The 274,024-nt window shown below is 36.6% G+C and overlaps 2 protein-coding genes across 7 annotated transcripts; both read right to left on the reverse strand.

Moving 5' to 3' along the window:
- Positions 1 to 18,598: 18,598 nt before the first annotated feature.
- Positions 18,599 to 212,491, reverse strand: ZRANB3 (zinc finger RANBP2-type containing 3). 6 transcript variants are annotated; one of them, XM_081052625.1, is made up of 22 exons: positions 212,197 to 212,311; positions 208,502 to 208,562; positions 194,821 to 194,988; positions 134,949 to 134,967; positions 111,069 to 111,247; positions 109,974 to 110,205; positions 108,356 to 108,441; positions 93,095 to 93,266; positions 85,547 to 85,663; positions 67,173 to 67,292; positions 64,883 to 65,002; positions 61,718 to 61,897; positions 60,736 to 60,888; positions 41,607 to 41,994; positions 38,777 to 38,971; positions 35,104 to 35,195; positions 32,401 to 32,502; positions 31,105 to 31,247; positions 25,907 to 26,017; positions 24,502 to 24,904; positions 21,588 to 21,719; positions 18,599 to 19,535 (listed from the first exon to the last, which is right to left on the reverse strand). In XM_081052625.1, coding segments are annotated over exons 2-22 (3,213 nt in total). In that variant the 5' UTR covers positions 208,504 to 208,562; positions 212,197 to 212,311; the 3' UTR covers positions 18,599 to 19,436. The 6 variants fall into 6 exon arrangements, with proteins under 6 accessions (XP_080908751.1, XP_080908749.1, XP_080908750.1 ...); XM_081052623.1 differs by having other exon boundaries at positions 18,608 to 19,535; positions 212,068 to 212,311; XM_081052624.1 differs by lacking the exon at positions 208,502 to 208,562 and having other exon boundaries at positions 18,608 to 19,535; positions 212,068 to 212,491.
- Positions 198,880 to 203,130, reverse strand: LOC308498961 (small ribosomal subunit protein uS14-like; the record flags this gene model as incomplete). The annotated part of the gene is made up of 2 exons (XM_081051749.1): positions 198,880 to 199,058; positions 203,034 to 203,130. 2 exons carry the CDS (start codon positions 203,128 to 203,130, stop codon positions 198,880 to 198,882), a joined length of 276 nt encoding a protein of 91 aa, XP_080907875.1.
- Positions 212,492 to 274,024: the final 61,533 nt, after the last annotated feature.

The raw sequence follows: 274,024 nt of genomic DNA on the forward strand, positions 1-274,024 counted from the left end.
CCTGAGCAGACGAAGACAGGATGATTTTAAATTAGAGAGTGCTTTTCAAATGTTTGGTTGCTTAGTGATGTAGTTTTATACAATGGGTATAATATAGCATTTAGGGGCAGAACTTTATAAATGACTTTGGACTTATATTTACAAAACAAAAAAAAAGGCACATATTTTTCAACCTGACAGGGTAAATTATTGGTGAGAGGATTTAGTTGGGTTCTTTTGACTGTAAGGAATAAAGACTCACAGGTAAGGATGCTGGGGAGCTATGAGGCGATGCCGAGCCGTCACGGGGCCTCAGAGCCTGGAGGGTTTGGACTGGAGTCAGCTCTGGAGGACCTCCGCTGCATGAGCCCTGACTTCTCACTCTCGCGTGGGACCATGAATGGGACTTGGCTGCAAGCGACTGTCTGTCTGTCCCAGTAGCACCTAGCTTCCTCTCCTTGTTCGCAGTTTGATTCCTCTGGACGTGCGGCTTGCTCTGGGGCCAGGGCAGCTTCTCGTCCCTTCTCCACCACCCCCTTTCAGTACCAGCCTCTGCTGCTAACTAGTTCAGTGCTTCACTTTTCCACTTCCATAGAGAAGCACATGATCAGCTCAAATTATTTTTTCCTTCCACCTGTTGCGTATAATTTGCAGGCCACAGGCCAGCCAACCGATTAGCTTCCCTGGGTTGTCCCTGCGCAGCTGTGGCTGAGCCATGATGGATGTGATATGCTGTGCTCATTGCCCTCTCGGGAGGGTCATGAACAGGAAAGAATCCTTTAGAAGAACGTATGGCAGTAACTCTAGTATGGTCATTTATGATTTTGGTATTCCTGACGACTTCTATTTCACTTTCTATTTGGAAGTTATTTCACAGTTAGAAAGTTGCAAAAATCATACAAAAAGTCCTGGGAATCCTTTATCCAGATTCCCCACTGTCAATATTTTACAATTTTAGTTTTCTAGGCCTAGTTTTTAATAAATCTGTGTTAAATAGAAATTATGAATGCCTCTATCTCCCCTCTACCCACTTCACGTTTCCTTCCCCTCTGTTCTGATGGAGAGATGACAAAAGCTGTGCTAGGGTGGTTCTCAGGCAAATTGTCAGGAGCAGTCATGGAGCTGGTTTAGGAGACGTTTTCAAATTTGAACCCTCTCTATCAGACATAGTACTGATCTATTGGTATTCTTATTGCACATGACAAAATCAATGCAATTAAAGTTTCAGAGTAGATAAAGAAAGTGGCTTCCTGGATACTCTGCAAAACCATATGCATCACAAATGAAATACTGGATAAATAGTAAATGTCTTAAAATGTATGCTATGCACATTTTAATTTAAAAAAGATATAATTTACATTAGCAAACATTTTTAGCAGTACATTTGGCAAAAGATACACAAACTTTTTAAAGGAGAAAATTCATAAAACTTTATTGAAAGAAATTAAAAGGCATAAATTGGGCTACTGTATAAAAAGAGCTGGTATCACAAAGATGCCCATTCTCCCGTGATGACCTATACAATTCCAAATAAAATCCCAATTTTTAAAATTCATTTGTTTGTTTTTTTGGTGTAACTAGAATAGTTAAGTCTGAAGTGTGTTTCCCCTTCTCCCACACAGGCTGAGGGCTATGGCTGAAAGCCATATGACGATAAGTCTTACATACACCTTTTTATATATATTGTGCAATAAAGGATGTTATGGTTGTGAACAGTAATTTTTTAGGTTCACTTTTGTTCATTTACATGAGATGTTTAGAAAGGTCATCTACCTTTATCGGAAAACACTTAACAAATCTTTTCCTAAAATAATGAGATGGTCAGTGGGTCATTCAGCCATGTGACAGAGGAGAATTAACCTCTTAGCGGTAAGACCCACGTATAGGAATGTCTTCCAGAAGGACCCTGAAAATGTAATCCTGCCACCTCTTTTGTGACTGTGGAGTCTCCCTCAGTAAATATCTTGGAACAGATCGTGAAGCCGAGACAAGTTGCTGCCTGTACCTACATGTGTTTGGGTTCTCAGAGCAGGAGGACTCCAGGCAGCAAAGGGAACGACCTGGGTCAGGAGCCAGCTCTGTCCTGTCACCCCCGAACTGAACTGACAACCAACAGAAGAGTCTTCCTTTGAGCCCACGGGCTGGGCGGTGCAGCCAGGTCGTCAGAAAGGGCTTTCACATTGAGACAGGCATGGACGTAACAAGGAGCGAGGTGCACCTCTGCATGCATTTTTAACAACTTAAAGTGTTCACTGTTGGGAGACCCTTGCGGGCTATTCCCTCAGATTCTCTGGGACGACTCTGTCATCAGAGGCACTGTGCTTGGGTAGGAAAGTTTGTAAAACTCTCCGTAAGCAAGTCCGGGAGTCAGAGCCCAGCGAAACGTCCCCTGGCTATTAAGGCGGGTGGGCCAAAGGCTTGTGAGTAAATGTGAGGAGGTGGTGAGGGCCCCAGACCCCCTCTGTCCCTTTTTCTACATGGCAACCAGAGAGGGTCACATTTCAGTCGGTGTAAGTACAAGTGGAGGAAGGTTGCCTGACCCACTTGCTTTCTGCAAATGAGGGGTAAACCTTATATTGTTCAATTAGTCAAAATTTTTTGTTTTCTGATGATATTCTATTCTGGTGGCAGATAGCATTGAGACTCCTCAGACGATTAACAATGGAGAACAAGGGGAGTGATCACATGGTGATTTATAACATCCACTCAGCTAGCCACGTGGAGCTGGGTTACAGGAGGGCAGGTGGAGGGGCTGTCACCGTCCAGGTCCGCGGATGCTACCTGTCTCTGAAATGAAAGGTAAGCAAGTGCTGCAAAAATGTTATCGTTTTCTTGACCTGTCTGTCCCGGAGAATATCAGATTGCTTGTGGTGTAGGTGAAAGCTGTTCCAGGGCTGTCCAAACTTTTTTCAACGTTTTTCACCAAGGGCCGTATGCGGTAAACTACACAAACAGCCGGGCCACTCACTCGAGGTGAAGTACGGATTGCCTCAGCTGGTGTATTTAAGGAAACTAAATATACGTTTGGAATTTGCTGCGGGCCAATTAACAACGGATTGCGGACCGCAGTTGGCCCGCGGGCCGCAGTTGGGACACCCCTGTTTACACGCTGGGCGTTGCGGAGCTCTGGGAGGGTGCCCCACTTTCAGGGTATGTCCCTCCTCCAGGGACACCATCCTAGGGAAGCACTTACATGAGACCTTCCTTGGCTGCCGTTTGCAATGTCATCGGGCTCTTAGGTCTTAGTGTCTGAGAAACAGGTTGGGCCTGTCGCCAGCAGGGGGCTTCTCCTGGGGAAGGAGTGGGCTTGTCAGGTTAACACAGGAGGGCACGTGCGACAGCAGGAAGGTGGTATGTACGTTTCGTGAGCACAGACCTGGGGGCAGGACGAGAAGGGCACCCAGCAGAGAGAAAGGGACCACACGCTGCAGCCTGTGTTCTCCTCGGCAGCAGCTCCCACCTCCTACCAGGTGGGAGCATTCTGGGCAAGGGATGATGACTTGTTTGTTCAACTCATCCTAAAATTGAGCTGTGAGGATTTTTACTGAATTTGGAGAGAGGATGGGATGACCCCGGACGTTGCTGGCCTCCAGGTGGAGGGCACCCTGTGCCTCATGATTTCTCCGCCTGGGCTGGCTGCTGACAAAATGCCCAGTTCCAACCAGAAACTAGTGGCTGGCTCAGTCTCAGAGGTACAGACAGGTCAGGGTGCTCAGAACATTCCAGAAAGAAGATTACTCTTTGTTACCACCCCCCTAAAAGAATGGAAAATGTCATTGGGTTCCCATGGAGAAAGACCATTCTCTGTTGGAAGCGTATCCAAGAAATGACACCCAAACAAATCTCCTTTTAGCAGGACACCATTCAATCAGCTGAAAGATATTTGTACCTCTGCTCCTAGTTCTTGTGGCTTATCCGGGAGAGGGAGCAAGGGGGCTAGGAATCAAATGCTTCCTCATTTCTCAGAGGAACAATAGGAAGACTCTTTGGGAAAACATCCCGAGTCGTTCAGTTGATATTTACCACTCATCTTAAGTTTACTAGAAATAACAGGCTCCTTTCTAACTAAAACATTTGTAAGAATGACAAGGGAAGACAGAGATCATGTCAGTTAACTGTGATGATTCATTTGGTTGCTGTTAGTTCAGATGGATGGAAGGGTTCGTGTAGCAGATGTCTGAGTTGGAATTTTATAAATTGCATTTGCTGGGCACTGGAATTGGTATTTTGTTCTTCTGTTACCCTAATAGAGAGCTTCCTTGTGAGCTCCATGCGCTCCTGAGCCTCTGTAGCAATATACCTGATGCAATGTGTCTGTTAGGTGCCAGGGCCTGACCCAAGGCTGCTCAGAATCAGTGACGGTTTGCAGAAGTAGGAAGACGCCTGCTGGGTGAAAAAGTTACCAATAAAACAATGGGCTCGGCTCCAGAATGATGTCCCCTGCAAGCTGGGAAGCTGGCATTTCCCCGGGAATAGCCTGCCCTGCTCTTTAAACACTGGGCCACATGACGAGAACACAGTGAAATTCAGAGTCACGATGCTCCTTTGGTGTCATTGTGTGCCAAGTACTTCTGAACAGGAGAAGCAGGAAATGGCTCAGTTCTTCCAGGGGCAAAACAAGAGATGGTGTCTGCCTCTTATGTGCCACCGAATTCCTAAGATTCAGGGCTGATTTCAGCAATGGGTGAAGCATACATTTGCTACTTAGGAACCCCACCCGCCTCTCTAAAGGAGTCATCCAGTTTCCCAACTGGTCAGGCCCACTCCTGATAGAGCCCCTCTTGCCAGCCTAGGACATCTACCCAATCCTTCACAGCCTTTGTGCTAGCTACCCTAAGGAGTTAGAACTTCAGGCCAGGTGTGACAGTCACGATACATTATGCAGCACATATGTAAGCTCCGTGAACCTGGTGGATCACTCAGCCTTGAAGGGCAGGAACCATTACATCCTTCTTTTTTGTTGTTTGTTTTTTTTTTTGACTGATATATTTTTTTTAATTAAATTTATTGGGGTGACAATTGTTAGTAAATTTACATAGATTTCAGGTGTACAATTCTGTATTACATCGTCTATAAATCCCATTGTGTGTTCACCACCCAGAGTCAGTTCTCCTTCCATCACCATATATTTGATCCCCTTTACCCTCATCACCCACCCCATTATATCCTTCTTTACTCATTAAATCCTTGAACTATATGTGACTGTTAAGTGGACAAGTGGAAGAGTTGTTTACAAAAGTACATTGATTTCTTTTACCTAAGCTATATTCCACTTTTATTATAAAATATTTCAGATTTCAAAATGTGTGTATGTTAGAAGGTTCAAAGAATGCAAATGATTACCTGTGACCTGAAACCTGGTTTAGAGAGAGGACATTTCTAAACTTTGCAAGTCCCCTATGGCCCCTCCTTGACCATATGGCCCTGCCTCCACCACCCAAAAATGTAACCACTCTGAGTTTTCTGTTAACTATTGCCTGCTTTTCTTTATACTTTTACCACATAGGAATACGTTCCTAAATAATACAAGTTTTGGATGTCTTTGACCTTCATATAAATGAAATCATAGTATATGCAGTCTTCCTGACTTGCTTGGATTGTACTTTGTGATATCATTCATGTTGCTGTTCAAAATCTAAGTTTATTATTTTCATGGCTGTGTAGTTTTCCGTATCGTGGACTCTATCTAGATCATCCATCCATTCTTCGGCTAAGGACGTTTGGGCTGTCCAGATGTTACACTATTGCAATCAGCGCTCTGAATATCTCAGGGGTGACTCCTCGTCCACACAGTTTCTCCAGCGTATGCACTTGGTGAGGGATCTGTGCCTTCAACTTTATGGGATAACGGCAAATTGTTTTCCAAAGTGGTTGACCACATTTACTCCCACTTGTCCTGGTCGGGAGTTCCTTCTACTCCACATCCATGCCAGCTCTTGGTATTGACAAAGATAAGGCCGGAGAACCACGAGACCTCACTGGGACCTGCAGGAGCTTTCCAGGATGAGAGGTGCCAGTGAGTCCCCCTCCACTGGACAGGACAGGCAGGTGCTGTACCCAGGGCACTGGCCAACCCGCAGGCACCACAATGGGCACCGGACCTCCCCTTTTGGAGCCTGCCCTGGCCCAGGACCCTGGGGTCGGCAGGTGCTTCTGTGTTTGCGTGTGCCCTGGGCTGTCCTTCCTGGAGCCCACTTCATCCTCAGACAGAGCGATCAACAGCGTACCACTGTCTGCCTCTATCCACCCGGCTGCCCTGCCCAAAGCCTGCTCCAGCCTGCACAGCTGACGCCCAAATGCCACACACACCTGCCCTGGCTCAAACTAGACTACTACTGTGTTTCCCCGAAAATAAGACCTAGCTGGCCCATCAGGTCTAATGAGTCCTTTGGAGCAAAAATTAATATAAGACTTGGTATTATATTATATTTATATATATTACATTATATATATGATATATTATGTTATATTATATTTTATTATAGTAAAATAGAACCGGGTCTTATATTAATTTTTGCTCCAAAAGACACATTAGAGCTGATGGTCCGGCGAGGTCTTATTTTCGGAGAAACAAGGTAACTTCACCTGGCACACACAGTCTATGCAGAGATCGCTTGTATACATGGCCACTTTTTCAAGATTGGGAGACAGGGCTGTTTAACGGATATTCAGGTCCAGGAAACATAGTTTCAGACAACATGAATCCAAAGAGAACCAAAGCAAACATGTTGTAATTAAAATGGCAAAAGTCTAATTCACATAAAGAAACACAGAAAGTCAAACAAAATGAGAAGATAGAGGAATATGTTCTAAATGAAGGAACAAGAACAAAACCACCCCCTCCAAACCCTAATCAAACAGAGATAAGTAATTTACTTGATAAAGAATTCAAAGAAACAGTCACAATGATCCTCACCAAACTTGAGAGTTGAATAGAGGAACTCAGGGAAAAGTTTGACAAGGAGTTCAGAAAGTATACTAAAGAACAAATCAGAGCTGAAGAATATAATAACTGAAATGAAAAATACACTAGAAGGAAACAACAGCAGATTAGATAATACAGAAGAATGGATTAGTGACCTGGAATACAGAAGAGTGGAAACTACCCCATCAGAACAGCAAAAAGAAAAATGAATTTTAAAAATGGGATAGTCTAAGGGGCCTCTGGGACAACATAAAGTGTACCAACGTGTATATTTGCATTACAGGAATCCCGGAAGGAGAAGAGAGAAAGGGGCAGAAAGTTTATTTGAAGAAATATGGCTGAAAACTTTCCTAACCTGGGGAAGGAAACAGACATCCAGGTCCAGGAAGCGCAGAGTTTCAAACAACAGGAACCCAAAGGGACCCAAAGCAACACATACTTTCATTAAAATGGCAGAAGTTAAAGACAATCTTGAAGGTAGCAAGAGGAAAACGAGTCTCATACAAAGGAAACCCATAAGACTATCAGTTAATTTCTCAGCAGAAATGTTGACAGACCAGAGGGAAGTGGCAGGGTATATTTAAACTGCTTTTTTTTTTTTTGTAATGTCTTTGTCTTGCTTTGATATCAGTGTAATGCTGGCTTCATAGAATGAGTTTGGAAGCATTCCTTCTTAAATTTTTGGAATAGTTTGAGAAGGATAGGTACTGATTGTTCTTTAAATGTTTGGTAAAATTTACTTGTGAAGCCATCTGGTCCTTGATTTTTGTTTGTTGGGAGTTTTTTGATTACTGCTTTAATTTCATTGCTAGTAATCAGCCTCTTCAGATTTTTCTGTTTCTTTTTGGTTCAGTCTTGGAAGGTTGTATGTTTCTAGAAAATTATCCTTTTTTTCCAGGTTGTCCAATTTGTTGGCATATAATTTGTTGTAGTATTCTTAAATCATTTTTATTTCTGTGCTGTCAGTTGTAACTTATCTTTCATTTCTGATTTTATTTATTTGGGCTCGTTTTTTCATGATGAGTTTGGCTAATGGCTTGTTAATTTTGTTTATCTTTTCAAAGAATTATCTCTTAGTTTCATTGGTCTTTTCTATTTTTGTTAAGTCTCCAGTTCGTTTATTTCCACTTTGGTGTTTATTATTTCCTTCCTTCTGCTTACTTTTGATTTTGTTTTTCTTTTTCTAGTTCCTTTATGTGTAAATATTGTTTACTTGGGATTTTTCTTGTTTCTTGAGATAGGCCTGTATAACTATGAACTTCCCTCTTAGAACTCCTTTTGCTCAATCCCATAGATTTTGGAAATTTGTGTTTCTATTTTCACTTGTCTCGAAGTAGTTTTTAAATTTCTTCTTTGATTTATTGATCGTGTAGTAGCATGCCGTTTAGTCTACATATGTTTATGTTTTTTCTAGTTTTATTCTTGTAGTTAGTTTCTACTTTCATACTCTTGTGATCAGGAAAGTTGCTTGATGTGACTTCAGTCTTTTTCAATTCATTGAGGCTTATTTTGTGGCCTAATATGTGATCAATCCTTCAGAATGTTCTATGTGCACTTGAAAAAGTATGTATTCTGCAGTTTTGGGGAAAAATGTTTTGTAAATATCTTAAGTATATCTGATCTAATTATGACATTTCAGGGTATTGTTTCCTTATTAATTTTGTTTGGATAATCTATTCATTAATGTAAATAGGATATTAAGGTCCCCCACTGTCATTGTAATACTGTTAATTTCTCCCTTTATTTTTGTTAATATTTGCTTTATATATTTAGGTTCGCCTACGTTGGTTACATAATTATATTTGTTGTATCCTTTTCTTGGATTGACGCTTTTAGAATTATGTAATTCCCTTCATTGTCTCCTTTTACCGTCTTTGTTTTAAAGTCTACTTTGTCTGATGTGAGTATTGCTGCCCCATGTTTGTCTAATAACTATGTATAGTGCCAGGTGGGTACTAGACCTATCGTGGTGATCACTTCATAAAGCATATAAACATCTAGTCACTATGTTGAACATCTGAAATTAATATAATATTGTATGTCAAGTATAATTGAAAAAAAATTTTTTGAAATAGTTTTTAAAAGGAAGAAATTTATCAAATCATCAACCTGACTTCACACCTTAAGGAACTAGGAAAGAAAGAACAAACTAAACCCAAAGCTAGCAGAAGAAAGGAATCATAATAATTAGTAATTATCCTCCCCAAACCTCCTAATAGCAGCTTTCAAAACAAAAATAGAGCAGCAGCATAGCCATGTTTCATGTATGCCTTGTTTTAAATCAGGGGTGTCCAAACTTTTTTCAACGTTTTTTACCAAGGGCCATATGCGGTAAAATACACAGCCAGGCCATTCACTTGAGGTGAAGTACGTCTGGCCTCACCTTGTTTATCTAAGTAAACTAAACATATTTTTGGAATTTGCTGTGGGCCAATTAAAAATGGATTGCGGGCCGCAGTTGGCCCGCGGGTCGCAGTTTGGACACCCCTGTTTTAAATACTCTTTTAATGAAAGCTGGGGCATGAGCTAAGGCTCAGTGCTGAAAAGGAATATTGTGTGGAAAGTAGGTAAAACATTGTGCAGGATTGTACGGAAGGGTCTAAAGGTGAAGTGTAGCAGTTGGTATTACAACCAAGACTGGGCTGTGTGTGTGTGGCCACGTAAACTAGGTCTGTAACCTCTATGTGCTGAGATTCACTAGGGTCAGGTTCTATGATTGTGTTATTTAAGCTCATTGTATAGGTTAAGTGACGCTGATATGGATATTTGGAGTTTCTATAAGGTAATAATGAACTCTGTAGGAAAGGCAGATGTATAAGAGCAGAGACACCGAAATACGAATACTTCCGGAAGTGTAGAATAATTAACAATATTTTTAAGGTGTTCCGTATGCCAGTTTCTAAAAACAAAAAGCTAGTATTTACTAATGAGAGCTAGTCAATAATTTCAGAAAGCTTGGAGAGAAGCTGTTGTCACAACCCAGAATGCATTTCAATACTGGTGACATTTCTCAGTAGTAAATATAAACACAACGAGGGTAGCAAAACACCTTTACCAATATAAAGCAACTGACAAACTTGAGAGGAGATGGGACCTTTTTCTGGGGGTTAGATATTCAAATAGATCTGTGCACTGAACAGGAGCTCACAATTTTCCAGTTTAAAAGAACAAAAGGTGGAATGAGAGACAAGTTAATAATATGCAATAGAAAATGAGATATTACTTCCATGACCTATTTTTGACTTTTAATATCCATGGTCTGTCTCCCTTAAGTAAACACAATTTTTCCATTTTACTCTGAAGAGCTCAAGAATGTTGACTTCTTAAGACATATAATTTAAAATGGTTCATGCTTTTATTTTCAAAGAAACTATATTTTAAATGTTTCAGTCAAGGATCTGTAGATTTATTAGTGAGACTGGTGGGCAGAAACTGCTTTCCCCATCAACAGTTCAGAAAATGTAAAAGTATTGATTTGTCACAGGAAAATCACGCCAAGAAATGTACTCTAGCCTATAGTTAATGCTGAGAGTGGGTTTCTTTAGAAATTCCAAATGAGATCTTCTCCAGAGCTCTGGGGCTACCGAAAGCAACTTTATCGGCCGTCAGGGTCTGGAGATGAGTGTCACTCAGTGGTGGGAAACAGGAAGGACAGCTGACACTGGTACATGTGCTCAGGAATCTCTGCTCGGGAATCCCTCAGGCCAGCTGCAAGCAGCAGCCTCAGACCCGCTGAACTCCCTGTGTGGGTGAGGGCACAGCCTCACGGACCCGCCCAACCACACTGCTCAGGCATGTTCTCACACTCCCACTGGTTCATTTCCCAGCCACGTTTCCAGTTCTGTTCCCCGGATCCAGAGCTGTTTCCTTCCTAAGCCCACACGAAGTCTTCTAACTTCTCTAAGTTTCTTCAGAGCCAGGCCGTCCTCCTTTATACTCATCCCATGGTTTTTCATTTTATCTCCATCTCCAGTGTGGCAGCAGCTGTTTTCTTCCCTGGAGGGCACGCTTCGCGCACTTTCTGCACCAGGCCCGCTGCTTGCCCTGACACTTTCCGAGCTTTCCGCTGGAACTTGCCATTTGCAATCCACAGAGGGCAGCTTCTCTTTCAGACTGTGAGGACGAAAGAACAGCCTATCTCAAATGTCCCTGCAGTATTTTCCTTGTGAGGTCTTTGCTGTTAGATGCTCTCTCCCTTTATTGTCAGTCTCAGGATGCTTCGTCTCACAAGTAAAGTAGATCAAGTCAGGGAAGTCAGGACACAAAGCTCTGCAATAAGGCGTGAAGGGGTGGGGACGGGTCACTCAGGGTCCTGAGTGCCCAACCCTCATTGTTCTTACAGTGTCTTTTACCCCCAGTTCTACTGAGCGTAACTGATGAAATGTAAGATATTTAAAGAGCGCAATGTGATGATCTGACACACTGTGAAAGTATGACCACCATCTGGTCAACGAACATATCCATCACCTCACAGATTTACGTGCTTGGGGAGGGGGCGGTGAGAACATGTGCATTCTACAATCTTAGCAGGTTTCAATCATACAACGCAGTGTTGTCAACCATAGTCTCCATGTCATACATTAGCTCCTCAGAGCTTATTCATCGTACAGCTGAACGTCTGTACCCTTCTTATTAGACTCTCCCTATTTCCCCACCTCCCAGTCCCAGGTAACCACATTTCTACTCTGTTTCTACGAGTTCGACATTTAAAACATTCCATATGTAAGTGATACCATGCAGCATTTATCTTTGTTTTGTCTGGTTTATCTCACTTGGCCTAATGCCCTCAGGTTCATGTTGTCCCAAATGGCAGGATTGCCTTCTTTTATAAAGCTAAATAATATGCCATTGTATACGTCTGCTACGTTTTCTTTATCCATTCATCCCTTGGACGCTTAGGTTGTTTCCATACTTTGGCTATTGTGAATAATGCTGCAGTGAACACAGGAGGACAGAAACCACTTCGAAATAATGGTTTTGTTTTCCATTGGGTACATACTCAGAGGTGTGATTGCTGGATCATCATATGGTAGTTCTTTTTTTTTTTTCTTTTTAGGAAATGTACAAAATTTTTACTCATTATTTGATAGCAACTTATAATTATACATTACTTGTTAGTATGATTGTGTCTGATAAGTTTGGTTGATTAGAAGTCTATATATGTCTAGCCATTCCACAGGGGACCTGAATGTCACAGTCTATTTCACACAGAATGTCCCACCATGTGTTATCTGTGAAGAATAAATTAGAGACATCATGACATTACTCCCTAAATACCACAAAGTGCATTTCTAAAAGAATAACACCAGTTTCCTTACATAACAGAAAGTAACACTATCACAGCTAAAATAATCATCCTTTAATATCATCTAATGGCCTGTATATGTTTAAATTCCCCAAATATTCCTGAAAATGTCCTTTATAGCTTATTTGTCCAAACGAGGACCAAGCACAGACCACACATTGCATCTGGTTGGTAATGTCCCGTCAGTGTCTTTTAATCTAGCCTCTAGTCTTTTCTCCGCGGAATCTCCTTATTGTAGCCACTGGGCCTGTAGGGGGCCGTCTTACTTGCCTGTGGTGTCATCTCACCTGACGCTCTCGCCCCTGTATTTCCTGGCAGTTACATCTACAGGGTGATTAGACCTCAGGTAAATACCTTTGGCTACTGCACCCCAGGTGATGCTGTGGCACCAGGAGACCTAAGTATCTGATTGTCTCACCGTGAGTGATTAGATTAGGGTGCGGGCAGTCTGATCCACCTGACGGACAACTATGTTTCTCTCCTGATGACCAGAGCCACTTTGTTGTGGCGTTACTTTGGTTCCAATGTGAATATCCAGATCCCAGCAACCATTCACCTAATGTCTGTTTTTCTTAGAGCACGTTTTTTCCCGTTTTTGTTTTTTAAGATTTTTATTAAAAACATAGCTGATATACAATACTATATTAGTTTCAGGTGTAAAACTAGTTATTCAGCATTTATATACCTAAAGAAGTGATCACCATGATAAGCCCAGACACCATGTGACACTGTACCGTGCTATTACAATATTATTGACTATATTCCCTATGCTGTACATTACACCCCCGAGACTTGTTTTATACCTGGAAAATTAAACCCTTTATTCCCCTTTCCTCTTTCTCCACTTTTTAAATTTATCAATTACAGTTGACATTCAATATGATTTTATATTAACTTCAGGTGTACAGCATAATGGCTAGATATTTATATAATTTAGGAAGTGATCCTCCTGACTAGTCTAGTCCCCACCTAGCACTATACATAGTTATTATCATATTATTGACTGTATTCCCTATGCTTTAGTTTACATCCCATGACTACTTTGTAACTACCAATTTGTACTTTTTAACCCCTTCACCTTTTCCACCCTGACCCCAACCCCCAACCATCTATCACCCCAACAAATCTAGTACCCACATGACACCGTAAAGAGTTATTACAGTATTATTGACTATATTCCTTATGCTATACTCCACATCCCCATGATTACTGTGTAACAACCAATTTGTACTTCTTAATCCCTTTCCCTTTTTCACTCAACCCCCAAACCCCTCCCATCTGGCAACCATCAAAATGTTCTCTGTATCTACGAGTTTGTTTCTGTTTTGTTTGTTTATTTTGTTCTTTAGATTCCACATATAAGTGAAATCCCATTGCATCTGTCTTTCTCTGTCTGATATACTCCACTCAGCACAACACCCTCCAGGTCCATCCATGCTGCCGCAGATGGCAAGAACCATTCCCTTACCTGGCTGAGCAATATTCCATTGTATATATATATACCATCTCCTCTTTATCCACTTAGCCATCAACAGACACCCAGGCTGCCTCCTCATCTTGGCCAATGTCAACAATGTTGCAATGAACATACGGATACACATTCACCTCAAAGTAGCATTTTGGGTTTCTTTGGATAAATACCCAGAAGTGCGATAACTGGGTCCTTCTTTTTCTCTTGTTATAGCCTTTGTTTTAAAGTCTTTTTTGTCTGGTAGAAGTATTACTACTCCAACATTTTTTTTTAATTTCTATTTTCATGAAATATCTTTTTCATCCCTTTACTTTCTCTGTCTGTGTGTATCTTTCAATGTGAAGTGAGTCTCTTGTAGGCAGCACAGGTAAGGCGTTTGTTTTCTTATCCATTCAGCCCTCCTATGTCTTTTGAGTGGAGCATTTAATCCATTTACATTGAAAGTAATTGTTGATAGATACGTAGCTATTGGCATTTATTATTCATAAGTTTGATTCCCCTGTCCCTCCCCACCGTTTTAAAGAAGTCCCTCTAACATTCCTTGCAATACTGGTTTTGTGGTGATGAACTCCTTTAGCTTTTTCTTGCCTGGGAAAGCTCTTTATCTGTCCTTCAATTTTAAATGAAAGCCTTGCTGAGTAGTCTTTGTTGTAGGTCCTTGCTTTTCATCATGTTGAATATTTCCTGTCAATACCTTCTGACCTGCAAAGTTTCTGTTGAGAAATCATCTGACAGTCTTTCAGAAATTCCCTTATAAGTTACTAGTTGTCTTTCTCTTGCTGTTTTTAGGATTCTCTCTCTGTCTTTAACCTTTGCCATTTTAATTATGTGTCTAGGTGTGGGCCTATTTGGGTTCATCTTGTTTGTGACTCTACTTCCTAGACCTGTGTGTCTCTTTGCTGTGCCAGGTTAGGGAATTTTTCCATCATTTTTTCAAATATGTTCTCAATCTCTTGCTTTCTCCCTTCTCCTTCTGGTACCTATGATGCGAATGTTGTTATACTTGATGTTGTCCCAGAGGTCTCTTAAACTATCCTCACTTTTGGGGGGTTCTTTTTTTCTTTTTGCTCTCCTGAGTGGATGTTTTATGCTACCTTGTCTTTCAAATTGCTGATTCAATCCTCTGCTTCATCTAGTCTGCTGATGATTCCTTACAGTGCTTTCTTCATTTCAGTTATTGTATTCTTCACTTCAGTCTGGTTCTTTTTTATGGTTTCTATGTCCTTTTTTATGCTTGCTATCTCTTTGCTGAAGTTCTCACTAGTTCCTGAAGCATCCTTATAACCAGTGTTTTGAACTCTGTCTCTGTTAGGTTGCTTGCCTCCATTTCATTTAGTGATTTTTCTGGAGGTTTCTCCTTTTCTTTCATTTGGGACACATTCTTTGTTTCCTCATTTTGGCTGCCTCTCTGTGTTTGTTTCTATATATTAGGTAGGGCTGCTATGTCTCCCAGTCTTGGCCAGGTGGCCTTATGTAGTAGGTGCCCTGGCACAGTCTCTCTGGTCACCTTCTCTGGGTGCTCCAGGAGTGTCCCTTGTGGGGGTTGTGTGTGCCCTTCTGTTATAGTTGAGCCTTGATTGCTACTGGCACATCAGTGGATGGGATTGACCCTCAGGCTGACTGTGGAGTTTGGCCACATCCACAGCTTACAGTCTGCTGCCAAGGGGGCTTACTCCACTGAGTGGAATTCGCCCTAGTGGGCTCTGGTGCCTGTTGAGACCACCCTTTGTGTTTGTGACTTGTAGGACTAATTGGGTGGTGCTCTGCTGTGGTCTGAAGTCAACCTCCAAGTATGTTCGTTCTGAGGCCTCTTGGGAGGGGTTCTAGTGCAGCCCTAGGTCATCTACTACCTGTGAGTGGCCAGTGACAACCTGGTAGGAGCTACAAAGTGATCTGCAGTTGTTTGCTGCTCGTGCTAAACCTGGAGGTGCATGGGAGAGGCCACACTGTGAACCGAGGACGGCTGCCACCAGTTCCAGGCTAGGGTAGCTCTGCAAAAAGCCAGGACACCCCAGGCCTGCTGCTACCTGCCAGCTCCTTTAAGGTTCAGCCACTGATAGAGCCTCATGCAGTATGCAAGTTGGGTGAGGCAGGGTTTCAGGGAGTCACTAGACTGGGAAGAGTTGTGGTCACCAGGTTAATGCAGACTCTGTTTTGGTGCCAGTGCTGAGCCTGGAGCTACTTAGCAAAAGTCTCAGAGCTCACTGTGGCCAGTTGCCACCTGCCTGGGGCTCATGGACTCTGACAGTTTTCCAAGAAAGAGTGCAATGTGAGCGGGGCTGGCTGCTCACAGAGAAAGTGCCTCTGGTAGTGTGCAAGTTGGGTGGGGTGGGGTCCTAGGTGAGTCAGCAGGGCAGAGCAGCAGAGCTCACCAGGCCAATTGGATTCAGATTTGGCCAGTGGAGGTAGGCTCAACATAGGAAAGATGGCACCTGCCTGCTGGCTGCATAGGAGGTGGATCCTTCTCCAGGAAAATGCTGACTGTCCTCCAGTCCTTCCCCGGAAGCCACACACCTCCGTCTGCCCCTGTATGTCTCCGAGGCCCTGAGTCATCCCACCGCTGGAGCCCAAGGTGAGTGCCTATGAGCGAGTGAGTCTGTGCATGGGCCATTTAAGAGGATGTCTGGGTTTCTCGCAGCCTTTCATACCATCTGGATAGTCAGAATCCCCACTGTTTTTCACAGCCAGATGTGTGGGGGCTCTTTGTCCCAGCACCAGTGCTCTGGGCTGCAGAGTCTGGTATGGGGGCCTGGAGTCCCTGGCTCCTCTGGGGAACCTCCATGGCCGAGATATGCCTCTTTATTCTCAACCACCACAAGGAAATTTGGGGTTCCTTCCATGTCTCTGCCCCTCCTACCAGTCTCGAAGTGACTTCTTTGTATCCTTAGTTGTAAAACTTCTGTTTGGCTAGACTTCAGATGGCTCTCCAGGTTGATTGTTCTGTAATTTAGTTGTAATTTTAATGTGTTCATGGAAGGATGCTGGCACAGTGTTTATCTACTCCACCATCTTGGGTCGCTCCTATTTTTAATTTCCTGAGGAACCACCATACTATTTTCCATAATAGCTGCACCAATTTACATTTCCACCAACAGTGCACAAGGATTCCCTTTTCTCCACATCCTCACCAACATTTGTTATCTCATCTTTTTGATAATAGTCACTGTAACAGGTGTGAGGTGATAATTTCATTGTGGTTTTGATTTGCATTTCCCTGATGATTAGTGGCCATTTGTATGTCTTCTTTGGAAAAAACGTCTATTCAGGTCCTTTGTCCATTTTTTCATGCAGCTGCTTTTTTGCTGTTGAGTTGTATGAGTTCCTTATCTACGTTGGATATTAACCTCTTACTGGATATGTGGTTTGCAAATACTTTCTCCTATTGCGTAGATTGCCTTTTCATTTTGTTGACAATTTCCTTTGTTGTGCAGAAGCTTTTCAGTTTTTCAGTAGTCCCTTTTATTTTTGCTTTTGTTGCCTTGGCTTTTGGTGTCAGATTAAAAAAAATCATAGCAAGACATGTCAAGGAGCTTACCCCCTATGTTTTCTTTTAGTAGTTTTGTGCTTTCAGGTCTTATGTTCAAGTCTTTAATCCATTTTGATTTGATTGGTGTGTATGGTGTAAAATAGGGGTCCAGTTTCATTCTTTTGCATGTGATTATCTAGTTTTCCCAACACCATTAATTAAAGAGAATATCCTTTCTCCACTGTATATTCTTGGCTCCTTCATTGAAAATTAGTTGAATATATATGCATGGGTTTATTTCTGGGTTCTCTATTCTGTTTCATGATCTATGTGTCAGTTTTTATGCCAATAACATACTGTTTTGATTACTATAGCTCTGTAATATAGTTTGAAATCGGGGAGCATGATGCCTCCAGGCTTCTGCTTACTGAAGATTGCTTTGGCTCTTTGGGGGTCCTTTGTGGTTCCATACAAATTTTAGGGTTTTTTTTTTCTATGAGAAATGCCATTAGAATTTTGATAAGGATTGCGTTAAATCTGTAATTTTCTGTGGGTAGTATGGATACTTTGACAATGTTAATTCTTCGGATCCATGAACATGAAATATCTTTCTATTCATTTGTATCTTCAGTTTCTTTTATTAAAATCTTGTAGTTTCAGTGTACAGATCTTTCACCTCCTTGGTTAAATTTATTAAGTATTTTATTCTTTTTCATGCTCTGATAGTGTTTGTAATTGACAGGAATTTTGAAATGTGGCAGAGGTGACCTTCACGGGTCATTTCACCTCAAACCATCACACATTTCCTACATCTGAAAACATTCTCACCAGAATTACCACATTAGTTTGATCTAAAGAGCAAGCTCCACTCAAACCTGACCTACTTAGACCAAAGTCTTACTTGCAAACACCCCATGCTGGAGGAAAAGCAGTGTGCAAGCTTTTTAGGTCTCAACTGTGAGGAATCCTAGGTTACCCTGGCAATGAGGCAGAAAACTGCAAAGAGCCTGACCAGAAAGGAGATAAAAGGCCAAAAAAAGCCCAACCTAATTTGTAAAATAAACACTATTTGATCTCATACAATGAAATAATTATAAACTTAATAAAAACTCTGGAAGGAAAATGCATGAGTGTATCATCTTTCCAAAAACAAGTCTTCTAGGTTGTAAAACATCAGCTACTAATTAAAATTGGAAAGTGCTCAAACTAAAGAGGTTTACATCCATACAGTATTTACAAACAGGTCTTTTGTGTATGTAATTCTCTGTTTCCTGTATTTTATGTAGTTCTGATTCTTCACTTCCCTGACTCTGACATATTACAGGATTATGCTCTGGTTTTGTTTCTTCATTACCCTTTTATATTTTTATATCAATTACATTTTAATTTTAAACATGTATCTCAATCTGATCATGCTTTAATATAAAGTGTTTTATCGTCACCACCCTTTTAAAAAGAGGTACCAAGAATACACTTTTAATAAGATAGGATTTTAAAAACAAAAAACGATAACCAGGAGACAAAGGGTGCTTTGACAGTAAGCCTAGTTTTATGCATGAAAACAAACTAAAAATTGAAGTTTAAATGGCATTTTTACATTTTATGTTTTCAGTTTTAAAATATTTTTAACAATTACTTTACCCAGAACCCCTGAATTGTCTACAAACACCACAGGTCCAATTAGTTTATTTCAAAAGCATCATTTCAATAGAGAAAACTGGCTAAGAAAGAAAACAAAGCAGAAAACACTCAAAATATGTACCCCAAGCCCATTTTGGAGGCATTTAGTGAACAAGAGTCTCTCTTGCATACTAAGCAGGTTGGTCACACTTGGCCCAGTATTTCTGAATAATGATGATTTGCTTCTGAAATTTCCCTTGGTTTTGCAAGTTTCCATTTATTCACACAGCAGTCCAGAACCAATCCTAATCCAGCAGCATTTTTGAAGTAATTGAGAATATTTTTTCAAATACAATCTATGCATAATACCATGATTAAGGTAGAATAGGGGGAAATGAAAGCTTAAGAAAACCTTACTGAAACATAATTGAGAGTCTGCATGAAATCAACAAGATCATAGAAATATTTAGTATTGTATTTCAGTTTCTGTTAAGTACTTTAAAAAGGTATTGAACACTAAAAGCATTTATTATGAAAAGGGAATTTGAGTTCTTGATTTTTTGTTCTGAAAATTTTCAGTCTTAAAATATTAGACAAACATGAAAAAGAAAAACGTGTTCAATTCTTCCACATGTAAACCATTTGTCATCCACTCAAAATTTCTTATGCTTTACTTCTTTACCAAGAATTGTCTGATGTCAGATCCGTGCTTTGATGCTAGAGACTGCCTTCTTACCTGGCTTCTTTCCTTGGCTTGTCTGGCAGTTCTCTAAAAGTTAAAAAAATATGCATGTGTAAACGTTAGGAAAAAAGTACTGGCTACAGAAAGTCAAAAACTCTTGCTAAAATTCTGTTAGTTTGGAAAATCTACATGATTGCCACACCCATTACCAGTGCTTTGCCATTAGGGGGTGGTTTCCAAACCACAGGTCGAGGACCCAAGTAGCTCTGCTAAGTGCCCTGAGGTCCTAGGTTCACTTAGGACCAGATGCTGAGGACAAAACACACAGCTTTGGGGACGTCTTGCTACCCAGTGAGATCCCTCGTGGGGGAGCGTCGGGGAAGGGAGATCACGATTCTCCTCATCCAAGTGGGAGCTTGTAAGACATTTTGGGATTTCCCAGAGTGCAGTGCATGCTAGGCCCACCTGCTTCCTATTTCTGGGCTCACAAGCCATGCCCAACCCAACAGCCAAACCAATGCAGAAAAGCAAAATAAGACAGAACAGAACTGGATTCTTCTGCCATTCTCACTAATAAAATTTGTCATGAGAATCTGAAAAAGTGATTACAGAAGGGGCAGCATTTTCTTTTGCTGTATCTTAATCCTCTTGTACTTCTTGAATGTACTCATATTTTGCACAGCTGAGAAATCAGATGCCATTTTTCCTAATTGGAGTCCATGAATATTTGAAGTGATCCAGGTGGAGGGGTGGGGAAAGCAAAGAGGCTTAAAACTGAAAACATACAAACAAAAAACCCTCCCTGTATGACATAATCCCATTCATGTAAATATTATATTTGTGAAGAAATTGAGGAACATAAAATATTAAAAGGCTAAGAAAATACTCATACAATATGAACACTGGCAAAGGACCTGAACAGATCTCAAAAGTGTAAGTACAACTGATTAGCATTTTAGAAGACATCAGGGTCATTAGTAAACAAAATAATGGCAGGCCATTCTCCCACTACATCTGCAGTAATTAGTATAGTAATGCACACTCTCTCGTTCATTGAGTTGGTGGGAGGAGCATAGCTTTGGAAAGCAGCTTGGAGATAAATATCTACAGCTACATAAGGGTCAGAGGGTAGTAGCTTGGGGGAGAGGGGGTTTGTGAGGGGTGTAAATGTCTAACTATTATGTTGCTTTGTATACCTGAAACTAATAAAAATAAAATTGCAAAAAACCCCAAAAAATACAGCCTCAAAAATATCCAAACACTTGACTCAGTGATATTTTACATCTGAGAATCTATCTTAAGGAACGACTTCAAAACATAAAAAATATTTTTTATATAAAAAGAAAAAAAAAGTGCTTGGCAACATTATGTATAAGAACAAGAAAAAATGTAAACAACTTCAATATTCATCAATATGGGAATGGCTAAATAACTACAGCAGAGATCTACTCAACAGAATAAGGTGCAGCCATTTTAGATGATAAACATTATTAATGCTTATCATGGGAATGTGGGAAAAATGCTTCAAGTTTGCCATAAGTGAAAAAAAAAGTCGAATACGAAGTTGCATACTGAATATACACTTTTGAAGATTTTCTCAATAGGTAGATCCTATTACCTTTGTCTGTAAAAAATTCATCCTAGTTGATTTTAAGCAACAGGTAATTGCTCAAAGATGTGCCTAGGTTAATAGGTTTCATACTTTGGCCAGGAGGGCAACGTTTGCATGTTGAACTGAGTGGTCCTAGAGATAATTTATTAAAGTCCTTATGTTTCAGGACATCCTTAGCTGCAAATGCAAACATACGTCACTGCCCCAATTCACCAAACTTCTAGTTTGATGGTCTGGGTCTCTTCAAGACTGCAAGTTGTATGTTGTATTCATTTTCTTCTTGGTGATGGTGAAAATTTCCTGGTCCTACAATGAATTAGAAGGGAAGCAGCCTTCACCTCCATCTGTGACTGAGAACTCACATAAGTCTCAAGAGGAAACGCAAGTGTTAGGTGATGAAAGGAATAAAACGCGTTTTGGATCCCAGACCAGGAATATAAATTCACCCGCAGAATCTTCCACACCTCTATGTATAATTTGTGATTTGATGGCCCAGGACAGTCACACGTGTCTGAGAGCTCACTGACCTCTTTGTGACAGACTGTGCAGAGAGTCTGCAGGTTGTCCAGGGAGCACTGCCCTCCTCCACTGAACACTGGCTTGATGTGGTCCACCTGCCAGAAATGGCCTTCGCCTGGGTTTCTTATCATTTCATTGAGCTGCAGTGAAAACACAAGATCAGCACTTTTTAACATACGCTGTGGGAACAGTTGGTTTTGCATTGTGCAATGATGTTTATACAGCAAAATCACAGGGAAAAAATACATTAGGATGGCTTTTTATAGCTTTTTTTTTGGGTGAATAGGAAAAAAGCCTCTAGGTTAGCAATTTGAAAGCAATAAAATGTGTTTCTGAAAAAGTTATTTTCCCCTTACCTAACCCATTTTGAAAAAAATTACAAGCAATATAAAAATACCAGGACTCCCGACAGATTGGGAAAAATCAGTTGCTTCTGCACTTTTGAGTTAGTTGATCCAGCCACTAAAACAAAACTGACAAAAGAATGAGAACAGATTAAAAATTTAAAACTTCTGAATATTACTGACTTTAACAATCTTTAACTGTTGACCTAAAGGCATTCGTTACTATATCGATGTAACGAGTATTAATAGTTTAATATTAATAGCTATTAATAGCTATTACCTGGAACTTTTTAATATTATAGCTATTAATATATTTACTATTAATAGCTAGTACCTGGAACTTTTATGCTATTCACCTGGGAACCTCCCAAGTTACACAGACTGGTATGAAATTTCTAGAACAAACCTCTGTAACTTACATATTTTGAATAAACAAAGATGTCCATTTAAAGCAGGCACGATGTAGGACAGCACACACATACACACACACACACACACATTCAACCATTGATGACCTACATTGAAATGGGATTATTTGAACTTTTTACCTAAGGTAATAAAACCAGCTCACAGCATAGCAGTGCCGTTGTTTAAATATCACCAAGATGAATGTGAAGGTTGTTTGCATTTCCTTGGTCTCGGACAAGGAAGAAATGCTAACCAGGCTCCAGGCTGCCAGCCATAGGAGTCTGTGTTGTAGTTTGAAAGCACATTTACGGAAGCTTGTCAGACCTGTGAAGGCACAGTGACCTGATCAGCAGTACCCAGCTTGAGAGGAGCCCTAGGTGGCAGCAAGCTGGAGCAGGAAGCTTTCTGGCTGTGGCTGGCATTGCTCGAAGCAACTCCAAAGGACAGTTTTGTGCATCAAGCAAATGGCACCTTCTTAGAGAAAATAATCCATTTTGGTTCCGCCTTTTGCAACCAATTCTTTTGCTTGGAACAGTCTCTACTCTGACAGACTCTATGGTCCAGAAGGTATTGCTTGATTCTTCTTAGTAATTCTCTGGCGAATCACTTGGGGCAAGGCTTCAACATCCTAAATCCACCTCTTGAAACAGTAGCTCTCTCTCTGACTGATCCTCCCAAACATGAGCTCTGTGGTGCTCTTTACCCTCTGACACTTTCGGTTACTACGTTACTAGGTGTTACTACGTTACTTCTGCATTCCTGCTTTTAAGATGGCCTTGAGTCCTTTCACTGTGTTTCTTCTGGAAGCCTCCACACTGAGGCAGGGGATGATAACCGGAGTCTGGCTGACACCACTGGGATGGGTGCAATATGTCCCTCACCAATTAGAACAAAGGATTATTTCAGGAACTCTGGATATCACTAAGGAAATAGTGTATTTCCCTGGTCCTTAAAGTCATGCTAATTCATCTTTATAGAAATGCTTATTAATTCTATCATCATTCTGCAAAACCAGGTAAATTAAAATATGTGATTTGACTAACTGGGAGGAATTTATCTAATCTTTTAGTGGGCAGAGAGTAGCTCAGGAGTGATTTTTAAAAATGCAGCACAGTATAAAATTACACGTTTTGCTCTAGTTTGAAATTTAGAACTGATTAGATCACAACATTAGAAATCCAATTGCATTTTAGAAATCAAAGTGAATATTGATGATAGTGTCCTAAGAATAATATTTTGTCATAAATTACTCTGCTAAAATTAAATTTTACAACAGGATGAATATATGTTTCCTTCTTATTGTAATGAACTATATTTTGAGGGTTGTTTGCCTCTTGTCATTCAATGTTAACATCATGAAAAGTGGAAGCAGACCATACTGCTTCCTGATGCAATGTATCATCTGTTAAGATCTCTTCCCCAAATAATTTAATCAGAATCTGATTAAGCTTCTATATCTTATAACCATTATTCTGGAAATCGGGGGGATAGACAAACAGTATCAGATAATAGCATGAGGATACAGGGAAACAAATCCAGAACGTGGGAAATCCTACAGGCAATTTATCGAGTTTCTTCAACAATTAACGGTGTAAAAAGAAAAAAAAAGACATATTAAAGGCAGAATAAGAGTCACAATGACTAAATGCAATGTGTGGGTCATATTTTGATCCTAATTTGAACAAAACAACTGCAAAAAGACATTTTTGAGGCAATCTGGGAAATCAAACATGGACTTATTACAATTAAGGAATTATAATTGTGTTAGGTGTGATAACGGGTAGTGGGGTAAGGGATTATATTTCAAAGGCAGGCAGAAAGAAAGAGGAAGAGAGGGAGGGAGAAAGGAAAGAAGGGAGGGAAGGAGTCTTTATCAGTGAGAGACACATAATGAAAGTATTTAAGGTTGAAATGAAATGTCTGAAATTTGCTTTAAAAATAAGTCCAAGGAAAACAAAAGAATTGAGGTAAGGGACAGACGAAAATGAAGGCAAAATGTTGATAACTGTTAAAGTTGGGGGATGGGCATAGAGATTCATTATTCTCTTTGCTTTTGTACATATATATTCAAATATTCCTATATTAGAAAACTGAAAGAAAAAGGAAAGTGAGTCAGTATTCATCACTCAGTACAATGCTGCCTTTTATCTGTCACACGATTACAATTTACCTGTTCTAAAGGGAGCTTTGAGGTCCAGGTAATATCCAGAAGATTCTTCCGCTGACTTTTAGGAGCATCTCTCAGCCGTAAAAAGAGTTCTTGTGCATTCAGATTACATAGCTGACACACACCATGTTCAGTTTCAAATACTTTGGCTCGCAGGTAACTGTTACTAGAACGAATCCAAAACTCCTCCTGACATTTCAGAGAACAAAACCGTGAATCCCAAGCATTCGCTTTACACTCTTGCTTAGTTTGGCAAGCGGGCTCCTGACAGTGAAGGCAAAGAGGATTTCCTTCATTATCCACAGCTTGCAAATAGCCTTTGGGGGGAAAAGGCTTCACAGTGACGTCCACTTGGGCTACACAGGGATCTAGAAATGGAACACAGGCTCCATCTTCAAGAAACTGTCTAGAATTGAACAAAACATTGAATAGATTACTAATGAACACTTATACTAGTCTAAATAGTCATTACTTCATATAAAGGTCTTCAAAGTTCCTATACTAATAAACAGTAAACATGGGACCCACAGATTCTGTGTGGAAATGAAATAGCTATAGTCAGCACTCTATACTCCGTGCCAAAAACAGGGAAGGATGGTGTGTTAAAAAAATTAAACTGCATTTAGGTATCTTTAAGTTAAACAATCAGACTCTGAAACATCTGGAGAAGTTAGAAAAGTGCTTATTCACAGTGGGAAAGGATAGGCTACTGTGAAACCCCAATTAAATTAGTGGCTACTGTGCTCTCTAAATGTGTTGGGTGACACACCTCGTTAAAACAGAGAGGCCTTTACCAGTGCTTTCATGAACACTCTCTTTCGGGCTCTGCTGGCCTCCAGGAAACAGAGTCACACAGTGACAGAGCCAAGCAGCGACCAGTGTTGATAGGAATTAGAACAGAAAACTTGCTAAATAAGTGCCTCCCACAGGTAAACCCAGAATTTGGTTGCATTCAAATTAGAAACGAAACATGACAGGCCCTGGGCTAAACTTGTTAGAATGAAAGGAAAAGGTACATTACACAAGTGTGCTGAAAAGTCCTGCACATGAATTATAACTGCTTCATCTATTTTTTGTGGCTGCTTGTTAGAAGTGTTAAAAGAAAACCTCACGCTAGAAGGAGCTCAAGAGTGGGAGGCAGAGCTTCTATTTGACTTCAGGTCTCCTAGCAGCTTAGTGCGGGGCCAGCCACTTGGTCTACCTGGTCTCAGGGGCCTCCTTCGTCTCTAGTTTCTAAGGTGGAGACATCATGTGCCTCCCAGGGTTGCTAGGGGACTGAAGAGCTCCTCTATCATGAAAGCTCCTAATACCCTGTAAAGTGGCCACACGAAGGCGAGGTATTATTACAAAAGCAAATATGTAACTTTAAAGGAATAGTCTTTAGTGTTACTAGTAACTGAAACCTTACTTTGCAGAACCATCCCGTGGCCGGGCCTCCTTTGTGAGCAGGCGGACATGGCCCCCATCATTCTTCACCTTCTCCATTGAGGCCAGAGCCACGTCTTCTTTGGTTATGTATCTAAAACAATGACATGTTTAAGTAGATTTCCTCTCTCTCCTGTACGAGTTTCTCTAGTTCACGTTCACATTGCTCCTTGCAAAAGCAATAGGAGAAAAAGCAAGATACAGATCTACTCATTGTGCCCATACTAAAGTTAGGGAATGAAATTGTCTCTCTTTACATTGGTCTCCGCGTGCGGGAAACACATCTCTTTCTTCCATATCAGTTTTCTCAAGATTTATTTTTCTAACAAATTGAAGAGTCATTCAGTATCCTTTGGACCAATTTTCATGTAGGGGCAAAAAGGACTGGGTGTAGGAATAGAAATAATGAAATACGTGCACAACTGACAGCCTGAAGTAAACATCCTGCCAAGCTGTGCAGAAAATCTCTAACTGCATTTTCACCTCCCGCTAGGCCTTCTCCTCAAGGTTCCTCAAATCACCTTCATCAGTTATAACAGTGTATCAGCATTTTGGGTGAAGTGATTCTCTTTTTAGTTAAATAGGATCAACTACCTCTTCTATAATCTCAAGGTTGTTTCCATTATTATCAGCCCATACGGGGTTTTCGGAATCTTCCACTGAGGTGAAGCCAGTCTTGATGTGGGATTCAGAATCTTATTACACAACACTATGAATACGACACAATGGTTTAGGGATGGGAAAGAAAGAGGAAAGTTATTCCAGTTAAAGGTGACAGGGGAATTTAAGGAGGTGAAATGCAATTACCCAATTAATTCCTTCTAATTAGCGTGGCCCAGTTTCTCTGATAGTTTATACCTATTGTAGTCCTTTTTTTCTTAATTTAAATATGAATCTCTTCATATTTTTGAGTACTTCTTCATTTGGTAGCTTGACAATAAAATTAAAGTTACATCACAATGGAATTGTGCAATTATAGGTAAAATTTTAGAAATGTTCTTTTTTGTTGTTAACGTAGATTTAATAATTAACAGGTTTTCTTATTATGAACTATTTTATTAATTTTTTGATTAGGTGATACATGCACATATTTCAAAATTCAAAAGGCATGTACTAATGTATATGGTGAAAAATAAGGCTCCTTCCGTTCCCATCCTTCTTCTTACCTCCCCCAAAGCTATCTTTGTTGATAGTTTTTAACACATCCTTTTAGAAATAATTTTTTCTATATGTGTTGTTTTATTTATCTCTCTATTTTTACTGACATACAACTCATACCATTTTACTGACATACAACTCATACCATTTAAAATTTATAATCAGTGCATTTTAGTATATTCACAAAGTTGTACAATCATCACCACCACCTAATTCCAGCACACTCTCATCACTACAACAGGAAATCCATACTCATTAGCAGCCACTCCCCATCATACTTTTTACTTGTTAAAACAAGTGGTAGCACTAATCTTCACCTTGCTCTTTTTTATCTAAACATACACCTCACAGATCTTTCCATATTAGTACACATAGAGTTGCCCTATTTTTAATGGTTGCAAGTTACTCCATTATTCTAGATATATTAGGCATAATACATCTAACCAACCTCTGATGAATGGGCATTTTGGTTGTTCCAGTCTCTGCTATCACAATGCTATCATAAATATCATAATGATATCATAAATGTTAACATAAAGATATGTAAAATGAATTCCCAGAAGTAGAACTGCCAGGTCAAAAGTCCTGGCTGCTTTACATTTGGATAGATTTTGACACATTGCTTTGGGTTTGTACCAATATATAGGTCCGCCAGCAATGAATGAGTGCCTGTTTATCGTCATACTTTCACTAGCACAAGGTATGTCAGTTAAAAATTTCTCTGCTAATGGTGATAGGTATCTCATTATAGCTTTAAATTTGCATTTCTCCTCTTAAGAATAAGGGTGATTATTTTTTCATATATTTGCATTTCTACTGTGTATCTTTCTTAAAGTAATAAAGAATCACAGTGAATTTTTAAAAAATTCTCTAATTTGTCCTTTTAGTTCTTAAACTTCCCCATCCCCCATTTCTTCAACCATTTTATTCCCCTGACAAAAGCACTTCACTGAAATATTTCAGTGGAACTCAAAAGCTTCCTCATTTTGAGAGGAAAGGGGATGTTAAGCCTTGCCTTAGGTATTATTCAATGTTTAAAGGCTTAGGAACCTAATTCAGTAAAAGATGTTGAGAAATCCATTCAGAGATTTAAGAACTAAAAATAACCTTTCCTACAAGAGGTTTAAGCACAGATTTTTGGAAACCATTAGAAACAGATCAACCGGCTCCAAATCGAGGGGTTGACAACTTTTCTAACACAGTTGTGAGTTACCAATATTTAATTTTCCATTGAGATTTGCTAGGAAGTTCATGTAAGTATACCAACTCTCAAAAGGCTTGTGGCAAATCCCAATTTTGACAAATTAGGAAGGGAGAAGGGTGTCTACTAAGTAATTGCTGGATGGGGAAGGGAGTAGAAGATGGCAAGTTTTGCAAGGAGAGGAGCATGTATTGGAAAGTGGACCACACCAATGAAAACACTGCTGGACTCTAGGTTGCCGACCTGCTTGGAGATCAGCTGTGGCTAGAGAATAAGTACTGGGCATCCTAAACCCAACAGGGCTCCAGTGGAATCAGACTTTCCTCTGACAAATGGGAGCTCACTTAGGAACTGAAACAATGGCTGCTGATCTTGCCTTCCATTCGTATTGAATTGAGCTCCTCAAAAGCCGACTGCAAGCTCTGAGCTTGGACAGGGCATGAAACTGGTGGATGCCACTGGGGGGATAATCTGGTTGGAGATTCAGCCGTTGCTTTTTGCGGAATTCCTAAAAAATCATTATCTACGTGTCTTTATTCTGAGGCCATTCCAGTCCTTCAGAGACGAATCCGCTAATCTCTTGCATAGGAAGTCAAACGTGGGCTACTGGTATTCTGGAAGCTAAACAAAGAAAGGGGCCTGGGAGTGTGAGTTTCCAGTAGAATGTGTCTCTCCTTTTATCTCCACTGAGCCTGGTGTTTCTAAGACTGGTGCTTCTCTGGTTCAGTTTCTCTAGAAAGTGATAGGACAGTGAGAGAGAATGGCATCGTTGTCTAACCGCTCCTCGTAGACTCCAATCATTGCTCCTGTGCGGCCTCATCCTTCATACCTGCTTTCAGAGAGACAGTTACTCCAATGTACTGAGACTTAGTGGGCAAACGGGGAGAATCAGCACGCTTCCTCAGCGTACCCCGCCCCTCTGCAGGTCCCCAAGCTTCATTTCCATGGCTTTGCTAAGTCAGTTTCCCTGGAGCCTCCTTCTCTCTACCTTTCTCTTATCAGTGACCAAGGTCCATAGATCTACCTTTCATTCTCTTTCCTCCACTCCCATTGCTAATGCCTTGACAAGAGTCCTCATCTTTTTTCTCCCCCCCAGATCTATTACAATAGTCTTTTAACTTGTGTGGTAGGCAGAATTTTAAAGATACCTCCTTAGGATTCCTGTGCTGGTATTCAAGCAGTCACTCATCTAGGTAATGCCAGAAAGGCACTTTGCAGATGTAATTAAGGTTACTAATCAGCTGACCTTAAGATAGGGAGCGATTCCCGGACAATATCAAACTAAAAAGCTTCTGGACAACAAAAGAAACCATCAACAAAACAAAGAGGCAACCAACTGAACGGGAGAAGATATATGCAAATAATCCTTCCGATAAGGAGCTAACATACAAAAAATATAAAGAACTTGTACAACTCAACAACAAAAAAACAAACAATCCAATTAAAAAATGGGCAGAGGACCTGAACAGACACTTCTCCCAAGAAGACATACAAACGGCCAACAGATACATTAAAAAATGCTCAACTTCACCAGCTATTAGGGAAGTACAAATCAAAACCACAATGAGATACCCACCTCACACCTGTTAGAATGGCCATCATCAACAAGACAAGTAATAACAAGTGTTGGAGAGGCTGTGGACAAAAGGAACCCTCATGCATTGCTGGTGGGAATGTAAATTAGCACAGCCCCTATGGCAAACAGTGTGGAGGTTCCTCAAGAAATAAATAGAATTACCATACGACCCAGCAATGCCTCTCCTGGGTATCTCAAAAAATCTGAAAACATTTAGCCGTAAAGATGTATGTATCCCTATGTTCTCTGCAGCATTATTCACGGTGGCCAAGACATGGAAACAACAGAAGTGTCCTTTGATAGGTGATTGGATAAAGAAGATGAGGTATATATACACAATGGAATACTATTCGGCTGTAAGATGAAATAGTACCATTTGTGACAACATGGATGGATCTTCAGATTATCATGCTAAGCAAAATAAGTCAGACAGAAAAATTTGAGAACCATATGACTTTACTCATATGTGGGATATAAAACTGAAAGCAACAAACAAGACAAAAAAGAAGCAAACACTCATAGACACAAACAGTTTAGTGGTTACCAGAGAGTAAGGGGGGAGGCGGATGGTAGAAGAGGGAAAAGGGGGTCAAATATATGGTGATGGGAAGAGAACTGACTCGGGGGGTGAGCACACAATACACAGACGATGTATTACAGAATTATATACTTGGAACCTGTATAATTTTACTAGCCATTGTCACGCCAGTAATACATGTAATAAAGATTAAAAAAAAGAAAGCGACCTATAATGATAAAGGCAAAAGAGCTGCAAACATGAGACACTTACCCTTTCCTTTTATTTTGTTTCCAACCATGGACATGATAACACTGAGCCCCCACCACTTGTGGCGAATAGAAGCAGTTGCCCTGCATGGCACACACCAGGCACACAGGGCCGACAGGGCCACAGATATGTTCTGCTGTCCTAACAGGGAAATGTCACGCTGGTGTTGATAAGTGTCCCATGCTTGACAGGGCACAGGTCACACCAGCTTGTGACACTGGCCTCTCTCCAGGTGAGTGAGACTCATGGCGAGCAAGGTGCAGACCAGCTAATCTCTTCCGGCAGAGCTGATCACCTTCACAAAGTATCTAATTCTGCTGCTATCAAAGCAACAGTCATTTTATGTCTAATTTTCTCTTAACTCATCAGGATTTCATTATTAGTTACGTAAAATGCCTCAGACCCCAGAAACCACCATGACAAGTAATAAAATACAAAAGGAGAAAAGACAACTCGTACCTTTTGGTACTGTTCGGTTTGGTTTGTAGCTTGGTGACCTCTTCCAAAACAAGAATCGGGCTGCAGAACAGCTGCCCACTTTTCCTGATTATCCTCTGTTTCATGGCACTTAGACTGTTCCATTCTCGAACAAACCTCAAAATCTGACAGAAAATAAGACAATGAAAAGGGTGTTCACAGCTCACCAGTCATCTTCCTTTGAAAGTGAGGCTACTTGTAACATCAGAAAACTGGTATTTTATTATACCCCCGAAATAGGCTTTTGAGTTTCACAGTTTAAGGTTCTCTTCAATTTGATGCAACTTTCCTATCTTTACTGTGAACTGTCTGTGGCTCGTTCTTCCGAGGCCTCGTTCAATCCTGACTCTCTAAAGGCACATTTCAGGACCCCCAGCGACATGACCTTAAGGCACATACAGACCAACAGCCATGATGTGTTTGTTCACTGAGATGAAATGGGGCCTGGTGTTGGAAGCCGTGGCCGAGGCAAAACTGGTCTCGGAAACAGCAAGCCCTGCCGTGGTGACAGTGCAACATCCGAGAGTTGCTTTGTACCCCGCTACTTCAGTTATCAGAGCAAAATAGCCATCCATAAACTTGGGACATTTTTATTAGAGTACCATTCATCTTACTTATTAGTCAATTATACATAACTGGCTATTTTCTGGGCATCTGAGAATCAGGATTGTCTGACGCCAAAGAAAATAACCCACAGCTACCTTTTCCTTTCCGACAGGTGCTGCCAACCCATGGGCAATGTTTGAGGTCCACTCAAACATAGAAAGAACACAGTCCTCATTTGCTTGTAGAAAGTGGTACACTGCACGCTGGGTCAGCCCCTGCACATGCTGACCCTCCTTAACCGTGAAGGTAAATCGGCGACAGGTCAGAACTGAGGCCTCCCTGCGTGCTGGTACATCTGATAGCGATGCAGAGTCAGCCCTGCTCGCAGACTTTGTCATTGTTAGAGTGTAACCTTCACAGATAAAATGGGATTCTGTCAGATACAAGTGTCACAGTTGCTAATCCTGTGACTGAGAGATTAAATGGTGTGAGGATGATTCTATCCACAGAAACAGCAGTCAAGGTGTGACATTCGCCAAAAAACCAGATTTCACATATATTCTTAGCACCAGGGTAATTCATACATAGGCACCCCCTGGACCAATTAAAATGCAACCAGTGATTTGATTCTGCAACAGGCCACAAAGTACTCTGCTTTTATTAAACTCAAAATGGTCATTAAAAATACTCAACAAATTTTAATTTAAAACAAACTCACAGGACTCTTCTTACCAGGGAGCGATTTTGTTTCAGCTGAAAGCTTGCTGGTAAATCTTCCCAAAGGTCTAATTTTATATCCAAAGGAATGAAATTACAGTTCAGCTGGTTTCCATCCTGATTATAGATTAGGAAGGCATTATTAATCCATTTTGTCTGTAGGCACAGTAATTATTTAAAGTAAAGACTTAGATTATGGCATAATATCCCCAGTCTCCTAAAAGATAAACTGAGGTGGCACATTTTAGACAAGATTCCACCCACACCAGCTCCCTTGAAAGGACGCCGAGTGGACAAGGGGGGCCCAGCGGCTCCCCACATCCTCTGAATGCCTCCAATGCATTCACTGCTAAGGGTAAAAGTAGCATGCAGAGGGGTGTAGTCAGTTAAACACGAGGTTTAAACATGAAGTATTTCTCTTATAAAAGGGAAGAAGAATCTCTGCATATGAAAATCTATTGTAGCAATAGCTGAACCCATATTCTAATTCTGTCAGCCAAAAAGAAATACTTCAGCTCCCACGGTCACTTTGGAAAAAACGCACAAAAATTATACGTAGATTAAAAGTTTAGAGAAAAGCGTATAATTGTTATTGTAAACTCTTGGATTAGACTTGGATACTAGCTGACATGACAGTTCTTTAGAGTTATATAGTTAATACAACATAGAATGCTCAATATCTGCTACTGCTCTTCCTTTTAAAGGGTGGTCTTTTTGGCAGTGAACTGGGCTTTGACCCAAATTTCTACTTCGAAATTTTACTTCACTTCTTCTAAGGCAAAAAGGAAAGATTTCATCTCAACTATTACAGTAGCTGTGAAAAGACCGCTAACACTTCATCTGCTTGGTGTCTCGTGTTTAGAAAATTAACTGAATAATATTTTGTGGGAAAGGGACATGTAAGCATTTAGACTAGTGATGAGAATGTACTCGAAACTATTAGGAGAGATGTGACACTGTGAGGTGGCCCATGCGACACCGGCTGGGTGGCACAGCCAGGACAGGGGTCAGCGAGCCTGTCACCATATACGTCCTGGCAGTCGGCACATTCTACCCTCTACTAGGAGTTTGCGGTTTTTCTCCTGTCTCTACCCAATGGGAAAAACAAGAATGAGATGACTCAGGATACAGAGCTTTCACTGCACAGAATAGAGTTTAAGGGCTTCCGAACTTCCGTGCTGTACCCCGCCTGGTGTCCGACTTTGGGCTTCCCGACCGTCATGACCACATGGAGACCAGTTCAGTTCCTCTCATGTGATGGTCTGAGCAGCACAGCCTGGCGCTCTCAGCTCCCGGTGGCACTGAGGGGTTGCGGCACTTTGATCTGCCTCTAGATAAGCAGAGCATTCGTCCCAAGTGTAGAAAGTCCACACAGGTGGGGGTGGGGGTGGTAGTGGGGGTGATGGGTGGGGGTCCAAGACGTAACAGCAGCACTGGTGACTGCCTGGCTCCTTGGTTTCCCCCTCTTGGCTGTGGTCCCGTGACAGAGGCTGGTTGGGGATTCTGTATTCATGATCCTAGCCATCTCTTAATTTTCTAGCAATCTCTTCTAATCTTCGGTTAGAACTGAAAATTATTACACGGCACACCATCTATTTATATCTATATTTGGTGGAGTAGAAAACATGTAACCAATTTTGGGCAGCTTCAACACATTATTTTAAAAAAGGTATTCTTTCAATAGGATGGCCCAAGTGTCTAAAAAGTTACAAATATCGTTTTATTATAAAGATTAGAAATCTGAAACTAGAGACCAAACAAAAGTATTCATAATCTCAGCAAATTTTTCCTCTAATAGTCACACTAGTTTACCTAGGCCAAAGATTTTCACATGGTCCCTGAGATTCTTTCAGGGGATGCACAAAGTGTGTCTGTAATGACAGCAAGACATTATTTGCCTTTTTCAGTCATTCTGTCACGACTGCACCGTAAAGTTTTCCATGCACAGGTAGATCTGAGAATCCCACTGTCTTTTATTAAGACTTTAGAGAAAACTGCTAAAAATGTAAATATTTACTAAATACTATTTGTATGTTTTGGAAAATGTAATTATTTTTCATAAAAATATGCAATTGCAATAAATATGTAGATTTACGTTAGTGCTACTCTTAAATTAATAAATGAATAGTTTTAAGTGTTTCCATTCTAATTTCAAATACAGTAAATGTCAGTAGACCCACATATACAAAAGCTTGTTGGGGTCCTCCCCAAGTTCTAGGAGTGCAAAGAGTTCTGACACTAAAACGTTGGAGCACCGCTAACCTGGGCTCTGGCAGGGATCTGAGCAATTTCGTCATTAAATCTTCACAAGTTTAACAAACATGATGGACAGGAGGCTACTACAAGTTTCAGTGCAGAAGCTCAGATTTAGTCAGAAGTCGTCAAGTACTGTGCTAACTGCTTTCCAGGAATTAGCTCATTTTATCTGGGCGACAACTCCTCTCCCCATTTTACAGCTGAGGAAACTGAGGCACCGAGCAGTTAGGTACGGTGTCCAAGATTCCACAGTTCGTGACAGATCTGAGCCGAGCCACTCTGGCCCTGGAGTCTGTGCCGGTTTGCCTTTCTTTGGTTTAATGTAGGAATATGAGAATTAGCTTTAGGGGGAAAAGGAACTGGATGCTGAAGTCCTGGTAACAAAATTGCACATCTCTGCTGAGACATGGATAAAGGCAGCCTTGTGCATGTGTCAAGCTACAGAACCCGCATGATGCTCACCTGAGTGTAGAGGTGAATCCGGTCAGTATTCTTACTCGCGCGAAACATTAAGGTATCATACACTGGCAGTGTGTCCGAACTCGCCAACTGTTCTAATAAAGAGGATAAAAGAGAACCTGAAGGCTGCTCTGTCCAGAATAGCTTATTTTAATTTTCTGTGGGCCGGAATGATGAAATAGCTCTATCAAATACCAAAAATGTATACACATTTTATAAAAGGAAAACACTGTATTAAAATGGTAATACTCAATACATACCAATAACAAAAGATGAATACAAGTCATGTGTATACATTTTTTTTGGCACCCCTGGTATATCAACATACTTGACAAAGAACATGTGTCTGGGCTTAAAATAAAACTATCATGGGAGGCCATCTAAAAGCACATTGGTTTAAATGGGTGCCAGCTGCTTTGCACTTTTGCTAACCGCCATCCCCCCAAAAAAGAAATAAATTTAGAATTAGCTGAAAAGATACAAGTTAGGTATAAAAGACAATATCCTGCCACCAAGAGTTAAGGAGCCTAGACTCTCGACTTTGGTGAGAGCGGATTTAAGGTGTGACTGACTGAGCACCCTTCTGATCAGCAGCAGAAATACCTATGTTGGGGCCATTACCTGCCCGATTCTCTACTGCTTGTTGCCTCCCATTCACAAAAGGAAACGAGTGGACGAGCTTTTTTCTGATAATCTATTTACTCCTTTCTCAGTTCCACTGACCAATATGTTCTGCAGGAAAGATAGGGTTATCATCACAGCTCAAAGAAATAGTTATAGTTACCAAGTACTTACCAAGTACTTCCACTGTACCAGACACTGGTCTAAGTACATATATTAACACCTCTCAAAATTAAGTAGTGCATTATACAGAGGAGGAAACTGAGGCATATTAACTCGCCCAAGGCCACACCGTTAATAAGAGGACTGATGCCCAGTAATCTGGTTCCAGAGTCTGGGTTCTTCACCCCTGCCCCAGTGGCTCAGTCAGTGTCCTTTTAAAGTATTCCCCCAAATCTAGACATCTCTGATTTGTTTGCCATTCTACTTGGCAACGTCATCGTATTTTTATTTTTCTAAACAAGACACTGGTCACTTTACAAACTTGGTTTGTGGGTTATTCCATATTTTACAAATTCAAAAAAAAAAGTACACTATCCCCACACTTTAACATCTCTGAAATTGGCATGTCTTATAGTTAATAACTGTGGCATGTTAAAATCGTTTTTGGCCAGGTAGCAGTTGTGAAGTAGTTGTCGTTGCCAGACCGTGCATGAGCTTAGTCATACTCGAGTTCTGTTGTTTCTGCAACAGTACACTTGAGGTTTGTGTATTGTTGTTACTGCATGTGTTGAGTTCAATTATCTTTAACATGTCTTCAAAATGTTTCACTATGATTTGGTATTGAAATGAAAAGTTATCATGTATACCAAAAAAATAAATAAAAATAAACTTGGATACAGAGCTGGAGAGCATAAATTTGATATTAAAGAAACAAAGATGTATCATTGGGGGAATAACAACATTTTTTAGATTCTTGCAAAGGAATAACCAAGTGCTTCGTGGGAGACCCCTGCACATAAAGGGAGCTGTCTTACATTTGGATACTGAGATATGCAAAAGGGTTGCCTGTTACATGCCAAGCAAAGCCACTGAAGGCAGGAGAAAATGCCAAACCCCTCAAAACACATGAAAGAATGGCAGAGCACCAGAGGGTGGTATGACCTGCTCTGGGCTATCATTATATATTGTGTCCTATTTTAATTGGAAGAGTTTTCCTCTTTCTTAATGTACATAAAATAAGTGCATCTCATAATCACTGTGTCTTCAGATTTGAAGAACTATGGTTAAAGCATTAATGTATAAAGATCAGCAGTTATTCTTTCATAAAAAGCATCACAGGAACAATTCCAAACCAGTTGATATTCTTGCTAGGTAGTAGCTATACTGGGGAACACATTTCTCTCTTCATTGTTTCCATGAAGTATAATTTAATGGTTCGCGAGTACAAATTATATCTTTTAAAGATACAGCCATCCTTCCAGAATTCCAAAACTATAGTTCCAGCATAGTACACAGCACTTTAATTCTAAAAGCGCACAGGCTGGTAGAATAAATATTTTAACGTAGTATGCCTCCTCTGTCTCCAGTCTGTTGTTTTTTATGGAAATCTATGTTCGTGGGAGATGTGAAGTTTGTATGGAGTTCTCAGCCCAGCGATCTGAGCAGTCACAAAAAGGAAGAACGAATACACAGGGATACAGGTCATGCCGGCATTGTCTGGAGTGGAGGAGACCTATGCAGATTTCACTTGCGGAATAGCATTTCCAAAAGCGCAATGATTTTTGAAAAGTATATGTAAGTAAAGCTAATGTATGTCTTGATCGAGGGACTAATTTACAACTAACCAGACAGTATTTTTGCCACGGACAAAGAGACTCGTCCCCCAGTTGATGACAATTGCCAGCTGTTGGTTCCAAGTCTGACTTAGTGTACTGAGCTGTCAGCTCTCCTACAAGAGTTTTATCAGCACTTGAGGGATTGTCACAGCAGGGACAAGGAAACTACAGACGTACGTACTCCCCACCTGAGTCTGAACTGTTACTTAAAGGCCGTTAAAATGAACAGATGTAAACAGGATCTGTTCCAAGACATTCGTTGGGAAGACCTTGAGGAATTAGAGGGAAGGAAGGCTGCGGGAAGAAAAAGGAGGCCCTCAGCTTCTTCAAGGAACACTGTATTTTAAAGCTATGACTCCGACTCCAAATTCTATCTGTGTTTAAAAGCAACCAATTTAGAAGAAAAACTTCAGCAGTCCATCCCTATGATGTTTGGGATGTTATCATGAGAGCATCACTCTGTAGGTTACTATGGTCACCAACTGAGTAAGGAAGAAAACAACCCCAAAGTCCTTGCAACCTCTTACCAGCTGGCCCATGAAGATAGTGATGTATGACATACAGGCTGGTATTTGCCAACCATCACAGCTATAATTAATGAATGAATCAACCAAAAAGTAAATAAATCCAAAACACTGCATGGTTGGCTCCAAGTGCAGTCATGATTCATACAGCCTTTTTAAAAATTAAAGTATAAAAAATTAAAGTATAATTAATATACAATATTATATTAATCTCAGGCGTGCAACATGTTTTTTTCAACATTTATAGACTTAACAAAAAATTTGATTCATATAGTCTTATGTTCCTTCAAACATTTTCTTAAAAAAACAACAACTCAAAACCTTAAATTTAAACCATACCAATTAATTGTAGACATTGAAAAGAAATTCATGTGTAAAGGATTACTGGTCTGCTAATTGGCTGTTAATAATCTGTCGGTTTTACTATTTCGTCCAAAAGCACGTTCCAAATATCCAAACCACCCACCCCCGCACTGTGTGAATGGGCCAGGCCTGGATGGGGGTGGGCCACAGGCGTGGGCAGCAGTACTGCTATGTACTGGTTCTGTTCTGTCAGACGTCTGAACGCCAACAGCACAGCTCCGCTCTTCCAGACACCTGGTGTTTAAGTAGGTGGTTAGGAATGGCCATTATTTTCATCTAAATGGGCCTACAAGGAACCCAGACCAGGTACTCGTCACAGATCTACTTACAGTATTATGTGTCTAAGTGCAAGCTAATTATCTGGACACTGGGAATGGGAGCAAGACTTACCATCATCTGGCTGGGCTGTGAGTGCGTCTTCCCCCTCAATTTTGGCTATTTCATCCTTGCTCTTAGCCAATGGTTCAGGTTCTGATGGTGCAAGGACTTGTTTTTCAGAAGTAGTAGTCCACACTTTTTGGGAAGTGTCTTTCTGAGAATCACCTTTCTCACTTTTGTTTTTATCCTGGGTATGGTTGAGGCTATCTAGTTGTAGAATTATAAAAAATCAAACAAATAATTTACACATAAATTTAGATAAAATCATTATTTACTTTAAGCCCAGTTTAAAAAGTAAAGTTAAAAAAAAGGTACAGCTAGGTTTTCTAAAAATAAAAAGTCAACAGTGTTTGCTCATTCTTGGGAAACATTTATTGGGAGTCACCAAATGCCAGGTATTACTCTAAGTGCTGGAGGGGAAGCAAAGAAAAAGACAGGTAAGTCTCTGCTTTCTGGAGATTCTATTCTAAGTGGCAGAGATAGATAAGAAACAGGTAAACAAACAAACAAACAAATAAATAAGGTCTTTTCAGATCAAGAGAATAAACTAGGGTTTTGTGAGTGAGGGGATGGGGCAGGGGGAGCAAAAGTCAGCAGGGCAAAGCTCTTGGAGGAATCCTAGTTGAGCCGAGATGTTCATGAATCTAGGAATCCTGGACCCAGGGTCTAGATTCTTGATTAGATTCTAAATGTAACCGGAAGCCACGAGAGGGTTTTAGGCAAAAGAATATGTTGATCTAAGTTTTTAATGACTCACTCTGGCTGCTGTACAGAGATGAGCCACAAGGGGGAATAGCAGGGAGGCTATTGAGGTCTAAGAAAGAGAAAATGGCGGCTTCCAGTGGGATGGTAGAAATAAAGTGTCTAGAATCAACATATATTTTGGAGGTTACACCAGCAGAACTTGATGGATCAAATGTGAGAGGAGAGAAAGGAATCAAGGATGCTGCCTAGGTTTTTAGTATGATGTATGGAAGATAGGAGAAGAGAAGATTTGGGTGTTGGTGGTGAATCAAGAATTCCATTTTGGACAGGTTAGGCATCCAGGTGGAGATGTTACATAGACCACTGACTATAGCCTGTTTGAATACAAATGAGAGATACAAGCCTGGGAATATGAGCTGTAAGATGTCAAGTATAAACTATAGATGTTAAGAACAAAGCACAAGAGAAGTGTTACACATCGACAAATATCAATGTTCACGGTATACTATACTAAATTTTACCTAATGTATTATAGCCTGCATTAGCAACTTTTATAGGATTGTAATAGCCTAATATTGCTCCTTTCATTTTTTGATTCTACCATTTCCTCAAAGTGCTACATGGAAGGCATTGACTTAAAAATTAAGATGGATTAGAATTAATTCTGCTTTCTAATACATTTGGAGTGCATCCAAATAAAGGTTGGAAATCACTATTTCAAATAGCAGTAATATTAATCTAATAATCATAACTTATATACAGTAATAGCACTCTTACTTAGAATGTATATTCCTCTTTAATCAGAGTTTCATACTCACGAAAGGTGTTTTGTTTTTCTTTAGGTTGCTTGAAAGTTTGCTTATAAAATCATGGTTCTAGAAACTTTCATTGTTGCTCTTGGTATAACAGGAAATACCAAACTATAAAACCCTATTAAACTATAATTTTTGTTGCTAAATCGCTCAACTTATATAGTTAATGTGAACTGACATCATTTTGTAGTCACGAGATACTTGATTTTTATTGCCTGGAGCAGTTGGAAATTGAATGAGATAATGCAAATTGTGAGACAGTATATGGAATAAACTTGTGGTTCCAATTTAGTTCATAGACAACAGGTGTCCACGTTACAAATATAACCACCCAGATGGCAGACTTGTCAGTTTTGGTAGGAACACTCAGAATTGAAAGAGGAAAGACTCTGCTACTGATTACATTTTCTTTCAAAACAAAACTGGGAGAGAAGCAAGGCAGGCAGGCACTGCAGTATCAGAGCTTGTATCTTAGCTGAGTCTTGTTAATGTCAATACTGTGAAGAATTCACATGTGATGGAAAAGTAAATGTGTACAATTACTACTATTGATAAAATCAGATGACTTCTTCCAGTTTCCCAAACTGTCACCTTGGCATTTTCAGTGACTGTGAAAAACGGTCTCTAAAGTTGGAAAATTGGAAACAAAAGGAATACGAATGATCTCTTTTCTTAAGACAATAATCATTTCAAAAAGAAAACATCAGAAAATGGCATCTTCTGCTATAAAAACATACTCTGAAGTATAATGTGTTTATGAATTTTACTTTTTAGAATGAAATGTTTTGGAAAAGAATAAAACTTACAAAACATATATCAAATTGAGTCTTAAAAGAAGGTCTGTAAAGGAATTTTTATGATTCGTCATGCAAGAAACATGGCGCAGTGTATATTTTAGTAGGCAAAGAAGCTATACTGTTTTATATTGTTACTTGAACAAAAATAATCTATAATTTCTTTAAAAACAAGCATTATCTACAAAGTAAAGAAAACAGCAGGTCTATGACTATAAGGCATATTTGCTGCCATAGCAACAGAGCTTCTATTCCTGCCTACTGAATTCACATCCTGCTGGCATTAATCAGAAATGTCCATTTGTGCCAAATTAATGCCATGTCACAGACGCTGAAGGATATACATTCTTGACAGAGCTGGGAGCATTTCACATTCCATAAGGGGATAAATTCACTTCACTATGTGAAGTTCTGACTCTCGCTTAAAAGCTAAAGTCAGTGACGAATCACACTACACCCCGATCACAGCAGTCGTCTCTAAAAGCACAGGTTATGTGACGGCACAACCGCCAACCCTCTCTGTGTACTCACCAGCACTGCCTTGAGGATTCTCACACATTTCACAGTAAGGCAACGCCGGGTTATTGACATAGGTGCAGAAACCACACTGCCAGCCCTTCCCAGGAAGGGGTGGGCTGGATGCCTGGGCGAGAGCTGTGGTCTGCCTGGGCCAGGCTGGTTTCTCCTGCGGGGGACTGCAGCGGTCATCGGTGGTGACGGACTTCAATCTTTTAGCTTCAGGTTCAGAATTGTTTTCGTAACCAATGGTATCTCTTGTAGATCTTTTTCCAGGGTTCACAGGCACTACAGTATTTTTCTCCTGGAACATCTTTGATTCATCACAGGAGGTCACCAACGGACTTTTCTTAGGTTTTTGTAAAAAGAATGATCGAATATCATGCTGTTTTTCTTTTTCAAGCTAGGGAAAACAAACAGTTATCAAGTTAAGAAGCAATCTAACATGTTCTTCCTAAATGAAACTACTTAATGAACGGTTTCCATTAACCATATCTTTTATCTTTTGAATACCTTGTTGGGCAATGAATCCAATTCCGCTATGATTCTCCAAATATACACCGATGCAGAACTCCACCAACACATGCATATACCTCCTCTGTCTGACACTGTGCACTTACAAGGTGCCAAGCATTTTACATACGTATATTAACTCATTTAATCCTCATGGCAGCTCTGTGAGGCAGGTACTATTCTTCTTCCCATATTTCAGATGAGGACAGGAAAGCTTTAGCAAGGTTAGGTCACTTGGCTATAGAAGTTATGTAATTATCCTTCAACAGATGATTGGCTAAAGAACTTGTGGTATATATACACAATGGAATACTATTTTGCCATAAGAAAAGATGAAATAGTGCCATTTGAGACAACATGGATGGATCTTGAGATTATTATGCTGAGTGAAGTAAGTCAGAAAAAGTCAAGAACCATATGATCTTACTGATATGTGGGATATAAAACTGAAAGCAACAAAGGAACAAGACAAACAAATAAAGAAACAAAAACTCATAGACATAAACAATAGTTTAGTGATTACCAGAGGGTAAAGGGGGCACAGAGGGTAGTAATGAGGGTAAATGTGATCAAATATATGGTGATGGAAGGAGAACTGACTCTGGGTGGTGAACACACAATGGGATTTATAGATGATGTATTACAGAATTGTACACCCGAAATCTATGTAACTTTACTAACTACTGTCTGCCCAATAAACTTTAATCAAAAATAGAAAAAGAAGTTATGTAATTAAAATATTCATAAACTATCTGCTCTAGAGATGTGTCAGGGAGGTGACTGTGTATCTTCGTATTTCCGGGCAATCAAGAATCTAGAGAAATGTTTTCATGCCAAACTATAAACACGATGTTCATAAACAATGTTTTTCATATTTAAATGCTTTTCTTGACCAGGGAGCATTTTCAACATTAATTAGAACAGCTTCTTTAACAGATACATTTTAATAATTAGCTTGTTTTCAAGAAATATGTTTCTCTTTTCTAAGAACAGCTACATCATTATCTCATGGTTTTAAAAAAAAATCTCCTTTTCAATGTAAATCTCAATCTCCTAATTAGAGAAAGTAGGCTACCTATCTCCACAACTGATTAGCTAGCAGTTAAGGTTAGACAAGGAGTTAATTTTAGACAAGTCCTACTAGGGCCTGAATACCATGGTGAACACACATTGTAACAGACTACATTTCCAAAGATGGCCACTCCGATGTTGATCCCATTTCACATGCTCTTCTCCCAATGTGACATTGACAGACTTACATGTAGAGGTGGAGTCCATGTTCTTCTCACTTGAACCTGGGTGGACCTTTGTAACTGTCTCAATCAATAGAATGCTCTGACTTCTGAGTCTAGGTTGCTGAAGGTAACAGGGCTTCCATTTGACTGTTGGCATTCTGTCTGTCTCTCTCTCTATGCCTTGGGATGCTTGCCGTAGAGCCTAGCCACCATGTTGTGGGGAAGCCCAGGCCACATGAAGAAACCAAGTGTGGATGTTCAAGTTGACAACCCCAGTAGGACCCCAGGTGCCAGCCAGTAAAAAGTGCCCGACGTGAGAGTGAATGAACCTTCAGATGTTTTCTGATCCCAACCTTGGGGTCTTCTAGCAAAGGCCCCAGTCATGGTGGAGCAAAGACACGTAATCTCCATTATACCCTGGTTGAATTCCTCACCCACAGAAACCATAAGAAAGAACACATGACTAATGTTGTTTGAAGACATTACGTTTTGGGGTAATTTGTTATGCAGCAATTGATAACAAGGACAGATACTACAGAAAAAATAGCAAAATACCATATATTGTAAAGAGATATTTTACTTAATAAATCTAATCTCCCCCTCTTAGTACTGCATAATAAAGAAAGATTTAAGGAGGGAGGGGAGCTCTAGAAGAGGATAAACGGGGTCTAATATATGGTGATGGAAAGAGAACTGACTCTGGGTGGTGAACACACAGTGTGAGATATATATGATGTATTACAGAATTGTACACTTGAAATCCATGTCACTTTACTAACAACTGTCACCTCAATAAATTTAAAAAAAGAAAAAAGAAAATAAATTTGTAACTATGTTGGTGATGTATGTTAAAAAAAAGGAAAAGATTTAGCAAATTCATAGAGACAGAAAGGATTAGGGGTTTCCAAGAGCTGTGAGAAAGGGAAATGGGAAGTTACTACTACATGGTATAGAGTCTGTTTGAGGTAATGAAAATTTTTGAAAATAGTAGTGATGGTTGCACAACATTGTTAATGTAATATTAAGTGACTTTACTACTGAATTCAATACTTAAAAATGGCTAAAATGGCAAGTTTTATGATTACACACACACACACACACACACACACATATATTCATAAATTTTTAATCCTCCCACCCCCCCAAAAAAAGTAGGATGGAAGGAAGCGAGGGAGGAAGGGAAGGAGGGAGGGAGGGAGGAATATTTAGTCTGTTCCCATAGTGGTAAAGTTAAAACATATTTATAGAAAGAAAGGCCCCCCTCAATAATGTATGATTTTTATTTTATATGGCTGTTAGTTATACATTTTCATATACTATAAAAAAGTTATCTGATTAGTTATGAAAGTTACAGAATTTAGATAAAAATATAAAGAATGAAATCATTAACCACAAGACAAGATTTTTTTAAAACAATGCACAAGGGAAATTCTAAGCAAAAGGTGGAGAAAAACAGAGAGATTAGCACATAATAGAGTTTAGTGTTAAAAAAAAGTAACAAAGAAAGAGTTAAACATTTAAAGAAAATGTTCTATTACATATACTAGGACTGCAAAGAGGGCTTGTGAGATTTTGAAAATATTAGCAAATAGGAACAAATTCTAATAGCTATTTCTAGTTAAAGGATGATGATTTCATAATTTCCAAGTCGTTGCATGTCTGGAATGAGCAGATTTTACCCTAACCCTTAGTAGGTTCACTGGGCATATAGTTCTCAAGTCTTTAAAGATATTGCCCTATTTTTTCAACATCTGATGATGTTGACAATGTTCCTTCACAGGCTGCAAACTTTTTCTTTGTGTTAGAGGCTTTCAGGACCTGAGAAAAGTTTTTATACCGGGTGTGCTAAAATTTCACAATGGTTTATATTTACATATCTATATTACCTATATCTACATGCCTTCTGCTCAGCACCCAGGCTACCTCGATTTTGAGTAGGATTGCCTTTTCTTTAGCTCGTGGACATTTCTATTATTCTTTGATAGTTTCCTCTTCTTTCTCTTCCTTTTCTCTTTTCTCTCTTCTTTTTCCTTCTTTTGGTCTTTTTACCCTCTAAACTCTTGGAGTTGTCCTCTATTTTATCTTTTAACCCTTCTATAGAATTATTTTATTTTGGCAATCATATTTTTTAATGTCTAAAAGTTCCTTCTTGTGCCCTGTTCCTTTTCATGATATTTTGATTTCATTTATATTTGCAATATCATCTCAAATCCAAGGCTACTAATTCGAGTTTTTAGAAAGTTATCCTTAGGATCAATTTTCATATTAGTTTGTTTTTGGTCACCTTTTTTTATGCTACAGATTTCCTCCTCAAATGTCCAATGACCTTGGTTGTCCCTTCATATATAAGAATGAAGGAAGAAGAGGGCAGCCTGGGAACTCAGGACTTTTGGGGCTTATCACCAAGCAGATTTGTTAGGAAACCTGGTTAAACATGAGGGATGAGGAAGAAGGAAGGGGCCAAAGTGATCCTCAGATTCCTAAATTTATAACTTGTAATATTTGAGGGATGATATTTTCAGTTACTGTAACAGGGAATACAGGAAGTTATTAAATAAATGGGCTTATTAGAAGGCAAAAAGAGAAGAGATAAGGAAGTAAGTTCACATTTAGTCATGTGTGAAAGCTGGTGGGTAACAGGAAAGGGGATTAGTTACAGAAAGCAGGTTAGGAATTCAAGAGAAAGAGACAACTGGATTTGCTCATCTGGGAACCACTGACATATAGAGGCAGTTTAAATTATAGGACTGGATTTCATGACACACGGAGAGAGGAGGAAGGTGAAAGTCAAGGACAGAAAGCAGAGGAACAACATTAAAGGTGGAATGAGGAAGAAATACCCAGGAAGGAAACACAAAAGGCACAGTAAGAATGGTAGAAAATTCAGGAGAGCAGTTGCTTTAGTGTGTGTGTATTTTGGTTTTCTATTTATTATACTCTGTACTCAGTAGGCACTTTCCATCAGAATAACTTACATCCTTCAGTTCTGGGAAATTTTCTTATATTATTTTTTCTTCCTCTGTTTTCTCTGTTTTCCTAAGTTTTAGAACTCCTATTACGCAAAAATCTTCTGAACCAATTAGTGGATTTCCTTTACTTTTCTCACATTTTTCCATCTCTATTTGTTCTACTTTCTGTGTGATTTCTTCCTTTCCATCGTGTTGAATTATTATTTTCTGACATACAGGTTCAATTTCTAGAGGGCTTTTCCTTGTGCTCTGATTTTTCCTTCCTTGTTCTTGGTTCATGGGTGCAATATTTTCTTTACTTCTCTGTACACATTAATGATAGTTTTGTTTTTTCTTAATTTTTATTTTTTAAAGTTTTCTTTAGCTCATTACATTGTCTCTGCTTCTTTTGTATCCCTTTCTTGGCTTACATGTTCATTTTGGTCTCTGCTTTTCATGTGATAGACTTTCCTCCTTGCCCAGTGGCCTTTGCTGTCCATTCATATTTAAGAATTAAAATGCTATTGGACATTCTATGTGGGGATGAATCTTCACTGAAGGTCATCAGTTTGTCAGGGGATCCCTTTCAGTCTCCATCATCTTTTCTTGGTCCAGTCAGTTTCTCCACAAAGCGGTCCTCCAGTCTCCTGCCTGGAGGATACAATGCTGGCTACCCGTGACCTGGGAGGTGATCAGAAGAAGTGTGCTAATGATTTCACTATTAATTAAGGAGTCTTCACTTAATATGCTTGTTTACAATTTACTGCCTTACCCCCCCCCCCACCTTCAATGGGTTCTCTTCCTAGATACTTTCTAAAAATTAAATTTATTGGGGTAACATTGATGAACATTATTTAAGTTTCAAGTGCACAATTCTATAATATATCATCTGTATACTGCATTATGTGCCTACCACACAAAGTCTAGTCTCCTTCAGTCACCATATATTTGACCCCCTTTACCCTCTTCATCCTCCCCCGATCACACTTTCCCTCTGGTAACTACCTAAGTGTCCTTCAAAGGATGACTGGATAAAGAAGATGTACATATATAATGGAATACTACTCAACCATAAAAAAGATGAAATGTTGCCATTTGCAACAACATGGATGGATCTTGGGATTATCATGCTAAGTGAAATAAGTCAGATGGAAAAGGACAAGAACCTTATGATTTCACTCATAAGTGGTATAAAACAGAAAACAACAAAATAACAAAGGAAACAAACTCATGGACATAGACAACAATACGGTGGTTACCTAGATATATTTTTAAGACATTTTTAAAGAGGAGCAAATAAAACAGCTAAATAAATAAATATAAAAAATATAAAATACGAAAAATAAAATGATTAAAACATACAGTAACAGGCCATTGTTACTTACACTGAATAATGTTTCGATAATATCAGAATCTTTTGTCCCACCCTACATTTTAAAGAATTTGTTTCTTTAAAAATATTTTACTCTCTCCATCTCTCCCTTAGAAAATAAAACTAAATTGTTTCAGATTTACTTATAAAACAGCAACCCTCCCAATAATACAAAACAAAAACTTAAGCAATCTTCCCCCAAAATTCAGAGGGCCTTACAATATCAGCTTTTACAGTTGACCTCTTTAAGTAAGCTATGTTTTAAAGGAACTATTTTTACTTTTTAAACAATGACTAATTTTAAAAACTAGCATGGAAGCAATTCTCATTAAGTCCAGAGGCAGGCTGAGTGTAAAGGTCACAGTGACTGACAGTAATCAGAAATTGATGTATACCTCTGCCACTTCACAGGTTTACATACAGTGCCTGGAAGTAATCAGTATAGGTACTATTTTGAAATCACAGCTGCTTGGGTAACAATAAATTGAGACTTGATCATGTAAAATTGAGAGAAGGAGTGGGTAGATGGAAAGGGAATCATTTTATACCATTTCAGGAACCAAAGGATACACTTAGAGTATAATTTTAGCAAAAGCAGAGGGCAAGATTAATCAGTAGCAATGACTTTAGCTAATGTTACGAGGGCTAAATTGGACAATGATGAATGTCATTAGTGCCCAGGCCATGGGGCTGCCAGAAACTGTGAGACATAATGGGAACAAAGACTTCCTCAGAGATAATCAATTAGAAACCTGATCCATATTATCAGTTATGTTTTCTGATTGCAGTCTCTGAGCAATCAGGCAGGAAGTTGGTTGATGAGGTTTCTTTGACATTTAGCAATTATGACTGATAGAAAAAGAGGTGAGCAAATCTCTTTGACACATCCTCACGATGATACGATGATACGTGTTGGATGGGGTCAGAGAAGAGTAACAGGTTATGGGAATACTAGTTCTTAACTTGGGATTCATGGGCCTCTCACAAGACTTTGGACAGCCTTCTGTGAGCCTGAAAAACCCCTAAAAATGTCTACAAAATGTTGTCTGTATTGTATGTGCATTTTTTGGAGAGCAGGTCTTTACTCTCTCCATAGACTCAAAGGGATTCAGGCCCCAATAGACATTAAGAGCCACTGGATTGGAATAAATTATCTGAAGATGCACATGGGGTTTGAGTAGCTCTATTTCTTTCCTTAATTTTTTAGAGGTAAAGAGAAATTGAGGGCTTATATGTGAATGTACACATGGGTGGGTGAACTAACTCTTTTTAAGGGGAAATAAATACATAAATTCTCTTAAATATTTAATGAGGATCCCTCTAGCTTCTCTCCAATAATTTTAAAAAACCGGAAAATAACAAAAAAGAGTAACTTCTGTGTGAGCATGAAACATGTTCACTGAGCTCCTTTGTCTATCACTAACTGGGCTCTGAACAGCTTCTCATAAGATAGCACATGACAGGGGAGTACTCACACAGCCCAAGAGGGAAGAGCATGGATTGTAATAGCTAGGGAACTCTAGGAATATTACCGTGCCGGCAGGCCTCAAAGGTGTCATGTCACGCAGCTCAGCCTAACACAAAACACGCTATCCTTGATGTTTTGAGACACAGACATGTCGCTACTAGCTCCTCATGGAGATTTCAGCAGGTGTTTGGGACATGGCTGCTTAACAAAAGAAGGAAGTGACCTTTAACAAGATTTATAGACACTGGTACTAAACCTGAATGCAAAGTTCCTATATCTGTAAGATGCTTCTAATTGCTTTTCTTTTGGTCTTTTTAAAATTAATTGTTTAAGGTGAGTGTGGATCTACTATTTATAGCATCTGATAAACAAAACGTATAAGAAATAATTGTAAATAAAATGCTCTCCAATAAACATATTTTTGAAAAATATTAGATTTATCACTGACATGACTTCCTGCAGGAACAAGCTTTATCAGTCTCCCCCAAAGAGACCTGAATCCCCAGCTTATAACAGCCATACTGATAGTTAAATATTTAGCACCCACACTGTTCTGGCAGGTCTCCATTTGAAAAATTACCGACTTATTTAATGTTACTGCATTTCTCAGTGTTGAAGATAAGCAGGACAAAATGTTTTTATGGCCCAGTTTCCTTTGTTACTTAATAGCAAGATTAAGCTAAAAGTCTTTTGTTTTTTGTAACTATATTCTTGCCTTTAGAAGAGACATAATAACAAATTATTGACAAATGTCCTAATTCATCATGACTGTCCTTATAAAGGAGTAACTGTATTAGGTGACACATTTAAGGTGTGATAACTAAGAGATCTAAATGTAAATAGGAGAAGTGATCTAAGCTTACAGTAATTTTAATCAGAAGGCTTTAGAGAAAATACAGTTAAATCAACACCCCCATGTCATAAGTTATGTGGAAAATGGAAGAACATATTCCTTTCTTTAGTTATAATGCTGACATTGTTATTGTGTTCCTGTCTTCTGTTCAATATTGTTTTTGAAAAACAAAAGAAAAAAATAGTGCTCTTGGTGAGAAGTCCTCACCAAGGAATAAAAACTGCAAAATGCTTAACGTGGCAAAATGTGTGTTTTTATCCGAAAGGCTCAGGGACCCAATATACAAGTATTTGCTCTGCTTTGCAGCATGGTAAAACTACTGCTCTTTGGAGACAAATCCCTTGGCCATGATGATAGGCTTAAAAGTCAGTTATCAGAACTGAAGGAGAGGAAAAGGAAAACTAGTAAAACTCAAAAAACACACACACACCAATAAAAAAATTAAAAGCCTGGTGCTACTCCAGCGCAGAACATACCACAAACACACTGATATTGGGTTTAATAGACTTTTATCAAAGGGCATCTCTGCTGAAAATCATTGTTGCCTCCTGTCATTCATCTACTGTTCCTAAAAGAATTAACAAAATTGCTATGTTACGAATAGGTGATTGGGACATTTTGCTGGTCTCCTGAATGGCTGATGGATGACTGATGATTGGGACAGGAACTAAAACGCCTTTACTACCATATGTAAACAAGTCAAAGGATATAGAGTGACAAAAGTGGGGTTTTAATCATTTCACTAAATTAAAAAAAAAAGAATTTAAATTCTCTTAAAAAAGAAATGACTGAATTTTTCAGATTTTTCAAAATGTTCATTACTATATAGTTAAATAAAATATTTGACACTTGTACCCTTACTAGGTACAAGTTTTTCTCTGTGGGCACTGAGAAAACGAAACAAGCAAAACACTCTGATTAAAAAAAAAACACCAAACTGTAAAAATGTTATTACTTATTTTTAAAGATTAACATCATAAGCATTGTAGGCAAATGTTTTTGAGAATGGCTATCTCTTCTTACAAAGACAAATAGACTTTACAGCAAAATATATAATGCCCAGATTGCTAGAATGTGACACAGAGGGGTAAGGTAATCGGTGCCTAAGTGTCATAATCTGTCTCTTTAGCTCTAAGCCTGACCTCCCCATGCCTCTTGGACACCAGCTGAGTGGGTCAGAGGTTCCTCAAACTCAAGAGGTCCCAAATGGGCTCTTCCCTCTACTCGTAAGCCAGCTCCTCTCCCACCATCACAACCTCTCAACGCCTTACTGCTTACCAAACTAACTGTGAAGTCGTCTGCATTGTGCCCTCCAGCTGTAGACTACACTGGGTCACTTCCTGTCACTTCAGTTTGCCCTCCCCTTACCCACTTGCGTGCCTCTGATTACGGCTTCTCCCTTCCATGCCTGCTTGCATCCTCTCTACTCTTCCTGAACATGCTGCTACTAGACAGCGTCCCCCCAGACCTCGCTATGTTGATTCTACCTCTGAAATACCTGGCATATCCCCCCCACCACCACCATTACCACTACCATGGGTAGGAGTTCAGGGTATTTTGTGCCCCAAATCCTGTCTGGGAATTCCTGACAAAGGAGACTCCTATATAGGGATAACTTTACTAATAAGAAGAAACTGGCTTTATTAATAGACCTGCAAGTACCTGATAGCACCAAAGTACACAGTTCTGGTGTATTAAAGAAACCAGTTGAAGGTCACAGTGAGAATTCCCAATGTTCATGCCAAATCTCGCGGGAGAGAAGATTACTGGGCCCGACAGGGCAGGCGCTTTTCCTGTGCTTATGGTGGAGACACGAGTGCCTCTTTGGAGCACAGAAACTCGATAGCCTTGAACTGGGACCCAAGCAAGTTCTCCGACTCTGAAAAATCATATGAAGAATTCCTCCTCCAGGGGCAGGTGGAGAAATCCCTGAGAGGGAGTGGAAAGACAGGAAATCCCTTCATCATCAGCTGAAACTGGGTGGGAAGGAAGGCAGAAAAAGAATCTGTTCCCCCAAGACCACTGCCTGCAAGAACCTGTCCCTTCTTCTCCTTCCCATTCATTTCCCACACAGCTACTAGGATTATCCTTTGAAAACAGAAGTCTGATCATGACACTAAGTGCTTAAAAGCCTCTGATGACACTACACGCCTTGCAGGATAAAGTCCAATTTATTGGCATGGCATGTGTGGGCTCCTCTCCATCTGACCGGTGCAAAGTTTCAGGCTCTTCTCCTCTGACTCACTTGTCCTGGACCCTATGCTCACATTCACATGCAATTCCAATTCCCAGAACAACTGATACCTGTTCTCATCACTGTGCTTTGGGGCATGCTTTGGGGCATGCTTTCGGTGTTCCCTCTGCCTGAACTAGAACCCACTCTCTTTGAACTCACCCTTCAGAATCCCTTTCCTAAGGAAAATTTCCCACACGCCCCAGGTAGTTACTTATTCTGTCCTGTGTTCCCAGAGCCTGGTTTACATATCTCTATTTTCACATTTATCATACTGCATTAAAATGACTTGCTTACAATCTTCTCTCCCAATTAGAGGAAGCTCCAAAGGAAAATGAGCTGTTTTCCTGATCTTTGCACCTAGCATAGTCTTTTACAAATAACAGCTTTACTGAGATACAGTCTATTTATAAAATTCACTCTTTTAAACTGTCCAACTCAGTGATTTTTCTTATATTCAGAATTATGCAACTAGAACCACTGTTTAATAGGGAAACATTTTCATTGCCCTCAAAACGAAACTCCTTACTAATTAAGCAGTCACTCCTCTTCTCTCCTTCCCCCAAGCCCCTGGGCAGCACTAATCTACTTTATGTCTCTATGAATTTGCCTACCTGACCAATTCATATAAATAGAACCAGACAATCTGTAGCCTTTTGTGACTGGCTTCTTTCACTTAGCATAATGTTTTCAGGATTCATCTATGTTGTAGTGTGTATCAGTACTTCATTCCTTTTTGTGGCTGAATAGTAGTCTACCATGTGGATATACCACATTTTATTTACCCATTCGTCAATCGATGGACATCTGAACTGTTCTAACATTTTGGCTATTATGAATTACACTGCTATGGCATTCAAGTACGAGTTTTTGTGTGGACATATGTTTTTAATTCCCTTGGAAGTGCGATGGCTGGGTTTAATATTTTAAGGAACTGACAGACTGTTTTTCAAAATGGCTGCACCATTTTACATTCCGACCAGCAACGTATGAGTGTTCCAATTTCTCTACATCTTTGTCAATACTTGCTGTCTGTCTTTCTAATTTTATTCATCCTACTGGGTGTGAAGTGGTATCTCCTTGAGGCTTTGATTTGCATTTCATATCATTTTAATAAATAAATAAATATATATATGTATATATATATATTTATAACAGATCATTTTTGAATGCCTCGTACGTAGTACACATCCCATAACCACTGGCTAAGCCAAACTGAAGTGTTTCAATGTTCTATTCATTCCACAAAAAATCGAGGGCCCAAAATGAGCTAACTTGAATGCATCTACTATAGTTTGGCAAGGCTATGAAGCTAGACTTTAGAGAAGAAACGCCTGGGTTCAAATGCCAACTCTGCCACTTCCTGGCTGTGGGCAGATTATTTAACCTTCATGAGCTTTAGTGGGACATGGAAACAATGTCACAGTGTAGCTGTGAAGGGTAAACATGACTGTTAGGGGCTCACCACAGTGGCTGCATGGAACCACTCAGTACCTGTTAATTATTACTACTGAGTGAATGAAGTCATAAAGGTAAATAAGACAAATGCCTAACAATAGCACGAAGTGATGTTAGCAGTGACAGACATTTGTATGTCTCCATCCATGACAATGAGGCTACCCTCTCATCCTTCTCATTAGCTATTAGGCAGACTAGTTACATAACGTTTACAGAGCGGTTTAAATTCTAAAAGATATATTAAATAAATATAAAATTTAAGGTGTGTCAGCTTCACGAAACCAGTGCTTTAGCATATTCAGGGACAAGAGGTTTTGGATAAGAAAAACATTGGACTTCATAAATGCCACAGCTCCTATGGTCAACTTTGTTTTTGTTGTTACTATTTTTTCAACTAGACAATATGTGGGAAAGAAGGTTATTCTCTTTCTCTCTCTCTCTCTCTCTCTCTCTCTCTCTCTCTCTCTCTCTATATATATATATATATATATATATATATATATATATGCATATATATAAAATGTCATATATATATATGTGTGTATATATGTGTGTATATATATATACACACAAAATGTCATATATATATATGGTAATTTCTTATTTGCACTTTTTACCCCATAACAAAACAAATGTTTCATACAATGTTGGCATTTAATAAAAATGCAAAGTTTGTTTTAGAATTTTGAGGGCCTATTTTAAAATTTCATAGTTGTGCTGAAGAGCTCTCCTTCCCAACTACACACTTTTTTTTTGCACCATGCCAGCAACCAACCTATACAGAGGGTGCCAAAAAATTTGTGTACACATTTTAAGAAAGGAAAACTGTATTAAAATTGTGATGTTCAATATATATCGATCACAAAAGATGAATACAAGTCATGTTTGACCTCTGCAAACAAGAGGTGCTCAAAGTGGTTACCGTCAGCGTCCAGATACTCCAGATTATGGCGAGCTACTGCTTGAACAATGTTGACCAAAGTGTCCACTTGTACACATTTTTTTGGCACCCCCGGTATATTTTTAATGCCGATGTGGGTATTTGAAATGAAAGTTTGCTTTGGGTGAAGGATGTTCTAGAAGGCTCTGAGGATGGCAGGCCAGGGACTTGGCTATGGTTACAATAGAGCAAAGGCAGCAGTGTGAGCCAGGTCAAAGCCATGAGTACTGAGGGATGGTAAGGCAGGTTGGACAACCAGGAAGAGGCTAACGAGGAGAAAGGAAAACAGAGATACTGAACTCAGAGCCCACAGCATGAAAACAATTAGTAAGGAAAAGCGGAGACTGCAGTGCAGTTGAATTTGGGAACCACCTGGAGATCTGTTCCAAAATGGAAAGAGAACTACTGTCTGAAGTAAAAAAAATGGAAGCAGCTCTGGCTTACTGAGACCTGAAGAAGAGAAATCAAGCAGGAAGACTTGTCCTCAGCAGGAGCTGGACTTGTTACTCATGCTGAATTAGAGTCTTTTCTTTTGCTCACCTATGAATCACTTATGCACCAAGTTTCTCTTTGGATACTCTATCTAATCTATCTATCAATCATCTATCTGTCCATCTATCCATCTATCCATCTATCATCTACTATCTATGAAAGAGACCTCAGAAGCCATCTAGTGATCTAGAGACTCAATGGCTGGATAAATGATTCTGCTGATTATCAACTCAGAGCAAAAGAGGACGGGTAAAGGCCCAAAGAGGTTAAGGAAAGGGCCCAAGTCTCCCATAGCTATAGCGAAAGCAAGGGATACCCCTCACATGATAGCAGCAAAAGTGAAAATCAGAGAGAGAGGGAGGCTTTCTATTTGAATACTCTACTCAGTCTATCTTATTCAGAAACAGCCTTTAGTTACTCTGAAATGCCAATGTAGACTAACACAGTTCAGACCTTTCTCTCCTTCCATCTGGAGACAACCTACTTTATCATTCAATGGAACCCAACAGAGGAAAATCAAAACACCTCAAGCTTGAAAGAGTACTTAGAAGTCATGCATATTCAGACACAGAAGAAATGAAGAAGCTTGAGAAACTGGATTGCCTCTGAGGCAGTGGCCCTGGCGACGGACTCCCCAGCAGGACGTACTGAAAAGACAGCCATCTGGGCGGTGCAAAGGTTCCTTTCCTCGTGATGGTGGGATATTTGCTCTTCATTTGAATTGGACTTCAATTTGAGTTTCATTTGTGTTAATAAATAATTTCTTTAAAAACATGTAAACATATCTAGTGTGGGTAAACAACTGTGACTCATACGTGTGTGGATTAATCCATGCAAGTGATTATTTAAATCTTTAACAACAACTGTAGCAGTATTGGGTTGAAGCAGAATCCAGGAGGCCCGGGGCTGTGCTGGATCATGGGGAAGTCCCCCAAGACTCCCCACTAGTGGTGGGGTGACAGAGTACAATGAGGGGATTGAAGAAGTGGCTGTTTATAAACCATTACCAAAATAGTCAATATGTTAACAACCAGTATGCTTATTACATTGGTGTATCCTGGTACAATGAATACCAGCCTTGGTTCCACGTATTACTTTTATCCTAACAGTCAGCTGAATTATGTGACAGAGGAGAATTCTGATTAAGAGAGCAGGAGGATAAAAGTAATACCATTCCGAAGGGCAGTGAACACCCGAAGAGAAGGAAGACAGGAAGTACCAAAACGGAGAAAACTATCAACAACGGAAATTGTCTCTCGTATTCCTCTTCCTCTTCTTAACCACCACAGGTCTCCCTACCCGTAAGACCATGGTCATTCTAATATTAGGCTCTAGTCAATCCACCGAAGACCAATTTGCCAAAAGCCCGTATATAAAATTCACCTCAAATCCAACTCACTGAAGATCAATTTATCAAATTGACCGCATTTATTGGTTTTCTGAAAGCATTTATAGAGTTTACAGTATTTTGAAAGGGATTGGGTTGGCAGGGTTAAGAAGACTATGGGGAGCTAGAAACCCAGGGAACCTGGGCTTCCGACTCTCTTCCTGTCCTCAGTTTATCCTCTTTGCCCGTCAGGCTCACTTGGTCTCCGCTTTCAGCTTTTCTCAGTCTCCCTTTTGCTAGGGCTGACAGCCTGAGCTGAGTCATTCTCTGACTAACATACAAAATCTGTTCTTCTGGCAGTGGAAGGTCCCTCTTCTTTGCCCCAGCTCTAACCTCCAGCTGCAGCAGCGGGGCACTGGGACAGAGATAAAATGAACATGCCTTAAAATGCTGATACTACAGAAATATTCACAAGCTGTTCAAAGCCACCCAATTAGAACTGTTATAAACTTTTTCGTTAAACAAGTTTTGATGACAGTGGGCACATTTGGTTAATTTGGCAAAGTTTAATTGACGAAATAAGAAATAGCTTCAAAATGCTAAATGTAGGGGAAAAAATTAAAAGGATTTTTTAAAGGATCAGAAAGTAATCAGTATAAATAGAAAAATTCCTATAGGAAATGCTGATTTTGGCACCATTAAGAAGAAAAGTATGTTCATTTGTTGGTAGACTAAATTTCCTTAGGACCTTTCAACAAACTGAACATTTCTTCTTCTTCTTTTTTTTTTTTTTCACTAGGCAAAGAACATTATTAGCCTTTGTTTCAAACTTTCTTCCAGGCCTTCTGCACTTTAACTAGCAGCAAAGAATGATTTGTGTCTAAGCAAAAACTAAAAATAGCTGCAGTGTCCAAGATTGATCAAGATTTTATCTGATCCATGAACAAAAATGTAAAAAGCAGTCATAATATAAAATAGCAGAAAATGAGCTCCGAGTGATGTCTCCAAGTTTTCCCTTCCTCAGAAATTGACTGTTCAGTTTGCTTCACTCTCGGAAGCCTCATCACAATTCTCCACAAGATCTGTAACTTCATCATCATACTCCTCTCTGGTACAAGCGCTGCTTTTCCATCCACAGATGGTTTGGGCAGAGCTGAAGCCCATCTCCTGGAGCTAGTCACACTGTGTGCACCGAGCTGGTTTAAGACGCTGCAGAGCGTTTCTGTCAGCTCCTCCTTCCTCTCAGTGGCCCGTGATGGTGCCAGTGTTCGTGGCCAGAGGGACCCGTACGTTAGGGTTCCTTACAGCCGATCACTGTTCCTTGTTTGTGAACATAGTCAGCACTTCAGCACCAGAGGTATTGTTTGCCCCTAACTTCTTTAAGGAGAACTGGTTTTTCATCATCTACCGTAGCTGTTCTGTGAACCACCTTCTTTCTGTGAGCAGATCCTTTTCCACCAATGTGCAGTGGTGCCTACAGTTTGGTGAGTTTCTGCTGGTTTATGGTAGTTTCTTTCATCTCATTGGAAAGGAAATGGGGCCACGCAGGGGACTAGGATTGGGGCCCCGGGGCTTGTGGGCAGAGAACAAGTATATACACGTGGGGACACAAAATGGCAAAGAGAGGGCAACAGATGGAGCTTTTTTTTTTTTTTGATGGCTTAGGTGCATTTTATTTATTGTCTTTCAGAAGAGCATTTCTTAAAATGCATGAAGCTGGAGGATGTAAAGAGGGAGTGGTGTGTGACATTCCCACCAAAAGTCATTCAAGGCACATTTCACAGGCTGGCCAAACAACAAACAAGCAAACAAATAAATACAAAGAAACAAAGGTCTCTACATTATAAGATTCCAATTTACAGTAGTCCCTCCTTCCCCACAGGGTATACGTTCTAAAACCCCCAGTGGATATCTGAAACTGTGGATAGTACCAAACCCTATATACACTATGTTTTTTTCCTGTACATACATAGATTTTCACTTAAAGGAAGCACTTTATGGCTTCTCTTTGGCGTATCAGAATGGCCAGCATCACTACTCTTGTACTTTGGGGCCATTATTAAGTAAAGTAAAGGTGACTTGAACACAAGCACTGCACTATTGGGACAATTGATCTGATAACCCAGACAGCTACTAAGTGACGAATGGGAGGGGAGCACATACAGAGTGGAGACGATAGGCAAAGAGATGTTTCATGTCGTGTCAGGTCAGAGAGGGATAGCAGGAGATTTCATCATGCTACTCAGAATGGCGTGCAATTTAAAACTTACGAATTGTTTATTTTTGTAATTTTCCATTTAATAATTTCAGACGGCTGTTGTCCATGGGTAACCGAAACAGCAGAAAGAGAAACAGTGGATAAGCAGGGACTACCGCATATAAAACCCTATGTGTAAATATCCATGCACTAGAAAACTAGTAAAATGTAACAGTAAACTATTAAAGATAAGCGGGAAAGTAAGAAAAGTAACTCAGGAAAGTATGATTTTGTCAGGGTGACTGAGTGTTTTCTTTTTGTTTTGTTTTTTTAACTTTATACACAGATATATATTTTTCTTCAGCTACACTTGAAAACAATAATCGTGTTATATATATGGGAAGATGTGTTTTAAATTCTTAATACTTATCTTAGAAATGAACTTTTAAACATAATTCAATAGGGAATTTTAGAGAAAGAAAAGACACAAATAATAGTTATATAATTTTAGTTATATGTTTCTTAAATACCTACGATATCTATTTTTAATAGATAAAAATATAAGTACTACTAAAAGGAGTTTTTTTAATTAAAAAAATTCTTAGAACTGATCCTTCTATTTCTTTAGCAATATTTGACAGAATGGCATTCTAGTATACTAGGAAAAAAAGTAGAAGCCCTGCAAATAAGATATATAAAAAAATTAGTAAGATTCCACATAAATAACATTATGTTATTATGGAAATAAACTTTATATTAAATTTAAAATTTTGCATTTTGAAAGAACATGTACAGACTTTAATTTTACTCCTAGAATTTCTGACCAATTCTTTCAAAAATTAAAATTAAACTTTCCGTAACTCACACCATATTTCCCTAAAAGGGCTAGGAAAAAGAGGGCAGTTTGTATATTTGTATAGCCATATGGAGGAGGTGAAGAACTTGGTGGTGCTAGATTTGAACTGAAGATATTTATATAAACTATACGTATACACAGACATACGTATCAGATATATATGTACATACATGTTAACACATTGATGCAAAACTGCATGTATGTGTGTGTAAATAGCTCTGTACATTGAAAATAGTGCAGAAGCAATGACATCTCAGAGCAGTAAAAAAAATCCTGATTTTTAAATATCATTTGCCAGTAAAGGGAATCAGGGCTCCTTGATTTCTAGTTCCAGATCTGGGCCAAAGAAAATACAAGGTGAATCTGGAACATATTGTTTGTCAGAAAGCAAACAGCACTCAGAAAATTATAGAAATTTATTTTAAAAAATAAAAAGAAAAGAAACTTCCTCTAGTCAGTTTTTCTTTTAATGTGAAGGATTATAACACATTAACTAACAGTAATAGCATTCCCAAGTTCAGAGATTTTTAAAAAATGAGAAATAAGGTTCCTCTTTACAGAAAAATGCCAGCCACTAAGTATAGAAGGAAGCAATGATAGAACTAGAAAAACCACTATTTTAAAACTGATTCAGGCAAAGGTCATCAATGAATGCTCAAATTACTGGGTGAAAGGTTTTGGGAACAGGACAATCACATGCTCTCAGTGTCACACCACAGATTACTTACTAATGTAATGTAAAGAGAAAATGGTAGTTTTACAATTTGCTCTATTTTGGTGAGGCAGAGCTTCTTTTCATGTTTATTGGCTGTCTGGGTCTTTACTAATGCTCACAGTCTGTGTCTATTTTTCTGTTGGCTTCTTTGTGTTTTGACTAAATGAACTGTGTAAACTTTTTACATACTTTAAACATTGTAATACAAGTATATTTACTGGGTCTGTGACTTGTTTATGTTATATTTTGTGGCAAATTTAATACCACTTTTCCTACCCTCAGGGTCATAAAGATAGCTTCTTATATCTTCTTCTGAAGTTTGGCTTCTATTTAGCTTATTTTTCTAAGGAGCTGAACAGTGAGCACTTACGTGTAACTGTTGGAATATAAAAGCCATCATTGCAGCCTCCTTTCATCAAGGTGGAGGCTCCTTTCAATAGTACAAATAATTGAAGGCTGTTATTTAAAACAATATACAACAAAGTTATAGTTTCAGGATATTAAAAAAACAGAAAATGATAAGTCATATAATCTTACATGAGTGAACAAAACTTCATTCCTGAGCTCTTCGGAGCTTTCATTTGGAGTCCAAGCTTCAGCAAACTGCAGGAAATCCCATTTTTCCTTATCACCTTCCTCAGCCTGAAGTTGTTCCTTCCTGCCATTCAATGTATGCCCGGTAACCTGAGTCTGTAAGATGGAAAAGCATATGAATTTTATAACAGTTCACCTCACAGCTGACATTTGCTAAGCAGTAACTTGATTTTACACTTAAATCACTAGCAATCTGTTAAAGAAAATCAGATTGTTTCGACATATCATGGGCTTTAGTAATATCATTACTCAAAATTACAACCAAATTACCAAGTCAATGATTCTTATTCTTTTGAGGAAAAGGTCTAACTAGAGAAATTATACTATTTGCTCTTCTCATCAAAACTTATATTCTAATATTTATACAATTTGAAATTGAACCTATATATGATTGACCATTTTGAATATCTATACTCAGTGCTTGAAAACCGTCCTCTAATCCTTAGTCAAATCCTTTCTATAAACATCCCTCAAGGTTGGGAGAAGAGATTGCTCAGTGGACAGAGCAAGCACTCGCTCTCCTAATTTTTCTAGAGTCAAGGTACAGGCTGTCCTCTGGCCAAAATTATCTTGGAATGCAAGAATCCTTCTGAGAAAGAGTTTACTCTTTGCTTAGGAAAAAGACTTGGTGCTTGAAAGCACTATGGTTCCTTGCTAGCTAACCCTCTCCTCTAGCTTCTAAAATGGTAGCAGGGCATGGAAGACAACAGGAATACATGCAAATTCATGCTGCTCTCTTATTACAGAAGATAGCAGGTGTGGTCCTTCCATCTGAAGCTTTTTCTGAACTTGGTCTCTATTAACCTCAAGATCTTAGAGTACTTAAGTATCCTTTGCCTGAAAACACTAAAACTCGGCCTCCTAACTCACGTAGGCTATGATAATAATGAGTAAGTTGGTAACCTGATTTAAATTCAAACTGTACCTTGCGATTCAACATTCCCCACATAATGGTGTCTAGAGTCCCATTTGCAATTAGGTAGTGAATATTCACAGAACTGCACTGTCCAATTCGGTGAACACGGTCTTCTGCTTGTTTTAGGTGTCCAGGGTCCCAGTACAACTCAGCAAACACAACATGAGTTGCAGCAGTAAATGTTAAACCCTTAGGAAAATAAAGTGAAGAAACTGAGATGCAAATAAGCTTAGAACATAGCATAGAGCCATATGTAATAAAGTCTTTCTGAACATGTTAAATGGACAAGAGAATGCTGAAGGACTTAAAAATAAATCAGTCATTCATTTTAAGCCAAATTAAGAAAATTTAATTCATGAAAGGCAAATGAAGACTGCTTATTGCAAGATAGCCAGGGGAACTACAAAACATACATTTAAAACATATTTTAATATTTCAAAAGTCAGTTTGGAGATATATATATGTATATATGTAATATACATATATATATAATATAAATATATATTTACACATTTATTACACACACACACAGAGTATATTTACTTCATTCTCTGATGAGGACTGGATTCACATCACCACTGTGAATCCACTGGTGATGATACATTAATACATTATAAAATACATTATAAATGAGAATATAATTTCTAACACATGGTATCCATAGCAACTAGGCAGAGAGCAATGACATCCTCTATTCATTTAATTCATACTGCTGTTCTATAAAGCGAGAATATCATATCTTCTATCACACTGTTCTCTTCCTGTGAAATTTTTTGTGTTACATTCCAAAGGCCCTGAAGATTACTGGCTTGTATCTCAATATATAACATAATGGCATTTTTTGTGCAATTGTGTATGACATTAAAAGTATTAACTAAGTCTTGTTTTATAATCAATATAGAAAATAATGCAAAAATCCTCAAACTAAAAATGAGTCCAAAAATGCATGATTTTAAAGTTGGTAGGCTGAGTATAATGTGAACCGTGCTTATGCTATTGCCACACATAGTACATGACCTTAGGTGGCCAACAGAAACACCTGCCACCCTTTGGGAGTATCACCTATCCAGGCTGTGCACATGCACTGGAACTTCTGTGAGTGAGTGACTTTTGTGACTGCTGTGTTGTTACTTTGATGTCATTTTAACTTAAAATATTTTTATATCACATAAAAAGGTCATTCCGTGTTTCCCCCAAAATAAGACCTAGCCGGATAATCAGCTCTAATGCGTCTTTTGGAGCAAAAATTAATATAAGACCCGGTCTTATTTTAATATAAGACCAGGTATAATATAATATAATATAATATAATATAATATAATATAATATAATACAATACAATAATATAATATAATATAATATAATATAATATAATATAATATAATATAATATAATATAACCGGGTCTTGATATTATCAATTTTTGCTCCAAAATACACATTCAAGCTGATTGTCTGGTTAGGTCTTATTTTCCGGGAAACACGGTACTATCATTCACTAAATGGTGTTACTAGTTCTCAAGCTGAAAATTCACTGATGATCAATCACTTTGGAACAGAATTTAGAAGTAATAAAAACATGGAGAGAGTCAAACAGGCATCACACTAAACTGTGCTGCTACTTAGGACAGGAAAAGCCATGTTAGACATAATGCTGAGAAATAAGAAGTGTTTAAAGAGGGATGTAAAAAGCATGTGAGCTTACAAGAATAAAGGGGGAAAAATGCTGGCAAGATCAACATCACTCTAAGAGACTACTAAACTACCATGGAAAACTCAATGCCCCAAGAATAAAGCCTTTTCTACTTTCCTTTATTCCTAGAACATAGTAGTGTGAGTTTTGAATTTACAAGGTCTTCAGGAATACAGCCTTGAATAAAATGTGAGTCCCTGTGCAATCTTAATTTCAAAGTCTTTTATCAGGCCACTCCTAAACTCTCCTACCTGGCTTCCTCCTTCCTTACTTGTCCCATGCTATAAGTACTCCATTTCGAATTTTAAGTTTTTTGATGCTATTTTCTATGTCTGGAATATTCTAACAGATATAAAACTCAGATTAGTGGAAGTTGAATCCGACATGAGGGAAGTGTTGAGACAGCCTTCCCTTTAGGATTAGAATTCCTAGTGAGTTCCAGAACTTCTTCATCCTCATGGAGTTGCTCTCTACATACAATTTTATATGCATATATTCATTAGCTGGGTAAAAGCAGATCTTTGGCCCTGGTTTACAGAAGATGCCAGATATGGCATATACCAGGTTGGACGCAAGGTGTTATATGCTCAAATTCTTTTCCCTATGTTAAATATCCTGGCTTAGACATTTATATAAAATATTTTAGAATGTTAGTAGGAAAACATTTCAGAAGGTTCCCCTTTTACACAGTGTGACAGAGATTGTTATTGCCTTCCATAATATCTAGTCTTTTCTCATGCTTCTGTAACATGACACCTGATTTTTAGCATGACTACCTAGAATAAAGGGTGCTTTTCCCAGCTTCCCTGGAAGTTAGTCGTGGCCATGGGACTAACTGCCAATGAGATGTAGCATGCCTCTCTCCAGTCAGCTGACTGGATCGCAGACCTGATGGAGGAGTGCTAGCCAGCCTCTTAGGTAAGATACCTGCGCGGAGTGAAGCAGAAAGCCCGAAAGCGACAAGTCCTAAGGACGTGGTGGAACCGCCATGCTAACCTTGGATTGTCTGCATGAGAGAATAAATCTTTATGTATTTAAGTCACTCTTAATTGGGGTTTTCATTTACATGCAGCAAAACGTAATTCTGGAGGACAAACCAGGGGCACTCCATAAAAAGTTCTCAGACAGAAGAGTTCTTATCCTTCGGGCCACCTCACCTCACAGACTGATGAGAACAACCAAGTAAAGTTCCGTAAGAAGGAGTGGGAAAATTCGATGCAAATTCAAAGGAAGGGAAAATGGTCATGAAAAAGTGTTACAATCAAATGAATGATACTCTTCCAGGAAATTCTTTCCTTGAAAACTAAGGAAGATTTTTGTCAGAGGTGTTACGATCTCCTTCTATTATACTTTCTAACACTCTCCAAAATAGAATGAATGTTTATTACACTAGATATCAGATGTAAAGTTATAATTATGGTTAATGGCCTGTTTATTATCTCAAAGACATTTCATTATCAAATTGAGACCTGAAATTTCTTACCTGACCAGCAGCCTGAATGCTGAGGATAGCCACACGAGTTTCAGGATCCTTTTGAAACTGATTAACCAGATGTATTCTTTCGGAAGATGGAACACTTCCATCTATCCTAACATAACGAGTCTACATTAACAAAGGAAATGGCAAAATTAGGACAAGCCTCTATGCACCCATCTCATTTTATATATCTTACAGCTTATTTTTACATTCATATAATAAAATAGAAACAGGTTAAGATGACAGGTTGGTAAATGTTATACAGTAAGAACCTTAATCAAATTTCTTATTAATAGCTTTTGATAACAATTTTCTGTTTTTTAATCTTTGAAGCTCCTTGAGGGTATGAACTATGTCTAATTCATCTTCATACCATCATTGTTAAGCCTAATGCCTTGTATATAACAGGAGTTTCATAAGTCATTACTAAATTAAGCTAATGTCTTCAGTAAAATTCTATGTAAATTGACATGCAAATTTAATCATGGAGCAGAATAACTTTCAAATTATAGGATCACTAATTCTAAAGTAAAAGTAAAGTCAGACATGTGAGAAAGGAAAAGAGGATTTTGCCCATGTATTAGGAATTCATGAAGAGTAGTATGTCTGTTTCTGAAATAGCCAAATATTAACTGGGAAAATATCTTTTTAAATGTACCATTTGAGTTCTCTTTTTTCACATTATTAAGTTTAAAAGAAAGTGTGTTATTGGTCCTCTCCATCGAGGTAGGGACCAAGACACCGATCCACAAAAAGTAGGAAAACATCAAATATTAAACAATGTCTTTTAAGAATGATTTAAGTTGAGAAAAGGGAGCAATTAGTGTGTGTTAGAATAGTTAAAAAGAACTTATTATTTGACTTTGTAAAACAAGTATGAGGCCTGAATTTCAAATAATCTAATTTATATATGCATTTTCATGGAAAACATAGTCTTAAATAGTTGAGACACTTATAAGAAAATAGTCAAGTTAATCATTAAATAGAATGTCCCGTAACTTTCTATATCCTCACAAAACAGATATAAATTGACCAGTGATCCATTTAATATCTATTAAGGGAGATTATAAAATCTTCTGAGGGTCTTTCTGAAGAAAACACATTGTCAGGCTAGGGAAAATTTGAGAGAAATTTACTTCCAACACCATGACGACCTATATTTTTAACTCTTAGTGATGCTAAATACATCAGTAAAGCAGAAATGGGAAAAAGAGACAGACCGCTATATTTGGGATACATTCCAGTAGTTTTTAGGTATAATGGAATCAGAATAAAAAAATAGTATGCATCTACTATTATTGCCCACTCATTTACAAATTATTTCTAAGGTTAATTAACTCTCCTTCAGAAAGTGTTTTACAGACACTACAAGATAATCAATGAGATAGTACCTTTTAATGTACAGTAGTACTTTATATTGTGAAACTCTTTCAATGAAGGAGATACTAGAATTACTTCTTTGGTAACGCTAATGAACCTATTAGCTAGTGCTTGAAAAATCTATACTGTACAAAATGTTAAAAAAATATGGTTTTATTCCTCCATTAAAAAAAAAAAGAAATCTATCTATATAGGCAAATGGTTCTGCTGCTACACGGATGTTAAGCTCACACAATTTGTCAGGAAATTTCTGGCTGCTTCTGAGCATCTCTAGAGGCACTTGCACATAAAGGGAGATGACAGGTTTAAACTTTGAAAGAAAAAATGGAAGATGCTCTCGCTGATAAGGCTGCTGGGGAGCAAGGTGGACTGAATGAAATGCAATAAGGCCAGCAGGCGTGGTGCAGCTTACCTGACAGACTGCCTGGGCCATTTGTGATAAATTCACCTACACTAAATCTTAATAACCGTGTTCTATAGAGTATGCTATCTGGAGTTTAAAAGGTATGACAATAGCTGGACACAAGGGCTGAATTCATTCTTCCTTTCCCCTCAGCATCACCCATATTCTAAGGCTGGCTTGCAGGTAAACAAACATTTTAATTTTTAACTTCCTATACCAGTCTCAAAGGATATACGCAGTGATAAAAATGGAATTCACATTATAGCCTATCAAGGCAGCATAGTTTGATCAACCCAGATCATCTAATCAGTTAAAAATTATACAACTGGTGTAAAGGATGAAATTTAATAGTGTATCATCAACACAGTAATATTAACATAATCTGCAAGAAAAATATCTAGTAATAATTTATATATATCATGTAAAGCAGGCAAAAAACTTAATTATAAGACAATTGATGGTTTATTAAAAATCTGCATCCTAAAAGTACTACATGAAAAGATGGTAACATACCTTGTTTTCTATGACTGCTTCTGTGCAAGCTTGGAGCATGCTTAAATGGTGAGCGAAAACTAGAAATTTAAGTGTATCGTTCTGAAGCATCATCTTAATATAATCCTTTACAGCACCTGCCTAAATATTAAAAGTTGAACCTTATTAATGTCATATAAATGTTTACTAAAAAATCATTTCACCAAATATATAGTGATGGAAGGAGAACTGACTCTGGGTGGTGAACACACAATGTGATATATAGATGATGTATGACAGAATTGTACACCTGAAACCTATGTAACTTTACTAACCATTGTCACTACAATAAATTTTAATTAAAAAATCATTTCACTTTTAAATCAACAAAAAGCTTCTCAAAAATTAATAAGTTTCTAACTGCTTTATTTTTTAAGCAGCCTAAGAAAGCAGAAGCTCACATATAAGGGTATGTGAAAGAGGGAGAAATGAAGGAAAAAACTGAGAAGTAAAACAAAAACAAGATGAGAATTAGAAGGAAAAAACAAACAAACAAAGAAGACAAGAAAAGAGCTTCAATGGAAAGTCAGTAGTCAAGTAGACTACGGCCAAGAAGAGGCTGGTGGTTTAGTCATTTTCAAAAAACCTTGTATAGAAGTGGAATATCGTTAAAGAGAAAATGAAAGGTAAACAATCAGATGAATAGCATTTTTTTAAAAAAAGGGAAGACTAAAAAGAATAAAAGCTGGAACTGAAGTTTAAGGGTAGAGAAAAATTGGTTTATTCATTTTTTAAGTGAAAAAATTTAAATAGATTTACAAACAGGCCATTTTAAGAAGCAAATAGGCTAAGAGAAGTGGAAACTGAGGGGATTTGGTTTGTTTCCAGGACGGAGAAGGTCACAGAAGAGGCTGAAGTGATGAGATAAAGGGCATAGAAGAAAGGTCTGAGAGAACAGGTGGAGGTACAATGAAATTGTAGGGTAGAAAAGAAAAAACCAAGAAAGTGCAGATTGAATAGGTGTTTTTGAGTTAACCTGAGGCCAAGTTACCTTAAGAGTGAGAAATCAATATAAGATTAATAGAACTTAAATTTAAAGTAGATAGCATCAATTAAATCTAAAACATGAATACAGCCTATTAACTGTTAAAAAGTAGTTAGAAATTTTGAGAAAAGACAGCAGGCTGAACATATTTAACCTCTACTCCCTCTCATGCTATATTTAAATGATAGTAAAGTGTTTAGGGAGAAAGAAAATTAGAGAGGAATCAATAGCAACAAAACTTTAGAAGCTAAAAATTAGATAGATGCCTGGTGACTGATTAGCCAACCTAACAGTTCCGAAGCTGGCAGCACAAAAAACTGAGAAGCACCTGTTTTACAGTGTAGTAATCCAAGAAAGCTCAGCAAATGGCATCTCCGGAAGTGAGGGCGGGGGTGTGGCTAACACAGGAAGATTGGTTGAAAGAATGTTTAAGTAGTTGATCCCCATGCTACACTGATTCATACCTCCCCTCTGCCCATTCCACAAAATAGGTGACTTCCTAACCCATTCTGGCAAGAAACTAGAGATTTTCTAGAGAGGGTTAAACAGAAGGTTATCCAGATGGAGGAATCTCACATTCATGATAGGCTATCCTACAAAAATCATGGGGATTAAATGAAAGTTACATAATAAATGCTGAGATCTGCCCTTTCCTCTCAATTTTCTTACTCCTACAGGCCCAAATCAGACAAAAAGGCTTTTATCTTCTAGGCAGGAGAGAAGGATCATATAAAATGATTCTTTTCGAGGGGTAATCTGACCACCCAAAGAGGAAAGATTAAAGATAATGATATTGGGGGCTCCTCAGCAAGACATCCCAGTCACATGACCCTTTATTGAAGGCCACAGTTTACATGCCACATCCATGAAGAGTTTCCAGTCAGTGTTTAGTATCTTGTAAATATAAGCAAACAATCAATGAACACCAAGCATTTGTGGAAAGCGACCTATATGAACAGATAAACGATACAGAGAGAAGAAAACTAGAAGAGATTACATTTACAAAACAAGAATAATACATTACAAAAAGGGAATAATTGGGGAGAAAGGGAAGGACTCTTGGAAATTAAAAATATCATAGCAGAAATGAAAAGTTCATTGGTTATTAGGCTGAGGAAATCTTCCAGAAAGTAGATGGAAAATTATTAAAAATATATAAAATATAAGAAAATTAGAGTACCAGGTCATGATGGCCATATATGGATAATAAAAGTTCTAGAAAATAATACAGAGAAAACAGAGGAAAAAAATAATTAAAGAACTAGAGAATGTTTTATAAAAATGACATAAGTTTCCAAAATGGAATATAGAAAAGGCCCACTGAATATCCTTCACGATTGATGAAAATGGACCCAGAGCAAGTTCCGTCATCATGACATTTTAGAACCCAGGGGACAAAGAAACAATTTTATGAGCTTCCGGGGGGGGGGGGGGGAGGAAAAGATTTCACAGAATCAAAATAGAATAAAAATTTTGAATTGCATTGGATACTTCAACATCAATACTAAAAATTCTGAGAGAAAATGATTTCCAACTAAGAATTTATATCTAGCCAAATTAAAAATCAGATATAAAAGTAGAATAAAGGCATTTTCAAATATGCAGGGATTCAAAGAATTTACCTCCAATGTACCCTTTTTATAGGAGGCTACTGAAGAAAGTGGTCCAGCAAAACAAGAAAGTAAACAAATACAGAAAAAAATATAAAGAAGTAATTCAGCATAAAGAAAAAAATAAAGAAAATCCCCAGCATAAGAGCGCTGCAGCAGACTGGATGAGCAAAAGTCAAGACTGGAGCTGATCAAATTGCTACAGAAGAAATTTCTTTTAAGAAGATTAAATTAATGAAATGTTAATGTTTAAAGATACTGAGAAGAGATTAAACAACTAGAGGTAAATTTGAAGATGAATTACTGAAAATGAGTTATAGAAGCATGGACGTATTCATCGTATACTGCACGGTTCACCTGTAAATATTATAAACACGGTTCTAATAACATACATGATGAATATTGATCAAGCCAAAATTAGTATAAAATGCTATAAAATTAGTAAAATCTGTCTGTCTGTCTGTCTGTCTGTCTGTCTGTCTGTCTATCCATCCATCCATGCAGCTACCTACCTACCTACCTACCTACTTGCCTGCCATTTTGTTGGGAGAATGGGAAAAATCTGGGTGGGAGGGTGGGTGGAGGAGTGAAAGAATTCAACTTTTATCTTTCATATTGGGAAGCCAATTGATGACAGTTAAAATACAAAGCAAGCAGTAATACAAACAAAAAAAGCAAGACAAACACAATGCTGAGATGTTTGAAGTAAATACTAAAAAAATCAGCTGAAAGAATGGAAAGTGGTTACTTCTGGGGAGTTAAGTTTAGGGAACTGTTATGTTTTGAAATGGCTATTTCTCCTCATTAAACTGTGATCATATAGAGCTTTTGTAATAATAATAATAAATGTAAACGGGAGTTTCAAAATTTAAAAGTACCTATTTAAAATTCATACATATGACTATAAAGTCACAAGACTTATTCTGCAAGCTACATTCTGTGTGTCTAAATTTTCTAAACAATAGAAATTCATCATACAATGAGACTGGAGGCTGTTAAGAACTTTAGCCTTGGATTTCAGTGCCTCAGAAAATGGAAACGAAGCCCTCTCAAAATAAGGAGCTATAAATTCTGGATACGTTGCCATGGTAACTGAACCACTTTAATAAACTGCATGTTTGCCTAAAGAGCTGTATTTACTGTGATAAGTCTTTCAAAAATTACATGTCAAGTTGGAGTATTTTTAAGGTACATTCATTTCCCATCCATTGCAGACTGTATAATCACTGTACCCGCAGCCTTAGATGCATTCCCCACCTCTCTAACCTAACCATGTTTTCTAGAATCCCCTCTACTGATATCACCCCCTCCTTGTTACAGCCAGAAACTGCTGATGCCAAATCTCATGGCCCCTACTCCCGACTCCTTGCAATCACTGGTTCAGAAAGTCTTATGGTTACTATAAAGTTCAATTGTATAATGAACTAAACAGTCTCTTGGGACTAACCTAGTAAACTTAACAATCGTTGGGATATTGCTCCCCAAGAGAAAACTGTATTTGGAGAACCAAAATAACTATGTAACAAATAACACTTCCGATTCTCTTAGGTTCTAAGGTTGGGTATTGTATAGGCTTGCATTCTAAAATGTACTACACATGTACTTAACTATTCTGATTTTATTCTAATTAAAACTGTCACTGCACTGTCGTATTTTAAGTTATCTGAGCAGAAATTTGTTTTCAAACTATCTTAAATGCATATTATGTGGAATGGCAGGTCCTATTCATGACCAGGTTATGCTGGTTCAGGTTTTGTAGAAGTTGCAGAAATTCCATGTATTCACAATTCTATTTTTACTGAAATTGGACTGTTAGTAATGTGTCCGTTAGTCAAAGGTCTAATTTAAATGATTAATGAAGACTGCCTGCTGCATCTCATTTAAAGAAATGCAGAAATGAAGACAATATGTTGTAAAATTTGTTTCTTGTGATTTTTTCAGTGATGTGGCGCACATCATTTCTTTATCAGTTGATAAAGAAAAACCTACACTTAATGAAAGACCTGTTGAAAATTACTTGATTTTAAATTGTCAGCTTTCAGTCAAATAAGAGGGAGAAAGAAAAAAATGAAAAAAATTAAACCTGAGCTATGACAGACTCGCTCCTTGATCAAATTTTAGTTAAACTTCTCTGAGCTCCTTGCTAGAGTAGGCCTTAAGCTTGGCCTTCTGAGTCTGTCCTGTTCTTGCGAGGCCTGCATTGTCCAGTCTTAGCAAGACCAAGAATGCCCCCACTCTTGAGACCTGATGAACCCTTGATATCCGATAAACTTCCTCATGCCCCACCTGTGACATCTAAGTTGTGGACTTGTCTTTAGCAAAAATCTGAAGATCAGTTTAGTAAGAATCCTCCTATCCTCGATGTTTCCTCTTAGTAATTTTCAATCCACCTCATGAGGCTAGTTTGATAAAAATCCTCACCTGTCCTTGTATTCAGAGTTGAGCGATCTCTCTCCTCAATTGCAATAGAATTGATTCCTCTTGCAATGATCTTGAATCAAGTCGTCCTTACCATTTTAACAAGGGTCAGAATAATTTTTTCTTTAACAGCTATAAATTCTAGATTTTATAGGGAGTGTGAGCCCTAAAGAAGCTTCTCTGAGTTCTGAAGTCCTCAGGCACCAGACAAAATGGCAGTTTTGTTCAGATATCTGGAGGCCACATGCTCTTCAAGCCCTTCTCAATCAACAAGAGATGAACTGTGACTGGTCTAAGCAAGGCCAGCACTTCCATTCCCCTGCATGGGACTAATAAGAAATGTGAGAAGGCTGCTGGGGGCTGACAAAGGGACTATTAGGAAAGCTTTGCCTTGCTGTGGACATTACAGCCTGCACTTGATACGGGAATTACAGCAGCCATCTTGGGGCTACTATGGAAGCAGCTGAGGACAAATGATGAACTAGGTCAGCAAGCAGAAAGACAGAAGAACCTGGGTTCTTAACAAAACAAAAAAAACAACACAAAAAAAACCCAACAGCTTTATTGAGATATAATTCAGACCACAAAATTCACCCATTTAAAATGGACAATTCAATTTAGACTTTAGTATATTCACCAAGTTGTATATCCATCACCACAAGCAATTTTAGAATATTTTTATTACCCTAAAAAGTAACCCTTTATCTCTTAGGCATCACCTCCCTACCCCAGGTCCCTGCATCACCTCTCGCTCTAGGCAAACACTAACCTATTTTGTCTCTGCAGAATGGACTATTTTGGACATTTCATATAAATGGAATCATAAAATGGTCTTTTGTTACTGGCTTCTTTATTAGCATGATGTTTTCAATTCATGTTGTAGCATGTATCAGTATTTAATTTCTTTTCTATTGCGAAATAATATCCCATAGATATACCACATGTTATTTGTCCATTAATCAGTTGATATCCTTTCTGCCCCTCTGGTTTTTATCTAATTCACCTTATACTGTTTCTTATTAATTTATTTATTTGTGATAGTTGATTCTTTATCCTTTATCTTTTATCTATTCTTTATCTTTATCCTTGTATCCTTTAAAATTATCGTAATGAGGAAAGGAAAGTACCAAGGTCATCCCCTGGCCCGCTCTGGCCCTCAAACCAACACAAGAGAAAGGGTAGGAATTTGTTTTCTACCGTCCCTTCCCTTTTGCCCATGGTTCTTTAAAATTTAGAAACCATTTCATCAACCTGAAAAAATACTTTCTACCCTGGTAGAAGACAGCATTTAGGGAAAGATTGGGTAGTTCCATACTATAATGTCAGTATTTTGGACATTTTCATGAGCCCCATGCCAAAATTTTCCCATAGAAAACAACAGTTTTACTTCCAAAGATGGTTTGAGTGAACTACTGGAAGTGTTATTTTCTTACCTTTAGGCATGCTTATGAATATATCTGTAAGTAGAAATCTTTTATTACATCTAATCTTTTGACATTGACCAAGTTCCACAAGCAGCCCATTTTACACTGAGAAGCAGAAGGGTAACAATACAGTGCGGAGAGCAATTCCAGTTTAATGCCTTAACCAAGATAATTTTACAAAAGAACCTGGAATCCTAAATCTTCCCAAAAAACTTTTTGGAACAAGACATAATAAAGTAATCATTCTGCCTAATCTAATATAATCTTTGTCTGTCCGTCCGCCCGTCTGTCCATCCATCCATCCATCTATCTAGAGTGGATGAGAGAGAACATTCCCACGAATGACATACTTTATTGGGTTTACCCAAATTTAGAGAAAGTTACAAAGTGAAGCCAATAGTTTTATGGACTTTAAAAAAATTGTTTCCATAAAACTTGATATAATGGAAGTCTGGTCATAAAAGTCATTGATCAAAACAGCTAATTTAATTCTTTTAAAATGAAAATCAATTTTTAAAAACATTCTCGATTTCTTTCCAAACTCCATCCACTGGTTATGTCAATAAGGTAATTAACTTTGTGTTACTAAAGATAAGCAGGAATAAACCTTACTTGAGTGTTAAAAATTATAACACATAGAACATACAGACTGTAAAATTTGGAATCTTCATGCCTGTGCAGGGATGCTGAAAAATCATGAATAGGGAAACAGGCACCCATTTAAACCCATGGTCACTAACAACTATTCAATTTATCCAGCTATCCTATGGGAATGATAGCTAAGGACATGTACTCGGAGCCAGACTGTCTGGGTTCAAATCTTGCCTCTATCATTTACAATCTGAGAGTCTTTGAACAAGTCACTTAGACTCTGTTTTATTGGGTTGGTGCAAAAGTAATTACAGTTTAAAAGGTTAAAAATAATTGCAAACAGCGCAATTACTTTCGCACCAACCTAATAGTTTCCTATTTATAAAAAGGGGATACAAAGTACCTATACACCATAAGTGGTGAGTATTAAATGAGTTAGTGCATAAAACATGCTTGTAATAGTGCTTGGCACATGGTAAACACCGTAAAAGGTGCAGTTCTTATTATTACTCTATTTCCCTCAGTAGACTGCAAAAACAACTTCAACCTTGCCCACTTTTTTCGAAATCAGAACCTGTGCCTTTTGGCTCTCAAACTTCCCACTGCCCAGAGAAAACAGAATTCATGATTTGAGAGTTCCATTACTTTTCCTTACTTTTACTTATCATCACTTCCTTTCCTTTTGTAACAGAGATTTCTTCTCTTCTCTAAGGCAAATCCCTCCCCCTGTGATTCCAAGCTTAACCATTTCCGCCACTGCCAAATCCTCACTGGGCTCTTCCTTCTCAAGTGGATATTTCTACATCTTTAACAGAGCCGTCCTCCATGGAAACATGGCCACAAAGCTAACATACCATCTCTCTCCTCCTCTCAAAGGACAATGTTAGTGTTTTATTTGCACTGTGTTATTATTGACCATCTCCTTACTAATGAACAGGACCTTGCCTGGTTCAGAGCCAGAGACCCTTTCCTCCACCAAAGAACTGGCATAGGAAGACGCACGCTTCAGTCTCACAATATCCCAGGCCCTGCTGTACAGCGACTATCATAGTGGCCGCATTATACCTCAATGCATATTGTATGTGGGATTCTACCTGTCTGTGTTAAGCTGCTGAGACACAACAGCAAAGAGAAAATGCACTTGGTGCATAATAGAACTACGAAGCAATCTGCCTTCTGGAAAATTTTTAAGGCACTAAGGAATGCTGCCATTCCCCCAATTACAGGAAAATTTAAGTTATGGGGTGATTTAATCATTTTACAGAAAAATCACTGGCATTTCTCTTAAAATGGTTTCCTCTAAAAATGAGATGTTGTTGTAATGTACCAGAAAGTGGCTGGAAGTTGGCTAAAAAATGTATACCAATTATAGGTTTTTTTCCTCTAGGAGAGTATCACACTGATCCTAAATCTAAAGAATCTGTTCATTTGCATCTACTATATTGTCAAGAAATATTAAAAGCAATAAGAATAATGATATAGAAGAAAAATAATTCTAATGATCTGAGATCCTTCACTAATTGACGTTTTAACAGTAATATTATTTTATGTGCATTTCCTTTGTTTAGTGTTTACCATAATTATTTACTGCTTATTATCATTATTAAACTTCTTATCATTATGAAACATCTGAGAAAGAGATCTCGATAATGTAGTAACAAAACTAAGGAGATAATAACAAACATACTTAAAACTTATGTAGCCTCTATCCTCCCCAGAAGTACTTAATCTCAAAAGGTAGACCAGCATAAATATTTATACAGCACATGAATGACATATGTCAGTACCATAACTGGATAGTATTGTAGCATTGTTTATCTTAAAAACTATCATATCAATATCACCTATTTTGCTGACATGACCTAATTTGGAGAACTAGCATGGGATTCCTGTCTGCCTAGAAGACACTGTACGATATGAGAAAATGAAGAGAGATCAGAGCAGAAAAGAAATCTACCCTGCAGCTCTAGAAAACTAGGAAAGATGGAGACACATTTGTCTGGAAGGCTTTAAACATAACTCTGCCCAGAGCCAAGGAAGAGGACAGATGACCCCCAGAGGTCCTTTCTAGCCCATTGTTCTTTTACCACAATTAATGGATGGTGTTACAATAGTTATATACTGTGTTTCCCCCAAAATAAGACGTAACCGGAGAACAAGCCCTAGCATGATTTTTCAGGGTAACATCCCCTGAATGTAAGCCCTGATGAGTCTTTTGGAGCAAAAATTAATACAAGACCTGGTCTTACTTTCGGGGAAACATGGTAAATGGATGAGGAAAGTATTCGCTTCCTCAGAAGAGCTGACAAGAAAAAGATTTCACACTTTACACATTAATTATGTAGTTACAAATTTTTAAAAATTAACGTCCACAAATAATAAAGGTATATGCCCCCCAAAGAGGATATCCTATAAGTAACCATATATTCTACACAAATGTATTCACATATTTACTATATACTCACACATTTACTTGAAAACTCATTATTTTCTTTAAAAATCTTCTTACTCTTATCAAGATTTTCAAATTGAGATAACCTATCATTGATTATACTTATCTTTCAGTTTCTCAACATAACTGTTCAAATGATTCAATAAAGAGAAAAGTATTTCTAACATGCTGCTGCAGAGTACACAGAAACCTTCTATCACCTACCAGCTGGCCTTGCTGAGTGGCACAGATCATCCATGTGCATATACTGTAGCTCCTGTTTTTCCCAGGCTCAATGAATGGCACAAGCATCACCCCAGTTGACCAAGCAAGAAATCTAGATTCTACTTTTTCCCTCCCCTCCATACTCAGTCAGTTACCAGTGTCCACTGACTTACCATCTTCATAATTCTTGAATTATTCCTTTCCTTCCAGTTAAGATGTGGTACAGCGATGTGGCCTGGATTACCAGTGCGCCATCCCAACTGGATTCCCTGCCTACAGGCTTGCTTCTTCCAGTGTATTCTCTACAGAGCTACACTGTAGTTCTCTTTCTAAAGCACACATCTGATCGTTTTACTCTACTATACCTGATTACTCAGGCCCCTGAGGATAAATTACGAACTATGAACTGTGACCTTCATGATATGGTTACTGCTCCCTGTGATCTCCAGCCTAATCGCTCTCAGAATTCCTCCCTGAAATGCTATGCTTTAGCTATGATGACCTACTTTGGGTTTCCAAAATATGCCATTTCTTTGTGAGTTTGCAAAAACTATTCATCTGTATGAAATATACTCCGTCAGCCCGATCCCCTTCCTATCTCATTCCCCTCCCTTTTGGTTGGCTGAATCTTCTGTCCCATTCCTTGGGATGTCTTTCCGGACCCCTCCTCCACCCTGAGAATAGCCCAGGTGTCTTCTTTCATGTGCTTCCACTGTTTGAAGCACTAAATATACTCTACCCTCACTAAACATTTATTGTGCCTTCTTTGCCAACAGACTCAAACTGTATCTTGTTCACCATGCTTGCCTAGGAGCAAGCATGATCCTTGCCACATAGTAGCAACAGAATTAGTATCTGTTGAATTAGTTAGGAAAACACTTAGCCAAGAAAGGAAGCTTCAATGCTAGTTTGCGTACAACATAGTAGCCAATTTGTAATCTGTGATATTTCAGAAGTTCCTTCAGGAGAACTCTGAAACAGTTTCTCACAAAAACAATATTAAACGTGGTCAATAATTAGCTACCTTCCCCAAAGTCTATTTCATTGATAATGTAGCTAAACTATATAAAATGTAGCGAAACTATAGTTACCATAGACCCTAACTACTGGATATCAATAATGTTTCTGGGGAAAACGTATGAAGAATCCAACTCAGTAATGCTATGAACCAATTATTTCTGGCTGCAGCCCAGGAACAGAAAAAATACATAGTTCCAATTTATGTAGGTGGTTGAGGATAGAGGTTCTAATACCTAATACAGAGGAAATGAAAAATGACTCAAAACTAGGGAATTGGGTTGGCAAGGACTGGTCTTCTGCTACCACTGGGAAATGGCACTGGAAATGTCTTTGGGAACATGTTCCAATCTGGGGACAACTGACTTTTTATCTTTTTCTATTCTTTCAAGGATACTAGGAATATTATGTACCTACTTTATCTTTTTCTATTCCTTCAAGGATCCTAGGAATTATGTACCTACTATCCTGATTTCCAACAAGGGTTTCTTACCACAGACAGGAAATTACTATCTAAAAGGTTCTCATATGCATTCTTTTTCCTTAAGCAAGCATTCTGTACTCAGTACTAAGTAAAAAGAAAACCTAGCAAGCAATCAAACAAACAAAAAACAAGATAGCTATTAACTTTAGAAAAAACAATAGCTGTCAAATGTAATTACAGCTCAACTGTGAAATGTTTAACACAGTCATTATACTGTAAACAATGAACACTAATCAAACCAAAAATTATGATAAAAAGTTATGATATGGGAAAACATAGGGTGAATGTATTGCAAATATTTTCTTCTAATCTGTATTTTGCATTTGCATTTTCGTAATAGTATCTTTCGTACATCATACTTTATTTAAACACTGTTAAGTTGTAGTTTTCAGTCCCATGTTTTCCCTTTAAAGGATGTGCTTTTTCTGATGTCAAATTATGTGGTACACAAGAAATTTAATGTTATTAACCAATGTTATTTCAATAAGTTTAATAATAATAATAATAATAATAAAGGTATATGCTCTTTGTATCCTATCTAAAAAAAGTTCCTACCAAAGGTTGGGAATATATTTATGTATGCGGTCTAAAAAAAGTTTTATAAGTTAGCTATATTTATGTCTTTGACACACTTCAAGTTAATTTTTATGTATGATGTGAGATAATGGTCAAGGCTTTTTTGTGTTATCCTTAGATATCCAACTGTCCTAATACTATTTGTTGAAAAAACTATCATTTCCCATTGATAATTATCCCCTTTCCTAATATCAACTGACAATCTATGTAAAGGTCTATTTCTGGCCTCTCTCCTCTGGTTCATTAATACAAATGTCTCACCTCATGCCAATACCACAAAGTCTTTATTACTGTAACTTTATAGTAAGTATTTACATCAGGTGTGTGAGTCTTCCAACTTTGTTCAGAATTGTTTTGGCTGTACTAAATCCTTTGTGTTGCCTCATAAATTTTATATTCAGCTTGCCAATTTCTACAAAAAAGATTACAGGGATTTGATTAGCATTGCACTGACTATATAAATTAATTTACAACGAACTGGCACCTTAACAATATTCAATCTTTTGATTCATGAACATGACCTATCTTGTCATTTATTGAAATTTGCTTTACATTCTCTAAACAATGTTTTGTTCCTTTTTCTACCCTCTTCCGGATTCAGAATTTTTGATTTTTTTCTGTCATTTGATTGCTTTATTGTATCCACTATATATACATTTTAAAACTTTTTATTTTGAAATAATTTTAGACACACCAGAGGTGGCAAAAATAATATAGAGTCCCTATGTATCCTTAACCTAGCCTCCCGCAATGATAATTTCTTATATAATCATATTACAATATCAACACCAGAAAAATGACATTGGTATAATAATATTTTCTATCACGATAATTCTATTGCTTTGAAAATGTTATAAAAATGGTATCATGATGTGCGTAAACTTTTGAGACTGGCTTCTTTCATTCAGTATAATGCCTTTGAGATTCATCCAATTCATTGTGTTTATCAATAGTTCATTCCTTTTCATTGAGTATTCCATAGTACTGATGCACTACAAGTATAAAGCTAAGTTTTCATTTCTCTAGGATAAATATCCAGGACCTTGAGATTTTTTTTTTATGACTACATTTTATCTCTACTACTGGCTTATAAGCTGATTGAAAGAATTTTTTTTCTCTCAGATACTGTTTTTTATTTCTGGCATTTCTATTTTACTGTCTTTATAGTTTCCACATTTCTTCTGAAATTCCCCATCTTTTCGTGTATGTTGTTTATCTTTTCTACTACATCCTTTAACATATTATTCATAGCTTTTTTAAAGTCCTTGTGTAATACTTCTACAATCTGGGTCATTTCTCCATGTTGCATTATTGATTTCTTTATGTCTTAATGATGGATTAATTTTTTTTTTTTAATTAATTTTATTGGGGTGACAATTGTTAGTAAATTTACATAGATTTCAGGTGTACAATTCTGTATTACATCGTCTATAAATCCCATTGTGTGTTCACCACCCAGAGTCGGATTAATTTTTTTAATATATTTTTTTCATAATTTCTATTTAATGCTAGAAATTATGTCTAGAAGAACAGAACTGAGTGAGATAAACAATACTTACACCCAGATACGGGCGTGCTTCTTTCTCTTTCAGGTGACAGTATGAGAGGGACTAAGACAGCCTAGTCGGTATTGAGTTGTATTTAGGTTCTCTTGTTACCTTTACCTTCAGTGCACCATAAACTTCGAATTCCCCCAATAATGGGATGCTCCTACCTTGTGTCAGTGTGTACCAAGGGTTTTTCTAAGTGTCCTAGCTGTATTCTTAGCTTTCAGCAGTCTGTACTATAAAGGGGTGTCTCTCTTCCCACTAATAGATTGAACTTGATGATTTCTCAGTGTTAAAGTTCATGGTGGGGGGCAGGGAACCTCTTGAGTCTCCTGGTACCAACTCAGCATAAGGCATTTCCATTTTGCTCTCCCTTTGCTCTACCTGAGTCTTGGGGGTGAAACTCTCCTACTGTTCCTGCCCCTCTCCCCTGTGGCAACCAAACTATGTCTTGTAACAGTGAGTGGTTGTGGGCAGAAGAGATGATTCTGCCCCTCCCCCAGCAGTTAACAGATCTCTGTCTTATATCAGTACAAGTTCTTGATTTCAATAGGGTTTCCTGCCCAACCCTTGGGGGCAGACCTTTTGTTTCTACCCAGCTCCCAGAAGAAATGGATCCTGGACGGGGCTTTGGAGGCTGTGAGGGGGGGTGTCTGACAATGTTTTTGCTTAGTATGAGAACAGGGTCCTGGAAACAGGCAGTGTTATTATGCTTGTCCTCCACTAATGGGCGTGCTCTCTGATCTCCTAGTCAGCACCAGGTAGAGGCCAATGTAAATAACACTTGTGTGTAAGGGTGAACTTCTTGTGTTGGGACCCTCTGATATTTTGAACTGTTGTGACAGTCCAAACTCAGCCTTCATAATGTTAAATTTAGCTGTCTTCTTCTTATCCACTTTTTATGGTAGCCACTTTTTTCCTAACCCAGGTCTGCCAAAGGAAAAAAATTTATACGTCTCATCTCTCCTCTCAAAAAACTAGGAAAAGAATGAAATTTTCTGACCTGAAAAAAGGCATGTTTGAAAAACTTAAAGACAACATCATGATTAGTGCTTTTTACCTAAGATTGGCAGCAAGCAAGGACGTTTGATCCTATCACTTCTAATCAAAAAAAGTGTACTTGTGTTCATTCAATGTGAGAGGCAAGACAAATAAAAGGCATACAGAGTACAGAGAAGAAATAAGAGTATCTTTATGTGCACACAGAATGATGCTCTAGGTAGAAAATCCAAAAGAATTTACAAAAAAGCATAAGAACTAATAAATGAGTTCAGCAAGGCCACAGGATAATGATGCTATATTTAACAATGAAAAAGTAGAAATTTAAATTTAGAAATACTATTTACAAGAGCATAAGAGGACATGAAATACTTAGAAATAAATCTAACAAAATGTATTCAAGAAAACTAGAAAACATTGCTGGGAGAAATTTAAAAAGATCTAAATTAGAGGAGAGAGATATACTTTTCTTGGATCGGGAGATTCAATACTATTAGGAAGTCAATTCTTAACACCAGACTGGCTAGTATCAAAAAAATAAGACATAACAAGTGTCGGTGAGGATGTACAGGAAGGAAACCCTTGTACACCATTGGTGGGAATGAAAATTGTTGCATTCACTATGGAAACAGTATGGAGGTGCTTCAAAAAAATTAGAGCTAGAACTACCATATGATCCAGTAATTCAACTTCTAGGTATTTGTCTGAAGAAAATGAAAACACTAACTCAAAAAGATATATGCACTTCATGTTCACTGCCCCATTATTTATAGCAGTCAAGACATGAAAACAAAAAGTGTCCATTGATGGATGGATAAAGAAAATGTGGTGCATATATATGTAATGGAATGTTATTTGTAGTAACCATATGATTTCACTTATATGAGGGATATAAAACTGAAGGCAACAAAAGAAAAAGACAAACAAAGAAACAAATGCTCATAGACACAGACAAGAGTTTAATGGTTACCAGAGGGTAAGGGGGGAAGAAGGGTGGTAGAAGAGGGTAAAAGAGGTCAAATATATGGTGACGGAAGGAGATTTGACTTTGGGTGGTGAACACACAATGCAACATACAGATGATGGACTTGTTCACTTGAAACCTATGTAACTTTATTAACCAATTTCACCCGAAAACATTTTTTAAAATAGGGGGAAATCTTGCCATTTGTGACAACCTGCGTGGATCTTGAGGGCATTGTGCTAAGTGAAATAAGTCAGACAGAGAAAGACAAAAATACTGTATAATCTCACTTATATGTACAATCTTAAAAAAACAAAACAAAAACTGAACTTACAGATTGGGGGTAGAGGTGTGTAGGAGAAATGGGTTCAAAAGGTACAACCTTCCAGTTATAAAGTAAATGGGTCATGAGAATGTAATATACAGCATGGAGACTGTAATTAACAACACTGTACTGCATGTTTGAAAATTGCTAAGAGAGTGGATTTTAAGGGTTCACATTGTAAGAAAAAATTTGTAAGTATGTACCGTGATGGATGTTAACTGGACTTATTGTGGTGATCATTTTGCAATATATACAAATATCAAATCATTATGTTGCACACCTGAAACTAATATAATGGTGTTTGTGAATTATACCTCAATTTAAAAAAGTCAATTCTTCCAAATTAATCTATAGATTCAAAACAATACCAATCAAAATTGAACAGACTTAACAAGCTAATTCTTAAACTCATAAGGGAAAGCAAAGGACCTACAATAGAAAAAACAAAACGAATAAAGTAGGGGTGACCACTATGTGATTTCAAGACTTAAAAAAGTAATCAAGCCACTGTAGTATTCTGTAAAGCTAGATGTATAGATCAATGAAACAGAATAGAGTTCAAAAACAGACCCACACATATTTAACCAACTGATATTTTATGAAGGCGCCAAGATAATTCAATGAGGGAAAAATTTCCAACAAAGAGTGTTGGAACAACTGAAAATCCAAACCAAACAAAAAACAAACTGAACCTCCACTGTTACTCTGTAGCACATAAAAATATTAAGCCAAAATAGTGTATAGATCTACATATATTACCTATAGGTATAATACTTTCAGACAAAAACATAGGAGAAAATCTTTGTAAACATGAATTAAGCAAAAATTAATTAGGACTCAAAAGGTACAAAATGTAAAAGAAAAAACTGATAAACTGGACTGCTTCAAAATTTAAAATTTCTGTTCTTAGAAAAAGCAATATTAAGAAATAAAAATGGAATCCACAGATTTGGAAGAAATACTTGGAAAAGGACATATATGTTAGAGGCCTTGTTTCCAAAACATATAAAGAGTTCTTATAACCCAATATAAATATAGACTTGATATGAATAGATATTTCTGAAAAGAAAATGAATGCCTAAAAGTATATGAAAATATGTTCGATATCACTAGTGATTAAAAAAGGCAAATTAAATAAAAATGAGATACCACTACATACCAAGAACAAGAGCTAAAATTAAAAAGATTGATAATACCAACTGCTGACAAAGATGACAAAGAACTCTCAGATGTTGCCAGTAGGAATGCAAAATGGCATAGAACTTTGAAAAACAATTTGGCAGCTTTTATAAAGATAAACCTACATTTTCCATATGACCCAGCAGTCCCATTTCCAGTTATTTACTCAAGGGAAATAAAAATATGTCCACACACGGGAGCTGGCCTGGTGGCTCAGGTGGTTAGAGCTCCATACTCCTAACTCTGAAGGCTGCTGGTTCAATTCCCACATGGGCCAGTGGGCTCTCAACCACAAGGTTGCTAGTTCAATTCTTCGAGTCCCGCAAGGGATGGTGGGCTGCGCCCCCTGCAACTAGCAACGGCAACTGGACCTGGAGCTGAGCTACGCCTTCCACAACTAAGACTGAAAGGACAACAACTTGACTTGGAAAAAAGTGCTGGAAGTACACACTGTTCCCCAATAAAGTCCTGTTCCCCTTCCCCAATAAAATCTTAAAAAAAACACAAAACTTCCTTTAAAAAAAAAAAGTGTCCTTTAAAAAAAAAGACCTGTACAAGAATGATTATAACAGGCTTATTCAAAATAACCCCAACTGAGAATACTCTAAAAGCTGTTCACTAGTAAAAGAATTAAAATAATAAAAAATGTTATACCCATACTTTGGAACATTATTCAGTAGTAAAAGTGAAAAATCTAATGACATATGCATAGATGTGGATCAATATTCAAAAGCTTTATGCTAAATGAAAGCCAGATACAAAGCTACAGATGATTGCATTTTTGTGACATTCTGGACAATGCAAAACTATAGTGATAGAAGCAGATCTGTGACTGCCACGGTCTAGAGAGGTGGGTGTGAATGAAGTGACTGCAAAGGTACAAGAGGAAAACTTCTAGGGTAATAGATATTTTGATACTATATGTATTTGTCAAGTGTCATCAAACTACACATTTTAAAAGGACACATTTTATATGTAAATTATACCTCAGTAAACCTCACTAAAAAATTACATTATAAAATATCTCAGAACTGGAGAGGCATGACACTCATTAGCATGTATAAGTTCCACCACACTATTAAGGACAACAAGAAACACTGTGTGATGAGTCTACTTGGTAGTCACACTGAGATTTAAAGACTCTAATACCTTCCAATTTGCATTTTTAGACAAACAGAACATGAGCACATCTATCTCTGTAGGGAACTAAAATCATAGCGCCAATTAAAAAATGATTGAAAAAAAGATTATTTGTAGCAATTATGTAGTAAAATCATGGAAAGAGCTGAATATATGTATGAATTCACAAAGATGAATATATGTATGTCCTTTAAAGTGTAAAACACTATCAAAGAGTACCCACATATTGGAAAGGATCAATATATGGATAGGTAGAATGGTGCTCAATATACTATTGTTATACTTTGAATATGTCTACATTTTTAAATAATAGGTAAAAAATTAAACGGCAGAGACACGTTACAGTATGCAAATATGCAAATAAGCTTCTTAAATGAAAACATTAAAATACACTAAGTAATTTGTACCAAGACAAACACATGATGGCCCAGCAATGAGTACCTTGGCAATAGCAGTTTGTTTAAAAATGCGAGTAATCAACCCCATAACCGTCTCAGTGGCACCTGAACTTGGAGCTCTCATTAACTTTTCCCACTCTTCAAAGCTGGTACTCAATTCCTACGTGGGAGACAATAACATTGTTTAGAAACAGCATATAGAACAGAACAATTAATGCAATCGTGAACCATGTCCTACTTTTTTCTTTTTTATATAAGAAGATATAAAAAGAAAAGTCCCAAAGATGTCAAATGTGTTCATATAAAAACATCAACAAGGAGTTAGTTGATGTTTTAAACATTGTTGATGTTTAAAAACAGGCAACAAGTCGGTTGCCTGTTAATGCCAATGGACACCAATGACAAAATGGGTGAAAACCATGGTCTTTGCTAACAACATAAATCAAATAGCTGCAGTTTCCTCTTAAAGGGAAACATTTTGTAAAGTAAAAATAAAAATGTAAATACATAAGAAAGCAGGGTAGTGAAACTGTCTATGGTAGCAAAGAATTTTTATAAAAAGGTATTTTATTTAAGTAAGCATAAAGACTTGGGGGATATTAGTTAAATAAAAACATGATACCGGAGACGAAAAAAAATGGCGGCGTGAGGTGAAGCTCTGTAACGCTCCCCTGGAATTTACAACGAATCGGACAACAATAACTCCACAAAGGACTCCTTGCACAGCAGACAGGCAAGACGAAGAGGCCGACTACTGAATTCACCTCCAGGTGGGTGAATCGCGCGAGCGGGGGAGGAGGGAGAGGAGAAGTGCGGAGACGGAGCTGCGCGGGCACAGGACACAGACCTAGCTCAGTGCTCGGAGCCCGCTGCGCCCAGATCTTCCGCACCTGCGGGAGAGGGAAGGACTCAGACTGCTAGGGCTCCGCTCACGGCCCGCAGGGCTGAGGGGGCAGCATACAAAACCGCTGAACCCAACGCTCGCTCACGGCAGACCTCGGAGCAAAGACTGAGGGAAGAGGGCTGAAATCGGTGGTTTAAGCCCTCACTGCCGAGCGAAGAACGGAAGCCTTAGGCACGGAGACTAGCCGCCCCCTCCCTACCCTCCCAGAGCTCGCCCCGCCCCCACCTGCCCGGTGCTAGAAGCGATAAAGTAGCAGTATCGGATCAAAGGACAGAATATTTGCTGCTCTGAGAACTGTGGACCGCAGACACAGATTCGCAGCTCAACTAGTTCCGGCAAAGGGGAGGGAGCTGTGGAAGCAGGACTGGCTGTGGTGGTGGTCGCCGCCATTGCTCTGGGCCACCTCTCACAACTCACCCTGCCCCTGGTCCCACCTATCTGGGCGGATCCCTGCAGGAGTAAACAGAACTGCTGAAACAAACGGGCTCTGAATCTGGTGCAGAAAGAGCTTTGGAACTCCAAAAGCTCTTCGCATACCTATCAACCTGTTGCAGAAGACACTCCTGTAGATGTCTAGGAAGAGAAATAGTAAAGCAGTGATTGCCATGAATAACCAAGGCAACAAGATAGCTCAGAAAGAAAGTGAAAAGTCTCCAGAAAAGGAACTTAGAGATATGGACCTTTGTGATTTAAATGACAGAGAATTCAAGATCGCAATTCTGAAAAAACTGAACGAGATGCAAGAAAACACAGAAAGGCAGTTTAATGAACTCAGAAACACAATCAAAGAACACCATGAGCATTTTACAAAAGAGATTGAAATCTTGAAAAAGAACCAAATAGAATTTCTGGAGATTAAGAACTCAATAGAAGAAATTAACAATAAAATATCCAGCTTAGGTAGTAGAGTTGACCAGATGGAGGAAAGAATCAGTGACATCGAAGATAGGAACCTGGAATTTACACAGAGGGAAGAAGAAAGAGACTTGAGACTTAAAAGAAATGAAAGAACTCTACAAGAACTTTCTGACTCCATCAGAAAGAGCAATATAAGAATAATGGGCATACCAGAAGGAGAAGAAAGAGGGAAGGGAACAGAGAATATATTCAAACAAATCGTCGATGAGAACTTCCCAAACTTGTGGACAGAACTGGATCCTCGAATCCAAGAAGCAAATAGAACACCTAATTACCTCAATCCCAACAGGCCTTCACCAAGGCACATTGTATTGAAGCTGTCTAAAATCAATGATAAAGAAAGAATCCTCAAGGCAGCCAGGGAAAAGAAGACGGTAACTTACAAAGGAAAGCCCATTAGATTATCATCAGATTTTTCAGCAGAAACTCTACAAGCTAGGAGGGAATGGAACCAAATATTCAAACTATTGAAAGAGAGAAATCATGAACCAAGAATAATATATCCAGCAAAGATCTCCTTTAGATATGAAGGAGGAATAAAGACCTTTCCAGACATCCAGAAGCTGAGGGAATTTTCTAATACACGACCTGCACTACAAGAAATACTAAAGGAGGCTATTAGACCACCATCAACAGGGACAACTTGTGGCAACCGAAATATAAAAAGAGGGAGCGTAATGGCCTGAACTGGAATATGGGAATAGAGAAAGTAAGCGTACTGAAGAAACTGGAATACTCTAAATATCAAACTTTCTTTTATATAAACTCAAGGGTAACCACTCAAAAAACATCCAAATCTGAAATATATACTGTAATAAAAGAAGAAACAGAGGGAAACATCATAGAATACTACCACACAGAAATAACAGACAACAACAAAAAGGCAAAGAAACAATGGAGACACAGCCTTACCAGAAAACTAAAGACAGAATGACAGGAAATCCTCACATATCAATAATCACCCTGAATGTAAATGGACTGAACTCACCAATAAAGAGACACAGAGTAGCAGATTGGATCAAAAAACTAAACCCAACCATATGCTGCCTACAAGAGACACATCTCAGCTACAAGGACAAGCATAGACTCAAAGTGAAAGGGTGGAAATTGACACTTCAAGCAAATGGTACCCAGAAAAAATCAGGTGTAGCCATAATGATCTCCGATGAAACAGACTTCAGGGTGAAAAAGATAACAAGAGACAAAGATGGACATTTCATAATGGTAAAGGGGACTATACAACAAGAAGACATAACAGTCATCAATATTTATGCCCCCAATCAGGGAGCACCGAAATATACCAAGCAACTACTAACAGAACTAAAGGGAGAAATTGACCAAAACACAATAATACTAGGGGACTTAAATACATCATTGACAGCTATGGATAGATCATCCAAACAGAAGATAAATAACGAAATCGCAGCCCTAAATGACACATTAGAGGAATTGGACATAATTGACATATATAGAGCACTTCATCCTAAAACATCAGACTATACATTCTTTTCTAGTGTACATGGAACATTCTCAAGGATAGACCATATATTGGGACACAAAATCAGCCTCAGCAAATTTAAGAAGATTGAAATCATACCAAGCATATTCTCTGATCACAAAGCTTTGAAATTGGATATCAACTGCAAAAAGAAAGCAGGAAAAAACACAAATACATGGAGATTAAACAACATACTTTTAAAGAACGACTGGGTCAAAGAAGAAATTAGAGGAGAGCTCAAAAGATACATAGAAACAAATGACAATGAAAATACATCCTACCAAAATTTTTGGGATGCCGCGAAAGCAGTTTTAAGAGGGAAATTTATATCATTACAGGCCCATCTCAAGAAACAAGAAAAATCCCAAATAAATAACCTCATGTTACACCTTAAAAAACTAGAAAAAGAAGAACAAGCGAAACCCAAGGTCAGCAGAAGAAAGGAAATAACAAAAATCAGAGCAGAACTAAATGAAATAGAGAACAAAAAGACAATAGAAAGAATTAATGTGACAAAAAGCTGGTTCTTTGAAAAGATTAACAAAATCGACAAACCCTTGGCTAGACTCACTAAGATAAAAAGAGAGAAGACACTAATTAACAAAATCAGAAATGAAAAAGGGGAAGTTATCACGGACACCACAGAAATACAAAGGATTATCCAAGAATACTATGAAGGACTATATGCCACCAAATTTAATAACTTAGAAGAAATGGACAAGTTCTTAGAAACATATAGCCTTCCAAGGCTGAATCATGAAGAACTGGAAAATCTTAACAGGCCGATCACCAGTAAGGAAATTGAATCAGTCATCAAAAACCTTCCCAAAATCAAAAGTCCTGGACCAGATGGCTTCACCAGTGAATTCTACCAAACCTTCAAAGAGGATCTAATACCAATCCTGCTCAAACTCTTCCAAAAAATTGAAGAAGAGTCAGTACTCCCTAACTCATTTTATGAGGCCAACATTACCCTGATACCAAAACCTGGTAAGGACAACACAAAAAAAGAAAACTACAGACCTATATCTCTGATGAATACAGATGCTAAAATCCTAAACAAAATTCTAGCAAATCGAATACAACAATGCATTAAAAAGATTATTCATCACGACCAAGTGGGGTTCATCCCCGGGGCACAAGGATGGTTCAACATTCGCAAATCCATCAATGTGATACATCACATAAACAAAATAAAGGACAAAAATCATATGATTCTATCAATTGATGCAGAAAAAGCATTTGATAAGATACAACATCCATTTATGATTAAAACACTTACTAAAATTGGGATAGAAGGAAAATACCTCAACATAATAAAGGCCATATACGACAAGCCCTCAGCTAACCTCATAATTAATGGTGAAAAGCTGAAGCCCTTTGCTGTACGTTCAGGAACACGACAAGGTTGTCCCCTATCACCTCTGCTTTTCAACATAGTGTTGGAAGTTCTCGCCAGAGCTATCAGGCAAGAGAAAGAAATAAAAGGCATCCAAATTCGGAATGAAGAAGTTAAATTGTCACTCTTTGCAGATGACATGATGCTATACATAGAAAACCCTAAAGACTCCACCAAAAAGCTATTAGAAACAATCAATGAATATAGTAAAGTTGCTGGCTACAAAATCAACGTACAAAAGTCCATTGCTTTCCTATATACCAACAATGAAATCTCAGAAAAAGAGATAGAAAAAACAATTCCTTTTGCAATTGCAGCAAAAAGAATAAAATACCTAGGAATAAACTTAACCAAGGATGTGAAGGACCTATATGCTGAAAACTATAAGACATTTTTGAAAGAAATTGAAGAAGACACAAAGAAATGGAAAGACATTCCGTGCTCATGGATTGGAAGAATCAACATAGTTAAAATGGCCATATTACCCAAAGCCATATACAGATTTAATGCAATCCCCATTAAAATCCCAATGGCATTTTTTAAAGAAATAGAACAAAAAATCATCAGATTTGTTTGGAACCACAAAAGACCCCGAATAGCCAAAGCAATATTAAAAAAAAAGAACAATACTGGAGGTATCACACTCCCTGATTTTTCCTTGTACTACAGGGCTACAATAATCAAAACAGCTTGGTATTGGCGGAAAAACAGACACATAGACCAATGGAATAGAATTGAGAACCCAGAAATAAAACCACATAAATATGGACAGATAATTTTTGACAAAGAAGCTAAAAACATACAATGGACGAAAGACAGCCTCTTCAATAAATGGTGCTGGCAGAATTGGATAGCTACGTGCAAAAGAATGAAACTGGACTGCTATCTGTCACCATGTACCAAAATTAATTCAAAATGGATCAAAGACTTAAGCATAAGACCTGACACAATAAACTGCATTGAAGAAAACATAGGTACTAAACTTATGGACCTTGGGTTCAAAGAGCATTTTATGAATTTGACTCCAAAGGCAATGGAAGTAAAAACTAAAATAAACAAATGGGATTATATGAAACTGAAAAGCTTCTGCACAGCAAAAGAAACTATTGACAAAATAATGAGGCAACCAACTGAATGGGAGAAGATTTTCGCAAACAGTTCCTCTGATAAGGGGCTAATATCCAAAATATACAAGGAACTCATGAAACTCAACAACAAAAAAACAAACAACCCAATTGAAAAATGGACAGAGGACCTGAAGAGACATTTCTCCAAAGAGGATATACAAATGGCAAATAGACATATGAAAAAATGCTCAACATCGCTAATCATCAGAGAAATGCAAATGAAAACCACAATGAGATATCACCTCACCCCAGTCAGAATGGCTTTCATCAACAAAACAAATAGTAACAAGTGTTGGAGAGGCTGTGGAGAAAAAGGAACTCTCATACACTGTTGGTGGGAATGCAGACTGGTGCAGCCGCTATGGAAGGCAGTGTGGAGGTTCCTCAAGAAATTACGAATAGAATTACCATATGACCCAGCAATCGCTCTCCTGGGTATCTACCCCAAAAATATAAAAGCATTTCTCTATAGAGACACGTGTACGCCAATGTTCATTGCAGCTTTGTTTACGGTGGCCAAGACATGGAAACAACCAAAATGTCCTTCGATAGATGAATGGATAAAGAAGTTGTGGTACATATACACAATGGAATACTATTCGGCGTTAAGGAAAGATGATATAGGAACATTTGTGACAACATGGATGGATCTCGAGAGAATAATGCTAAGTGAAACAAGTCAGACAGAAAAAGCAGAGAACCCTATGATTTCACTGATATGTGGTATATAAACCAAAAAGAACAAGACAAACAAATGAGAAACAAAAACTCATAGACACAGACAATAATTTAGTGGTTACCAGAGGGTAAGGGGGTGGGGGGTGGGTGATGAGGGTAAAGAGGATCAAATATATGGTGATGGAAGGAGAACTGACTCTGGGTGGTGAACACACAATGGGATTTATAGACGATGTAATACAGAATTGTACACCTGAAATCTATGTAAATTTACTAACAATTGTCACCCCAATAAAATTAATTAAAAAAAAAAATGCACCTCAAAAAAAAAAAAAAAAAAAAAAAAAAAAAAAACATGATACCATATGTTAACTTTTATTTTTCTTTCTAATGCTAAAATAGTAGGTAAAGAAAATTGGATCATTTTTATTTTTTCCAATAACACATTGCTCAATGTTTACAAAATGCTTACTCTAAGCTTTTAAGATAGAACAATGCAATAAATAGTCTTTGTCAACAAAGTTATGTCCAGATTTGAAGAAATTTCAGAGAATATATAAGCATTGCACTCCCGAAAAGTAAATGTAGGTGAGGATTAAAACATAGTTTGACTTTCTGATATGTTGAACTTCACATCTTACATTATCACAGAGTTTTAAGATTTTAAGAAAAGGGCTACACCTAAGTTGTTCTAGAAAAAAGCTACTCATACTTTAAAAATTCCTAAAGGACAAAACACAACTTCACTTGCTTCACATCCTACAGATACTCAGAAATCCTCACACTAAATCTTTGTTGTAATTGAAATACGTTTTTTTCTCTATTCAGCAGAAGTGTATTTTTTAATAACTAGGACACTGAATCTTTTCACATTATTTGATGACTAAAGTTAAATTCTTCCCGCTCACTTCTTGAAATAATACAAAGCCAACTCATATACTCTATTGATTAAACCTATTTTAAGAAGGTGGACTTTTCCTTCTGTGCAATAGGAAATATGCGCAATCTTTCATAATATAATTTAAAATGATTTAAAATAAGCCTTTTAATCAAGCAAGGGTTCTCACCTTGGCTGCGGCTGACGGAAGATCAAATGGAATACGCTGTCTGATTTTAGGGGGCAGCTGGGTTAAAACTTCAGTCTTTAATCTTCTAATCATTATGTCACTTAATAGCTGATGAAGTTCATTAAGATTTGACGCCCCTCTACAATCCCACTGCGGCCTTCTACCAAAATATCTGTGAATATGAAGAAAAAAATGTAGCACAGCTGAATGCTAGAGTAAGAAAACAATTTATCCAGTGTGTTATTCCTTTTATTGATAAGGAGCCATGACACTGCTTTTGCTGTTATTTCTGAATGTAAATTAGTTTCAAAAAGCTCAGCTTGAGAAATAGTAATGAATAAGATTCTGCATTCCTCTCAACTATTGAAACTGGTATGCCTAAACATACCGCTCATGCTGAGTTCATGCAAGCCTGGGACTGTTTAGCAGACCGAGCCCTAACGAGGCACTAACTGCCAGTATACTAGCCAAACCACCTAAAACATTTCCCACGCCCTCTGGGAGAAGATATTATCTCGCACTGAAAGCAAAGGAAATTAAAAAAAACGAAACCAAAAGCCACAAACCCACTACGAAAGAGAGAATGGGAGAGGTAACATCAGAGGATAAGCAATTTCAACAAATGTTTAGAAGTCCATACAGATAAATGGTCGCTGACTTGGCAAAAGAAAGGAAGCTACAATTTAAAATGCTGGCAAAAGGTAACTTACCCTGTAGACCTCTGAGAAGATCAGGAGTTGGAAGCACCAAGCATTGTGGACCAGTGTTAAGACAAGGGTGGAAATGTAAATATTTCGATTTAGTGGATCTATTGAACTTAGGCATCAGCACAGCTGGCCTAACAATATTCGCCTGTCATTGCGACAAGCCAAACCCTTCCCCACAAAATTCCCAAACGTGTCCTAAGGGCCCACACTATTGAAAATGAGCTGTTACAGAATAATTCACAAAGGAAAAGTTCCCATTAGACTGTATTATTATTCTTACTAATGTCAGTAATTAAGCAACTATCATTGTAATGGGTTTTCTGTGGTATTTTAGCACAAATAGGGGTCAATTTGAGAAAGGTGAAAATTGCTAACATGAATTATCTTTTAGTTTAAGGTAATCTGATAGCAAACATACAGGAATAGTACAGACAACCTTAAATACATGTACTTGCATATAGAATTGATTAGAAAAACATAGTGAATGAGTGGAACTATGGTATGATAAAATGATAGACGCCATTCAGTTGTAAGAAATTTACTTGCTCAAAAAAACTCCCTAAATGTTGGCATTATAAAAAGATCAATAGGTTTAGTTATAATTGTTATAAATTAAACTCCTAAAACTTGTTCATTGAAATATGTGGACTTTCTTTAATGTTTTATGTGCCCATGTTTGTATTAAAAACCCACACACTAACGAAAATGGGAAAATATTTGCCAATATCCAATTCTGTCACCTAGTTTAACATTCCCAATCACATACTTAGGTACATTTTGACCTCATGACAAAAAAAAAAAAAAAAAAAAATCAATGTTCAGAACTACCAATTACGGGAAATTGGGTTTTGGGGGGATTTTTTGAGAATGAAATGTTTGCCATTAAAATGGATTCTTAAGCACACTCTCCGTCTACGTGACACATTCTGCAGGTATACAACACGCTTGGTGAAGGTCTATGGCACAATTGTCCCACGTTGGCACAGGCAGCACATAGGTGTCTTCAAATAGGGCAGCCCCTCTGAGCGTCTCTCGCCTCCTGCAGAGGACCAACAGCTGTGCTCCAGAAGCACAGGCTTGTTCTGAAGTCAGAGCAATATAACATCACAGGCCACAGTACCACTACCAGGCCTGTCCCCAGGAGGTTTCTTCACCCCTCCAGCAGAGGGTGCACTTCTGGCAGAAGCTATTGTACCCAGTTGCCTCCTGGGGGCTTTACCACTGGTTGACTGCAAGCTCTGTGCTAGGTGTGAGCTATGCTTTAGAGAAATCCTTTCTCTAAAGATGACTAAAGGTGGCAAGGATTATAGTGTTGGCAGCACGTCATGCTGCTGGACCTCCACCCTCAGGTTTGGAGAGCAGAGGGGAAATGAGAGAGGCGGGAGGGCGGAAAGAGGTGCTGGCAGTGAACGCTTAGTCTCTCGCCATTCAATGGAATGGTTAGTACATGTACTTTTTAGAATATCCTAATCTCTTTTACTTAACAATTTTATTAAGGTATAATTCATAATGCCATATAATTTACCCGTTTAAAGTGTACAATTCAATGGTTTCTAATATATTCACAGATAGCACAACCATCACGAAGATAAATTATAGAACATTTTCATCATTTCAAGAAGGGAACCCCCGTATCCTTTAGCTGTCACTCTCTTAACTGCTGTCCTGCTTTCCCAGCCCTAAACAACCACTAATCTATTTTCTGTCTCTAAAGATTTCCCTACTCTGAACTTTCCTATACATGGAATCATATAGTATCTAGTCTTTTGTGACTGGTTTCCTTCACTTAGCCTAATGTTTTCAAGGTTCATCTATGTTGTAGCGTGTATCAGTACTTCATTCCTTTCTAAGGCTGAAAAATATTCCATTGTGTGGATATACCACATTTTGTTTATTCATTTATCTTGTTGATAGACATTTTGGTTGTTTCCAACTTTTGGCTCCTCTGAATGACGCTGCTATGAACATTAAAACACAAGTTTTTGTGTGGACATATATTTTCATTTCTCTTAGGCGTACAGCTAAGAGTTGAATGGCTAGGTCATATGGTAATTCAGGTCAAATGTTTAATCATCTGAGGAAGTGCCAGACTGTTTTCCAAAGCAGCTGGACCAGTTTACATTCGCACCAGTGTTCGAGGGTTCCAATTTCTCCATGGCTTTGCTAACACTTGTTGTTATTCAACTTTTTGATTCTAGCTATTCCAGGAAGTGTGAAGTGGTATCTCAGTGAGGCTTTGATTTGCATTTCCCTGATGACTATTGATGACAAGCATTTTTTTCATTTGCTTGTTCACCATTTGTATATCTTTTTTGGAGAAATGTCAAGTAAGGAGCTTAGAATTTGCCACTCCAATTCTAACAACAAGTAAAAATCTAAAACTGAAAAACCAACAACTCTTAGATTTTTCAGAGAAGTGAGGTCACAGGACAAACCACTGCACCCCAAAGTGGACACAGTAGCAGCAATATGGTTTAAGGAGGAATTAATCACAAAAGAAACTTAATTTCTAACAACCTAAAATTAACAACAGAATTTCCAATGTCTCTAAAGAAGTTATGAAACACGAACCTTGAAAACTTCTTTTGAGATTAATGTAGACTTTTTCATTTAGATTTCAAAGTAAGTAAAAATTCATTTCTCCTTTTCTAAACAAGAATAAATGCAACTTCTTTTATGTTCTTTTTTTATAATAAATAAAAAAGAGGCAATTCTTAGTAGGCACTTAATATTAGTTTATGATGATAAAGCTGGAAGTTTATGGCCAAGAACATGCATGTTTATCTGTGTTCATGAACACACACACACACACACACACACACACACATACACACACACACAGTTAACTTTGGACTTTGGAAATTACCCTGCAATTTTTTTTTTTTTTAAGTTCCCTGGTGTCTTTTTATAGCAATCCCTTTCTCTTACCCCCAGCTCCGGGGAAACACTGATCTGTTTTCTGACCCTGTGTTGTTTTATTTTGGATAGAGCAAATTAATATTTTATTTAATTTCCCCATCTCTCTCTCTCTTTTTTTAAAATTACTTCCAGGTGTACAGAGCCATGCAATAGTTAGACATTTACACCCCTCACAAAGAGATAACTGCCCCAGCCCAAGCTACTACCCCTCTGACATCTGATATAACTGTTACAATACCATTGACTATCTTTCTTATGCTATACTCCACCTCCTGTGACTATATATATGTATTTAATTATAGTTGACATACAATATTATTCTACCTCAGCTTCAGGTGGTCAGTGCATTGGTCAGGCATATACACAGTCAATGAAGTGATCCCTCTGATAAGTCCAGTGCCCATCTGGCACCTTCCTGGGTATCTACGCAAAGAAATCCAAAACACTAATTTGAAAAAAATATATGCACCCTTATGTTTTTTGCAGTGTTATACACAACAGCCGAGATATGGAAACAAATGAAATGCCCATCGATAGACAATTGGATAAAGAAACTGTGGTACATTTATACAGTGAAGTATTACTCCTCCATAAAAAAGAATGTAATCTTACCATTTGCAACAATATGGATGGACCTTGAGAATATTATGCTAAGTGAAATAAGTCAGACTGCCCCTATGGTTTTACACATTCCAGAATAGTATATAAATAGAATCATACAGTATATAGTCTTTTAAATCCAATTTCTTTCATATAGCATAGTTCATCTGAAATTCATCTATGTTGTTGGGTATATTAGCAGGTCATTCCTTTTTATTGCTTAATAATAATATCCCATTGTGTGGCTATATCACGACTGTGCATTTGTCAGGTGAAGGTCATCTGGATTGTTTCAAGTTAAAGGTAACTATAAGTACAGCTGCTATAAACATTTCAAACAGATTTTTGAGTGAACATATGTTTTCATTTCTCTTGACTAAATATTCAAAATGAGACTGCTGGGTTACATGGTAAGTGTATGTTTAACTGTATACGAAATTAGCATTGTTTTCCAATGTTCCTGTACCATGCTGCATTCCCACCCGCAATGTACGTGAATTCCAGTTGTTCAGCATTGTCACCATCATTTGGTATTGTCAGTCTGTAAAAATTCCACCTATTCTAATGCATATGCACTGGTATCTCATTTTGGTTATAACTAACGATATTGAGCATCTTTTCAAGTGCTTATTTGACCTCCAGATATCTTCTTAGGTGATGATGTCTCTAACTTTACCATTAAAATATTTTTGTTTTATTAAGTTTTGAGAGATTTCATATATTTTTTATACATTCCTTTTTTATATTTTAAAATTTATATACTTATACATATATATGAATTTATATATATATTTCTTTTATCAAATATGTGCTTTATCAAATTATCTACTAGTCTGTGGCTTATCCATTCATTCTCTTCACAGTGCCTTTGGATGTTTTTTTGGATGAAGTAAAATTTTGATGAAGTAAAATTCATCACTTTATCTTTTATGGTTTATGATTTTTGTGTCCTATATTGAAAATGTTTGCCTAACCCAAGGTCACAAAGATTTTCTCCTTTATTTCCTTTAAGAATTTTTATAGTTTTAGATTTTATATTTAAGTTTTTTTGAACCCATTTCAATTTATTTTTTTCAACTTTCTAATTGTGATAAATACACATAAAATTTACCGTCTTAATTTTTAAGTGTACAGTTCAGCAGTATTAAATATATTTATAATGCTATATAACCATCACCAACATTCATCTCCATAACTCTTTTCATCTTTTGAACTGAAACTCTATACCCATTAAGCAATAACTCCTCATTCCACCCTACACCTACCCCGTGGCAGCTACCACTCTATGTTCTGTCACTATGATTTTGACTACTCTAACTACCTCATACAAATGGAATCAGAGAGTACTTTTCTTTTGGAAACTGGCTTATTGCACTTAGCATAATGCCCTCGAGGTTCATCCATGTTGTAGCATGTGTCAGACTTTCCTTCCATTCTAACGCTGAATAATACTCCATTGTATGTATAAACCATAATTTGCTTATCTATTCATCCATTGACAGGCACTTAGCTATTGTGAATAACACTGCTATGAACATTAGTGGACATACATCTCTTCAATTCTTTGGAAGAGATGTTTTCATCTCTGCTTTCAATTCTTTTTGGTATTTACCCACAAGGGAAATTACTGAATCACATCGCTGCTCACATTATCAACCCACTGCCTTCTGACTGCCAAAGTTTTTGATGAGATTTGATGATAATCCTTTTGAGTATCTCTGTATGTGACAAGTTATTTCTCTTTTGCTACTTTCAAGATTCTCTTTGTCTTTTGGAAGTTTGATTATAATGTGTTTCAGTGTGGGTCTCTGTGAGTTCATCTTAGAGTTCACTGAGCTCTTGGATGTTATAATCACGTCTTTCATGAAATCTGAGAACCCTTCAGTCCTTATTTCTTCAAATATTCTCTCAGCCCCTTTCTTTCTCTCTTCTTCTTTGACACCCACAATGCATGTGTTGGTCTGTTTGATGGTTCACACAGGTCCCTTAGATTCTGTTCACCTCTCTTCATTCTTTTTTCTTTCTGTTCCTCAGACTTGGTAATTTCCATTGTCCTATCTTCAAGTTCACTGATTCTTACTTCTGTCAGCTCAAATCTATCTACCTTTGATTTCTTCTAATGAATTTTTTTTTTTAGTTATTGTACTTTTCAGCTCTAAAATTTTATTTGGGTTTGTTTTTAAGTTTTCTCTCTCTTTATTAATATTTCCATTTTGTTCATACTTTTTCTTTTTAAACTTTCTCCACTTCTTTTAGTTATTTGAGCACCTTTAAGACAGTTCTTTTAGTCAATGTCTAGATCCATCATTAGGTCTTTTTCAAGGACAGTTTCTGCTGAATTATGGACCCACTTTCCTTTTTATTTGTATGCCTTATGATTTCTTTGTTCAAAACTAGACATTTGAATCTAATAATGTGGTAATTATATAAATCAGATTCTCCCCATTCCCCATGTTCTACTGTTTTTGTTATTGTTTTTATTTTTCATATTTACGTTTTTATTTTTGTAGGCTGTCTCTATGTCAAGAATTAGCCTGAGGTATACACTTAAGGTCTTCTTAGTTCTTTTTTGAGCCTGGGCCTTTCCCTGGGCCTGCGTGGTCACTTTCGAATCTAACCTATATAGGTGTCTGTTTTTGAACATCTTAATCTTTAATGTCTGGCTCCCAAAAAGGGAAAAAATAGAAAAGTAAAGGGGAAGAAAAAAGCGCTGGCCCATTAAATCCCCTAAAAGTTACTTTAGTGGGTGGGGGAGGGGATGACATCAATGGGGGATGGTGCAACAACAATGGATGCCCCCACTTCATCTGCCCGTCTGTGACTAGAAGCAGTGATCAATAATCAGAGTAAGACCTTTGATATGTGGAGCATAGGGTCCTTTATGCCCACTCTGACTCCCACAAGCTGTGTGCAATTTGCTCTGGGAACATCTATGTAGCTGTCTGCCACGGGGCTGGAGGCGGGAGATGGGTAGCTGTTACTGAGGTTAAGAGCTGGAATTGACTGAGATTAACCACAATTTACTGTCCGAGCCTTCCCCTGGAAGTTGCAAGTCTTCAGTATACTCTAGAGCTCCAAAATAGTGACATTAAGTGATTCTACCAAAGCAATTGTTGTCTAGGTAAGGAGACAAATTCCTGATGCTTCCAACTCCAAAGGCTTCCCACAATCTTCTCCAATCCATTTTTAGGTAAATTTTACATATGGTGTAAGATATAAATTGAGCTCCTCCTCCCTAAGATAACTGGAAATTTGAACATTTACTAGACTTTTAATGATATTAAAAGATTACTGTTAATTTTAATGCACAATAATGGTATTAAATTCTTTTTCTTTCTTTCCTTTTTTTTTTTTTTTAAAGAGTCCTTATTCTTTAGAGATAAATGCTAAAATACCTTACGGACAAAATGTGATGTTTAGGCTTTGCTTCAAAAATAACACGGGGTGGTGAAGGTAGATGGAAGTATAGATAAACTACGATTAGTCACGTGTTGATAAATGCTGACACTGATGAAAAAGAGTACATCGAGTTTCATTATATTATTCTGTGTACTTTTGTATACATTGAATTTTTCCATAATAAAATATTATAAAGAAGCCCAAAAAATAAACTAAGAAACAAAAGTCATGGAATCCAGGAATTTGGGAATCTAAGAGAGCAGAATGGCAAAAGAAAGTTCCAGATGACAGTTTTGCACCACGCCTAAAGAAAAACCAGTCCAGATTGGAGTAGAACAGAAGGCTGTGGGAGGGAAGCCTCCAGGAAAATGAAAAAAAAAGAAAGAAAGAAGAAAGATTATTTTATGTGCTTGTAAGACCTTTTGGATATTGAAAGATGTGTTGGAATCTTTGAGTTAAAAAGATCGCTATGTAGAAAACCAAAAGACAGCGGGAAAGGAAATAATTAATTATAAGATTAAAAGTTGACCAAGAAAGAAACAGTCAACTACTTGATCTATTATAGAATAATATTAATTTATTTAGTCCCCTAATTCTATTTATTCAATCATATAAACATGGACACTGAATTACCAAATAATTCAAACATTAGAAAGAGAATGGAAGAAAAGTGGTGGCAAAGGGTGTTTAAAATACTGCTCTTTTACTTTTTAGTTTCATGATTTGGACAAGTTATTTAGCCTTTTCAAATTTCAGTTTATTCATCTATAAAATCTAAAAAAATCCTCAACTTTGTAGGATTTTTGAAAGAATTAAAGATACATCTAAAATGCATGGTATAGTATCTTATGTAAAAAATATAATATGTAGCCAAGGAAAATGATGTATTTTAGTTATTGAAATAGAAATATATCCTAAAAATAGTGACATGTAAAAAAGCATATTACAGAAGAGTATGTATAATATGGACTTATTTATATAAAATTGCCTATCTAATCTATCTATCTATCTATCTATCTATCTATCTATCTATCTATCCATCCATCCTTAAGTACCTAAGCAGAGAAGCTATCTAGAGGGAAAGTTACCAAAACACATTAGTATTGGTTATCTCTGGACAGAGTGATTTCAGTTGATATTGACTTTTAAAAAATTTTTTTCTCTTTGATATGTTAAAATAAGTATAAATCATTTTTCTAAAAGTAACAAACTATAAATTACTAAAAATAAAGGAAATAAAAACTTTAAAAAGGCAATGTTAACTCATGGGTCAAGGTCATGCTAAGGGAAATTAGCAGATATAGCATTACATGTAGGCTATGTTATAACTGTAAAAGTTATAAGCTACATGGACAAGTAGAAATAAAGAAAAAAAATGAAAACAAGTTACCTGTTAGTATAGTTGGATTATGGTATTTTTCCTTTTTACTTTTATTGTTATAGTGTTATGTATTTTTATTGTTTTATTGTCATATATACATACATATGTATATTTTACAAGTTCTTAATCATATTAAGGCAAAATCTACTTCCCTATTAAGTTTTACTACTTGATATAGTTTTGCCCTCTAAGGCCATAAAGACAAAAGTCTAATTCCTTTAAAAAAGACAGATCTTTAAATATTTAAAGACTTGTTCTGTCTAGGTCTTCTCTTTTTCAAATTCCTATAGGCTTCATAAGATCAGGCAGTACGTCTTATTCATCTTTGTATTGCCGGCAGCTCTAAAATAGTGTCTTAAATATAGCAGGCAATCAATAATATTAGGCATTTGTAGAGCTGAATATGAAATCCCCTCATTGTTCTGGTTGCCCTTTCCCAGATATGTTTTCATTTGTTAACATGCTTCTTTTATTTTTTTCTTCTTATGAATAGTTTCAATGAGTTTTTAAATTTATTTTAACTTTTTATGAAAAATTCCTTTGAAGGATAAAAAGGAGAAATTGAGGATCTTAAAATGGTTAGAACCTTTTTCTTTCCAATTATTTTTCAATATTTATTTCCATTTTTCAACCATTTCAACATTGTCATGTTGGGGCATGGATAGCAACAACACAAGGCAAATGAATTTTAGGGGAAGTATCTGATAGAGCCTGAAGGTCAAGTAAAAGGGATCAGTTAATACACACACCAAGCAAGTATTTAACATCTAGACTGGGGTCATTGGTTATACAGGGTAAACATATTTACATCTAGACATGTTGCAGTGAATAGGTTGGAATCCTGACCCTCGGGCAAAGTTGGTTTATTATTCCATGAAATGCATCACAGAGGTAATGACGATTGCTAGGAGACAGACACTGAGGAAGCAGTGGGCATTATGCTTTCTGCAACACCCTCAGAGCTAGTGCCTTTGTTACTGCTTGTGAACGCATATTTAATGTAGTAATGTTTCCTTACACATGGCAAAGCAAGAATGAAATCATGTTTTCTGCCAAAACTGCCAAAACTATTTTGCAAAATATACTCCAAAGTGTCACTATAATCCAAATAAATGGAAGTATGAAATAATCAGAATTTCCTTGATTAGAAGTCAATCCGGAGATCCAAGCTTAAACAGCTTTTAAGTAATTCACATGATGTAATAGAGGGAAGAAAATTCAAAGATAAGAGGAAATAAAAATAGGTTTCATTGGAAGAAAATAAAGCAAGTCTCCGGAAAGGGATAAAGAAGAAAGTGCAAGAGAATGTGATGTCTTCAGGAAAAGTAGAAAGCACAGTAGAGAAATGCTACGTGTACTAATCTATTAATCATACTACAAGCTATCTTAGCACATTGTTCCAAAAGTGCCAAAGTACCAAATGAAAAGGGAAGCTGTTAACATGCTTCTTAAAAATGACTCTCAGTTCTCTCTCAATTCCTCGTATCCCTTACCTCCAATGACCTTCTAAATTCTACTCCAGCCATTCATTCCACTCCCATGGCTATAACCAGTCCTGAAAAACAGCTCTGCCTGGTAAATTCAAACATTCCACTCTCACTACCCTGACTATTCTAGCCCATTTGTTCATTTATACCCACCATCTCTTTACTGTCTCATCAGGACATTTCAGTCAACTGCCTGCTCCACTTTCTCTCTATCCACAATATCCTTCCTTGTCTTCACATCCATCCTCACCTTGTTTGGATTTCCAAGTCCATACAGCAGCTTTGTTATTAGCAATATAACATAATTTCCCTGTCCACAGTCCATGTATCACAAGCTGGTAAAAAGAAGAATGTTCCATGGCTACAACTATAAGCCTTTTCCAAGCCTGTACCTAGGCTGCTGGGTGTTGTTGGGGAAATCATAATTACCTGGTTAATGTTTGATCTGAAAACTCAGCGAAGGCTGGGGCCACATGAGTCTTGTTCCCTAACATGTACTTGATGCCTAGCATGTGGCATGGCATATAACAGAGACCCTATAAATAATTTTTTGAATAAATGAATGAATTCAAAATTAAACCATACTCCAGATGTTCTCTAATCAATGACTGCAACAGAACCATCCTTCACTCTGGATGTTACTTTGATTAATGTGTCCTCATATTACTTTATTTTTACCAGTTATGACAGACATTGACTTCCATTTAGTGCAGGGTTATTCAAAACCAGAAATCTTTTTGAGCTGAACTACTGATAACAGATGAGGATTTCTCAAATCCCTTTCTCACAAAGCCGACTTTCCAAGCATAAGTGCAGAATTTACCATATTAATTTTTATCTAATTATTTTTCAAACTTATCTCTGCCATATAGTATATTAACTATTTCTTTGAGATATGAGCCATTTGCAAATGTAATAGACCTGACCTCTATTTAGCCGCGGACCAGAACATTAAATGTGACAGTGCTAAGGACAAAGTACCACGCAATTTCATAAGAGACATTTCTTGAAGCTGACAGTGATCTATCTATTAATTAACACTTTTTGGGGAAAAGCTATAAATACCTTTACTATGTATTATCACCCAGAATTTTCCCTCATAAAAATTTAGACAACTATTTCTCCTAGGAGGTGGAACTGGCACACAATGTCATCAATAAAGAAAGTTTAGAAAATCTGATAAATTACTCTGAAGATATTCTTAACCTTTCAACATGCCATCAGGGGGGACAAATATGCCTCCCCAGAGCATCCTGATAACAGGGTGCTTGGTTAGATGATCTACGCAACCTCTTTTTCTATCTAAATAAACATTTAGTAAAGTTGCCATTCCCTAAGTCTTTCTTCCTGCCAGGAAAAGTGAGGGGAAAATGTAAGAGGAAGCCAGACACAGGGTAAGCCATTTAACCTCACCAGGTGCCTATAAAATGACAGAGGGGGAGTGGGTGATCTGTAGTCCCTTCTAGCTCTCATGTGCTGATGGGTGACAACTGAATGTGCTGCCTTCTCCAAATCATACCTGTAATTATACCTTTCTCTCCAAATAAAATATAACCCAGTAGAGTGAATGATGTAAGGGATTTTGGATATAGGACGTTGTGGTTGAATAATACTTCTCTGTGCCTCTCAAATCAAACCAGGTAGGTGATTACTTCTCATCGCCAAACCATATTCACATTACTATAGTTCTGCTTGGGATCACTTATGTATTTAATAAACTTTATGAGGCAAAGTTATATTTTTGCTTGAGCTTCACTTAACTTTATTTTGAATATAGTCATGACATTTCAAATATAAAATATGAGTCTAGAAGTGAATAACTAACCATATTCGCTTTGTGCAAAATTATAGCATATAAATGACATTTTCATGTAAGCAAAACATTATGGAAAAAAATTTAGCATTCCACAGACTAACTTAAAATGCCAAGAAGTGCCTTGATCTGAATCAGAGACTATGGAACCACATTGCTTTTAAGTTAAAGAAGTAAAGGAATAACATGAAAGTTTTGAAATGGAATCTGGAAGAGAATGCCACTTGAGAAGAATAATAATAATATTGAGATGGCTTTGTCTAGTAAACAAGAAATAGAACACAATCTCCCCAGTCATAAAGTACTTATAAAGATAAACTTTTCTTTGAAACAGCATTTGTGTTAATAAGCAAGAAAGGGACAGGTATATACTTCTGTCATCATATGACGAGTTCTAATCAGAAAACAAAGAAATACTTCTGGACCACTTAGGTTTTCCTAGTCCCCAAAAGGCAAATCGAGTTAATACGTTTTGTTGTTTTTCACGTAGGCAAACTTTTGGCAGTTATAGTCTGCAGGAATTGTGACTAAGGGCTTCCCAATAATATCTAGCATCATGCCTATTTGGCATTATAGTTTCAAACTATTTATTATCATTTATGTAGAGAAAGACTGACTTTTTAATAGCAAGCTTGTGCTAGGAATCCTTAATGAATTCTTTTTTGTTTGAACATTTTCAGCTGATCCTCTCAGGTCTTCCCAAGGAATAATATCAGCTGCAAATAATGATATTTTAATCTTTTCTTTCCAATAGTTACCTCTTATTTTTCTCTTGAATAATTGAACTGATTAATGCCTCCAGAATAAAGGTAAACTGTGGTGACAGAGAACAACCTTGCCTGGTTTTTGGCGTTTCATGTGATGGTGGCTTTGGACTTAAAACATACACACACATACATAAACATATATATTGTATATGTGTATCTATAGATATGAATAAATGCACTCACACATATACATAACTTAAATTTATTAAAAACTCTAATCAAGGATGGATGCTGAATTCTATCAAATTACTTCTCAGAATATATGGAGATAAGGTTTTTTCTTTTCATTATTAACAGGGCTAATTATATTAATACATCTCCTAATATTAAACTATGCTTACATTCCTGATAGGAATTCCATGAGCTTATGGTTAGTACATTAGGCCTTTTAATGTGTTTCTGGTTTATACTACTATTGAACATTCCTACTTTTATAGTCTTAAGTAGAAAAAGTCCTTGTTATCTTTTTTTTTTTTTTTTGGGTGCTACCTTGTCTGATTTTGGTATCAATGTTAAATTACCTTTATAAAAACAATTTGAAAATACTCTATTGCTGTACTCTAGAGCCTTTTAAAAAACATCAGAACACCCTGACCACGTGGGGTTATTTAAGGGAATTGCAGAAAGGAAAAAAAAGCAACCACATGCACACACTAGGAAAAACACACAAGGAATTCATATCACAAAGAGCTGATTTCCATAATATATAAAGATTTCTAGTATATCAATGAGAAAGAAGCCAATAAATTAGTAGAATAAAGGGCAAAAAAAACCCACAATTGACAGGAAAAAAAGTAGAAACGACTCAAAAAATGCTTGACTGCATTCAATAACGTAAGACAAATGTGCATTAAAACTACTAGCAGATCACATTGGTGAGAATAAAATAATTTATATTTGAACATGGCAAAGTGTGGGGAAAGAGACAATCTTACTGCTGGTGGGAATATCAATTGGTATAACTTCTGTGGAGCACAATTTATAAATATACATAAAATATAAAAATGCACATGCAATTCCACTTCTATAAATTTATCTTACAGATTTATTCTCACATGTGTGACATGAAATATCAACATAGCTAATAATTATTGCATGCTCAATATGTGCCAGGCACTGTTCGAGGCCTTTATAAATATTAGCTAATATAAGTCTCATAATAACTCTCTGAGGCAGAAATAAATATTCTCTGTTTTTCAGAGCTGAAGAAACTAAGGTAGAGGGAAGTGAAGTTACTTTCCTAAAATGAAACATCTGATAAGTGCTGGATGTGACAATAAAACACAGGTAGTCTACCTCTGGTCTCTTATGCTCTTTGTCACTATAATACACTATTCTCAACAGATGCAGGGATATCCATTGCTGCGTTGTATGCAACAGCTATAAACCACAAACAAACGACCACTAATAGTAAAGCACATAAATAAATTATAGTGCATCCAAACAGTAGAATACATGCAGCATTTAAAAAGAATGCCGGGGATCAAATATATGGTGATGGAAGGAGAACTGACTCTGGGTGGTGAACACGCAGTGGGATTTGTAGATGATGTGATGCAGAATTGTACACCTGAAATCTATGTAAATTTACTAACAATTGTCACCCCAATAAAATTAATTAAAAATAAAAAAAAAAGAATGCCAGTGTGTTCTTTTAGTAACTGGTACAGAAGGATCTCCAATACACATGAGGTGAAAACAGCAGACCACAGAATAGTGTGTACATTATACTACCATATATGTAGAAATAAAATGAAACACTGTTATACACATATAATCACATGTGCTATTTCATGCATAGAGTATCTCCAGCATGATACACAAGAAACTAACTGCTAACATAGGTTACCTGGGAAGGGAAATGACTGGTCTGGGAGACACAGGTGGAATGGACACTTACCTGTCACTTTTCTACAACGTGCATGTTTATCTAGTCAATACAAATAAATCATTTCAAAAATAGAATAAGTAGAAGGTAAAAAATAAAACTAAAGAAAAACTGCCATTATCTACTCCTTTTATGTATTTAATATACTCATATAGGTCATCCACACAAGATTTTTCTTGTGGAAATTATCCTAGAGCTACCACAAGTTTGAAAAGCACTAGAACAAAGAATGACTAATAAAGCTTAACGTCCACAGTAAATATGTGAGGCTTAAAGCGGATAGCAAATAGATTGTCATACCTGACATGAGCATTACAGTATCTTTTGGCATAGTCAGTCCACGTTCCAAATTTTTGTGGAAAGAGAGCTTCGATCTGCATGAAGAGCTGTAATAACACAAGTGTTCTCAATATGTTTTGATATTTTCAAGCAGATTATTATTACTACGGTACATCCAGCTAATAAAATAATAAAAAGGAAAAAAGGGAAATCTAACTATCCTTCCTTAAGGCTCCTCCTTCCCCTCCATCCATCTGTTCCTGCCATCCTATTCTTTAGGGATAACTGCCATCCATCCTTTTCTTAAACATACATTTGTATATTTTCTATGCCTGTATAAGCAGATGTATATAGTATTCTCTTTTATTCACATCAACAGGATCATTCCATAAATACACGACCAGAATTTTGTCCCAAATTCATGTCTTAGACATCATTAAAGTACATATATATCTACTTTTACTTAGTTTTAAAAATTATACAAGCAATATATTACAATAATCAAGTATTGTTTAAAGGCTACATAGCCACCCGTTTTGTAGGTGCACCATAAAGTATTTACGCAGTCTCCTATGAATGGGTATATAGCCTATTTTTAGCTTTTATGCAATTACAAAACTTAATAACTTCATGTAAGCCTGTGTGCGCATGTGTGCACATATATAAATATATGTAGGTGTAGTTAAATGTACTACATCTACATCCATGAGTCATCTAACTATCCATCCATCCCTCTGCATTTCTTAGATGGGTTTGTAGGTTATAACATCAGAAATGGAACAGGTAGGTTTAAGGTAAATGCTTTTTAAAGTTCGATAAATGTTACCATGTTGCACTGTAAAAAGATAGTCCCAGTTTACATTCCTATCAATAGTATCATAAAATCTTTTCATTATAACTTTTATAATATTTCCTTTAATTCTCATAACAGCCTTACAAGGCAACAAGCCCGTGGTTTTCTTCTCTGACTTAGTTTTCATTACTAGACAGGGCTTTCTTTGGTTTCACTGACCCTTACGGACTCCTAAGAGTTTCATCCATTATGTCTTCTTCCCAACCCTTTAATCACTCCATACCCTACCTTCCACTTAGGGTAGTAAAAGTTAAATGGGGCATCAAACAAATGCCTTATTCCTTCATTTTAAGTAGATACCCTATTTGGTCGCACATAAGGTTCCACCCTCACAAACATGGATCTTAAAGTGAAAGAGGAACAGAAAGAGGCAATGTAATAAGTATAAAAGATACAGCTTTATAAAAGATATAAAGTCGATTCAATTCCAATCCTAAAGAGGTTATAATGTAAAATAGACTGGATAAAATGAACATTAAGGCCACAAAAGAATCATAAGAACACAAATGTGAATGAAGAATGAAACAAATTTGTACTAAACACGAAAACCTTATAATAAAAGTAAAACTATTTTTTTTTATAGTATATACCTATAAGCATGGCTAACGTTCACATGTAAATGGATAAAAAGTCATAGTAAAAGGTATATTTAATCATTAAGAGCTGTCTAGAAATTCCTCAAGTACTCCTCTGGTATTTGAGGTCTCTACTTTAAAACTTCAAAACTGGTGATTGGTTCGATTTCCTTTTTTTTTTTTTAAGCCCAAAGCATAAGGATTTTAATACCTCTTCAGGCCTTCCCAAAGCTGGAGTTCCCGTAAGGAGTATGGCTCTTTTGGCTTTCTGTACCACTGGCAATAAAATCTTGCTGCGAGTTGCATTTCTGGACTTCATGTAGTGTGATTCATCCACGATCACCACGCTGAAGTTCTGATTATTCACTGCATCTACCAAAGTCTGTGCATCTGCCGTTAAGAGACCATAACCCAGAATCGTCACTTTGCTGGTCGATATTCTCCTAGAAAAGAAAATCCATGTACTTGAAACATATTTCAGTAATAATTTATTATAAGCAATATAACTCTGTGGAGAGAAATGCAGAGGAGAAGAAGAAAAAAGGAAAAATAAGAGGAGATGGTACCACCGCTGGAACCCAATTTCTCTTAAAATTTTATAGTCTTCAAACAAAATAAATCAGAATTCAAAATATAAAATTTGGTTAATCAAATCCAAATTTTTGGTTAAATGGTCTCTGGAAGATTTTGATATCCATCAAGCCATATTTTAGTAGGCTAAGAACATGACTGTCTGATAATATTTGCTTCCGTTCACCGAGAATCATGCATAAAGAAGATACGCAAATATTAGTTGACTATTCAATGAAGTCTTCCCATAAACAGGATAGCAGTGCTTTTTAAGCCAGGTTCTACTGGGATTTTGAGCAGAAAAACACTTAGGATTGCAGGGCTGTCCAGGGCCCTGCAGGGCATTTCACACTCCAGGACCCTCCCATTAAAGGCCAGCATTGGTGAGGGCAGAGAATGTATCTTATTAATTTTTGTATGTACAGTGCTATGCTCTCAATGAGTTTGTACAATTAAATAATTAGACAAATAGATGCATTAACAATAAAACATGTCACTTTTCATTTTTTGTATCACCAGTGAAAATACCAGACAGAGCCGGTCTTCTGCAATTCTCTACCCCACCAACAGAAAAGGCAGAGCTCCTAAACAGCCAGTACTAACACGACAATCACATTTTTTTTCCTTAATGACAACTGCGTTTCAAGCCCTGGATAAATCTACTTAATACAGAGTCTTATTTATTATATAGGAACAATTGGATTTTTTTCCTTAAGGATTAAAAAGTTATTCTTACCCAACATCAGTTTTATTCTGAATAACATTGATTTCTTCTGGACCTAGCTCTGGGATCCATTTCTCTATTTCTTCTGTCCAAGGGTACCTCAGAGATGAAGGGACCACTATTAAAACAGGCCATTCCTCCTTATAGAAGTAAGCAATGGCGATTGCCTGGATTGTCTTTCCTAGGCCCATCTAAATTAAAAATAAATAAATGGATAAGTAGATAAACATAAAGGCTAAAATATTTTGAAAGAAAATATTTACCTAATATTTCATTTAAGAGTACCATTGCTGACATAATTTTCCAACGTAGAATCAACTGGATTACACAGTTAATAAAAATCTCAAGATCATGGTGACCTTTAAAATTCATTAGGAAAATTATTATTTTCAAACCATTTGTGATTGGACTGAAGAGATCAAATAACCTCTAATTTTAAATATTAGTGATACTGGTTTCATATAACGTAACTGCATAAAGATTTATGTGGACCATTTATAATTTCTCCTTTTAGAGAACATAAGAGTAAATGCCTTATCTTTATACTACAAAATCATGTTATTTTTTTAAGTAGAGTAAACCCTAAATCAGGCATATTTTACAAAAGAAGTAAACACAGAGTGGTGAAATCACTTGTTCAACTTATACTTAATTGGATGCACAATGAGTATGAGGGTCCAGGTTACTGGGGTCTTCCCACTTGATTGTTTTCACACTTACTCGTGTATCATACTGCTCCATCCCTAAGCTGTACATATTTAAACATTATTTACTAAATGAATGTTTATAGAGGTTTTGTTCATAATTGCCAGAAACTGGAGACAACCCAAATCAAATGTGCTTCAACTGGTACATGGATAAAAACTGTAACATATCCAAACAATAGAATACTATTCAGCAATAAAATTAGGAACAGACTATTATTACACACAATAATGTGAATGAATCTCAAATGCATTTTGCTATGTGAAAGAAGTCAGACTCAAAAGCTGCATATTATATGATTTCATTTTATGTCGTTCTGGAAAAGGAAAAACGATATGGATGGAAAGCCGATCAGGGGCAGGATGAGGGGAGGGCAGCAGCGTGAGGGAATTTACGGGGGGTGGGTGATGGAGCTGTTCTATTATCTTGATTGTGGTGGCAGTTACATGACTGTATGCATTTGTCAGACCGCATAGAATTATACACTAAAAAACGGTGAATTTCTAACAGGCTGAATTACACCTCAATAATCCTGATTTTTAAACGAAAAGTAGTTAACAATTGTGAACCATGTGAAAGAGAAAGACTGAAAGACACAGGCCCTGTTTAACAGACTATTCACAGAGGAAAAAGATATGGAAACCTAAAACAACTTAAAATTAGTTTTATATGCTGAGTGAAATGAGAAAAAGGAAATTTTAGACTTTTAGCAAAGTCTCCATTAAGAAAACCTTGTTTGGTGTATGTATTTTTCTTTTTACTATTGCTCTTAACAACAAAAGTAATCTTAGAATAATTCAAGCAAAGTTACACTTATATAAAAATCAAACTCAAAGAGAAAAGAGAAAACTAGTGTGAATTGCTTAGAAAACATTCTTTTGTTTGGAATAAAGACTCACAAAGGGAAACAAGATAAACAGAATGTAGGAAGTGATTTTTTTCTCATGAAGTAACTACTCAGATATTGTTTGAATGCATGGAAGAATGACTACATAAAGATCAAGTGGTTTAAATTTTCTGGGACAGGCAAGAGCCAGGCACAGAAAAAGTGTCTGAAGTTTTAAAAAAGGGGAGTAACTGAGAAGCTTTTCATCCAAGAGCAGTAATATTAGTTACCATTCCAATGCTTTGTGTGTGTTTTTTTCCTTTTTCTTTATTCTAAGTGTTTGTTTCCAGGATCCATCAGCTCCAAGTCAAGTAGTTGTTTCAATTTGGTTGTGGAGGGCGAAGCTCACTGGCTCATGTGGGAATCGAACCGGCAACCCTGGTGTTACAAGCATCGCACTCTAACCAACTGGGCTAACCGGCCACCCACCATTCCCATATTTTGAGGCAGTACAGAGACAAAGCTAAGTCAAAAAGCTTTCTTTTTTTTTTTTTTTTTTTTTTTAACTTTCATTTTTAAACAAAACCCAGTTGAAGACAAGACTTGTTTTCTACCTAGTATTTAAGAATGAAATTGAGGTTCAGTTAAGCAGTGCTTGGTGACAGGGTAAGGTAACTTAGGAATGGGCACACACAGAGCTTACATTACATACTTTATTATAAAATTAAATCATTTAACACCTTAATAGTCTATATCTCTTTCCAAGGAGTAGCAGATAACTCAACTTTTAGGTCCACATAGCCAGATTTAAGACTTCCTTGATGGTAGTAGACATAGCCTGAAGAGAAAATAACAACATTTAAAAATAATTTGTGAAACCAAACCGAAGTGCAATTATGTACCAACATATGGTACAAAGACTGGTATGTTTCCCTGTTTTCAAAGCCCTCCAATCCTAATAGCTAAGACCACTTAAACTTACTAGATTCTGGGACTGACTGAGTTCCAAGTCAGCAGACATTTAACAACTACAGATCTTTACTTGGCAGGGGTCATTGGTGTTGTTGCTTCTCTCCCAACAACTCTAACCCCAAGGACAGTTGCAGGAACTGAGCCATGGCCTTATTTTGTGTGTGTGGACCACACCACTAACTCTCTGTGCCAGAGTTGTGGGTCCCTGGTTGATTCCTGTCATGTTTTAATAACCCATTTTCTTAATTTCAATATTTTCTGGAAATAGGCATCTATTTTGCTTCCCTAATTTTCCGGGACGTAAGATTCTTTCTCTGGGACTCAGATTCTATCACTGGGTCCTTTTGCTTGTTGCTAAATTTACTTGGTGCCAATCACCTGCCTTTCACATAGTGTGCATTTCACATAGTATGACTAATAGTGTTCTACGTTGGCCGGCCTGGCACCTACTGATGAACCACTTATCAAAATGTCCTACTAGTGTCTGTGACGGAGATTAGGGATGTAGGTTTTCAATAGTGATATATAGAAATGGGATTTGAAACAACAGGTGGAAAAAAGAGAAGCTTTGGATTGAGGATGGAGGAGAGGGAACTAGCCTATGTCCAGGTAAGAGTAAGAATAAACTTGGTGTTCTGGGAAGCTAATTTGATTAGAAGTTTGGATATTTTTATCCTCCAGTTCCCTAATTCTGTCTTGTTGTATCTAATTTGCTATTATATTAAACTCATTGAATGAGTTATTAATTCCAGATGTTATTTTTCACTTCTAAAATGCTCATCAGCATCCCTTTTAAACTACTTTTAGATTCTTTTTAATAGATTAAATTCTCTATTGAAAATTTTCATCTCTTTTGTCCACCTTTTCCTTGATTCTCTTGAATAAAATAATAGATGTGCTAAAGTCCCTCTCTGATCAAACATCAATATCACCTATGGGCTCTTTCTATGATCTATTTTTTCTTCTGTATTCAGTCTTTCGGTCCTGTTTTGTCAGCATCACTTATATTTTCTGATTGGATTCCAGACATCATGGATAAGAAAATTATAGACTCTTTGGATGATGTTATCTTCCTCCCAGTGGGAATTAGGTTAAATGTCTTTTGGCAGCCACATTGAGTACTAGCAAATACCTCATTCCTTTTAAGACTTGGTTTTAGGCTGTTTTAGAGCACGTTTATTTCAGTTTTGCCCTTATTCCTAGGGTATGGTTTTTAATATTACGGGGTGGCCCTTCTGGGGTCACCATAAGCCCAGGCAGGAAGATTTACCAAGACTTTTCTACCTAAACAAAGCTCAACTCCATCTCTGTCTCCTGAGCACCAGAACACTACCGACATCTCTGCCTAAACTGCACATGTTCCAAGAAGCCCAGCAGAAACTTGCAGTTGGGAGGATAAAATATATACTTAGATTGCAGTATTTTGCCAAGAATTTTAAATAGCATTACATTAAATTATAAAAGTAATAACATACTTCAAGTAATTTAGGTATACAGAAATAACTACACTTAATAGGTGGTTCAAAGCTTGTGGCTCTAACTACAACAGAATTTGTTAAAGTGGAGTCATCAGTATTTTACCACAATTAAGGTAAAATCACCTATTGGGAACCAAAGTCTTGACTTCATAATAGTACAACTGTCAGGGTACTACATTAGAAGAACTAAATAGAATAAATTAATGTCAAGGGTAGATTTTTATCAATGTTTTCAAAATAAGAAACCACTATTTTATTTGGGAGAATAATTTTACGTTTTCTTAATATCTTATTCCACAAAATTATGAAGAGCAATTCAGTAACAATGATCCCAATTGACACATAGAATTTCAGTTTCAATTTTTTATATCAAAACTTCTTTTATACAGCAACTGCATACAAAAGATGTCTGCTGATTGAGAATATTTTGAAACTAGAAAATTTTTCCAGTTTTAAAGTGATCAGCAGCTTGTACCTTTTAGGGCAGAGATGTTGGTTTGTCCTTAAAATAAGTGGCTCATTTTTTCCAGAAGAGATTCCTTTGACGGACTTTTTTGGATAGGCAGATTTAAAATCTTAATGAAGAACAAAGGTAAGTAAAAAAACCTATATGGGGAAATGTCAGACTGAAATCCTATGTTTATTATTGTTAAGGAGGTATATGTTTTAGCAGAACTATTTCCTTGTTCTTATAGATTAACTTATAATTTTCTTTCCTATATGGAAGTTGAGATAGTATGTCTAAAAATTATTGTTTGTTCTTAGACGTGTGTGTGTGTGTGTGTGTGTGTGTGTGTGTGTTTATTCACGTGTTCTTGTCTCCTAGGAGACAAAGAGCAGGGGACAGAGCATAGGGATGAGGACATCCCACCCTGAACTTCTCCTTACTTAAGACCAAAGAGGGCACACTTTGGGAAGTGTGTTGTCACGCTTCCCAGATTGTCTGGCTTTTCTTCATGGGTGAGAGCAAGCTTTTCCCGGGAGGAAAAACAGTGGGATCAGGCAAGGCTAGAAAGGAGGATGGCCTCAGAGGGCAGCAAGATGGAAAGAAAACTTCTCTTTCTAAAGACAAGACACTGAGTTGAGGATGGTAGCAGAACGCAAGCAGACACGTGAGCCAAGCATAGCTTGCTGCTGCCCAGGTGCAGGAGAGCAAAAAGTAAGGCAGTGGGGAGGTCTGCAGTGACAGAGGCTGGGTCTGAGCATGCGGACTTGAAGAACAACCATTTCTAGTATTAGCAGTTACATGTTACATTTTTAATACTGTAGCTTTATTCTTCCCAAGTCTTTAGGAAAGTTTGGTTAAAAAAAATCACATCTTAAAAAAAAAAAAATCACATCTTTACAAAGGGGATAAAATGTTATCAACAGAAATCGGAGTAAAGGTTATATGGATGTCCTTGGTACTGTTTATATTCTTGCAGCTCTTTTATAGGGATAAAATAACTTCCAAATAAAAAGCTGGAAAGAAAAAGTTACACGTCTACAACCTTGAGTCAGTTGTGCTGGGAGGAAAGACAAGTAAGCTGTCCTATTTTGGAAGGAGTGGCCCAGAGTACACCATTCCAGACAGTGCTGAAAAAATAACAGCTTACAAATTTTTTTAAAAATTACTTTAAAAAGTCAGTGTAACACTGATAGTAAAATACGAAAGGCATCAAAAAGATAATCAAAGATCAATCTCACATTTGAGTATGGGTATAAACATTTTAAGTAGACTACTAGAATACAGAACTCAGTAGACCATTAAAAGAATAATAAGATCAAAAGGAATTCAAGTCCAGGAATAAAAAGACTGTTCAACCTAAGAACAGTTTGAACGGGTTAATTCAATTCACCAGGTTAATAGATCAAAGGGAGAAATTGTCATATGATAATCTTTAGATGCCAAGAAGGCAATTAAAAATATGCAGTTTTTATTCTTAATAAAAGGCCTTTATTATTAACTATTACTAAAAGGATAATCTGTTCACATGAAAAAAGTATGTATCTTAGCCAAAAAAAGCTACATCATGCTTAATGGAGAAAAATACATTGCCATTGATATTAAAAACTGGAGAAAGAAATGATAGATATAAATATTAGAACAGACAAGCAAAAAGTGTATTACTTGCAGATAATGTGAAACCAAAAGACTCAACAGAAAAATGATTACCATTATTAGTAACAGTTCCTAAGCGTTAACTAAAGAATTTAGGTAAGTAGCTAGTTCTCAATTAAGATGAAAAAAGTTTGATACTTTGGAAGAAATAATCAAAATAGAGCAATGAAACAGAATAGAGTACAGAAACATGCCAAATACATATGGGAATCGAGTATATGAAAAAGGTGGCATTTTAAGCCAATGAAAACATGGTTCATTCAACTAATGCTGTTAGGAAAACTGGCTAATGCAGGAAACCAGAATACGGTACCCCAAAATATGCCTCTTTGCCATAAAAATTATTTTGAGCTAAAGGCAATTAAGAAGCCATAAATGCAGAAAAAGCTCCCTCTTTTCTGCCTAAAGGCAGGAAAAAAAATTCTCCTTTTACTGGAGACAGACTCTTATCAGCCCAGGAAGGCACCAGAGGAATCTGCAAATAAACCTTGTTAAACTAATGCTTATCTTCCTAGTTACTTCTTCACCATTTAATATTCATTAATTTCTGGGGAATTTTGTTTCTTAGTTGAACTTCAATTACAATTCCAAGGCAGTATAATCACAGTGCTTTCTACTTTGCTATATAGTATATAGAATAACTTTCACAAAAACAGAATTTGGCTTTAACCTCACAATCTAGTTAGATGAACTAAAAATTTGATAGAAAAAAGCTAATTTCAAAAGTTCAATAAAAGCTCTTAAAGGAAATCTTATTTGTACATTGCTTTGATTACTTGTTATTTCAGGTAATCAATTAAAGTGCTATATTGAAGCTGCTATGATCAAAACATAACTGTTAACAAATGGAAGAATAAATAAATTATATCACTAAAATTTCTAGTAATGAACACAGAAAAATCAAACATAATGTATTTTTAAAGGAAAGAAAAATACAAAATTATCCATGTTATATAACACTGTAAATATGCTGATCACAAATGTAAACAAAGGAGCCTTTCAGAAGTATACCGAAACAAGGACTAACACACAAAGAACAGACAATGAACATTTGCACTTGGAAAACTAATTACTGCCATTAATGATTATAGATCAATTCAGCTAGAGATTTTATAAAAGATAAGATGAGCAAATCTCTTGCTTAGCATTGTAAATAATTACAGTGTGGTGCTTTATATTCTTTTTTGTGTAGCAACACTATAATTTGAAGACAATGTCAGAATTAAGAATAAAGAATCTCATGTCAAAATCCAGATCAGCATAATAAAATATTTTCTTCAGTTAAATAATGACACATAAAAAATTATGGTGAAAGTGAAGTAAATAAATAAGGTCACCACTTACTTGTGATGAGAAGAAAATTACTTCTGCTTCCAAAATAAGGGATCAAATGCAAATTAATCAAAAGCAAATCAATCAATAGGTTTAAAGACAAAATGTTTGCAAGGTATTAGAATGCTTTCAGTTGAACAAGTACTTGTATTAATCTGTCAGTTCATGTGTTGATACATAGCAATCACTTAAGAACCAACCATTAGAAAGAACCTGAAATCTGAATCCAGTAATTTTTGAAAATGTTAATTAAGAAATGTCAGAGATTCACTACTCAGATTCAGAACTGAGACCCTTTTAAGATGGTTCTAATGTATATGAAAAAGAAAGTAAAAAGGAAGCCTCATAAGAAAAGTCTTTAAAAAGAAAAATAAGAATTAACTTCCTTAAATGGTTACATAAAATGAAAAAAAAAACAAGCAAGAAGAAACAAAATGCTGATCACATCTACCAGTTGCCAAAATGCCACTGTTGACTAAAAATGGAGCCCTAATAAGTTGGGTAGATAGTTTTCAAAGGGTAGAAAGGGAAGGATGGCTACGAAACCTACGATTAGGCTAGAGTATTATTGCTGAAACTGAGGCAAGAATATGAATCAAATGAGGCTGTAAACTCAATTTGTCATTCTAAAAAAAAGATATGGAATGCTAACCCAAAATTAAAATTGCTGTTAAAATTCGCTTATGTTAAAGAAAACCACAGGCCCGAAATGGCATCACCCGTGCTAAAAGCCCTTGATGCTAAACCTAGATTTAATACCTGATGTGACTGCAGTTTTAACTTCTCTCAGAAACATAATCTTAATAAACCAAGCTGGAATTTTCTGGCCAAACACAAGGAATCTGTCACAATGGATCCTCTCCATCCCCCATGGAAAGAAGAGGCTATCTACAAGATAAAAACCCTTTCTGGTCTTTTCCCCCAAAGAAAAGACGTCCAGGCCTAAAACTGATCCTTTCTTTGCTCTTGTTAATATATCCCTTAACCTACACTTCTTCGTATAAAAACCTTCCATTTTTACAACCCTTGGAACACCTTTCTAGTTGCTAAATGGGATGCTGCCACATTCATGAATTGCTTAATAAAGCCAATTAGATCCTCATATTTATTTGGTTGGATTTTGTTTTTTAACAGGTATAAAGAAAAAACCAGGACTACTAAAGAATAAGAAAACTATCGATGTTTTAGAAGTACTTATTACTAAAAAAATTAATTCTTAATATGTTTAGAGTATTTAAAGAGATGACTTATTTTGTCTAAAAAACAACCACCCTAAATCAAGATAGATTTTTCTGGCTCCAAACTATATAGTTTTCTTCTCTAGAGTGGAAGTTGTACAGGCTATTTCTACATTAGACATAGTTACAGATAATTTCTCCTACAATACAATGAACCCCAGGGAAGTATTATAGCGAGGTGAAATGTATTTGGTTTCTGACATTTTTATTGGATAGGGATGCACCTTGTTTTCCCTATAGAACTAAATATGTTAGTAGATAATTTCTTTGTTATTTCACTTCCTTTGGAACTAGTAATGGCTCGAAATTTCTTAAATGAATCTATGTACAAAAAAGGCTCAAAAATGCATAGCCCATCAATTATTACTTAAGGAATTCAATTTTAATCCATAAAAAGAAATGAGATATGTCAAAATTATGACAATAGCATCATATGCTAGTCTCATTCCTCATTTATTAAATATTATCCATGTCAAATTAAAAAACGACTCTGGTTTTGTGGAACCAGTTGACTAGAGAAAATGAAATATATCTCAACTTCAGAAAATTTAATGAAAATGTTATCTAAGCAAATCTTCCTAAGAAATAAATTCAAATTGGGTTTAGAATCAAAACAAATGTTACCTGCAAAGTATTAATGATTATAACAATAAAGTATAAGTAAAAGTTAATTTATATGAGAAAGATGCAAATGTTAAGATCAAACCTGGTCTTGATTTCATTTTACTGAAATATTAGTGACATAAAAAGTAGAGAAAATAGTTCATTAAATTCATAGTTTACACTATGTAGTAAACCAGCAAGTTAAAAAACAACAAATATTATGAAAATGTTGGAATAAAAAAGTAATAAATGTTAGAAATTAATGTTAGAATTTAAAAAGATGACTGTTAAGGTCTGGAATCGACCACCCCTCAATTGGACAGAGGACACACGTGATAATGCAAGTCACACAGCGAGGTTTATTTCTAGCTAGCTGGGGTCCGAGTCTCTGCCCGACGCAGCGGGTTTCAACAAGGACCTCGAGCACTCAAAGCCAGGGGATTATATAGCATCTTAAGGCTCTCAGTAATTTTTTACATAGGAAGATATTTACATGACTGGGCTTTGTGGCTAGTTTTGGTCCTGTGTCCTTGCCCATATCCTTGCTGTAAGATAAGCCTTTTCTCAACAGAACATCTTGACCTTGCGATGCAGGTGTTTACCATTAGGTTGTTCTGGTCTAGGGGCTGTTCAGAAAATGTTTTTTTTAACCCTTAAGATGGCACTTCTGGTGCTAACCTACTCTTACAATGACCAACTCTATTGATGAATTAATGATATATTATGAAATAACCTAAAGATGGATTTTAAATAAAAATGTGAAAAGTGACAAGAATATTCAGCTATTTGTTTATCGTCTCTTTATTATTTATCATTAATGGTCTCAGTACTAATATTAATACAACCAGATAAAGATTAATTTTATTTTATGTAGAAACTCATTTAGGATAGGGAAGAAAAAACGAAGCATATGAAGCGTACACATAATTTAAAAATGCCAAGGAGATTTAAGGAAAGGGTCTAACTTGTCTCAATAGTTGATAATCTTAAGTAACTGAAAAAAGATTAACTTACGTGTAGTGTACAATGTTTAAAGCAGCAGGAATATACAGAGACCACTTGAAAGAAAATATTCCCTTCAAAATTGTTATGGTAACAAAATTTGGATGCTTGGCTGTCCTAAAAACTTTAACTCCCTAGAAATATCTCATTTCCTATAGACTAAATATTTCCTATAGACATAAAATTTCAAATAGGGAAATATTATCATCATTAAAAAATTAATTTCTAAATTAATTTTAGAGCTTGAGAAGAGAATAAATAGATTAGAACCTGCAGAAAACACCAAAGATTAAATCATTCTACTGAAAATTTTTAGATCACTTATGAGTAAAATTAAATAAAGATTAAGAAAGATACACACTTCACATCACTGTAATACACAAAAAGAGGACACTAACGATCTAGAAAAGCAGTTCTTAAACTTTTAAAAAGCAGTGTAAGCCTTTTTCAAAGAAAACACTACAAAGAAATTCAACATTTGCGAAACTGAAAACGTCAGACAGCTATGGCTGAAGTAAATTAAGGACCTCACAGCCCCATGCTCTCAGTTCTGTGAAATACAGCTCACAAACCACGGAAGGTTACCCAGTCAATAAACTCAATTCTCTTTTTTTCAAGACTGGTTTTCTTCTTACTTCTGAAGGCCCATCTCAAATTTACCTCCTCCACAGTGTCTTCTGACTTAAGCTGGGATTAATGTTGCTTCTACAAAAGTACCACAGAATTTATATTGTAAACTTCATTTCTCATATCCTACTTTTTACACAGACCACACAGAGACATACACTCCTCCCCCACCCATCCTTCATTTTCTGATTGAAAGCTTCTCAGAGGCTTTTTAAATCTATTACCTAAGAACTTAGCAAATAGAAGACCCTCAATGATATTAATTATTTCTTAATCTATATTCCTAAGAACTTAGCAAATAGAAGACCAATAATATTGAAGACCAATATCAATAATATTAATTTGTTGAATATAGGAATGAAAGGTAGGTTAATGGCTAAAGAAAAATGGCTTTAAAACATTCTAATGTAAAGAAATAAGACCTGGACTAATAACAATCCCCAACCACTCTCTATGAAAAGTCTGGAGCCTTTACGTATATTCAGAATTGTTGTCCAATTCCCAGCGCAGCTGTGGCCTCTTTGAGATTTTTTAAAGTTCTGTGGAAATTTAAGGCCATAACTGAAAAAGGAAAAGCAGATTATGGGGTGATACTTAATTTTAACCACCCCTCCCAATTTTAAATAATTTCTATTCATTAAGAACAATCCGTTTAATAAAAACTGGTGAGGCAGGAATGTTTGCAGCATTCTCCTTACAATGTACTTGGAACTGTTAACGTATAATAACAGTGATTTAGGGTAAGATAATGGCATTGGGGCTTTGTGCCTTTCAAACGCTTATGTGAATAGTAAACGTTATATTCCAGGAAGATGCTTTGTGTCTGACTCTATCTGGGCAGGGTTTAAATCACCATTGCTGTCACCTCTGTTTTTCATTTTGAATTTTGTCCAAGACTATTGAGAGAACATTGTAATAGCCCAGCTGCGCAAAACAGCAGGAGCCCTAAACAAAATTACATCAGCCTCCAAAGAAATCAGGGTAAACTTCTTTAAAATTGAAAATGTAATCAGTTGCATTTGTCCGTTGCTACTGTTCAAGATTAAAAAAAAAAAATCAGACTGAAGAATGACTTGAAGGACAGCAAGAACACTCTATGCTACACATTTTAATAATGTTGTTTTTTTTTTAAAAACCCCCAAGCCCCAAAACTCACTTAGCAGAAAGTTTTCTTCATTACCTTCATGCCTAGGATAACTGGAGGTGGGTTGTAGTGGGTTTGGATCTGATTTAAAGTACTCATCACTAGTAGACAAGATTTCCTTCTTGTTCAGACAAAGAGACCTGTCTTGATGAGCTCAAATGTTCTCAAGTAGTCAACAACAAAAAAATTAATAAGACAACATAAGTTCTCTTTCCCTTTCTTATTCATTCATTTGGAAGGCATCAACTGGAAATTTACTATTCCCCAGACACTGCTAGGTAGACATGGCTTCAGTCCTAGGAGTTCCGTTCTATGGGAGAGAGAACCAGACAAGTAGAACATAATTCAAATGACAGTAGAAGTTGGAGTACAGAGGAACCAAGAAGCACCAAGGATGGTGACACGAGGAAGTGATATTTGAAGAGGATTTTGAATGATGATTTTGTTAGATGGACGTGGGGAAAGGACTGAAGATAGAAGGAAAGGAATGAATCAGAAAAAGAACACCTTATTTAGAGATATAGAAGCAAACAAAGTTATGGTATTTGGGAATAGGAGAAAAGGAAAGGAAAAGCTGAGATATATTTATCCTCTTCCTTACATAAGTAATCTCATGACAAAAGTATTATCATTCCCTACTTTACACAAGGAAATTGAGACTCAGAAAGATTAAGTAACCTGTCCAATATGACTCCGATAATAAGTAGTAGATATTACAATAAGTAGAGAAATGGAAATATCACTAAAATTTACGCAGGAGAAAACCAGAAAAAGAGAATGAAAGAAAGAGGTAGTGGCTAGCTTGTGAAGTGCTTTACAGGCAACAGGAAGAAATGGAGAATTTTAGGAATATAACTCTAGTGGCAGTAAACAGTGACTGTTTTCATCTGATTCAGCTTTGGCCTTCAGAAAACAAAGGGAACACACCCTAACTCATTTTATGAGGCCAGCATTACCCTAACACCAAAAACAGATGAAGATATTATGAGAAAGGAGAAGTACTACCCAGTACCTCTCAGGAACACAGATGCAAACATCCTCAAATATTAGCAAATGAAATCCAACAATGTACAAGACAAATTACAAGTATACACCATGACCAAATAGAATTTATCCTAAGTATGCAAGACTGGTTCAACACTTGAATATAAAAAAATGTAATCCACAACATCAAAAGACTAAAGAAGAAAAAAAATCATACCATATTACTTGATTCAAAAAAAAGCAACTGATAAACTCCAACACCTATTCATGACAAAAGCTCTCAGAAAATTAGTAACACTGAAAAATTTCATCAATTTGGTAAAGAGCACCTAAAAAAATTCCTAGAGTTAACTTCCTACATAATGGTGAGAAAGTGGACTCTTTCCCCATAAAATAGGGAACAAGGCAAGGGTGTCTTGTCTCACTATTCCTGTTCAACATTATACTAGTCGACCAATAAAGACAATAAAGGAAATAAACAGTGTATAGGTTGTAGACATGATATTATATATAGAAAACCCAAAAGACTCTACCAAAAAAAACTGTTAGAACTGATAAATAAATTCAGGAACGTTGCAGGAATCAAAATCAATATACAAAAATCTATTGTTTCTATACACTAACAACAAACGGTCAGAAAGAGAAATTAAGATCCTATTTACAATTACATCAAAAAAACACAATACAATACCTAGGAATAAATTTAACCAAAGAGGTGAAAGAGCTATACACTGAAAATTATAAAACATGAATGAAAGAAATTGAAGAAGAGTCAAATGAATGGAAAGATATCCTGTACTCATGAATTGCAAGAATTAATATTGATAAAATGTCCATACTACCCGAAGAAATCTACAGATTCAATACAATCCATAACAAAATTTCAATGGCATTTCTCATAGGAATAGATAATTCCTAAAATTTGTGTGGAACCACAAAAGACCCCGAAAAGCCAAAGAAATCTGGAGAAAGAAGAACATAGCTGGAGGCATCATGATTCTTGATTTCAAATGATATTATAAAGCTACAGTAATCAAAACAGTATGGTATTGGCATACAAACAGACACATTGGTAAACCCACACATATATGGTCAATTAATTTATGATAAAGGAACCAAGAATATACAATAGGGAAAGGACAGTCTCTTCAATAAATGGTGCTGGGAAAACTAGACAGCCACATACAAAAGAATGAAACTGGACCACTATCTAACACCATACATACAAATAAAATCAAAATGGATTAAAGACTTGAACCTAAGACCTCAAACCATAAAACTAGAAGAAAACATAGGCAAATGGCTCCTTGATCTCCATCTTGACAATGATTTTTTCAGATGTGACACCAAAAGCAAAGGCAACAAAAGAAAAACTAAACAAGTGGGACTGCATCAAACTAAAAAGCTTTTGAACAGCAAAGGAAATTATCAACAAAATGAAAAGACAACCTACTGAATGGGAGAAAATATTTACAAATCATATATCTGTTAAGGGGTTAATACACAAAATATATAAACAACTCATACAACTAAATAACAACAGCAACAACACAAAAACTAAACAATCAGATTTAAAAATGGGCCATGAATCTGAATAGCTATTTTCCCAAAAATATACAGATAGATGTCCAACAGGTACATGAAAAGATGCTCAATATCACTAATCATCAAGGAAATGGAAATCAAAATCACAATGATGTATCAGCTACACCTGTTAGAATGGCTATCATCAAAAAGACAAGAAATAACAAGTGTTGGTAAAGAGAAAAAAGAAAAAATCATACACCTTCTAAATAAATGGAGAGATAGTTTGTCTTCATGGATCAAAGATACATTATTAAGGTTTCTTCCCAATTTGATCTATAGATTTTTCCTACTTTGATCTATAAATTCAAAGCAACCCCAGTTAAAATCTCAGCAAGCTATTTTACACAGATTGAGAAACTGATTTGAAAATTTATATGGAAAGGCGAAGAAGTTGGAATAGCCAACTGAAGAAGACAAAGTTGGATGACTCACACTACCCAATTTCAAGAATTACTGTAAGGCTACAGTAATAAAGACAGCATGGTACTGGGGAAAAAATAGACACAGATCAATGGAACAGAAGAGAAACCTAGAAATAGACCCCTACAAATAGTCAGCTGATCTTTAACAAAGAAAGGTAATTCAGTGGAGAAAGAATAGTCTATTCAACAAATGGTGCTGGAATGACGGGACATCCATATGTCAAAAAAAAGAATCTAGACACAGATGTTATACCTTTTACAAATATTAACCCAAAAGGGATCATAGACCTAAGTGTAATGCAAAACTATACAACCCCTAGAAGATAGCATAGAAAAAAATCTGGGTGACCTCAGGTTTGGCAATGAGATACAAGACCAAGAGGACAATCAATGAAAGAAAAATATCGGTAAGTGGGACTTCATTAAAGTTAAAAACTTCTGCTCTGTAAAAGATACTGTTAAGAGATGAAAAGACAAGCCACAAACTGGGAGAAAATATTTGCAAAACACATAGCTGATAAAGGACTTGTACCTAAAATATAAAGAAATCTTAAAACTGAACAACAATAAAAAGAAAAAAAACCAATTAAAAAATGGGCAAAAGAATGGATCAGAGACCTCCCAGGAGAAGATACATCGATGGCCAATACACATATGAAGGGAGGCTCAACATCATATACTCGTATGTCACTGGAGAACTGCAAATTTAAAAAATATTGAGATACCAGTGGAATGGCTAAAATTTTGCATTTTTTTTTTTTAAGTGACAATACCAACTGCAGTGAGGTTGCAGGACAAGAGGAACGCTCATTCACGTCTAATGAAAATGCAAAATGGCGCAGGCACTTTGGAAGACACTGACGGTTTCTGACAAAAGTGAACACAGTCTTACTGTATATTAGGGGTTGAACTGTATTCCCCTTGCCCAGAAGATGCACTGACGTCCCATCCCCTCAGCACTTCAGGATGTGACCTTATTTGGATATAGCATCATTGTAGATGTAATTAGTTAAGATGATGTCGTATAGGAGTAGTGTGAGACCGTAATCCAGCCTGACTGATGTCTTCATAAGTGAAGAGACACAGACACACAGGGAGAATGACCTGTGAAGATGGAGGCAGGAACTGAAGTGAGGCAGGGATTGAAGGGATAGAGCTACGAGCCCAGAAACGCCAAGGCCTGCTGGCCATCACTGAGAACTAGAAGACAGGCATCAAACAGATTCTCCCTCAGAGTCCTCGGAAGGAACCAAACCTCCTTATGCCTTGATTTCAGACTTCTGGCCTCCAGAACTGTGAGAGAATAACTATCTGTTGTTTTAAGCCAACGAGTTAAATGGTACTTTCCTCTGGCAGCCCTAGGAAAAAAATATACCATGCAGTCCAGCAATTGCACTCCTAGATAACTATTCAACTGGTCATATCCACACAAAAACCTACACATGAATGTTTACAGCAGCTTTATTCATAATCATGAAAAACTGGAAGAAACTAGAATGTTCCTTCCTTTTAGTGAATGGAAAGCCAACTGTGGTTCAGGCATAAAATGCAATATTATTCAGTGAGAAAAAAGAAGAAGCTATGAAGACACAAAAAGACATAAATGAACTTAAATGGCTAAGTGAAAAAAGCCAGTCTGAAAAAGGTGTGCTTCCAATTACATGACATTCTTGAAAAGGCAAAGTCATAGATTCATTACGCTTATCTGTGGTTGTCAGGGGCTTTGGCCTGGCGGGGGGAGAGGGGTAAATGAGTGAAGCACAGGGGACTGTTTAGGGCAGTAAAACTATTCTGTGTGATACTGTAATGGTGAATTGAGACAAGAACCATTTGTGAAAATGCATAGAACTTTACAGTACGAAGAGTAAACTTTAATGTATACAGGTATTTAAGAAATAATTAAGGAGGTAGAGGGATCTCATGATGGAATGCAGAGTGGGAGGAAAGAACTTAAATGCATTATAAATGTATGAAAAGCTCACTGAATGGAGTAGAGAAATAAGGCACTGACCCGCACCATTTTGAAACTGAGTGGGGTCTGTAAGAATAAAGCAAAAGGATAAGCACTGCATTGTAGTTGACAATTTTCCTTCCCACGGGGGTACAGGTTAGTAATACCGAAACCACCACACATGCATACTGAAACTGAACAATTGAGTAAATGGATGGCAGACGATGGGCGCCAGGATTCTCACTGTTGGAGTGGGAGGTTACAGATAAGTGAGGAGGAAGACGAGCTAGAATGATCCATGTGGTAATTGATTAGAGTTGTAGACATCAATGTGAACTGATGCCTAGCTCAATTACAGATACAGATGATTTATATATATATATATATATATATATATATATATATATATATACACGCACATATATACATAAACAAATATGTATACACACATGGTAACATACGAGCATTTATCTCCTTGCTCTGTCAGCTGAGAGGAGCTAGAGAAAATGACAGTCCAGTAAAAATGAGTACACCTAGCACTTAGATCCTGGTTCTAATATCATTCTTCAATAAAGGCACAAGTTTTCTTAGAGGAATGACTGATTCTAGGACTGGCGCAGAAAATATGTAAGATGAGCCCAAAGCACCCTGTAGTGCCAGAAAGCAAGAAAATGCTAAAAAAACAAAATCAAAAACAAAAAGAACCCCACCAAAACCAAACAAATAAACAAAAACCCCCAAAACTCAAAACCCCAAACAAAACACCCCCAATGAGGGAGGCATGTCAAAGGGACACAGGAGGGAATTTAAAGTTCCCAATGGTCAAAACTGGAACAATTTGAGCAAAAAAAAAAGTAATATTGGATAATAACCTAAAATATAAAACGAATATGCATGAGTCCATACTGATATAAATATATAATAAAGTAAATGAATGAATGAATTCTAAATAATTTATGTATTTATTCCGCCTTTAAAGAAGTGGAGTGTAAATCCCCAATTCCTTCAGCCTGGGCTGCATATAATGACTTTCTTTTTAAAAAAATACAGTATGGAAAGGGAGGTGGGAAAACAGTAACTTTACAGTGGAGAAACCTGACACACACTACGTCAAATCAGGTGATAAAGGTTAACATCAACAGTGATAAGTCTAGTGATAGAATGTCTCCTCGATGTGACATGATGACAACACCACTTTAGATGATGACCAAACACATTACCTGATCATAACAAAAACATCACACAAATTCCAATTAAGGAACATTCTATAAAATACTGAACATTAATTCTCAAAATGGTAAAGATCTTTATAACAAGGAAAGTCTGAGAAACTGTCACAACCAAGAGAAGTCTAAATAGACAGGACTACTAACTGTAATGTGTATTCTGGATGGGATCTTGGAACAGAAAAAGGACATTAGAAAAAAAGTGAGGAAATCTAAATAAAGTATGGTCTTTAGTTAATAATATATAGATATTGGTTCTTTGAGATACATATACCATACTAATCTTAATAATAGGGGCTGGACATGAGGTATACGAGAACTCTCTGTACCATTTTCACAATAATTCTATAAATTCAAAACAGTTTTAAAATAAAAAATTTATTTACAAAAAAGGAACATCCCCAAATAATACAGATGGCCTTAGAAATAAGGAAAGGAAGAAAGCAGGCAAATTCTACTGCTTTAAAAGAGCACAGATAGTCTCACCAGCACAAAAATTGTAATGCCATCACCTTCATTCTAACATTCAGCTTCATTCATTTGAGCAAGAATGTCTTGCAGATTCTTCTGTCCTCAAGAAATCCTGTTTCAAAATATAGAAAGTCTGGTACCTGGAAAATTTGTATAGAATAGTAACTGACAGACTTAGGAGCTGGATTGCTTCTGGCCAAACATCAGCTCCTAGCATTTTCTAGCTGTACATTCTTGGGCAATTTACTTAACCTCTCTGTGCCTCATCTTTCTCATCTGCAAAATGAGAACAATAATAATAATAATACCCCCATAAAACTGTTGTGAGGATGGCATAAATGAATACATATGAAACACAAGAATGGAGTCTGACACATATGTACGTGTATTGTTAACTATTTAATCAGTTCTTTCATTGAACAAAAATGTGCCAATATCAAAGAAGGATTATGACTTCGAAACAGTAAGAGCTCCAAGGAGGAAGTGTTAAATTCAACTTGGTCCTGGTAAAGAAAAGCTAGGATATATAGAAGAAAATGGAATAAATATTTCCATTTCAGCTTACTTTGTCAAACCAGGGTCAGGCTTATATAAAAAGAAAACTAAAATTCTTCACATCTAGTTAATTTCTTATTCTTCAAACGTATAAATTAATGTTGGCAAAGTCTGTATGACAGTATCAAATTTAAGGTCTTCTGGGCAGAAATCACCTTCCAAAGGGGTATCTCAGAGTGTTTACAGACACGTACACATTTCTGCCTGCAGAGAAACTGACAAGGTTTCTCAAACTTGACTTCAGCCTGCAGAAATACTTCTCCCAGCATTGAACAGGTCCCACTGCCTCTCCCTTCCAAACTCTTCCTCCAGAGAAGCACTTTAACCAAAAGAAAAGCATCCATAATGATGACTGTAGGATGTTTGTTCCAAATATTTATCTATTAACATGTCACAAAGGCAGCCAAGCCAAGCAGCGTGGCCTTGACAAAAGTTTCCTTTTCTTTTAAAAAAGGAAGGAAAGCAATACTTTATTTGGTATAGTTTTCTCCACACACCCTAAATGTTTACTAAAGTAACAGGAAAGAAATTTGAGAAAAATCTGTGTGTGTGTGTGTGTGTGTGTGTTGTATGGTGAGGGGGCTAAAGTACTAACAAAAAATATTACATAAAAGGAAAGTAGGAATTTTCTGAGTTTGATAATAAATACTATAGGCAAGAGAAGACAGAATCTGTGAATTGACAAAATTTTGTCCATTATGATACAATATTAGGCTATTCATGTAAATCCAAGATGTTAATCCCATTTCCGTAAAGTAAAAACTAATGTTACAAAATTTTCTAAAAGCTAAGTTTCTACAAAGAACAATAGCCTTTAAATACTTGACAAATAAGGTAGGAAGTGTGTAGGTTTGATATTTTTCTCCATGTATATCCTGGTTTGTGTTAATGTGAAATTATTTTTCATGTTTAAAATCTTTTTATGAATTAGCATTTTCGATGATTTTCAACTAAAGAACAACAGAAGAAAGACACAGTGGTTCAAAAGGAATTATTAAAAAGCAATTAAGATAATAATGCACCAGCTTGACCACAAACTATGGTCTGAATTCCATTATTTATGCAATACAAATTCACAAGTTTCTGGATATTCACTATACACTTCTTGAAACAACACTTAATTGTATAAAACCAAGAGGGGGGAAAAAGAAGTAATTAAAACAGTTTAAGCTAGGTTTGCAAAGTTAATTTTACTAAAAGTTGCAGCTTTGTTGGTTACCTGAAGTATAGTTTTATAATTGAAATAAACAATGGTCAAACCATTAAATCACCATTCCAATTTAAAGTTAATGATTACTTTATAACAGACGGTGCCAAAACCATATATACATTTTGAGAAAGGAAAAAAAAAACTATTAAAATTGTCATACTCAATATATACTAATAACAAAAGATGAATACAACTCATGTTTGACTTCTGCAATTACAAGAGGTGCTCAAAGCAGTTACCATAAGCGTCCAGACACTTTTGATGATGGCGAACTACTGCTTGAGCAACGTTGGCCAAAGTGTCCACTTGTATACATTTATTTTGGCACCCCTGGTGTATAGTAGAGAGATATATAATTCCACAAAGATTAAATACATTAGAAACAGATAACAGTGGGAAAATACTAGAAGGGGGAGAAATAGCAGTAAATGTTTTGTGTAACATTTTTTGTTAGTATTCTACTTTAGTCCCCATCACCAAATACACACACACACACACACACACACACACACACACACAACCAAGTCATTTGTTTTAAAACTAGGGAGGAAAGATCACAGCAGACAGCTAAATTATATAATACTCCAAGTGGGTTCAGGCACCTAAAAAAAAGGAGGTTCAGTGGTGGCCGGGTAGCTCAGTTGGTTGAAGTGCAAGCTCTGAACAACAGGGTTGCCAGTTCGATTCCCACATGGGCCAATGAGCTGCGCCCTCCATAACTAAATTGAAGACAACGAGCTGCCATTGAGCTTCTGGAGGGGCAGCTGGATGGCTCAGTTGATTAGAATGTGATCTCTCAACATGGTTGCCGGTTCAATTCCCACATGGGATGGTGGGCTGCATTCCCTGAAACTAAAGATTGAGAACAGTGACTGGACTTGGAGCTGAGCTGTGCCCTCTACAATTAGGTTGAAGGACAATGACTTGAAGCTGATGGGCCCTGGAGAAACACACTGTTCCCAATATTCCCCAATAAAATTTATAAAAATAATAAATAAATTAAAATAAAATAAGGAAGTTCAGTAACAGAGATGTAAAATTGCTCTCTTAAGACTTAGCTATTTGATGAGTCAAATATTCATCATAAAAATTATATTTTTTAATTTAAAAATCAAAAGGTGGTTGACCTCCAAATTATAAACTATATGTCTTTCTCTGACTTCAGTACCATTTTGTGATAAGGATAATATTAGAAAACAGAATGAAGGTCAAACCAGAGTTCATATAATTTACATATATACAAGTTCTTTCCAATTCAGCACTTTTAATTTACTAACTAACTTTCATCCACACTAGCTTGATAAAGATTCCATAAAAATGACACTTCAACTCTACCACTACCAGAGGTCATTAGTGGTTGTGAGCTGAGATCTTAGACTTGTACATCATACTGTTTATTGCTTTAGCCTGTTTTTTTGTACTCATTTGCAAAGTTGAGGGTTTTTTTCTTAATTAACATTATTAACAGGATTTGCTATAATAAGCCCCGCAAAGTTGAATAGCTATGAAAGAATGAGAGTCCTTAAAATGATGGTGAAAAGAGAGAAGTACTTATGACGGACACAAAAATGGACAATTTTTTTTAAGTATTGAGGAAATATTAAATGGTTCTTTTATATTTATTAAATTTAAAAATAAGAATGGCTTTGAAAGATCACAAATCACTCAAACCGTGACAAGTGCTATGTGATTGTAAGTAACAGGAGCTGAGGAAAAGTGACGATATAATGAAAACCTCTTGCTAGCTAAGGGTTCATCACGAACTTTCACAATCCTTAGTGTAATGTTCACTGAGGGGAAGACAGGAGTTTTTTGGAGAATAGGAGAATTAAGGTGTTGATCAAGTGTTGATTTCAATCCATGAATGATTCCATAGATTTAAGGCCTTTCCAAACCGCTAAGACATCAAAATAAAGAACAAGGTAGCAATGATATGCCACAGCTGCTAATACGACTTTCTCCATGAATTGTTTGTGGAGATTATTAAGATGGTGTTACCTTTTACAATGTATTTACTGTGAACATAAAACTGGTCTGTTAAAAAAATATGAATACACATACATCCATACATACAGAGGTGCTAAAAAATACATACATATTTCAAGAAAGGAAAAAACTGTATTAAAATGGTAACATACAATATATACTGATAACAAAAGATGAATATCAGTCATGTGTATACATTTTTTTGGCATTTTTTGACATTATTTTGTATGTCACATACGAGCATATATATTTTATAGATATATAAAATGGTTATGCTTAGTTTTGAGATTTTGGGCGATGAGTTTACTTTCCTATTTGGTGTAAACATATTCAGGGAGTAAAACACAAGCCTCTTTCAGTCATTTTGGACTCTCAAAATTATTAATTTATTAAGAGCCTTTTGGAATTCATCCTGTTCCAAAATGGAAATTTCTGTTGTTTCCCAAATATCTGTGTCCTTTCTCTTCAATTACATGTTGAAGTCCTTCGCAGGCAATGACTGTTTCTAACTATAACATCTAATCTAAACAGTGCCTGTAGAATGAAGAGTTCAAACTACAACCTTAGGTAATTATAAATCAGCATGAACCAACAAACTATATCAACCTTTTGCACAGCATTCATATTCATGCTATATTCTTATTCATTTTTCTTCCTAAAGAAGAGACCACAGAGATAAATCATTGGTGAGTTTATCATGTAACTAAAACTAAAAGACAGTTAACTGGCAGAATATTTTACGGTTCTACTTCTTTTATTAAAATTCGGTATCCATTTTCTTCGTTTCTTAATATATTTTTACACCTAATATATTTTTAAGTGTATATGTTTTGCTGTCATATGCTTTAAAGGCATCATGAAAACAGCAGCACATTTCCGAACCCGATATTCAAATTAGAACTTTACTGATATACATTACTCTAAGAATGTATGTAAAGAGTACTACAGTTTATATAACAAGAACTTCCATTTCAGTGAGAAAACATGAATCCAATATATACAAGTACCTACCAGTTAAATGCATCAAATTGTTTATTAATAATAAAATACCATTTAAACATATTTTGTACTCATACAAAACAACTAACAACCTTTAGAAAAAAAATCTGAAAAGTTTAGCTTTTTAAGGAAGCAGTATATTACAAGTAGAAAAATTCAGTTCATTTGGGGCTGAATTTCAAAGCACATTCATGCTTCCTAGGCCAACAATACAGAATTTTGGATCACTAATGTTAATAATATATAGTCCAAGTACATGTCCTATATGCACACACACACGCACACACACATAAACATCCATTCTATTGGTATTCTCTCCACACCCCTCCCTGCCTTACTCTGTCTCCCTCTTTCCTTCTTTCCATATGTAGAAATATAGTCCTATGGGCAGATAGACAGTACACGGTAAATTAATAGGCACTAAAAATTGGTTGTGGAAATTAATAAGACAAAAAAATCATGAAAACACTTACTTCATCAGCCACCATGCACCTGGAAAAAATTAAAATAAAACCCAATTAATGTCTTAATTATCAAAGTCAACCATTTTAAAAGTTCAGATTAAGGAGTTTGCCACAAAACAGTTTACAAATATGTTAAAGTACTAAGCCCGAGAGAAGTGTGTATAAGTGTGCATGAGAACATAGGCCACTGCTGATTTTATAAGACTTTCCAGCTGCCAACAGCATTTGGCAATGTGGGAGCGTCACAGCTTCAGATGTGCCGTTCCCACTGCCTACCCATGGAGATGGCTACAATGACCCTTCAAAAATACAGCAAAAGAGCAGCGATTGTGCCAACGACTTCCCTCCTTACCATGAAACCTTAAAACTGGTTTTCCCTAGATATTAAAAGAATGCTGGGTTAAAGTGCAAGAAATAAATGTCAACCACATATCAATATGTTCAACATATAATTATATATGCAATACTAGATATGTTAAACCTATTTTCAAGCTGAATTTCGGTTTCTATTATTTTGTTAAATTTTCTCTATTTTTTTCGTATTAGCCATTAGAAATCAATTCTATCCACTGAAAATTGAGGTTGGGGGCATAAACTAAGGTCCTAAAAAGAAGAAAAAGCAAAGCACAAAAAGAAAAAAATAACAGGTATGGTCAGGTTAGAGATAGCGAGTATACATCACACAGGGAAAAACTAATGTCTTAATTGAAGGGATTTCCAGGCAATCTGAAAAAAATACTGAAATGTAAAAAATTGGAATCAAGTCACTATTTCTAGTTTTCTTCCTTCCTTTTTTTTTTTTTACCAGTGGTTTTGATATTATATAATTTTATAAGATTTCTTTTAACATAAAACACAAATTAAGAATTTAGTAATAAATACATTATCAAGGAAAGAGTTACAAGTAAAATGGAATTTCGTTCTTAAAAAAAAAAAGTCAACTTACCTAATAAGTATTTTTACAGAAAAATAAAATAGAAATACTTTAATTGAAATTTAAAACATATGGAAGAGTAAAAAATTTACTACTCTTTTTTGCAAACAAGCCTTAAAAGTAGAAATAAAAAAGCACTTACTTTGAAAAACATCATTTATTTCCAGGAAAATTCATGTATATGCCCACATTTTCACTTTAAAATCCAACTCAAATTTGGTAAAGATGTCCCTTGAAGTGTATGTTATTTATTGAGTGTCTAATATGTAGCTAGCACTGTTTTACGTGCTGGGGGTATATTAATGACTTAAAATGTCCCTCAGAGAGGCTGACCGGCAGAAGACAATAAACAGATAAGCACATGATTTCAATGGTGCTCAGTGCTATTAAAAAAACAAAACTAAAACTGAAACAGGGTAAGGTGGGGTAGGGAATGCAGGGGAGGGTCTATTTTACAGAGTGGTCAGAAACAGTCTTTATGATGAGGCAATGCGAACAGATTTCAGCAAGACATACATTTAATGAGGAAGGGAAGTATGAGAAAATCAGGAGGAAGAGTAGTCTCAACAAAGTGATCAGCAAGTGCAAGGCCCTGAGATAAGATAGTTTTCAGTAGTTTTAAAAGGGCAAGGAAGTTAAGGTGACTAAAGTGCAGGGAGTCATGGAAAAAAGTAAAAAAAACAAAGAAAAAGTTGGAAGGTACCCTGACCATGGAGGTCCTGACCATGGAAAGCCTTATGAGCAATGGCATGGAGCCTGGATTTTCTTAAAATCCTTGGGAGGGAAGCAATATGTTAACTTTTAAAAAGTTGACTCTGGCTCATAGAGAATAAACTGTAGGGGGCAAGAGCTGAAGCATGGAGAGTAGTCAGGAGGTATGTGCAGCAGACCAGGAGGGAAACCACGACCCATGGATGAGTGGAAGGGGTGCAGACGGAGAGAAGTGATCAGTTCAGGTACTTTTGGAAAGTACAGCAAATAGGGGTTTGCTGGTCCACTGGGATGTGGATGTAAAAATGAGAGAAACCAAGAATAAATCTTAAGATATTGGCTTAAGTAATTAACTGTGAAAAATGGTTGTAATGTCATTCACTGAGATAGGAAAGGCTGGGAGAGGAGTAGGTCTTGGGATGGCAATCAAAAGTTCAGTGTGAACAGGTAAACTTCGTGATAGCCACTAGATATCTGTGGGGACAGAGTCCCAGAGAGCAGTTTCCAAGCTCTCCGCCCACGTGGGGAGGTGCTGGCTCAGGTGGTGAATGACCATCAACTGTGATTGGTTAGCCAATTGGCTACTGATGTAACTGCAGGGCTGCGTTGATTGGTTGATAGGTTGGCAGGCAGAGAAGTGAATGGCTGACTGCGGATCATGTGGCCACTACTGCGTGTGTCTCCCCCGGCCGCCAGAGAGAATATAGTGGGGAGTGGGACCAGAGGCCCCACAGGCCACCTCCCACGACAAATGATGCAGTGAGCAGGGTCTCCCACACGACAATATCCAAGTTGAACTATTATGTAGGCCACTGGATATAGGGTAGGGAACAGTACAGACTGGAGACGACATAAATTTGAGAGTCATCAGAATGTAAATGGCATTCGGACGAGTGAGGATACAACGTATTCTGAAACATGACAACTTAACTGTGGCTTGTTCTCTTCTATGTCCAACTCCAAGTTCCTTAACTTTTTAGAATTAAGTAGGTGCTGAGACCTACAGGCTATTGGATAGTGCTTACCATTCTACTAGGATAACATCAGAGCCAACTAGTTTGCAGATAAATTGCCTTGTGGGTGGCTAACCAACTGAAAAGCAGCATCAGAGCCCTGGGCAGAAACAGGGGTCACTGGAACAGAATGGCTTTCAGGTATTTAAAGACCTTACCTTCAATCCCTCTGAAATGCTGGAGTTTTCTAATCGAGACAGGTGGGTCTTCCTACTTTGGAAACTAGGAGAGTTCAAGTAATTTAGAGAGCATTAGGCTTCCTGCAGGTATCTCTAGTGGGCAGGTTGTCCTTAAGCTTTAAGTACTATGCCCATTCAAACCTCTAGGATTCCTGCTATTAAGGGTAGTTCAGCAATCAGCAACCTGATTTCCAAGGAGCCATCATAGAAAAAAAGCTGACCATGTGAGAGGCCCAACATTTGAGAGCAGAATAAGAATGAATAATCAGAACACAAATCTCATTAAAGACAAGTGACAGAAAAGAAAGATAAACACCTGCACAAAAATTGTTTGAGCACTTAAGTAAATTCTCATGTCTCTCTCTCTCTCTCTCTCTCTCTCTGTGTCTCTCTCTCTCCTTCTCTCTCTTCTAAAGCTCAAAGCCATGATTGTCAAACTAAAAGAAGTAGATGAATTTAAAAAAAAAAAGGAGTCTCACTATTGACACCTGATAAGTAGACTGGAAGATTAAGTGCAAGGATTACCTCAAAGCACAGTGCAGAAAGTTAAACAAATAGAAATATTGAAGGAAAAGAAAAAATACTTGAAGGATAGATCTTTAAAACTAGCATGTCAAAAATATGTGTTCAAAAGGAGAAGAGACACCACATAAAGGAGAGATAACAAATAAAAGAAAATATCTCTGAGCTGAAGAAACACCTCTAACAGGTAATTGGAAAGGGTAACCAAGTTTCAGATTGGATTGAAGAGAAAAGGCAAATATGTAATGTATCCTTATGAAATTCATTAATCTTAACAATAAAGAGAAAACCTTGTAAGGGTTCAGATAGAAAGAACAATACCCATAAAGGGGGAAAAAAGAACTGGCTTTGGATTTATCATCAACACTAGAAGCTAAAAACAATGGAAGAGGATCTACGGAGTGTGATCAAACAATACACTGAATGTTCAAATAAAAATAAATTATTATAATAAAAGACACATTGCCATTAATCCCCCTCAAAACACTCCCCCTCACTTCACACACCTATCCCATCATTCTTGCCACTTTCCTTAGCATTTCTGGAAGTCCTCTTTCGTGAGTATCTTTAGTTGCGTGATGGTGGCTGCCTCCATGTCCTGAATTGATTCAAAACATTTACTTTTCATGGTCATTTTGACTTTGGGGAAGAGCCAGAAGTCGCACAGTGCCAGATCCAGTGAATAAGGGGGATGAGAACACACTGTAATGTTTTTGACATAAATGGTCTTACCAGAAGCAAATGTGTGACACAGAGCACATTGTCATGATGGAGGATGAAGTAAAGACACCCACGAGAAAGGACTTCCAGAAATGCTTCAGAAAGTGGCAAGAATGATGGGATAGGTGTGTGAAGTGAGGGGGAGTGTTTTGAGGGGGATTAATGGCAATGTGTCTTTCTCTGTAATAATTTTTTTTATTTAAACATTCACCATATTGTTTGATCACATCTAGTAGAACACTTGAAAGGAAATCTGAACTCATGAATCTTACATCCAGCTGAGAAAGGGATGGCAAAAAGATATTTCAGGCTAACCAAGCTCTCCAAGATTACATGACTCAATCAAACCATCTGAAGACAAATACTTAAGAAAATAACCAAACAATAAACATTCTTTAATACAAGTATAGATCCAGATAGAACAAGATAAAAAGGAAATCTGCTAAGCACTTGATATGCATGTGTTTAATGGAAGATGTGTATTACAAATGAGAACTCTCAAAACAGAAGGGGCATATTCTGAAATTCTGAATGTGCAAAATTGAAGGGTGGTAACAAAGAAGAGGGGTGCTAAAAGTACAGTTGTGCCCCCTTATCTGTGGTGAATATGTTCCAAGAACCCCACGGATGCTTCAAACCTCGGATAGTACCGAATCCCATGTGCTGTTTCCTATACACAACATACCTATGATAAAGTTTAAGTCATAATTAGGCAGAGTAAGAGGTGAAGAACAAAAACTAATAAAATAGAACAATTATAACAATATACTGTAATAAAAGTTATGTGAATGTGGTCCCTCCCTCCCTCTTTCTCTCTGTCTCCATAATTTTTAGATTTTTCACTCCAAATATTTTCCTGAAATCCGTGTAACCATCCCTTACTTGCAGGGAGTGGTTTGATATCCCTTGTTTCAGGGGATCCCAGGCTGAAGTCTTCATATAGGCTCAATGTTTTCTGGCACAACACGTTGCCATCAGTTGGAACACGTTTTCTGTTCCTGTTTTCCGCCCACTAATTTCATGCCTTTTCCATCTTAACACAACACTTCTCACGCACTGTGGCTGTAACTTTGGCAGTTTAAGATGCGACAGCAACACTTTTTCCTTCACAATGTCATGGACAGAAGATTCGTTCTTACCTTAGATCTTAGCAACTTCGGCGTAGGATTTTTTTCCCTTCCTTATTAAGTCGAGATCTTTCATCTTTTCATTTAAATGATGCACTTTACAAAGGCTTCTCTTTGGTGTATCTAAATTGCCAGCATCCCGATTCTTGTGCTTTGGGGCCATTATTATCTGGTCTTATATTATATAAGACCCGGTCTTATAGTAAAATAAGATGGGCTCTTGTATTAATTTTTGCTCCAAGAGACGCATTAGAGTCGATTGTCCAGGTAGGTCTTATTTTCGGGAAAACACGGTAAGTAAAATAAGGGTTACTTGAATATAAGCACTGCAATACCTCGACAGTCGACCTGAAAACTGCGAGGGTTACTAAGTGACTGCATGACGGGCAGCGTCCACACCTTCGAAATGTTGTACAAAGAGATGACTCACATCCTGGGTGGGATAGAGTAGAGCACTGTGAGATTTTATCACGCTACTCAGAACAGTGCGCAAATTAAAATTTCTGGAATTTTCCATTTAATATTTTTAGACTGAGGTGAACTGTGAGGTGACTGAAACTGTGGAAAGCAAAACCTCGGATAAGGCATGGGGACTATGTTATTTACAAAAGTAATTGATAGTTCCGATTTGGCCCATGAAGAATAATTTGCACACTTTTGTTTTCAGGGAGTCAGAATTCTCTTTGCAAATAGGCTGAGTTTTCCTATAGATTACAATAGAAAAAAATAGTACTGTAAGAATATTCTGGATTATCTGAATCACTACTTTAAAATTAGCTGTGTGCATATTTGGTGCTTTCTTTTGTGTTTAGGATTGTATGAGGCATATCTTCTCCCACACACACACCTACACCAAATACTTCTTATTGTGGAATGATGAATGAATAAAGGTTTTTTACAATAGTTAGAAGAGAGAAAAATGGAATAATTGACATATCACCTGGCATATAGGGGTGCATGCGTGCAGAATGTCATACTCATGAAGGAACTGACTTTTTTAGCTTCCCAGCTATAAACTTTCACTACCAGTAATTACGATAGTCAACATGAAATGAAGAATTTATCTCTTCTTGATCACTGCCTTACTTATACATCTATTTAATACAGATTCAAATAATGCCTCAGACCTGACTTGATCTTTACTGTGACAGAGGTGGCTACAGTGTTTCCAAATCAGTCTTCCTTAAAAACTGGCCTTGGAATTTTTAAGGCAGAGCCTGATGTTGCTTTCCCCAAATCCTTTCTTCCCTTTTCCCTTACTAACACAACCCTAGGAGTAGTTATGTGGCACAGTGTGTGACCCATGAGACATTAGTAGAAGTCACTGGGTGGTGATTCTGGGAAAACTTGTTAAAATAGGATCAACTCTGTTGGCAAGTGCTCCTTTTTCCTCTTCCTTTCTTCCTTCATCAAACAATGACACTAAACCTGGAACTGTAACAGCTATCTTTTGATCTACCAGGAAGGAAAGGACAAGAAGATTGCAGAGGTGTAGCTCTGACACCTTGGCTTGGGCCACCTAACTCTGAACTTCCTGAACTCTGAACTTCCCATTGGGGGAGGGGGAAATAGTCCTATCTATTTTAGCAGTTACTATTTGGCTTTTTAGTCTATGCAACTGGATTCAGTTCCCTATCATTAAAAAAGTAAATAGAGGATATGGATACAGTGTAAACATTAAATAGACATGAGGCTATTTCTTTTCACCATAAAACCCAACAGAATTAATTTAATTTCTGCAAAATAACATCATTCATCATATTAAATTAATATTGTTAAATTGAATTGTCTTTAGTTTGTGACTTATTCTTAATTTTGTAAATGTGTTTTCATTTAAAAATATTTTCTAAAATCTATAGTATAAGGAATTTGGACCTCGTTTGAGGTTTGTATTTATTTAACATAAAACACCTTTAATAAATAATACGGCTTTTGGAAAATTTTTTCCTTTGAAATGAGTTTGATGATTACTCAGGTAAGAGGACCTGGTTGAGGGTGAGGTAGAGGCATTCATTTTGAATCCAGCCAATATTTTAATGAACCACCATGTCCTTCTCCATGTAACCTTTACTGCACATCTCTCGTCTTCTGCCTTACAGTCTTCACCCGGAAAGGACTTCTACCATAACATAAGTAACGTAAGTAACATTTACTACACCTACTTGCTTATATGTTTGTCTCTTACTAAGACTAAGAGCCTAGCACTGTGCCTGGTACTCAAAGGTATATGTGGTGAATAACTAAAAGGTATATGTGGTGAACGACTAAATAAATAATGTGTTCTTGGTGGTAATTGAAGTTAAAAAACAATTTTGATAGATACTTGCCCTAATTCACCTCCACATTTCCACAAGATAGAGTAGAGACTATAATAGAAGTGCTGGGTTTTATTAACATAGAATTCAATAAATCCAAAACCCAGGCCAAAATTGAATTCATAACCAAAAGGACAGTGTCCTGCTGTATTTAAGAGAGGCTTTCAGTTTGTAATAAAACTATTTGACTTATTTCTCCACTTACTCATTAACATTTAAGTATCAATGATGTACATATCTTTATTAACAAAGCAATTTTAATACTACGGATCATTTTTACTATTTGTAAAATCACTTTAGACTAGATCAGGCAGACCTGACTTACTTCTTACTTGCTTTTTATATAAACAGTATTTTTCTTTGTAATTCCAAAATATTCTAATGAATGCTATTGTCTCATTAAGCCTTAAAATTTCTCTACTAAATTGCTGCAGGATAATCAACCTTTCTGACCGGCAGCTTTATAAACAAGAATAAATAACTGTATAAAAGCTAATATGTGATATAATGGCCCAGTGGGAATTATTATGCATCCCGAATACAATAATAATTATCTCAAAACAGCCGAGATACCTTTTTTTAACCATCTAGAAAGGATGCAGAGATTATTTCCTGTTTTGTTCTTTATTAGTAAAAGATATAGGGCAATTTTGGGCTAATGAAGTTAGACTAATGAAACAAAATATTTTCAAGATATAATCAAGCATTAAGGACTAGTATAATTTTTTTTTTTAAAGCTCATGAACAGAAAAAGCAATTCTTTTTAAAACTTCATCTGGTTTTTGGTATACACAAAGGATTTGTTTATATTATCCCACATCTCTTATATACCTTTAAATTATCACAGGCTTTTATGCCCTTCCTGTATGTAACCGGTGTTTCATAATGGGCAAAACAACTGAAACAAAACACTCAATGTTATTTTAACTTGTTTTTCAAAGTCATAACATGCAGTAGATGTAGGTTGCTTCACCTAAAGTCTTTTTCCTCTTCCTCCCCTGTTAACAGATCTAGAATTCTTTGGGTTTACCTTCCAGGTGCTTCTGAATGTTGATGGGTAAGGATCTGTTCCCTGGCAGTGCTTAGGGTGCAGAGGAGACAGATGACATGAGTAGGCTGCTGAATTAACCACCTTGGAACCATCCCACTCCTGGATATCTTGTTATATATTAATTCTCTTTAGCGATTAAGCCATTTTCAGTTGAGTTTCTATTCTTGCACTGCATCCTACTGGAAACTGTATTTATAAAACCAGTTTAAAGTTAATCACATTTTCTAACACTTATAACAGCTAAATTTGAAGCTCCTATCCTCTGTAACTCCCCTACATCCATTGCCAATATTTACTTACTGGCAGTGAACACAGTTATTTGGTTTTTACTGAACAGAACTTATCATCACCATCATAACAACAAGATAATTTTTATGGTATCATTCCATTTACAAAGTACTACCTTACCTCATTTGATCACACCTCAGCTTACCTGGCTTAGTCATTTCATAAAATGGATGCGACTAAGAAGCTCGATATACAGGTCTAAGATAGTTTAAATTTTATGCTTGCAAATAAGAGCTGTGCTTTAAGCTTTTCCAGAAATGCCGCAAATTGAGTTGATCGCAACCAAAATATACAGTGCTGTTTTGCAGTTTTTCAACAGAAATTTCTAACCCAAGGGTAAGAACCACAGACTCAAACCGATTGTTTAAATAATCCGTTTAGAGAGTCAGAGGAAGTTGTGCAGGTATGCCTTGTTGTCACCTGCTAAACATTAGCCACCACCCATAAGAATAAGGAGCCCTTTGGCTTTATTATCTCTGACCTGTATTTTTTTTTCTCAAGGCTAAACTCAGTGAAGGCTTTGGCAGTCCTTCAAGGCATTATTCATGGAGGTCTGGCCACACTCCAAGTTTGTTTGTGACTTTTTACCTCTGCTGCTGTTCTCCGTGCCTGGCCTTTTAAATTCTGAGTATTAGAAACAGCTCCCTGTGCAGTGGTCGCATGCGGCTCAGGGGTATTAGGTCAGAGGAGTGAGTCACTGGAGATGCAGAGCCCCCTTCCTGGAGAACATGCTGCTGAGAAGCCTCAAGCAGGGTCCCCTGCTCAGGGGCGCTCCCTCATCACCTGAGGCCCTGCTCTAGTAACTCTTCCGGGCTCTTTCTGGTCACCAGCAGGCCGCCTTTCCTTAGCTTCCTTAAGACAACACTCTCCTGATTTCCCACTTCTCTTTCTAACCTCAGTCTCCCCTGCTCCAGCTTCTTTCTTCTACCCAGGATTACAGTTGTAATCCATTTGCAACACACAAAACGATGTTTTTTATGGAGCTTAATTAACTCAGAACATTATTTTTGCCATGTGAGAACTGTAGATTATTCACAATGAAAGGTGGAATTGGAAAGGAAAGAAAGCCTCCCAGGTCCCAGTGCGTTCAGCTGTGCGGGGCGGGCCTTCCCAATTCCAGCAGTCCACATGCCAGGCTCTGACTGATCCACTTAACGCGGGTCGCAGCCTACTTCTAATTGCATTTTAAAAGATGGTGTTGCATTAAACATAAACATATAGTTCAGAACAATAACAGTCATTTGTAAATAAAATTAGAGAGACTAATTTGCACACGCGGAGAACTACCTGGATATGTGCAAACAGTAGACTGTTATCTCCCCCACGACTCGTCTGTCCATCTTACTATTGATACACAGGGCCAGATCTGGCTGATCTACTGTCTGTATGTGTGTTAGCTGTTTCTAATAATTTGAAATGGATTTTGTTTACCTTCCATGGGCCACTCAGCTAGTCTGATTAACTTTTTAGAGTGAATGTGGGGGTGGGACATGGGAGCAGAGGGGGGGGGATGGGCAGTGACTGGAGCTACACAGTCTGTTTCCAAATTTTGACCAGTTCTTTAAAAAAATGTTATTTTTTCATCAGGATGAGAGAAAATAGTATAAATAATTTAGGGAACCCTATTGGAATACTTTAAAAACAATGAGAACTCTTCCTTGTATTGAATGTGTTTTTTAATCACTGAAAACTATACTTTTTTCTTATGATGACAGCTATCTGTATTCATTTATTTAATTTGGAAAATGCAGACAAAGAAATGGAAGATATAACACCTTTAATTCCATCACCTAGACACAATCTTTGTTATCCTTCCATTTGTTTTCTACAATATGGCATCATATTATAGATCCCATTTGTAACTTGTTTCTCTCACATAGCACTATTGTTAGTATCCTTTGATATCAATAAATACTTATCTAAAACATAAAAAAGGAATCCTCAAAACTCCATCCTTCACTTCCATGAAACAACCATTAAGGCCAGCCACACACCCGGGGACAGGCTACGGAAGTCCTATGTTTCTGTAAAATTGGCAGAAATAAGCTGTTTGAAGTTCTTTTTCTTAAAGAGCCCTCCCAAATTTTATAAGCTTTAGGTCGTACAAAATCTGGTTTTATCCCTGGTGTTGAGTCCTTTCTTTTCCTGTTTCCATTCATCCAGCAAATATTTTTGAGTGTTTATTACAGGCCACATGCTGCTCTGGGGATCTGCCCGTGAACAGAACTCAGAGAGAATCTGCTTTCCTGCAGCTACCGCTGTGACAAGGAGAGGTGAACAGGAAACATACGAAGCAAGTAAATTACATGGCATGTTAAAAGGCGACAAGTGCTGAGGAAAACGGTAGGGAAGAGAATAAAGGAGATGGAGAACTGGGCACAGGGGGAAAGTCAGGGAGGATTAAAAGGGCGGGTCCGGTGGGTCCTCACCCAGAAAAGGACACTGTGCCAATACAGAGCCCTTTTTATTTCCCAGATCACGTATATTATACATCCTTTTAGTTACGTCAGCTTCACAAGCAACTTGTGAGTTCTTCAAAATGAAACACTGCTTTTCAAATTACGTAACTTTATAGGCTCCCTACACTGCTGTAGATAAAAGGTCTGTGTTTTACACCTGGTTGATGTGATGAATAAAACGGCATTATGAAGCTTCATCTCTAACCAGGATTAAATACAGAAAGGCCCCAAATAGTTTAAAATTTTGTTTTAAACGTAGTTTTGCTGCTAACAACTTAATGGTCCCGCTAATATAAGATTAACAGATTTTAAATGGAAATTAGGGAAACAGGTGTCCTGATTCCTTGACCCTTCTACAATGATCTACAAGAAATTCTATAACCTTGATTTTAAAAACCCACAATTTAGGACTTGTCTAGCAGGCACAACCACAGGCGATAGACACAGGTGATAGAATCTGATACTTGTCACCACTCTGGAAGCACATGTTTGAATGACACAGGCTCCCATCTTCAAAAGGAAACAAACCCATCAACATAATACAATTTCTCCCAACCTAAAAACTGGTGGCACTTTGGAATAAGCCTGTTTTAAAAGGTGTATGTTTATGCATAGGTTTGTACATAAAAACCCTAGAACAATACACAGCAGGATGTTAACAGCACTCATTTTGGTGCTTATCTGTGCCTTTTAACTTTTCCACTAAGCACACATACTGCTTGAGTACAGATACAATGTGCTTTCCATGCTTCCATATTTAACCTTCTCTTCTGCCTGTGCAATCTCAGGTATAATCCTCACTCCCAAACTTTCCTGAAAAGTGTCAAAAAAATCCCTTTAGAGACTTTTTTTTGGGGGGAGTATCTAGGTCTTAACTAGCTTTAGTTTCAAATATCAGCATGCACTGTATGTCATAATAACTTCAGGATTGCCACAAAAGAAAGTCCAACATGAAGTTTTAAATGTGGTCTGGAACATACACTGAAAGCCTTAGGTACAGATTTAGGACTTGTATATGGGTGGTACTTAAACCTATGAGAATAAACGATAGCTTTAGGAATTTAGGTGGAGCACAAAGAGAAAGGAACTAAAGACCGAACACGGAAGAGGGTGAGCAAGAGGATGACCAAGGAAAGGGGCAGACATGCGAGCTAGATTGGAGAATCGGGAGTAGCTGGGCAGCCAGGGAGCTTTACGGGAAGTAGCTGTTCTATACTAAAATCCTAAACACTATGCAAAGGCCAAGCTAGATGAGAGCTGAAGCTGAAGGCTTCCCAACTACATGTACTTGTCATTTGCCAAAACAATGACAAACAAGGAATGTTTTTCCTAATTTTCAATCTCCATTTTTTCCTTTTCTTTTTCATGTTACATGTCAGTATTATGTTATAATAATACATTGTACACTTTTGGGATTTTACACAAGATCACAAAATGTATAAATCCTATGTTATTTGTTTCATATATTATACATGTATTGTATATATTTCTAGAAGGCTCCACAAGAAATGGGTAACTTTGTTGGCCTCCAGAGCAGCCAATATCTGGGACACCCTTGAGGTACATGGATTGAAGAGAGACTTGCCACTTTTGCACCTCTTGAATCATGCACCTATGAATGCATCTCCAATTCCAAAATTAATTGCTAAACAAATAAAAGAAAGGCCATTTTATCATGTTGAAGTTTTATAGTTATGGGGAAAAGTTTTTTATGACATTGCTGTGGCTGAAAAAAATGTTATGATTTGGTCCTCTGACTCCATGGTCCCTGTAGCTTGGTTTGTAGGGGAGACTGGGTGGAGTTTATTAAAGTAACATTACTTAACTCTGGTCAAATATACCATACTAAAAGGGGTGATAATTAGCCCACGTCGGAGGAAGCATGCATGGGAATAGATTAAGCAGATTCTGTTTTCAGGTACCGAGTCCTGAATCCTGTACTTATGATTCAGAACACAGTTAGAGTGGTCATATTATATATGTCGTCCTCATTAAATTCTCAGTGTAATCATAATATTCTCTTGGAGAGTTTTGCTTTTTTCTTTTTACAGATATCACTTATTCAAAAGAGATATGGGTGTTAATTACAGAAAAGGTGGCTTTATTAATATCAAGCAATTGGAGAAGAGCTTCAGGTTAAACACAAATTGTTCAGTTCTATGAGTCTTGGATTAAAAATTTAGCTTGTATGTAAAATGATTCTCAGAAATGCATAATGTTTAGTTTCCTCTTTTCTAACTGTATGAGAATTTGGGTTAGAAAATAGCAAATACTGAGCATGTGCATGCAAAGATATGGCTGCTGCAAACACTGGAGTATGTATGTCTTGATACTGTAAGTAGGTCCTTAACATAAGGAGCCTTATGGTTTTGGAAACAACTCAGCGAAAGAAAAGATGCTTTTTAATATCTGCAGCGAAACTGGATAAATTATAATGCAAGCAATTAACAATGAATTCGGAACAAAGTATATTATTTTTTTTGTAACAATGGAAAACTAAACTGCTTGTAAAATTCAGATAGAATTGTCTAACTGTTGGCATACCAGACCAGGTTTGGCAAATGAAATGGATATTCATTAATGAAGGAAGTTTCCTTTTTCGCTATAGGTTAATATCCCTACAACTTGGATTGTTCTTGCCATTTCTCATGGGAGAAAAAGCTGTTTTTATTTCCATGGACAACAGTGATTATGGGCAGTCCTTCGCTCACAAAGTAGACTGCAGTTTCATCCAGATGTGGTATAAAATTTCTATGGACTGAGAAATTGTATGAGCCATGTTTTCCCTTTATAAATTATGGTAGCACATTAAGGTCACCGTTAGTCATCTTTCTTGTTTTTTTTTCTCCATTAGTCATCTTTCTTGTTTTTTTCTCACTGTTGACTCCTTGCCCATTATTCAGGTTTCCAACATGTTCTACAGCTACTGCCCTATTTTTAATCAGTTTTTCCTCCCAAAATTCCTTTCTAATCACTCTGTACCTGTTGCCTCCATTTTTTACTGCCCACAATCCCCTTCACCACTTTTGCATAATGCTTGCAGGTGAGCAGTAAGGTGGTCTTTCAGCCCTCTTCCTTTGCGACACCTTTGTGACACCTGACACTGCTCACCTACTTACTGTTGTGCTTGTGTTTCCCGGCTTTACAGACCCTGACCCTTCTCTTCCTCATTGAACACTTCCAGTTCCTTCCCTTTGCTTTCTGAATGAGAATGTTTCACAAGATCCTGCCCGTGAGAAACCTCCCCCTTCTCTTACAATTTACACATGAGAACCCCATTCATTTCTACTTCTTCTATTTATCATATTCATGCATAACTACTTTCTCATATTTATTTATTGTCTTGATTTGATTCCCAAATTCCTGATCCACTTATAGTTGCCTGACAGGTGTTTCAGTCAGAGTCAATAAGGCATTTAATGGGTTATTTATGCTATTCTAGCCTCTGAAAAATCTTCTCTGGACCCTACTTTTCCTGCCAGCTACTACCATGTTTCTTCGCTCCTCTCTGTAATTCCTTGAGACAGTCACCTCTACTTATTCTCTCTCCTTCCTCTTTCCCCATTCTCTCTTGAACCCACTCAAGTGAGGCTTTTGCCCCCTACCATCCTATCAAAGCTACTCTTGTCAGAGCTATGAATGATCTCTTGCCAGATCAAATGGTCAATTCTCAGACCTCATTTTACGAGACTTCTCAGCAGCATTTGCTCTAGTTTTTCATTCCCTTTCTCAAAACAATTTCTTTACTTGGCTTCTAGGGCACCACATTCTTGTATCTTTTGACGTTACTGGACATTCCTTGGCCTGCTTTGCTGCATCCTTCTCTTTGGGACCTCTACCTGAGGCCCCAGGCCGCAGCCCATAGCTCTCTTCTCTTCTCCCTATATTCCTCTGCCCTGGGTGAGCTCACTTAGTCTCCTGACTTTAAGTATCATCTGTTTGGTATTCTGCTTTAGAACACAGTACTCCCCCTTTGTCTGGGGTTTTGCTTTCAGAGGTTTCAGTTACCTACAGCCCAAAAATATTTAGTAGAAAATTCCAGAAATAAACAATTCATAAGTTTTAAATTGAGTACTGCTCCCAGTAGCACCATGAAAGCTTGCGCAGTCCCACTCCCCCCCCTCGGGGCGTGACTCAGCCCTTTGTCTAGTATATGAGTGAGGTGTAGGCGCCCCGCCCATTAGTAACTCAGCCATTTCAGTGAGCACATGGACGAGTGGTGGTATTACTATTCTTTTACTTAATAATGGCCCCAAAGCACATGAGTAGTGATGCTGGTAATTTGGATATGTCAGAGAGAAGCCTTTGTAAAGTGCTTCCTTTAGTGAAAAAATGAAAGTGCTCGACTTAATAAGGAAAGCAAAAGTCACATGCTGAGGTTGCTAAGATCTACAGTAAGAACAAATCTTCTATCTATGAAATTGTACAGAAGGAAAAAGAAATTCATGTTAGTGTTACTGTTGCATCTTATGAGGAATAAGTTACAGCCGCAATGTATGATAAGTTTAGTTAAGATGGAAAAAACGTTAAATTTGTGGATGAAAGGCATAAACAGGAAACATGTTCTGATTGACGGCAACGTGTTGCGCCAGAAAACATTGAGCCTGTACGAAGACTTCAGCCTGGGATCCACTGAAACAAGTGACACTAAGCCATTCACTGCAAGTAAGGGATGGTTACAATAAGATATTTTGAGAGAGAGGTCACATTCATATAACTTTTATTACAGTATATTGTTATGATTATTCTATCTTATTATTCGTTGTTAATCTTAAACTGAGCCTAATTTAGAAAATAAGCGTTACTGTTGGTATGTACGTATAGGAAAAATATAATATATATATATAGGATTTGGTACTACTCACGGTTTCAGGCATCCATTAGGGTTCTGGGAACATACCCCCCACAGTGAAGTGTGGGGACTAATGTAATATTTTATTGGAACACAGTCCTGCTCATTCATTTACATTTTGCTAATGGCTGTTTTTGTGCAACAAGAACAGAGCTGAGTAGTGGTGACAAAAATTGTATGGCATGCAAAGTCGAAAATATTTATTATCTGGCCGTTTATAGAAAAAGTTTGCCAATCCCTGTCTTAGAATATATCCACAAACCACCTTTTAAGAATAACCTGAAGGAAGTTTCAGATATAGTGACAAAGGGTTATGAGTTTAGTCTTATAAGTAAAACCTTTCTATTATGACTGGATAAAAAAACAAAATGTGGACCTAGCAGAAGAGTGAACAAACAGAGCCCATAGCAATAGATGTAAATTTATAGGAATAAGTTCAAAGTACTATGCTTGAAAATAAAACAGAATTGTTATAAACTCAGAATTGAGGAAATACAAAAAAATAGTTGCAAAAGAAATCAGTTCCCACACATAGAAAGAGCTACACTGTCACAGAGCCAATAAGAGAAAAAAGTACTCGAATTTATTAAATCTTACGTTTCAATCCTGCTGGTCTAATACTGAGATCCTTCTCCTTCCAAAGCATATTATCAGCATTCTTTATAAATAGCACTCAAAGTACAACTCAATTATAAGTGAACAACACAGAATATTAAGCAATGTAATATTTTTATAACATTTTGACATCATCATCTTGTGATTTATAATAATTTGCCTAAAAATATCTGCTATCTAATCTTGTATGCTTTCTTTTAAGAACATAAATTCAATGTCTATAAAAAGCCAACCTAGGAACAACAATTTATATGTCCTCCCCCTCGTTCCTTCCTGGGTGCAGCTTAGTGAATAAATGCTACTCTCAACCTTAAGTTGTGGTCTTTTTTCCCCACAACATGGTACGTATTTTTAAAATATGTGAATTGTAGTTGATGGCATATTTGATGTCACCTATTGAATGTACCCTTAAAAACCGAGTGCTATCTGAGGCTGTAGTATAAAAACACTGTTTCTTTTTTTCCAGCTTTATTAAGGTATGATTTACAATAAAAATTATATATATTTCAGATATACAATGTGATGTTTTGACATATATATAAATGATTACCACAATCAAGTTAATTAACATATATCCATCTCCAGTAGTTATCATTTTGTGTATGTATATGGTGAAAACACTTGAGATCTACTCTCTTAGCAAATTTCAAGTATATAATATAGAATTATGAACTACAGTCACCATGCTGTACATGAGGTCTTCAGAACTCATTTATCTTAGAACTAAATGTCTATACCCTTTGACCAACATCTCCCCTTTCCTCCCTCACCCCTCCTCTGGTAACCACCATTCTACTTCCTGTTACTATGAGTTTGACTTTATTTTTAGCTTCCACATATAAGTGACATCATGAGATCATGTAGTATTTGTCTTTTTGTGTTTGCCTTATTTTGCTCAGCATAATGTCCTCCAGGTTTATCTATGTTGCCACAAATGCCATGACCTACTTCTTTTTAAAGGCTGAATAGCATTCCATTGTGTGTGTGTGTGTGTGTATGTGTGTATGTATATAGTGGTATATATACCACCATCGTCATCATCCACTCATCCATCACGATCTTATCTTGGCTATGGTGAACAATGCCGCAATGAAGATGGGAGTGCAAGTATCTCTTCCAGATAGTGATTTCACTTCCTATGGACATATACCTACACCCATGTTACAACCAGAACTTGGATTGCTAGATCATATGGTGGCTCTATTTTTAATTTTTTGAGGACACTCCATAATGTTTGCTTGTAATGGCTATACCAATTTACATTGCCACCAACAGGGCATAAAGGTTCCCTTTTTTCCACATCCTTGTCAACACGTTATCTTTTGACTTGTTTATGATAGGTGTCAGGTGGTATCTCATTGTAATTTTGATTTGTATTTCCTGAAAATTAATAATGTTGAGCACCTTTTCATACACCTGTTGGCTATTTGTAAGTCTTTGGAAAACTGTCTACTAAAGTCCTTTCTTTGCCTATTTTTTGATCACTATTTTTGCTATTGAGTTATATGTGTTCCTTATGTATTTTGGATATTTAACCCTTTACTAGATATATATTTATTTCCTCTGCTGTACAGAAGCTTTTTACTTTGCCATAGTCCCATTTATTTATTTTTGTTTTTGTTGCCAAATCCAAAAAATCATTGCCGTGACCAATGTCCAGACGCTTACCCTCTGTGTTTTCAAAAAAAGAGTTCTTAGAAATTTAAAATATAATAGCAGAGATTAAAAGCTCAGCAGAAGTACTGGAAGACAAAGTTGAGGAAAATTCTCACAAAGGAGGCCAAAAAGACAATAGGTTGAAAAACAGGGAGAAAGAGATTAAAAACGTTAGACGACCAATTCAGACATCGATATCTAAATAATGTGGAAGGAAAGAAAAAACAGGGAGGATATATAAATAAGATTAATGTTAATCATTCTATTAAAATTCCCCAACTAAAGGAAATGAGTCTCCATACTGAATTGGCCCAACCACTACCTAGCACAAAGTCTAACAGATAGTGTGTAAAACTGGGGTAAACAAAGTTATAACATAAGCACATTATTTAGAGATATGGTGTAAAGCGCCAAAGATTTAAAGAGTTGACAATGATAGCTCTGAAGAATTGGAAACTATAGAGAGGAAGGTGGGGAGATTCCAAGAGATGACTGTTTTTAATGAGGAGCTTTAAGAGCTACTGACTTTTTAAACTATGTACACATAAAATTTTGATAAAAGTAAAATTAGAAATAAAATCAAGACTTTTCCAGTGGGTAAAAACAAACCAGCTACATTGCAATTGTCCAGAAGTATTCATTTCTTGATTAATAGAACACTGGTTTCTTAATGAAATGAATATCACAAGAACTATGCTTTTTTTGCTACGTTCAATTCAAGTAGCGTGCTTTAAAGGACTAATGAACAATTATTCCAGAGAGTTCAAATCAACTCAGTTTAACAAATATTTCCTGAACTCGTAATATGTGATAATCTATGAAGATAAAACACAAAAACGTCCTAACAAGAAGAAATCTAGAGCTTATGGATGCTTAATCCAAATTAAAATCTGTGAACATTTATTCAAATAGATGAAGGACTATCATGTAAAATATGAGGTAATCTTATTCTAGAGGGCATACATTAGACCAATGGGAAGAATTCAATAGACGATATAGACAGGAAAACTCCAGCTCAATATTAGTTTTCCCATAAGAAGAATAAACCAAATTTCAAGACTTGCTTTAGAGCTACAATAATCAAAACAATGTGGTATTTGCATTAGGATAGATATATGGAGCAACAGAACAGAATACAGTTGAGAAATATATCCACATGTAGACAGTCAATTGAGTTTAGATAAAGGTACCAAGGTAATTCGATGGAGAAAGGACAGTCTTTAACAAATGCTGTTACAATAACTGAACATGCATAAACAAAAACAAAATAATCCCACAACCTATATCCCACATCATACACAAAAATTAATTTAACAGAAAGATCCGGTCAACATGGTGGAGTTGGTAAACACTGTGCTTGTCTCCTCCCACAACCACATCAAAATTAAAACTAAATTACAGAACAACCATCACTGAGAATCACCTAAAGTCTAGCTGAATCAAAGCCTTACAACTAAGTACATACAGAAGAAGCCTCCTTGAGACTGGTAGGAGGGGCAGAGACATGAAACAGGCTGGTGCCACATCCTCACACAACCATTAAAAATCAGGAGGGGGGAAGCCGGATGGCTCAGTTGGTTAGAGCATGAGCTCTCAACAACAGGGTTGTTGGTTCGATTCCCACATGGGCCAGTGAGCTACATCCTCCACAACTAGATTGAAGACAACGAGCTGCCACTGAGCTTCTGGAGCGGTGGCCGGATGACCCAGTTCATTAGATCGTGAACTCTCAACAAGGTTGACGGCTCAATTCCTGCATGGGATAGTGGGCTGCACCCCCTACAACTAAAGATTGAAAATGGCAACTGGACTTAGAGCTGAGCTGCACCCTCCACAACTAGATTGAAAGATGAGTTGGAGCTGATGGGCTCTGGAGAAACACACTATTCCCCAATATTCCCCAATTTAAAAAAAAAAACGCAAAAAAACAGGAGGGGTATCTCGGCTGCACAGGTCCCCACCTGCAGAGTAAGAGGTCCAAGTTCCACACCAGGCTACCCAGACCGGGGTTTCAGTAATGAGGAGAAAAGTCCCCATAACTTCTGGCTGTGAAAACCAGTAGAGATTGTGACTGGGTGAGACTAGGGTGCTTGTAGTTCCAGGTGCCCCTCTAAAGGGAATTTGCATGGACTTACTCAGCAATTTAGAAGGTAAGATAGAAGAAAACACACACAGAGAACAGCAAAAAGAAATGAGTCCCAAAAAAAGAATTGAGGATAGTTTAAGTGGCCTCTGGGACAACATCAGGCATACCAACATTCGCATCATAGGGGTACCACAAGAGAAGAGAGGGAGCAAGGAATTGAAAACTTCAGGAAGACAGAGAGTCCCAAACAAGATAACCCAGACAGGCCCACACCAAGACACATGATAATTAAAATGCCAAAGGTTAAAGACAAAGAAAGAATCTTAAAAGCATCAAAAGAAAAGCAGTTAGTTACCTACTAAGGAGTTCCCATAAGACCGTCAGCTGATTTCTCAACAGAAACTTTGCTGGCCAGAAAGGATGGCATGAAATATTAAAAATGATGAAAAGCAATAACCTACAACTAAGATTATTCTACCCAGCAAAGCTATCGTTTGGAATTGAAGGAAAGATAAAAAGCTTCCCAGACAAGAAAAAGGTACAGGGGTTCACCAACACCAAACCAGAATTACATGGGAATGTTAGTGGTACTTCTATAAGAAAAAAAAAAAGGGGCAGGGGATAAAAAAATATGAGTAATAAAATGGCAATACTACATATCAACAATTGCTTTCAATGTAAATGGATTAAATACTCGAGTGAAGAGATAGGGTGGCTAAAGGAATAAAAAACAAGACCCATACATATGCTGCACACAAGAGACACACTTCAGATGGAAAGGCACACACAGGCTGAAAATAAAGGGATGGGAAAAGATACTTCATGAAAACGGAAATAAAAAAAATTTGAAAAGCGAAGGTAGCAATACTTATACGAAACAAAATAGACTTTGAAACACACACTATAACAAGAGACAAGAAAGGACCCAGTAATCCCACTTCTGGGTATTTATCTGAAAATAAATACTACAAAATGCTACTTCTAGGGGACATGTGCACCCATATGTTCATTGCAGCATTGTTTACAATGGCCAATATGTAGATGCAGCCTGGATGTCCGTGGATGGATGAATGGATAAAGAGGAGGTGGTACATATATACAATGGAATATTGCTCAGCCAGGGAAGGGAATGGGTTCTTGCCATCTGCAGTGCCATGGATGGACCTGGACGGTACTGTGCTGAGTGGAGTATGTCAGACAGAGAAAGACAGATGCAATGGGATTTCACGTACATGTGGAATCTAAGAACAAAATAAACAAACAAACAAAACAGAAACAAACTCATAGATACAGAGAACATTTTGATGGTTGTCAGACAGGAGGGGGTTGGGGGTGAGTGAAAAAGGGGAAGGGATTAAGAAGTACAAATTGGTTGTTACACAGTCGTCATGGGGATGTGGGGTATAGCATAAGGAATGTAGTCAATAATATTGTAATTACTATGTTTGGTATCAGATGGGCACTAGATTTATCAGGGTGATAGATGGGAGAAGGATTGGATGGGAGAAGGGTGGAAAACGTGAAGCGATTAAGAAGTACAAATTGGTAACTACAAAACAGTCATTGGGATGTAAAGTACAGCATAGACAATACAGTCAATCATATTGTGACGGCATGGTACTGTGTCAGATGGTTGCTGGACTTACGGTGATCACTTCTTTAGGTATATAAATGTTGAATAACTATGGTGTAAACCTGAAACTAATATAATATTGTATGTTAGCTATATTTTAGTAAAAATATTAAAAAATAAAAAATAAATGGCTCAGAGAAAGAAAAAAATGTTAATTTAAAATGGATTACAGAACTATCTGTAAGAGATAAACGTATTAAATTTGTGCATGGAAAGATAAAAAAAGGATCTTTGTGACCTTGGATTAGGCTTTTTCTTAGATAAGATACAAAACGCATAAGGTAGTGAAAAATTGATAAATTGGACTTCATCAAAATTTATATCCATTCTTCAAAAACCACTGCTAAGGCATCCCACAAGCTAGGAGAATATATAAAAGCTGATTTAAAAAAACCAAAAAAGCAGAAAACTTTTTTCCAGAATATATAAATACATTTTACAATTCAGTAAGTTAATCCAATGTTTTTAAATGGGCAAATGATTTGAAGACACTTCAACATAAATGCACAGATGACCAGTAAGCACACAAAAATGTGCTCAACATCATTACTCATCTGAGAACAGCAAATTAAAACCACAATACGACATCGTTACATACCTACAAGAATGGCAAAAAATAAAAAATTTATAACACCAAATGTTGGCAAGAATGGAACCCTCATATACTTGATGGTGGGAATGAAAAACATACATCCACTTTTAAAAAGCACAGTAGTCTCATAAAGCTAAACATACATTTACCATATGTCCCACAATCCTACTCCTAAGTATTTATATGAGAAATGGAAACATATTCTCAGAAAGACCTGCATGTGAAGTTTATAGCAGCTTTAATCATAATCATGAAAAACTGTATGTAAACAATCCCAAATGTCCATCAACAGGTGAAGGGCTAGACAAATTCTGGTACACCAAAACAGTGGAATATTACTCATCAATAGAAAGAAATACATTCAACAAATAGATCAATCTCAAAAGCATTATGTTAGAGAAAGAAGCCAGTCACAACAGGCTACATATTGTATGAGTCCATTTATATGGCAGTCTAGATACAACAAAATTATAGGGACAGAAATCATGGCAGTTGTTGCCAAGAGTTAGAGGCTCAGGGAGGGGATCCATTACAAAGCGGCACAGGGAACTTCCTGGAGTGTTGAAAATCTTCTCCATCTTGATTATGATGGTGGTTACACAATTGTATAAATTTGTGCAAATGCATCAAACTGCACACTTTAAATGGGTGAATGTGACTATATGTAAATTATACTTCAGTAAACCAGTCTTTAAAAAGCATTTTACTAAATAATCATTATTGTACTAGGGAGAAAGATGTCAGCAAGATTCAAATTATTGAGATCATTTATAAAGCTAATAAAAATCAGCATGTTACATGTACTCAAGTGATTTTTAAGATGAGACAGTCTTCTGGCCTGAGATTTAAAAAGTAACAGGAGGATGTTAGAATGAAGAAATAAGAAGCTATCAGGAAGTCGAGGATACAAAAATAACACATATGAGCATCTTTCAATTACACAATCGGGATTTTTTAACTGTCAAAATAATCCCAAGTAGACCATAATGAAAAAAATAAGAGTACAAGTATTTCTGGAGAAATTTTTTTAAATAAACATTCACTCAAATATGTAAAACATTTATGTGAAAATGGGGATTTTGTAGTGCTCTCAACAACTTAAAAATTATATTGCTTTTTTTGCTTTAAAATTTTAAGTCAAGATAAGCACTCAACATAAAACCTAAATCTAAAAATGAGAGTAAAAGGAGATTGTATAAGAGTGCTTTTCTGACAAAACTAGGGAAGCATGGATCGAAAGCTTGGTGAACTTTGTAGTTTTTAGAGGTAAAAGTAACTGACAACCTGGACTGATAACATTTATGGATGTTAAGAATTTTCCTAGGTGGGCACTGAGGTAGATCTTAACCTTTAAACCATCTATTCTTCCATCCTCTCCCCTCCTGCAGGCTTCAGTTAGCCCAAAGAGGAACACCTGAAAAGTAGGAAAGTTATGTGAAATGACTTAACCGAGCCCAGAAAGGAGCAAATGAAAAAATGAGACGCTGCAGTGGAAGGGCTATGCCTTCAATTGGAGGGCAATTTCCTATTCCGGAGGCTGGCAAGAATGTTCTAAGTCATTGTTTCAAGGGCACCAGGGGGAAATGCTCCCTGACTGCAAATAACCATAGCTACTTGGTATTAGGAGTTTGTGCCTCTGGAAAGACCAGGCTAGAATGAAGTGCCTATTTCTCCCATGATGCAAGGAGAAATCCTTGAGTGAAACAGTACACCTTGCATACTTTACCGCTGGGGAGACTGTATCAAGTACCAGAGTTGGCGGTCTAACCTGTGTACCCTGCACTGGGATTCTGGCAGGTGTAGGTATATTGAGGCAGATTACAGGGTATTCTGTGTGGATAAGGAGAAATGAATCTCCTGTAGTAGAATATCTTGACAAAATCAGAGTTAAAAGAGCAGTTGATCGAAGATATGACACACAGACTTTCTCCTTTCCGGGAGCACCCCAGGTAGACTGACCCTGTGGGGGAAGTTTACAATTCTCAGGCTCAAATTAAAAACAAGAGATGAATCTGGCAAGCAAAGACAAGTTTTGGTGGAAAACTGATCAAGGGCAACCTCGATCAGGGTTGACCATCAGGAAACACGTTGATACCCAAACACTGACAAGTACATGTGAGTCCCTTGCCTGCTTATTAACCTATGGAGATATTTTAGCAAGGGGGACAAAGTCAATTCGCTGCCCAAAAAATGAAATAGGAAGGCTATGAGGAAACAAACAGAAGATTGGATGGTGCTCATGCTGAAGGGTAAACTAGAATAGAACTAGGATTAGACAGCAAAGCCAGAAATAGACGGCATGTCCTGAATTATTGGCTTGTGGGCAAGTGGAGGGGCAGTTTAGGAGCAAAGTACAGGAACATGGTGTAATAGCACACCTCAGGCATAGGGCTCACAGAAAAGATTTAAAGGGACAGAGCTGTTCACTTAGGATGAGGGCACTTTCTGTACATGTGATATACTTTAGTAGAGAGTTTCCTTTAAAACAACCAGTAAGAAACTTCCTAAAAAGATCTTTTTTTTTAAGTTTAGAATTATTTTTTAATACAAAATGACATCCTAATTTATTGATTTTATAAATTTTGATTGTCATAAAAAACATTTTGTTATTTCAAAGGATAAGGGAACAATACTTTTCCATCCACTAATTTTTTAATCAATGTAGTTCATGAGCATAATTTTTATTTTTAAAAAGTACATAGTACAGTAGAGTTTATGTCCCCACCCTCATCCCTCCTCACCTCCAGTCCCAATACTACTCCTGAAAGGCAACCGTGATAATCTTAAGTATATAATATGCTTATTTTGCAAATTCATCAACTCCAGATATTATCTATCGATTCTGAGGAAAAAGACAATCATAAACTCATATTCCTTAATTCTAGCCTGACTAGAATAGTATCTCTGAGGTCTGAGCACGAGGCTCCCGATAACAGTTGTTAATGAAGACGTTTTAAAAACAGAATACTGATTTTTGAAAACTTTCCAGGGGATTCTAATGCATAGCCAAAGTTGATAAAGCCTGAGGCAATTAGAGAAGGAAAAGGTGTAATACATTTATGTTTACACTTTACTATGTGTATGAAATTTAAACAAAACCATAATTATTTTGTACTTTGCATTCTAAAAGTTCAGTTTCTGCTTGATATTTGTTAAGAGAGACAAGTGACTTTATTGAAATACTGCAAGTTTTGTTCTGACAGTGCTAAGGACTATTAACACTTAACCTTGTGTCTAAAATGTTTGCCAGAGGAAACTACATTTGTTCAAATGTCTTTTATAGAAAACTGTGCCTATTCATGAAAAAATGTAAACTATGTTTGCCACATGAAATTGATTTTAACATCCAGATAATTTATTCAAAATGACCTCATTGATCTAGCTCTAATTAATTCAATCTATATAAAAAGACAGCACAGATTCTCACAAACTTAGGAGCACGACTCACACGGCATTTCCTCCTTTCAAGCAAAACACAATGACTAACAGACTAACTTTGAAACAAAATGCTGAATTTGATTTGTCACCACATCCCCCTATGAGAGAAAATTTGGCTTCCCATTAAGGAAAATTTGGCTCATCACCAGCACCCTCCTACCTTACCTCCCCCTTCTTTTTCCCAGTGAGACAGTTATAAGAATGATTGTGCTACTTATCACATTTGTAACTTTAGAGAATATATTTCAGCTTCCAGTTCTAGTTACAAAACTTTAAACCACTGGTTACTAAATTTGACTACCCACTGGAATCACCTGGCAAACTTAAAACAAACAAACTAACAAACAAACAGATACCAAGATCCCACCCTCAAGGATTTTCATTTCATTGGTATGATGTAGTTTGGGCACCAAGATTTTGATAGCTTCCCAGGTGATTTTAATATGCAACCAAGTTTGAGAATCGCTATACAGCATGAAGATTTTAGTAGCAGCAGTCACACCTGTCCTTCCCAACTTCTGTCACATCTACTTTTTCAGCTTTCACATTTTTTTTAAAGTTTTATTTATTTTAGGTGGGTTTTTCCAGGACCCATCAGCTCCAAGTCAAGTAGCTGTTTCAATCTAGTTGTGGAGGGCGCAGCTCACACTGGCCCATGCGGAAATCGAACCAGCACCCTTGTTAAGAGAACCGCGCTCTAACCAACTGAGCTGACAGGCCACCACAATCAGTTGTCACATTTTTTTAGGTTGAGAAATATAGGTTATATTCTATAATCATAATTAAGACTTCCATATTTTAGATAGTTAATTCCTTTTTAAAAAATGAAAATCAATACATAAGAGTGTACAATGTTAGGGTTTATCTGAATACCGTTCACAGCAAAACTAAGTATGATCAGGTTACATTTCCTTCTACACTGTGCTACCTCAAGGTCACAAGATGTCTCTTTTCTTATACTCCATTAATGTCTCAAAATCATAGTACTTTGAGTCTGCCTAATACCTGGAAATTAACTTTCTTACCTAGTTATTTGGTTTTTCCTGAACTTTCTGACCATCTTTCTCATTTTTATTGAGATAAGAAAGATGTCTATTTAAGCACAGTCCAGATATTATCCTGTTATTAATTCTAATTTATCAATGTTTATTCCAGTCTTCTTGGACATAACTGAATTCCTACTTTTATATGGTCTGATTGCTTCTCTTGCCTGAAGCACAACTGTCATCTGCAGCTTGTACTCAATGAACTTTTGGGTCAGTTTCATTGGTTGTTGTATCCTCTCTTGGTTTTCCAAGAAAATTATCAACTATCTCAGAGATAAATGTCATTTATCTCTTCATTTATCTTCACATATTTTTATGTGTGAAAATGACTTTAATTTGATCTCACATTTTCTAGCGTTTGCTTAGGTACAGAATTCCAGATTAAAATTCATTTTTCTTCAAAACTTGTTGAAATTGCCCCATTGTCTTGTAGTATCCATGCTCCACGACCTTACAGCATCCATATTTACTAATTTGCAGACTTCTGCTTCTTTTCTCTAGAAGCTTTTTGGGATCTTGTGTATAATCTTGATATTCTGAAATTTCATGAGAATGTGTTTCCTTCATTCTACTTGGTACTCAGGGAGACCTTTTAATCTGGAAATTCATGCCTTTCTTCACCTTTTGTTATAAACACCCCAAATTGTAGGCTTCAGTGCTAGGAATTGTTTTAGGTTCTAAGACAGTAGTAATGTATAAAAAGAACAAAAACTCTGTCCTCATGGGGCTAAAATTTTAGTGAAGGAAATAAACAAAGTAAGTAAGAATGTTGGTGATTATTGTTAAGGTTAAAAAAAGCAAGAAAGTGGAATATACAATAATGCAGAAGAAGGCATGGAAATTTGGCTAGGATGGCCAAGGAAGGCCTCACACTGAAAGTCAATTTTGGATAAAGATCTGAAGCAAGGAAGGAAACTAAGGCATGAGAATAAGTATGGTGGGGGAAGGCCATTCCAGGCAAAGGGAAAACAAATACAAAGGTCCTGAGACAGATGCATGTCTGGATGTCTGGACGAGCAAAGCGAGCTGAGTGAAGGAGAGTAGGAAGTTATGAAGTTAGAAAGGTCACGGGGCATGAGATTCCGTAGGATCTAGTAAGTCTTGGTAAAGACTCTGGCTTTCACTCTAAGTGTGACACGATACCATCCATAGGGAGAACATGAGCACAGGTGTGACAGGATCCCACTGATGTTAAACAAGATCATTCTGACAGCTCTATTGAAACCCATAGAGCAAGAAAAGATGGCTGGGAGAAAACAGTTGGAAGTCTACTTAATAATCTCAGATAGAGAAAAGGGTGGCTTACAAGCAGTGGCAGTGGTAAGGACAGTGGGAAGAGTATCAAATTCTATGTATATTTTGAAGGTACAACTGACAGGATATTCTGATGTGGTGGACATACAGCATGGAAGAAAGGAGTCAAGAATCAACCCAAAGTGATTGGCTTCAGGAAATGGAAGAATGAAAACATCAATAATGGAAATGAGGTAGATGGAGAGAGAAGCCTGTTTCTGGCAGCACGCATCAGGAGTTTTGGGTTCAGCTTTATTAAGCTTAAGATATCTATTAAACATCTAAGTAGGATGCCAAATAGACAGGTTGATATCCAGATCCAAAGAGCAGGGAAGAAGTCTGGCCTGGGGTTACATATTTGGGATCCAGCAACATAGATGATATTTTAAATGTTGAGACTTGATGAAATGTCCTAGGGAAGGCATAGAAAGAAAAGACGAAAGTTCCAAGGGCTATGCTGTAGGACACGCTACCATTTAGAAGAAAGAAGCATGAGTAACAATCTGCAGAAGCCACTAAGAAGAAGGAACCAAGAACATTAAACCCAGTTACGGTGGAGTAAAGAGGTCGGTGATTCCTCTTCACAAAAAACAATTATTAAATTGTACAGAATTTTAAAAACAATCATTTCAGGCCTAGATTGATGCAGAAGACAAACGGAGAACATTTATTCTTGAAATCATACTAAAGCTTCAGGTAAGACGAGCAGAAGACCAGCCTTTTTGCCTGTGTCTGGTCCAATCTGCACTACCGCCCACATCCCCCAGTTCTATTGGCAAGAACAGTAGTTTCTTTGTTTTCAACTTTTAATTGTGGTAAAATACACATTAACATAAAATTTACCAACTTATGTGTACCAGTTTAAGTATACAGGTCAGTAGTGTTAAATATATTCTCATTGCTATGACACCAGTCTCTAAAACTCCTCAACTTCAAAACTGAAAGTCTATACCCGTTAAACAACCACTCTCCATTTCCCCTCTGTCCCAGCCTCAGGCACCACCATTCTATTTTCTATCTCTATGAATCTGACTGCTCTAAGAACAGTAGTTTTACCACCATGGGGTTGGCAGTGAAAACCAGGCACTTTGCTGCCAGAGGGGTTGGACTCAATTAGAGGTGGAGGACAAAAAACTCACGGCTTTGCCCGTTAAACATGGGGGACTTACATAACTTGTAAAGTTTGTCCAGCAACCAAGGAAGAGATAAAATGCATACCAGAATTACATTTTTAAAGTTTTTATTATATAACAAATACATTGCAATTAGCATTGGATGTCAGCCTTGGTAATACTTCTCTAAGAACATGTTGCTATTCTATCTTGAAAGGGTATTACCCTATTAATAAAAAATACAACTGAAGGAAAAAAGTGGTGGACTTAAATAGAAACGAACAGAGAAAATCTGAAGCTCTACTACGTCCAAGGTTGTGACCCCAGAGAGGATAAGCAGCAGACAAACCAGAAATGTCATGGGGTATCCTGGGAATAGGAGTCAGAAAAGTGTTGAGAGAAGTTCTCCACACAGCCCCCGGCTGACCAGGAAACGACAGACATATCACGGGGCAGACTGGGGAGAGCCTGGTGAAATGTGAACACTAAGAAAGGCTTGAGAAATGACTTCCATTTTGAATGAGAAACTCAACTCACATAGAAATGGTGAGGCAGAAGGTGAAAACCTTAAGGGCTCATGTTGTTAAAATATAATCTGTATCCAAACCATTGGCTGATGCCTGTACTACACAGACAGAGGGACGACACCCAGGAATCTAGGCTAAAAAGAATAAGAACATTGAGCAGAGATATCATTGGTTGCACACCTTGGGAAGCAAAGAATAGAGAGAGAATCCAGATCTGCTATAATATCTTATCTGAAATATACAGTTTTCAACCGAAAATTACTAGACATACAAATAAACAGGGGTGAAAAATCAGTTAATAAAAGCTAAATGGGACCAGTTGTTGAATTTAGCAGATACTAATAAAGTCAGTGTAGCGATGTTCAAAGAATTAAAGGAAAATATAATGATTATTATTCAATTTGGATATCTTATAATAAAATATGGAAATTATAAAAGATAAATGGAAAATATGAAAATTATATAAAATAAATGATAGTAAATGGAAATTCTAGAAATGCAAAACACAGCAACTAAAAAATTCCTCAAGAGGCTTGTGGCAGGCAGAATTCTAAGGTGGTCCCCCAAGACCTCCCCTCCATTCACGTACACACCATGTCTACACATGGAGGAGTGATCAAAGGATTCACAAATGATAGCAATGAGAAGGAATGAATGGCATTAGCCTCAAAAGATGGAGTCTGTATTCTAATGAAGGGCTAACGATTTATAGGTCTCAACTGGAAGCTAGAAGAATACCAACACCACTTGCTTGCCACAGGCCTTAGATAGGAGTGAAAGAGCTTCCAAAAAGTACACGGAAAACTATAAAGTGTATGTGTTGCAGGGGAGGGGGGCGTGGCGCAAAATAGTTTGTAAAATGTTTGCATATATGTAAACATGCACATGAATAATAGCTAACTGTGAAAGATTATGTATTATCAAAAAGTGACTGCATGCATCAGTATCTCCCCATTACATATGTTCTTCTTACAAGGTGATGTTGACTCTTTTAAAATGAGGTGGTCTATGACTACTGCCAACGTAACCCTAGGTGACTTCCAAGGCTGTCATAAAAGGTGATACAGCTTCTGCCTAATCCTTTTGGGATGCTTGTTCTTGGAATTCAGTCACCATGCAATGAACAAGTGAGAGATCCCAGTCAGGAACCGGAATCAACTGCCAGACATGTGACTAAGAAAGCCTTCAAGATGACTTCACCCTGCCACTCTCTGATTGCACTTGCGTGAGACCGAGTGAGAACTGCTTAGTTGAGCCCAGCCAAACCTCCGAAATATTAGAGGTAATAAAACAATAACTGCTGTTTTAAGCCAGTAAGCTTCATGGTGATTTATCACGTAGCAACAGATAATCGAAGTTAACAATCACTGCGCACCTAATCAGTGCCAGGCACTGGGCCAAGTGCTTTACAATTATCATTTCATTTCATCCACACAACTATTTAATGAGGTGTTATTATTATCCATTTTTTATAATGAGCAAAATGAGATTATTAATAGAGGCTAAATAAGGCCACGATAAGTGGTAGAGCTGATACTGAAATAAAGATCTTCCTCACTCCAAAGTTGAGGTTTTTTTGCACTAGAAATTTGGCGTGATAATAATAATAATAATAGTAAAAATAATAATTCATTTATTGAAAGCTTACATGCCAGTCACTTTTTGAAGAATTCCTCATGTCCTAACTCTTTTAATCCTCAAAAAAACCCTACGATGAAGGTAATATTATTATTTTCCTTTTATTGATTAAGAAGATGAGGCACACATCACTAATCAGAGAAATGCAAATGAAAACCACAATGAGCTATCACCTCACACCTATCAGAATGGCTATCATCAATAAATCAACAAACAACAAGTATTGGTGAGAATGCGGAGAAAAGGGAACCCTCATACACTTGTTGGGATTGTAGATTGGTGCAGCCACTGCGGAATACAGTTGCGAGGTCCTTCAAAAAATTAAAAGTAGACCTACCATATGACCCAGCAATGCCACTATTGGGTAGAAATCCAAACACAAATTCCAAAAGACATAGGAACCCCTATGTTCATTGTGGCGTTATTTGCAATAGCCAAGATGTGGAAGCAACCTAAGTGCCCACTGATAGACAAATGGATACAGAAGATGTGGTTACTTATAAACAATGGAATATTAGCCATAAAAAGAGTGAAATCTTACCATTTGCAACAACATGGATGGACCTGGAGGGTATTGTGCTGAGTGAAATAAGTCAGACAGAGAAAGACAAATACCACATGATCTCACTTATATGTGAAATCTAGAAAAACAAAAAGAAAACGAACAAACAAAACAGAAATCAACTCATACATACAAAGAACATTTGGACAGTTGCCAGATGGACGGGGAGTTGGGAAATGGGTGAAAAGGGGGAAGGGATTAAGGTGTACAAATTGCCAGTTATAACAATAGTCACAAGGATGTAAAATAAGCATAGGGAATATAGTCAATAATGTCATCACTGTGTAATAACTATGTTGTAATAACTGTGGTGTCAGTTTGTACTTATCAGGGTGATCACACATTAAATTACATAAATGTCTCATCACTATGTGGTACACCTGAAACTAATACTGTATGCCAACTGTAATTGAAAAAAAAAAATGTTTAAAAAACAGAAGTTAAGGCACCGAGAGCTTAAGTAACTTGCTTTAATTCAATTAGCCAGTAAGTGGAAGAGCCACCATTTAAACTGAGGCAATAAAGCTTCTGGACAATCTCATTTTGCTTTTATATTATTCTTAAAATTAAGAAGGAGTTCCAGCCAAGATGGAATAACAGACACTAGATTTATCCTCCTACCTAAAATAACACCAACAAGGACAAAATAAATTAAACAATGGTCGTTAAGACGTTGGACATGAAGAAACCAAGAGCAATGATCCCTAAAAAACGGAAATCAAAGGACGTGAGTTCTAAAAGTGCCAAAGCTGCTTCTCTGGAGAGAGGAACTCAGGTAGAGCCTGGTAATCTCCACAGTCCCCGAGGTGAGGAGATGGTGACGGGCGTCTGCGGAGACCAAGAAGATTACATTTCACAAGGCAGAGTCACGAAAAAGGAAAGAGCTGCCTAGAAAGAGCTCCAGAGAACTACAGAGGCCAAGTACTGATCAGGGCCTGCCTGTGAGCAAACTACCTGAGTCTACAAAATCACTTTGAAAGATTGAAGAAAACAGTTTCCAGACCAGGAAGAGTTCCTGCTCACAACCAAATAAGTGGTAAACAGAATGCCTGTAAATTAGGTTTGGTGACAAGTTCATAATGCAGGTTTTTGCTATAGATAAATATAATTAATATTAATATTATAGTAGATTAGGATATTATAGTTCAGTCTGTTATATACTACAAGTATGGGTCTAAAACTATGAGCTTATAAATTGAAAATACTGTACTCACACTGACCAGACACCTCTGCAGAGGCTCTTTGGCACTGAGTGAGGTACAATGAAAGGACATTAGTTCTGAAGTTCAACAATTCAAACAAAGGTTCTGCCATTTTTGACTAAGAATTATTAAATTCGTTGAAACCAGTTTATTCATTAGCAAAACCTAAACAATAGTATAAATCTCAAAAGACTGTTATTTTAAAAAAAAGATTGTTAAAAGTATTAAATAATTTAAAACATGTAAATCATTTAGCAGAGTCTCTAGGCAAAGTCAGAATTCAATAAACATTTCTAGCATGGAGAAGTCTGAATTGGATGTAAATTTAAGTGGAATTTAAAGTAGAATAAAAACATTAATTACCTTATTTATTCAATCTTTAGACACACACACTTGAACATAGTATATATATGAATGAATTGCTGGGCCACTAATAGACACTTTAAGGACTGGGGAAAAAAACATAAAGGCACTTTCCCCGACACTAGCACAGAAGTCTTCTTTCCTTTGGTTGATCACGGTACTACAAAACTCCAACTTCTCTGTAAATAAGACCTCAAGAATCACTTTAACAACTTCTTCCCAAAGACTGCATCCAGTTATAGAAATCATCCATGGCTACAATGCCACGTAATTAAGGTACAAGCACATACAGTATTTAAAAGCCTGTGATTTGTTTTTTTTAAAAAAATCTACTTGGGTTGGTAACTATCAAAGCTGATGGTTATATGGAAGTTCACTATTTTATTCCTGTTTTATTCCTCTCTCTCTCTCTCTCTCTCTCTCTCTCTCTATGTATATATATATATATATATATATAACATTTAAAACAATGTTATGGGAAGATAACATAACTAGATATTTTTATTGGCTCACTTGTAATATTCTTGTCTTTCCAGAAAATGTATTAGATCTTGTTTACAACTGCCAATCATCCCTGCATTTCTTTCCATTTTCCCACAAAAATGTATCAGAAAGTTTCTTTTGACTGATAGAAGCAATAGACACAGAAATTGACTTTAGCTTGGGAACTAAATTTAATTCAGAGAAAATCAAGTACTTTGGTGTTGGAAGAAAAAGTTCCAAATCCATTCATCTATAAAACCATGAGCTTCTACCTGTTTAAGTTTTCTGCGTCATGGCACAACTCTCATAATTTTAGGAAGCATAAGGACAAGAAAATAGAACTGAGTTATAAAATCTCAAAGATATGCTATAATCAATTGCAACAGACAGGTAAGGTCAATTCTTGAAAGCAAACGGAGCTGTCATCATTTTGACATAAACATATCCCACAAAAAGTGTTTCTTAGAAAAAAAAATAACATTTATTTGTTTAACGCTTTTTCCCTTCAAAAAATATAAAGTTGAGGTAATACAACAACTAAATACGTTCCCAACTCTTTTTGTTCTTCTTCCTCCTCAAATGTCTTCAGAGCCAGGGTGAAAATGAACTGGTGGCAAGGGGGGGTACGGTGGACGTCCCAGCTCTCCTCAGAGCAGAGGTTGCAAACTGGCAGTCTGCTTTACAGGAGGATTTGCTTTGGCCCAAGAGTGTGTTTTGGAAATTCACAGTAGTTGCTAACATTTAACAGGAGAGCCGAAGGAGAATAGAATGGAAAAAGGGTAGAATTGGAATGGCATCCCCCAGTTCCTGGTGGGGAGTAGGTCTGTTTTAACAATTCCTGCATGCACGCATGGCATGGATAAGCCTCTTCATTCTACTGATGAAGAAAAATGAATCCTAAGCAGACTTATCAAAGGGCACCCATACAAACTATCTTAGATTCAGAAATGCTTTGTTCTTCTGTTTTAAAGTTCATGTAAACAATTCTCCCTTAACTGGCAGTTACCTAACTGTCATCATCCTACCATCTGTTCCAATGAGAACTTAATGAAATGTATACCCAGGAGTACAAGTCTGAGTTATTAAACATTTATTTTCAACTTGTATACGTGTGTGTGTGTGTGTGTGTATACAGTTTCATGTTCTGCAAATTGATTCAATCCACTGAAAGAAAAACCAGAAATTCAGAAAAATATGAAATGTCATTGATGCATTTGTTCACCAAATTCCTTCTGGAATAGCCAGTCTGATTACATTCTGAGAATGTTGATAAGCTGTCACTTGACTTAAATTTTTAGACTTTAGAAGGTTTTCATGAAAAAAATTCCTAAATAAACAAAAAATTAGAGTTAAAATTGAAATTTAAAGAGGATGCCTTGATAGAACCTTAAAATAAGGTAATTGAAATGTAAGTTAGTAAGGAAATAGCATATTCACTCTGGGACTGTTTATCCCACCATATCACAAATATTTACTGAGTGGCAAAATAAAGTTGATGGTTTCCTCTAACAGATATTTTGTAGACCAAGTAGCCGACAATCTAAATTAGATGCTTGAAGAAAAATATCAACTAAATACTTCTCAGAAGAGAATCACTAGTAAAATGAAGAATCTAAATAACACAACATATGAAGAATAGATGAATGAATTAAGGGGAAAAACATTTGGAGAGGCGAGGATCAGTCATGATGGCAATCTATCTTCAATATATATAAGGGCCTTGCAAAAACAGTTTTAATACGGTGTTGAAATAGGAGGCAGCACAGTGTGGTGGGGAAAAACTGTGAGTTAAGAACCTGATGTTCAAGTTTGGACCTTGTCACTAAAAGCTGTGTTTCAGATCTTGGCTGAATCACTTAACCTCTATGGGTCTCAGTTTTCTCTTCTATTAAATGGACAGTAATAGTACACAAAGATCTTCCAGCTTTAGAACTCTACGATTCAGTGATCTGAAAAGTTATTCCTCTAAAAGCTCTTAGAAAAAGTTTATATTCCTTAAGCGTGGTGCTATCACTTTACTGTAGATAGTAGGTTTTCATTTCCTTTAAGGCAGTTGAGTTGTAGGAGGTATGTCTCTCTCGGTCCAATTCCTCTTCCTTCATTTGTGTTTCTTGCTACACTTTCTCCTAGAGCCAGGCTTGAGACTATGCTAAATGTCCTGCATTCTGTTTCCATTTAAACAACTGAGCAGAGTGTTACCTCATTTTCCCTCTGGTACTCACAGCCTTCTCCCCGAAGCCTCCCAAGTCCCACACGCTTCAGCAGTTAGATTACCGGAGGAATTCCACGAGCCCTTCTAAACTGCACATGGTTGTTCTTTCAGGCATATCACAGAGATCAGTAAAGGTAATGGACACTGTGAGGCAACCCAATAGGCTGATACACACAATGTAAAACCACCTCTGACTTGCCAAACTCACCTGCATCTGCACCATGCTCACCTCCTTCCCTCTTGGAAGCTGTCGCACCTCGTCTTACATTGTCTGAAACTTCAGTATTGACTATTCCATCCATCACTTGTATCTTCTAATTTTCTGTCTTTGCTGAATCATTTTTATTAATATTTACACATGCTAAGCGTGACCCATCTCAAAACCAAACAAGAATGGCTCTTACTTTGCCTCTCTGGCTTCACTCTCTCTCACCTTTTCACAGCCAAGCTTCCAGGCTCATTCTGTGCCCCTCTCTCTCACCCCCACCGCCTCAGACCCACTGATCTTTTTAGTATAAGTACTGACTCTGGAAACAAGATGTATGCTGGTTCCTCCATTTACACTAGTAAGTGTAGGAAAATTACTTTACTGCTGTACCTTAGTTTTCTGGCTTATAAAGTATGCATAATCCTTTTTAAAGTGAGGATATCCGCTACATATATTTACATATATACACTGAATAAATAAATCCTGTACAGAATTTATACTTTAAACATAGAGTTCAATTTTTCAGTTAACCATAATCAAGTTATGTATAAAAAGATGGCAGATAATCCAGGCATCCATCTTATCCTTCCATTTCCCTCTTATACCTGCTGTTTAGTTATTTTATCATTCATTAGTGCCACCATTAATGCTTAGCAATAATGAGAGATGGCTGGAAACTTAGATCAGTACAAGAACTACATGATAAATGCTCTAATTACTGTAACGTTTGACTTAAAAAGCAAGAAGAAACATGTTTAAAATAATCTTCTGAAATAATACGTGGATTCCTCTTCTATATGGTAGTTCCTTAAACACTGTGCTCGCCTTGCCTGAAACGATCCCATGAAAATTCCCTGCTTATATTTCGCCCTGTTAGTAAATGGATATTTGTCCTTCAAATCCCAGCTCAGACATCAGTTTCCCGAGGAGCACTCTCGGACCACCTTTGTTCCATGCTTCCATCTCCAATCAGTACGCCCTCTGTACCTTGAACGTCTTCCTACTGTGACATCTGTCACACTGTAATAAAATTTCTTTATGCATGTTCTGCTACTAGGCATGTCCTCGGCACTATATTTCTTGAAGACAAGACAAAGTCTTTATTCATTCTGCATTCCAAGGGCCTCTCCCTTGGCCCAATGCATAGCCATTCAGAGGATATTTCTTTGAAATAACCTCAGAAAACAAACAAGGTCTTTGGAATCTTATTTGAGAAACACCAATTTAAGAAACAAAGTCCAATTCTATGAAAATATCATTTCAGTTGGGAATTATTACTGGAAATTAGTTTTTATCTATAGGAATTTACTTTTTACTGTTGAGATAAAAGATTAAAAAAAAATTCTCCTGGACATAATTGCAAACAATGATTTGGTGGAGAAAATTATCAGTTGTCATCACTAGCTTGAAGAATTCAACTTCTATGTGATACTAGGTAACACTGAGAAAATCATCAAGAGTTACCCATCTCAACATATCTTTCTCCATACAATACAGTAACATCTAAGATGAGACCATAGAAATTAAAGTGCAGATAAAAACCTAACATGCTACTGAATCTAAGCAATGAATACCACAGATACAAGTATGATTGATTATAATTTAAAATTAAACCTCTACGGTTCCTGGTGATCAAATTAACTTTTCATTAACTAAGAAAAGGCTAAGGAAGAATGGCAAATCAATAGTTTCTACATGTGGAACAGCCTAATTAAAATTTAATCTGATATACACACACAAAGATAAACATATATACATACATGATATGTATATACACACACACACATATATCTATCTCACAAAAATCAAGATTTACTTAAAATGCTCTCATTCTTTTTCTTTACTAAAGCAAATAAGCAGCTCACAAAAATAATACTGGTTATGGGAGAATTTGAGATCTTGTTCCCCAGCTTATGTCATCAGTTTTGGCCCAAATGAACTCTTATAAAAAATTCTCAAAAAAAAAAAGTAATAATAATAATCTTAGTTACTTGCTCACAGCTTCAGTTACATAATAAGATATAAAAATTCTAAGATAACTGTCTGGTTATAGAGTTATTTTAATGATTAACAGATTAAGAACATGATTAATAATTTTCAATTTATTTTTTTAAATACAATAATAATAATCATAATAAATATCAGTTTGAATAGAATCTCATGTTGAGAAGACAAAAGGAACAAATTGTTCAGTTGGTTTTTTTTTAATGGAGTCCAAGACAAGCATGCAATGCAATAGAAATCACATAGATGTTACTACCTGTAACAGCAACAAAACACCCTTAAAAGATTTACGTACAAATGTAGATATATTATGGTTATAGCATACAAAAAATTGAAGAACAGAGGTTTTTGTCTAGCTTCAAATCCCTACTCTGCCATTAGGTGGCCAAGTTACTTTACCCCTCAAAGTTACAGTATTCTCTTCAAAAAAGTTACACCACTCTTTTGGTAGTGGGATTACACTACTACCCTCGAAGAGATCTTATAATAATAACATAAATGAAAAATATTTTTAGAGGGCCTGTTTCAAAGCAAGTGCTGCCCTTTGTACATTTTCAGATGAAGTTTACATTCTCCCCAACGAAATAGGAACTTTTAAAAAAGTACTGGTTGAGATTCTCAGTTTGGACGAAGAATGTTAGTTAAAAGAGGAATGAGAATTCTAATAAAACAAGTAAGGTTAACATGTGGTGAAGGTTTGAGCCTAGGAAGTATCAAACCAAAACAATCTACATACAAACAAAATCTCGTTTGTGAAATCCAACCAAAACAACATTTTAGATAACATAACAAGTATATTTAATAATATATAATGTTACTATGAAAAAGAATACCTTGATTAAAATTTAATAGCAAATGGACTGAATCTACATAAGTATATTCCTATACAAAACACTGTTTTTACATGAATTGTTTATTAAAACCTGGAATACTATTTGTTAAAAAATTATTTAATTTTATTTGTATAGGATTTAACAAATATTCTAAAATACTCCAAAAGGAGGTGTGTTTTAGTCTCTTGATTTTAACTAATTTAAAAAATTGAAGCACAGGGAAATGAATTACTTCATATTCTGAATGAAACCTTTTGTCTTCTGAACAATGATTTTTTTTTTAATGATAAAAAATGTTACTTCCCTTTTTTTTTAACAGGAAGATATTCACCAAGGCAATGAAAGAAATTATAAAGATTTCTTTAATGAATACAGCTCCATTAAGCAACCTGCTGGAACAGAGTATAAAGAGAATTGACACATCCTGGCTTTTTCAAGTGTGGGTGTCCTGGTATTCTTGGGATTTTTCACCCACATATATGAGTCAGTTTTACATAACACTGTAACTTATAATTTCCCTCCTACTCACAAGCCAACACTTCAGAGATAACATCTCACCATTAGTTATTTATGGAATATGGTAACTCAGAACATTTTACTATTTTATAAAATTTGCAAACAACCAAATTATTACCATGTCAGTAACAAGCTCCCTGGCTTCCAAAGAAGCATTCCAGTGTGTTTCAGTATTGTAATAGTTTTAGGGAACATGTTAAGAAAGCATATAAATTGTTTCACTGTACTCAAATATCATAACTGTATTTAAAAATTTAGATGTTATACCAAGTATTACTCATTTTTGTACATACAGAAAATCAAGTGATTAAGCAGTGATTTAGTAATTACATTGTTACTGAGGAATTATTTCCATGGCTACTAAAGATAGTTAAGTACCTGGGTTCAAGAAAAGTAGGATTGATTTTTGTTTTCTCTATAGTACAACAAATATTCCATTTCTGAAAGGTAATTGAAAGGGTATATGTGTAAAATCAACTAATCACAAATGTAAAGGGAACGTCCAGATCTTTTTGTTGTTTATGCTAAAATTCTTTCGCTTACAGCATTACTAGAGAACAGTGGTTCCATGAGTAGCTTGAAAATCATTATTACACTGAGACATTTTCTATTAAATTATTTATCATGATGAGATAACTTTAGTTTTCTTTCATTTGAAGGAATTGTCTCCAAAGGAAGCAAAAGCAGATAGGCATGAAGGAAGCAATTGAAAATAGCAAATAGATACAAGAATGAATCTCTTCCCTTAGAGAGTCATGGTATTAGGAAGAAGTACCAACTTTATATCTGATGGGAAACTAATTTAAAATAAAAAATACTGACTCATTTGCCAGCAAGATGTCTTAAATACAAAAACAGCTGAAGTATTCCACTAAATATATGACATAAACATTTACTTAAGTAAAAGAATTTTAACACCAAATTTTTAATTTAAAAAACATATTAATAAAAGAAACAAATGAAAATAAAATAAAATAAAAAATACTGTAGTAGATGATGTCAAGGTACATGAGTCATTTCCACCTTATATAGTCTACTCGAATTAGATATGACATGTTTAAAGTCCACAGATGTTACACAGAAATCGGGGTTATCTCAGGGTGCTCACATAGCTGCTATATGACTTTTTCCCCCCAGTCCTGAATCATGACATGTCAGAATCTACAGTTTAAGAGAATGCCATGTCAGCATTTCATTGTAACGTGAAGCTGCAATATTCGCATGGAAGATAGGGTAGAAGAGAAAGGTCACTCCACTAGAGTCAAGCAGAAATAGGTCCAAATCTCAGCTATGTCTTTTATTAGCTTATAGGTCTTATACGTCAGACAACTTATCCTGAGAGTTAAGCAGTAGTCGACTGTTGCTAAATTATAAGCGAACCTCTTTGAGCTTTAGTTTAGTAAAAAAAAGCTAGTAAGAAGTATATATCTCATAGGATTGTAACCGTATACATGTAAAGCTTTGAACACATAAAATGTGCTTTTTCAAATTAAATTCAGATACCTACTCCTTCCCTAACAAAGTGTACCATTCAATACTACTAGTATAGTAATACAATTTTATTGTAGTAAAAATATATAACATAAAATATACCATTTTAATCACTTTTAAGTATACAATTTCAGTGGCACTAAGTACCTTCATATTGTTGTGTAACGACCACCACTATCCATCTTCTGAATTTTCTAATCATCCCACACTGAAACTCTGCATTACCTCTTTCCTCCCTCCCCTCCCCAGCCCCTGGTAATTACGATTCTACTTACTTGTCTTTATGAATTTGACTATTCTGGGTACCTGATTAAGTGGAATCATACAATTTTTGTTCTCCAGTTATACATTTAAAGTGTCAATGGCATTATACTGAATAACAGAAAATCATCTTTAACAAAAAACTAAAATAAATAAATGCATGCCTATCAACAGTATAAAAATATTTATACATGTTCGAAATATTTGGGTTAGGCAAAGGACATTCATTTGATAATCGATTTTATGGTACAACTGGGAAACCAGTACCTACATAATAATCTACTTTTAAGTACTAACTAGCAGTATATATATGAAAGGACCCAGGGAATGTACAATACCTGTGTCTCATGATAGTTGGTAATGTAAAACATAGGAGGAAAGTGAAAGACAGAAAAAGAAGAAATATGGAAGTATTACACTAAATTTTTAAATATGTTTTTATAATATTGTATCAGGCCACATCACTAGGTAACCCAACAGGATTATTTTGGTACCTTCAAATAGATAATGGTTGTCTTGGTATTTGTCTTAATAGAATCAAGGTCAATGGCAATGATTTCTGGCACTGGCTTTGACCACACTGTCTGTCTGTCTCCCCCAGGTGGCAGTGTGGTCCAGAACAGCAGACATCACTTTCTCAGCTCTAAAGCTCCCAAAACAAAAACATCCCCTTTTATAAAGAAATCCTACCTTGCCTGATAGACAAATGTACTTACAGAAATCAATCAGTGTCACTAAAATCAAGATTAATTTCTTAAGTTAAAAAAAGAACAATTCGTTTCAGTCCAGTTTGAGTAAAGAATATGTATTCATTGGATTCAGCTACCTGTGTGATTCCACCCAACTCGAGCCCTGAATTTCCTCTTACAAAAAAATGGTTACTAAATACTTTCAACATTCCCCATGGCTTGATTTTTACAGTTCAGTTACCATGAGAAGCTTCAAGTTAAATATTTTAATATCAAAAATTATTTGTTGTAAGATAGAAATCTTTTTAAAAAAAAGGATGGGGGTGGGGGAGATGGTATATATCCCAGTGAGGTATCATACACCCAGAATTGAGACGCGACTCAAAAGGGTGTGACCCCAGTGCCACCACACACCACTCACTCGCTCCATTCAGACCCCGGGAATTACAGCAGACCACTGGCCATGTGCCTCTCCTTACGTGAGCAGATAGAAACAGCGGCATTTTGTTTCGTGAGCAAACTATTTGTTTAATTGTGGCAACAGTGATGTTAATAAATATAAGATATTCAACCTAACTTTAAAGAATCAGAAATTAACAGAGATCAATTCTCACTGATCAGATTAGCAATAACAAAATATATTGGTGATTTAGTCCAAGGAGAAAGAGGAATTATCATACATTACTGGGATATATTAGGAAATACCATAAATTGGTGTAAAAACAGTGGCATTTTTCTTCTCCAGACCAAAGGGCTGTTTTACTTTATGCTCCATTTGTTGGTTTCCTCTCTTTCTAATGATGGAATCCACCATTCACTCTTCCAGTGACCAGTTTTAACTGTTAAGAGAAAGATAACTACTGACCAATGTTAACATTCTTCTGATTTTTGTCACTATTCCCAAAAGTCTAGTTTCTCAGTTAAAAGAAGACTTGTTACTGATGAACATCTGCTTTTCCTCCATATAATAGTCTAATCTGGTCTAACCTTTGAGTCTCTACTTACACATGAAGTGTTCATTTAACATTCGGGTCTCAGTTCTTTGTCTTTGCTGCTCAAGAGCATGTTCTCCTGCCCTCGATCTAATTCTCTGTCTGCAATCATTCTGAAAGCCTGAGGTTTCCAGAGATAATTCATCTCCTCGTAAATACTTAAATAACTAATTCACAATTAAATCTAACACTTTTTGAGTATCTCTTTTGAACTAGGCATCATGTCATCAAGCCCAATTTCAGAGCTTTAAGAATCTGCCAATGATCATAATGGTAGAGTGGGGAGAAGAGACAGACCGTAAGGCCAGTTACGGCCAAAGCACACGTTCCTTTTCCTCCACACCAGGGTTATTAAGTGCATAGCACCACAGGCTCCACACAGATACGTTCTGGAAAAGCTAGGCATTAAAGAATTAAAGTATTTATCACATGAGGTTATTTTAAGGATACATGAAAAGATAAAAGTGCTGGTGGATATTTAAATTCATCATAGAATGTTCCCTTACATTAAAAATAAACTTCAGCTCAATCGAGAAAAACATTTTTTAAAAGGCCATAAGGTAAATTTGCAAATAAAAATATAATATTCCTATAAATTTGGTGATCTATAAATTAAAGAGCCAACCAAGTGTAATGTATGGACCTTGTCTGGACCTGATTTGAAAAAACTAGCAGTAAAAAGACGCTTTGAGATCAGTGGGAAATTTTTAATATGGGCCAAGTAATAGATATAATAAAGAATGAATTACTTTTAATCTATTAGTTGTGATAATAACACTGTGATTATTTTTAAAAGTCCTTATTTGTTAAAGATTAAAATTGAGGTGTTTATGGGTAAAATATAATTTCCTGAATTTACTTTTAAAACACTTCAGGGAAACAAAAGTATATTTGTAGGTAGGGGGCACAGAACAGAACCAATAACGAGCAAAATGTTAATAATTATTAAAGCTAGGTGATAACTACACAGAGTTTCCTTACATTATTCTATTTTTTTAGTACATTTGAAAATTTCCATAATAAAAATGTTTGGATCAAATAAAGGGCAGTACTGCACTTTGTAAACTTTCTTTCTAGTGGAACTTTGGATAAGCATGTTGCAAAACTCGGTTGAAAGATAAACTGTAAATCCAACAACTATTTACTTCTCGATATTTCTAATGACTTAAATTTCTTTTAATGTTTTAAACTCTTACCATAATATTTGTTTATAAGTCATTGTTGTTTTTAATTAGTGGTGATTTTAAATTTAGTGTTAATTTTTATTTTACTTGCTGTGAAGTATGGGTGAGTATACATATATACATACACGTGTGTGTGTGTGTATATATATATATATAGAGAGAGAGAGAGAGAGAGACAGAAAGAGAGAGAGAGAGAGAGAGAGAGAGAGAGAGAGAGAGAGAGAGGGAGGGAGGGAGAGAGGCAAACAGAGAGGGATATGGATGGATAGAGAGATGGATATGTATATATAATATGAAAATTAAACAAAATGGAACTTCAGAGGCAAAAAGTAATTAGAGTCAAACATCATATTCTATATGAATTCTCCAGAAGTTTTCCAAAGTAGTTGCAGTTACTATTCTCCATTTGCTCCCTCTGGCAGATTACTCCCTTGTCAGGAAGCTTCAAATAAGAGTTTGATCAATGGAGGTCCCAGCCTGAGGTTATGAAGTGGAAGCAGATAATGGAGCCAGAGAAGGAAGGTCTGCTGGAGGCTGCGTCCCTCCAGAACCAGAGGTGCTGCCTGTGGCCCCTCCTCCTTAGTTCCAGTGCTTCCTGGGCTCCTGTAACACTATTCTCTCCTCTTGTCCTCTCAGAAGCGGGAGTGGTCACGACTGGCTACTATTTATTGCTGGTTTCTTGGTGGCTCAAACTATTTCTTGGCTCTCTTAACCTTACGCACACCTCCTAATAGTCCCTCATTAAAATGCCTTAAATTGAACGGAGTAAAATTCTATTTCATACCAGAATTGACTGATGAAGTAGTATAAGAAAACAGTGTTAAAAAGCTCAGGTTATACATATACATATATATAATATATATGTATATATGTATGTATGTATGTACGTACGTACATACGTGTGTATGTACATATATACACACATATACATATATATTACATATATACATGTATTTTATTAAGAAGAGTCATTAACAAATATTATTAAGAATCCACTTAAACTTAAGGTTATAAAGAGGTTGAAAATAAAAGAATGGGAATAGGTATAGCTGGAAATTACTAACAGAAAGAATGCTGATGTAGTTAAACTAGTATTAAACAAAATAGACTTTATATCAGAAAACATTATTAAGGATCATAAGGCAAAGAGGAAAAATTCTCTACAAAGATGTAGCAATTATAATCTTGTTTACAATTAATAACACAATCTCAAAATATGTAAAAAAATCAACAGAATTACAAGAAAAAGTTAACAAATTGACAAACATAGAAGGGCATTTTAACAAATGTATCTCTATAATTGGTGGATTAAGAGAACAAAAATCCAACAGGATACAGAATAACAAAATTAACAAATTTAATATAATGGAAATTAATGAATTATATGTCCAACAGTTAGAGGATACATATTTCTTAAAACACTCGTGGAAGTCTTACAAAAAATGTACTAGACCACAAAGCAACAGCATCTGCTTTTGTCTCTAGAAATTAATTAGCATTTCCTAGAATTTTACGTAAATGGAAACATACTCTTTGATGGGGGGGGAGGGCCGGGGACAGCTGGCCTCCCTCACCCATCATAATTGTTTTGGATGCATATCAATAGTTCATTCTCTTTTATTGAAGAGTAGTACGCAATAATTTGTTTGTCCACTCAACAGTTAATGGACATTGGATTTTTCCAGTTTTTGCCTATCAATCAAACTGCTTTGGACATTCATATACTGAAAAAAAAGAATTTGCATTCTTTTTGAAGAAGTAGTAAAACACAGCTACTTTAGTAGTGATCAATGCTTAAAAATATATATGAGGTCTGACAATCAAGTTCACGAACTTTGTTGCACTGATGTTGCTAACCTTTTTTGATATCAGAGAGATTATTCATTATGACTTTGTGCCAACTGGGCAAACAGTTAATCAGGTTTACTATTTCGAAGTGCTGAAAAGGCTATGTGAAAAAGTTAGATGAAAACCACCTGAACTTTTCGCCAACGATTCATGGCTTTTGCATCACGACAATGCACCAGCTCACACAGCGCTGTCTGTGAGGGAGTTTTTAGCCAGTAAACAAATAACTGTATTGGAACATCCTCCCTACTCACCTGAGCTGGCTCCCAATGACTTCTTTCTTTACCTGAAGATAAAGGAAATACTGAAAGGAAGACATTTGACAACATTCAGGACATCAAGGATAATATGACAACAGCTCTGATGGCCATTCCAGAAAGAGTTCCAAAATTGCTTTGAAGGGTGGACTAGGCACTGGCGTCATTGCCTAGCTTCCCAATGGGAGTACTTGGAAGGTGATCATAGTGATATTCAGCATGAGGTATATAGCACTTTTTCTAGGATGAGTTCGCGAACTTAATTGTTAGACCTCGAATTTGACATATAAAGTTGTGTAAGTTTAAGATATACAATGTGCTGATTTGATATATGTATATATTTTGAAATGATTACCACAATAAGGTTAGTTAACACATCCATCACCATACATAGTTACCACGTGTGGTGAGAGCATCTAAGATCTACTCTCTTAGCAACTTTCAAGCAAACAACAGTCTTGTTAACAATAGCCACCACGTGTACATTAGGTACCAGAATGTAGTCATTTCATAACTACAAGTTTGTACCTTCTGACCAACATCTCCCTATTTCTCTCCACCCCTAGCTACTACTAATCAGTGTTTTTAGATTCCACATGTAAGTGAGATCATACAGTATTTGTCTTTCCTTGTCGGACTTAGGTCATTTAGCATAATGCCATCAAGATTTATCCATGTTACCACAAATGGTAGAATTTACTTCATTTTTATGGCTGATTAACATTGCATTTTACACACACACACACCCCTCATCACATTTTCTTTGTCTATTCATCCATCAATGGACACTTAGGTAGTTTCCATGCTTTGGCTACCATGAATAACAATGAAATGAACACGGAGGTGCAGACATCTCTTCAAGATGGTGATATCATTTCCTTCAGATATATACCCAGAATTGCGATTGCTGTATCACATAGTAGTTCTATTTTTTTTCTTTTCTGAGGAAACGCCATACTGTTTTCTATAATGGCTGCACCAATATATCCTCCCACCAACAATGGGCTCCCTTTTCTCCACATCCTTATCAGCATTTGTTGTCTCTGGTCTTTTCGATAATAGCCTTTCTAACAGATGTGAAGTGATAGAGCATTGTGATTTTGAATTTTAATCTCCCTGATGATGGGTGATATTGAATACCTTTTCATGTACCTGTTGACTTTTGCAAGTCTTCTTTGGACAAATGACTATTCAGGTCCTTTGCTCATTGTTTAATTGGGTTATTTGTTGTTTTCCTATTGAGTTGTATGAATTCCTTATATATTTTAGATATTAACCCCTTAATGGATATATGGCTTACGAATATTTTCTCCCAATCAGTAGATTACTTTTTCATTTTGTTGATGGTTTCCTTTGCTGTGCAGAAGCTTTTCACTTTGATGTAGTCCCACTTGTTTATTCTTGCTTCTGTTTTGCGTGTGCAAAATGTATAGCTATTTATTACGCATCAATAACACTTCTGACACAGCCAAGTCTCTCTCTAGACTCATAAGGTCCTCACTGCTTGGGAAGGGGGAAAAACAATGACATTATCCCACAACACAAATTGACACTATTTAAAATGTCAAGATTTAATTTCACATTAGATGACTCAGGCTGTACATAATTAATATGTAAATTTTTGTAACTTATTTCTTCTAGGTTTTTTTATACCCATACTTCAAGGTTCACTCATACTTTTATCTAATTATCCTACTTTATTAACTTGAGATAATAAGAATGGTGTTTTATACTCTAATATTAAAATAATTTAACAAAGAATCTTCTTAAAGCAAAACCTCCAGGTGTTTCAACATTTTTGTTCACTGATGTAAAAATTCAATCTATATTCAGCCAAACAAGTAAATATTATAACACTATAAAAGCAGTATATCTAAATGGGTAATATAACAAAAATCCTTCAATTTTAGGAGAGAAAATAAAAGAACGAAAGAACTAGGTCGTCACAAGTGATACCTTTAAAGAATAACATTATCTCAAAATTATCTCTTCTACTTTTTGCAAAAGCTTTAAATACCACAAAGTCTTTTCTTCCTTTATGCAAACAGATAATTGAAACACATTGTTCCACCAGGATTTCCAGAATGAAATACAGTTTATTTCAGAACACCATTTATACAAAAAGTATTAACTAAAGATGAAAGTAACAATGACAGCATGCAATGCTAAGCCTGATAATTCATTCAGTGACAGGCATCTTACATCTCATCAGCTGTGAATGAATACATGGCAGATAGCAAACCTTGTCGTTCATCTGTATGCTAAAATTTCATATATTAATAAGTTTGTATTTTTAAACATATATATCCACAGGTACATATATCCAGACATAAATACATATGAGGGGTGACAGTTAAGTTCGCAAACTCATCCTAGAAAAAGTGCTCCATACCTCATTGCTGAATATCACTATGGTCACCTTCGAAGTACTCCCCTTGGGAAGCTGTGCACCGACGCCAGCACCTAGTCCACCCTTCAAAGCAATTTTGAAACTCTTTTTTTGGAATGGCCATCAGAGCTGTTGTCACATTACACTTGTCCTGAATGTCATCAAAATGTCTTCCTTTCAATATTTCCTTTATCTTCAAGTAAAGAAAGAAGTCATTGGGGGCCAGATCAGGTAAGTAGGTAAGGTGTTCTAATATAGTTATTTGTTTACTGGCTAAAAACTCCCTCACAGATAGTGCTGTGTGAGCTGGTGCGTTTTTATGATGCAACAGCCATGAATTGTTGGTGAAAGGTTCAGGTCGTCTAACTTTTTCATGCAGCCTTTTCAGCACTTCCAAATAGTAAACTTGGTTAACTGTCCAGTTGGTACAAATTCATAACAAAAAATCCCTCTGATATCAAAAAAGGTTAGCAATCTCAGTGTAACAAGTTCGCAAACTTAATTGTCTTACCGTGTGTGTGTGTGTGTGTGTGTGTGTGTGTGTGTGTGTGCAATAATTTAATAAATACCCAAGTAACGTATCTAACTCCGAGCTTGGTAGAGCAGTTTCAAAAATTTATCACATGGTTATTTATCATCTTTGAAAACTAGACAAGAGGATGATTTAGCAAAAATGTTAACTATTAAAAAGAACAACTGAAGGACTATAACCACAAAGAACAATTTGGCTACACATCTCAGGGAAGGAAAACAAAACACAGGACACAGTTCCAAAGCGAGGTAACACTTGTGCTGCAAAATCGAGACCCCCTTCTTTGCATTAATAAGAGGATAGGTAGACTGGCAGCCAGACTAGCACAGGGTCCAGACAGGCTGTAAGGAGTAGAGAGGAGGCAAGGCTCAATGACAAACCCGAAACGGGCAAAGCAGAGAGTGGCCAGCGCAGCAGTGATAGACCGTGTACCGTTAGCTACCCTGCTATGCTATTTCTTTTGACTCAGGAAATATAATCAAAGGAAAGAAATTACATATAAAATGGTGTCATAAAGAGGACAGATGTTAGTCTAGTACATTACTCTTTGCAAATAGCAGCTCAGGAAAAAATGTTCCTCATTGAATAATGAATAGTGATTTTAAAAAATTAATGCTACAAATATAGGAGGCTATGGCAAGAAACATGAAGAAATTAAATGTGAACTGACAAGTCAGAGAAGTAAAGGAAAAATAAACATCGCTGAAATGAAGACCCAATGAAAGCTGACAAGAGAACAGGCACTGCTAAAAATATACGCATAGGAGAGGATTAAATGGAAATTTTCAAAGGGAATGAAGAAAGGCCAAAGGAACTGTAGAGAAAAAATAAATTAAGAAAGACAAAGACAGAAAATACACATAATGTAGATGACAGGTGAAGATGAATCAATAAACATAAGCATACTTGACGTAAAAAATAAAGGAACTGAAAAATTGTTCTGAATGTAATTCAAGAAAAGTTTCCAGAAATAAAAGAAAAATGTAAACTATATGTTAAAATAATATAGAATATCCAGGAAAGAGACATATAAGAATCAACACCAAGACATATTCTAGTACTGGACTGCCAAAATGGATAAGGAGACAAAATGAATCACCTCTAACAAGATAAAAAAAAACCAGGCGGCCCTTAGCCTCGTCCACAGCACACAGTGGAGCAATACCTATAACATGAGCCAGAAAAGAGGGTGGGATGGAGGAATTTCTTACCGAACCAATTTGTCATTTGGCGTAAACTCAGTGAAAAGATATTTAAAAAGGAAGAAATTGGGGAACTGACTTCCCATTAAATGCCTGTCTAAAAAACGTTGAGAAGATAACTTCAATCAAATAGCACTGTTCAGAAACAAAATGGACGGGAAGGACGCAGTGAAACGATTGAGCTGTTTCAATAATCTGAGTCCAGTAAAGAACAACAGTTACAGAAAATGGCAACACAGAAATGACATACCTTGTAAGACTAAGGAGGCAAAACAAGGCAAAGATCGTTTAAATTAGTAAATAAAATAATATAAATATTTTATGGAAACAAATTATAAATATATTTAAAGATACATCAAGAAAAGACCATCAAGAAAAATAATTTAACCAATTAATACAATATGCTGAAAAAGGACAGAAAGGGAGAAAAAGGCAATATAACAAACGTCACTGCATATAATTGGGAGTTAATAAATACTGCCTAATAAAATAGAGAACGAACTATATTATATAAAGCTACAAATTATAAAAATTATCAAGGGATTCAAACTCCAAACTTTTCAAATTACTAAAAGTGCATACTAAACATGAAGAACACTTGGATTGCATAGTGATATATTTAGTGACTCACCTACTGATCATATAGTAACATAGTTTTAGGGACAGAAAGCAAAATACATTCTATGATGACAGAATTAAGATCAAATGTAGCTCAAATATAAGTGAATGAAAGTGAAATTAACACTAATTAAGAGAAAAGACAAACTGAATCACAAAGTGAAATCCAACTTTGGAACTTAAAAACTCACTGAAAGGAAGTGTCTCAAAAATGTTGAAAATAGAAAAATGGTTAAAGGTATGCTAGGAGAATATGATCAGAAAGAAACAGTTGTTGGGATAGTAATCACACAAGATTAGATTCAGAGTATAAAAGGCAACAATTCAGTAATTTTATAAGAGTGTTTTATAATGATAAAGACTATAATCCCAAATGAATGAAAATTTCACAGGAAGATTTCTGCTCCCAGGAGTATCGTGGTTTGGATATTCCGAAAATCCTTCCCTTTGCGAAACACCAAGAAATGCTAAAGGAGACAAAATACTATCTTTTGAAATGTAGAGCTTATCTGAAGAAAATTAAGAAAGATGTACAATGGCCAGAAACAAAAGAGAAAGTCAAACTCAGAGTGATAGGTGAGTAATAAGGACACAACTGAAAGTGTCTGAAAACATCATCAACAGAGAACCTTAAGACTCAACAGCCAAGCAGAGCAATGAAATAGGTCTTGGATCTATACAAAGTGGACAATGGAAAAAAGACACCTAAACAAAACTTGAGTCTACAAAAACGACAAACTAAATGAAGATGGAAAAGGGGAGACAATAGAAAAAGAGATATATGGCAAAAGGAAACAACTGGGAAATAGATTTATACATATATGGTCAATTGCTTTTGCACAAGAGCACCAAGGTAATTTATGGAAAAGGACAGACTTTTCTACATATGGTAGTGGAATAAGCGTATATCAGTATGAAAGAAAACTGAACTCAGAACTTTTATCTCACCCCATACACAAAAATTGTTTTGAGATGAACCTTGTATCTAAAAATAAAATCTATATTTATATATAATAAAACTATAAGGCTTCAAGTACAAAATATAGGAGACTATATTGGGGTAGAAAAACTTCTTGGTGACAACATAGGAGGCATTAGCCATGTAGGAAAAACTTGATAAATTTGGTTTTATCAAAATTAAAAATTTCTGTTCATCAAAGGATACCATAAAGAAAATTAAAAGGTAAGCTACAGACTGGGAAAAAAAAATCGTAATACATATATCTGGCAAAGGTCTTATATGCAGAATATGGAAAGAACTCCTTCAAATAAATAATAAAAAGACAAACAGCAATTAAAACATGAGCAAAACGTTAATATACACTATATACAATATGTACAAGTGTATAACACTATATATGTATATATGTACATACATATATATATACACACGTATATGTATATATATCCAAAAACCACAAGGAAAGATGTCAACATCATTAGTCATTAGGGAAATATTATACAAATTAAAATACAGCTGTCCCTTGAAGCTCCATTCATTCTGAATGGCTAAAATGACGAAAGCTGACAATATCAAATGGTGCAAAGATGTGGAGCATCTAGAACTCTCATACTGCATACTGCTGATGGGATGGGGGAAAGTTGGGCAGTTTTCATATAAAGTTAAACAGACACTTACCCTAAAACCTAGCAAGCAAATTAAGAACATGTCCACAAAGACTTGTCCAAGAACGTTAATGATCTTTGTTCATAAGAGCCCTAAACTAGAACCACCCCAAATGTCCATCAGTGAATGAATGAAAAAATAACTGTCCTATATTCAGAGATCAAAACAACATATGTGAATCTCAAAAACATGTTGAGTAAGAGAAGTCAGATACATACAAACCACACAGTTCTGTTTGTAACAAGTTCCAAAATAGACAAAAGTAAGATATGCTACAGTACAGAATTATAATTCACTGAAAATAATAGGAATCCATGAGTCCATCCTGAGGATGGATGATGGATGGATGGATGGATGGATGGATGGATGGATGGATGGATGGATGGAGACGGGAGGGGAGAAGAGACTGATTGTTGGGGAAGAAGGGAAGGCTCTTCCTTACAGTAGAATGCCAATTAATAAATCATTTTACAACTGTCAACTCTTTTGAACAAGAATCATCTACGGATGCTAAATCCAAGAGGGAAAATTGGATGAGGAGAAGCATATTTGCATGGTCTCAACCACTTATGTTAGTTGCTTGTTAAATAGTTAAAAATTGTTCAAGGGAAAACTATAACTGTATGGTAGAGAAACGACACTTTGACTAGCAATCACAGTTAGTATTACCAGTAAGTGGCTGATAGGTACAGCACGCCTTTAAAAGCAACATCCTAAGAAGGACAGAATCTAGATCTCACTTATGTACTAATCCAGAAAGGAATGCATAATCTAAATCCTGTCACGACAGAACATTAAAAAAATTAAGACACATTCTATAAAATAAAAATAAATACCTGTGTCATGAAAGGCTAAATATCTCTCCTACATTAAAGGAAAGAAAGAAATATCACTAAATGCAATAAGTGATCCTGGACTGGTTCTTGTGCTAAAAAAACAAAATTTGCTGAAAAGTGTATTATTGATACAATTGACAACATATATGTAGACTAAAGTATTGTATAGAAGTTAAATTTTCTGAATTTGATAACTGTATTGTGGCTATGATATAGAGTATCTTTGTTCTTAAAAAATACATACTCTCCTGAAATATGGTAGGTTAAGGGAGCATGACATAATGAAACCTACTCTCAAATGGTTTCAAAAAAAATATTAATGAGTATATGTGCATGTTTGTGTGTGTGTGGAGAGAGGGAGAGAGAGAGAGAGAGAGAGAGAGAGAGAGAGAGAGAGAGAGAGAGAGAGAGAGAGAAAGAAAATAATAAGATAATAAAGGAAAAGTGACAAAATGTTAAAACTTAGTGGATATAGGTAAAAGGTAGATGCAAGTCATTTCTATACTTTTAAAAATAACGTTTCTATATGTTGGAAATATTTCAAAATAGACAGTTAAAAAAATAAAGAGAACATCAAGTAACTATAAAAAAATACATTCTGGTGATAGAAGGCAGATCAGTGGTTGTCTAATTCAGGGGAACAGAGTTGATCAGAAAGAGGCCAATTCTGGGTGATGAAAATGTACTGTCTCTTGCCTGAGGTGTGTAAAAACACAAGCGTATACATATATCAGAATTCATTGAACTGCACCTAAAACCTGTGCATTTTATTAAATTTAATTATACCTAAAATTTAAAAAAAGTCAATAAGTAAACAAAGTTTAACGTGAGTGAAAATATATAATAAAAATTCATAATCGTAAGCCTACCTGAAAATGAATTTGAGGTTTTAAATATCAACTGCGTGTGTGACATGGTAAACCTTAGACTAAGAACTTAATTTTGCAAACTCCCCCAAAAGAATTTACCCACTTTTTAAGTTTCTTCAAGATGCTCAGAGATTAAGATTACCTATTTTTTTAATAAAATTCTTAAAAATCAGAAAATACACTGGAAAATGAACCATTACATCAACAACAACAAAAAAAGCAAAATTAGCTTCCAAAGTACTTCAGATATGTAAAATAAGTATGTTGTAAATATTTACAGAAATAAGAGATGGATTTAAAACATGGCAAGAAACAAGATACTATCAACATAACCAGGCAGACAGGAACTGGATATTCTAGGACTTAAAAATATACTATCTGACATCAGAAACAGAAAATAAAATGTTCCTATGCTCCAATTACAAGAAAGGAAAGGACTGACTGTTCTGTGACATTAGTCAGCTAATTCCTAAACTATACTCTGAAATTCAACAAATCCTTAAACACTCCAGCGTTTTAAAGTCTCCAGACTTCCCCAAAGCCAGAAACAATACCAACTTTTGCTTTGTTTAAAGAGCCTATGTCTAACAAGCACAGTTCTCCCTTGCTTGGCAAGTAATAAATTCAGCTTTCTTGTTTCAGTCATATTAGAAGGGTTTTTGTTTCAGGTATTTTGAACAGCGGTCTGTTCCTTAAGCGAACTCAATAGCTTAATTTAACATCAAAAGATAGGATTAGTAAATAACAATATTGGTAAGCAAAAAACATCCAACTGAAGCACAGAAATTTTAAAAATTAAGAAAATATGGAAAACAAGAGATACTGGGACAAGTAAAGGTCTAACATAGTTATAACTGGAGACCACTAAGAAGAATGGGGCAAAATAATATTTGAAGACACAGCAGCTAATAATTTTCCAGAACTGATGAATGACATCAACCTACAGGTTAAGAACTATAAATTCAAAGAAAACCACACCTAGACCCATCGTAATAAAACTGTTGAAGAGCCAAACTAAGATAAAACCTTAAAAACAGCCAGAGAGGGGAAAAGACAAGTTTTAATAGAATTAAAAATATTAAATACCTAGGGATAAATACAATGATATATGTGAAATAACTATACACTGAAAACTATAAAACCTTATTGAAAAAATAAAGAAAGAAAAGGAAGAATAACTCAGATGAAAATAAATGGAGAGCAATTAAATAATTCACATTCATGGATTAAAATAGTCATATTATAAAGATATCAATTCTCCCCAAACTGACCTATAAATGCAAAACAATCCCATTCACAATCTCACCAACCTTTTTGTGAAAAATCGATGAGTTCTACAATTTCCAGGCAATGCAAAGAGCCAGCAATAGCGAAGAAAGAACAAAGCCGGAAGATTATGCTACCTTATACCAAAATATCTATTATAAAGTTATGGTAATTAAGAAGTATGGTACTAACACAAAGATTTACAATCAGAAAAACAGAACAAATAATCTGTATATACCTGCACTGTCCCATATGGTAGCCACTAGACATGTGACTATTTAAATTTAATTAAAGTTAGTTAAAATAAAAAATTCAGTCCTTAGTTACACTGTCCACATTTCAAGAACTCAGTAGCCACATGTAATTAATAACTACTAAATTAAACGTTCCATATACAAACATTTCCCACATGGCAGAAAGTTCCATTAGGGAGCATTTATCTAGAAAGATACACATAAGATTACTTGATTTATAACAAAGGCTACACACTCTAATGCAGGGGGAAAAGTTGGTCTTTTCAATAAACTGAGATGGATCAATCAGACATGTATATACAAAATTAAATAATCAATAAACCCTGACCCCTACCTACCATATAAAAAAAAAATCAATTCCAAGTGGATTGTAGATCTAAATGCAAAAAAAAATAAAACAAAGTTTTTAAAAGAAAACAAAATTATCTTCACAACCTATAGTATTTAAGATGACATCAAAATTGAGAACTTCTGCTTATCAAAAGACATCATTAAAAGAGAGAAAAGGCTATATAGCCTGAGCAAAATTATTTGCAACACATCTCTTTATCAAAATATAAATCTGAGAAGACTCCTACAAAACAATAAGAAAAAGGCAGACAACCCAGTAGAAAAATAGGTAAGACGTTAAGCAGTGACTTAACAAAAGAGGAGCTCCAAATGACTAATAAGCATAATGAAAAGATGTTAAACTTCGTCATCAGAAAAATTAAATGAAAACCTCAATGAATATCGCTATATACCTACCAGAATATCTAAAATGAAATTAAGTATAGGCAATATGAAGTGCTGTAAGAGTGTGGTATAATTGGAATTCATACACTGTTGGTACAAGTATAAATTGGTACAACCACTTTTAAAAATATTTCGCCGAGTTAAGGGTTGAACTGTGTCCTCTCCAAAATTCATATGTTGAAGTACTAATAGTCAGGACCTCAGAAAATGGCCTAATTTGGAAATAGGGTCATTGCAGATGTAATTACTAGTTAAAATTAGGTCATTAGGGTGGGCCCTAATCCAATATAACTGATGTCCTTTTAAAAAGGGAAAGTTTTGACAGGAATAGAAGAAAAATGAGGTGAAAAGTCACTGGAAGAAGACAGCCATCTACAAGCCAAGGAGAGACATTTGGGACAGATCCTTTCCTCACAGCCCTATAAAGGAATCAACCCTGCCAACACCTTGATTTTGGACTTCTAGCTCTAGAACTGTGAGACAAGAAATTTCCGGTGTTTAAGCCACCTAGTTGTTGTGGTATACACAGTATACACTAGGTATACACTAGGTATACACCCAGTTGTTGTGGTATACAGGACTTCGTTAAGACAGTCCTGGCAAACTAATAAAGGCAGTAGCTACTTTGTGGAATATATGCATATTTTACGATCCAACAATTTCTCTTGGTATATGCCCAACAGGAATGTGTATATATATTCACCGAAAGATTTGTATGTTCATAGCATTGCTTTTGTAAGAGCCCCAAACTAGAAATAACCCAAATGCTCATCAACGATAGAGTCAATCAATAAATTATGGTATATTTACACAGTGAAATATTACATGCCAATGAGAATGAACCAACTACAGCCACATGCAACAATATAGAAGGTTCTCACAGTGATGTTGAGTGAAAGAAGTCAAACACACAAGAGTATATACGGATGATTATAATCATATAGTTGAATATGTAAAGGTAATCTATAGTGTTAGAAGGCAGGGGAGTGAGTGGTGATTGGGAGGGGTCAAGAGGAAGCTTTCTGGGATACTGGTAGTGTCGTTCTATTTCTTGATCTTGGTGATGGCTATACTGTGAAAATTCTTCAAGTTGTACACTTAAGATCTACACACTTTTTTCAGGTATGTTATACATCATTTAAAAATGTTTTTTAAAAACTGAATAGGTGAGTTAAACAGCAAATTAGAACAACTGAATCATGAACGATAAGAGAGATCTTTAAAAACAGCTATAATGTAGCACAGACACAGAAAATATAAGAAATTAATGGGAGCATAGGATAGAGTGAAAAGGTCAAGTATAAGTCTAACTGGAATTGCAGAAGAAGGTAATAAAGAGAATGGCTAAGAGTCAGTATTTGAAGAGGTAATAGCTGAGAATTTTCCAGAATCAATATGGCACAAATCCCAGATTAAAAATACACAATAATCCCAAGCAGGAAAAATTTTAAAACAATAAAAATAATACTGAATAAATTGTAGTGAAACTGCAGAACTCCAAAGACAAAGAGAAAAATCTTAAAATCAGATACAGATAAAAGAAATGATCTAAAAAGTAATGAAAATTAGACTGATTCTTTTGTGGGCTGTTTTTGGATTTGGGGGAGAAAATTTTCAAACTCACAGAGAAGCCAAAAAGAATGATACAATGAACACTCACTTACACCACTCACCAGATTCACACCATTAACATTTTGGCGGACCCACTCAAAGTTTCTGTAGACATACACGTCCTACCCTTTTGCGAAAAGGTAGCAAGAAAGTAGGCAGCAGATAGCAGAGTTCTTCATTCCAAAATTCTTTATCATGCATTTCCCAAGAACAAGAACATTCTTTTAAACTACAACACCATTACCTCATCTAACATAATCAAAAATAATTCAATAACATCACTCTAATAGAATCCGGATGAAATTTCCCCAGTTATCCCAAAAATGTCCTCTGACATTTATCTTTGTACTTATCCAGGACCTAATCAAAGTTTATGCATGACTTTCAGATGTTCTAGCTTTCATTTGAAGTCCTCTTTCAATTTAAAATATTCTCCCCATTTCCCATGGTTTTTCATTACCCTGAATCATTGGAAGAGTTCAGGTCAATTGTCCTGAAAAAATGTCCGACATTTTGATCTGGTTTGACTGTTTCCTCACGAGTATTTGGTCAAGTGTTTCCAGGAAGAACACCACTAAGGAACGGTGTACTATGCACCACACTGCATGTAGTGCCCCACAACTGGCATTCCCAACATTAACCATTTTGTCATTTTTCTCTTTGTTATTAGTAAGTCATCCGGAAGGTAATATTCTCAGACTTGAGGGCACACTTTTTAATGGCAACAGCGGAGGCCAAAAGACAATAGACTACAACTTTCAAAGTGCTAAGGAAAAAATGGCTATTACAGGAGAACTGTATTGCCAACTAAAATATCACTCACAAATAAAGGCAAAATAACATCTATCCCAAAATTATTATTTCAGAATCCGGTAAAAAGAAAATTAATGGGAAGACTATAAACACAAACACACACATACACACACACACTCACACACACATTCACACAAACGGTTTGCACAGAGCTTTGCTTTTTATACACTTCCCAGGGATTTAACATTTCTGGCATGTTTTGAAAAAAGTACCTTACCTGCCATCTCTTCTGAGGGCAAAAGTGATGCCATCTTTCTGGAAAGGAAGCAGCTTTGCTCTTAGTTTGTCAGGCAAATAATCCAGCTGTCTATAAGATTCACTTGTCAAAGAAGAAATCTGAGGTGTAAGAGACTTTTTTACGTTATGAACGCTAGACATGATGATCCTAAAAACAAAACCACAAAAGGGGACAGGTAGGGGAAATAGATATTACTAAATATATTAGAAAATTAAACATAAATAACATTAAAGTACTTATCAGGAGCCTTGATAAACTATCGATATAGAGATGAACTGGTTAAATCATGTTCCCAGAATAAGCTATTAAGAAAATTCAGAGCACTGAGTCCAAAAGCAATTACTTAATGCACTCTCTAAAACCTCAGCCTCCTCTATTTCATTTGTATTTCTAACTGAGCCGTACTATAGCCTTCCCCTTATTGTAATCAATAAATGTATTACTGAAAAGTTATAAATCAACTTCATTTTTACAAACTGAACAATTTTAATAGTAAGGGATGATTCTGCTATAGAGAGATGAATCCTTTTATAATTAATCCTTTTATACTTCCATATTTTTATATCACACCAGATTTTCTAAGAATGGAGTAAAACTGCATTTTAAAACTATAAGATACAAAGACATCAACTCCAAATTTATAATAAGTAACTCAACATTATTAAATGAGATTGGTTTTTAAATATTAAAATGGATTTTTGAATCCATTGAATCCAGTATAAATGCTGCTTGATCAGCGCCTTCCTCACCACTGGGTTTCCACAGATGCAATTTTAATTTTCAACCACATAAAAATTTCATATATCTGTAAATTCTTAGAACTCTACAAGAAAAAGTCCTATTGAATCACTAAACTATAAAGCTTCTCCAATCATAATACTTTGTATTTAGATTGCAGCTTTCATCTGTTTATACATAGCTTCATTCCATCTTTAAAACAAATTTGCTTTTTGCTCAAAGGCTACTCTCAGAGTTATAAACTTTAATAAACTATAAAACTTTAGCCCCCCTTGACCCTCAAAAAGTCATCAACTTCTGTGTCCAATGTCTAAGAACCTCAAATATTCAACAAGTGTTTATTAATAACAAATAGATAGTACATGCCACAATCTAGAGCAGCAAGGACCACACCTTCACAGAGCTTACACTGTTGAGAAGGAGACTAAAAATAAACAAACAAATGAACAAGGTGATTAATTACAGTAGAGTACAAATATTATGAACTTCTGAGGGCAAGGGCCATGTTAGGTAGGGCGACAGTCTGACGTATGTGAAAGAGCCAACCAGGCTCAAAATTGAGAAGGGCGTTCCCGGCAGACAGGAGGAGCAAAGGCCCTGAGTTGAGAAAGAGCTCTGTGTTTTCTAGCAACAGAAAGGAGGCCAACGTAGCTGAGTCAAGGAAAAGAATGGTATGAGATGAAGCTGTTGAGATAAGCAAGAGTCAAGTAATACAAGGCCTTGATAAGGACTTGGATTTTATTTTAAGAATGAAGGGAAGCAAATGGAGCTGTGCTATCCAACATACTACCCTGTTTCCCCAAATATAAGACCTAGCCGAACAATCAGCTCTACTGCATCTTTTGGAGCAAACATTAATTTAAGACCTGGTTTATATTACTATAATATATAATATTGTATATTATATATATATATATAGTAAAATAGTAAAATAAGACCAGGTCTTATATTAATGTTTGCTCCGAACGATGAATTAGAGCTGATTGTCCAGCTAGGTCTTATTTTCGGGGTAACACAGAATGAGCCAGATGTGGCAATTTCAATTTAATTAAAATTTAAAATTCAGCTCATTTGCATCAACCACGTTTCAAGTGCTCAGAGTCCACATATGGCTAGTGGCTATCATACTGAACCGTGCAGATAGAAAACACTTCCATCTACACTGAAAGTGTCTTGGACAGCACTTACTAGAGAGTTTCAAGCAGGGGAGTGGCACAGTCTGACTTACATTTCAAAAACTGCTGGTGGAGGACAAAAGCTATAAATAGAAAGGCAAAGAATACTACTCCTATGGGACATGGCCAGTCCACAAAACCTCCACTGCTTCAGTAGGCAACTGGATTTAGAAATGATTTACGACTCAACCCTGTCTGATAAGGTCCTCACCAATGAGTGGTTATTCCTAGTAACAACTCTGAGGAAAGAACAGAGACTGGTGCAAAACAGAGAAAGCAAGAAACCTTATCAGGCTGCAATAGACAAGGCAAGAATCATCTTTGGCAATGGACCTGGAGTGAGTGGAGAAATGTATCAGAGGTAAAGCCAACAGGACTTGTGGATGGCGTCCATGTGGAGAATGAGGGAAATGTGAAAGCAAGATATACATTTAGAGCGATGGAGTTGATGCAATTTATTGAGATGTTAAAGACTGAGGAAGAAATGGATTTGGGACATAAAAAATCAATAGGTCTTTTAGAAATATGTATATAAAGTTAGAGTTGGCTATAAAATATGAAATGGAAATGCCAAATAGGCTCAGAAATACATATGTCTGGAACTCTACGGAGAGAACGATGCTAGATACATGTCATTTGGGAGTCAACATAGGATGATGAATCTATATTATACATTCTTTGAGGCCACCTACCATCTGGGACCCCTGCCAAGCTTAGGAATTCCCTCACAGCACAAATTTGAGTGGGAATTGGACATCACCTCCCAATAAAAAAGCTGGAAATATCAGTTTCCTGTCTTGCCAGCCTGCCTTGTTGGGTTTGCTCATGAGTATATCAAATGAGATATACTCATTTTGGACTTCAATCTAGAAACTCAAAACTCAAAGGAGCAGGGATTGAGTGAAATCCATTCTGACATGAGTAGCAACAGCATAAAGAACCAGGTACACTTTCCAGAAGTAGTAGGGGTTCAGAAGCATTTTGTAGAGTCAATGGTACAAGGGATACCAGGTTTCAGCATGGAGCACTGGCAAGAAGCTAAGAAAAATATACAAAAGCCATTTTACTGTCTATTACCTTTGCTTTTTTTACAACATAAAAAAATTTAACCAAACACTACAAGAAAAAAAATCTGCTACATTGAAGTCACATTACAATTTATGATTTATTTTATGAGGACTGAATCAGGCACTATATTTGTAAAAATAATGAAATTAAAGCCATCTTAATAAAAAGTTTGTTTCAATAGTCACAAATAAAAGAAAAATAATTATTTAAATACGAAGGTTAAAGAAATCTAGAATAACATGAAAATGTTTAGAAAAAATCTATGGAACTAAAATTATGCTGTGGCTGGCTCACTGATGATTCAAATAGACACTGAAGAAATAAGAAACCGCAAAATATGTGGTACAATCTGATTATTAGAGCATGAATGTTTTAGTTAAGACTCAAAATAAAATAATTTTTAAAAGCCCTTTCCCATTTTAACTATCTTTCTAAAGTCTAAAAATTATAATATTATAATAAAAAAGTATTTTGTAGTTAAGCCATATAGGTTCATCTGCTGCAACAGGTCAGTTGTAACCAATGTTACATTAATAACAAAAGATTCAGGCTTCACCTTCTTTTTAAATTATCAAAAACTACCAGTTATAATAAGTGAGCATGTCTCTCTCACGATGAAAACTGTAAAGGACTTAACTCGGAGATTTAGCATAAAAGGTTATTCAGTGTATACATACTAGTTTACTTTTAGCAAGGCTGAGGGGGCAATTAAGATGGGACCAGCCATATATAACTTTTAATACCATGTTATCAAAATTATCAACACATCAATTATTGGCTAGAAAAATTTAGTGAAAGCAGAATCTAGCAGAACTCATTTTCTATGCAATTCTCTTGATAAGCAACACTTGAGGAAAAATAAAATAAAAAAAATTTTTAATTTTCAATCTTTAACATCAAGATGGCATTTTTGTAACTAATTGGAACAAGGCAAATTCAATTGGAATTTTTTTTTCCAAACACTCATAATCGAAGCCTTTTTATTTTATGTACAAAGAGCTGACATTGTTTCTGCTGTCAGGTAGTTAGCTTGCATGATTCATTCATGGAAGTTCACTTAGTCCAATTTAATGAAGCTTATATCCTTGGCATACTGACAGAAACACTGGCGACACATATTGAGGCCGTATTTCCGGATGAGACCGTGCCGGTTTGAGCCGACGCGGCAAGAACAAGAACCCTGACCGAATTTTCTTGGGTGGCTCCAGTAGAGCTGCTGGTGACCCACCTTGCTCCCTCAGGCGCAACGAGGTAAAAGGCAATTGGAATTTACTAATGTATTTTTAAGTAAGTAGAACTGTGTTGAGAAGAATCAGATATTGTTAAAATATACTACCAAGAGATTTACTTGAGGAATAATAAGCAAATGGCTGGTCAAGGAAATTATGAACTTTGAGGACATGATTTTTCTTTTTAATTGTTTGACACAGCAAAAATCAGAAGGCACTAATGGACAGCCAACTCATTCCCATGGTGCTCTGAGTGAAGACAAGTAAGCTTAAATATAAGATGGACTAACATCCCACTACCTAAGACTCCAAGCAGTGAGAGGGATTGAGGAGATAATTTTATTTTTATTTTTTAATTAAGAATTTATTGCATGGGATTTACAGCATAATAGATATAGACAAAAAGAGAATTAGTGAACTAGAAGAGATACTAAATATAAATGGACTACAAATGACAACTAAGAGAAAAAGATTATCATATGGGATTTAAAAATTAATGTCTAAGTTGTGCTTTAAAAAGACACATGTAAAATAAAATTCATAAACACTGAATGTAAAAGAATGGAAATAGACATTATACATACCAAAATATAGCTGGTTCAGATTTATTAATATCATACAACATATGTTAAAGGCTAAAAAATATTATTAGAAATAAAGAAAGGTATTTTATGATGATAAAAGTTTAATTTACTAGAAATATAAACATGGTCTCAAAATATAAAAATATAAGGCAAAACAAAAAGAAATAAGAGGAAAACTTAACAGAAAAAAAAGAATAGCCAAATCTATTAATATAATTATAGTGGGAGATTGTAATACATTTCTCTCAGTAATTGATTATAGAAGCAGATTAAAAATCTATAAGGATATGGAAGATTTGAAGAACAAAAGAAACAAATGAGTCACTTGGTGCAAGGACAGAAATATTCTTCTCAAGCTCATTCTATGAAGTCAGTGTAAACTTGATCTGACAAACACAATACAAGAAAAATATATATATACAAGCCATTTTCTCATATTCATAAGTAAGCAAACTATTAGCAAACCAAATACAGCAATAAATTAAAAGACTAAGATATCAAGACTAAAATGGGCTTATTTTAGGAATGATAGGCTGGTTCAACTTCCAAAGCTCAATCAATGACAAGTTGATCCTAAAATTCATGTGGAAATGCAAGGGACCCAAAATAGCCAAAACAATTTTGAAATAGAACAAAGTTGGAGAATTTATACTTCCTGGTTGCAAAACTTCCAATAAAAATACATAATCAAGACTGTAGTACTAGCAGCAAGAAAGTAAGAAAACGAAAGCAAGAAAGCAAGAAAGCAAGAAAGAGAGAAAGAGAGAAAGAGAGAAAGAAATAGAATTAATACTTAAGAAATAAACCCTTACATTTATGGTCAGTTGACAAGAGTGCCAATACACTTTAATAGAAAAAGGACAGTCTTCTAAGAAATAGTGCTGAGACAATTAGACATCCACATATAAAAGAACAAAGTTGTACCCCCTAACTCACACCATATAAAAGAATTAACACAAAATGGACCAAAGACTAAAATGTAAGTGCTAAAACTATAAAACACTTAAAAGAAAGCATAAGAGTAAATCTTCGTGACCTTGGGTTGTACAATCATTTCTTCAGATACCATGGCAAAAATAAAAACAATAAAAGAAAAAATAGATAAATTGGACACCAGTAAAATTACAAACTTTAGTCCTGCAAATAATACCATCAAGAAAGTGAAGACAGGCTGGCCCGGTGGCTCAGGCTGTTAGAGCTCCATGCTCCTAACTCCAAAGGCTGCCGGTTCGATTCCCACATGGGCCAGTGGGCTCTCAACCACAAGGTTGCCAGTTCAATTCCTCGAGATCCGCAAGGGATGGTGGGTTCCGCCCCCTGCAACTAATATTGAACACAGCACCTATAGCTGAGCTGCCGCTGAGTTCCCGAATGGCTCAGTTGGTTGGAGCGCATCTTCTCAACCACAATGTTGCCGATTCAACTCCCGCAAGGGATAGTGGGCTGTGCCCCCTGCAACTAGCAACGGCAACTGGACCTGGAGCTGAGCTGCGCCCTCCACAATTAAGACTGAAAGGACAACAACTTGAAGCTGAACAGCACCCTCCACAACTAAGATTGAAAGGACAACAACTTGACTTGGGAAAAAAAAGTTCTGGAAGTACGCACTGTTGCCCAATAAAGTCCTGTTCCTCTTCCCCAATAAAAAAAAAAAATCTAAAAACAAAACAAAGCAAAACAAAAAACAGAAAGTGAAGACAACGTATAGAAAGGGAAAAAATATTTGCAAATTATATATGAAAAGGGACTGGTATCCAGCATATATGAAGAACAATTACAACTCAATAAAAAGACAACCCAATTTAAAAATGGGCAAAAGATCTGAATAGACATTTCTCCAAAGAAGATATATAAATAGCTAATAAGCACATGAAAAGACATTCATTATCCATATTCATTAAGGAAATGTAAATCAAAACCACACTGAGATACCACTTCATATACATTAGAGTGGCTAAAATAAAAAAGACAGATAATAGCAAGTGTTGCCAACCTTCAAACACTGCTTGTGTAAATGTATAAAAGTGTAGTCACTGTGGAAAACAGTCTGGTAGTTCATCAAAATGTTAAATATAACTACCATAAGATTGGAAATTCTACTCCTAGGCACAAATCCAAGAGAAATGAAAACATACATCCACACAAAACTTGCATGCAAATTTTCAGAGCAGCACAATTCACAATACTTAAAAAGTGGAAACAATCCAAATGTCCATGAACTGATGACTCAAGAAAGAAAATGTAGTATGTCCATATGACAGTTATTATTTGACAATAAAAGGAATGAAATACTGATACATGCTACAACATGGATGAAACTTGAAAACGTGTTAAGTGACAGAAACCAGTCACAAAGGACCACATATTATTATAAATTTCCATTTATATTTCCATTTATATGCCTATGGTTCAGAATAGGCAAATCCATTGAGACAGAAAGTAAATGAGTGGTTGCCTAGGACTGGAGTTGGGGTGGGGGATGGAGGAGAGTAGGGTACAGAGACAAGAGAGCAACAGCTAATGAGTTTCTTTTTAGAGTGATGAGAATGTTCTAAAATTAGATCATGATGATGGTTCCACAATTCTGTGAATATGTCAAAACCCACAGCATTGTAAAATGGGTGAATTTTATGGTATGTGAATTATATCTCAGTTAAGCTGTTAAGAAACATATTGTGAAAAAAATTCAATTAATGTAATTCTCAACAACAACCAAGTAAAATTTAAAATTTGTGTGGTCATTGTAATAGTAGGGAGAAGGGGAAGCATTTGATAAAATTCAAAATGCATTCAGAGCAAAAGCCCCCTGACATAAAAAAGAAAAATAAGAGAGAACTTCCTTCACGTGATGAAAGATTCTTACCAAAACCTTCAGCAATCATCATACTTAAGGTAAAATGTTGAAAGCTTTCCTTCCCTGCAAGATCAGAAAAGGCACAAATATGCCTATTACATCCTATTTTATTGAACAGTGGAATCACATTAGTTGAATAAGGCAAAAGGGAAAGGAGAAAGAAAAGGACTCAGTTCTTAGTATCCTTTGCTCTATCCTTTAGAGATCTCATTAATCTCCTGGCTTTAAATAAATATTACCTCTATGGCAATGACTCCGACACTTACACATGGAGAAAGACCTCTCCTGAAGTTCAGATTCGTGTATCTAACCAAACATCTCTACTTAACAGTCTAATGGGCATCTCAAACTTAACATGACCAAAACTGAACTCTAGATCTTTCTCTCAAAAACTATTCCTTCCCTGGCCTTCCCCAACTCACCCTGCCAGTTGCTTATACCAACTCCTTGACTCCTCTCTTTATCTCATAGAGCACAACCAATCCATCAGCAGCTCCTGTTGGATCTACATTCAAAATATACCCAGAATCCCACCATTTCCTACCACCTCCAAATCTATTCACCTGATCTGAGCTACCGTCGTATCTGTCTGAATTCCTGGGAAGAATCTGATGTCCCAGGGTCCACCGCAGTCCCTCCATTCTCTCAGTACAGCAATCAGTGAGATAAAGGAAGTCTAATCAATATCACTTCTCAGAACTCCTCAGTGGCTCCCAATTTTACTCCGATAAAAAACACTACTAATGGATTACAAGTGCTGCTACAATCTGTCCCACAACTCCTATTACCTCTCCACCTCAGAAAAACTGTGACAATGACATTCTTACATGTTCCTGCTTTGGATTCTAAACTAACTGGTCCACGTGCCTGTACAACTCTTCCCCTACATATCTGCATGGCTACCTCCCTTGATTCTTTTAAGAATCTTTTCTGAAAAGTCAATTTCTCAGTGAAAACTTTACTTGCCCAACTTGCATGATTGCTTCGGCAGCACATATACTAAAATTGGAATGATACAGAGGCATGGCCCCTGCACAAGGATGACATGCAAATTCATAAAGCATTACACATTTTTGAGAGAATTCTAAAGTAAATGTAGCAAAACATTAACAATAGGTGATTCTGAGTCAATGACATATGGGAGTTCTTTGCACTATTCTTCCGACTTTCTGTAAGTCTTAAATTAGTTTTGAATAAAGTTAAAACTTTAAAAAATGACACACAAAAAAGTTTTCAACTCCCTATTATCTTTTCCCTGCCCTTTCTCTTTCCTAAAGCACTTATCACCCTGTAAAACACTACATAACTTACTATATTTTTTGTTTATTGTCTGTCTCTCCCTACTACGTAGGCTGTAAGCTGCACAAAGGCAGAGATTTTTATTTCCTGGTAGTTCACGTATCGATAGCAGTGTGTGTGGCACTAAGCATTTAATATTATTTGTTTTTAAAGGTACAAAGTACAGGCGGACCATGATTGGAGAGTTTAGAGGTAGAATGCTTCCTAGGGATGAGAAAGTATGAGGTGGACCCTAGGAGTGCATAGCTAAACTAGTGTGGAAACGAAGTTCACAGGAGACAAGGCAGGCCAGGAACTAAGAAACTAGCACTTTGTGTTTAGCTGGGCTGCACATTCAAAGGTAGAAGCCACCCAATTCAAGTTATAGCCAGGAAATTGCACAGTTTGCACAGTGATTAAAATTAGAGGGGGATAGTTTACTACATACTAGATTAGGGCTTCATATTAGGATATTAGAATACTCTAGAAAGTTCTAAGATAGAAAGGAGGGCTACCATGGAAAATTCTTCCTAATACATAGTACCAAGGAAATCTGCTCAATTTAAAAACAAATTCAGTTAATCTAGATAACTAAATTTTATAAACTCATCCTAGTCAAACAAAAATTATCAGTGGAAATGGTCCTAATTACTATGGTAATCTGGCTACACAGACACAATCAGTAAATGTTGTGAAAATGAAATATCTTAAACACATCTTGGGTGACCTAGGATAAAAGATTTGATTATTCACTCCTTCTCCCATTCCACTGATGATAAGATACAATTGGACAGGGGTGAGGGAAGAAAACTAGAAGCTTGTAACTTTAGGAAACACTCTTTCCCAGTTTGGTAAACACAGATGTAACCATGAGTTACATCTGTAATGTAAGTAATTCCAAGTTCCTTATTGGGAATGCAAATTTGGCTTGAATAAATTGCCAGTTTCTACAAAGAAAGAATATGGAGGTCTGTTGGACAGCTCTACATGGATTCCAGAAACCACAGACTCACAAAAAAATACCCAGGTTGTGATTATGAGTTTGAAAAGGTAGTCAATGAAGATGTCCTCTTATCTACTCAAATATTTTCAAAGTGATTCTACAGTCATATACTCATCACAGAAACTCTTCAGATTTGATCAGGACTTGGGAATGTATCTATTTTATATTTTAACATACTCCATGCTTTAATTACAGTATACGTTCTATTTACATGTTTATATCTGATATAGCTACATTTATAGATTGTTACTAAGCTACAACCTAAATTCACATGCTTTTGTGAGTAAAATTGAATATTCTAAAATGATGAAAGATCAATTTCAATAAATTATAGAATTATATATTATTAAAGTCACTTATGGAGCTTAAAAAATTGCCTACTAATATCTAACTACTTTAAACTACTTTAATATCTAACTACTTTAAAAGCAAGGATGCTAATATCTTTCATTTTATAAGCAATTATTTTCAGAATGATTAAAACATTCCACTTATTGAGTGATCTCTTTCTGTGAGGCACTGCACTAGGAAACATTATAAAATCTCCTGTAATTCTCAAAATAACTCACATACATAAGTAGTATTATCCTCACCGTAAGGACAAGAAAACAGAGATTCAGAGATATAAATTTATCACCAGATAATAACTGGTGATGCTAAATCTGGAACTCAGTAAAAATTCAGTAAAATTCTGAATTTTTGCCATTATACAACACTGCCTTTTAAAATCACTCATTCAACAAATACTTATTGAGTGCCTACTATGTACCAGGCATTGAAGAAGCTACCAGGGGTACAAAGATGAATTTTTGTCATTGTAGCCTCACCTTCCAGCCCCAAATAGGACAAAAACATAGGTGTTACGACAAATAATTGCAACACAATGCAACAAGTGCTATAAAAGAAGAATATTTAAGAATACCATACATACGTGGGAGTGTTGACTCGGTAAAATAGTAAGCGATCAAAGAAGGCTTCACTTAGGAGGAAAAAAATGCTTGGTACATAGTAGACCTTGTTTAAATATTTGATGTTACCCTTAAATTGAAACTTGAAGGAGAAATGGAGTTTGCAGATGGAGAATCAAGATAAAGATATTCTAGGGAGAAAGAAACCATATTTGCAAAAGCACAAAGATTCAGCAAATTCTAAACAGTTTATTATAGCTAAAAAATAAGATGCTTGTGAAAAGTGGCAAAGAAGTAAAAAACAGGGCATGTCAGGGAGGTTCTCATATGCCATGTTAAAAGAGTTGGGACTTTATTTTGTAAGAAACTGGGAACTTTTCCTACAATTTAATCAGGTCACTGTTTTACAAAGATTACGTTGTCAAATTTGGAATAATGGATGCAAGGGCAGGGGAAACCTTTTAGGAGGCTGTCCAGGTAATATCACGAATAGTCCAGATAATATAATTTACAATCTTAGCTTCAGATTTCTACATCTAATTACCTACCTGACATTTTGCATATCTCATAGATGTTTCTAGTCTAAATGTCCAAAACCAATGTGTTGATTTTTCTTCCAAATCTGTATGCTCCCTACTCTCTCAGAAATAATACAATCATGCAAGTTACTCAAACCAGCAACTGGGGTTCATTCTTTTTTTCTCTTTCTCCCTTAACCACCAAACTAAATCCCCTCATTATTAATCATTAATTATTCCTAAAATATATCTCAAAAGTCCATTTCTTTCCAATTTCATTGCCATCACCTATCCCAAGCTCTCACTGCTGAACTAGAATACTGCAATAGCTCCCGATCCCACATGTTCCTTAATATTAGTTGGTTTCCCTAAAGCACTTACTGTAATTGGCAATTATTTTTATCTGCTTACTTGTATTTATCTCTCCCTCATTACAACGCCTTTATAAACTCAAAATCTGTCTTGTTCATCACTGTTTTCCTTCAAGCACTCTAGCACCAGCCGGGTCAATAGAAACAATATTAACAAAAACCAACACATACTTACTACGTGCCAGAAATACATATATGAAGCCATTCAATGCTCCTGTGACACAGGTATTTCATTATTTCTATTTTATCCATAAGGAAGCTAAGGCACAGATGGCTAACTAATCTACCCAAGGTCACCCGAGGAGGAGTACATGGCAGAACTGAAAATCAAACCTTGGGAGTCTGGAGCCTATTCTCTTAGCCATTACCCAGTACCTCTCTTAGTAGAAGCTTGGTAAGTATTCCCTGACCAAATAAACAAATGAAACAGAATAAGTAAAAGAGGAACAGATTTTGGAGACATATTGAATTTGAAATATTGGGAAAAGGCTATGAGGTATAGTGGAATAAATAGTTTACCAACTAGAGATAAGCATTCAGAAGTTATCAGGTGCCACCTATAAAATGGAAGTCTTGTATAGAAAGTGATTATATAATTTAAAAAATCAGATGTGCTATTAAACTGTAACCATTTAGATCCAGTTCTGTAATAAAAATGTTTTACAGAACATAGAATGCCCCATTGAGCCTTGACTATACCTACATGAAAAATTTTGTACTGTTAATATAAATTGAAATACTTTCCTTTCTTTTGGTATTCAGTATCTATATAAATGTCAAACTTGTATTTTGTTAAAATATAAAAGTACAGAGATTTATTTTTAATTTGACAAAATGACACCAAAATCCATCTAATAATACAAAAGAATGTATGAATGACAAAAAAATGTCTAAAAAAGAGTGGAAGCACACTTTACCTACTAGATATCAAAACATAAAGTTACAGAAATTAAGATAATGGGTATGGTATACGTTAAAGACAGAACAATAAAAGATAACAAAGTCCAAACAAAACCAAGTATATATAAATTGTAAATTAAATGTAAAAACACATAAAAACTTATATATACATGTTATTTTTATTATCTAATTTCTAAGCATCACAAATGCTTTTCTAAGCATCACAAATAAACTAGAAACTATAAAAAGATTTCAACACTAAAATAATTTAAGCTATGTCATGGAAAAACATCATTAAAAAGCAAAAAGACAAATCTCAAAATGGGAGTAAAGACTTTCAAACTACGTGACAGAGTTAAAAAACCTAAGAAGTAATTCCTTTAAAAGTATTAAGAGACTATGATAGGTAGCAACAGTCTACTCAAAAGAAATTAAACAATAGACGACATGGATATAAAAGATGCTTAACATCAACAGAATTTAACTACAAATTAAGTTCATGAGGGATCACTTTCAGATTGGATAGAATAAAAGATGGGAAATGGGTGCTCTCAAACACTGTAAGTAGGAAAGAAAATAGGCACAACCTTTCTGAAGAGCAATTTAGGAATCACAGAGTATTTGTGGCTAAATAATCCTATTTCTAAAACGTTAGATTTATGAGATAATCAGACAAGCATACAAATATGGAGCTCACAGCACTATTGCTCTTAAAAGTTAATAATTGATCCAGCAACCCAAATGTGGGTATATATATCCAAAAGAACTGAAAACAGGATCTTGAATAGATGTTTACACACCCAGATCACTGCAGCATTATTCACAACAGCCAAAAGGAGGAAGTAATCTAAATGTCCATTGACAGATGAATGGATAAATAAAATGGAACACTTATACATACAATGGAATATTATTCAGCATTAAAAAAAGAAGGAAATTCTGTCATATGCTCCAACATGGATGAACCTTGAGGACATGCTGCTAACTGAAATAAGCCACTCACAAAAGGACAAATACTGCATGATTCTACTTACATGAGGCATCTAAAATAGTCAATCTCTTAGAAATAGAAAGTAGAATGGTGGTTGCCAGGAGCTGTGGGAGGGTAAAAGGGGAGTTGTTGTTCAATGAGTACAGTTTCAGTTTTGCAAGATGAAAAAGTTCCCGTAATCTGTTGCACGACAAAGTGCCTATACTTAACACAACTGTAGTACCAGAGCTGACAATTAAGTTTGCGAATTTTTTGAAACAATGTTGCCAACCTTTTTTGATATCAGAGGAGTTATTTATTATGAATTTGTACCAACTGGACAAACAGTTAACAAAGTTTACTATTTGGAAGTACTGAAAAGGCTATGTGAAAAAGTTAGACGACCTGAACTTTTCGCCAACAATTCATGGCTCTTGCATCACGACAATGCACCAGCTCACACAGCGCTGTCTGTGAGAGAGTTTTTAGCCAGTAAACAAATAACTAGTGGAACATCCTCCCTACTCACCTGATCTGGCCCCCAATGACTTCTTTACCTGAAGATGAAGGAAATATTGAAAGGAAGACATTTTGATGACATTCAGGACATCAAGGGTAATACGATGACAGCTCTAATGGCCATTCCAGAAAAGAGTTCCAAAATTGCTTTGAAGGGTGAACTAGGTGCTAGCGTCTGTGCATAGCTTCCCAAGGGGAGTACTTTGAAGGTGACGGTAGTGATATTAAGCAATGAGGTGTGAAGCACTTTTATCCGACCTCCCATTCACTTAAAAACGGTTAAGACAACAAATTTAGGAACTCATTGTTAGAGACATACGATGAAATACCAGATAGCCATCAAAAATGATAACAGATATTCACTCAGTCATATCCACAGCGTATTGTTAAGTTTAAAAGGTTTACAAAAGAGCAAAGTAGTATGATACCATTCATACATGTCTGTACCTTTAAGAGAGAGACACTGTAAGCATATTCACTAAAATTTAATACCGTGTTTCCTCGAAAATAAGACCAAGCTGGACAATCAGCTCTAATGCGTCTTTTGGAGCAAAAATTAATGAGACCCGGTCTTATTTTACTATAAGACCAGGAATATAATATAATACTGGGACTTATATTAATTTTTGCTCCAAAAGACGCATTAGAGCTGATTGTCCAGCTAGGTCTTAGTTTCGGGGAAATACGGTAATGGTATCTCTGGGGAATAGGATGACAGATGACATTTATTTTCATTTTTTATATTTTCCTATTTTTAAATACAAAGAAAAGGTATTTTATCCATGGCAAAGGATAGCTCAAAAAAGGAAGTGACTGCCACCTTTGGTTCCAGAATACTGGGATAAAATTTTACATTTCTCTTTCACTATATGTCTGGCATATCTTGGGAGATTAATAAATATTTGAAAGACAGGAATGGAATGAGACAGATCTTGATATGAATCTCAGCTCCAAAATTTACTGATCGAGGCCTTAAAGTCTCACTGAACTTCATTGAGCCCCACTTTCTTTTTTTTTTCCAGTTTTTTGGGTTTTTTTTTTTTAATTAAATTTATTGGGGTGGCAATTGTTAGTAAATTTACATAGATTTCAGGTATACAATTCTGTATTACATCGTCTATAAATCCCATTGTGTGTTCACCACCCAGAGTCAGTTCTCCTTCCATCACCGTATATTTGATCCCCTTTACCCTCATCACCCACCCCCCACCCCCTTACCCTCTGGAAACCACTAAATTATTGTGTGTGTCTATGAGTTTTTCTTTCTCATTTGTTTGTCTTGTTCTTTTGTTCCCTTTGGTTTATATACCACATATCAGTGAAATCATAGGGTTCTCTGCTTTGTCTGTCTGACTTATTTCACTCAGCATTATACTCTCAAGATCCATCCATGTTGTCACAAATGTTCCTATATCATCTTTCCTTAACGCCGAATAGTATTCCATGGTGTATATATACCACAACTTCTTTATCCATTCATCTATCGAAGGACATTTTGGTTGTTTCCATGTCTTGGTCACCGTAAACAAAGCTGCAATGAACATTGGAGTACACGTGTCTCTATAGAGAAATGCTTTCAGATTTTTTGGGTAGATACCCAGGAGAGCGATTGCTGGGTCATATGGTAATTCTATTCGTAATTTCTTAAGGAACCTCCACATTGCCTTCCATAGCGAGCCCCACTTTCTTTAATCATAAAATATCAAGTAACAATACTTGCAGAATAGTACAGAAAATATGTACTTAAAGCAATAAAACATCATTTCTGGCTCAGACGAAACACTCAATAAAATATGGCCATCATTACTATTTATTGATTTACACTAGAAGAAGCTCACAACAACAAAAAACTAAGTATCTACAGAAGATTATACCGCTAAATTATACAGAAAATTTCAATTGAATTAAGGAATAAGAGACAACTCTTTGTTTGGTGGACACACAACACTGTTGGCTGAAAGGTATGGTTACATTCCCACATGTAGGACTAGAATATAAAATGTATCATCTAGTTGGTGCAAAAACACCACTCATGAGTATTGGACAGACTTACTAGTGATTCAGTAAAAAAAAAAAAAAAATAATATTAATAAAAAGAGAAAATACACTTATTCTAATTCACAGGTAGAATGGGAAGAGGTGATGGAATAAACACACAAAACATGACTAATGAAGACTTAATTTAGAAACAGATTAAAAGAACGAGTAATGTTGCCGTTAATTTTTGTTTGGCCTCTGTCTTCCTCCTTGATATTGGACAAGGAGCCTGTCTTTTTAGCACTGCTGTATCCCCAAAGTCTGGTATAGTGCCCAATGTAGTGTAAGGGCTCAATAAACATTTACAAGATGATTTATAAAAGTAAGTCTCAGTGAAACCATAGGAAAAACTGAAATAGAATTTATCTGAAAGTCTCAGTCAAATGATGGGGAAAAGAGTTCAAGCATGAAAGCCATTAGGCTTGAGGGGGAAAAACTTTTCTGATAACTCCTCCTGCGTCTCCTTTATTCAATGAGTTTCCCAAGGCACCTCAAAGGGAAAGTCCAACAGCAAAGATACACTCAACTTTGCATTTGACGGGGCCATGCACCGGGGCCTACTGGGCTAAACGTATTAGACTATGGGCTCCTAAGTATTTCAATGATACCTTTATTCATCAGTGTATCATAGTTGGCACCTGTCGTCGACTGGGAAAGGCACCATTCTTGATTATTAAACCTGAGCCCTTCTGTAGCTTTTCTCTTAAGAACCAGCCTTTATAAGTCTGTAAAAGTGGGAGGAATTAGCTCAGCACTTGAGAGCCCGTTGTATACAGTCAGTGACGACACGAAGCCATGCTTCACGCACCGACAGGGGTAAAGGTATCAGAGGCACCCTCTACAAATACGTGGGTGCAATCTAATAGTGAGCAAGTCAAAAAACAAGAAAAAAAAATTAGACTCTCGGATTGAAGGCTTGGGGTGGAAAACGGCATTATGGACTTGGGAACCACCCCATCCGATTTCACTCTTTCCTAAAATGCAATTACATTCCGTTCCACTACCTATCTCCCACGCAAGAAAATACAGAAAAAATACAGACTTGCCCCCCACGCCACTCCCAGACGGCCACACCTGGTGTATTCGCTGAAGACTCTCCAACTCCCGCCACAGGTTTGGCTGGTGTCCGCCCCAAAGCGGAAGTGACTTAAGAGAAACACACCGAAAGTAAGAGTTCAAATACCAGGATTACAAAACCCTTACGTTCTGAGAAAACTCTTCTCTGATCACCTTCCTCTTCTAGCCTTATCTCTTCTGTTAGGGTGGCGAAAAGAATTCATCACAGCCTCGGAACAACTAGTTCTCCACCCTAAACTCCAAATCATTCAAAAGTTTGTCCCTTTTCATTGGCCAGCCGGGCAGCATGGGTACCTCTAAGGAACTACAATTACCGTCAGGAACCGCGGGAAGTAAACGGAGAAAAGAATATGGGCAGGGTCAAAGCACGCTGGGAAATGTAGTCCGCCCCTGTCCAAAGAGGGCAATCACCCCGCCTTCCACCACTGAGGTTGGAGAAACCAGGTGTTGGGCTTAGAACCCGTTACCGCTAAGGGGAGGAGCCACGTTTTTAAATAGCATTCCTGTCTTCCCAGCACATGAAGGATGGAAATTTTCTTTTATTCCTACAAAGCATTACAAATATTCCTTGAAGAAATATGGTTGTCTTTCTAATATCTCCAATTCAGTAAAAACTCCCAGAACTCCCCCCACCTCAGGCTCCAACTCGTGGGAAAAGGTGGCTCTTTTACAAGTGGGCAAAATGGCTGTCCTCTTAGTTTTCCCATTGGTTGCCCTTTGCGTCCTTCAAGGGCGGTTACTAACCACCGATTGGTTCTTTTTCCCTTGAGGGTGGAGGAAGACTTGGCATGGCTCTCCCGCGGCCCGAGAGGAGATAAAGGGGTGGAGAGAAGGCAGTATGTCCATGTGTGATTGGATGAGTCTCATGTCACTCCGAGAACGTACAGCCTATGATTTGTCGACTGCCCCTCAAAGAGAACGAAAAGGTGGGGCTAGTGCGTGGTGGGAAGGGGCGGGATTCTGCCAGCCCCGGCCGCCGCTGGAGCCGGTGTCCGGGCTGGTGATGGGGTTAATTCCCTTTCGTAAGACTCGTACTTGCACCCACCCAGCCCCGCCGTCGCCCCGCTGCGCCGCACTCCAGCCGCCGCCTCCTCCTCCTCAGTAACGCGGGTAAGAGATGCCCTCCCCTCCCCCTCTCCAGCTCCCCGGGAATAACGCGCCTCGCTCCCCTCCCCCGCCCGCCAACCGGTAGCGCTAACGGAGAAGGAGGCAGGCAGGGGAGAGATGTGGTGTGTGAGAAGGTGGCCTTCTCCTCTGAGCCGTCGGCGCTCCAGCCAAGGCCCCGCCGAGGGTCTCCTGCTGCTGCCAGCCCGCGGGGAGGTCGGGTTCCGAGGGAGCCCGGCTCTCCTGGCCCGTCGCTGCGGCTGCAGCTGCATCCCCTACCTTGTGCCCACCGCCCCCACACGGGGGCCATGTGAAAAGCAAACCCCTGGAGGCCTAGCGGAGGAGGCAGGGGAAAGGTTCCCGAGTGCCTGCCATGGCTGCTGCTGCCCTTGCAGCCCCAGGGACTCGGGAACCAGCCACAGCAGGCCTGCCAGGGACGGGCGCGGTGCGTGGTTGTGCTCTCGGGTGGCTGGCGCCGCTGCCTGCACTCCCCGGCCACCCCACGACCGTGGCCCCCGGCCTGGCACCGGGAGAATTTTTAGAAAGGAAATAAGGCATTCCGTCGGTTGGTGAAATGTAGGCACATCTTGCCTGTGTACCGGAAAAGCACAATGGGAAATTGTAAAAGAAAGTTGAATGACTGTCAGTGCCACGGACTCCGGGAATCAGATTTACACACTTTATGGCTGAGTCTTAGGCTGCCCTCCAAAACCCTTGTGTATTTGAAGTTTCTTGTCGTTGTTCTCTTTTTTGTTGTTGCTAGGTGCAGAGGAGAGTGCATCTGTTCTGGGAGCTAGCTTTTTTTTTTATGTAGAAACTTACATTTTTGAGGGTAGCATGCCCCGCGTATAATTGTCTTGGGACAGCAAGTCAACTAAGGAAAAGGTGAAATGCTTTCTAAAATAGTAAGGCTTAGTAAATAGCCGATGATTTTTCTAATAACATTTACCAGGAAAAAAAATATGAGTATATGTATGTCCCAGATTACAGTGTGCCTAATTATAATTCTGAAGAAAGCCTTTGTTTTTAGCTTAAATGTCATTGATTACAAGAACTTTCAAGTAATGAAAAGATGATAAAAGTCAACTGAAAGCCCACCTTTTTATATTTGAAACAGTAAGGTCTATGTAAATGTTTAATATGGTAGGATACCAGTATGACTAGAGTAACTGGACACACTTTAACAAAATTTGGCATATTTGGCCATATTTAAGAGCAAATGCTTGTTCCTCATATACTGAGCGCTCATCTTTTCACTCCTTGCTTTTTTGGCTAGGTGACTATGACCTTAAATAATTGATTCTGTAATTTGTAGTAGACATGCCTGTAATCAGATAAAATTCTAGGCCCACTTCTGAGGCTTGTTAACCAGAATCAGAACTTGGGTTCTGAAGAAGTCATTGGGTTTTGCCTAATGTTAGACCCTTTCTTCAGGGTCTGATGAGACTATACTGGCTTAATGATCTTCCATATTCCATAAATAACACACCTAGATACAGAATTGGCATAGATCCATCGATTCACGACATGGAAGAAGCTTGGTGTGTTATAATTCTTAAAATGGAACGCATAACCCTGAAAGGTAAGTCTCCTCAGCTCCCCACAGAGTATCCATAGCATATATCACTGAGCATAGCATTTTCTAAAACTTGTTGGTTAATTGATAAATTGTATAATTGATGCTTTCAGATCTCATGTGCTTTATATACAGAAAGGGCTGCTAGAAATATAGGAGGTTCCTAGTTTCTCTTGTTAGCTGTAGGACCCCACTATGAGTTTCAGTTCAGTTTCCTCATCTGTAAAATGGGGATGATAATGCTTAACTCATGGAGTTGTGAAGCTTAGAGATGAAGTATGTAAAGTCCCTACATTGTGCCTAACACAGTATGTATGATTAAATATTAACTATGCATGTTAAGATTATATTATGATTAAATATTTCATGTGTATTAAGAGAATAAGTTTTTTATTCACATGCACAGGTGTTGCAGCGTCAGCACATGTTCCATTAGTGAGGAGTACTGTGGGGGTTTTCATTTACTTGTGTGTAGTGACAAAGTAAGTGCAGTTTGCAGCTAGCCATTTTTAGAGTGAAAGTTTTATTGGAAATTGGTAACTGGTTATTGACAAGTTGCTTATTTTATAGAGGATTTTTTTTGTTTTGGCATTAAAATGCAAGTGTTTGTGGAATATATTTCAAACGGATTACTTGGAATAAAAGTGGCAAATTATTGTAGTGATAAGTTATTGTAATATCTTTTAGATTTAATATGTTTCAAGATCTAGTTTATATAATTACTACCCATATTCATTGTGCTACCCGGCTACCAGCAAGCAACAGCTGAATTCTTTTAATACAGCGTTAAGATTAAGAAAGTAATTTGAATTCGTTATGGTCATAGACTGACTACAGTTTTGTTAGTTTTTAATTTTCATTATTTATCAATACTTGTGTGTTTTTTTTCTGTGAGTCAACATGCCAGACACATTGTGCTTTTCTCCTCCCAGGCACTTTTGAAAGTGTACTGTGTCTTCACACGTAATAGTGTCCTTGGAGTGTGTGCAGATAGACCAATTTAAAGTTAGCATGAAAACAGTTCTATTACGAAGTCTTCTGACAGTAATGCCTGGCCAGGGTTCAAGGCAGCTGCACCTTATGCTAAATAGTGAGCCGAGGTACATAATGTTATGGCAGACTGCCCAACTTACTAAACCCAGTACAATTGGATGCTCCTTCAAGGAGCCTTACATGGCAGCAGCAGTAGAAAATATTATAAAATTGAAATAAGCTTTTTCAAATACTATGCAGAACATATGCATTGCCATGCCTTCTTGCCAAGTAATAAAAGCGATTTTCTTGTCGTGGTACTTTAAAATATCTAATTATACCCATTTGAGTTCATGTTAAATTTTAATTCCTCAAGCTGAGGGTTGCTAACACCTATTTTTTCCATTATTGAAACTGTTACAGTAATAAACACTTTTTAAAAATATTTTTTTATTTTTCAATTAACTGTTGACATTCAATATTATGTTACTTTCAGGTGTACAACACAGTGGTTAGACTTTTACATAATTTACAAAGTGATGCCCCTGGTACAACTAGTCCCGCCTGCCACCATACGTAGTTGTTACAATAGTATTGGCTATATTCTCTGTGCTGTCCCTCTGACTATTTTACAACTATCACTTTGTACTTCTAACCCTTTCACCTTTTTCACCCGGCTCCCCAACATCCCGCCCATCTGGCAGTGATCAGTTTGTTCTCTGTATCTATGACTCTGTTTCTGTTTTGTTCATTTATTTTGTTCTTTAGTGAATATGTAAGTGAAATCATATGGTATTTCTCTTTCGCTTCTGACTTATTTCACTTAGCATAATATCCCCTAGGTCTATCCATGTTGTCACAAATGATAAGATTTCATTCTTTTTAATAGTTGAATAATATTCCATTGTATATAGGTACCACATAGTCTTTATCCAGTCACCTATTGATGGGCACTTAGTTTGCCAATATCTTGGCTATTGTAAATAATACTGCGAAGAATGTAGGGATCCATATATCTTTTCGAATTTCTTCAGATAAATACTCAGAAGTGGAATTGCTGGTTCATAAGGTAGTTCTATTTTTAATTTTTTGAGGAACTTCCGTACTGTTTTCCATAGTGGCTGCACCAGTTTGCAATCCTACTGACAGTGCATGAGGACTCCCCTTTTCTTCGCATCCTCACCAACACTTGTTTGTTGATTTATTGATAATAGCCACAATAATAAACACTTAAGACTTGATGGGTTTGTAATATATTGTTGCTAATTTAATTAGAAAATTTCACTGTTAACACTTTCATGATCTATTGTAAATAATGTTGGGCATCTGTGTGTTAAAAGAGGTTACAAATGGCAGTGAACTTTTCAAATAGTTCTTGCTGCTCCAAACCACAGAATTAAAACTTTATAGTGACACCTGCATACAGTGATGATAATTTATTATTTGTAACTTAAGGTAGTTATTGTAAAGAAAAGGGAGTATGTCTGTTTTTTTCTCAGTATAATAGTCATCTTTTTCTAAAACAGTAAAATATCTTCCACTTAATCCCTATGAATTCTGATGTTTAGTAATAACAGACATATGCAAAAAATGAAATCAAGTTAATTTTGCTTCCCCAATAAGGATACATTACGTAACTAAACAAATTTGCTTGTACCTGATAAGATGTGAGCATGTTTATCTTTTCCAGAATTTAATTCAATTAGTCATTAACTAATGGTTGAAATCAGAGATGAGTTAGTTAATCCTGGCTCAAAGCTAGTTCTCTACCTTATTTTCCAGCCATTTGTTTTTTTCCTTAATTCACCGATTTTATCCTTTAACACTTTGTGTCTTCTTACTTTCTTAGTCTCCACACATGCCTGTTAATTTAATTTTTTTTCCTGCAAGTTTAAAAAGCCTACAGTTTATGATCTGCGTTGTTCTCTTTTCCTTCTGAATCGTAGATTTGTAACTTATTTCTTAATTTCTACCTGTAAACTCACTTCTCTATGCAAATTGTGAGATTTTTGAGTCTATTTCATGAATATTAGACCACATGGCATGTTTAAAAGATTGTTCTTACAACCTACTTGACTAATGTTTTCATCTACAACTCCCTAAAACTACTTCCTCTCCAAAAAAATTAAGTATGGAAAATAAACTGTTTGTTTTTACTCTTGACCTTTCTTTCTTGAAAGACAATAATTTAATATTGTCTAAGTTTAAAGTACTATAATTTGATTTCGCCCAACTTGAGTTTGATCAATGATGAATATAAATTACTTTTGTGGACTGGTTGTGCAATTAACTTCACTAACCTAATACATGAAAGAATTCCATAACTGGTATAAAATAATCACCTTACAGTATGAGTTAGAAGTTTAACTAACTGCAGATTTACCTTGCTGCCTTGACCCTCACTGGGAAGGGAAGCTGTGGGATTTAATTTTTTTTTAAAAAAAGTTTTAATATAAGAGGGGGAAAAAATCTCTATGTATGCAAAGCTATGACTTACATGAACATAAGGCCCTTATTTTAAATGTTCTCTTGGGAAAGAAACTTGCTTATTACAGAATTGCTGTGTTTAAAAATAACCTTTTTACTGGAAACGACCCAAATGCCCTTCAATGAGTGAATGGTTAAATTCTGCTGTATTAATACGATAGAATACTATGCAGCAATAAAAATGAACCATTGATACATGCAGCAACTTGAAGGGCTCTCAAACAACCATGAGATTCCATTTATATAACATTGTCAAATGGCCAAATTATAGAGATGGGAAAAGATGAGTAGTTGCAAGGCATTGGGATGAGGTGGGGAGAGCAGAGTGGATGAGACTGTAAAGCAGCAGCATGAGCCACCTTTGTGGTAACGGAACAGCTCTGTGTGTTGAATGTGGTGGTGGTTACGTGAATACACGTGATAAAATTGCACAGAAACACAAATACTTGCATGTAAAATTGGTACAATCTGAATAAGGTTATGGATTATATCAGTGTCAATCGGTTTTGATATTGAACTGTATTTGTGTAATGTTATTGGGGGAAATTGGGCAGAGTACATAGGAGCTTGCTGTACTATTTTTTTTTTTGCAACTTCTTGTGAATCTATAATTATTTAAAAATTAGGAAGTGAAGTACAAAAAAATACCCATATTTATATGTGTGTGTTTCTGTATAGTATTGAAAAAGAAATGTCTTTAAACAAATATTCTCTGCAAAATAACACTCATGTTTTTCATATTGTTCATTTGCCTTATTTTTACTCAGTCATGTTCACATGCATCTGAGCACAACATAAATACCCCAACATCAGACATATCCAAGATGCAGTTTCCATTTTCATTTTATATGCCTTGTTTTCCCTAAATGCCAACTCTCATTCTCCTTTTATTGGAGCCTGCTGTTCTTTCACTTTGCAACCTTTCTTCATACAAACTAGAAAGAATCTGATATCAATCACCTATATTCACTTCTCAGTTCCTGTAAGGCTTGTGCCTTTTGAGCAAGCTATTTTGGGGAAAGAAATCAGACAGATAATAATTTGGTCTTTGCTTGAACTATTCTAGTGACGGGTGCATTCCTAAGGGACTTGGTGTCTCTACATTACATTTCCTTATTTCAAGGTCTTAAGATTAACGGTTACATACGTGTTTTTTTGATGTGGAGAGGGCGCACGTAGTCAGAGGGAAAGGAGGTCCAGCTGATCCCAGATATGATTTACATGTTATCCTAAAGGTGCATCAGTGCAAGCATCACCTGTCCCCTCTGCCTCGTCTCCTGCTCCCAGAGAGTAGAAACAAGTATGGGCAGGGATGGGAGACTTGACGTGCCTGGGCCGAGACTCTCCCGCGACTCTCCTGCTTGGACCAATTGTCCTAAAAAGGGGGAAAGGGTGAGAAGTAACCTATAGGTGTCCTCAGAAGGTATATTCCCCTCGCTGTGTAACCCCTTCCTAAGCTTGGCAGGTTGTATTCCATATTGTTGCTGGCTGAGAAAGTAGATCTAGTCTCAGAGCATATCAGATCTTGTCACAGAATCAAATAACTGGATCATGAGGGTATCTGTGATTTTAGGTTTTGTCTTACTCAAGGTGGTACGACCACAGTAAAGAAATGTCTTGGAGGACATTTTTAGATCATTTTGATAAGTTGATTTGAAAAACGTGATGCTCAGATTTGTGTTTTTGCTTGAATAATTTTGCCAACTTCTGTGTCTTATGAAGTAAAAACACATTGCATGTTTGTTTATTCAGTATGCTCAAAAGATTGTAAACTTTTTTTTTGTAGTGGGTTAGAAAACTGTGGAACTTACTACGTTTCTAAACTAACTTTTTGGAAAGTACTTTTCAAAGCTTTTTAAAACTCAAAAATCAGTGCATACATTTAAAACAGTAGAGTGGATCTGTAATTGATTATCATTCCCTTATCTACTGTTATACTGTCAGGACTCATGAGTCTCTTGAAGAGAGCAAGAATGTTCTTAGCACCAGAGGTCAAATGGATTCTTTTTTATGCTTTCATCCATTTATCAAAATCATGTTACATTGTTTCATTACACATTAGAAGCATGGATTTCCTGTAATTTTTTTTACTTGTTCTGGAGATTCTAATTGTCTTTCTTTTTTTGGTTGACAAACAATAATGTACCGTCAACATATCCTCAAAGTTATTCAGTCTTTTTCATGGAGGCCTCTTTCCCTCAAGGATTTCCTCTTGGGTTCTTGTGTCTTCTCACCCTCAGGCTTCCTTTTACTGCCCTCCTAGTTTGAAAAAACTGTTTGTTGGATCCTATAGGTCCTTCCTCTTTTTTGGTTGTCACACTTTTTAGAGAATACCCTGCACTATTTTCCCAAGAGGTTCCTTAGGAAGTAAACCTTTTGAAACCTTATATGTCTGAAGTCTGTATTCTGACATCATACCTGATTGATAGTATAAAAGGCTAAGTTCAGAATCATTTTCCTATTGTACTTGGACATCTTGCTAATGTCTTCTGGCATCTGGGTTGCTTTTGTGAGATCTGCTGTTGAAATTTTCCAAGCTTACACAAAATATGATAGATTACTCAATTCTATAATTATTAACATTTTGCTCTGTTTGGTTTATCCTGTACCTATTTTATTTCTTTGATGTATTTCAAAATAAATTGCAAAGGTCAGTATTCTTTGCTCCTGAACACTTTGGCATACGTGTAATTAACTGGAGTTTAATATTTAATAACTGTTTTACAGGTAGGTATGCATACAGAAAAATGCACAAATCACAGTGAGTTTTTGACAAATTGTGTACATCCTTATAATAAACCCTTATGTCTATCAAAATATAGACCATTACCATCACCCCAAGAAACAACAGTCAAAAGTTCTGATTCTTTTCTACCATAGGTTACATTTTCCTGAGCTAAGATTTATATAGTGGAATTATATAATAAGTACTCCTTTGTGTAAGGCTTGTTTCACTCATCTTGTATTTCAAATTTATCCATGTTCCATGTATGAATAGTTCGTTTTTATTAGAGTAATATTGTATAAATATACAGTTTGTTTTTCTGTTCTGTTGATGGCCACCTGTGTGTGCTCCATTTCTAGTTTTCATTTATTATAAATAAAGCTGTTTGACTCACAAGAGTATTTGAGATTAAGTTTTAATTATCTCCTAATATGAAATATACTGCACAAAACTCCGTTTGTTCATTTCTTCTTTATTCCATTCTTTTCCCAGTTCTAGAATTTTTGTTAATACAAAATTAAGTCATAATTTAGCTGAGAATACTGTCACTTTCTATGATTTCTTATTCTTCTCAGTAATATAAACAGCAAGTATAAAGATTATTTAAAATCATCCCCCTTTTTTAAAGTTTTGAACATTCTTGTTCAAGCTTTAAAGTAGACCTGTTTGTTCTAGTCCATTTAGGACTTAGGTAATTAGATGTTTATATTAATTAGGTGTAATTAAGAGTTTGTTTTTCCTAGAAGTTAGCATTTCAGCATAGAAAGTCATTGAATTTTAGAGGTAGAAACTTAAAGAATGTTAGTCTGACATTAATTTTATGTATGAATCACACTTGATCCAGAGATTCATGCCTTTTTCAGTTTATTGAGGCATTTTGCTTGTTTTTATAGTAAAGGTGATCACTTCTATATGTGACAGTTTAAAGACCCAAGTTTAGAATCTTACATTTATGATCCAGAGGGTCTTTTCCAGCTCTAACGTTTTGTTAAACCTATATGATAAATTAAGAATGAAATTTTCTGGTTGCCGTGCTACATTACACAAAAGATTTTATCCTGGTATAATGTTCCGTGTACACATTCCACAGCTTTTAGTGAGTGTTGATTTTATTTTTAATGAATGCCGATTTGAAATTTAAAGCAAAAAAAAAAAGCATAAAGTTATTTAGTGTTCAAGCTCTATTTGTGGCACATGGAAATTACTTTATGGCTTTTCTAAAAACTGCAGACAGCTGCTGCACAAGGTTTGAGTTGCATTTACCTTACGACTAAAACGGAAAACCCAGTGATACAATAGGTGACAGATTAAGAGAATTGACTTAAATGTTAAATGCAGCTTATAGAGACTTGTACTTTATTGGCATCTAGTGTCTCTAATTTTACAAAGGAATTATTAGTCTTTTCTCATGTCGTTTTTGTCTTGGTTTATGTGGTGTTTGTAGAAAAGCTTACAGAAAGTTGATGCTAAGAAAAGGGATAATTGATGTTGTTTGTGAAAGTTACACTAAGATCACAGAAACAGCTACTAATTAAATTGCTTCTGTCCTTAAAGATGTAAGTCTACCTTCCAGAAGCTCATGACAGTAGTGGGGATCCATTTGAGTCAAAATTTCCATATTGTAAATGGCTGCAGCTTCCAGTTCCTTTTCTTTTTTCCCCCACCTTCTACTTGTCTTCCTCTTCTTTCCTTGACTTTCCACACCTTTGCTTAAAGATAGGACCGGATGAATGGAGCTGTGAAAAAGGAGTAGTAAGAATCTCAATGTGTGGTCTTTTTATTTAAGTATACGAGGTTCCAGGGATTTCATTTCATGGTCTTTACATCTTCCTTCTAAACATACAGTAAGAACCAAGTAAAAGTTGGTGCAGGTAATCATTAATTGAATTGCTTTTACATATTCTGTCATAAAATTTGGATACAGGTATTTTCTGTCCTGCCCTCATTTTCTCTCTCAACTCTTCATCTGGCATCCTGTGCTTCAAAGAGACTAAATTATTTACCCAGTTAACGTAACCATTTAATGCCTGGGCCAGGACTTTATCATGGGTCTCCAGACTCCAAGTCCAGCTTTATACAATACGAAGATAACGGAAATAATCAGGTCAATTAATGTGCTTTTTCCCCCCTCCAGAATTTAATGGAGGCAAGTTTGTTGGGGAATGTTTCCAAACAGTTTGTTGAATTTATTACAGACTCCATACCTTGTTCTTTAAGACTTTCTTCTACAATTGCTAGTTGTTTAAAACTAATTACTATGTATTTAGAAGACCTTTTCTCTGGACTCATGTGCTAGTATTTATGACTATACTGAGCACCTCCGAGTGTGCTAGTTACAAAATGGAAAAGTTAGCCTAAGTTGTCCGTGATATAACAGAAAAGATCATTTTAGTTTGTTTAGTAAAGAGTTTGTTTTATGTCTATTTTGCTTTCAGCATTGTGAGATTTAATGGTAAGGAAATATACACTATAATAAGTATGAAAGCATGCCTGCATTTCTTTTAACTTGATGATTGATGTAATTCAAAACTTAAATTCTTCACACCGAAGACAAAGTCGACCAGTCAGCTGCAGAATTCTATATTATGAGTTGCTTGAAAATGACAATTTGGTTACTGGTTTAGCTACTTTTCTAATTGCCAAGGTACTGTGCTTATTTAGGTTATATATTAAGAGTGACTTTTAGGGCAGTTGATACAGATTTTTTTAAATAATATTTATTTTTTCACTCAGGATATATTTTTGAAATGAAGTAAGTTTTGTGAAGTAGATATTTTTAATAGCTAGCTTGTTTTTAACATTGTTTGACAGTCATTATTTGAATAGTTTTTTTGGTTATCTAGATTATTTTCCTTTATATCTGAAATAGTGTTTCTGCGCTAAAGTTTAGCCAAACTGGAGGAAATGCAGTGTATTTCATACTGAAATGAAGTACAGTGCTTAGTTCCATGAAGATGAGATATGTCCTTTTCAGGATCATAATAAATATGTTATGACAAAAGCCAAAGAACAGTGATTTGCATAAATTTTCAACAAAATTAGCAAAGCAATGTTTACAAATCATGACCATGAAAGGAGGAGTAGGCAGGAATTGAGATGTGCAGCATGATCCCCTTTGATGAGGAGCCGGACTTGGCTTTCACGAGCAGGCGTTTGAATACGGGTCGGTCAGACGCTCTTGATCAAGCAGTTACACGTTTCTACAAGATTTCAAAATGTGGTGCAGGTTTTGTACGAGAATTTGTAAATCATGCTAAAATTGTACGAGAATTTGTAAGTCATGCTAAAAACGTTTTACATGTTAGTTTATGTACATGCTAACATGTAAATCATGCTAAAATTTATTGGCCAGTGTTGAATATGTTATTCTATTTTAAACAGCTTTATTAATTCACATAACATAAAATTCACCCACTTAAAGTTTACAGTTCATTCAGTTTTAGTATATTCATAAAGTTATGCAACTGTCACTATAATCTAATTTTAGACTATTTTTATCACTTGAAAAAAAAACCCATACCTATTAGCAGTCATTCTCCATGTTCTTTTCCCCTTCCCTAGCCCTGAGCAACCACTAATCTGTCAGTCTATAGGTTTGCCTCTTCTGCACATTTCACATACATGAAATCATACAATAGGTCATTTTTTGTGTGTGTGACTGCCTTCTACTTAAGCATAAATTTTTGAGGTACATCCATGTTGTAGCATAAATAAGTACTTCATTATTGTGGCTGAATAATGTGCCACCGTATAGATATACCACATTTATTTTATCAATTCATCAGTTGAGGGACACTTAAGTTATATCTACTTCTTGGTGATTATGACTAGCACTACTATAAACATTCTCGTACAAGTTTTTGTGTGGATTTATGTTTTCATTTCTCCTGGTTGTATATCTATGAATGGAGTCAGTGGGTCATAAGATAACTCTGTGTTGAACCATTTGAGAAACTGATACACTGTTTTCCAAAGTAGCTGCTCCGTTTTGCATTCCCAGAAGCAAACCAGAGGGTTTCGATCTCTCTGCATATCACCAGTGCTTGTTATTGTCTTGTTTATTACAGTCATCCTAGGGGGTGTATAATAATAATATCTCTTTCTGGTTTGATATACATTTCTCTAATGATTAAAAATTTTGATGTCTTTTCATGTGCTTATTATTGACCAGTGTTGATTTTATGTATGTAGACTTTAAAATCTAGATGTTGTTTGTGTAGCTCTTGTGCACTCTATAGTTATTCAATATTTAGGCTTTATATTCCATAAAAATAACAGCACATGTGTACCTTGGTGATATTGCAAGTTCAGTTCCCGACCATCGCAGTAAAGCGACCATCGCAGTAAAGCGAGTCACACAAATTTGTTGCTTTCCCAGTGCATATGAAAGTTATGCTTACAGTATACTGTAGTCTGTGAAGTGTTCAGTAGCATTGTGTCTTAAAAAACAGTGTACATGCCTTAATTTAAATATTTATTGCTAAAAAGTGCTAACCATCTTCTGAGCCATCAGTGAGTTACAATCCTTTTTTTGGTGGATGCCTCGCCTTTGATGGCTGCTGACTGACTAATCAGGGTGGTGGTGTCTGAAGGTTGGGGTGCCTGTGGCAATTTCTTAAAATAACACAACAATCAAGTTTGCCACATCAATTGAGTCTTTCTTTCACAAGCGATTTCTCTATAGCATGTGATGGTGTTTGACAGCATTTTACCCGCAGTAAACTTTCTTTGAAAATTTTAGTCAATCCTCTGAAACCATGCCAATCTTTATCAACTATGTTTTTGCAGTATTCTCAATCTTTTGTTGTCATTTTAACAGTCTTCACAGCATCTTCATCAGGAGTAGATTCCATGTCGGGAACCACTTTCTTTGCTCATCCATAAGAAGCAACTTCTCATCCATTGAAGTTGTGTCATGAAGTTGCAGTAATTGAGTCACAACTTCAGGCTCCACTTTTAATTCTAGTTCTCTTGCTATTTCCACCACATCTGCAGTTACTTCCTCCATTGAAATCTTGAATCCCTCAAAGTCATCCATGAGGGTTGGAATAAACTTTTTCCAAACTACTGTTAATGTTGATTTTTTTTTAAATTAAAGTTTATTGGGGTGACAATGGTTAGTAAAGTTACATAGATTTCAGGTGTACAATTCTGTAATACCTCATCAATATATCACAGTGTGTGCTCACCACCCAGTCAGTTCTCCTTCCATCACCATATGTTTGCTCCCTTTTACCCTCGTCTGCCTCCTCCTGAGTGTTGCTATTTTGACCTCTTCCCGTGAATCACAAATGTCCTTAATGGCATCTAGAATGGTGAGTCCTTTCCAGATTTGCAATTTACTTTGCCAAGATCCATCAGAGGACTCACTCTCTAGGGCAGCTATAGCCTTGCAAGTGTATTTCTTAAATAATAAGATTTCAAAATCGAAATTACTCTTTGATCTATAGGCCGAGAATGGATGTTTTGTTAGCAGGCATGAAAACATTACTTTCATACATGTCCATCAGAGCTCTTGGGTGACCAGGTGCCTTGTCAATGAGCTGTAATATTTTGAAAGGAATCTTTTTTTTCTTGAGCGGTAGGTCTCAGCAGTGGGCTCAACATATATAGTAAACCATGTTGTAAACAAATGTGCCATTATCCACGCTTTGCTCCATTCATAGAGCACAGGCAGAGTACATGTGGCATAGTTTTTAAGGCCCTTAGGAAATTCGAGTGGTGAATGACCATTGGCTTCAACTGAAAGTCACCAGGTGCATTAGCCTCTAACAAGAGAGTCAGCCTGTCCTTTGAAGCTTTGAAGCCAGGTATTGGCATCTTCATCTAATACAAGGCTACACGTATTTCATGTACATTGAAATCCTGTTGTTTAGTATATTATTAATTATCTTAGGTAGATCTTCTGAATAACTTGCTGCTTCACCTTGCATTTTTATTTTATGGAGAAGTCTAAGCCGTCTTTCCTTAAACCTGTGAACCAACCTCTGCTACCATAGCTTCAAACTTTTCTTCTGTAGCTTCCTGACCTCTCTTAACCTTCATAGAACTGAAAGGAGTTAGGACCTTACTCTGAGTTAGGCTTTGGCTTCATTAAGGGATTGTTGTGGCTGGTTGGTCTTCTACCCAGACCACCAAAACTTTTTCATACCAGCAGTAAGGCTGTTTTGCTTTCATATCATTTGTGTGTTCACTGGAGTAGCACTTTTAATTTTCTTCAAGAACTTTTCCTTTGCTTTCTTGACTATTAGGCACAAGACGCCTAACTTTCGGCCTATCTTAGCTTTCAACTTGCTTTCCTCACTAAGCTTAATCTTTTCTAGCTTTTGACTTAAGTGAGAGAGATGAAACTTTTTCACTTGAACACTGAGATGCCATTGTAAGTTTATTAATTGACCCAATGTTAACATTGTTGTGTCTTAGGGAATAGGAAGGCCCACGGAGAGGGAGAGAGACGGGAATGGCTGGCCAGTCTGTAGAGCCGTCAGAACACACACAACATGCATCAGCTAAGCCCGCTGTCTCACACGGGTGTGGCTTGTAGTACCCCAAAACAATTGCAATAGTGAGATCAAAGATCAATGATTACTGATCACCATAACAAATATAATAAAGAAAATTTTTAAAATATTGCAAGAATTACCAACATATGACAGAGACATAAAGTGAGCAAATGCTGTTGGAAAAATGGTGCCAATGGACCTGCTCGATGCAGGATTGCCACAGACTTACAATTTGTGAAAAACAAACAGAAGGAAAAAAAACATAGTGTTTACAAAGTTCAGTAAAGTGAAGCACAGTAAACCAAGATATGCCTGTATGTATACGAGCTTTGACAATTAAGTTCGCAAACTCATCCTAGAAAAAGTGCGACATACCTCATTGCTGAATATCACTACCGTCACCTTCAAATCCTCCCCTTGGGAAGCTGTGCACCGACATCAGTGCCTAGTCCTCCCTTCAAAGCAATTTTGGAACTTTTTCTGGAATGGCCATCAGAGCTGTTGTTGTATTACCCTTGATGTCCTGAATGTCATCAAAATGTCTTCCTTTCAATATTTCCTTTACCTTCAGGTAAAGAAGGAAGTCATTGGGGTCCGGTGAGTAGGGAGATCAGATGAGTAGGGAGGGTGTTCCAATACAGTTATTTGTTTACTGGCTAAAATCTCCCTCACTGATAGTGCTGTGTGAGCTGGTGCATTGTCCTGATGCAAGAGCCATGAATTGTTGGTGAGAGGTTCAGGTCGTCTAACTTTTTCACGCAGCATTTTCAGCACTTCCAAATAGTAAACTTGGTTAACTGTTTGTCAGTTTGGTACAAATTCATGAATAATCCCTCTGATACCAAAAAAGGTTAGCAATATTATTGCAACACATTCACGAACTTAATTGTCAAACTTTGTATGAACATATTCAAGGCTTAGCTCTAAGTCATATTGGAGAATTGGAGAGATGTTGATTCATCAGTGTTTTCCAAATTTACCTGATAAATAAGGGTGTCACCAACTTGCCCTGAAGAGTCCCAGTTAACGTATATTATCTTTGCATAATTATTGTATAAAAGTGCTGTTCATTCTGAAGTATGTTCTGATTTGGACAATAAATTATATGGCCGTCTAGTGACAGTTTACCTAGAGTACTTATTTAGATATGCACTTGATATCTACTAAATCAGAATCTCCAAGAAAAAGGCCTGGAGCTGTGGTTTAAGCAATGTCAAGGTCAAGCACATTTATAATATATTATTCTAGCAGAACGCTATTGTTGCTGTATGCCTTAAAACCCATTCTTATTGTTTTAGTGGGACAGTGAGTTCCAAGTTATATTTGGAGAGAAATAATTTCACCTGATAGCCTAGCGTCATCTATTTCCTTAAAGTGATGATAGAAGAACAAAATTTTTTAACATTCATATTGGACAGGCTCATAGGGGCAGGAGAGTGTGGGAAAGGAAAGTAAAATAATTTTTTGGAAGCAGGGTAGTCTCGGGACAGGCCTCTATTAAGAGACAGTGAGCCAAGTTGAGTTCAGTAATATTTCCCTTGAAGTCTGGTGAGAATAGGGGAGAGATTCATGAAGATGTTCTTCATACCTGAGAAGTGGAACAAGAATTAATGGGGAAGAGGGAGGTGGAAGAAGTACTTTCAGATTTCTGAGGCCATGTTAAAAGGAAGATAGAATGATATTGTTGGTTTATATTTGGGGGTCAGTGGGATTTGATAATATTTGTACATACAGACATTTGTAAGGCACATGTATGATATTTATATTTTTATAGAGCTGTTGGAGATGCATGTTTGGATTTTAAGGATTTTTTCCCCGCTAATTGTATAATTTTGTCTTTAGTATGAGAGTGAACAAATTTGACTCTATAAAGTAATACGCGCTAATCATTTATGGAGGATCTGGTACTGAGCCGTTCACTCTTGCTTATTTGATTGATTACCTCTTAGCAGCTCCTAGTTACCTCTTAGTTACCTCTTGTTAAAAAAAGAAGAAGAAATGGCTGGAAAGGTCCTAATTTATCTGTATCCCAGCTTAGCTGTTGGCTCATGTCTCCATTAGTCAGAACCTCGAGCCAGTTCTTCTATGGGCTACAATATCAAGCAACACTGTCTTAAATTTAATTACTGACACCATAATCTTTCATTTCAAAACTCTTTGGATCGGGAGAGGAACTTTTTCAAAGCTTTATTGAAGTGTAATTGACATTCAATAAACTGCATGTATTCAACTTTGAAGATATGTTGATTGTTTTAGATTGGGACTATGGCAAGTCCATTTTAATTTGTCTTTAAGCCTATAGGAAGAGAAATGAAATGGCCTATTAACTTAACTTGAGGAAACTGTCATGAGTTAGCCACAGAAAGATGATTTACATTGGATTATTATTAAGACTTACCCATATGTGTGGAGTAGGTACTCTTCTCTCCAAAATTCAAGAGCTAGTGACTATCCATTTGCGCATATGTAACTGAGCAAATAATTACATGCCAGATGAAAGACATGGAATAATAAAGGGTTAAGAAGTTCAAAAGAATAAGGAGTTGGCTGGACTGGAGAGGTTAGGGAAAGTTGTGAGGAAGAAAGTGGGCCGTGAAACAGGTGGAGACAACAGGTAGAAGAAACTGAATTGGAGTTTGAGCTAGAGTTTAGAGAATAGATGTGCAGGCAGCAATGTGTGGAAGAACATTTTAAATAAAAAGAGGAGTGCTAGTGAGTACAAATGACGAAAGGTAAGTCAGCTGGGCTGCAGTCTAGGATGGATGAGGGGCAATAACCATAGAAAGTTTAAGTTTGGGCAAAATCGTAGAGGATGTTAAATGCCAAATTGTGTCCTTTGCTGAAGGATTTTTTGAGCAAGGTCGTGCTGATAACAGATTTCATTGCCTTATTGTTACTTGGGCTGTGTTTTTCTTAAAGCATTTATAACGTCACCTCTGCTTCTTTATGCTGTTAACCTTTTTCCTTTCATACTTCAGTTGTACTTAACCAGGAAATTGATTTTAAAATTGTCTTTTAGAGTCAACGTGTCACTTTATTTTTCTTAGTATTATCAAATCTCTTTACTTACAATAAAGTAATAATAATCACATCTGGAAGAGAGAGGGAGAGAAAGATTGTCATTACTTTTGTAGAATTACATTATGGCTTAATTTAGAAAATATGAGTCTTCAATTAATATGAAATTTAGGCAACATGTAGACTGCTGAAAGATTCCTACATATTGGACCCTCTTAGTATATGATAATGCAAGATTATATGGTCTCATTAACCTCCTTGACCTTTATTTTAAAATATATGTTTAGAGAAGCAAAGCAAATTCATCTTAAGAAAATTAATAAAAGATCCCTAGAGGTTATAAATGTCAAGTTAAGGGGGAAATGAGAAAGTCCAAAGAGCATTTTTCTGTTCTTATCTCATTGTTTATTTTCTTAACTCTGGTATACAAATAAAAATTGTATTTAAAATGTGAAGAAATATGCATAAGCAGTTACATATTTACCTTAAAGCCGAATTCATAACCCTAAGTGGTGGAAATACCCTTAAAGGCTTATGAAAATTTGATAATAACGTTTCCTTCACGGGACTAAGTCACATCAGCCCATGTTGGATTATGTGTACTTTTAACATTTTTAGGCTTTTAGGTTAATTTTATGTTATTATCTTTCTACTGTTTTATTTGCTAGAAATTGGTTGTTCTTTAAATGTGACACTGCATAAATTATTTTCATTTAATTTCTTGTGGAAGAAAATAATGAGCATTTAGGGCCCTCGAATCTGGTTCTACTATACTGTTCATTCGTATCCATTCTTTGAGGAAACCATTTAGTGAATATCTGCAACATTCTGTGCCCTGGCTTTGGATTCATACAAGAATCAATGATTTGGACTTTTGCCTTGCTGGAGATCAGTCTAATCAGAGAAGCACTCTAATAAGTTATTACAAATTCACTCGATAAGTTTGGTTGACCAAAAACGTATATACAGGGTGCACTGGGATCAGTATCTGCCTTAATTCTCACCTCAACATTCTTAACCCATAGGATGAAACCGATTAAAATGAAACAACTGAGCATTCCCTTAAATCCTCATGAAGTTCCTCACTTCCAAGTCTTTGCTCATAATATCTCTTCTAACTGAAATAGCCACTTAACCATTTCTTCCCTCCCCACTACGTAGGTCACATTTTCATAACCTGTGCTTAGATGCTGATTTCTTTTGGAAACATACCCCAGAGATGCTCTGTCCTGTATATTCCCCTGTGGCACTATATTTACATGTCATTTTCCTACCTTTTATTACCTTGTATTATGCGCAGTTCCTTGTGTGTGTATAACCTTATCTCTCCTACCACCTGCCTTCCCCCTACATCCAATCAAAGGGACACTACACTGTTTCATTGGAAAATTACCCAAGGTCAAGAACTTGGTCAGCTTGATAATAATACCTTGTACACTATTGTACTTAATAAATGCTTGTAGATATGTTGTATTAATTTGAGAAAATAGTAGAGATCCAACTTACACCTCTAAAATACTCTGTTTAGTAACAGATTTAGAAAAAGAAACTTCCTTTTCATAAATTCAGATATTCAACTTCAAGCCAAAATTCTGTCAAAATGTTGAATTGAATAAAATTCCTCTCTTTTGGGTTAAGTCTGACTCCAACAAGAAATGATTGCAATCTGTTAACTGATAGACAGCTTTTCTAAAGGAGCTGGTGGCGCCCGTCCTGCTCCCCTCATGCCCATATCCCAGTCAATACCGTGCCCAGTCTCAGCGCTAGTACTACATGGATTTGGCCGTGAACGCTAAATGGTCCTTATCCTTCCTGATATCCTCGTTTTCCCCCTTCGGGACAAGGCATGTCTTCAGGGCTGTCTGAGGAACTTGTGTTTCTACCCAGTTAGGAGAATTAATTTTCAAAACTACACTCATGTCCTGTTTTGAATTCTGCCATAGAAAGAACTGAGGATAAAGAATAATATCTGGAAAAAAAATGTTTTATTGTATACTTTTGTTCTGCCAAGCTGTATTAAATTACCTCACTAAGAAGTTTTTCAGGGAGATAGTAATTTGCTCCCCCATGGTGTTTCACAGCAAACCCTCTCATTGCTCTCTTACTGTGAAATGAGATGGGACACAGAGGCCAGGTCCTGAACTTCATTTCTTGATCTTCTTTCTATACTTTTTCTATCATGTAGGTGGTATTTAAAAAAGATAACAACTACATTTACTGTGGTAAAATGCACATAATGTAAAATTAACAACTTTTAAATGTAGTTTGGTAATACTAATAAGTGCATTCACACTGTTATGCAACCAATCTGCAGAATTCTTTTCGTCTTGTAAAACTTAATCTCTATACCCGTTAAACAATTTCTTCCCATAGCCCTCTTTCCCTGCTCTTGGAAGCCAGCATTTTACTTTCTCTATGAATGTGACTTCTTTAGGTATTTTAAGTGGAATTATAAGTCTTTCTATTTTTTTGAGATTGGGTAATTTCACTTAGCATAATGTCCTCAAGGTTTATGCTGTTTTAGCATATGTCACAATTTTCTTTTTTAAGGTTGAATAATATTCCGTTGTCCATATATACCACATTTTGTTTATATAATCATCTGTTGACGTATATCTAGGTGGTTTTCAACTTTTGGCTGTTGTGAATAATGCTGCTATGAACAGGGGTGTACAAAGATCTCTTTGAGACCCCGCTTTCAGTTCTTTTGGGTATATACCCAGAAGTGGAATTGCTGGGTCATATGCCATTCTATTTTTAAGTTTCTGAGGAATCACCACACTTTCATCTTTTCAGATCGTCTACTTAGGTTTTCTATATCTTACAATTTTATCAGTTACTTTTACACCTAGAACATATTGCTGTTGCCTCATAGATATGTATTTTCTAGGAAAGGTGCCACTGTTTATAGATCAAGGAGTATAAGACAGACTAATACCTAAGATCATACAGCTTTTTTTTCTGTCTTAGACCATAACTTTTAAACCCCTACTTGGCTCTAGTACAGAGACCCGGAACTGGGAGCCTAGGACAAGTGCCCTTTTTGTCCCACCTGTTCTACAATGGTAATTAGCAATGTAGTTATCTTAAAGTAGTATATTTTTGTTGTTGGTTTACTTCTGGTTTTTTTGTTTTTGTTTTTTTTTTTCACTTTACTATTTTAAAGTTATACACTCTATAATATTTCTTTTAGTGATTACCCTTTTTTACCGTAAGTATGCTATTAGTGTCTTATTCTCCTTCCTGAGCAATACCAAAGGTCTTTGAACTCTATCTCTGGTTACTCTTCTCCTGCTCTTTTAGTTGTAAGCGATAGGAACCCAAAGCATACTAATTCAACAAAAGGGGGACTTATTGACTCATGTAAATGCTAGTTAAGGAACAATTAGGTCCAGGTCTCAAATGCTGTACTCTAACTCTTCTTTCCTCTCTGTAGGCGTTCTGTAGGCAGCTTCATCCACGTTGCCTGGAAGAATTGGTTTACTATAAATTCTGGCTTACGTGGTCCTTACGGCTCTTGCTCCCAATAGGAACGAGCTAGTGGCAAGGAAGATGGCACGTTCTTATGAATGACTCAGCTTAAGTTCAGCATGGTCACATGTTCAACCCTGAGCTGTGACCAGGGATTAAGAGTACAGTACAAGCCTAGGTTCTCACTCCGGTTCTCACTCCGGTCATGTTCTCTGGGTTTGGAAGTGAAAGTTGAGTCACGTGCAAGGCAAGGCCACTGAGGAGTGATACTGCTACCGGAAGATGTAGATGAAAAAGGCATTCTGTTAAATTCTGTTAGAGATCACAGAAGCCAGTACTCCTCGTCAGTATTCATTACACAAAATACATAGGCCCATGTGCAGAGGACTGTAAGTCCAAAATAAATTGTGACATCAGATCTTAGAATACATTTGACTTACATTCTTTAAATTGAGTCATGGAGTCCACAGTGCTAGAGAAGTACGTATCTTAAGAAATCCAGTATGATAGGTATAATTAAATGATATAATTAAAAGAGTTAGGGGTAAAATAATAAAACACTGGAAATACTGAATTAGAGATGAATTGGATCATGAGTGATGCCAGCTGTATCAGCACACATCCGTTTTCCCAGACCAGTGCGGTAGTCTTATGTGGTGGCTGAGAGTGTAGGCAGGTCAGTACGGTCTAGTAGAACTTTGGACAGTGATGGGACTGTTCCACAGTTGAGCTGTGCAACATGGTAGCCATTAGCCACATAGGGCTACTGAGCACTTGCAATGTGGCTAGTGTTAGTAAAGAAGTGAATTTCTAATTTTACTTAATATTAATTAAATGTAAACAGCTATGTGGGACGAGTAGCTACCTTATTAAACAACACAGCTCTCTAAACTTGGAATACATTGAATAATGTCCTGCTTCCTCTATTTGGTTGTTTTAAGGCAGTTTACAAAACCTTCCTTGCCTTTGTTTCCCCGTCTCTAAAATGGGGGTATATATATTGCTATCTCAATGGGTTATTTTGAGCATCGAATGACTTAATTCATGTAAATGTTTTCGGTGCTCATTGTCTTTTCAGTTTGGACTGCGGTAACAAACTACCATGAACTGGATGGATTGTGAACAGCACAAATGTATTGCTCACACTTCCAGAGGCTGGAAGTCCAAGATCAGGGAGCCAGTGTGCTTGCGTTCAGGTGAAGGTGCTCTTTTGGGCTGCAGACTGCCCACTTCTGATAGTGTCTCCCCATGGTTTAAAGGGACGGAGGAGCTTTGTGGGGGTTCTTTTATAAGCGCACTAATCCCATTCAGAAGGGCGCCATGAATTACATCGGGACCTAAGCACCTCCCAAAGCCCTGCCTCCTAACACCGTCACAATCGGCATTAGGATTTCAATATATAAATCTGAGGGTTGGAGGGGCAAATAATTCAGACCAAACTATAGCACCTGGCGTATATGGCACTCAAGTGTTAGCCATTTGTCATCTTTGTTGTCATCATTTCACCATTTTGCAATGGAAGCTACAGAAATGAGTAGTCCAGCAAGCAAAATTTTTTATTGAAGATCTTTGGAGCTGTAGCACTTGGGCCTTTTACTGATAATGTGTCCATTATTACTGAGTGAGTACAGAAAAGGAGGTTAAAATGTAGCTTGGGGAGATTTAGGGGAAGACCATTTCAACTCTTGTTGTATTGTCAACTCTTGTAACTAGTTGCTAAGGGAGATGGGGAAATTTTTATTTTTATCAAATAAGGTCTCTGAACATGCAATACTTCATGGTGATGTATTTTAAGGTGGCTAAATATATTTTTAAACCTTTAAAATGATAATGTAATTAAAAATACTTTTGAGTATTTTTAAGTTATTTGCCAATAATATCTATTGCCTTACTAATTGACCTCTTTAGCAAAACATTGAGGGTTTTTTTTCTCTGAAAGTCAAAATACAATTACTACTTTTTAACCTACTTTCATTTTAAAATTATTTGATGAAACCTTAACACTGAAATCCCACTGATTTCACCGAATATATTATTTGTCGTTCTTCTTTTCATTCTTTAATATTAGTTTGATTCTTTGTCTTTTGAGATGTTAGAAAAATAACTGGGTTCATCTTCCATTTCTTCTAATTTTCTTTGATTTTTTAATATTTTTTCCTATCAATCCTTGACTAAAAATAAATTTAGTATCTTAATGGCTACATTGTCAATTGTTAGATACTTAAGTAGTGCCAAGTCCCTCAGACCCTTGCATTTCCCCACCTCCCAAACTACAATCCACCTGTCTACTATCTGCATATTAATATTTTAAGACAATTGTTAGTAGTTGGTTGTCTCTTATCACTAGTTGCTTAAAAGAGCTATCCCCATGAATGTTTTAAGTGTGCTCTGGCAGAGCCTTTTATCGTTTGGAAATGTGGAACTAACTATGGCCTTTTCGTGGTAATAATGGTGAGCTTTGTTTAGAAGCTTAGTTACCATATATTTTAGTTCATTCTCATTTAAGGTCTCATACTATCTTTCTCATTTTGATATTGTTAATTAATTATTAGTATCATCTTATGAAAAATCAATCCCGGCTTTTGTAGTTTGCTTGTTAGATGTAGACTATTTAATTGATTTTAAGTTTTAATCTAATAACATAGTCTGAAACAATTAGTTTTTTTTATTCCCTTGTTTAATCTTTGTTGTGAGTTTTTAAGTATTTTTAAGTAAGTATTAAGTAAGTATTTTTCATCATATTTGTATAATTTCCTATTGTGCCAGACATATAGGTATACATTAGGTATGTTGATGTGTGTTTTTTAATAACCTGTTTTTTAAAGCTTCATGTGTTTGTGTAAATGAAGTCTTTTTAGCAAGTAATGAAACATTCACTGATTAAATTAAAGGAAAAAGAGAAACTCTAATTTATGTCTTTTAGTATGCCCTGTAGATATGGCTGAACAATCTACAAAGTATTTCACTATCATCATGTATAATTCAGCTTGCAGCTCCTCCATAACTTACTAAATCAATTCAGTGAGAAGTGCTAAGATTTTGAAATGACCAAATTACCAAGTTTTCTCTGCAGTGATAGCGTGGAACATATTTTGTCTTTATTTATGGAGTCAGTACAGGTACATATTTTTCTGCAACACCTATCAATTTTTCTGTTACAAATCATTTAATGTTTAAAATTTCAAGCTTTTATTATTCATTAGTAACATTGTAGACATACCAGAATTTGAAGGCAATATAAACTAAAGAATTTAATCTAGACATGCTGCAGATGATATTTCGGTTCCTTTGTATTAGTTCTAAGTCAGATGTAAAGCATTTTTACTTTACCACCAGCTATGATATTTTGATACATTTCTTTCTAAATCAATTTTAAAACCACTTTATTAAGATTTGTACTAAAAAAATGAAAATTATCGTTGAAATATTTAGAGTCATGGAATCTTTCAATTTGAATAAAATTTACAAGGTATAGGAGAGACTTGCCGTGCTTTGCCATCCAAGTACTCTTCTTGGGCATCTGGAACAATACACTTCCCAGGGTAGGTGGTGCCACCTGACTCGTTGTGGAGTGTGAGCAGAAGAGACTATCATGGAGGATAGGTGTTGATTTGGTGGAGCCACTTAGAGAAAGAAGCAAGGAGCCACAAGATGGAAGTATCCCGAGTTTCTGAGTTACCACCCAGGAAGCAGATAGTAAATATTTTAGGCTTTGCAGGCAACATAACATTTCTGTCACATACTCTTTTTTATTACCCTTTTGTATTGTTTTCACAAATCTTTAAAACTGAAAAAGCCATTCATAGCTCAAAGGACAGACCAAAACAGGCCATGGGCCCTAGTTTACTACCATCTGTACTGGGGAGTCACCTGACTCAATATGTGTTATCAAATATGTGTTACAAATGAGACACAAATCCCTGTATTAGCCTGATGAAATGTAGGTGTTAATTATTATAACCAATGCACAGGTGTTCTCATCTGACTCCCTAACCCCACAAGATTCCTGAGGAATGTTTCTCATGTCAGGTATCTCATACCGTACATTCTCTGAAATGGCCTATTCCATTGTTGGAGAACTCCATCTGTAAGAAACTTGTTGTTTTGGTTATCCAGACCTTTTTAAAAATATATTTTTATTACGTTGTAGCTAACATATAATATTGTTTTAGTTTCAGGTGTACACCATGGTTACTCAGTATTTACATACCTAAAGAAGTAATCACATGATAAGTCCAGCAACCATCTGACACTGTACCACGCTGTCACAATATTATTGACTATATTCCCTATGCTGTACATTACATCCCCATGACTTACTTGTTTTATACCTGGAATTTTGAACCTCTTATTCCCGTTTACCTTTTTCCCCCATTTTTAATTTTTCAATTACCATTGATAGTCAATATTATATTAATTTTAGGCGTATAGCATAGTGGTTAGACATTTATATAATTTAAGAAGTGATCCCTTTAGTTTCTGGGTGGTCAACTTGTGAAGATGGGAAAGTGGCATGTTCAGAGAGAATTTGGAACTTTCCCGCCCTCCCCTACATACCTTGTTCTGTGTATCTCTTCCATCTGGCTGTTCCTGACTTATATCATTTTACAATAAACTGGTTAAAAAAGAAAAGAAGTGATCCAGGACCCACCTGGCACTATACATAGTTATTACCATACTATTGACTATATTTCTTGGGCTTTATTATACATCCCCGTGACTATTTTGTAATTACCAATTTGTACTTCTTAATGTCTATCTTTTGCACCCTGTCTCCCAACACCCCTCCCATCCATCACCCTGATGAATCTAGTACCCATCTGACGCCACACATAGTTACTACAATATTATTGACTGTATTCCTTATGCTATACCCTACATCTCCCATGACAACCAATTTGTACTTCTTAATCCCTTCCCCCTTTTCACCCACTCCCAACCCCTCCCATCTGGCACCTTTCAAAATGTTCTTTGTATCTATGAGTTTGTTTGTTTCTTTATTTTGTTCTTTAGATTTTGCATATAAGCAAAATGACATTGCAATTGCATCAGTCTTTCTCTGTCTGACATACTCCACTCAGCACTCTCCAGGTCCATCCATGCCCCCACAGATGGCAAGAACCCCCTCCCAACCATGTCCGAGCATTATTCCATTATGTGTGTTTGTGTGTATATTTATATATGTTGTGTGTGTGTATATATGTGTATATGTGTGTATAAGACACATATGTTTTCTCCTCTTTAGCCATTCATCCATTAACAGGCACCCAGGTTGCCTCCATATCTGGCCCATAGTAAACAATGCTGCAATGAACATATGGATGCATATGTCCCCTCAAAGTAGCATTTTGGGTTTCTTTGGATAAATAACTGGAATTGAGATTACTGGGTCCTTCTTGGTCTCTTGATACAGCTTTTGTTATAAAGTTTATTATGTCTGGTGTGAGTATTGCTACCCCAGTTTTTTGTTTGCTTGTTTCTGTTTTTCATGAAATATTTTTTCCCATCCCTTTCCTTTCAGTCTGTGTGTGTCTTTTGATCTGAAGTGAGTCTCTTGTAGGCAGCATGTGTAAGGGTCATGTTTTCTTTTCCATTTAGCCACTATCTTTCGATTGAAGCATTTAATACATTTGCATTGAAGTAATTGCTGCTAGATATATAGGTATTGGCATTTTATTCATATTTTTAATTTTTTTGTTTGTTTTAAGTCCCTCTGACAATCTTTGTAATTCTGGTTTTGTTTTGATGAACTCCTTTAGCTTTTTCTTGTCTGGGAAGCTCTTTATTCTTCGATTATAAATGATAGCTTTGTTGGGTAGAGTAATCTTACAGCTGATAGTCTTATGGGAGCTCCCTTGAAGATAACTAACTGCTTTTTTCTTGCTGCTTTTAAGGTTCTTTCTTTGTCTTAAACCTTTGGCATTTTAATTAATCTCTGTCATTTTAATCATGATGTTTCTTGGTGTGGGCCTTTTTGGGTTCATCTTGTTTGGGACTCTCTGCTTCCTAGGCTTGTATGTCTGTATTTTCACCAGGTTTGGGAAGTTTTCCATTATTCTTCAAATAAAATTTCAGTTCCTTTCTCTTTTTTTTTCTGGTACCCCTATGATGTGAATATTGGTACATTTGATGTTGTCCCTGAGGCCCATTAAACTCTCCTCATTTGGGGGGATTCATTTTCTTTTTGTGTTTTCTTTGGGTGTTTTATGCTACTTACTTTCCAAACCACTGATTTGGTGCTCTTCTTCATCTAATCTGTTGATTCCCTCTAATATATTTTTCACTTCAGTTATTGTAGTGTTTATTTTTGACTGACTATTTTGTTTTTTATGTTTTCTATCTCTTGTTTTCTTTTTACTGAAGTTCTCACTGAAATCATTGAGCATCTTTATAATCAGTGTTTGAACTCTGTGTCTGGTAGTTTGTTTATCTCTATGTTGTGTAGTTCTTTTTGTGAAGCTTTGTTCTGTTGATTATCTGGGACATGTTTCTTTGTCTTCCCATTTTGGCTGCCTCCCTGTGTCTGTTTCTATGTGTTAGGTAGGGCTGTTATGCCTCCCAATCTTACTAGAGTGGCCTTATGAAGTAGGTGTGTGCTGTGGGGCTCAGTGACTCAATCTTCCTAGTCCCCTGACCCGGGTACTCCAGGTGTGGATTGTGTATGCCCTCTTACTGCTGTTTGCATGCCAGTCAGAGGGATTGATCCTTGAGTCAGTTGGTTCTGAGGGTTGGCTGTGACTGCAGTGGAGATTTGTCCAGGGGCCGACCCTACAGAATATGATTCACTTCAGCAGGTCTTTGTTGCCTGTCCAGTCTGCCCTTTGGGTGTGTCATCCTTAGAGGTGGTCAGGTGATGCTTTGGCTGGGTCCAAAGCTGGCCACAAGACGTGCCAGCCTTGAGGCCCCCTGAGTGGGTCCTCACCACAGGCCAAGTTGTTCTGCAGCTTGTGTCCTGGCTGGAGCCACCTGGTATGAGCCACAAAGCAATCCACAGGTGGCTGCCACCCCTGTTGGGCTTTGAGGTTCCTCGAGAGGCCAAGTTGCGAACTGAGGCCAGCTGTTGCTACCGTGTTTCTCCGTAAATGAGACCTAGCCAGACCATCAACTCTAATGCATCTTTTGGAGCAAAAATTTATCTAAGACCTGATATGTTATGTTACGTTACGTTACGTTACGTTATGTTACTCAGTCTTATATTAAAATAAGACCAGGTCTTATATTAATTTTTGCTCCAAAAGATGCATTAGAGCTGATGGTCCGGCGAGGTCTTATTTTAGGGGAAACATGGTAGTGCCGGGCTTGGGTCCGTTTAGCAAGGGTTATGGGACATGCCAAAGCCAGATGCTGCTTTTTGGGTTTTGTGAACCTTTGAGAGATTTTAGGGAAATCTGCAGCATAAGCCAAGACAGGCTGTTTGTACAGAAGCACCACTGGAAGCAGCTTGGATGTGCCCAGGGCTCCAGGAATCACCAGTGTGGGGCGAACCAATGGTATTAGCTAGGTTGATAGAGACTACGATACGGCAGCCACCCACCTCTGCACACTGGCAGGGGTGAAGGCTCAACGAGGAAACAATGGTATGCGTTAACTCCTCCGGCTGGGAGAAAGCTGCCCCTCCAGCCCTTGCCCGGAAGCCAGACAATTCAGTTCCTCCTCGTATGTCTCTGGCACCTTTCTAGCTGCTGTCCCAGTGCTAGACCTCAGAGCCAGTGAGACTGTCAGTGAGTAAGTCTGTCCTTTAAGAGGAGCGCCTGGGACTGCAGCCACCCTAGTCTCATTCAGCCATAATCTCTGCTGGTTTTCAAAGCCAAAAGTTGTAGGGACTTCTCTCCCTGGCACTGGAACCCTGCGCTGAGGAACCTGCTGTGGGGCTGAGACCCCTCATTCCTCTGGGGGTTACCTCTGTAGCCGAGATATCCCTCCCAGTTTTTAATGGTCACAAGTGGGTGTTGGACCAGCCTGTTCCCTGTCTCTGCTCCTCCTACAGTTCTCATGTGGCTTCTTCTGTATGTCCTTAATTATAGGGCTTTGGTTCAGCTAGACTTCTGGTGATTCTCAGTGATGGTTGTGCTCTGGTTTAGTTGTAATTTTGATGTGGTTGCGAGAGAAGGTAAGCACAGTGTTTACCTACTCTGCCTTCTTGACTGGATCTGGTGACCCAGGTCTTGATTCCATTTTATCTGTTGGTCTTGCTTTTGCCTCCGGGTAAAGTTTATACTTTACGGCAGCTTGTTATTGTCCTAAGATAGTTTTTAGGTCTCCTCTGGTCTGTGAATTTAGGAGAAAACAGAACAAAATATTAAATGATGTTTAAAAGTTAGACTCAAAATGAAACATATAAACTACAATATGATAAACTGCACTTAAGTTTAGAAAAATGAGTTGCACACGTGGTAAGATAATTTGACTTAGTTCATGAGAAGAAAACTGTCAACAGTATAAAATACTAAAATGACAGTTAAAAATTTAATTCAATTGTAGACTCAGCTTTTTGTTTCGTGCAGGTTTCTTTCTACTGTACTTTGAACCAATCAAACTACATCTATTAAAAGCAACCAAGTTTTAAAGGGTAAAGTTAGTCTAGAGGAATGGTAACTGGGATGTCAGGACTAAAAGTTTAGAAACCATATCACAGAGGGAATGGTTAAGGTAATTAGAGATAATCTACTTTTAAGGAGAAACAGGCCATCAAACATATGGTGATACTCAAGGGGTTATAATGAAATCCATCTTTTATCGGTTTTCTTTCTGTATCTTCACAGAGAATGACTAATGGCTGTTTGTAGGAATAAGGCCTATGGGCATCCAGGCATTGCGAGAGACTGAGATATCAGATTTTCAAGGTTTGTGAGCTTTAAGCAGTTGTTCCAAAAAGTGAATGTTATCTTTACATTTGATCTTTCTACGCAGCATTTTCCAGTATGTGTTTGAGCATCATCCCCAAAGCTTCCATAGGGTGTTTGGTCAATAACTGTTTTGAAATCATGTAGAATATGGTCTGTAGTACATTAACAATATAGTAACCCTACCAAAAAAATATATAGTTAAGTATTATATGATTTACTCTGTCCATTCTAGTTCTTTTTTTTTTTTTTTTTTTGAGAGCCCACTGGCCCATGTGGGAATCGAACCGGCAGCTTTCGGAGTTAGGAGCACGGAGCTCTAACCACCTGTGCCACCCAGCCGGCCCCCATTCTAGTTCTTAGTAATTAGCGATCATGTATTTGTTTTTTTAGTTGCTTTTCTTCTAATAGTCCAGTCTGTAATTTTGCTGGGGTTTGACCTTCAAATTTATCAGTCTTTGAATTTGTTGCAAGTTGGAGATCAGTTACCAATATCTATCTAGATTTTTGAAAAATTTTATCTTAGTTTTATAAAACTGTCCGTTTGAGATTTATTTACATTCAGGTTCACGAAGACCATAAGCTGGCTAGGCACTTTCCCCTTTTTATCCCTACCTTAGTCCTGTACTTTAGAGGATGTCTTTTTAAAGCGAAGTATGTTTAATAAACTAACCTTGTCTGGCTGGGACAAATTCAGCTTTAGGAAAGGTGAACTTCCTATTTCAGTTTTAGTAAATAATGTGTTCAGTGTTTCATTTCATTCTGGTAGAAATACAGGAGCGATTTCTTCCTTTTACTACCTATTGTTACCATTTCTTACTAGATTGATAGCTAGGTGAACACATGTATCACTTTACACCTATTGCCCAGGAAAAATAATGTGCCCCTTTTCACTCTGCCTAGTTTGGACAAAACATGGCCAAATTCTCTATCATTCACTTTTAGCAATGACATAAATGTCTTATATTCAACTGTTTTGTTTTGTTCTGCTGATAGTAACCTAATTCCTTCATTTATCCCTTACAGCAGCAAGTAGTCTATGGGATGATACTTGGGAACCTCAAACCTTTAGCACAGGGAATAATTCATGAATGTGTGTGTCATCCTTGTTTAGGGGCCGTATGTTCTAATTTTTGTTCATGCACTGCTAACACAAATATAAACATTACTGTTTAACTTAAGGAAAGAAAAATGCTCTGTGTTCGGAAGGATTTGGTACACTTTCTCATTTCTGGGAATGAGAACTACGTGCCTGTCATGCGTCGCTTTGCCCTTTCTGCTGTGATGCTCAGACCCAAATGTGATCGAGTATCTCTGTTAGCTGTTTTGGTGGTTAGCATGTGTCTTCCCTTTCGGGGAGAATGATTTTATTGTATATTCTTTGGCTCTTTGTTAGCCATCTTAAATTTTTGGCAACATATTTGATATAAAATCATAACAGGTACTTTTTGGGTACGTAATAAATAACACAGATTTTTGAAATAAACTGGAGCTAAGTGGGGGAAGTACCCAAAGCCTAGTGGGATACCTTTATAACCGTGGTATAGAGAGAAAAGACCAATCACTAAAAATAAGCTAGCTATACAGTACTAACCTTAAAGTAATTTTTAATGCTTACAGTTTGGCTTTTATTTTGAGTTATTCTGTATATTTTGGATCTGTGTTTAGGCAGTAAATTATGAGCTGTTACTTACTATATGCAAAGTATATTGTACTCAGAAATAAGAGAGAGTAAAGTAGGTCTGAAACAGAGTCCCATTTCCCACAAGTATAGATCCTAGTTCATAGATTTTTGTTGATATTTTTATAAATAAACACATGTTCATAAAGACAAATAAGAAAACATAGATAAACACAAATACATAAACCAGCCACTGGTAAATTACTCTCACCTAGAGAAAACCAGTGTTAACATTTGGTGTATGTACTTCCAGATTATTAAAAATGTATATTCCACATTCCCTGGCAAATAGGTATCACTAAATGAATAAATCACTCCTTTATTTTTATTTTAACAAAAAAATCTAATCCTATTTGTATATACTGTTTTGTACTCTGATTTTTTTTTGGGAGGGGGCGGGGAGGAGTTGTTTGTTTTTACCTAAAATGTTATCATCATCTTGACTGCCAGTAAATGAATGTCTGCATCTTATTGAGTGTATTTCCATTTACTCAGCCAGTCCTATAGTGTTTACAGCTTTTTGGTCTTTTAAGCAATGTTATCTGTGATACTTGTAATTTTTTTTTTTTTTACTGTTAAAAAATGTTTTCACTTTATCTTTTTTTTTTAATTTATTTTTTATTTTTTTTATTTTTTATTTTTTATTTATTTATTTTATATATATATATTTTTTTATTTATTAGTTTCAGGTATACAAGACAAGGTAATACTTAGACGTTCATCATTTATATCCCTCACACTGTGAACCCCCCTCCCCCCATCCACTATCCCTCCGACTTCACACTGAACCATCACATTATATATATATAATTATAGTTGGCATTCATTAATGTTTAGCTTCTGGTGTACAATGCCATGATCAGGTATCCACAGTATCCCTGAGGTGGTCTCTTAAATAGGACGCATGTCCATCGGATACCCAACAAAATCTTTACAACATTATTGAATACCTTCCCCAAATTAATTTTCAAAAAACCCTGAGGCCATCTTGTGGTTACCAGCTGCTTCCAAATCCCTTCACCTTTCCCCTTATCCCCAACCCCCCCACACACACCCATCTAACAACTCGGTTTTTTCTTTGTGTCCCCAAAACTGTTTCTGATTAGTTCATTCACATAGTCTTTTCTTTAGATTCCATATATAAGTGAGATCATATGTTACTTGTCTTTCTCTTTCTGACTTATTTCACTTAACATAATGTTCTCTAGATCCATCCATGTTGCTGCAAATGATAAGATTTCTTTCTTCTTTATGGCTGCGTAATACTCCATTGTATAAATGTACCACAGCTTCTTAATCCAGTCATCTACCGATGGGCATTTCGGTTGTTTCCATATCTTGGCTATTGTGTAAAGTGCTGCAATAAACATAGGAGTGCATACAGATTTTTGAATTGGAGTTTTGGATTTCTCCGGGTAGATGCCTAGGAGTGGAATTACTGGATCATAGGGTAGTTCCATTTTCAGATTCCTGAGATACCTCCATACTGTTTTCCATAGTGGCTGTACTAATCTGCAATCCCACCAACAGTGCACTAGCGTTCCCTTTTCTCCACATCCACGCCAGCATTTGTTGTTTGTTGATTTATTGATGATAGCCATTTTGACTGGAGTGAGGTGGTGATACTTGTAATTTTTTTCTTTAGGATAAAATGACTCTATATAATCTTCCTGGATTAAAGCATATGTTCAGTATAAAACTTTTCATGCATACTACTAATGTGACCTCCAAAGATTTTGGACCATTTTTTTTCTCCCAACAGTATATGCGAATGCACATTTTTCTGGGCCTTCCCTGCACTTGGCAGAGTCCTCTTCTGTCCTTGCCAGTGAACAATGCTATTTTTTAAAATTGCTTTTCTTTCATCAAAAATCTTTTATTTCTATGAAATACCTTTTTGGGGGCTATTTTTCACAGATACGTGCATCCTTTTTCTTTATTTGCAAAATAAAAACTACCTTAATGGTAATTATAAAATTTTTCTTACTAGAAAGTCGTACATAGAGGCAGGGAAGAGTCTCGCAGTTTCAACTGTAAGAATAAATTAAATTACTTCCATGTGCAATAAAAGATATGTTTGAAACTTAAATGCAGATATATGTGTAATAAAATTGAAAACGTTCTTAAATAATTTATGATTCAGATATTACTCTTTGTCTTATTTTATCTGAAAGGCTCTCCTGAATAACTATTCTCCCTGAGCTAGACACATTATTCAAGTTAATGTAACACTACATTTCTTTCTTTCCTTGCTCCTTCCTTCCTTAATTTGCAAGTTACTTTAGAATACTGACCTAGGATGTGTGTAAAACTGTTGATATTATTTTACATGTTCTCTGTGTTTGAAATGGGATGAGTTATTAGGGTAAGAATGGTGCTGCCAAGAGACTTCACAAGGAAATGTTTATGTTGGTGGATTCATACAACTCTAGTGTTTGGGTCCTCAGCTTTGAAAACTCAGAAGTTTTGTTTTTAAGACCCACATAAAGTAAAGCAGGTACTCGGGTTATATATGTTAATGAAGTTTACAGACTGAAAAACTCTGGGTGTCAAATTATTTACTGTGAGAGTTGAGCTCTGCTCCTGTGAGCATTACCATTTGCATTCTCTTCAGGTTAAGCTCCATGATTTAGCCAAATTATAATTCGAAGGCTGTTGGGTGAGCATGGGTTCAGATTAAAGTAAGTCTGTTGGTTGAGTGGTTCCTAGGACACTTGTATTCCTACAGTCAAATCTATAGGGCTGGGCAAGATGGTTTCTCCTCTGTTGGGACTGGTACTGCTAGCTCTAGTACTTGTCTTCAAGGTCAGGTTCTTAACTTTTTCACGTGTGAAATATATTTTTAATTTCAAAAGCGTCCATCTTTGTGCTTTGGATATAGGTGGATCTGTGAATCTATTGCTGTAACTCAGCGGCATCCTAGTAATCTGTAGCCCATAGTCTGGTGATCCCTGCTATGGCCTAACCATCCTGCTTCTCTTTATAGACTTGGTCCAGTTAGGGTCCAGTGTAATTCATTTGTACTCATTCCTTGAGATTATACACCCAGGTACTTCGTGTGCTATTAAACTCTGGAGTCGTATTTACAGACAGTAACTTGATTTATTCCCAAAGATAGATAATTACATTCTGTGTACATGCACGTAACACATAAGCTTTACTTTTCACCCCCAAACTGCGATCTTTTACCACTGCAGAGGAGGGGGCAAGGGGTTCACTGCTTGCCTACATACTACCAAGAAGGGTAAAGCTGATATTCTTACTTTCAAAGTGGAGTATCCCAGAGTGGATCAGGATGCAGTTGTTATATCTTCCCTTTTTAAAGGTAAAGTTTCACTTTTTATTTTTCATTGAATGTCTACACTGGCATGGTATTCATAACAATTCCTTCTCATTGAAGGGTTAAACTATGCCAAAGAGCCGTCTACTTACTGGTCTCATTTAAGGGTTTATTTCTGGATGTACTTTTTCTGTCTTTTTATGTTTTGTCTTTGAAATGAAGTTCAATTTTGATGTAAGTTTAACAACACTTTTTAAATTTTTTCATTAAAAAAAACCTGTTCAAATGGAATATTGATGAGTTGTTAGAAGAAGGAGATAAGGAGTTATCACTTGCTGCTAAGTAAGGGAACAGCTTTCTTATAGGAAACCAGCTCAAGTAGGTGAGAGGTCCAACCATTCAGTGCTGGGATTTCTCTGCCCTGAAAGCCAACGAACTTGCTAGGAGACCAGAGGGGAAGACTTCCTGCTCCCCTGCCCCTACCCCAGAGAATCCTGATCTTAACAAACCTTACCTCTATGCACCCAGTTGCACCCACCCAAGAAAGAAATTTGAGCATCATATTTATTTTCTCAGTCTTCCCCAGTCCGGTCACTCCCCATGTCCTGCAGATTTTACCATGGATGCCGGGGTTGTTTGTTTCCGCTGGCTTAATATTCTGGAGTGCGTGGACCACACTTGAAAAGTTTTATCTTAGTTTTATAAAACTGTCCATTTCAGATTTATTTACACCTTCAGGTTCATAAAGACTTGTACTGCAGGAAGGAACAAATAATATATGGTAATGTTTGTCAAACCAATTAAGAATATAGAAGATATTTAAAAATTAGACAATCACAGAGAAATAGGTGATAGGTCAAAGTGATTACACACATGGACTCTAGAGCTTTGAAATCCTTGCCTCACCACTCACTAGTTGTGTGACCTTAGACAAGTTATTTAACCGGTGTCTCAGTTTTCTCAGCTCTAAATTAAGGATATTTATACTACTTGCCTTGTGTGCAATGCTTAGAATATACCTGTCACATAATAGTAAACCTTTGTAAGCGTTAGCTCTTGGCCCTTTCATTGTTTTTGTTCCAGAATTAGAAGAATTTGTCCCTCTGCTGATAAATTTGTATCTATTGCTTATCAACAGCTCTTTTGTTTAATAGGGTATTTAAGATGAATATTATAGTTTTAAGATTTAAGCCGCATAATTATCCTTATTCTCTGCCACTTAAGCTTATGTTCCAACAATTGATTATGGATTAATTCTCTGACTTTGTTATTTGCTATACAAGTTAAGTGATCCAGGTGTTGAATATCATGTATGATTGTAAAGCATTTTCTAAACTGTTGTTTTGCATGTGTGATGATGTCTCTATAATTGAGAAATGCATAATCAAATACTGCCTTGGTCCATAGACTTGGCAAAAGAATTACCTTTGATTTGTTTGTGGTTAGCAATTGGACGGCTGCATCATACTTGGTTACCTTCAGCCTCTCAGAAATCTGTTCTGTATAACTTAAGGAGGTGATCATGAACACCAGGAAAACTTGTTAGTATGTGCAAATGGACAGGAAACTATTTTGCCAAAAAACAAAGTATTGATTACATTATGTGACCCACAAGAGTGGAAGAATAAGAATCAATTTCCCTTTACAGTATTTGGTTCTTCCAAAGTTGTTAGAAATAAGCAAAGAAGGAAGCAATTACTTCTCAGACATTTTATAGGGATGTGTATAATCAGCTGCTCACCAGTATGGCCAGAGGCCTTGTTGCTCTTGCGTGCCATGAGATGGACACTTTTCTTACTGTAGGTGCTTTGGTCTTTGATTCATCTTTGTTGTCACATTTTCAAAACTGTTTTTGATATGTACATGTCCTTTGTTGACAGATTTCCTCAGGATGATTATTTAGGTAACGATTTTATCAAAAATTGCCTTTGTACACTTCAGAAAAGTCAATATACACCTTATTAGCATTCTTGGACTACCTCCTCTTAAGCCCCAAAATGACATGTTCATACTATCAGAATTCCTAGAGTTAGTATGGTTTGTTGTTGTCATTGTTGTTACTGAGGAGTATGAAATTGTTTTTCAAATATGTCAGATATAGATTAAATTGAACTTTGTCAAATTAAAAAGTTTTGTATGTCAACTGACACCATTAAGAAAGTGAAAAGACAACCCATAGAAAGGGAGATTATATTTGCAAATATAAGGGACTTGTATATAGAAAATTAGAGGACGCTTACAACTCTATAATAAAGATGTATAACTTAGTTATAAATGAGCAAATGATCTCAATAGGCATTTCTCCACATGGAGAGAGACTTGGCATCATTAGCCATCAAAGGAAATGCAAATCAAAACTACAGTGAGATACCACTTCGTGTCCACTAGGATGGCTATAATAAAAAAGAAAATAAATGTTGGCAAGAATACAGAGAAATTGGAACCCTCCTACACTACTGGTGGGACTATAAAATTGTACAGCCATTTGGGAAAATACAGAGTTGCCATTTGACCCAACAATTCGGCTGCTATATACAGAGGGTATAAATATATACAGAGGATAAAAATGTATATGCATTTTAAGAAAGGAAAAAACTATTCCTATATGCCGATAACAGAAAATGAATACAAGTCACATTTGACTTCTGCAATTACAAGAGGTGCTCAAAGTGGTTACCATCAGCGTCCAGACACTTCTGATTACGGTGAACTACTGCTTGGGCAACGTTGACCAAAGTGTTACCATCTCTTAAAATATGTATACATTTTTTTGGCACCCCCGGTATATAGCCAATAGAAATGAAATGAAAACACATCCACACAAAAACTCAAACATGAAATGTTCACAGCAGCATGTTCATGATATCCAAAAGATGGAAACAACCAAAATGCCCATCAGTTGACAAATGAAAAACAATTTATATTAAATGTTCAGAATAGGGAAATCTATAGGTAATAGATGAATGATTGTCTAGGGCTGGGTGGGGGATGTAGGGATTAAGAGATAATAGCTGAACAATACAGGGTTTCTTTATGTGATGATGAAATGTTCTAAAATTGATTCTGGTGGTAGTTACACAGCTGTAAATATACTAAAAATTATTGAATTTTGCACTTTAAATGGGCAGATTATATGGTATGTGAATTAATGTCTCAAAGCTGTTACCAAAAATAAATGTCAAGGAGGACTTACAAACAATTGAAAACAGTGGTGGCCATCTAGCTACTGCCTCCCGATTTTCCTTCAAAAAAATGTAGAATAAGAAAAATATAAATCTATACAAAATTCGAAGACAGCATAATTTGAGAGAATTTAAGACTTTAAATAACTTTTAAGCACAAGACAAAACTCACTAAATCCAGCATATGATCTCATTCCATTCCTACCTGCCACAAAACTTCGTGGCAAACAAAGTCCAAAAAACAGTAGTGGGCAAAACAAAGGGAAGCTAAGCTTGATCTAAACACCAGAAAGACTTAAGTTCACCGTGAAAATTCTAAAAGAAGACAAAAAGATCCAAATCTGAGTAGGGACTATAGGGAAGGGACTTGAAAATACACAAAGTAATTTGAAGAGGCACCTTCAAAACGTGTAGCTTCTAAAGGAGACATAAAGGTACATAAGGAAGGGAGAAGCACCCTTTGGCATTTGGCTGGTAAAGGGAGAATAAAGCAAAGGGAAGAAATTCAGAATCCAGCAAAACAAAGAGAACTGCAAAATTGCAGGATTAATAACCAACTTCTCCCAAAACAGAACAATTGGCTGAAATAACTGAACTTTGCAATATTAACAGAAGAGGGCACCATTAAAATAGGAATTTGTAAAACATACTAATAAAATAGTGTTGAGATGAAAAGTTATAGCAGTAAACACATTTATCTGTAAAAATGAAAATAAAGCAATTAAATTGCCAGCTCGAAACAAAATCTGGAAAAACAACAGAGTAAACTTAAAGAGAACACAAAGAAGGAAATAATAAAGATAGGAGTAGAAATTAATGAGGTAGATAATAGAAAAACAGTAGACCTAATTAATCTATATTATGAATTTTTAAACTATCAAAATAGACTAATTACTAGCTAACTCAATCATGTAAAGGAATAAAGCACAAATATGCCAGATAACGAGGGTGAAAATAACCATTGAAAACAAATTTTTTTTAATTTTAAAAACCACAAGAGACTATATAACAGATCTCTCAGCAATTAATTTGAAAACCTAGAGGAATAATTTCCTAGGGAAATGCAGATTACAAAAATTGAGTTAGAAAATTTAAATAGACCAATTTCCATAGAAGACATAAAGAATGTTATTAAGAAATTACTCTACTAAAAAGCATCAGCTAAAAAGCCAGATGGTTTCACAGAGGAATTCTACCAAACCTTCAAGGACCAGGTAGTTCCACTGCTTTATAAATTATTCCAGAGCATTGAAAATAAAAGATGTCTAATTCCTTATATGAAGCAAATATAGTATCGATATTTAAGCCTGATAAGAATAGCACAAAATGAAAAAACTACAAACCAATATTCTTTGTAAATATTGAGAAAAAAGTACTAAGTAAAATAACATCATTGTTATTATTAAATAATGTGCCATGATCATGTGAGATTTATTCCAGGAGTGTGAGATGGTTCAGTATTAGGATATCCATTTAATGTCATATTCTGTATTTATAGATTTGGGAACAAAAATCTTTGATCTCCATAAAGAGCCCATAATAAAAATTCACCCATTCACGATAAAAATAAAACACATACATATACATTCAAGAAAATAGAAATTGTGGAATTTTTCCTTTTTACTTCTTTTTTATTAGTTTCAGGTGTACAAAACAACGTAATGATTAGATATTTACACCCCTCACAAAGTGATAATCCCAACAAGTCTACTACCCACCTGACACCATACATAGCTATTATAATACCATTAACTGACTATATTCCCTATGCTGTACTTTACATTCTGTGACCACATATATATAATTATATATTTATAAAATATATATAATTATAGTTGACATTAGGTGTTATTTTAAATTAGTTTCAGATGTAACAGCACAGTGGTGAGGCACTTACATAATTTATGAAGTGATTTCCCCCAGTAAGTCTAGTACACAAAAATACTTCTGAAAAATAATTTTTAAAATCTGTACCTTAGTCCTAGAGCCAGAAAGCTTCCAGTATTTCCACAATATACAAAAACAAGGCAAGTCCCACTATCTCCACTAATATTCAACGTTGTAATGGAGATATTAGACAATACAATTAGATAAGAAATCAATTACAGTCATGAGAGTAAGTAAAGAAGTGAAACTATCTGTATTTGCAGATTATATGGTAGCATAGCTAGAAAACCCTTGAGGATCATTAATAAAATTAATGCAAACAATAAAAAGAATTCAGTATGTTAGCAGGATATAAAATCAACTTAGAAAAATTTGCCTCGTATACACCAATAATTAGCAGTTATAATGGTAGTGAAAACCCCACTTACAATAGCAACAAAGAACATTAAATACTTAGGAATAAACTTTAAAAAAGATGTGCAAAAGCTATATATGGGTAACTTTTTTGGGGGGGTGCGGGGCTCTCAAAGGTAGACTTGAATAGGATGATTCAACATTATAAAGATGTCAGTTCTCCTAAATGTCTAAATTTATTGCAATCCCAGTGAATATACCAAGAAACTTTTTAATGAAGTTAGACACACTGATACTAAATTAAATGGGAAAACAAGTATACAGATATAGCCAGGAAGAAACTACAAGAAGAAAAACTGCCAGGTGGGTCTACCGCTATGAGACATTAAAACATGTACAATGGTCCCCATTATCTGCAGGTTATACATTCCAAGATGTGCAGTCAGTGCCTGAAACCACCAATATAATACAGAACCCTATAAACACTATGTTTTTTTCCTATACATATCTATCGTAAAGTTTAATTTATAAATTAGGCACAGTAAGAGATCGACACCAATTACTAATAAAATAGAAGAATTATGACAATTATGAAAATATACTGAAAGTTAAGTGAATGTGGTCTCTTTCAAAATGCCTTACTGTATTGTACATGCAGAGTGGATGTGCTAGATTATTCATACCTCCTGGGAAGGACAGAGCAGGACAGTGGGCAATTTCATCATGCTACTCAGAATGATGCGTGATTTAAAACTTATGAATTGTTTATTTTTGAAATTTTCCATTAAACATTTTCGGGCCACAGTTGACCACGGGTAACAGAAATCGAGGAAAGTGAAACTGAATAAGGGGAACTACTGTACTATAAAACTTACATAATTAAAACAGTATCTTACTGACTCCTGAATAAACAAATAGAACAAAGGAATTGAAAACCCAGAAAACAAACAAAGGTGCAGGTGGAAACAATAAAGGTGACATTCCAAATCACTGGGGCAGACATGGACTTTTTAATAAGTGGTGCCAGGATACTTCTGTAGCCATTTGGAAAGAGAGAAAATTAGATCCACATCTTGAACATGAATAAATTCAACATAAAAATGTGTACACACATGTTCATAGCATTAATCCTAATAGCCAAAAAGTAGAAACCAACCAAATGTCTATCAGCTAATAAATGGATAAACTAAATGTGGTATATCCATACAATGGAGTGTTATGGGGCAATAAAAAATGCTGATCCATACTGCAACATAGCAGAAACTTGAAAACATTACACTAAGTGAACGAAGGCAGTCACAGAAGGCCACATGTTGTCTGTTTATATGAAATGTTCATAACAGGCAAATTATAGCAACAGATAGTAGATTAGTGACGCCAGGGCTGAAGGAGTTTGGGGTAGAGGAGAGTGACTGCTGAAAGGTACAGTATTTCTTTTTGGGTGTGATGAAATGTTCTAAAGTTTTTTGTGGTAGTCATACAACTCTATAAATAAACTAAAAACTATTGACTTAGATTCTTGAAATGGTTGAAATGTGTGGCATATGGATTATATGCCACACGTATAATGTTACCCCCCCGAAAATTAATAAATTCCAAATGTATTAAGACTCTAAATGTTAGAGAAAGAGACACTGTACAAGTACTAGAAGAAAACATAGGGTTTTGTTTTTCAACCTTGGAGTATGAAAAGACTTTCTCACTTCCAGGCTTTCTCAAAATCCAGAACCAGTATAAGGCTGGTAAATTTAACTACATAAAAATAAAATTTTGCATAGCAAAAAACACCATGAAAAAGTCAAAAGACAGCTGACAAAGTAGGAGAAAATATTTTCACATATACAGGTAACAGGCTGATATCCCTAATATATAAAGAACTCCTAATAGTTTAAAAGAACCAAGAGAAAAAAAGACAAAGGACCAAAGACGTGATAGACAAAATGGGAGGAAATTAATGGACAACTGACAAATGTAAATATGACTCTTAAATCTAAAAACAAAAGCGTAAAAAAATCCTCAAAATTAGAGACACAAATTAAGACAACATTGAGACAATATTTCTTATCTGTCAGGTCGGCAAAATTTAAAAAAGAATGACAGCAGTTGCGAGACTATTGGGAAGTAAGTAGCCCCCCTTATACACTGCTGGTGGAAATGCAAACTGGCATAGCCCTTCTTCTGGAGGGCAGTTCCTAATAAATACATATGCACGTTGGACCCAGCAATACCGCTTCTAAGGATCTTCTCTAAAGACTCCCTTCCATATCACAAATTTATTCATTTTAGGAGTGTTTGTGATTGCAAAATATTGAAATGCACATACAGGAGAATGAATATGGTACAACCACACAACAGAGTATTATGCAGCTGTAAGAAAGAATGAGGAAGATCTCTGAACTATTATGGTGCGATTAACTGAAGAGAGTAAAAAATATGGGAATGAAAAAACTAATGAAATTGGTTTCCTACAGGGAATCGGTAGGAAGCTGGTAGAAAGATTGGAGATGGGGGAAGAGGGAGGTAGATGAGGGTAAACGAGATCCAATATATGGTGATGGAAGGAAAACTGACTGGGTGGTGAACACACAATGTGATATATAGATGATGTGTTACAGAATTATATACTTGAAACCTATGTAACTTTACTAACCACTGTCACCCCAATAAACTTTAATTAAAAAAAAGAAAAAGATTGGGGATGGTAGTAATGAAATAGTAAGGATGAGAGGGGACCAACATTAATTTTTTGTATAACTCTCTTAGAACTCTGGTAATTTATCACATACCCTCCAAAAATACATAAAAATCAATCTGAATGTGTGTGTTTGGGGCAAGGGGGATTTCAAAATGGAATACAAACAATAACAAGTGAACCTAACTCTGTTACAAATGATAATAGAATCACACTGACTCAAATGGGGAAGAAAAGGAACTATGGAAAACAGTATTTTGAGTATGTATTCCAAAGACTAAAGAGGAACAGATATTGGGCTCTGTAGTACATGTATTTTTCACAAAGGTATTTCTTAAAGAATGATGAAACTGTCTTTTGTGTATACTGAGATTGAACAAATACATGAATATATTATACATAATAAAAGCATGATTTCTTGCTGTTGGGTAAGCAGTTACAGATAAAGGAATATGCTAGAATGAATCTCGTTTTCTTCAACTGGAGTTGGAGGTATCCCTATTTTTAACATCTATGCAGGTGCAGACATATAGAAAGATATATAGATGTGTGAATGTGTATGTTCTAGCTCTGTCCTTAAAGGGACAAAGAGCAGTGAGGCCCTAGTCACAGTGAGCACATGAGTACCCAGATCTTCTCTAAAGATTCTGCAGACAAAGGAACCATGGATCTTTGAAGAAATGGTTGAGGCTGAGGCAGGGAAAAATACAATATGAACCTAGAACATCATGTAATACTAGAAAGTAATTTTGAAAACGAAAATATTGGATTGTAACACAGAATAAAATATATATCCAGACATTCATACATATAAATATAAATAAATATCTAAATAGGGAGAAGAGACAGTGCTTTTTTACAATAGAATTCTAGTTAATATAGGAAAAAAGAGAGAAATGAAAATCACAATTAGGCAGCACTATAATAATTATTGCACGCAAGAACTATCAGTGGTTGCTAAAATTAGTGAGCAAAATTATGAGAAAATATATTTTCATAGTCACAAAATACCTCCCTCCCCACAAGATACTTACTCATTACAAAGGGGAAAATAGTAGTAGTATTCTGACTGAAAAATAAAAATAGACCACAGGAAATGAATTCTTTTATGTTTTTGCAATTTCATGTTCAGCAAAACTAGCAGAATTTTATGAGAATGAAGAAATTGCCAGGGTTCAAGTACCTTGGTCCCTGGTCTATCGCCTTGTGTCGCTAACACAGAATACCATTTGGGGTCACTAGCTTACTTAAACCAAGGAATGAGTTGGTTGTGGTGGTGCTTGTGCAGAAACTCACATTTTTGAGCAGGGAATTGTGGCAAGAACCCTCCCTTAGCTAGATAATGTCCTCTGCATCCTAGTTTTTATACTTCAAAGTGAGATATTTTTACTTCAAATTACCGAGTTTTCAAAAGGAGAATATATTTGCTAATAAGTATTGCTATATAATAGTCTCCCTGCCCCCGCTTTCATAGCAGTGTTTAAAATAAAAAAGGAATAATCTGAATAAAAGTATAGCTTAGAAAGATGTTAAATTCCTAATAAAAATGCTATAGTAAATATAAAAACGATCTCTCTCTCTCTCTGTCTCTCTCTCTCTCGTGTTTTTATTACACCCCCCAAAATTTAACATTCATAAAATAGTGTATAATCTAATATACTAACCATAAGTTTCCCCACTTGCTCTAAATATCTTTAACAGCTTTTTGAAAAAACAGAATCTGGTCAAATATTAATACTTTGTATTTGTTGTCATGTCTTTCTAGTCTTTTATAATTTTGCCTGTTTTTTCCTTTTGTAATATTGATATTTGAAGAGTTCAAGCTAGCTGTCCTATAGAATGGTGCACAGTCCAAATTTGTTGTGTTGTTTCCTTATGATTAGATTGAGATTAAATATTTTCAGAGGAGTACTATATAGGTGATATTTTTAGTCCGTCACTGCATTATATCAGGAAGCATATAATGTTAGCCTGTCACATTGATGATGTTACATTTGGTCCCTCGGTTAAGGTAGAGTCTTCTGGTTATAAACATACCTTTTTCTTTTTGAAATTAAAGTTATCAATAATCAAAGAACATCTTGTTCAGTAACAGTCTTTCATCCAGTAGGTTCTTGTCATCTATTCATGATCCTTGCCAGAATCTGTTACTACATTAGTAATTGCAAAATACTGATTTTCTACTTCTAAGAAAATGTCAAACTTCTAAAAAATGTAGTTCCTATAAGATGGCCCTTGGTAATGGTAATCGTTTACTCTTTCTTATTTAGAATGTGTTAGGTAGTATGTAAGAGTAACTCTCTTACAAATGTTATTTTCACCTTTAAAGGTTGAGCACTCAAAAAGTCACCACAGAGCTAAGGCACCCAAAACTTAGAAAGTTCATCAGCAGTGTCAGTAATTAGACTTAGACAGTCAAATTTGTGTTATTAGTCCCAGAGTTGCCCCAATTCCTGTAATTCAGTTGGGAATTACCTTTTAACCTTATAACTACAGTTCAGTACTGTGTTAAAAGAGTCAGTGTGCTGCTGTTTTTGCCGATGAAGTTGCTGAGCATTTTAAGAAATACAGTACGCAATTTGAGATGCAAGCACAAAACTCAATGTGTTCAATTTATATTTCTCTTTTTGAGAGTTTATTCGTTCCAAGTTTTTCCTATTACCTGACTTTGGTAGCACGTTTTAAGCACAGTACCAAGACATCATAAGAAATCTTTTGAAATCTGTTTTACTATTTAAATTGAACACTTACAGGATACAGACATAAAGCTAATTTCTGTGATTAATGGTGTAGTATCCAAAAATAATATTGAATGTTCTTTGTCTTATTAGCTAGTTGTAAATTGTTCCTGAATTAATGGTTCATTAAGGGTTCATATTAGGTTTCACTATTAACAGCTAAGTTCTTTCCCTTCAGAATTAGAGGGATGCTTCTACTTTACAATAGTAAAACTACATTTTAAAATATTTTCATTATGATTTTTCATTAATTCAGAATTCACTTGAACTTAATTAACTAAAACTCAAAGAGAAATAGAATCATTTGAAATATTATCATCCATGTGTGCAAATAGATTTATCCTGACCTTTCTGGTTTGTAGAAATACTCATTTTAATATTTGTTGGGATGAAAGTGCGTTCCTTCATTATTCTGCATTTCAGTTTGTCCATTCTGCATTTTAATTTGTCCATCATAATAACTCTTATTACAGTTTTTAAAGAAAGCTGCCTTGAGTACATGTTTATCATAAATAACATTTTATCTGAGAAAAAAATCATTTAATAGAAGTACCAACCATTTCTGGAAAAGTCAGGGTCTTAGATACTTGTTTTTGGGTGATCAGGCTGGTATTTGATTTTCACCTCTTACAAGTACCTGGGTACCAAAAAGTACAGGGCATGTTAAAGGACTGTACACTAGAAAAATAGGTATTTTGGGAAACTTGAATGTGAAAGGTCTCAGACAAGAGTCACTGCCGGTTGCTGTGTTACCACCCTGTTTGAATCGTCAGGGAAGGTTTTGCAGATTTATATCTATTATTAACTTAAATCTATTTATAGGGCTGAGATAGGACCTGTTTTTGAAAAAGCAATAACATATTTTCAAATTATAAAGTCAGTGTCTCGTTTTGCTGTTTGCTAATCTGATAATACAGAGAGCACTGCTGATCTTTTTAGGGTGTAGGGTTATATAAACTGTAAGACTTAACCTTTTAGTGGCCAAGAAAAGTGGTAGTTCTGGTTAGTGGTATACACTGAGTCTTCAGATAGTCCAGGTAATGTATGACCCTTGTCAGATAGGATCGTTACAGCATTCCTGTATGCTTATGGGAAGCATGATCTTTGTTTCACAGATTGGAAAAAGGGCACGTGCTTTACTCAGCTATCAGAAATTAATGGGTAGATTTTTTAAAAAACGCACTTGTCTGCTTATTCAGTGTTTTACCCAATAGGCACAATTTGTTTTGTGTTTTATTTTGCCTGTATTCTCATAGTTACTGAAAGTTGAGTTTTTTTAATTTAGGTTTCGGTTGATTCCTTTCCTTGTAAGTTCGCCACTTGAGCAAATACAGACAACAAGCATCTGACACGAGGCAGAATTGTCCTCTGATCCCAGTTCTGTTGCTGTCTCCATCTGTTGGTATGAAGAAGTAATGCTCTTGCCAGAATAAGCAACCTCATTTTCATTTTAGCAAAACCAAATTAAGAAATAAGGAATTATGTTCTTAATTCATTTTCTTTCTTTGTGGCAATTAAGTCAGTTTGAAGATGCAAAACTATCATGGGATGTCAGCTTTTGTAGACAGATGGTATTTGGGGTGGTTTTTTTTAGGCTTTTTGTTAGTGATATTAAAGTGTCAAAGAGAGTTATTAAAAATCTGATACATTAACCATGCCTAGATTCCATACATCACATTCTTTAGGGAATTCGAGGAAAATATCATCTGAACTTTTTCATCATGTCAGGTGAGGCATCAGTCAATATGCAGCAAAATTTTAATAGCAAGAAGTCTCAAAAATCCTGATAGTCTTTGCACATTCAGTTTCATGGGTTTTTGCATCATTGCTTCTGAATTGCTAATGAAGAGCTCAACACAGCTTCTGATGCATTTCAGAGATTCTGGGTGGTGACTGGCTAGAGTGTTACTGACATCACAACATACAGCTGTTGACTTTCTATTGTCTGTGAGTCCTCGGCAAGTGCCTTTGACTTACACTGCCCTCACAGCGCAGCGCTCCCCCAATGTCTGACTGAGCAGCTGGCTGTGCGTGCAGCGAGCTCTGGAGGGAGCAATGCCCGGCATTAGCTTACAGATGCTATGGAAAGTACGTTTTCATTCACTCTGTATGGTGAAGCAAATACCAATCCAATGAAGGTATGTGACTCTTAATTCATTTGCTAAATGTGTGCAAGAGGTAGCCAAATATATGAACAGTTATTTATGTTTACTTAGTACCTAATTTTTGGCAGGGGAATGTGTGGTAAAATTCTTACCATATCCAAGGAATTTGTTTATTTTTGCAAAGATATATTTGTTTAGGTTGATAAGAATAGGAGTAGGAGTCATTTACTTCTCAGCTGTAGTACAAGTTTCTTCTCCCCTACCCCCAAAATTTGGGATACTCTTTGTACCTTATTGATAGAATGGTTTACGTGTATGCTCATTGGTATTTGTGTATAACAGAACAAACTGTCAGTTGGAAAAATGACTTCTCTTTCAGGTTCATCTTAAAATAGACACGCTGTATGGCTTGTCTGATGTTAAAAATTTAATTGCGGAACAAATACAGTGTGCAAGTCTTTTTTTGGAAATTAAGAAACTAAGAACTTAACTTTCAAAAATTGATGTTAATTTTTTGTACCCTTTTTAGGGGCAAGAGGTAGAATAATTTTTTAAGTGCTTATAACAGAACAAAACCTAGATCTGTCATTGCTGATTAAATGCCATACTGCAAAAGAAAGCAAATGCTAATCAACTGTAGTTTTTTAGAACTATCTGATTTTTAATTTTTAATATCTGACATTTACTTTGATATTTTATTTTTCAAAACTGAAATCTCACCATAGAGGTAATAATACTGAGTAACTAAAATATGTCCATTACTGTGTAACTGACTTCTTTGAAAGGTTTTTTTTTTTTAATTGTGCTTGTTTTTTACCTGGAATTAGCCAAAATTTTAATAGTATATGTAATTGCTGTGATACTTTCAATTCTCCCTTCCCTATATGAAACCACTGTTTTGATTTTGAGAAACAATTCATCTCTTTTTTGGGGGGCACAGGAAAAATCGGTAAATGACCTTTTATCATTGCTGAATATCATTACTCCTCTTTTATTTATTTCTGATTCGCAACTGTGTAATTAGGATCATGAAAATATTAATAGCTAGTATTAAAATTAGGGTGTTTTATCAGATACATTATTTCAACCTAATGCCAGGAGAATTTCATCATCATTTCTTTTTGAAGCTCCAGGTTTTCTTTCAAGTTTTACGGTTGAGAACTACAAAAGAAAAAAAATTAAAAAGAGCACATACTGTCAATTCTTGCCAGCAACTAGTTTTGTCTATCCTGTGTCCCATTTCACTTTTCTCTTTTTCACAGTCTTTCCTTTTACATTTCTTTCGGTTTTTATTTGGGGCTCTCTCTGCCACCGCCACCCCCGCTGTGTGTGTGTGTGTGTGTGTGTGCGTGTGTGTGTTTCTGAGTGTTTGTTCTCCCTCTGTCTTCTTTCCCTCCCCATCCCCCGACGCATTGGTCTTTCCTACCTTGGTTTCAATCTCTCTGCCTTTCTGTCCATCTCTACCTAGTGTCTCAGAGCCTCTTCCTCTCTGACTGAATCAGTCTCTCCCTAAATGTGTGTGTCTGCGTGTCTTCCTTTTCTGCTTGTCTGACTCTCTCCCTTTCCTTGGTATCTCCCTCTTCTGTACCTGTCTCTGTATCTGCCTCTGTCTCTCCCCTTTCTCCCTCTTTCTGTCTCTCTCTCTCCCTTTGTCGCTGGTTCTTGATGTCCCCTCCTCCTCCTCCTCTTTCCTCTTACTCTTTTTTTTACTCTGCTGTGCCTCTCTTTCTTCCTACTTCTCTGTTCCTATTTGTGTTTCTCCCAGTCACGCTCACTGCTGTTCTTTCTATCACACAGTCTTTCTGCCTCCATCCCTCCCTCCTTGCATTTTGCTCCCTTTTCTACCCCAGCCCCAAGTCTCTCTCCTGTCCAAGCTTTATTCACACACATTCACACACATCCAAATTTTCATTGTCGTACGGATTTTCAGTTTTCATTGGAACTAGATCTACACTTGACTTTAATTTTTGGGGGGTTAATTAATAGCAGTTACAGGTTGCATTTTGATTTATGTTAAACTCTGCACTTTATAAAAGAAACTACTGGGTAAATGATTATATTTTAAATAGAATTTACCATTTGCTCAATTTCTTTAGTTTTTAGAAACTTATCTTTCAAACCTTACAAGTGAATTGAAATGATCACATATTGAAATCGTCATTTAAAGTGATGTATTTTTTTCCAAACATACACATTTTAGACTGTTAAAGGGAATGCTGTTTCTCTTAAATGATTTTTCTATCTTAAGGGTTTTTTTTAGCAGTTGTAAAGTTTTAACTTATTAAGATATTTAAGACAATATCCCATTTCTTAATTGTGTTCCAGGTTATGGGTAAACCTTTAATATTTTTATAACTAGAATGGCTTTTTTTTTTTTTAAATATACTATTCTCTATTTTCCAAATGTGTTACAGTGGATATATGTTGGGATTTTTTTTTTCATTTTTAACTTCTTATTTTGAAATAATTATAAATTTAGAGGAAGTAGTAAAAATAGTACAGAGGTCCCATAATTTTCAATATTTTAAAAATGTTTTCCTCAAGATTTTGTGTCTCTTAGTATTTAAAATAGTCTGAAGAACAAAAACTTACTCAGCATTTACCTGTTTACCTATTCAGAAACCTAGCAACCACCATCATATTGTTTTTATTTTGTTTTGTAAAGCAGATTAAGACAGCAATTTGATGAAGGCATAGTATATCTTAATGGCACTGTGGTTTTGTGATAACTAGCATAGAACTGTTAGGGAAGAAAATTAAATTTACAGTTACATTATATATATTTAAGAAGCAAAGACAGATGTGTAAGATGATAATTTTTTCAGAGCTGAGTTAAATATCATTTTCATGGATAACTCTCTCTCCTCTGAAATTACACAGCATTTCTCATTTCTGCATTTCTTTTGGTGCCTCTACTGCTTGTGTAGTTCTCTTTTCCACTATAATCAGACTCCTGGTTGTATGGGGCATGTAGTGGGGGTGAAATAGATAGACCAAAAAAAAAAATCATTGTCTCTGTAAATCTTTGTCACACCTCCATAGCTGACCAACCCCCATTGTGATTTATATATGATATCCTTAATAAAGTTAATACAATGATTTTTATTTTTTCAAACTTAAGTTCTTCCAAGTCCTAGAGTTCCAAAGATGTACTTTAGTAATTAGAGAAAAGCCTGAAGCCCAGTTACTATCTCTCAATCCACCCTCACCTTCTCACTTGACCCAGAGTAAGTTAGAGTAAAAAACAAAAACAAAATCTGTACACACACACACACACACACACACCCCAAGCATCCATCAGTGTCTGCAGATTAGTTCCAGAACCCCTCTCGGAGGCCAAAACCCAAGGATGCTCAAGTCCCTCTAATAGAACGGCGTAGTTCTCCCGTATACTTTAAGTCATCTCTAGATTACTTCTAATACCTAATGTAAATGCTATGTGAATACTTGTTAACTGTATTGTTAGGGAATAATGGCAAGAAAAATGAATGTCTCTACATGTTCAGTACAGATGACCATCGTAGGCCTAAATGCAGAGTACACGTCAGCAACAACATAACTTTTAATATTTTCCATTTGTGATTTGTTGAATCCACAGATGCAGAACCTATGGGTATGGGTTCACATATGTGATAATGCGTACTATATGTTATTATGCTACATATATGTTGTACACACATTTACGTACATATATAGGGTTCTTGGTTCTCAGAGCCTTCACATTACTCCTAGTTAATAACTCATTTTATATTTCATATATAACAGGCATATAAAAGTTATATATAACATGCATATATAAAATGTAACATGTAATATTTACATATAACTTGCATGTATAAAACAAAACAAGTGTTGATAACTTGAATTCATGTATAGGCATCTGGAGAACTATGAAATCCCCAAAACCACATGCAAAATTGTCTGTGAACATATACATGTATGAGTGCTGCGTTTACTCAATCTACTGTGTTGATTTGACATCTTTTCTCTTTTCCTTTATTTCCAATGCTTAGAAGTGTATATGATTTCCTCCTGCAACAGCAGGCACTTCCACAAAATCACATGCAGCTTTTTTCAAGTAGGTGAACATATGCAATGACTGATTACCAAGCACATCTGATGCCATACGGTAAGATCACCAGAGAGACAGCAGTACTCAGTGCTTTCAAAGTACTAAGTAAACCACAACTTCTTTTAACAGGTGAAAAATGAATGACAACAAAAGTTGAAGACTGTAATTTCCCCACTAAGCTCCAATGAGACAATTGTACAGAAAACCAAAGAAATATATTAAATGTTAATAACCACTAAAACAATTTGATGTGATGGACATAGCTAGGAAATAAAGAAAGCCATTAAAAAATCAAGTCTGAAATAGACTAGACTGAATTTATTCATTTTGTGCAAAGCCATAGGAAGTTGAACCAGTTAAATGGGACAGAGCCTTGGGTAGTTGAAAGAGAAGTTATATCTGCTCCCTCTACAAGTACAGTGTATAGTGTGAATTTCTAGAGACCATGAGGTTCTCACTGGTGGTCACTCATTCTCAGCATGAGCGTCTTTGAGCTATAAAAGTGTTTGCACACATCCTTTTATAGAGCATGAAGGTAGATGATGGCAACTGAAAGACAGCACCTGTTCTACCTCAAGCTGTTTTTAAGCTATTTTTACTGGCCATGAAATGCTCTCTAACTGAAAGAAGAAATAAAACATTTTTTGAGCCTTTTTCCCTGAACATAATCCCCAGGTGCTTTCTTAAAAGAGAGTTGTGATCCTTTGTTAGAAAGAATGTAGTGGGCAATTCAAGAAGTGAGGGATGGCACATTAGTTCTAAAACAGAATGTCCATTGTAACCTAAATTAAAATCCTACAAAGGAAGCAGAGTTTTGTCATAGAAGGAAGTGGGTCATGTTAGATTCAAATGCTAGAGAATATGAAGTTTCACATGCTGATGAAACACATTAAGCCATCAAAGAACCTTTGGGTGGATTAGATAAATGTGCCAGGAGCCCAGCATGAGTTTTGCTAAGATTCTTTGATGACAGAGCTTACTACTTGTAAGGCCCTCAAAGAATTTTCATTGTGATCCTATGATAAGAATAAAATGCTAGTCATGGGTAAAAAGTACACAGAGATCAATTCATTTAGTTACATTAGTAATACAGATAAAAAGAAAAATCAAGTGAAATAGAATTTTGAAGGAGTAAAGAGAACACCGCATCAGAGTCTGGCTGAAATACCAATAAAGACAAGGTTTCCTGCAGGATGTCCGAGCGCTTGTCACAGTCTGTGTAAAGCACATGCCTTCTTATTGTTGACTTTATTCAGGATTGACTGAATAAAGAAACTGGGATTATGCTCACTCACGACATTCACTTTCATTCACGAACTATAAACTACATGCATTATCACACGTATCATCATGATACGGACCAAACCTCAAATGCATTAGTAAAGAATGTCATGTATGAGACTAGACCTCAAAGGATGGGTGATGGCAGTGACCTCTGACACCACGTGACCCAGAGCTAGGACAGACCTCACAGCTTCAGGGCACAGGCCTCCACAAGCTTGCCCTCACTTCAGACCAGCTGGCTACAAAGTGGAAGGTTCCCATTCCCCCTCAGGTTTCATCATTCGCTAGAACAACTTTACAGAGCTCAGGAAGGTCCTCTCCTTACGATTATGAAGGATACAAATCAGACCAGCCCAAAGGACAGACACCACAGGGCAAGGTCTGGGAGGGTTCCAAATGCAGAGCTTCCCTTATCCTCCCTGGGGAGCGAGGGTGTGTTTGGCCCCCAGTGCAGTGATACGTGACAACGTGCAGGATAGTGCTGCCCAGGATGCTCACCCAGGCTGCAACATTTAGACTTGTTACTGGGGTTTGTTCCGTAGGTGCGATTGATTAAATCAGTGGCCCTGCAGTTCGTTCACTCCTGCCTTCCTTCCCTTCCCAGAGGTCATGCTGATATCACCTGGCTCAAAGCCCCAGCTTTCTAATCACGGGGTTCGTCTTCCTGGTGTGGCCAGTCCCCATCTGGACTTACCTCAGCAGCCTCAACTGTCAGGCCCAGCACCAGTAACAAAGACACTCCATCACTCCATCACTCCAGGAATTCCAAGGAGTTAGAAGCTTCCTCCCAGGAACCTGGGACAAAGGCCAGCTGAACTCTATTACACAGTATTTATTCTCTAACTATTGATAGTGTCTTTGGTGTTCTGTATTAGGGAAATAATTTACTTTTCTGGTTCCCATTATTTATAAGGGATAACTCTGCGGTCACCTAAATAAATAGGTGTTTCTCCCTCTAACCAGATTCCCCACAGCCCGTTTCATAGCATCTCCAAGTAGATGATACACTACTACACGAAGAATGACTTATCATCAATTCAAACTCAATATGGAACAAAAGTCTACATTTTCTCTTCTTACATGCCTTTTATCTGAAGTTCTCTCATATGCTCCTTATCTTTGCTGCATTTCCAGCAATCTAAACCTTTGAATGTTCTGTGTTTATTCCCAAGCATGATCAAATGTTAAGACCATCCTTTTTACCTCCATGTTGTCTTTAAGAGAGATCTTATTACAACACGGTTATTTCAGTCCTGCGTTTGACACATAAATAGGAAGCTCCCAGGATAATATTTGACTATGATAGGTTTAGAGTTAAGGCAAAATTCTTTTTTCCCTCCCTAGCACTATCTTAGGAGGTACTTAATAAAGCCTTCAGGTATAGAGGCATATGAATAGCCCTGACTTCGTTGCGTTCTCTCTTGCCTCCATCTGCCAGTATCTAATGCCTTCAGCATCTCACCAGGTTATCCCAGGCTTCTCCAAGGTCTCGCCCACAGGCTCACGAACAGCACTTTCGTGCTCTTGCAGTTACGTCCTTCTCTGGCCCACTGCCATCCTTGCTAGTACTTGCCATAAACTTGCTCATGTCACTGCCGAACGCTCTGTCTCCTACAGCTCCCAGCATCACGGATCTTCAGAGCACCACATCCCTAGAATCTCACATGCTGAGCTTCATCACCTGGACACCAGGAGCAATGTGTCTCCCACTTCTCTTCCCGGCTTTGGTTCTCTAACGAGAACCTTTAGCTTCTGCTTTGGCTCAAACTAGGACCCCTGCTACATAAAGATATCTGTAGAGTTCTTTTAGTACTCTAGCATTCCTAATGTCCACATTTTTACATCTTGCCTTGGTGTTATTAGGCTTTTAAAGCCCTGTACCACACGATGATTTACAGTCAGCTCTGGAAATAGCTATGAAAGGACATTTCGCCTGTTCTATAGGCAAGTAGCACCTGAGCTGCGTCATTTCAGTCACTGCCCCTGCACTGACCTCAGTTAAAGGAGAAACCTTCAGCCTTGTGACCGAAGGACAGGGCCTGCACAGCCCTGGGTGTTGGTGGCCTCAGTGACCCTGAGAGACTTACCCCACGTGTTTGTCCTCCCCCACTGAGCTCGCCAAAGCCCGTAGCGATCCGGCTTCCTCACTTTGTCGGATAATGTTCTGGGTAAAATAAAATATAAAAAGTTGATTCAATATGAATTGCCTATTTTTTGCCACGGTCCCTTCAGTTTCTGAGGACAATAAACATTTTAAAGGCCTATCGCTCCATTTGTCTTCTGACCCCATATTCTCATTTCCTTGCACTTCAGACGTGCCTTCTCATCCACATCCTTTTTTCACCTTAAACCTCCAGCCTCTCTTCGTCCTTTCTCTACTGACTTCTCTTTGGCCTATCCACTTCCACCCTGACAGTCTTCCCCTAACTTGGATCTCCTGCTAACTTTGTTGCCAAATCCAGTGGACTCTTTGGTCTTACACCTCCCTGCTCATCGCTTAGGGTTTGGTGTCCCTTAGGGTTTGGTGTCCCTGACGTGAAGGCACCTGGAATTTCCTGTGTACAAAACTGAGATCATTGTCTGCACTGAATCTTTTTTCCCTCCCCATATGGTGCCTGTGTTCGTGGGTAGCAGGCACCACCTACGCCTTCACTGTCCTGTCGTAACTGTTCCAATCGTCACAGCCCTAACCTTTTCCTCTGACCGCCCCTGTATCCAGTTGGCTTCCCCCGATTAGTTACTTTCTGCGATATTTGCCTCTTCATTTCTAGTGGCTACATCCAGGTAGTGGCTAGTGTAGCATGGGCTCTGGAGCCAGACCATCTGAGTTCAAACCCTAACTCTGCTAGTTACTATTCTTGCCATCTTGGGCAAGCTGCTTAATCTTTCTCTGCGTCAGTTTCCTCAGTAGTAAAATGGGAATAATACCCTGTTTGCCCGAAAATAAGATCAGGTCTTGTATTAATTTTTGCTCCAAAAGACGCATTAGGTCGTATTTTCAGAGGGTGTCTTAATTTTTTCATGTACAACAATCTACGTTTATTCAAATACAGTCATGTCATCTTCTGGAACATCGTCATAACGTACTAAATGTGTCCGTCTGGCTAACGATCTTAACTGGGGTTTGTTTTCGGGGAAACACAGTAAGAGCACCTGTCTGATAAGGCTGTTACGAGGATTAAATGAATTAATATAGTGAAAGCATTGGGAATAGTGTTTACTGAATAATAAGTAGCTATTTAAGAGTTTGCCATTAAGATTACTGATTTTAAAGGACACATCATAATCAGTAATTATCGTGTACATTTTGTCTGTAGTTGAATGTAAGTACCTGAGTACTGGGATCCTGTCTGCCTGGTTCACTGCTATATCCTCAGTACGGAGAGCACACAGTATCCAATCACAAGCTTAGAATAAATGAATGAATGAAATCTCTTTCTTCCTTTTCAGCCTTTACCTCTTACTCCTCTATCTAGACTCACTTTCCATCATAATTCTCATTGTGTTTTTACCTGCTGGAACAGAATCTTATCTATATTGTAGCTAAAATAATTCTCCATGATTTCTCTTAAAATGAGTTCCTCTATTATTCAGACTTTCATGTTCCTCAGAGATCAGGACTAAACTTCTAACCTTAACTTTAAATATATCCACTCTTTGATGTTATTCTGTTGTTTTCAGAGCATTTTTAGTGAAAAACGTCAAGACCAGAAAAAGCATTATAATAGACATTCATTACTTACTAAGAATTAGCAGATGCTAAGCTTTTCTTACATTGCAACAGGTCTTTTTTAAAAAAAAAAAGAAATAAAATAACAAAATCATCACTGAATTCTCTTCTTTATCTCATCTGAAACCTTTTCCCTCTCTAGAGAGAATTACTAATATGAAATAGGTATATATCCTTTTTATCCATGCTTGTGTTAGATTTTAAATTTTTACATAAATTGCATCGTATTGTAGAAATCATTCTGCTTTTTCACTAAGCATTCTAACATTCTTTTGGGGACCTGTGTTGACACAGCTTCAGTTCATTCGTTTTAATTGTTTTATCATACTGTGCAATATGAGCACACAATAGTTTTTGTATTTTTTTAATTAATTTCTCTATTGGCGGACATTTGGTATTTTCCATTCTTTGCTTTTAAATAAAACAACAGTGAATATTTTAGTGCATGTCTCTTCATGCATATGTGTGAGTCTCTTTAGTGTATAGATCCAGAAGTGGAAATGTTGGGCCCTAGGATATGAGGAAATTAAAAGTTCATTCAAGATCACAGATTATCAGTGTTTGAGAATTCCCATTCCTCATTTCCTTGCCAACCCTACGTATAATAATTCTTTTTTCTTCAACCCTAGTTCACATACTCTATTTCTAGTAAATGGACTTCTTTTTCTTATCTTCCCCCATTTCTCCACTCAAGAATGCTACACATTCGTGTAAAACCTTACCTCTTTTAAACTTTTTTTCTAAAAGTTATTTGTCTCATAGTTTTGTAGGATTCCACTAAAAAATTCTATCCTCCCATTCTTCAACTTGCCCAAAGTCTTTTCCCCTCTTAAAATTATGTTATATATTTGTAAGTAAATGTCATTGTTAACCTCCTCTTTTGGGTTTAACAGACTCTTTCACATCAAGGTAGTTCTTTATCTTTTGTGCTTTTAAATTCAGCTAACATTGATTGCAGCTATGTTGTTCTCTGTGGTCAGTCAGTTAAGTTTTTGTTGTATGACAGGAGGTGTTTATAAATCACATAGACATTTACCACTTCGAAATGTCGGTGCTTGTATTCTTGTTCAAGTAGCTGACAAGTGATTGATTCGGAGAATGTGAATTTCCACTATTTCAAAATAAAGCATAAACAGTTTTCCTTGCCTTTCTTGTTGGAGGCCTCTGACCAATTGGTTGTGTCCATTTATAACCTTAGGAGAAGCTGATACGACATGTAGGGAGGTGTTGTGCATTTGGTTTATTTTATAAATGTGCCTTCCTGATTACGTTTTTTTCTCAATGGGAAGAAATACAGCATTGTTTCCACCTAATGAAGTGACATTGAATAACTAGATGGTCGTAAGGGAAGAACAATGCAGTGTCTTTGCCAAATTCTATTCATGCAATTACAGTAATGTAACTCTTCCCCCCGACCCCCAGTATTTATGTGAAGAATAGTTTATTTTTACCTGTAGGAGCCAGATTTCTTTCCCACAAAAAAAAAAAAAAAATTAACTTAAATGAACTTTTGATACTCTTTTAACTTAGAGTAAACTGATTTTCAGAGTGTGAAATTAGTCTGTTTATTTTTTTGATTATCCAACTTTTTGTGGTATAGAACCAAAAATTAGACCCTAGGCCTAATAAAGTCATCCTTTGAATTAGCAGAATCAAAATTGCGTTTTTGCTGCCGAAAAATTCTTATCTGAAATTTTCACTAGTGCTGGTTCCCGTACTTAATAGTTTTGTTGCCTTGGAGAAATCACTTCATCACTCTCTGCCTTTGTTACTAATCTATAAAACAAGGGGAATAGTAGGACACACATTTTAGAATTGTTGTGAACTGTAAATGAATCAATTATGAAAGGCATTAGAGCAGTACCTTCCCAGGCAATAACTGGCCATTTTGGCTCAGAATTGTTCATTTATTTCTTTGTGGTCAAGTTATATGGCATATTAGCAAGTATTGGTCATACCAGTTAGTTGTACAACTTCGGACAAATCATTTGACCTCTAGACGCTAGTAACTTGCATGGTAAATTATGAGATTCGACCAGTCTCTACGGCTCCTTGGGGTCCTAAGAGGTACTTTTGATCCTCTTAGAAGTCTGGAGAGACGTCATCAAAATGGCCGCGTGAGGTGAGCCTCTGTAAATCTCCCCTGGAATTTACAACTAATTGAACAACAATAATTCCACAAAGACTCCCTGCACAGCAGACAGGCAAGACAAACAGGCCCACTACTGAATTCACGTAAAGGTGGGAGAATCGCGCGTGCAGGGGTAGAGGGAAGGGAGAAGTGTGGAGACGAGCCGCACGGGCACAGGACGCAGACCTGGCTCAGTGCTCTGAGCTCGCTGCATCACAGAACTACCACAGCTGAGGGAGAGGGAAGAACTCGGACTGCTAGGGCTCCGCTTCTGGCCAACAGGGCTGAGGGGGCAGCATATAACATGGCTGAACTCAACGCTCATGACAGAGACCTCGGAGAAAAGACTGAGGGAAGAAGGCTGAAAACGGTGGTTTAAGCCCTCACTGCCGAGCAGAGAACGGAAGCCTTAGGCATTGAGACTAGCCGCCCCCTCCCTATCCTCCCATAGCTCGCCCCGCCCCCATCTGCCCAGTGCTACAAGCCGAATAGTAACTGTGTCAGATCAAAAGAACAGAATATTTGCTGTTCTGAGAACTGTGGACCGCAGACACAGATTCGCAGCCCAACTAGTTCTGGCAAAAGGGAGGGAGCTGTGGAAGCGGGGCCGGCTGTGGTGGTGGTCGCTGCCACTGCTCTGGGCCACCTCTCACAACTCACCCCCTGGCCCCACCTATCTGGGCGGATCCCTGCAGGAGTAAACAGAACTGCTGAAACATACGGGCTCTGAATCTGGTGCAGAAAGAGCTTTGGAAGTTAAAAAGCTCTCCGCATCCCCACAGGGACGTGGCCCCCTATGATCCAGGCGAACTGTTAACAGGAGAAGCCCGTCTCCCAGGGAATCCCCCTATTGTGTGAGAAGCTAGAATAGTGCAGAGAAAACATAGCACTACTGTGTTAGAGAGGAAAAAATAGGCTGCAGTTGGAGAGAAAATAAAACATTCTACCAACAAATAGAATGAAAACAAAAGAAAGACCTCTTCCTATCAACCTGTTGCAGAAGCCACTCCTGTAGATGTCTAAGAAGAGAAATAATAAATCAGTAATTGCCATGAATAATCAAGCAACAAGACAGCTCAGAAAGAAAGTGAAAAGTTTCCAGAAAAGGAACTTAAAGATATGGAAACGTGACTTAAATGACAGAGAATTCAAGATTGCAGTTCTGAAAAAACTCAATGATATGCAAGAAAACACAGAAAGGCAATTTAATGAACTCAGAAACGCAATCAAAGAACAACATGAGCATTTTACGAAAGAGATTGAAATTTTTAAAAAGAACCAAATGGAATTTCTGGAGATTAAAAACTCAATAGAAGAAATTAAGAATGAAATAACCAGCTTAGGTAGTAGAGTTGACCAAATGGAGGAAAGAATCAGTGACATCGAAGATAGAAACCTGGAAATTACACAGATGGAAGAAGAAAGAGACTTGAGCCTTAAAAGAAATGAAAGAACTCTACAAGAACTTTCTGACTCCATCAGAAAGAGCAATGTAAAAATAATGGGCATACCAGAAGGAGAAGAAAGAGAGAAGGGAACAGAGAATATATTCAAACAAATTGTTGATGACAACTTCCCAAACTTGTGGACAGAACTGGGTACTCAAATCCAACAAGTAAATACAACACCTAATTACCTCAATCGCAACAGGCCTCTCCAAGGCACATTGTATTGAAGCTTTCTAAAATCAACGACAAAGAAAGAATCCTCAAGGCAGCCAGGGAAAAGAAGACGGTAACCTACAAAGGAAAGCCCATTAGATTATCATCACATTTTTCAGCAGAAACTACAAGCCAGTAGGGAGTGGAACCAAATATTCAAACTATTGAAAGAGAGAAATTATGAGCCAAGAATAATACATCCAGCAAAGATATCCTTTAGATATGAAGGAGGAATAAAGACCTTTCCACACATACAGAAGCTGAGGGAATTTTCTAATGCACGATCTGCACTACAAGAAATACTAAAGGAGGCTATTCGACCACCATCAACAGGGACAATTTGTGGCAACATAAAAAGGGGGAGAGTAAAGCCCTGAACCAGAATATGGGAATGGAGAAAGTAAGCGTGCTGAAAAAAATGGAATACTCTAAATATCAAACTTTCTTTTACATAAACT

Source organism: Rhinolophus hipposideros, assembly GCF_964194185.1.
Source record: "Rhinolophus hipposideros genome assembly, chromosome: 6".
Classification (NCBI taxonomy): Eukaryota; Metazoa; Chordata; class Mammalia; order Chiroptera; family Rhinolophidae; genus Rhinolophus; species Rhinolophus hipposideros.

Bases quoted from the DNA above. Each gene is read 5' to 3' on its own strand.
- ZRANB3 (XM_081052625.1), bottom strand. The intron at 21,720-24,501 runs GTAAATTGTAAT...TTTTCACTGCAG, and splicing joins CAAAGCTCCCTTTAGAACAG to CTCAATGAAATGATAAGAAA. The intron at 19,536-21,587 runs GTCAGTGAGCTC...TTTAACTTTTAG, and splicing joins GCACAGTCTGTCACAAAGAG to AGAACTGCCAGACAAGCCAA.